The sequence below is a fragment of the Antechinus flavipes genome, chromosome 3 (genome assembly GCF_016432865.1).
Source record: "Antechinus flavipes isolate AdamAnt ecotype Samford, QLD, Australia chromosome 3, AdamAnt_v2, whole genome shotgun sequence".
Classification (NCBI taxonomy): domain Eukaryota; kingdom Metazoa; phylum Chordata; class Mammalia; order Dasyuromorphia; family Dasyuridae; genus Antechinus; species Antechinus flavipes.
Genome location: NC_067400.1, coordinates 533693694 through 533906885, shown reverse-complemented (window position 1 = coordinate 533906885; position 213192 = coordinate 533693694). Strand labels below are relative to the sequence as shown.

The following is a 213192-nucleotide window of genomic DNA, read 5'->3' as shown; positions in this document are numbered from 1 at the left end:
TGTGCTAAGCTCTTTACAAGTAATACTTGATCATCACAACAAATCTTGGAGGAGGTGCTGTTATTATCCCATTTTTATAATTGAGGAAAATGAGGCAAACAGGGTTAAATATTTACCCAAGATCACACAGCTGGTAAGTGTCTAAGGTCACATTCTAATACAGATCTTCTTGACTTTGGGCATCATACTCTATTTACCATATTACCTAGCTGCCTCTACCTGATCTACTTTTTGTCTCTTGTACTTTTTACAACATTCACATGTGTAGACAAGTGTGGGTTTATAATAAAACATTTTAAAGAAAAAACCATAAAATCTAGAATCCTACAATATGTCGTTTACAAGGAAAAAACTGTAGAGTTTAAAACCTATGAATACTATATTCACCAAAATCTATTCACCATAAGCCCTTAAACAATGTTATTAAATATTGCCAGCAGTAGTGGAAGAAGGACAATGTATTGAAGGGCCCGGGGAATAAAGGGAAGGGAATAAAACTTAGAATTGAGAGCTTTATTCTTGCATAGTATTCAGTTTTATTTATGTGCTGCACATACAAAATTCCTAGGAAGGGGAGCTCGTTAGAAAGGAAAAACATCAGCATGCATCACATTATGAGAAATAAACATTTGTTAGTGTCACTAAACTAAGCCTTCAGAATAACTGATTTGATGAGGAAATACTGAGTAAGCCTGATCCCTGTTAGGAAATCAATATAAGATGATAAATAGTCTCATGCAACGGCAGATGAAGGAACAGGTGTTGTTCAGAACTCTCAAGGTTGGACTCCAAAAATAAAATGTAGAATGTAGAATTTTATCCCTTTGCAATAAATACTGCCACAATGTTTGCTTCTATCCCTTGGCTATGCATTTTGAGTTTCCTGAAAGAAAAACTCATCAGAGAGAAAAATTAGAAATATAAACAAAGCAGGGCAAATAAGCCCAACCCTATCATATCTTAGAGTCATATCTGACTGCCACCATGGAAACTCACAGGTGGCCATAACTGGTGTGGTCAGTGCCAACTTCTGACGCTTGGACTTTATCCTAAAAGCAATGAGAAGCTATAAAAAATTTTAGAGCAAAGGGAAAATTGAACAAAGGTAGTGTTTTCATTAATTAATTCCTGAAACATTTATTCAATACCTACTATGCACCGGATAGGCAGTAAATAGAGCATCTTTGTGAGTCTTCACTTATGTGCAGCCTCAGATATTAAACTGTGTGTGACCCTGGTAGTCACTTAATCCTGTTTGCCTTAGTTCTTCATCTGTAAACTGAACTGGAGAAGGAAATGACAAATCACTCCAGTATCTTTGCCAGGAAAACTCCAAAATCGGGTCACAGAGAGTTGGACACAAGTAAAATGAGCAAAAATGGGGGAGATATTGTAATAATTAATAGGTATACCAAAAACAAAACAGTGGCTGTCATCAAGGAACTTATGTTTTATGAAGGAGAAACAACATGTATACAAATAAGTTGATATAAAATGTATACAAAATAAATGGGAAGGTGGGGAGGACTACTAACAAAAGGGTGGACATTTAGGAAAAGCCTTGTGTAGCATGTAGTACTTAAGCTGAGTTTTGAAAGAAGCTAGGGAAATGAAAGTTTTAGGTAAATTAATCTTGTGGTTATTATGGAGAATAGGCTGGAGTCAAGAGAGACTGAAGACTGATTAAACAAGTTAGTAGAGAGATACTCTGAGAAAACATGATAAAAACAGATTTTAGACTGGGTAATAAGGCCTTGAACTGCACTTACATTGTCACCAATAGTAGGAGGAGGAGATACAACAAAGGGAGTGTGGCAATAATTCAAAAGATAAATGTTGTACTAAGAGTTTTAAATTTTATCTAGCTCTCTTACAAACTTTTCCCTGTTAATCTTTCAATTTATTTCTTTAAATATTGAAGGAGTATTTATAAGAAAATAAACAATAAATAAACAACAAATGTCCATACCACTCATTTCCTTAGCAATTAACTCCACAATCTCCAGGGACTGAAGGCTATGATCTCTGTTATTCTCTGGCTCCTTGATAAGATAAGATAAACTAGGGAGCAATTAGGTGGAGTAGTAGATAGAGTGTCAGATATGAAGTCAGGAAGATTCATCTTCCTGATTTCAAATCTGACCTCAGATACTTTTTAGCTATGTGATGCTGAGCAAGTCACTTACTCCTATCTGCTTCAGTATCATCTGTGAAATGAGCTGGAAAAAGAAATGGCAAATCACTCTAATAACTTTGCCAAGAAAACTCCAAATGGGGTCACAAAGAGTCAAACACAATTGAACAACAGCAACCATAAATTAGGACTATGGAAAGATTACAAGGGCGTGCAAGTCCATTGGTTTTTACTTCCATGCTGGTTGATCAACTGGTTGTGCAGAGTCGGGATACTCTTTCTCAAAAAGAGCATAGATTGTACCACCAACTCTAGCTTGTAAGTCTTGCTTTGGAAATCTTTGCTTCTTAGATACCAGAAGCCCAAGAATTAGGATAGCAAAATCTTCTCAACTGTATCTTAGCCATTTCTAATCTCTCTCCGTCTCTGTCTCTGTTTCTCTGTCTTTGTCTCTGTCTCTCTCTGTTTTTTTGTCCATCTGTTTCCCTCGGTGTGTGTCTCTCTGTTCTTCTTTGTAGTTTGTCACTCTTTCTGTTTCTTTCTTCAGTACATTTATGCCCTTCCTTTTTTAAAGCTTTCACATGATACAGAGCACATCCCCCAATCTTCGGTGTCTACTAAAGATACTCTGGAGAGTTCTTTCTTTCTGTCACTGTCTGTCTGTCTCTGTCCATCCCTCTGTCTTCTCAATGAAGAAATTCTCTCCAACAAGATCTTGTGACTTTTAGTCTTAGGGCGTTGTTGGAGAAAAAGAAATTAAATAAATTATGCAAGTTCAAGATTTGTGACAGGTGGGACTTGAACCCAAATCGTCCTGATTCCAAAATTGACATTCTATATAGCCTACCATGATGTCTCTTGATCATACTTTTAAGAGACCCCTTTCATCTAAATAGTTGAATGAACTGATAATTTCCTTCTATAGATTTGAACACATGAAGATGAGTCTTCTCAATTGTAGGCCTAGCACTCTATCTACTGTGCCAACAAGCTGGCTGGGGGACTAATTGTATCATCAAGTAACTTGCCATTTTAAATAATTATTCTTGTAGAACTTAGTTGTTTATGTAACTAAAATACTTTGTGTCATCAGCATGCTCTATATATACTCTTGGACAAAACTCTAGTTGCTTCAAAAGTAGTTAAGGCACTATCAATATATATTTGCAAAAAGTAGCATTTGGAAGACCTTATTGTATATAAAAATTTCCACATCCATTTATTTTCTGAACAATATATTTTCTGTGATTATGGTGAACACTTCTGTTATGTTTACATCTCCTTGTTTAAGTTTCAGTTTATATTAATAATTCAAGAATTATTCAACAAAGTTATCTTTGTGGTGAAATCTGTCATAGATTTTGTATGATAGCATATGCATGATAAACCCCTTTTGAAAGAGAAACTTTAGAATTGTTTCATTTTTTTTTTGCATCATATGCTTTTTTATAACCAACAAATTATAATCAGAGAAAAGTCTCCCATTGTTTAAATCTTTCAGTTATTTGTGTGATTGTGAAGATATAGTCTGTTGTAGAGAATTGTCTTATATCCTTCATATGTTTTCATTAAGGATAGATTAACTACACATGTGGATCATAAAGATAATTAAAGTTTTAAAGATATTTAGAAAATAAGCATACAATTTAATCATTTCTTAAAAATCTCTTGAGTATCTATTGGTGATTTTTTTCAATCTTTTAGTATCTTTCTCTTTTTGAGACAGAAAATCTTGAAAGCTAATTACTTGTGTTGTCTCCATTATTAATTTCCTTAATGCATATTTGGTCCAGTCCAGCAGTTCCTTCTGACTTTATCTTCTTAAATGCCATTTTACTTCCATCTATAACACATTAACGACACATTGATGATAAGACTAGATCATCATAGAAAACGTGGAAAATTCTATTCAACTTTTCTTCTATTTCTTCTCCTAATTCCACTTTCATGTATGTATGATTTTGAAATGATTTGACCTGTTAAATTTCATACCAAGCTTCTAAGGAAGAGAACATTTCAAATTTTTTGTTGTTTTGTGAAATGATATAAAAATGATTAGTGGTGCTGACTGCTGTTGCTGTTGCTGCTGCTTCTGATGATGATAAAAAAATAATTGTAGTAGGGCATAGAAAGCTAACTCTTTTTAAGCAGAGAAAAGATCTTCAGTACTAGGCTGTATGGATGCCTGGTGAACTGAGGGAATGTTAAAGACACAGCATTGTTTTCCCTCAATTGGGGGAGAAATTATTGTGAAAGGCAGTGACATACTCCAGAAAACCAATATGAGCAGAGAGACAGTATATGTGTTTGAGAAATAAAATTTGGGTGAGAAAATACTAAATATACAACTTGGTTATCTAAGAAACCAAGAGCCATTGAGGTTACATAGCTGATATGGCCTGCTGATAAGAGCTGCCTGGGCCATATATGCTTTTTATACATTAAAAGACATTTGGGATAGTCTGAGGCACTGAGAAGATGTCTGAGGCACTGGATGTGACTAGAATTTCCAATGGAGAGATTAAGTTCTAAATAGCGAAATATCTATTTCCTTTCTTCGTTGCTTTGCCTGAGAAGGCAGAAGTTGATTCCAAAATTTTCTGTTTTAATGATACAATTTTTGGGTTAGGTAAAGATTTTGATTGTTACTGTTCTGGTTGAAAAGTTTCAAGATTGGTTGCCAGGGAGTTGTAAAAAAGGCAGAACACTTTTCTCTTCTCTCTGACAGGGAACATGGAAGGTAACAGATTATGTTACTAATTGTTAGATTTGATAAAATTTCCAAAAGCAGAGAAAGATCAAGACATGTGGAGTTGGTCTTTTTTCCCTTAGGCTAAAATGAGATATTTTAAAAATAGCCGGGTGGCTGTGGGTGAAGCTGGGCTGTTAAATCATTCACATGGTTTTTCTGTATCTTTCCCTTTCCACACATGCTCCCAAAGATCCTTCTTCAAGAGTGGATTTAGGGAAACAGAAAGCTGGAAAAATTTTTACATCAAGTGTTTTTGATAAAGGTCTAATTTCTAAACTATATAGAAAATTGACTCAAATTTATAAAAAAACAAGCTATTCCCCAAATGATAAATGGTCAAAGGATATGAATAGACAATTTTCAGAAGAAATTAAAACTATTTCTAGGAATATGAAAAAATTATCTAAACCACTATTGATTAGAGAAATGAAAATTAAGACAACTCTGTGGTACTACTTCATACTTCTCAGATTGGCTAAAATGACAGGAAAAGATAACGATGAATGTTGAAGGGGATATGGGAAAACCATTCTGGAATGCAGTTTGGAACTACATCCAAAATGCTGTTAAAGTGTGTATAGCAGTGTCTCTATTGGATCTGTATCCCAAAGATAGAGAAAAAGACAATTATTTTTTAGCAGCCCTTTTGTAGTGGCAAGAAACCAAAAATTGAGTGGATGTTCATCAGTTCGGGAATGGCTGAAGAAGTTATGGCATATAAATGTAATGGAATATTATTATTCTATAAAAATGATGAGCAGGCTAATTTCAGAAAAGTCTGGAAAGACGTACACTAACTGATGCTAAGTGAAGTGAGTAGAATAAGAGAACATTGCACACAGCAACAAGAAGATTATGCAGTGATCAACTGTGATGGATTTGGCTCATTTCAATAGAGCAGGGATTCAAGGCAATTCCAGTGGACTTGGGATATGCCATTTGCATCTAGAGAACTATGGAGAATGAATGCGGATCAAAGCATAGTATTTTCACTTTATGTTGTTGTAGTTTGTTTGCTTGATTGTTTTTTCTTTCTCATATTTTCCCCTTTTGTTCTTATTTTTCTTATGCAGCATGATGAATATGGAAATATGCTTAGAAAAACTGCACATTTACATATATTGGATTGCTTGCTGTCAAGGGGAAGGGGAGAGGGAGAAAGAAACATTTGGAACATAAGGTTTTGCAAAGGTGAATGTTGAAAACTATCTTTGCATGTATTTGAGAAAATGGAAAACTATTTTAAGAAAATAAGAAGAAGAATGAACTCTGGGTAGTAAATAGAGAACATGTTGGAGTAGAGAGATCATGATGAGAAAAGACTAGAGGTGATCACATTTCAGGGGTAGGAGCTACCTAAGGGAGAGCAGCTATTTTTCTTCTTTATCTCTTAAATCAACACCCACATAGTCATCCTGCTACATAATAACTACTATAGAAATAAAATACTTCATAGGTCCATGACTTCCTGAGTGTAGGAAGTCTGTACAATGAAGCCAATTATAACTTCCCTACAACTTAGTAAGGGAAGCTAAGGTGTTTGCGTTTGTAATGTAAATGTAAATTTAGCTCAACCTAAAATTAGCTGGAGTAGGAAATGGCAAACCACTCTGGTATCTTTGCCAAGAAAACCCCAAATGGGGTTAAGAAAAGTAGAGCACAATTGAAACAACTAAACAATAACATTCTAGTATTGCTGAGGTCAAACCAAAAACAAACAAACAATAAAGTATCACTTTGGATTTTTCCAAGTTGATTTAAGTGTGCCTTTTAAGTTGCTCATGAGGTTGGGCAGGAAGGACGATGGTTAACAACACTTATCAGGAAAAAAACAACTACAAAAAAGCCAGTTATACTTATGCTGACCTCTAAGGCACTAAACATTTTTAAAGTGTCTATTCAGGGTCAGCTAGGTGGGGAAGAGAATAGAGTAATAGATCTGCAGTCAGGAAGACCTAAATTCAAATCTGGGCTCAGATGCTTACTATCTATGATTCTGAGGGAGTTACCTAACTCTTATTTACCTAGGTTTCCTCATTTGTAAAATGAGCTGGAGAAAGAAATGGCCTCATATTTTTGTGGGGGAAACCCCCGCCCAAAACCCAAATAGAGTTATGAAGAGTTGTATACTAGTAAACAACAACAACAAAAGTGCTACTATGTACTTCTAAATGTTGAGGTAGGAATTTGGTGAAAAACAGAAGACATTATTTATTCATCTTACATCCCAGCAATGAGCATCTAAAATAATAATTTATACTTACTTAGCAATTTTCAGTTTATAAAACACTTTTCTCAAATGAATACAGTGAGATCAATAGTAGTTTTTTTTTTTTTTTTTTTTTTTTTGCCCCATTTTATAGATGAGAAAACCAAAGCTTAGAGAGACTAAGAAACTCACCACAGATCACATGACAATTAGTTATCAGATTCAGGGTTAGAATTCAAGTCTTCTAATTCATCCTATTCTTTTCCTATTAAAACACTAATTATTAGAGGAATGGAGAAAAAAGAATAAGCATTTATATAGTGTCTATTATGTGCCAGGCACTGTGCTAAGTGTGGTGGAGTTTTTTTTGTTTGTTTGTTTTTACAAATATCATCCAATTTAATTTTTGTGACAACCCTTTGAGGTTGGTGCAATTTTTAAAAATGTATATTTCCCCAATTACATGTTAAAACAATTTCAACTTTTTTTTTTTTTTTTTTTTTTTTTTTTTTTTTTTACCTTTTGAGCTTTAAATTCTCTCTGTCCCTCCTATTTCCCTTTCCCCTCCCTGAGACAGAAGCAATCAGATATAGATTATATATGTGCAATTGTGTAATATATTTCTGGATTAGGCATTTTGTACAAAACTATTCAAATAAAAGAAAAAAGAAGAAAAGAAAGAAAATGGAAAAATTGCATGCTTTAGTCTGTGTGATGACCGCGTATTTAAAATCAGCCGGAGTCAGGAATTCAGGATAAGGGAAAAATCTTCAATCTTTATTCTCAGCAGAGGTGAAGAAGGATTGCGATAGCAATATGGGCAGCTGTGACAGGAAGCCAGCTAGCAGAGGTGAAGGGGGATTGCAGGTGAAAAGGGGATCGGAGGTGAAGGACGGTTGAGATAGCAGAGTGTGCAGCTGTGTCAAGATGCCAGCCAGCAGTCTCTCTTTCCACTTCCTCTTCCATTCCCCTGCCTCCACCCACCAAAATCGTCATTTCCTATACAACACATCAGGACTTTCACAAAGAGTGGGCGGGGGCCATTCTTTCTCCAAGCATATATATTAATAGAGTATGGTCCAATTACTGTTTAGCCTCACATGCTTGGGACCTCAGTGCATCAACTCGAGCCTCAGCCCATTACAAGTCTGCATTCAAATAATATCTGTTCTTTCTCTGACTGTGGAAAGTATGCTTCATTATTAGTTCTTTAGAATTGTCTTAGATCATTGTATTGATGAAAATAACTAAGTCATTCATGGATCTTCATCATACCATAGTGCTGTTACTATGAACAATGTTCTCCTGGTTGTGCTCACTTCACTTTGATTCAGTTCATGTAAGTCTTTCCGGATATTTTTTTCCAGGTCATCATTTCTTATAGCACAATAATATTATTTTACAATATCATGTCATAGCTGGTTCAACCATTCCCCAATTGATGGATATTCCTTTGGTTTCCAATTCTTAGCCACCATAAAAAGAACTGCTTTAAATATTTTTGTACAAATGTGTCCTTTCCCCCTTTTTAGAATGTTTTTGGGATATAGAGGCAGGTACAATTTTTATCTTTATTTTAAAGTTGAGGAAACAGGCATGCAGAGGTTAAATGGCAATGATTTGCTCAGTGTCACAGAACTAATTGTCTGAAATAATTTTTAATTCATCTCCAATGCACCATCAGCTGCTTCTAATTATTATTCCCAAGTATATAAAGTGGTTGCTTTTAAAATCATCAATTGATTATTTGAGTGCAATATGTATATCCTTTTCAATTTAGAATTAAATTAATATAATATATTATCAAGGGGATTCTTTTGCAAAATTTGGCATATTTGAGGATCATTTAGTTGTTTCTAACAAGGCTTTACTTTTTCTTTCAAAGATTTGGTTACAGTTTGACAAATATCAGTGCATTATCTTGGAAACTCCATTCCTCCAACTTAAATAGGTTAATCTTGTTCATTGCAATATGAAAGAAAATTTAACTATCTTTAAAAAAGGAACAGCTTTTTTTTTAATAGAAGAGTTCTAAAAGGCATATGTAAAGTACTTTTTTTAGTTATTGGGATTTTGCATAGCTTTAGATCTGAGAGTGGCTGTCAGAGATCCAACTTTTACATAAGAGACCTAGAGAGGAAATTTTTCTTCATGCTTCCTTTTCAAAGAGGACCAATGAAGATGATGTCTTGACTTGCAAATAGATTGGAATTAAATGAAGCAAAGCTGTGCAAAATCATCTGCTTTACTCTCTCCTCCAAAGAGAGTCCAATGGCAAGGCATAAATCATGACAATTAGCCCTCAGAAAGTATTTAACCAAGTTACATCTGTGTTATGTAGCAAAACTATAATTTTAATCCAGTTTTTTTAACCCTAAATCCAGCACTTTTCTCATTGAACTTAGACTAGTCATTTGTGAATCTAAATGTCTTTTTCCAAAGTGATTTTTTTCAATGTATAATTCTAAATCATGAATATCAGACAAGGAAAAATCCAAGTGTTTGACAGTCTGTTGCTCTATCAAAACTGGAGAAGTGATGAATGCTATGTTGTCTCCTTCTTTGTCACTGGGTCAGAGGATCCTAATAGTATGACTTAAATGAAGTTATATAGATGGCATGCTTGTCAGATCTGAAGACGACATGAATCTGGGATGGGAGGGATAGCTAACACCTAGGATTATATAGTAAGAATCAAGAAAAAAAATCTTGATAGTTTGGGACGATAGGACGTATCAAATGATGAATTTAGTCATCTACTGTCTTCTTTTTTGTTCTACTTTGACTCTTGGAAAAATAAAATGGACAAGTATAAGACAGAGAACGGTCTCATGAAAAAAATAGGAGTTTTTAAAGACTGAACACTTGACATGTGTTAGTGAGACATAATAGTCAAAGTTAATGTAATCTTAGGTTGCATTCAGAGAAATAGAGTGTCTGAAGTAGTGAAGATGATAGTCTTGCCACGCAATACTCTGCCCTGACCAGACCACTTCTAGAATATCAAGTTCAGTTCATAATTCCACATTTGAGCAAAGACATTCCTAGCTAGAATATGCCCAGAGAATACTAATCAGAATGGTAGATATTAACAAAGGGAGGTGTAGGATCTAGAACAAAATTACATAATGGGATGAACAATAGAAGGAACTTGGATTTAGCCTGAAGAAGAGAAAAATTAAAGGGATATAATAACTAAGTATTTGAAAGACCAGTATGTGGAAGTAGGCAAAAATTTGTTCTGTAGCCCTGAATTTAGAACAATCAATGAAGATGCTGAGAGTCCTGTTTCTGCTTAATAGAAGAAGAAACTTTCCAACAATTAAAAATGTCCCAGAGTGGAAGGAGCTACCTCAAAAAGTACCGAGTTTCTCTTCATTAGATATTCTCAATTGGAGGCTGGGTAACCATTTAGTGATGTTGTCAAAAGTTAGTGATGTTGGTTGGATATGAGTAAGACAAGGTGATAGCTCATATCCCTCCCTACTCTGAGATTCTATGACCCAAGAACACCTTGATTCTGGTCAGTCAGACTAAATTATGTTTAAATAAAACATTGGTGGTATGAGGGTGAAAGACGGATAGAAGCTATACTAGGTCAAGTGGTAGGTGCTGAACAATGTAAATTTGGGGAAAGATTTTGAGGTAGTCTCAGACTAGCACTTATAGTGTATTGGGATGCCAACACTGGAAATTGATGAGCAGGTGTGGTGTGTTCAAAACAATTAATAAATAAAGCTAGGAAATTGTTTCTCCTGGTCCTTTTTAAATTATAGTTTTTTGATCTGTACTTGTGATTTTATTGCTACAAGAAGTACCCAAGAAGTAACTCCCTTTAGCAAGGGTACTTTCTATATATGGTTGGACTAAATGGTCACTGAACTCTTTTGAACTTTGAACCCTCAAAATCAGTGATTCTGTGACTATAATTCTCTGCCAATACAGCTCAACAAACGCTGTACAATTTATAGTCTTGGAGTGGGTGTAGAGGGGACTGAGTGATTAAATGACTTGCCCGGCTATATGGATTTGAACTCTAGTTGACCTGACTCCAAAGTCGATCCTTTATTCATTGTCATACCTCCCCTCACTTTCCTAAAATAAGTTTAAATATCAGTTGCCTCTTACTGATTTAGCCAAAAAAATCTAGATATTTGGTGTTGTGTATACAAAACAGCTGTATGATTGATGGAATTTCCTTCACCACTCTTACCTCCTGTTTTATTGCAGTATAGCAGAATAAAATCTTTTTTTTTAATTTTTATTTAATAATTACTTTATATTGACACTCGTTTCTGTTCCGATTTTTTTTCCCTCCCTCCCTCCACCCCCTCCCCTAGATGGCAAGCAGTCCTTTATATGTTGGATATGTTGCAGTATATCCTAGATACAATATATGTTTGCAGAACCGAACAGTTCTCTTGTTGCACAGGGAGAATTGGATTCAGAAGGTATAAATAACCCAGGAAGAAAAACAAAAATGCAGATAGTTCACATTCATTTTCCAGTGTTCTTTCTTTGGGTGTAGCTGCTTTTGTCCGTCATTTATCAATTGAAACTCAGGTCTCTTTGTCAAAGAAATCCACTTTCATCAAAATATGTCCTCATACAATATCGTTGTCGAAGTGTATAATGATCTCCTGGTTCTGCTCATTTCACTTAGCATCAGTTCATGTAAGTCTCGCCAGTCCTCTCTGTATTCATCCTGCTGGTCATTTCTTACAGAACAATAATACAGAATAAAATCTTAATTAAGAATTAGAAAACCTAGTTTCTAGTTAAAGCTTTTATACCAATTGCCTTTGTGGCCTTGGATAAGAAACTTTTTGGGGAATTCAACAATTTCCTCATCTGTGAATTTGAGACTGAATGTTGGAAGATCATGCAGACAGAGTTCCAAATAGCATAGTGAAGGGTTTTGGTGTTTTGAGGGGGTTTTTTGGTCATAATTCTAATTGGTGCCATCAGTTTGTTGGAGATGTAGAGAGTAGAATGGTTTGTATATTTGCTCTATCTTCAAGACCACATATGTAATTTTCCTTTCTAATGAAGAACCTGTTTACCAAGATGTTTCACTAGTACAAGGGTATCTAAGGAGAGACTGAGGTTTACCAGATGAATCATTCTACAGACACTGTAAAAGTGACCTATGTTGTAATTACACTGAGAGCTAATTAATTTTCCTTAACAATACACAGTTTACATATTATAGTGATCTCTGGTTAGTTTGTGGTGACCCAGCATTATTAATCTCATCTTCCCCTCTCCGAAATCTTTAGAAAATTGTTTATTACAACTTATCCTGATAATTTAGAATTTCTTATGCTAAGGAATTCTTCAAGAAAGAACATTACTACAAAGAGACATGAAAAATAGTATACAGGGACTACCTGCCATCTAGGAGAGGGGGTGGAGGGAAGGAGAGGAAAAGTGTTTTTGCAAGGGTCAATGTTGAAAAATTACCTATGCATATGTTTTGTCAATAAAAAGCTATAATTAAAAAAGAGAAAAAAATAGCATATAACAAATATGGTTTATATAATATTTTTAAGGTAAAGGAAGGAAAAAAGAAAGAAGGAGGAAAGAAGGAAGGAAGCGAAAGAAAAAAGAGAGGGGGAGGGAGAAAAAGAGAGAGGGAGGACAGGGATAGAGATAGAGAGACAGAGACAAAGGAGAAGGAGGAGGAAGAGGAGAGAGAGAGAGAGAGAGAGAGAGAGAGAGAGAGAGAGAGAGGTACATAATTCAATTAAATGAGTCTTGCAGTGTTCCTTAGGGTATGGAGAAAAACAGGTGGTAATACAAAGGAAATTCTGAAAAATTCCTTCTGTAACTAATGAAAACTATTTGGAATATAAAATATAGTTACTTTGAGATTTTGATGGAGATGTGACTTCAGTAGTGACTCCTTATCTATGTACTTATCTCCTCCCATAAATTCTCCAATGAGGAAACCCATCCAAAATACTGAGAGACTTCTTAATCTCTTGATATCTTATAGTTCCCAATTAAAAGTCACTGTCTGTCCATCCAATAGCTAATTCTAATATGTGAATTGTCTGAATATTCATGCACTCACATAATGTTGCCAATTACTATATTATATGTGAGATGGGTGTATCATCACTGAGAACTAAAAGTGAGGAGAACTTGATAAGTACAGCTTCTTGCAGGATCATCAACACTTGTCCTCTAACATGGGAGGTTTTTTCCTCTTCTCAAAGCATCTCATATCATCTTCTATGGAGAGACCTAACTATGAAATTAACCTTTCTTACATCATGGAACCTGTTCATGGAACCTAATGAAATCTATGGACCACTGTTCAGAATCATGTTCTCTTGACTTTCATAGCTGAAGAAAATACTAAATTTCAGTTAGAGATTAGTTAAAATATAGTTGTAACTTTTATCCCATTCAAGTTCATAGATATTTCTGAAATCTATCCATAGAGCTCCTTGATAGTCCAAGGACTTTAGGTTAACTACTTTTTAGCTTATTACACAACTCTCTGGGTTCCATGGTCTTTCTTTTCTTCCTTGTCTGTGTCATGGTCTTCACCTTCTACTTTCCTGGTACAGATTTAGATTTTCAGACCTTACTTCTCTGCCAGTAGATATTGACCTGACTTGACTTGCCTGTATTACTTGATACTTGTGTAATTTCTGTTATACTTTAATATATTTATAAAGAACTTGAAAGTTTATGAAATATATTATACATATTATCTTATTTGATCTTCATGACAATCCTCTTGACCTGACTTGACTTGCCTGTATTACTTGATACTTGTGTAATTTCTGTTATACTTTAATATATTTATAAAGAACTTGAAAGTTTATGAAATATATTATACATATTATCTTATTTGATCTTCATGACAATCCTCTCAGGTAGGTATTACTATTATTTCCATTTTACAGATGAAGGAACTAAAATTAGGAAATAATACCTAGTGAGTATCTGAGACAGGATTCAAACTTAGGTGTTCCTCATTTCAAGTTTGGCATTTTTCTTATTATGCCATCTAGCTACCTGCATTATCCTGGAACACGACGAGCTTCTGCTTTGAACACTAAACTTTGGGAAGGTTATTGGCAAGTTGGAGTGTGTTCAGAAAATGATTACAATGGTGAGAGGAATCAAAATCAAATCATAGGGCATCAGTTGATAGAATTGAGGATGCCCGTCTGCTTTAAGGGATTCATGATAAATGTCTTCAGTTATTTGAAGAAAGATTTCTTCTACTTGGTTCCAAAGGAATGAACTAGAAATTGGATGGTTCTGGGTTGGGCCTGATTTAGACTGATTTAGGTTCAATATTGGTGCAAAATGATTTATCAAATCGATAGCTCTCTTGCTTGAGTTACCCATTGTTTTCCACCAGCCAAGCATCAGAGAAATTGTCTGGAAGCCTACAAAAAATGACATCATTACCCTATGGTTTTAGTCTCTTGAGGTAATTAAATCTCAAGGATGGTCTCAATCTTTTTAGAGGAAAAATTATCCCAGCTTGCACATGGGAATGTTTCAACTATTGCTTCTACCACAGGGAAGAAATTGTTAAGAGACAGATTTATTCTTAATGTAATGAAGAACTTGTTTATAATTAGAGCTACCCAAAGGAGGACTGGGATACTTTGGGAGAGAACAGGTCCTTAAGTAAAGGATGGATTTCCCCCTTTTAATTATTTTGTAAAGGGGATTCTTATTTAAGTGCAGGTTGGAATAGATAATATACTTGACTTATATAAGGCTTTAAAGTTACAAAGTTATACACTATCTCATTTAATTATCACAATAATTCACTGGGCCTACCAAACTACACACAACAGTACTAAAAGAATTGTATGGTTTAAGTGCCAGACTGCTATAATCTTTGTGGATTCATGGAGAGTAGGAGATGTGACAGGATGGTGGATTCTTTAAATTACAGGCCATTTTGTAACATAACTTTGACTGTACATCAATTCTAAAATATGCTTTTAAAGGGATGGCTACAGAGCACTTAGAAAAGAAGGCAATGATCATTATAAGTTCCTTATCAAGTACAAGTTATGTCATACTAACTACATTTTTATAGGAATTACTCAGCTAGTATAACTTCAATAAGTCCTATTTCTCATTGTGATGTGGAAATGACCTGAGTTCCCAAAGCCTATTTAACTAGGTTAGAAATACTTTGGAAAGACTTAAAAATGAACCTAAGAATGGACTTAAATGTCTGTTTTCATGGGACAAAACTAAATTTACAAAGGCTTTTCAGTGAGTAGGCCACAGGGTAATTGATTTTTTTGGCCATGAATTATAGAGAGTTTGATAACATACACTTGGATGAAATCACAAATCCTTGAGATATTGAATCAAGTGACATACAAATAAACCAAGAGAATCCCAGACACCTGGTATACCTGGATGACAGCAAAGTATTTGACTCTCTCAAAATATCCTTGTGGACCAGATGGAGAAATGTAACATGGATGATAGTACAGTTAGACATTTATTACTAGTTGAATGACCCAAATCAAAGAATGTTGGTAAATGGGTTGACTCCAACCTTGAGGAAAATCTCTAGTGGTATACCACAGGGCTCTGTCCTTGTCCCTGCTCTGCTCATTAAAAAAACCAAAGCAAAACAAAAAGCCACTGGATAAAGGTATGGATGACATGCTTAACTTGCTTTTGGATTGTGTTATACAGTGGGGACACATATCACATCATGCTGAGTCATAAAATCAAAATGTGAATAAACCTAAATTTGCTATTTAGGGGTGCATTAAATGAGACAAAAGTTAAATGTAAGGTCTCTATTTGGATTTTTAAAATCAGCTAAGTGCAGAATAGAAGTAGTGTTGTTGGAATATGAATTGACAGTTTACATTACATAAAAATGTGGGGGGTCTTAATAGACTGAACATTCAATTTGAGGCAAAAATGTGATATAGTGTGCAAAAGGAAAAGTTAATTTAAGGCTACATTAATTGAGTCACAGAATAAAATCTAAGGGAAATGAATGGTCCCCACTGCACTCTGCTTTGGTCTGACCATATATGGTCTTGTTCTGGGTGCTACATTTGGGTAAAAACAGTGAGAAATTGGAATCTGTAAAAAGGGGAGATGACTAGAAATCATCATAGACAGAAGTCATGGAGGAGTAGAAGTTCAGCTTGATTTGGAAGGTAGCTTTTTATAACTTCATTGTTTAGCACATCTAGCAAATAACAGGCACTTGATAAATATTGACTGATACCCTCTGAGGTCTCTTCCAATGATTTAAAAAAAACCCACAACCGAAAGACAACTTTTTGTCACAGCTGTATATGCTGCTTTTTTACTTTAGAAATTAAAACGCTTCCAGAAAGCCTGACCTTCTGCTTCTACATTAATCAAGAATAAGCTCTACCTCTGAGTCGCTCTCTAAGAGCAAAATTGTGCTGGTACTGCTCTTGGCTAACTTTGCTGTCTCAGGGATTCCAGATCCTTCCTACCTAGATCTGTGGCCCCTGTTTGATCATTCTAGTCACAACTGACTTCTCTGTATTTGGTTTTTGACCTGCCAAAACTACTAGAGTCTTCCTGCCCTGCCTGTCCTTCTGGAACTTGATCTCTTTCTACTGGATCTGTGGTGTCGATGTGCCTCCCTAAATTCCTACTTGGGTCCCCCAGTCTAGGTCTTCCGTTACAGACATTGCCATATCACAATCCAGCTGGATGTTAATGATACCAAATGATCCCTGCTCTGCTGGGACTTTTTTCCCCCATGCCATGAAACACGGTTCTAAAAGGCTTTGGAATTCCTCTCCAACAAAATTAATTTTAATAATCATAAATATGATTGATCCATATTTCCTTTAAGGAATTAAAACTTCCCTCTGAGTATGACATTTCTTTTTCATTTTCACAAATGTTATCTTCTTGCTCTAAAAACACTGAACGTTACTGATGCTGCCTCGCCCCAAGGAACCACAGCATCCTGTAGCCAGTATGGGGGAGCTTGCTTATGGTCACATGCATTTCAAAAACCTCACGGTCTTGCTTGATCTTTATTCCTTGGTAAATCTCCAACGTCTCCCGAGCTCCTCAGGACCTCACACAAGTCATAATAAAGTAGTGGTGAAAATACCACATTCTGGCTTTTTGGGGTAATTCTCAAGCATTCTTTTGGTGAAAATTCTTTTGAAACCAACTGAAAACATTTAAAAGCCATTGCCTTGCATCCAAACTGGTTATTGAAACAAAAACAAATTAAAGTGCACATTTTTGAAATTCTTAGCACTGAAAAATTATAGCATAATTTTGCTTCTTTCCATTCCCCCATCCTACCAAAGATGTGTCTGCCCCTTGTCTTAGGTGACTTTCTAATTAATTTTCATGATGACAGCTGCTAACCTACTCAAATGTCTAATTTTATTGTAGCTAAATGGTAACCATCATAATTTATTTGGCTATCTATGTGATTTAGGAAGGGAATTAAGTAAAATAGCCATTCAAATAAAAACATTTGTTCATATCTTCCCCTCTTCCATCCTTAGATTTGTTGATATCTTAGGAGAAAGATCTTTCCTGAGTATATCACCAATTAAGCACAGTGTCTTTGCAAATAGAAGGCACTTAATAAACATTTGTTAAATGAACTAAAAACTTTTTATTCAACAAACATTTATTAAATACCTACTGAGGTGAGGTCCAGGCCTTGTACTAAGCCCTGGAGATTGAGATAATAATGAAGCATTTCCTACTCTTGAGGAATTTATAATCTGGGGGAGAAGGGAAACAATATGCACATAAATAAATTTGAAACATATGCAAAATGATTTCTAGGAGGAAGGATATTAGTTACTGAGGGGAATTGGGAGAGACGTCATATAAGAAGTAGTATTGGAACTGAGTCCTGGAAGAAGCTGCAGTCTAAGAAACCTGAAAACCCCAAATGTTTTCATAATCAATTGCTCCCCTTTGCTTCTCTCTCCATGAAGTGAAGATATTAAAAGTCAGAAAGCAATCAGTCAATCAACATGTATGTATTAACTATACTAGTCATTGGGAATACAAGTACAAAGAATGAAACAATCCATGTGAACATGGAGCTTACATTTTAATGGGGGAAACAAGTATGTACACAAAAATAAACAACATAGAATGAAGTGAGCAGCACCAGGAGAGCACTGTACACAATAACAGCATTTATATGATGAGCAACTATGATGAACTTAGTTCTTCTCAGAAATGCTGTGATCTAAGACTTGGGTTGGAAAATGCTGTTCACATCCAGAGAGGGAACTATGGATACTGAATGCTGATCAAAGCATACTATTTTCACTTTTATGTTTGTTTGTTTTTTCTTTCTTGTGATTTTCTCCTTTTGTTCTGATTTTTCTTTCACAACATGACTAATATGGAAATATGTTTAAAATGATTGTTTGCAGTCTTGGGGAGGAGGGAGGTAAGAAACAGACAGAGGAAAAAAAATTGGAATGTTGAAAACTATATATGTAATTGGAAAAATAATATATTATTGAGAAACATAAATATAAAATAAATATACATGTATTTGTGTACATACACACAGTAGACCATCACAAGATAGTATGAGAGGGAAGCACTAGAACATAGTAGTGGGGAGCAAATGGCAAGCACAGTACTGTCACTAGAAGCTTCCTGGGGCCTTTGGTGAGGGTGACACCTGAATAATCAGAAAAGAGTGCATACAGAAAAAGACTGATTATGGGTTCATCAATGTTAATACAGGATGGAGGAAGAAGAGGTGAATTGGTATTTCCTAGTCTGTGTAGTAGCCATAAATCAGATCAGGCTTTGGTCAGCTGTCAAGAAAGTGAGAAATGGAATGATTGGTTCTGGAATGTCCTTGTTCAATAGTTCTTATTTGGTTGCAAAGGGACTAAGGAGTGCTTAGTACTTCAGAGACTATTCTCTCTCTCTCTCTCTTTCTCTCTCTTCTCTCTTTTCTGTCTCTTCTCTCTTTCTTTACTCTCTTTCTCTCTCTTTCCCTCACCATCCCCTCTCCTTGCCTTTTTCCCTCTTTCCCTTTTTCTTCCACCCCTCTCTTTCTCCCTTCCTCCTTCTCTTTGTCTCTCTGTTGCTCTTTCTATATTTCTCTGTCTCTCCTTCCTTCCCTTGCTCCTCTTCTCATTTTTCCTTCCTCCTTCCCTCCCTCCATCTTTCTCTTTCTCTCTCTTTCCTCTTTGCCTTCTCCCTCCCTCTGTGTATATATGTATGTAAGTATATATGCATTGAAGGAAATGAAGTACATTTTCTCAGCTCTTTGGGGTAGAATGGTGGTCAGAGGTGTGTGTGTCAAGGTTGGTCATTATAGTTATCACCTGAGTAGTTTTATTCCATTTTTTATTGTTGTAGTTGTTACTTATATTGATCTTCTGGTTTTCCTTGCTTCATTTTGTATCATTTCATACAAATCTTACTTTTCTGAATTTCTCAAATTCATCATGTAGATGTATATATGTATGTATGTGTATGTATACATATATATTAAATATGTATGTAATGGAGAAACGGGGAAGAGATGAACACAGGTTTTTATTTGAACATACATATACAAACACATTATAATACATATTTCACATAATTTAGGTTTACACAATGGTATTCTAAAACAATTATTATGAAAGGGCTCTTCTCCCTTAAAATCTTGCATTCACATCTATCCCTTCTACAGCAGTTTTTAGAATAGATTGTATCATCAATCTGAAATACTCATTATTAAATTCAAACAGATTTTTAAGTATCTAATACTATAGAGCAGTAGAATTGAAAATCACAACTTGCATAACGCAATCTCTGCCCCTTGTTAAACCTAAAGAATGTGGGAAAAGACATATGAACAGATAATTATAATATAAAACAATATAAAAAGAATGTAGAAGAGATAATAGGTATCATGAAAGGCCCAAGAAAGGAAAGGCCATTTCTAACTGGGAAGGAAAGGCTGTAACAACAACAACAACAATAAATTTAATAGTAAAAACTAACATTTATTAAGTTCTTTCTCTGTGCTAAGCATTGTGTTAAGCATCTGACAATCCTAGGAAGTAGGTGCTATTATTATCCTCATTTTATGGATGAGGAAACTGATAGACAAGGGCCAAGTGCGACCAAGTCACACAGAAAGTAGGTGTCTAAAGCCACATCTGAGCTGAGGTCTTCCTGATTCCAGACACAGATTTCTGCACTATGTTGCCACTTAGCTGGAAGAGTTGACTTTTGAGTTATCTCTGGAAGGATGACTAAGATTGCAGCAAGAAAAGATGACTTTAAAATAATAACCTAGTACTAAGAGCTTAATAAATGATTTATCTATCTATCTAAAGATGACATTCTAGGTGTATTGAGGAATACTGTCTAAATGAGGATAGTATTCTAGGTTATTCTACAATATACATAATGGAATCATGTTCTCATATTGTATCAGAGATGATATATCAAATGTGTGGCAATGACCACACTTATCTCAACTTTGTGTCATCGCAGTATTTAGCTCAGGATTATGCACAAAATAAATGCTTAACAAATTTTTAAAAATTTAACCAAAAGGCATCTTAAGAGAATTTCTAGCATTTGTGATATCATCTTAGATTAGGAAACTGAGTCCCAGAGGGGTTAGGGAATTTAAACAACTAGTAATTTGAATGCATAGCATCTGGAATGATTCGGTGATTTAATTATGTTCATTCTGTAATCAATTTTTTAATAATTGCATTTATTTTTTAAAATTGCAAAATCATTAAAAAAACTTTTTAAAGGTTTTTGTTGTTACATCAAATTTTTATCTGAATATATTCCTTTTCCCTCTCCTGCATAATAATCAAATTTTGTAACAAATATTTAAAAAGAGATAAGGGAAATGCTGTTCATCCAGAAGTGTGCTGGTAAGCATGTAACAACCAGCTTTCCAAAAATGCGTGACACATCTAGACAATAAAACAATAAATCAAGAATTAATTTATAATTTGTTTTCAATTTCTCAAAGTGCAAATGCTCATTATGAAATTTTACAGTTGACTTTCCAAAGTTAAAACAAGCTGGTTCTATAGGTCCTGGTTTACTAAAACAAATTGAACTCATTAATGATGTCTAGCAGTTTCTGCAATATTCCATACTCCACATTAAAGGAAATGAAGTACATTTTTTCAGCTCAATTGATAATTATAATGACCAAGCTTGACACCCACAACTTGACCATCATGTCCCCCAAAGAGCTGAGCAGTTTTATTCCATTTTATAATGCGGTCATCACTTATACTGATCTTATAGTTTTCCTTGTTTAATTTTGTATCATTTCGTATAAATCTTACTTTTCTGAGTTCTTCAATTCATCATTTTCTATATGTAGTAATATTCCATTGTATTCATGAACCGCAATTCTTTAGCTATTATCTTATCAAAAAACACTTCCTTTTTATTTCATTGCTATTAAAATAAATACTACAGTGACAATTTTGATCTATATAGAAATACTCTGTGTTTGACTTCATTGGTGAGATGGATTTTTAGGTCATAAGGTATGGACATTTCATTCACTTGTGGAGGGGGGAATTTAAAATTGCTTTTCATAATGATTTAATCAATTCCACTAACCACATTTTAATGTGTGCCTGTCTTTCCACAGTCTCTCTAACACTAAACTAATTGTATCTTTACTAGTTTGATGGGTGTGAACTGAAATCCTAGAGTTTGTTGATTTTAATATCTCTTATTATTAGTGATTTGCAGTAATCTTTTACAATAATTTTCAATTTCTTTAAGAATTGTTTGTTCACATCTTTTGACCAATATCCACTTGGTTAGTTGATTTAATAAGGATGTAGAGATGAATGAGATATGAATGTAGCAAAAAGTGGTTAACACTGTCACTCTTTTGAAAAGTATGAACACTTTTCTCTGAGTCAAAAGGGGCAACACAATTGGCTGAGCTGAAAATCATCTGGGCTAAAAATTGGCCACATTTCTTAAAAGCTTTAAGTAGCTAAGCTCTGGAAACAACCAGAAAGTTGAGAGCTTGAGGCAGCTTAGTCAAGACTCAGCAATCTGAAAAGAAACCAAAGTCTTCATGTCTTGAGTGAGAAGAAAGGATTTTCTGTTCCTCTCTTCTTTCTCCACCTCTTCCTTTTTCTCTCTCTTTCTTCTTCTATTTCCCCTCCTCCTCCTATTGTTCCTATTCTTCTTCTTCCTCCTTCTCCTCCTGTTTCTCTTCTTCTTCTGTCTCCTCTTCCTCTTCCTCACTATCTACCCATCAATTGTGGTAGCTAATGATGAAGTATTGACCAGAAGAGACATCTAACCTAATAGGTGGAGAAGCAGTTCCAGATAATTCAAATCCTGTTTGAGGGAGCAAAAACACACCCTCCAGATATTTGTTGATATAGAAATGCTTGAAACTAGAAACAGTTATAAGGAACACGAACCCTAGCAATAGAGAAGGGAGCTGGCTAGCTGTTAATAATAAGCATACAATGAGAGCTTGTGAATAATGATAATGGAGTAAAGATCCATGAAGTAAACCTAAGAATTTAGCAATAGCAGCAGCAATCCTTAAATGCCCAATTCTTAAATTACTGCCAAATTAAGAATGCATCCCAGAAGAAGTATCACACAAATATTTTCCCCTGTATTATCCTGTTTTTAATGTTTTTTTCCTGGCAATAACTTCAGTCAAAAGTATCTCTCTCACCCTATCCCACTCATAGGATATTTTATCATCAACCATCTTTTTCTAGGTAGCCATTTCCAGTTATTAGGGTGGGGTTTAAACCACCTCACCCCTTTTTAACCTTGACATATTAGCTGAGAGAGCATGTCTAAATCAACTGATTACTTATAAGTCTTAGACTAAGTTATAAAAGTCCTTCAGAATAGACTGATGTTGCACAAGAATCATGTTCAGATAGACTGAGAAAAAACCTAGTTGTGCTTCAAGGCTGGCTGACTAAATTAATATTTAATGATAATCTTTGGGGCATCATATAAGTGGAGACTCAAGTTGAGGGCACCATCTCACAAAGGAAATTCTGGAACCCTGAGGAGGAGACATAGAGGGCTAAGATCCAGAGATCATAAACCTTGGTGAGAGTTGGGATAAGGATGACTTAGAACATACTGATTTACAGGGTTTCAAGATTTTCTTACAAAGTTTTAATCTAACTGGAATATTTTATTCTCATTCCTACTTTATCATGCTAGTTTTGGAATCATTTAGGGTCTTTAAGAATGGGTACAGACTTTATGTGTTAATGCTTTAATAAAATTTTCTTAAAGTCCAGCTAGGCATCTCAGTTGTGAGAGCACCAGGTTTGAAGGCAAGAAAATCTGAGTTCAAATAAGGGTTCAGATACCTACTAGCTGTGCACTTAACCTTGTTTGCTCCAGTTTTTCATCTGTAAAATGATTGGTTGGTTGTTGTCCTTTTTTTCTCTAAGAGGACCAAAATGACAACACTATGTTAGAGTCAAATAAATGTGTTCAGCTTCTGCTCCGAACGCTCTGCCACAGGTTGGACGCAAATAGTCCCTATGAACATTTTGGGTAGCTACTCTAATTTTATGCATCTCACATTTCTTCTGAGCTAATTCAATCCTGCTTTGTTCATAGAACACAGCACCTTCTCTGTTGAGAGCACTTCATGCTGAGTGGTTCTGGTCCAGTGTCTCCCATGTCATACAATCAGTTCTAAAGTTCTTAAGAAGGACCTTGAGAATATCCTTGGATTGCTTTTTTTGATCACCTTGTGAGTACTTGCCCTGTGTGAGTGCTCCATAATGGCAAACCACTCCATGTCTTTGCTAAGAAATTCCTAAATGGAGTCACAAGAGTTGGATACAATGGAAATGACACAACAATAAAAATAAACTTCTTAACAACTATTTTCTATTTTGAGTGTAAAGCTTTTTTTTTTTTTAATCGACTGGAACTTTACAAATTGTCATATAACTCAGAAAATTGATTAATTAGTGGGTTCAAATCCTGCCTCTTCTTCTATATGACTTTGAATACTTTTGGAGACTTAATTTTCCTCAGCTATAAAATTATAGAATTTGATTGGATGATGTTAAGGTATCTTCTAGATCTTGATCCTATGATCCTCTGGTTTCCTATGACTTGCATTCAAGTTATCAGTTCAGGAAAACAAATAAATTATACTACATACTAGGGTACTATAAGAAGGAACGCAAGTGATTGCCAAATCACTTTCATTGATCTTTGACAGATCATAAAGCAAAGTAAAAATGTCAGAAAATTGGATAAGGGAAAATAGTGACTTTTTTTTTAAGAAAGGAAAGTAATAGAATCTATGAAATAATAAACTTGTCTTTGATTTTTCTAGAACTTATTTCTTTAAAGGTATGGCTAGGAAAAAAAATCTAAAAAGGGCATTAACCAAAGAGCACCAGCCCTGAAGTCAGGAGGACCTGAGTTCAATTGTGACTTCAGACATTTAACACTTCCTGACTGTGTGATTGTGGACAAATCACTTAAACCCCAGTTGCCTCAGGGGGAAAAATGCATCAATGATCACCAAGAATTAGGATGGTTTCATCAAGAGCATGTCATGCCAGACTAATTTATTGCTTTTTTCAGTAGGGTTTTTAGGATAGTAGATCAGGAGAATTCTGTAGGGAGAGCTTATATAGATTCTGGCAAAGCATTTGACATGGCCTCAAGTAATTCTTGTGTAAAAGACAGAAAGTGATGGGTTAGAAAATAGTATTCAGAGCTCTTTGAATGGACAGACCCAATGTCAACTTGGAAGGAAGTCTCCCATGGATCAATATTAGGTCATATGCACTTAACATTTTTTGATTAAAGGCATAAAAGACATGGTAATCAAATTTTCTAAAGACAGAAAGCTGAGAGGTATAGGGATGTGTATACACACACACACATACACACAAATATATATATATATATATATATTTAGCATATATAGATACACACATATATGTGTGTAGAATTGTGCATATAAGGTTCCTTAGTGTGAATCAGTAGAGTCAAATGATAGCCGAAAGAACCAATACAATCTAAGGCTGCATTGAGAAGCATAATGTTCAAGAGATCTGTTGTATTCTTACAACAGACCATATATAGGATACTGTTTCGTGTTGTATTTTAGAGAGGATGTTGATAAACTGGTGAGTATCTGCTTTAGGAATAAATATTTTTTATCTATGAAAATCAAATTCTGAAAAGACTCATTCTAAAACACTTCTCAAGTAAATTTAAAAATTTCTAGGGGGCATGATATTTCTTATTCGGATTTTGGAAATTCTGGAATGAAAGGCAAAAAATAATTTTTAGAAATTATTATAATGCATAATTGAGAAAAGTAAGTATCATTTGCATGTTTTTTTTTTAAGTATTTAAATACATGACCAGGGAACAAGAGCATGGCTTATAACTATTAGAAATAATTAGGCCATAACTGTCTTAACCATTTAAAGGCAGTATTTTTTAAATTAACTGAATCTTTATAACTTATCATATAACTCAGAAAATGGATAAATTAGTGGGTTCAAATCCTGCCTCTTTTTTTATATGACTTTGAATACTTTGGGGGACCTAATAATAGAAAGGATATCTAAGGTGGAATAGTTGATAGAGTACCAAGCCTAAAGTCAACAAAATTCATCTTCCTTAATTAAAATCTGGTCTCAGACACTTACTAATTGTGTGACTTTGGGCAAGTCACTTAATTCTGTTTGCTGCCTCAGTTTCCTCATCTGTAAAATGAAGTGGAAAAGGAAATGACAAACCACTCTAGTACTTTTGCCAAGAAAATCCCAAATGGGATCATGAAAAATTAGACATGACTGAAACTACTAAAAACCATTTACCACTAAAAAGTGGTAGAAAGACCATTGGAGTAGGTATCTGAGACTGGGATTCTAGTCATAATTTGGTCACAAATCAGCTATTTGACCTCGGACAAGTCATGAAATTCATAGGAGCCTTGATTTATTCATCCATAAAATGGAGATAATCATATAAAATCTCTCTTGGTTTCTTCCACTCTTGGGGTCTTTGTGAAGATCAAAGGATATATTTAACATAGAAATCCTTTGTAAAACATAAAACCCCATACAAATGAATAGTATAATTAAATATTGTGGAAGATTTTCTAACATAATTTTGAATTTGCTAAAAGTGCAGAATTTATTCTACTTCAAAAGGCTTAAGCAGTTTGTGGGTTTGGAATATTATTTATAAGAACAGAACTTTGGCTTTTCTGAGCCTGTCCCGTTTCTGATTTTTGTTCTTAAATGCCATATATATGATACTTACTGCTGGAAATGATCTAACCACATTACCAAGCTAGACATAATTTTATAGGGTTTCAGAAACATCAACAAGCTCGGTTGGGTAGTAGTCATATAAATACATAGCTTAAAGATGAAGTCATGAGAGTAATAAGAAAGAAGAATGGATTTGGAATCAGAGGATCTCAGAGTCTAGTTCAAGCTATGCTAATTATTACCTTTGTGACCTTAAGCAAATAATTTAGCTTTATTGGGCCTCAGTTTCCTCATCTGAAAAATGAGCAGGTAGAACTAAATGACTTCTGATATCTCCATCTACTTTGCTGCTCCACTCTAAGAACCAGAAGACTTTTCCATCCTCCTTGCAGTTGAAAGTTTCCATATGTTTTCTTCTCCATTAAAATGAGTTCTTTAAGAACAGGGGTTGTTTTACTCTTCTATTTGCATAATGCATTTGACCACAGAAAATTCTTAATAATTGCTACATTCACTCTCTCTAAAATGTCATCCATTTCTAAGTCCTATAATCCTTAAATAGAAATGACCTCTTAGTTTATGTGGTGGCAATTTAGTTTTTTATACCACATTAAAAAATATGTACATGGAATACTTGTCATTGCTTGCCATACCTCACCCATGCCATGTGCAAATATTTACCTCCTTGCTGATAAAATGGAACAATTTTACAACATCCTTATTACTGAAAAAAAGTGGCACATCATGGTATTTTGAAGAGTCATATTCTCTATTTGCATTATGAAACATCATTTCATAAGTAGGTAGAAACATGTACCTATCAAACCACCTTCAATCTACCTGAACAACAAAAATTTATGCTCTAACAGAACTACCCTTATCTAATACCCAATATTCTTCGGTTCTTTATTCCTTTAAAAAAATTCTTCGCATTCTCCATCACTGGAAATTTTTAGAAGAGACCACTTGTGCAACTTTCTGAGATCCCTTCCATCACTGAGATTCTGCGATTCCTATCCAGATGCTCCAAATTGACCCTTCTAACTTGATAAGTAGACCATAAACTCCTCAAACTCAGGACAATAAAATATCATCATGTTAGAGTTTAGAAATCATCTAATTCAGTTGTCAACCTGCTCAACCTTTAAGCATACAAGTCCCCATTCATTTGACTGGACATAATCTTAAGACAAGGCAGTTGCTCAAAGGTTGTAGATAATGTTCAGAATCCAGTGACTTACAACCCTCTTGTCATCACAGCTCTATATTCAAGTACATATATGGTGACGACTATTCCCATAGGGAGGGATCTAAAAATGCCACGATGATGGGAGATGGCTGTAGCCTGATTGCTGCCTGGTCATACCCACAAAATCCCCAGACTCCTGCTTCATTCTGGGATATTCTGCAACCACAGAAACGTGGCACAGCTCCTAAAATATAGAGCAACAGTCTTTCCTGAAGTTGCTTCCCTTAAGGCAACAGAATCATCTGGGTTTGTGGCAGGAGCCCTCAGGGGTATCTACTATGCAAAGAAAAAGATTCTGGGATGATTTCCAGGCTAATTCATGCCCCTCCCACCCACTTTCCTCTACTTCTCTTCCTACTATGCTAACATTAGTCTTCTCATTTCACTGTTTCAAAAGAATGATCAAAAGAGGGGCAGGGAAGCCAGTTAATCATATCTTAGCCACAGCACCAAACATAGCATTGGGCGTATGCCATTGCCATATAAATATAAATACACCTGGACTCTATAAATACTTGTTGACCGAACATAATATATTTTCAAATAACTTAGCAAAATGGAATTCAATCCTTCATTTACTATTTCATTTCATAGATTTGAAACTCAGAAGCAACTAAGTGGTGTCTGGTAAAGAGTGTCCTGTCTGAAGTCAGAAGAGCCACATTCAAATCCACTCTCAGAAATTTATTAAGTTCTTAACCTTATGCAAGTAACCCAACCTCTCTCTGCTTTAGTTTGTTCATCTGTAAAATGGGGGTAATAATGACACCTACTTCCTAGGATTGCTGTGAGGATGAAATGAGAAAATATTGGTAAAGCACTTTTCGAACCTTAAAGTGCTATTTATATGCCAACTGTTAATATTATTTCTTCTCTTCTGCGCCTCTGATTCTTCATTGGTACAATCAGGCAATTGGACAGTTTATTTTTAAAAAATACAATTGGTATTTAGAGCTTTTAAAAAGTAGAATGGGATGCCTCAAAGTTGGTTCCCTCTGCCTGGAGTTCTGTAGTAAAGCTGGTTGACCACTTACCAGACTAAAATACTACAGAGGACATTCCAGTTCAGGTGTGGGTGAGACTAGAAGTTCTCTGAGGGCTCTTTCTACTGTGAGATTTTGTAACTAAGTAAATTCTAAGGTCGGTTCTGGCACTAGCACTTTATGAATCCATGAAAGAATAGTAGATCTGAATGGCACATCTCAGTGGGCAGCCAGCAGTCAGAATGAGTGTCCTGGGGCAAGGGGTAATTTGAAAAAATGGGAAGGAGAAGGAGCAAAAGTTCATTTCATTCTCAGTAATTCTGGGGGCAGATTTTCATTTAACAATTTACAAATTACATAATAGCAACTTTGATTTCCTTTCCCATTCTTCCATCCTCTACTCCTCTGACTTTGATACTGTGCAAGTATCACAGAAAATAAGTGATTAACAAATGATATATCCCACTCTAGAAACCAGGCCTTCTGATTCTTTGCTCACTTGACTTTTTGCTAATTTAAAACTTTAGGGTTTACAAAGCACTTAGCATATATTATCTCTTCAGATTCTCAGAAGAAACCTGTAAGGTAAGTCAATCAATCAACGAGCATTTTTAAGTTTCTTTGAGCCAGGAACTATGCTGTTTTTGTACAGATGAGGAAACTAACGCCAAGAATGGTTTAAATGATTTGACCCAGAGTCTAGTAAATAGCTGAGCTTGGAATCAAATTCCGGTCTTACTGACTGAGTCCAGGGGGACTGAACAGCAGACGTGAAAGACTGCTATATAAGATTTGGTGGAGAGAGAGAAGGATGTATTCCCTCTTCCTTTCTTTGCTTAGAAACTTATTTACCAAAAGGATTGAAAAACGACATTATTGTCATAAAGGAAGATTTATTAGACTTTAGAACTGGAAAAGCCCTTAGAGATCTTTACATCCAAATCTCTCGTTTTACAAATAAGGAAAATGAGGCACCCAGAGGAAGTGATTTTGCCCATGATCATACAGGTAGTGAGCAACAGAGCCACCGCACTCTGCTCTGATGAAATGAGCCAATGAAAGTGAAATCGCTCTGTAATGGCCAAGCACTATAGTGAGTTCTTAAAATTTGTGGGAAACGAAACTTCAAGATTGTCGCCTATTTATGAAAGCCAGAAAAGAAAGGTTAGAAATGGGTGAAGAATACAGTAAAAGAGCGACAGAGGAAGGGGAAAGAAGAGAAGGGAGCTGAGACGTAGAGGAAGGAGACAGAAAAAAAAAAAGATGAGAAAGCTGGGAACAGGGGCCAGACAGAGCTGGATGAACTGTGGAACTAAGGAAAGGAAGAAGAGAAGATTGCAAAAAAAAAAAAAAAAATAGAGGCCCTAGAGAGGAGGGGGGAGAGGGAGGGAAAGGGCTGCGCCCCGGAGACTAGGAGACTTGGGAGAGGAGAAAGTTCCGAGGAGGGTGGGACGGGGCGGGGCGAGTGCTGGAAGGCCGCCGTTCATTGGTGAAAGCTGCCCAGGCTGCCGTCCTGTCTCAGCTCGGGGAGAGCCGCACACCTTCTGGGCTCGGAGTGGGAGACAGGCTGCACCTGGGTGCAGGAGAGCGCGCCTGGGAGAGCGGCTGGGGAGACGGCGCCGCGGCAACCGCCGGGGAAGGGGAGGCACGAGCGCCGAGCCCCAGAGGAAGGTAAGTGCGCCCTGCGCCGCTGAGCTGCCGGGCTTGCGTGAGTAAACGAAGGCAGCGGGGGCTGGGGGCGCGGCGCAGCCAGGGGCCTCCCCCCAACCGACCCCACCTGTAAATAGCAAGAAGGGAGGGAGGGGACTCAGCCGGAGGAGCCTCGGGGTGCGTTCGGCTGAAGGCCAGCGCGAAGTGCAGGGTGGTGGGGGCCCGGAAGCGTGAAGCAGGGGACCGCTCCGGAGGGTGGTGGGGTGCGTCCCACTTTCTTCACCTGTAAAATCAGGGATTGGGCTTTTTTAGGTCCTTCCCAGCACTGAGTCCTTCCTACTGGCATCACTAGCAGGATGCTGTTCTCTAGACGTGTTTGCTAGGTTACTAACGCCAAAGTGGGAAAAAAATTAGGCTTTTTCCAAGTAAGTTCTCCAGGGGAGAGGAGATAGATGTGCATAAAAGGGGCAGTTTTTTTCCTTTGAAAATGGGGATTTATTTGCGAATTGGAGTGTTTTCTCCATCCGGGGATGTATATCGTCACAGAACCATCTAAAGTTAGGGCAGTGAGCGGCTTGGGAGATCACCTTTCTAGTTCAAACCCCTTTATTTTACTGGGGAAACATCCCCAGAGAAGTTCAAAGACTCGCCGGGGGAGAAACCATAGCTATTGTTAAGTGGCAGCTCCTCCGCGGGAACCCTTGTCTGCTGATGACTAATTAGCTTCCCTCTACACTCGGTTTTCTCTGTCCTGTGGAATTTTTCTATTTTCAATATGGAAAAGGGGTAGTTTGAGAGCCCCTCAAATTTAGGGCCCGTTAGCAGAACTTTAAGAAATGTTTCTCCATTTTACCTCACTAGAACTCCAAGGAGTTGGGGACTATTGTCTTTAAAATTTAAAAACAAGAAACAACAAAAATGCCAACAATTAGATGAAATTGAGCTTTAAATCTTGAAGAACAACTGCTTGCTTGTATAGCCTAGGTCACAGACTGCCCTCCCTTCTGCACAGTTGACTGTGATGGAAAGATAGATTAGGGGTGGTATGATCACCATGAATCATGCTTTAAGTCTCCTGACCAATTCAATGGGACATTGTGGTTTAAAGACACAGCTGTAGATCGCAGACAAGCAGAACAACTTGAGTCTCAGAAGGAAGAACTAAATACTACCTTTCGATATCTGAGCCACTGGGGCTGAGGGAAATAGTTCTAGCCATCAGCTAGAGAAGTCACTTTATTAGTAACTGGTGTACCGATGGCATGAGTGTCCAGCAGTCCCTTTCTTTTAGTTTTAGATAGGGTCATGCTAAATGGCTGTGAGGTCACACATATGCTTATTCCCACCATACTCACATTTTTATCAAGGTTAAACTACACAGTTAGTAGCCTTGAAGGGGAAGACAGTTGCAAAAAGTATATAATACAAGAGGGTGTGTACCTTAGGAGAAAGAGAAATTTTATCTCATTTGAGTAGGGACGGGAGGGAGATTATGGACTAATTGTTTACATTAGAGCCCTAGGATTTGAGTACAATGTATGTGTGATGACAAAGGAGGCTTACAGTCTTCTGCTTATACTGTTAGGATGTCTTTCTGCTTTCTCCCTTTACTTCTGAATTACCTCCTTGAATCAACTGTACTCAAACTCCAGCAAAGCAGCCCTTGTGTGTGTCTCTAGTTCAAGTGAAAGATGATCTGGCATCATCTCAACCAGTGGACCCAGTCTGAGTCTTCTGAAAGATCCCCAGTGTCGTTGTAGGGCCTTTTCTCAATCTGTGCAGTGTTATGCATACTCAGTAAATACTTACTGAGAGCATGAATGACCACCTTGTTACCTAATGATGCACTGACCTACAGAAACATATACACAAGTCGGTCTCCATATCACCACTCTGATACCACCAAATACCACTGTTAGGAAAGGCTGGCTTGATGGGGCTGAGTGAGTTTCCAGAGTCCCTAGAGTTGCCTGGAGTTTACTGGTGATAGATTTTTTGGCTATCCAAATAGTTTCCCAAACGCAGCATGCAAGGGCATGTCTGGTTTTTATTACAAGAGATAATATGATTTAATGTTGTCCCTGCTTCCTTCCGAGGTTGGAGAAGAGAAGAATCAGATGGTCTTGTTTGACTTGAGTTTGTCTCTCCCTGCATTTTAGTTTTTTCTTGCATTTTCCACTTCATATTGCACAGAAATTGAGCTTCCCACCCTCTTGACAAATCAGGCTAAGCCTGCATCTAGTGAATTTAGACTGTTTGACTCAGAGTCAGAAAGACCCGCATTCACATTTCATCTCTGACCCCACTATGATTATGAGCAAATGACTTAATCTTTCTTAGACTCACTTTCATCCTTTTTAAAGTGAGAGCATATATATGTTATAGGGGCATCCCCTATAACAGGGGTCCTCAAACTAGGGCTAGATGCAGCAGCTGAGGACAGTTATCCCCTTCTCCCAGGGCTATGAAGTTTCTTTATTTAAAGGCCCACAAAACAAAGGTTTTGTTTTTACTATAGTCCAGCCCTCCAACAGTCTGAGGGATAGTGAACTGGCCCCCTATTTAAAAAGTTTGAGGACCCCTGCCCTAGAACATCTACTTCATATAACAAATGAGAAAATGTATGTAATGAGCTTTGCAAAATTAATGCATCTTAAGTGTCAGTTTTAAGTACTGTTGTTAATACATATTGATTATCATCTTGCAGTGGCTTTTTTGTTTAGGGTTGAAGAAGGAAGGCCTGGATGCAAATCCTTCCTCTGACACTAGTTAAGTGATCCTGTACCAGCCATTTAACCGATATGGGCCCCAAGCAACTTTCTATAAATTATCCTAACAAGTCACAGATGGACTGAAATCAACACTTTGTAGACTACTTAAGCAATATGAATTAACAAACTGAGTCCTTTGAATATGACTTAAAGCATCAATAGACCAGATCTAGTTCAGTCCCCCCTCATTTTATAAGGGATAAGTTGAGGTCCAAAGAAATTAAGTAATTTACTCAAGTTTACATATCATTTGGACAGAGCAGGGGCTGGGTATCATCCTTTGTTGATACTTGATATTTAATATATTATTGTAAAATAATATTTTAGTAAAATAATATTTAATTTTAAAACATGTTAATTTTTATATTTTGAGATATATAAATTGGAAAGAAACAGGTTACTTTCTCCAGTTTTCACAGCCTGTCAGTGAGTGAACTGTGAACAAAAAAAAAAACTCAATATTGATCCTTTTTGGTGTTGTATGCAGGCCCAAATGGCCTACCTCATCACTAGTTTCTTGTGCAATTTTAGTTTTACTTTAGGAAGAAATATAGGATTGCTGCTGAGATGACCAAGTCATGGTGTGATATTTTTGAAAGTCTAATTTATAGTTTCAGGGGGAAAATATCAAATGTTGAAAAACAAAAATTTCAAGAGGAAGTTTTCAATCAAAAAGAGGTGGGTTTTTTTTGCTGATATTTAAATGTATTTGAAATATATGCAGGTATTGGATCATAACAAATGTACTATTTAATTAAAAATAATTAAACCTGTGGGGGAAACCAGAAGCCTTTGGTTATGTTTCTTTGTTTTTAAATGAATGACCCCAATCAAGCTCTAAGATTTTATTCCTATAGCAATCAAACATTGATTAAACATATGTAATGTGCCAGGAACTGTGATAAGTCCTAGCAGCAGTGTGCTAGTAATATTTAACAACCAGCTTTCCAGGTAGGAAAATGTGCATATCACACTTTCCCAAACCTAGACAATCAACAAAATATTAAATCAAGCCCTTATTTTTGTAGTTTATCAGTTTCTAAGATTTAAATATACACATTGAAAATTCAATGACCGTCTTCTTAGAATTGGCTTCCACATGCCAGAATGCAAAGGTACACATAAAACCCCCTGATCTGAAGAATTTTTCTAGTAAAGAAAATGTATTTTGATGGAGGAGGGCACTTCTAAATGATGGTGGAGGGAAGGAAGGGAGGGATCAAGAAAGGCTTCATGCAGAAAGTGGAAGTTTTGAAGTTTCTGAGTTTTGAAGTAATAAAGGGATTCTTAAAAGCAGCAGTAATGAGCTGCTGTTCATCTTTAAGTGCAGAGTCATCAGCTTCACTTTCTCATCCAGAGCAATCTGGATCCACTGGCAAGATAGAGATCAGAACAGCTGAAAGTAGCCCTGGATGCAGTAAGGAGTATACTAAGGAAAGCTGGATTATGATGTGGAAGGAATAGCTGAACTATAGAATGTGGGGGTGAGGATAATAATATGCAACAAGTTTGGAAAGGTTAAATTGAAGCTGGGTTGTGAAGATATTTAAAAGCTAATTTATTTAGTATATATTTTAAATCTTAAAATGGTTCCTGAGACTTTTGGGATATCCTATATTTGTTACTAAGAGCTGTAGAGAGCCATTGGAGTTTATTGAGAAGAGGAGTGACCTGGTCCGAGCTGCACTTTAGGAAAATCACTGCAGTAGCTATGTGGTAGATGAATTGGAAAAGAGGCTTGGGAGCAAGGAAACCAATTAACAGGCTATTGCAATAGGGCAGGTCAAGGGTATAAAGAGAGGCTATACAAGAGTGGTGGCCTTATGAATGAGAGAAAGGGATGAATGTAAAAGAAGTTATGGAGGTGAATCAATAGGCTTGGCAACTTTTTAAGTGGGGTGAGGAAGAGAAGGGAGTCAGTGATAAGATCAAGATTGTGATGTTGGATGACTGGAAGGAAAATGGTATCTTTGACAGAAAAAAAAAGAAATTTGGGGTGGATTTGGGGACAAGATAATGTATTATGTTTTGGATGCTGAATATGAATTGCTTATGGGATAATCAGCTTGAAATGTTCAATGGTAAATTGAAGACACATGACTGAAGCCCAAGGGAAAAACTAGGGGCGGATACATAGATCTGCAAATTCTCTGCATATAGAGATTATAATTAAACCCGTGGAGAGATGATAAGATCACCAGATAAGAGAAAGCCCAGAACAGAATCTATAGGTACATCCAAAATTATCAGGTATATTATAATGATGAATAAGTAAATGAGATTTGACGTGTGATCATACAAATAGGAAGAAAACCAAGAGAGAGCAATGTGAAGAAAACCCATGGCGGAGAGAGTATTCAGAAGAAAATGGTGGTCAAAAGAGTGAAAGGCTCAGAAAGTTCAATAAGGATTAGAAATAAAAAATACCTGTCAGATTTAGCCAGTTAAGAGATCATTGTTAATTTAGGAGAAAGAAGTCTTAGCCAAGTGATGAAGGTGGAAGATGAATTGAAGAGTGACTCTTGGTCTTACATATATCAAAGATCTCTTCCCTATATATTGGTTCTTGCCATAATCCTTACAAATATGTTCAAGTCTTACACTCTTCTTGAAAAAACCTTCATGGAACCTACCATCAGTTCTAGCTATTAATCTTTTTTTACCTCTTCTCTTTCACAGCAGATCTCCTGGAAAAACTATCTTTACTTATTCCCTCATTTCTTTTCATCTTACTCAGATGAAATGACATCTAAGTGTCAATGACAGTACATAATATAATATTGTGAGTGTGTGTGTGTGTGTGTGTGTGTGTGTATTCCCTAGAACATGCTTCATAGGATCATTATGGAGACCAAATGAGAAAAGGAGAGGAAGGGAAATGAGTAACAGTAGTTTTTTCAGAAGATCTGCTGTGAGAGGGAAGAGGTGAAAAAAGTTAAAAGCTAGAACTGATGGTAGATTCTATAGAGGGTTTTTCAAGGAGAAGAGTGGGAGATTTGAAAATATTTGTAGGAATAATGTCAGGAACCAGTATATAGGAAGAGATCTTACATATATATAGGTCCAAGAGTCAAAGGGAAGCATAGTATGGTTTTATATATATGTCTATGATTGTATGATTGTATTGTATTACATATATGTATAATGTGTATATTTATAGATATCTGGGTACATGCATATGTATGTGTATATATTTATATGTATATATATAAATATATACACATACATAAATGTATTTGTGTGTATGTGTGTGTGTATAATACCATGCGTAATTGTAGTCGCCTTTAGGGTGGGATAGGAGAGAGGGGGAAAATGAAGGAAAAATGTATAACAGTATAAAAAAAAACCTACAAGGAAGCAAAGTTGGACAAGTTTGAAAACAATATGTAGTATTTATCATATAGGCATTCTTGAGATGGATATTTATTGTTTTATATTGAATGCTCTCTTATATTCTGTTGTGTACATGGCAATAGTTTTTTTTTCCTTTTCTCATTTTGTATTTAAGTTTAAAATAAATCTTAAAATTTGCTAAAAAAAAAAAAACAAAGCAAAACTTTGTCAGAGGCTAGAGCAGAGGATAAGAGAGTGAGGGATTGCTATTAAAGAATCTTGAGATATAAAAAAAAGGAGAGAAGAAGAAGCTCATGGTAAATGATCTTTATTTTCTTAATAGAATATAAGTTGAGGGTCACAGGTGAGAATCTGGATGGCTTGAATATGAAAAGATTTAGAACCACCTCTATGAGGAATGAGATAACATCAGCTTGGTAGGAGTAATGGGATAGCCTTGTTGCAATGAAGGCTCAATTCAGTTTAGATGACAGATGTGTAGTGGACCTTGCTGGTTATTACATACGTTATCTCATTTTGTCTAGTAAAAACTTTGCTTATTGCTCTGAATTTCCTATTTTTGTGGATAACTTCATCATCCTTCCGGTCACCATCTTATATTCTTGTTTCTTCCTCATTCTACATATCAGTGACCAAGTCTTGTAGATTCTCCCTCCACTCTTCTCCCTTTTCCTTTCTTTACACTCATATGGCCACCACTCTAGTCCATTGTTTTTCTCCTGGATGACTGTAGAAGAAAGATTTCTTCTGTAAATGTTCTCCCAATTTAAGTCTCCCTTTTCTAGTCCAATCTCCAGAGAGCTGCACCTGCCAGCTTAATCTTCCTAAAACGCAGGTCTAAGCCTATTATTGTCCTATTTAAGAATCTTCAGTGGCTCCCTGTTTCCTCCAGAATTAAATACAATCTGGCTCCAGGCTATCTTTCCAGACATTTCCCATTATTCCTCTTCAGGCAAGCTATGTTCCGGCTGAACTGGCTGGTCTCAAACTCAGTTTTCCATTTCTCCTTGACCAGGCTTATGTCCTACATGCCCTGCCCCTTGATCCCTTTAATTTCTTTTTAAATGGGTCAGCTAGAGGCTATTTCTTAGACAAGTACTTTTGCTGCTTTCCCTAGTTGTTAGTATTCTTTCATTTCCCTGATTTGATCGGATAGGGTGTCCTCCCTGTAGGAGGACAGAAACTTTGTATCCCCCAAATCTAGTCCATAGCCCCATACACAGGAAACACATAGTAAATTCTAGCTAACTGGTGATTAAATGACCTCTTAAGATCCCATATCCCTCGAAATATGTGTCTGTGGTCTTAAGCTCAAGTCACTACTGGAAACCAGTTTCATTGGAGAGATGATGAAATGTTAAACAATAAATCTCCTTAGAAAGTTAACTAGGATGAGACAGAAGAAAACTAAAGAAATTTATACTGGGAGGTTATGAGTTAAGTATAACCATGTCAGGAAAAATCTGGTGGTTACAGTAAACCACTAACTGGTGTAATAATGCTAGAACTGAAAGTCAGTGCCAGACTAGAAGTATGACCTGAGGAAACTGGCAAGTTAAGCTTCCCTTACACTTTGCTTCACTTAAGGCCCTGTGAAAGTCCAGTTTAGAGCATCGGTTTGGATCCAATGGAACAAATCTTAATAAAGAAGATAAAAATTTATGCAGAAAGCACAGAAAGAGCAGTAGTCTTGGAGTAAGGAAAGATCTAAATTCAAAATTACATTTCTGGCATTTTCTTAGAATAAATGTCACAATCTTTCTTAGGACTCTTTTTTTTTTTTGAGGAAAATAATAAAAACTTACAGGGTTGTTGTGAGGGTTAATAAGATAATGTATTTAAAATAATTCCACAGACCTTAAAGAGATAGTCAGTTGTTAACATTATGATATGTGTTGATATTGTTGAGGCATCCCAGTCATATCCTACTCTTTGTGACCTCCTTTTAGAGGTTTTCTTGACAAGGAGACCGGAGTGGTTTGCCATTTCCATCTCCAGTTCATTTTACAGATGAGAAACTGAGGCATCCAGTGTTAAAAGGCTTGTTCAGGATTAATTCATGTCTGAGACCATATTTGCATTCAGGAAACTGAGTCTTCCTGAATCTAATTCTAGTGTTCTATTCATTTAGACATGTAGCTGCCATTTTAATATGTAAGGAACTTTAAAATTCCATTTTTTTTGCATAATCACTTCAGAGTTCTGATGATTGAGATATCCAACTTCTTTCGATATGACTGAATTTTGTTTTCATCCTTTTTGTTCTTTGTGTCTCCTCCCAATCCTCACATCCTTTTGAAGTGGTATTAATGCTACTATTTGGCCAACCTTGTTGGAATGCTGCAGGCTCTATTCTTAGAGGAAAGGACCAATTTGCTATCTAGTTGTAAAGAGCCAAGCAGTCTGACATATAATTGTAGGCCATGGAGTCGAAGCTGTATTTAGGCAACAGGGTGTCCAGACACTGGAATGAGTGGAGATTCTAAAGAGGATTTGTCTGGATGGGATACTATGGAGTGTTCTGTCTAGGGAAGTAAATACTCCATGGTTACTATTATCTGTCATACTTCAGTTATTTTTGGCCAAGAGGGGAAAAGGAGGGTCACAGCTTTAGATTTGGAAAGGATGTTAAAGACCTTCTTGATCAACTCCTTCATTTTATAGATGAGGAACTGATCTGAGAAATTGTGACTAAGTAAGTTTATACAGGTAATTAAGACACCAGGATTTGAACAGTGAACAGTCAGCTAAGAACTGGAAAGGACCACTGTGTTAGCATTTTGGGTTTATATTTTCCATTAACTTCTTGGATTCTGAATATCTGGCCCCAGGATACTATCAGTTTTTTGTTGTTCAATTGTTTCAGTCATGTCCAATCCTTTGTGACTGCATTTGAGGTTTTCTTGACAAAAATACTGAAAGGGTTTGCCATTTTCTTCTCTGCTGGATCCAGTAGTTATGTTTTGTCAGTCAAGCAGAGGTTAAGTGACTTGCTCATTGTCACATAGATGGGAAGTGTCAAAGGCTGAATTTGAGCTGAGGGCTTCTCAATTCTAGACCCAGTGCTCTATCAACTGAGCCACCAGCTGCTTATAGTATGGTTAGGTAGTATTTAAGCCTGCCATTCAGTAGCTTTTCAGTTTAAATTGAGCATAGGGATTTCACAAATTTTACTCGGTAAATATAATAATTCCTTACTTTTATTGTACATTTTTAATTTAGTTCTTTCTTCACAGAAAACCTTCCCTCACCTATTGGTGAGGTAGGGAGTATTACTTTTATAATACTGCAAACGCCAGAAACAGATCACAGTCCTTTTCCACACCTTAGCTGACTGTCACATTAATTTGTGTAGCATCAAAGTGAATCTCCAATTCTCTATTAAGGCTCTTTGAACTTAAATAGTTAGGCTTTCAGGTGAATCTGTTTCCAGGCACTTGCACTCCTAGTTTCTTTAGCTCTAATCTAATTCTATTTTATTTATCATATGTTTCTGCTTGTGCTTAACTGTGCCCTCAATGTATTTCAATCTTTGAATAAGCTAGTCACATTTCAGTGGCTATCTAGTTCCTGCCATGACAATTAAATGTGTGTCTTGAGTTTCCAGAGGCTCAACATAAGCAATCTATCATTTGTAACCACTGAATGGAGCCAGTCAGTAAGCATTTATTAAGTGCTTGTTGTGTGCCAATGGGAATGAAGTCATCTTAATTGGCTCTTTTCAGTCAATGGTGATGAAGGATTCCTTCAACCACTAGTAGTGAAGCTCTTCCCCATAGCCAGACTATTAACAAAAGACAGTGGTTTTCCAGGTTAAGATAATATTCATTCTTGTAACTCCTCTGTTCTCCTTTGACTTTTTCAATTAAATTCTCATTTGACTTATGGTTAGAAATTCATTTTAATTTTTATCATCCCCTCGTCAGGGCAAGTATTCCCAGCACTTTGCTTCCTGAAAGGTACATATGTGTTATAGTGAAATCTGGCCTAGAAGGAAGAAAGACTTATATTTCTGACAAATAGTGGTTATGCAATCCTGAGCAGTCTCTCAGTACTCTTGACAGTTCTGATTGTAAGTTGCAGAATAGTTCCAGACCTTTATTGGCAGAGGGAGTTCCTTCATCTAGAGCTACCTTCCCCAAAGGAATTAGTTAGTTAATAAACAATTACTAAAGAGCCTGTTGCATGCACTGTACTAAGTATTGGAGATACAATAGACAGTCCCTCAAATCAAGAAAAAGCCTTAGACTTGTTTTTTACATCAAGTGTCCTGCAGTCCAAGGAGCCCTAGTTCTGAAGTCTGAGAACCCAGGTTCAAATCCTGATTTGGAATTTACTATATATTTTTGTGAGCTTGGGCAAATCACTGGAACTCCCTGCGTGTCACTTTCCTCAATTGAAATTTTGGCCTTTTGTTCCAGCTCTAAATCTGTTTTCTTATAATCCTCAAACTTGAGAAACATCTTTGAAACTGTTTTTTCTTACCTCTCTCTCTTCAAGTCCTTCTATTCAATGCAAATGATTAGCTTTGAGTTAGTAGGAGAAGGTTGAAAATGCAGGTTATCTGTGTCTCATTTATCCCCAACTACAAATCATCAAAGAGAAGCTGATTTTTTTCCTTGAAGGTTCCCCATGATTTTTACTTGAGGATGAAGGTTTAAGCAGTATGAGAAACTCTTGTTGTTCTTTTGGATCCAAGAGAGCTGATCTTTAAGGTAAGGTTGAAGATCTCTTAGTTATTACTAGTTGTGGAAGCACAACATCAAGTGGAGGAATAACTAGCTCTCTTTGTTGGCTTGGCTTGGGATGAATTGGAATTTTGTTTTCCGACTTAGTAAATGAGGGAAATCAATTGTATTTGCATTTAATCATAGCATGATAGAGCTAAAAACCTTAGACTTGTGTCCTGCAGTCCAAAGAGCCCTAGTTCTGAAATCTGAGGACCCAGATTCAAATCCTGATTTGGAATTTACGACTTTTGTGAATTTGGGCTAATCACTGGAACTCCCTAGGTGTTTCCTCAAACTTGGCAAAGAGACAATTATACCTTGGTGGGTTTTGCATTGTACCTTGTTGCCTCTTTTTATGTTTTTTTCCTTGTAATATAATAAATCTTTCAAAGGATTTAGAGTTAGAAGGGACCTTAGAAAGTATTCTTTTGTGTATGTGTGTCATGGGCCCCTTCAGCAGTTTGGGGAAGCCCATGGACCCCTTCCCAGAATGATGTTTTTAAAAGCATAAAGTAAGTTAAATAGGGTTACAAAAAAAAACAACAACCAAGAGTTAATGGAAAATAAAGATATACAATATTTGTTGCTTTCCCTATTAGAATGTAAATTCCGTATGGCAAGGATTATTTCCTTGCACAGTACTGGGCATATGGCATGTACTTAATAAATATTTGTGTTTGTATATACATACATTTACATATAATAAAGATAGAATAAATGCAAAGTAGTTGAAAAGAAAATAGTTTTGGAGGGAGGGCTCTTAGGGGAAAATTAGAAAATACTACATACAAAAAGATGGTACTTGAGCTCCATCGTAAAGGAAGCCAGAGATTATGGGGGAGATAACTAAAGGAAGAATATTGCAGGAATGGGAGTATAATAATGAGGATGGAAAGATAAGCTTTGGCCAATTATGAGGGACATTAAAACATCAAAGAATTTTATCTTTTATACTGAAGGCTAAGGAAAGGCCCCGGAATTCATTGAATAGAAGAGGGACGTAGTCAAATCTGTGCTTTAGGATAATCACTTGGCAACTGTGTGGAGGATTATTTGAGTGGGGAGAGACTAAAAGTTAATTAAGAGAGTTGTGCCATGAATCCAAGTAAGAAATGATGAAGTCCTGCATTAAGGAAATAGCTGTGTGAATGGTATAAACCAGTAAAATGTAGGATATTGTGAAGGTAGAAATCTCAAAATTTGGCAACAGATTGGTTGTGTGAAATTAAGATAGTGAGGATTCAAGGATAATCCTAAGCATGTGGGAGATTGGAAGTATGGTAGTACTTTAGGTAAAAATAAAAAGGTGTGGGGGGAGTTTGGAAGAGGAGGTTTTTGGGGAAAAGTTTTGTGATGTTGAGTTGGAGATGTCTCTGTTTCATTCAGTTTGAAATGTCTATTTGGAAGCTCAGTCTGAGAGAGCTCTGGGATTAGTCATGTACATTTAAAAGCAACCAAAAAAAAAAAAAAAAAGCTAGTGGAGAGGAAAGAATGATTTTATTTCTTGTTCTTAATTGGGATTGTTAAAAGAGTAAAAATATTTCTATTTTTTATATTTCTAATTTTATTTATATTTCTAATTTTAATTATAATGATGATAATGAAATTTACACAGTAATTTTTAAGGTTTACTAAGCCTTTGGTGGACCTGAGTTTCCTTCTCTGTGAAGTAAGTAGGAGTGAATTAGCAGCTCTGTAAGGTGTCTTCTGGCTACGGCATTCTAGGAGTCTGCATTGTAGAAGACCATGTGGGATAAAGCCGACTTGGCAGCTTTCCCATCCCCACTAATGTACCATCTGTGTGATATGGGTGGGAAAGGTGGAAGGATGGAGGTGATCTGCTCAATTTGGGACTTCACCACATCGACCCCACAATTCCAAGTGTTATTGGACTTTAGTCATTCCTTTCTGACAGAAGTTGGGTTGATGTTTTTTGTCATCTGTGAGCAATCGTTATCAAATTTTAAAAGTATAGGGTGAGTTTTTTAAATTATAGGAAGATGGAGGGTTTGGAAGTGAGTGGTTTGGGGTGGTTTCTTGTGTGGGTTTCACACTATGAAATGCTTTTTTGGGATGATTTTTCCAATATGAAGACATGGAAAAATCCTATAGGGCTAGGAGGATTTGGGCTCCTAAGAGTCTACTGTTGGTAATGTGCTAGGCCTGAGGGTTGAACATTAGGCCTAAGGTTAGAACATGAACTGATGAAGTGATAATAAGTGGAATATATGCCTTCATTCTTCCCACTCCTGGATAGTAGGCTAGATTGGATCCAGCTTTAGAAAGTGAGCCTCCGACTGGGGGAAGGAAGGATTCCTTTTGATCTAGGCTGACTTTGGAAGATGGACCCACGTCGCCATCATGGCAGAGGGTCTAGATGGCAGAGGGTCAGTTCTAGCCCACTTGGGTCTGGATATTTTCTCAGTTACCCTAGACAGAGCTTCTGCATTGGTCTAGGGTGACTTTTAGTGTTAAAGTGGGTGATTGGAATTGGAATTATCTGGATTTTGATCCTTGCTCTCCTGTTATTTGCTGCAGAGACTATGTAGTTCTAACTTAACTTTCCTGAGCCTGAATTTCTTCATCTGCAAAAGAGACTTAATAGTTCTTACTTACTTCATAGGATTGAAAGTGTTTTTGAAGCTACAATGTGCTATATAAATTCAATTTCTTTATTGTATTGATGCTTTTTTTATAGCAAATTCTGGTATTTTAATCCTTACAACACCACTGGAGCCTGGGATGTTTCAGGGGCCACTTTTTATAAATCAAAAGGACAGTGTTAATGGAAATTCAACTTTTCAGAAAGTTATTGTGGTCTATTAAGAAAGCACTGGCTCTGGAGTTAAATCCCAGAGCTGATGTTCACTCCCTGTGTGGCTTTTTGACAAGACACAACTTCTCTGGTGGCCGGTTTCCCTATCTGTACCATGAAGGAGATGGTCTCTGAGGTCCTTTCCAGCCCTAAGTACATGTTTCTCTGATCATAGCATATTAATTGAGATTTTAAAGTTGGGTAGGATCTTAGATCATAGACCACAGGATTTTATAGTTGAAAGGGATTTTAGAAGACTTCATTTTAGAGATGGAGAAACAGATGTTGTTAATTGCCTGAAGTCACACTAGCAGTAAGCAGCAGTTTTTAAACCAAAGTGGTGGTTGTTAATTCATGTCTGATTCTTCATGTCTCCCAAGAGCCATACCATTCACAAGATTTTCTTGGCAAACATATGGAGCGGTTTTCCATTTCCTTCTCAAGTGAATTAAGGGAGCTAGTAGATCTGTGAGGCTAGATTCCTGACTCCAGGTCCAACACTCTATCTGCTGAGTTACCTAGCTGCTTCTTAGAGCACAGATACTTGGACCATAAATTCAACATTCCTTCCACCGCACCACACTGTTTTCCTTATAATTGTACAGCTCCCAGAAAACCAGTTCTTCCTCTTCTTTGTGTCAGCCTCAGCCAGAATTAGACAGTTGTTGGAAAAATAATGAAAAATTAACATTTTTTTTCCTGAACTCTTGAAATTTTTTCTGATGACAGTTCCCTTAATTACCAGCCTAATTTAAAAGCAAAACAGCCCCAAATGCCATGATCTGCAAGAACAAAAAGCTAAATAAACAGAAAATCATTCTATGAACTCCAGAGATCACCCGGAAACAAGTTGTGGGGTGCCTGGGAATGTGAATTCTTTTGACTTGAAGATGACAGTCTTTACAATGATTCAAGATAAGGGAGTCGTTTAATAGCTCCTTCTGTTGTCCTTTCAAGTTCACAGCCCTCCTTTTGAGTCACTGGGAGTTTGACCTCAGGAAAAAACTGAGGGACTTGGTCTGTTTTTAAAAGGCGTTGCATAATGCAGCTAATTAATGAGGGCAGTCAATTAGCCTCAGTTTTATTGTTGCATCAGATGAACCAGAGTATATAAATTAGGTTAGTACTGTTCATTGTAAAATGTTCTCAGGGCTCCTATTTAATAAAGTTGGGTAGGGTTCTGATTACTTCCTAAATCAGAATTGTTATAAGGATAAATTAAGATAATAATTGTGACACCCTTAGCAACAGTACCTGGCACATAATAAGTGCAATGTAAATATTAGCTATTATTATTACTGGGCAGCTAAGGGATGGAGTGGATGGAGTGCTGGGCCTGAAGTTGGAAGGAAGTTCTTATCTTCCTGGTTTCAAATACAGTTTCAATCTAGCTATGTGATCTTGAGCTAGTCATTTAACTCTGCCTCAGTTTCCTCATCTGTACAATGAATTGGGGGGAAGGGGGAAGTTCAAACTAGTCCAGTATCTCTGCCAGGAAAACCTCCAGTGAATAATGAAGAGTCAGACACAATTGAACTTTATTAATAATAATAATAATAATATTAATATATAATAAAGTATAACTAGGAGGAAACTGTATTATTTAGTTCCTTTAAAGAAATAGAGGGCAAAAGAAGTAAATGAATTGCCTCAGTTCATAGTTAATAGTTTGAATATTTATCTCTGGAAGTCTGAAATGTAGTTTTATGTTGTAGTTTGTTTTTTTAAAGAATATTTTATTGATAGCTTTTAAAAGATATCCTGATAATTTTTATGTTTAGAAGAATTGCACGTATTTAATCTATATCAGATGCTTGCTGTCTAGGGGAAGAGGGAAGAAGAAAAATTTAGAACACAAGGTTTTGCAAGGGTGAAGGCTGAAAATATCTTTGCATATATTTGGAAAAATAAAAAACTTTTTTAAAAAAGAAAAAATCCTGATAATTTCCAAATATTTGGAAAAATAAAAAGCTTTTTTAAAAAATAAAAAAAATCCTGATAATTTCCAAATATTTGGAAAAATAAAAAGCTTTTTTAAAAAAAGATATTTTGATAATCTTCAGATATATATTTCTGGGCACTTCTATCCAGGGGTAACAAAGAGGGAAAAAAAAATTCAAATAAACTAATTATCTGTGGAATCTAATAGTATATTCAGTGTTCCAAACCTATGCCCCCACCTCTTCAAAGAAGGGATGAAGTGCAGTTTTTTCAATCTTGTCTTTGCTTGTCAAAAAGCATAGACATGGTCATCTATTGTAGTTTTTTGCATACTTGCCTCCTGCCCAGACCTTCTGATTCCAAACACAGCTCACTTTTATTGCTAAAGGTGTGATCATAAGCAAATTGCTTAACCTCCTCTAAACCTCATTTTTTTCATCTTTAAAATGGGAGGAACAGTGGCCATTTCTTCAACAGCATCATTATGTGTGGCTCAAATGAGAGGGTGCTTATCAACTGTTTTGCAAACCTCAAAAAAAAAAAAAATTGCATTACTATTAGTGTCCATTTCTTACTGAGCAGCATAATGGCTGTGAAATCTTCCCTTTTCTCCTCGTTTCTCTGGCTTCAGTAGCAATTCCCATGACAGGAACTTGAGATCATGTGCTTTCTATCTGAAGGCAAACCCTTCAGACTTTGGTGATGAGATAGATGAGCATAAATCTCACGCGTATCTTCAAAATTCTTGGCAGCTAAGCTCTAACCCTTCTCCCTGCCCTCCTCCCACCCTTATCCTGTACAGAATCTTTAAGGGATTTCTTGTTGGGTCCATCAACATTCCTCACGCTGCCTGTCAAACACGGACTTAGTTGTTCTACTTCTTTTGCACTACTCCCCGAAAAGGCTAGTCAGGGGGTGACATCTTCACCTTTCCCACCCTTTAAAGGATCATTGGATTTAGAGGTACAAAAGATTATGTAGTTCAGCACCTTTTTTTACAGATGACAAAATGATTACAAATAAGGTTTTGTACCTATTTTGTATATATATTTATATATTATGTTATAATATAATATAATCAAATAATAATATATATTTTATATCTATATAAGATTTATATACTTCAGATACTCCACTTATATTTCAAATATACTTTATAAATCAGTGGATTTATGATTTCTTGATGTGGAACCTATATCATACAGGAGCTTAAATACTGGACTTAAAAATCAGAAAGTCATGAATTATCATCCAACCTCAGATATTTACCAGCTTTTTGATCCTGGTTGAGTCACTTACTTTCTGTCGGCCTCAGTTTTCTCATCTATAAAATGTAGATGGTAATAATAGGAACAGAATTATTATGAAGAGAAAATTGGATAATATTTATACAGTGCTTTGCAAAGTTTAAAGTGCTATAGAAATATTATTACTATTCCTTTCATCAATTTGAACGTCAACTTCTCCACTACTAATTTCCCCCCCAATTCTTGTTGTTCTCCCATAAATTCGCTACAGAGGATCTCTTCAATGCACTTCTTCAGTCATTTCAGTCATGTCTGACTCTTTGTGATTGCATTTGGAATTTTCTTAGTGCTTTGCCATTTCTTTCTCCAGTTCATTTTCCGGGTGAGGAAACTGAGGTGCATTGCTTGCTTGGGGTCAATGCATTGGGAGCTAGCATTTCTCTAGCAGTGGAAACAAAGCATTTTACATTGGTTATATTTTTTTATCCTCATAACAACCTTCTTATTTAAAAGCATCTTGCACTGGTTATCTCATTTGTTTCTCACAATAACCCTCTGAGGTGAGTCCTAATATTGTTTCCATTTTACATTCAGAGGAGAGGGAATTGAGACAGAGACATTAAGATACTTAGCTGTAGGTGTGTCTGTGCAGGATTTGAACTCGAGTCCTTATCTTTTTATCATATCTTTTTAGAACTTTTAACATTCTGGGGTTATCAGTTCAGAGTCCTGAAATTTGGACCTCTCATTTTCAGATCTTCACTTTTCAGATTCTCCACTTTCTCTAGAATACCCTCCTTTCTCTCTCTTATTCCTATTGAAATGGTGTTCATTCTTCAAAGGTCCACTAAAGCCCATTTTCTCTGAAAAGCTTTTTCTGACTCTTCCAATCCCCCCATTTATTACCTTCAAATTTCCCAAATACTTTTAGCTTGTATTATATAACTGAATTTTTCATTATTATCCGATTTGTTTCCTGTCATGTGTTTAATTTTGTCTCCTGAACTAGACTGTAAGTTCCTTGAAGATAATACACATATGTTTATCTCCCACAGCACCTAGGACAGTATAACAGATGGTCAGCTAATAATGCATTGATGGAAATAGGAATGAGAAGATGGAGTTCATTGTGTTCCCATTTCACAATTTCTCGGTTTTAGATGGATCATCTTATATATAGAACTCTGATTGCCTAGCCAGAACACAGCACTTCAGCAGGCTCATTTATTAGTAGAAAACGAGACAGCAAAGTGGTCTCTCATAAGTTTTCAAGTATGTACCTAAAAACCCATCCTGTGGGGGCAGCCAGGTAGCGCAGTGGGTAGAGCACCAGCCCTGAAGTCAGAAGGACCTGAATTCAAATGTGACCTCAGACACTTAACACTTCTTGTCTGTGTGACCCTAGGCAAGTCACTTAACCCCAAATGCCTTAGCAAAAAAAAACAAAATCAAAACCAAAAAGCCAAAAAAAAAATTTTATTGATGATGGAGCTTGTTATCTTTTCCCCAAATCCTGACTTTGCTATTTCTCTTGTAGTATTGTAATTAGCTAGCGTAATACTGGCTATACTACCTGTCCTCTCAGTTGCATTAGAAAGCTTGGGGTCAGCTTTGAACTTCCTTCTTCATCTCTCTTGTCAATCAATTAATTGTGGCCTATACATTATATTAACACGTTGCCTCTTGTATCTCTCTGTTTTCCTCTTTCTTTTCCCATTATTAGATCACTGATTCATACACTCATCTGTCTATATTATTACAGTACTTCTTAATAGGCTATCACCCTTAATGCCATTGGTCCTCTGAAAATAGGCCACAAATAATAAGTCTAGGCCCATGAGCCACACTCCCATCCAAGCTCTGTGTTTTTCTAGCTTTACAGCCTTTGCTAGCACTATTCCAAGTACCCAGAAGTGCAATTTTGTCTTCCACCTATTGAACTATTGTTTATTCCTTAAAACTGAAAATATACTTTATAAACTTTTAGCTTTTCCTCTAGCTGCTGCCTAATTCAAATGCCACCTTTTCCTTGAAGCCTTCCACAATCCCCTTGAGCTGGTAATGACTTTCTCCTCCAGCCTCTCCTGACACTTGGTTTTATGCCTTTTTTTTTTAAAGCAATTATTCAAGAACCCCTTTCCCTGACTAAATTATTCCCTAAGTGCAGGGTTTGTGTTTTCTAAACTTCATGGCTTCTTCACATACTCAGATAGTGTTTTTTACATTAAATTATTGAACTAGAATGTTGAACAGTTGTCCTTTGTCCACAGTGGAAAGGACAAGAGATGAGGAAGTGATTGTTCTTAAAAGTTTTTAAGAATGGCATTGAAGAATTGTGTTCATGTTGGTAAGCAGCTGTTCTCTCTGTCCACAGCTAGTGAGATGTGGGGGAACAGGAGGTAGGATTTTGGGTAGACCTTAGAGAAAGCTGTTCACTATAAAAAATGTGACAAACTCTTCCAAAAAGAGATTGTAAGATTTTTTTTTTTTTGTCTCTCAAGATATCAAAGAATAGAAAAATTAACATCTTGTTGAAATTTTATAAAGAAAACTTGAAAGAACAACATCTTTTTCCATATCAATGTTGAGTTGGTTTATCCATTTGATAAACGTTTTTAGATACCTGCTAGGAACAAGCACTGTATGTTTTACTAAAACTCCATTTTTTAAAATATTGCATCGACAAATTTTATTTTGATGGCACTGACTAACTTAACCATACAAACTACCAGCAAAGTAGATTCCCTGAAAAAAGTTCAGGAAAATAGTTTTGAATCTGATACATACAACCTTATATTTTTGAAATTGCCTTTTATTTTAAAAAGAAGGATCATGTTGGGGCAGTTAGGAGGCGTGTGCAGTAGATAGAGCATCAGCCCTGAAGTCAGGAGGACCTGAGTTCAAATTTAGCCTCAGACACTCAACATGTCCTAGCTGTGTGACCTGGTCAAGTCACTTAACCCCAATTGTCTCAGCAATTAAAAAAAAGGGGTCATGTGCTTTACCTCTAACAAGTTAGTGTCACTGTTGTATTTTAGTTGGTTTTGTTTGCTGTTAAATTATTTTTGTTTCCATAGTTGTTTGTGGTTGCTGTTGTTCAAATCGTTTGAATCATAGCTGATTCTTTGTGACCCCCTCTTGGGGTTTCCTTGGCAAAGCTATGGAAGTAGTTGCCATTTTCTTCTCCAACTCATTTTACAAATGAGGAAATTGAGGTAAAAAGGGTTAAGTCACATAAATACAAGCCATGGAGCTCACTGAATAATCATCCCTTCCTCCAACAGAAAGGAAGGGACTCTTGAGTTTGTACTTTCAATACCTTAAATGAGCTTCACTCACAGGACTCTTTGTTTTATAAGAACTAGATGTTGTTCTTGAACTAGGAATCATAAATTCGACAAAGTTCCTTAAATTGTATGTAAGAGACCCATAGAAAGCTAGTTAGTGACGGCAGAGTAGGAACTTGATCTCAGATTTCCCACCACTTAGTCCAGTGCTGGATTTTTGAAAATATATTATACTGACTCAACAGTCAGCATGGCATAGTGGGTAGAATCAGAAATTCTGTATTCAAACACTGCCTCAGACATAAGCTATGTAGTCACAGACGAATTTCCTGATCAATAAGCATTTATTTAACATCTTCTAAGTGCTGAGCATTATGTAAAGGTTTTAAAGATAAAAATAGTCCCTGCTCCTGAGGTAGCTACATGGTGCATTGGAGAGCAGGGCCTGGAGTCACAAAAAACTGAATTCAAATCAAGCCTTGGGTATAGCTGTGCAACCCAAGGCATGTCATTATTGTCTGCGTTCCCAATTTCTTCAACCGTAAAAGAAAAAATCATAACACCCACTTCCCAGAATTGTGAGGACCAAATGAGATAATTTGTAAAGCAGTTAGCATAGGTTCATGATAGGTACTTTGTAGATCTTAGTCTCTCAGAACCTTAAGGTGGTTGTGTGGAAAAAAGAAAAGGGGCTCTGTGAATTCTGCTGTTTGTCTCAGGGAGGTGGGAGGGGAGGGAGGGATAGAATTTAGAACTCAGAACTTTATAATGTAAAAAAAAAATTAGGAAAGCTCATTATTAACATTTATCAAATATGTATATATATTTTACATTATTTCATGTGTATACATATATGCATATATATATATATATACACACACACACATGTATAGGTATCTGAGTATAAACATTTAATAAACATTTCCAAATTATCTTGGAAAAAAAGAGTTTCATACATTTTGGAAGAAGAGAAAAAGAAAATGCTGAGGACTTTGAAAAGATCTAATCTGCTGAAGACTATGTTGTACTTTTTATTCAAAACATTGATTACAAATCGACTGGACATGATGTACTGTACCAGGCCGTGGGAGATATCAAAGTAAGCCACAGTCCCTGGCCATCTGAAGTGCATGTATCATAGCAGGAGATAAAACATGCACATAGATAACTGAAATACAGATTAAAACATCAGAAATTTGGAAGAGCCTTGTGCAGAAGCCTGACTTCCACGTCACAGGTAAGAGACTGCAAACTGTTGAAATTATAATGCCCACAACGAGCCATAGGTCAGCTCCACATTCTGGAGGGCTGTGCCAGTGGAGCAAAAAGTCTCAAAGCTGGAAAAGCTTCAAATTTAGGCTTCGTTATTCTGTGTTATTTTTTTTCCTCCTGTGTCTTTTTACCGATACCAGATGATCTAAATGAAATGAGAATATCAGAAGATCAGCTGGCGCGTAGTAATTATTTTATAGGCTGATATGTGACATAGGCTGATATGTGACATAGTTGTACACTGCACTCACTGCAGTTAACTTATGCATCATTGACAGTTTTGAAGACACTGAGGAAAATCTGGTCCATTTCTGTTGTGTACTGGATAGAACCCTGAATTGGGAATGAGAAACCCTGAGTTTTAGTCCTAACTATGTTACCTTCTGCTTTTGAGACTCTGGGTAAGTCAGCTAATCCGAGCCTTGGTTCCCCATCTGTACAAGAGAGGTGACTTCTCACTGCCTACATTACGCTTGCTAGAGAAGGTGCTTTGTCATTCTTAAGCCGATATCCTGACTATTGATAACATTAGTTGTGTTGGGATCATGTATGAATCAATGTAAAATCAGGATACTTCTAGCTTCAGTATTGTTGGTGACCCATTGCTTTGACAACAATAAAATAATATAGAATATCTTTGTAATCCCTCTTTTTAGTCCAACTATAAGGGGTCCTGCTTTGTATATTTTGTATTCCTTTGGAATTTAGCTTTGACTTCTAATGTCAAAACCTGCCCTGGATCCCCTTAATGTTAGTGGTGATTACTTCCAACTTATTCTGTAGATAGCTTGTTTGTCCATATGTTTATATACTCTATATCCTGTTAGCTTATGAGTTCCTTGAGGACAAAAACAATGTTTTAGCTTTTAAAAAATTGTGCTTAGCACAGTGCTTCGTGCATAGTTGACATTTTAAAAAATGCTTGATTCATCTTGAATGTGCTGCCATAGTGTTTATGGCATATATTCATTTTATATATTTTTTATACTCATATTAGAATGAAACCTTAAAAATATTGTGAAGAAGTATTATGTGAAGATTAGTATTCTCTCGTGTATCTGTCCAACTCTGGGTTATATAGCTCAGAATGTTTCACCACAGTGTTTATAATCATATCAGAATGAAATCTTAAAAATATTGTGAAGAAGTACAAAAAGATGAAACTTGTTTTAAAATCTGGATTTGGGACATATTCCAGGGAGAGATTAGTGTTCTCTCTTGCGTATCTGTCCAACTCTGGATTATATAGCTCAGCAAATATCTGTTCTTGGAGACACCTATGTGTAAAGTATTTCTGGGTGGGAGAGGGGAAGAAGGGATCATGACACATCCAGAGTAAATATAGTTCCAAACAACTGTTACTGAAGCAAGATTTAGATACAACTCAGCTGCAATGCAGACTTACCCTAAAAGCAAATATTTTTCCCAGGAAAGAAAATAAATACGTCGTTCTGCCTCAGATTCAATACTTGCTCCCTAGTTGGGGAAATAAATATACTTTCTTAGAGTCTGCCTTCCATGCAAACATTATTTCTCCAGAACTGGTAATGATTGCTTGCCATCTTTGAGAATTTGAAGGGTTATGTGGAAGAGGGATTCAGCTTGTTGTTCTTCTGGGCCCATGGAAGGCAGAACTTGGGAACCATATGTGGAATTTAGAGGGAGATTAATTTCTGCTTAGTATAATGAAGAGCTTCCCAACAATTTTATTGTTCATTCATTTCAATCATGTCTAACTCTTTGTGATCCTGTTTTGGGATTTTCTTGACAGATGCTAGAATGGTTTGCCATTTCCTTCTCCAGCTCATTTTACAGGTGACATAAACAGGGCTAAGTGACTTTTCCTGGATCACACAGTAGTAAGCATCTGGGGTCACATTTGAAGGTCAGTTCTTCCTGACTCTTTATCCTAGGTGTTCTTAATTATAGGTTATAGTTTCCCTTTCAGATAATGGCTATCTATAATGGAAGGAGAGATCCCAAAATTAATGGGGAAAATAATCAGATATAATGTGAACTAAGTGGACTCTGAGGTCTCTTCTAATTTGGGTTCTTTGATTCTCTGGGCTACAAGACAGAACTTTACCTATGAGAACTAAGGGAGCATGGACTTGTTCTTGAATTTGGAACAACAACAATTAAAAAAAACCAAAATACTCCAATCCCCCTGGGATTCTTTTGATGATTAAGTAAGATAACTTTGTAAGCCTTACTTGTTTCTTTGACCCATTTTCATTTTAAAACAAAGTTGTTGATTTTTATAATTTCTGAGGTCCCTTTTAACACTAAATTATTTGATATTCTCTAATTGAACTAAGGGATAGCTACTTTGCACAATGACTAAAATGCTTACCCTGGTGTTAGAAAGATCAGAAATCCAATCTGAACTCTGACACTTACTAGCATTGTGACCCAAGTCACTCACCTGGTTTACCTCAGTTTCCTCATCTGTAAAATGAGTTGGAGAAGGAAATGGCAAATCACTCTAGTGTATTGCCAAGAAAATCCCAAAATGGGGTAATTGAAGAGGCCAAAACACAACTGAAACTGCTCAATTACAAAATGTACTCTAGTACTTGTAAAAAATGATTGGATTGGCAATAGCCGAAAATTATATTTCTTTTTTGCAGGATCAAGATCACTTAATTTTTAAAAGTTAAATGAATCCTTGAAGTTGTAAGGGGCAGGTATGAAGTACTATTGTTAACTATTCTTGTGGCAAGAAAATCCATTTAGAATTTGTTGTTCTTGTTCAGTCGTTTTCAGTTGTGACTCTTTACTAGTAGGATTGAGTGACCATTTAGAATACAAGTTAGCAAAAGTCTTTACACCATAATTTTAATAAATTTAGGGAGAGAGAAGATTAGTTGACAGAGAAGGATTTCTGTCTTTAGGGAAAGTAGGCTTTTGGATAGCAGCCCTTTTCTACAGATCCTTGTAGCATACAGAAAACACACTATCATGCTGGATTCACAAATAGCTACTAGCTTGTTGATTGTGTTTTAGAAGAGGGCAAAGAGATTTACTCATCTCTTAGTCTTTGTTGATGTAGGAGTTTGAGACATACATTTGGTTGTCTTTGCAAAAGAAGTCCCAGTAGAGGGATTAGAATGTGACTTCCTGGGCACACTGAAAATGCAAGCTTGCTCTAAAATGGCATGCTCCGGTCCATAAATGGAGAATACAGGACTCTTTGCCTTCTGCCACGATACCTTCAAGTTGAGAAAACTGAGACAAGTAGATTTGTAATCTAGCTTGGTTAAACCACTCACTGAGATAAATGATAGGGCCAATGGAATCTTGATCTCCTGACCTTATCTGGTTTGATCTCTGGGAAGCACGGAGGTCAGTTTAAAAAAATAACATGGATTTGGAGTCAGAGCTTAAGGTGAAGTTTCATCATTTATAAGCTGTATGACTTCATCACTCCAAGCCTTCGTTTCCTCATCTCTAACTTGGGGAAAATAACACATTCACAGGTTATGTGGGTCAAATGAGAGAATGTATATCAAATGCTTTGAAATCACAAAAGGTGAAATGAGTATAAATTGGTATTTATTACCACCACCCCTTAGGCAGGTACTGTAATTAGGAATTTTTTTTTTTGGCCAGGTACAATGTTAAGCTTAAGAAATACCTTTTAAATTTCCTTACATAGTAGATGCTGGATTTTGAGAGCATCTGAATGGTATGACTGACTTTTTGCTGCCTCCATTCAAAAGGCATGATGGAGAAAATCCTATTCAATCCAGAAAGAATACTGGTCATTGTTTAATTGTGGTTGGACTAAATCCAGGAGTGTCTATCAAACCTACTAAAGGAAGATATCAGCTTTTCTTCATCTAAGGAGTAGAAGCAATTGCCCAAAGATAGGGGATGGGATCAAAACTTTATATTTATGATCATTAGGTTGCTACAGGTGACCAGAAACTGAGGAGGATTTCAGCAATCCAGTGTCACTCCTTGAGCAACCTGTTACTGAGGAAGGAATCTGCCATTGAAAACTTGAACCCAGGATTGCTATCTTGGATGTAAGTGTAGAGTCTTGGGAAGGGCCAGGCTAAATGTTTGCTGTAGGTGAGGTCTTCAGGGCAATATTGACAGAGTTATAACCAGCCAGCTGCTAATATCCATAATTTCAAGTGGGACAAAGACCCACTTGGTAGAAGTTGGAGCAATGAAGAATGAAAAGGGGAATCCTGGAGATAACAATGCCCTCCAGTGGGAGTTTAATGATAGGGAAATGGACAGACTCTGCCTCTGCCAGGTAAAAAGGCAAGACTACTTATTTGAGCATAGGATAAGGATAGATTTTATTCAAATGACACAAAATTTACTAAGTTCACTGATTTCATTAACTTAAGAGTGTTTACGGGTTGTGTGTTGAGGAGAGTGCCTTGTAAAATGTTAAACACTATTTGTGAGCTCTGATGAGCACAGGAGGAAGGTATGAACAAATTGACAATCCTGGTACAAAAGATCCATGGAGAGTGAGATCACTCCTGGAGTGATCAGTGAGGGAGGAAGGAGGGAGGGAAGAAGAAAGGAAGGAAGGAAGGGAGGAAGATATGACAATTGAGCTTAACCTTGAAAGCTAGGAAAAAGTTTAGGAGGCAGAGATAGTGGGAAGGTATTTGCCAGATACTAGGGAACAATGTGATCAAAAAGATCCATGCTTTTGGAGGTAAAGAGGCAAGTTCCAAGAATGATAATCAGTAGTCCAGTTTGGCTATGTCATCATACCCAAAGAAGATTTATTTTCACTTGAAAAAAAATAACAGCTCAGATTACTTTTTATGTTTATTAAATTTCCCCGGATAATTCAATCCTAACTTTTTTAGTGTTTCACTATTGCCATGCCATTTTGACTCTCATTAGAATTGCAAAAACAATTTTCCTTAGGTTGTCTAACTGTAAGAGTGAGTTCTTTAGACCAGATTTAGTTAGTGCTTTAGTGCATTTGCCTTCCAGGTTTTGGGTGGTACACATTGAGGTCACCTTTCCTCCATTGTGATTTTAGCATCAAATGGGTGTGGGTGTTCATTTGGCCTCAGAACCTCTTCTTACCTCCCACTTTGTCTTTTCCTAGCCAGAGGCCTGTCTTGATTTGTTCTTGTGAGTCATGGTATACAAATAAGATAGAATGTATATTTCTTATCCAATTAGCTAGGCACTGTTGTATAGCAATGGACATTGTTGATAGCTCTTGTAATATCTGTAACAAAGTGATTTCTGATACCTGGGATGAGATTTTTAGATCTGGAAGGGACTTAAGAAATGATGTGTACCTCCTCCCCTCATTCCATTTTACAGATGAAGAAGAAACAATCAGTTAAAAATCACAGAAGTAAGTAGCAGAAGGATTCAAACCCATATCCTCTCATTCTAAATCCAGTTCTTTTTTCTTTTCTTTCTTTTTTCTTTCCTTCCTTCTTTCCTCCCTTCCTCCCTTCTTCCTTTCCTCCCTCCCTCCCTTTCTCCCTCCTTCCTTCCTCCCTCTCTCCCTTTCTCCCTCCTTCTCTTCTTTCCTTCTTTTCCTTTCCTTCTTTCCTTCCTCCCTTTCTTTTTCCCTCCCTCCTTCCTCCCTCACTGAATGCTGGAAATGCACCTACCGACACACCAATTTGTAACTCCTCTCATCTGACAACCCTGTAAAGCATTTAGACCAAGTACTCTCTAATACCTAATTTATACATGAAGAAGCTGAATTAGGAGATTCTTTCCACGATGCAATGATGTCTTTAGTTATAAAAAAATTTGATAAAAGTTCATTTGTTTACTTAGTATGGTAACATCTTTTCCCCACTGATTCCATGACAGATGGACTCCTGATGGTGAAATTATGGGAAGACATGGTCAAGATTAGAATGGGCAGGCATAGATGGGTTTCAGTCTGCATTATTGTATGAAGTCAGTCTAAATTGCCAAGGTTCTTAGAAGCTACTATTTTGGGGGAATAATGAAATTACTTGGTTTAGCAGTGAGGGGAAAGGGGAAGAATTTGCATTTAACAAATTGGACCCAACTTCATTTTTCTAAGGACAAAATAATTTGTAGGGGACTGAATATTTTAATTTCTTCTAGGTAAGAATTCTTTTTAACAGTTACTTTGCTAATTCACTCATTCTTGCTAGAGAGGCATGCTGTATTCCTTTTCCTTTCAGTATTAACTTTTCTTCTTCTAGTCCAGAAAGGGATGTCTCATAACTTAGTGTTCCTTCAAATTCTACTTTTGGATATTTTGGCCAATATGTTGTCCTTCCTTCCCCAGTTAGTTTTACTGAGAACTCATCTGATAAAATATATTTAAAGCTTTTTTTGAAAGAAATGTTTCCCCCTTACTACATATGATAAAAAAAAAAAACTGGTATCAGTCAATAATATATGGCTGTAAACTTTCCAATACTAGCATTATTAAAAAGATTCATCCGTTTAATGAAATATGTCCCCTTCTTGAAAATTTCATTCTTGTCAACCTCATTTTAGCATTTCAGGAAGGGAAAGTTTCAGTTGAATGGTAGAGTATTCCACCTTAATTACAGTTTTGGTTGTATTTATTTACAAGTTTTATAAGCAGTTAGAAGGTGTAGTGGGTGGAGTGTTGGACTTCAAGTCAGAAAGATCTGAGTTCATATACCCAAAGGGCTATAAAATTGCATATTCTTTGATCCAGCAGTGTCTCTACTGGGCCTGTATCCCAATAAGTTCATAAAAAAGGGAAAAGGACTCACATGTGCAAAAATGTTTGTAGCAGCCCTTTTTGTGGTGGCAAGGAACAAGAAACTGAGTGGATGCCCACCAGTTAGAGAATGACTGAATAAATTATGGTATATGAATGTAATGGGATATTATTGTTCTATAAGAAGTTATGAGCAAGTTGATTTTGGAAAAGCCTGGAAAGACTTATATGAACTGATGGTGAGTGAAGGGAGCAGAACTGAGAATATTTGTACATAGTAACAAGAAGATTACGTGATGGACTTGGCTCATCTCAACAATGAGATGATTCAAGGCAATTCCAGTAGAATGGATTGAGGATGGAAAATGGCATCTGCATTTAGAGAGAGTACTATGGAGACTGAACATTGATCTGAGTTCAAATCATGGGACTCCAAAAACAAGTCATTTAATTCTCGTTTTCTCATCTGTAGAATGAAGGGTTAGACTTATGGCTTCTACAATCTTTTTTTTTTTTCCAGCTCTAAATTTACCTTCCTATGACAGTCATATTTTGCAGAACAGGAACTGAAAGCCATGTGAGATACTTAATAGAGCTTTTCTTATTTGACAGATAAAGAAACTGACAAACAGAAACTGCCCATATTAGTAGCAGCAGACACTTGAACCCAGATTTTCTCAATCCAAGTCTTGTGTTCTTTCTATAATACCACAATGCCTATCCTCCCAAAAGGAAGTAATATTTCTTTATGTACAGTCCTTTAATTATCAAAGAACTTTCACATCTGTGCTTTATTTGATTTTTACAACAGCCCCGTGACATACCTAGGCAGGGCAGGTATTATTTCTCCCTCCCAGATGAGTAAACTGATCTGAAAAAAAATTGACTTGCTCAGAGTCACACAGTGTCTCTGTCATACAGTGACAAGATCTTGATAAAATTTAGATTTCCTTATTTCCAGCCCATTTTAGTTTTTTCCAAGTCATGTCCATTAAAAAAAACAACTTAGTGATGAATAATATAATGATAACAGCTTATATATATGTATATATGTACACATTGTTATTTTTTAATTTGATTATTTGTGTCCAACTCTTTGTGACCCATTTGGGGTTTTCTTGGCAAAGATATAGGACTAGTTTGCCATTTCTTTCTCCAACTCATTTTACAAATGAAGAAACTGAGGCAAATAGGGTTATATGATGACATAGTAAATGTTTGAGGTCAGACTTGAACTTAGGAAAATGAGTCTCCCTAACTATAGGGCTGACACTCTATATACTGCACCACCTAGCTACCTTAGAAGAGCTTAAATTGATTTGCCCTGGGTCACTCCAGCAGTAAGTAGTAAAGATTTGAATCCTTGGTCTGTAATTCCAAATTCAGTTTTCTTTTCATACTACTATGAAATAGTAGAATGAGTCCAAAGAGCTCCACATGCAATCTGATCCAAATGATACCTGCCCAGGAATCCTTTCTGCAACATCCCTAACAAGTGGTTAACTGGCCTTTGCTTAAAGACCCAGTAGGTGGGAATCCACTTCCTCCCAAGGTAACCCCATTGCATTTTGGAATAATTCTGTTAGAAAATTATTTTTTCCTTAAATCAAGACTTAAATTTGCACTATTGCTCTTTCTGAAACCATGCTGCTTAGCTTTTTGTTTTAATATGGCCATCTGAAACAAATTATAGTAGTATCCTTGTATATTCACAGGAAAATTTCTGGACTATATTTGATGCTTTTTAATGTGCTAGCTTGAAACACATTCTAATTTCTTAGATTTTCTTTCTTTGAAAAAAACTGCCATTCAGTGCAATGCAACAAACATGTATTATGCACAAGGCTGTATTGGAGGCAACATTAACCTAGAGCCAGTTGTTAAATTTTCAGTGTGAGCATTTATATCTTGGAAAATTGGAAAAATGCTACAAATTTGGGCTTGATTCCTTATTTTATTAATACTCTAGTATTAAGAACATGATGGAGAAAATAATAATTCAGATTATACTTAAAAGTGTATTGTTTGTACAGTTTCTTTTCTATCTTTTATTTTTTGGTCAGGTAAATATTTATCAGCATACTCCCAATTAGATATTTGTATAAGGTATTGTATGACTTCATTGGGAGAGATGCAAAGATAAATATAAAATGATTTCCTACCCAACTCCAGTTTACAGTGTAGTTGAGGCAAAATGGTATGTATACAAAAAATACACAGTGGATCATAAGTAGATAGGAAAGCTACCACAGTTTTAGGGAAATCAAATTGTCTTCATGGTGGGTGTAGTGTTTGTTGTGTCTTGAAATAGGATTTCATGATAAATACATGTCTATGTCTCAAAGACAGTGTGGGTCTTCTAGTTTTCATTTTATCTTCAGAAATATAATTGGAGTATTATTTACTTTGAGTGGAGGCCCTGATGGCCTGATTGTTAAGAGTATACTTGTCAAAACTGAATATTGGATTTGCCTTGAACTTGGCTCTATCCTTTGCATTTGGGGTGACTGCCTCCCAGTAAGGCTCATAAATATACATTATCCATATTTGGGGTTTAATTCATTTATCCTGGCATATAAGTTTTTGTTCTAGATCTTTAGATTAGCTCTTCACTTCTAACAGATTTATTATTGATATAATCTCATTTACTAGGTTATTTGACTTTTAAATGAATAATTTGGACACCAATTCCTTGGGATAGTCAGAGGGCAGAGCCAGCCAATTGCAAAAGCAGATTTTACAATGCAGGAAAGCCAGTTAAGCAATAGCAGACACTAAGTTGAAAGTAAATAGGGGTTGAGGCCTGAGGTTTGTACAAAAGTATGGAAAGAATTAGGTGGTTAGGGAAGCCAGTGGAACTCCAAGGGGCAGACAGGGAACAGTCTGAGCCCAGAGTGAATTTCATGCATCCAGGGTGTCCAATAAAGTCTGACCATGAGCAAAGATAAGTTCACATACAGTTTTTTTCCATTCAATGAACACAAGAGTTTACATTTATTTATATAACACATTTAAGATTTGCAAAATGCTTTAAAAATGTTATTTTATTCTTACAGCATTTCTGGAAGGTGGCTGCCATTATTTATCCTCATTTTACAGATAAGAAAACATGTCAGTTTGAATTTCAGCTTGGGGTGGTGCCCCTCTTATTTGTCTGACACATTTCAGCTGTGGACAGCTCCCAGCTCTCACAGGTATAGGGTAAATTGATCTATCTGAGCAGCCATGAACAGAAGGAGCCTTTAGAATTCCTCTCCTGCAATTCCCTCATTGGAAGGATGAGGAAACTAAAGCCCAAGGAAAGGTCACAAGTAGTGTCTCACATGTTCTGTATTCAGGTATCTAATGTTGTTTTTATTTTTTAGAATGGGTGGGCTGGAGTGAGCAGTGTAAATTTTGCTAATGTCAGCTTTGTTCTGGAGACAGAATGTTAGTAACACTTAGCAGAGGATTTATTGTGGTAGCAATAGTGTGGGGTAATGACCCCAGCATGCCTTCTTGCATCTCATTTCCTTTAAAGGATAGGCTATCTGGGCTGAAAATGCTTTGGCTATTTTTAGATTGCTTAGTGGGGTGTGAGAGGGAAAGGGGATTATTTTTTTTTAAGGTCAGTCTAAACTATTTTCCCCAAAAGGCCAATTGTATTTTTTATGGGAATGCCTCTTTAAGGTTTAGGCTAATATACAATGTAACCATATGGGCCAGTTCTATAGTTAGAATCAGAGTGAGCCCAGATCACATATTTTCAAAGTTAAATTTACACTTAGTATTGTTGGGTATCAAAAGGAAAAAGTTGTGTGGGGTATTTGGGGATTTTCTGTAGCTTGAAATGTGACCCTCTATATTTCTACCCCTTTTTATTACATGCCAGACATCTGCCTCCTGCCTTCATTCAGCATACATTTCTTTTCTTTTCTTTTCTATTCAATTAACAAGAATTTCTTCTTCCCAACCATCCCCCCCATTTAAAAGGAAAAGAAAAAACCAAAATCTCATAACAAACTTGCATAGTAGATCACAGCAAATTCCCACATTGTCCATGTTAAAAAAATGTATGACTCATCATGCAACTTGAATCTGTCATTCTCTCTTCAGAGGTGGAGTAGATTAGTTGGTTTTTGGCCCCTTGGAATCATGGGTTAATCATTGCATTGATCAGAGTTCTCAAGTCTTTCAAAACTTTTTTTCAGAGTTACCATATATATTGTTCTCCTGGTTCTGCTCACTTCACTTTGCATTAGTTCAAGTTTTTCCAGCTTTCTTCAAAATCATTAACTTAACCATTTTTGTGTCACTTTAATACTCCATAATGTTCATCCTCTTAATAATAATGACTCATATTACAGTTACAAAATCCTTTTGTCACAACTCCTTTCTGAGGGAGATACTACAAAGATGTTTTATTTTCATTTTATAGATGAGAAAACTAAAACTCATTACATGGCATGCCCATGACCACAGAACTAGATATTTGAGTTCCCTTCTAGTCCTGGCCTGTTGTGAGTTATCAGATATCAGATGACCCAATAAAACTAATAAAAACTACTACCCACTTATCTCAAAACATGTGATAAAATTTCTTAGTTGATATGTGTAAAGTGTTTTCCTTTTCAGCATTGTACTTGGGTAAGAGATGCTAACTGACGGAGTAGTTTCTTTTGCCTATTCCAGTTAATAAGGCAGTAAGCCAAAAGCTGAGCATTTCTCTAAGGCATTCTTGACTTAGTTGTCCCAAGAACTAGCAGAGAAAGCTGGTAGAAATTTTAGGGATACAGGTTTCAGTCTTTAGAAGGCAAATCTAGCTGTTTATGGATTTGGAGGAACAGAGTCTCTAGATTCAAATTCCACCTCGTTGGGAGCTTAGATATTTCCTTAATTTTGAGCATGACTCCTTTTAAAAATAAATGATTTCAGACCTTCCCCATGATAGTAGTTGTATTTGTATTAAGAAAATACATGAGAATGCTTCTGTGAATTCAGTAATTGTTTTTAAGTGAATATGTATTTTATAACTCAAAAGAATATTAACATACATTCAGAAAACAGTTATGCAAATTGTGGTATATGAATGTAATAGAATATTATTGTGCTGAAAGAAATAATGGTGATGAATACAGAGAAGCATGGAAAGCTCTACATGAACTGATGCAAAATGAAGTAATCAGAACCAAGAAAACAATTCAGATAATGACCAATAATCCCCCGCTCCCCCCATATAGACATCCCAAAAGTAAATGATGCAAAATCATAGAAAACAAGCATGACTTGAAAGAAGAGATAGGGGAGGATACCCTGAATCAAGCCCTTCAAGGAAGTGGGAGGTTCATAGGTGTTACACATTTCATGTTTTCCAGACTTCATCAATATATTTATTGGCTTGGGGATGACTCTCTCTGAAGGAAGAAAGGGAAGGATACTGGGGAAAACTGATGTAATAAACAAAAGATATCAATAAAACTATTTTTTAAAAAAAAGAAAAATAGTAACATGTCCACACCAGAGACATTCACTCATTCTACATAAAGTATATTTATTATACAAATGAGTCATTTAATGAGATGACCTCTTGCACAAATTGTTGAAGATGTGTCAAGGTCTTTGGCCCACAAATCAGAAACAACTAGCAAAATGACCTCTAAGATATAGCTTTAAATCCTATAAATTTCTGATGTTGGTATATGTACTGCTTCTTAAGCCAATATGTTCTAATGTAGGACATTGCTTATTGTTAGAAAATTCTTTTTGAAATCTTGGTCTCTCAGCTCTTAAAAAGGAACAAAGCTCATGCACATCTAGAAAAAGCCTTTCTCATCCTTTTCAAATTATCATGTATGTTTACCACTTTACATAGCATAGTTCCACCATTTCCTCAATTCCAACTTCCATTGCAAGATGGGGTCTGTCCCTGATTTTGCAACTTAACTACTAGGTTCTGTACATTAGGGACTCAAGCAATCAGGATTTGCTATGGGCTGGAATTCAGCTTAAATGAGAAGAAAAAAGATATTCTTGGAGTCTGTATAGTTAGTGAGTTTAGTAACTTATTTACATATTTATATATTGTAGTCCAAAAAGACCTTACAGGGTTGTTTGTTTAAGTATGAGAAATTTGTTTTTAAATAGACAAGGTCATTTCTACAGTTAACTTTGTGATTTTAGGTTTTAATTGCAGCCTAGTTAATGAATTAACTCCCTTTCTCTCCTTTTCCCTATCACTCCCATTCTTAGGAATCTGGAAATGGTAAAAAATCTTTGGAAAAGAATCAACATTGAATGCCCATTAATGTTTCAGGTATTTGTCCTTCAAAAACATAACACAAGCAACTCCCAGATTTCAGACTGACTTGGCTGAGAGTTGGCCCCAGAGCTATGAATGATTCCAATTTATGGTGTCTGGGGTTGTGACCTATGTCCTAAATTCATTCCTCTTGTCGGCAGAAGCTTTTGAGGGATGATCTGTTTGGTGCAAGGCAAAGAATCCTGGACTGAGGAATTAGGAGTCCCAGGTCCAGGTCCGGCCCAATCTGTGCTCCTGGGCAAGTCTCTGTGGATTTCATTTTAAACAGGTTTTAGGTCAGTTCATAAAACTAAAGCTGGAAGGGGGTTGTGGATAGGGCACAAGCTGAAGTCAGGAGGATCTGAGTTCAAATGTAGCCTCAAATTTAACACTTACTTAACAAACACTAGCAATGGGACCCTCGACAAGTTACTTAACCCCTGTTGCCTCATTAAAAAAATTAAAAAAAAAAAAAGCTGGAAGAGACCTTGGAGATCTTGCAGTCCATCCTTGTCATTGTACACATGAATAAAATGAATCTGGGAGGATAAGGGGACTTAGTAACAAGAATCAGAGTCTAGAATTTAATCCAAACTCCCTTTTCCTCTGGCAATTATATATTTACCTACTTTTTTATGATTTATAAAAAGATTCTTTCCAGTTCTCCCCTTCTCACCCTAGAAGGTAATGGAAAAAAAATTTTTTTTAAAGCTGAACCTATAATTTCTTTGGTATTGGGAATTCCCAAGGAGGAACTTCTTTTTATTAGTGTAAATTGGTACCTGCTGTGTAAATTAATAATAAGGGTTTTCTGGAGGCACTGAGGTGGAGTCACATAGGTCATATTGTGTGTGTGTGTGTGTGTGTGTGTGTGTGTGTATGAAGTGGGATTTGAATCCCAGTTTTCCCAACTACAAAATGAGCACTTTCCCCACTGTGCCGTAGTCAGCTTAAGTGGATCAATGAATAGAGTCAGAAAGACCTGAGTTTGAATGCTGCCTTAAATCCTTACTAGCTAGTTGATTCTGGATAAATCATTACTTTCCTCATCTTCAATTTCTTCATCTATAAAGTGGGGATAATAATAACATGTCTCCCAGAGTTGTTGTAAGGATCAAATGAGTTAACAATTAAAATCACTTTACAGACTTTAAAATGCTATATAATTGCTGGTTATTATTATTGTTATTGTTGTTATACTTTTGTAGATGAGGAAGTATGTTTTGAATCCAGAGTTCATATGAAAGTCTCCTGATTCCCAGGCCTGATAGCTACCTCTCAATTTGAAAGTCCACAGGCCAGGCTTTCTTATTTTTTTATTGAAGCTTTTTATTTTCAAAACACATGCAAGGATAATTTTTCACCATTGACCTTTGAAAAACCTTGTGTCCCAATTTCCCCCCTTTCCTCACCTCCTCCCCTAGATGTCAAGTAATCCAACATATTTTAACATGGTGAAAATATGTGTTAAATCTAATATATGCATACATATTTATACAATTATCTTGCTACACAGGAAAAATCAGATCAAAAAGGAAAAGAAAATGAGAAAGAAAAAAAAATTCAAACAGCAACCAAAAAAATGAAAATGCTGTGTTGTGATCTATACTCAGTTCCCACAGTTCTGCCTTTTGGTGTAAATGGCTCTCTTTATCACAGGATTTTTGAAACCACAGGCCAGGCTTTCTTTTCAGCTACATCAGATTGCTGAGGATGAATGAAATCTTGTCTAGGAGTTAAGTACATTGTACCAAAATTGAGGAAGCCTGTATTTCTAGTCACCAACTCCCTGTGACCTTGAAATCACTTTCCCTCCGGTGCCTCAGTTTCCTTTTCTGCTAACTAAGAGAGTTGGATTAAATGGTTTGGGATGTCCCTTCCAGATCTAATATTCTCTGATTTGAGTTAAGACTGGCATTAGCCATTTTGACAAATACTGGGAAGCCGGAAAAAGAATGGTTCCTGGGGACAGGATCTTATTTTAACACTTGGTTTTTTTTTTTTTTTTTTTTTTACCAACTGGGAAATGAAGCAAAGATATAGTCTGTCTATGACATTATGACTAACACACAATAATTGGTTCAGAAATATGTAAATCAGCCACCCAAAGTAGATGTACCATAGTTTTCTCATTCATCCAAGTACATTTCTAAATAAGTAAACTATTAATTATTACTATCACTAAGTAAACTAAATAAGTAAACTATTATTACTATTACTAAGTAAACTAAATAAACTCAACTATAATTAAGTATACAATAAGAATTGTTTGAGCTTAAAATGATTATTTTAATTAATTTAGTTAAGATGTTATTTAATAAAATATTATTTTGTTAATAATGAAAATTGGTATGGCCAGTTCTCCATGGACATTTTAGTAAATGGACAAGGATATGGTAATGGTTAAAATAACTAATATTTATATTGTATTAACTTTGTGCCAGGCACTTACTCAGTACTTTATAATTATTTTCTCATTTGATTCTCACAATAATCCTGGGAGGGAGGTGCCATTATTATCCTCATTTTACAGTTAGGAATCTATGGTAAATAGAAATTAAATGATTTACCCAGAGTTACATAGCTGGTAAGTGTGGGTATGAGGGCGAATTTGAGTTTAGGTCTTATGTTACTCTGATTCCATATGAACTTCAGTAGATCCCTGTTACTTTTTGGGCCAAATTTAAATATCTTTGCTTGTTTTTTAAAAAACCCTTTATAATCTGATTCCAATCTGACTTTCCAGATTTAATCCTCCCCTCCACAAATTCTACTGGTTTTCTTACTAGTATGATATATATCACACACAATATTACATCGCCCATCTCTATGCTTTTGCAAAGTCTGTGCCTTAACCGGGAAGACACATTTTTACCTTCACTTTTTAGACTTCTTAGTTTCTCCTTCAAATATCAAATGGGGAACGTCCAGCCCACAGACCTTATAGGGCTGGCAAAATCATTTGCTAAGGCAATTGCAAGCAATGATGAGCTGAAAGCTAGATACAATAATCTCTTCTTTTGTTGTTTTTAAAATATGTGTTTTTTGGCACAGAAAATCTGAAAAATGTCAAAAAGATTTAATAGTTAACTAAACCCAATCCAATGCTCAATCCTCCTCCTTTCAATTTCTGGATCTTCTTCCTGGTCTTCCTCTTTCACTAAACAAACATTTGAGCACAGCTATGATGTGTGAGATGTGTGAGAATATTCTCATCTCCAGGGTAAAAATTTCTTATTTTCCTCATTTTTTTTAAGAGTGAAAATGTTATATTGTGGTCCAGACTCAGTTCCCATACTCTTCTCTCTGGGTGGGAGGATGGCTCTCTTCATTATAAGATCATTGGAACTAGTCTGAATCTAGATACAATAATCTCTCTACATTGATAATTTTGTATGGCCTTTGAATGATGTTATAAATATCCAAATGATTTTTGGCAAAAAAGTCATTCCCCATCTCTGCTCTACATGAAATCTTTAATGGTTCCCCAACTCCCTTGCCAGTTTCTGCTGCTTCCCTCATCCTCCCAAATTTGTATTTAATATGGCCTCTTATTATAACCCTCAGGCTCTTGCACTTGGTAGACATTTATTAATTTGTTCAGTTAAATTAATTTTTATTCCTATCAAAGTTATCATCTATCTCTCTCTGGTTTTTCCAGGATAAATCTGAATAATTCACTCCCCCAATGACTATATTTATTTTATTTGAATTTAAAGCTTCCATTGTGATCTAGAAAGTTTACAAGCCATTTGAGAGGCTGTATGATGTGTTGGACAAGGATTACAGCCTACTTTTGTACTGCTTTGAGCTAAGAATGGTTTTTATATTTTTAAGGTGATATAAATGTTTTTATTTATGCAAAAAGTCAGTTTTTTACACTGCTCACATCTTGAAAATTATGGTTTTTAATATAGACATTTGGGAAGTTTTTTATTTTGGGGGTTTTTGTACTTTTAAGTAAAGTTTTATTGTATTTGAAAATATAAAATCCACTTTTGGCTCACAGGCCATGAAGGCAGGCTAGATTTGGCTCTTAAACCTCAGAACCTTCTGCTTCAGGAGAAAGTCAGTAGGAGTAGGAAAATGAGCACGAGGTTTAGCATCAGAAGACAAGGGTCTGAATTTTGCTTGTGCAAAATAATCTTTAGCTCTTTAGCCGTATTATGAGAAGTGCAGCTTCTAGGAAATAAGAGGCCATAAACTACCTGCAAGCAGTGGATAGAGAGTGCAGGTTCTGGAGTCAGGTGGACCTCAGTTCAAATTTTGCCTCAGATGCTTACAAGCTTTATGACCTCAGGTAAGTCACCTAACCCTATTTGCCTCAGTTTCCTCATCTGTAAAATGAGCTGGAGAAGGAAATGACCATTGGAAAATGGATGAGATTGTTCTTATTGGGTCAGATTAGAGCAGCTTGTGGAAGTTTCAAAGAGGCAAATCATGGAAGGAAAATGTTCCTACCAAGCAGCCCTGGGGGAATGGGCTGCTTTGGGCAGTAATGAGTTCTCCCTCATTCAGAGTTTTCAAGCAAAGGCTGCAAAACCACATGTAAGTATGTGGCAGAAGACGTTTTTGTGGGTTGGATCCAATAGCCAGATCCAAGTCTGAATGTTGTGATGGTGACTCAGGTTCTTTATCTTTAAAATGAGAAGATTGACCCAAATGATTCCTGAGGTTCTATCAACTTCTAAATCCTACAATAGGTTCTCAAACATTATTAAATACTGGATTGTGCTTGTCATTTTTGTGTGTTACAGATTCAAGGAATTTGTTTCTTTAATGACCAGAGCTGTTTTCTTAACTGCTGTTCCCCATTACAATCCTTCTTTTTCCTGCCCTGGAAAAAGTTTCCACTCATTTATTCTTGCTGTCATGGGACTGTCAAGAACAGTTTGCTTCTTTTCAGCGAAACTCCTCATGTGAGAGTCACTGAGTAAGCAACTTTTCTTTCCTTCATCTAGGGAGATTTGGATATAGGACTTGGAATAACATTTTTTGCAGCAGTTTCTCGGCCTGTTGAGAGACAAAAAAGGAGTAATCTTGGCTGCAATGGAAAACTAATGTCTTCACACATTGGTTAAAATTGTATTATTATTCTAATCAGTCTGTATTTTATCTAGTGGGAGGGAAAACCCTAGATTTTAATTTTTTTTTACATCGACTGAAAAATGGGGTCCAGAATGAGGGGCGTGACTTCCCTGTTTTCCTTGGCCCAAGCCAGTATGGAGGATTGAGTTTCATCCTGGGCACACCATTTTACGAAAGACATTTACAGACTGGAACATGTCCAGAGGTGGGCTTCCAGTATGGAGAGGGGGACTTGAAATCAAGCAGTAGTTAGGGGTTTTAAACTGTGTCTTTGTTTATTGGGGTGGTGGTGCAAGGATTGGTATCAGTACAATGAAAACCAATGAAGAATTGGCTGGAAATTCTGAGTCCTTTAAAAGGAGGCTTTGGGAAAAGATTTTAACACCATTCTCCAACGTCTAGTAGACAGTTGGTGATATAGAATTGTAGCTTAGGAGAAGGGATAAAAGGCCAGTGTATAGATTAGGGAGTCACCTGGAGGATACATCATCCAGGATGATATAACAGGGATGTCTGTTCAGGTGAGGGTTGATATAGATTGGCCTCTGACTCAATGATTCAGGAGACCCCATTTTTTTTTTGTAATATGGGCATTTTTTATCCTTTTATTTTATGAAGGATAATGAATTCCTACTGTGTAATTCTTGGCTATATTATAGTGTCTTAGCAGATATTCTAGGGGTGCTAAAATTTTCTAACATGTTGTGCTATGTTGCATAGTTTCAGCTGTTTCCCCCTTGCAATGATCTACATTGAACTCTTGAATTGAATCCTGAACTCTTTAATAATAACCTATCTGTAATTTTGAAAGTGGTGACCTGATCTTGGACTGCTGCATAAGCTTGGAGATCCCATTTCTTAGCTTGCTCCCAGCTGTTATTATCCAAGGTGCTCTAGCCTAGGCTGTGACAAATGTCACTTTGTCATGCATTTTAAAAAATAATAATAAATTATTTTTGCCTCTGTTTTGTAAAAACATAAAAAAAAAACCATAAAAGAGGTGGGTGGAATGTATGATCCCTAAAGCCCCCTCTAATTTAAACAATTTGATTCTGTGATTTTCAGTTGATTCTGGCATCTGATATTTTGTCAAAATGTTCCTGAATGTTGTTGAAAATATCCTGTTAAGTAGCTTTTTGCCTTTAATCTCAACCCTACCACTACCCTTTCTAATTCAGTATACCTGCCAAAATCATTTTACGCATTTGAGCATGCCAGTTTCCCTGCTTAAAAAATCTTTAGTAGCTCCTTGTTACCCAGATTATATTCCTTGCCTGGTATCTGGGGCTCTCCACATTCTACCTCAAATTTACTTTTCTAGCCTTATTTTGACTCCTCTCCTTTCTTAACCAAGTTGGGTATGGAGTTTAGAGACCTGGGAAAACAAATTCTCACCCTGCCCTTCTTTACTTCCATGTATTCTCATAGGCTCTTTTGAGGAACACTTTCCTTCTTCTCTCAGCATATTAGAATTCTTGTCAAGTCTCAGATGCCACATCCTTCATGAAGCCTTTAGGATCACCCTCTAGGTGATCGTAATTTTTCCTCTATCACTTGGTTTGGATTCCTCCTTTGCATCTCTCACTATTTACCTCTTAATTGTAAGTAACATTTATACAGTGCTTTAAAGTTTGCTAAATGCTTAGAATTACCTCATTTCATCCTAACAATAACTCTGTGAAGTAGGTGCTATTGGTATCCCCTTTTTACAGATGAGGAAACGGAGGCAGACAGGATCACATAGTTCTCATGTTTATTTTGTTACATGTTTTATCCTTCCTGTTGGACTTTAAATTCTTTGAGGCAGGGACTTGCTTTTTCAATTTTATGTTCCTAGCCAAGTATTTTGTTTTTAATAAATGTTTGGAAAATTGAATTTAACTTGAGACACTTTCTTGATTCCCAAGCACTATTCTTGGTGTGAAAAGATCAGCTGATTATTTTTTAAGGAAACGAATAAAGAGGCAGATGTGGGATGGATAAAATAATGTCAACTCCTTCATGCCTTTAATGTACTAAATGGTTAGTTTTTCTGTAAATATAAGATTGATGCTTCTCACTTATAGAAGAACACTTGGATTGTATTTCTAGTAGTGATACTGATTTCCTTGCTCTGCTTTTGAGAGGTAGGCTATCAGGAATATAGCTTTGGCAGTGCAACAGTATTCTACTTTGCACAAACCGATTGACCCAACTTTAGCCCACTGAACTAACCTGTCTGGGCATTCTGATTCTGGTGTTTGGCCCTTCAGCCAGAGACTTCCCAGTTAATCTTTAAATGATCAAGTGAGCAAAAAGCTCTCAGGCTAATCTCATTATCAAGAACCTACTTCCAATACTTTGGGCAGCTGATTCTGTTTGTCTGGGGAGGAAAAACTCAACCAGTTTCATCAGTCGCATTGCCTTTTTTTGACACATTTCTCTAAATTTACCTAAGACCTTTCCTTGGACAAGTGCACAGTGCATCATCAAGTACTTGAAGTTTTTTCAGCATTTGTAGGACTGGAGGATGAAAGGATTTGGAGCTGAAAGAGACCTTAGAAATATTCTTGTTCTACTTACTCCTTTTACAAGTAGGAAATTGAGGCCCAGAGGTAAAACAAATTGGCCAAGGAGGACCTTGTTTTTCACTGGCAAAGAGTTTTGAGAACCCAGGGGTAACAACCTCTGTGCCATGGCAAGGCCTTAGAGAACTCAAACATTTATCCATCTTTGGCTGAAGAAGAGGATGAGCTTGATATTTCAGGAGTGTAGACCTGCAGAGGATCTCATTTTATAATTTTTTTGGATGAGGGGAAGGAAAAGCAATGTTCACTCACATCCTGGAGGTACTGCAGCCCAAAGGTCTACTCTCTTGATTGATGAGCCCCTAGCCCAAACTGCCATTTCATTCAAGGCCCTAGTCATGCCCACCTCATTTCCAATGCACTTTTTCTCTTATATTCTATTAATATAAAAAACCCCAACCCCTAAACAATATGCATATATACAAAAAATATACAAGATAAATTTAAAGTCATTTTGGGGGACACTAGTAGCTGGAGAAGTGGGGGAGGGAGGAGCTTCATAAAGAAGTATCATTTGAAGTGTACAAAAAATATACAAGATAAATTTAAAGTCATTTTGGAGGGCATTAGTAGTTGGAGAAGTGGGGGGAACTTCATAAAAAATATCATTTGAAATATACAAAAAATAATACAAGATAAATTTAAAGTCATTTTGGAGGGCATTAGTAGCTGGAGAAGTGGGGAGAGCTTCATAAAGAAGTATCATTTGAAGTGTACAAAAAATATACAAGATAAATTTAAAGTCATTTTGGAGGGCATTAGTAGCTGGAGAAGTGGGGAGAGCCTCATAAAGAAGTATCATTTGAAGTGTACAAAAAATAATACAAGATAATTTAAAGTCATTTTGGAGGGCATTAGTAGCTGGAGAAGTGGGGAGAGCCTCATAAAGAAGTATCATTTGAAGTATACAAAAAATATACAAGATAAATTTAAAGTCATTTTGGAGGGCATTAGTAGCTGGAGAAGTAGGGAGAACCTCATAAAAAAGTATCATTTGAAGTATACAAAAAATAATACAAGATAAATTTAAAGTCATTTTGGAGGGCATTAGTAGCTGGAGAAGTGGGGAGAGCCTCATAAAGAAGTATCATTTGAAGTATACAAAAATATACAAGATAAATTTAAAGTCATTTTGGAGGGCATTAGTAGCTGGAGAAGTAGGGAGAACCTCATAAAAAAGTATCATTTGAAGTATACAAAAAATATACAAGATAAATTTAAAGTCATTTTGGGGGACACTAGTAGCTGGAGAAGTGGGGAGAGCCTTATAAAGAAGTATCATTTGAAGTATACAAAAAATAATACAAGATAAATTTAAAGTCATTTTGGAGGGCATTAGTAGCTGGAGAAGTGGGGGAGCCTCATAAAGAAGTATCATTTGAAGTATACAAAAAATAATACAAGATAAATTTAAAGTCATTTTGGAGGGCATTAGTAGCTGGAGAAGTGGGGAGAGCCTCATAAAGAAGTATCATTTGAAGTATACAAAAAATATACAAGATAAATTTAAAGTCATTTTGGATGGCATTAGTAGCTGGAGAAGTGGGGGAGCCTCATAAAAAAGTATCATTTGAAGTATACAAAAAGTATACAAGATAAATTTAAAGTCATTTTGGAGGGCATTAGTAGCTGGAGAAGTGGGGGGAACCTCATAAAAAAGTATCATTTGAAGTATACAAAAAATAATACAAGATAAATTTAAAGTCATTTTGGAGGGCATTAGTAGCTGGAGAAGTGGGGGAGCCTCATAAAGAAGTATCATTTGAAGTATACAAAAAATATACAAGATAAATTTAAAGTCATTTTGGAGGGCATTAGTAGCTGGAGAAGTGGGGGGAACCTCATAAAAAAGTATCATTTGAAGTTTTTCTGTAAATATAAGATTGATGCTTCTCACTTATAGAAGAACACTTGGATTGTATTTCTAGTAGTGATACTGATTTCCTTGCTCTGCTTTTGAGAGGTAGGCTATCAGGAATATAGCTTTGGCAGTGCAACAGTATTCTACTTTGCACAAACCGATTGACCCAACTTTAGCCCACTGAACTAACCTGTCTGGGCATTCTGATTCTGGTGTTTGGCCCTTCAGCCAGAGACTTCCCAGTTAATCTTTAAATGATCAAGTGAGCAAAAAGCTCTCAGGCTAATCTCATTATCAAGAACCTACTTCCAATACTTTGGGCAGCTGATTCTGTTTGTCTGGGGAGGAAAAACTCAACCAGTTTCATCAGTCGCATTGCCTTTTTTTGACACATTTCTCTAAATTTACCTAAGACCTTTCCTTGGACAAGTGCACAGTGCATCATCAAGTACTTGAAGTTTTTTCAGCATTTGTAGGACTGGAGGATGAAAGGATTTGGAGCTGAAAGAGACCTTAGAAATATTCTTGTTCTACTTACTCCTTTTACAAGTAGGAAATTGAGGCCCAGAGGTAAAACAAATTGGCCAAGGAGGACCTTGTTTTTCACTGGCAAAGAGTTTTGAGAACCCAGGGGTAACAACCTCTGTGCCATGGCAAGACTTAGAGAACTCAAACATTTATCCATCTTTGGCTGAAGAAGAGGATGAGCTTGATATTTCAGGAGTGTAGACCTGCAGAGGATCTCATTTTATAATTTTTTTGGATGAGGGGAAGGAAAAGCAATGTTCACTCACATCCTGGAGGTACTGCAGCCCAAAGGTCTACTCTCTTGATTGATGAGCCCCTAGCCCAAACTGCCATTTCATTCAAGGCCCTAGTCATGCCCACCTCATTTCCAATGCACTTTTTCTCTTAGATTCTATTAATATAAAAAACCCCAATCCCTAAACAATATGCATATATACAAAAAATATACAAGATAAATTTAAAGTCATTTTGGAGGACACTAGTAGCTGGAGAAGTGGGGGAGGGGGGAGCTTCATAAAGAAGTATCATTTGAAGTGTACAAAAAATATACAAGATAAATTTAAAGTTATTTTGGAGGGCATTAGTAGTTGGAGAAGTGGGGGGGAACCTCATAAAATATCATTTGAAATATACAAAAAATAATACAAGATAAATTTAAAGTCATTTTGGAGGGCATTAGTAGCTGGAGAAGTGGGGAGAGCTTCATAAAGAAGTATCATTTGAAGTGTACAAAAAATATACAAGATAAATTTAAAGTCATTTTGGAGGGCATTAGTAGCTGGAGAAGTGGGGAGAGCCTCATAAAGAAGTATCATTTGAAGTGTACAAAAAATAATACAAGATAAATTTAAAGTCATTTTGGAGGGCATTAGTAGCTGGAGAAGTGGGGAGAGCCTTATAAAGAAGTATCATTTGAAGTATACAAAAAATAATACAAGATAAATTTAAAGTCATTTTGGAGGGCATTAGTAGCTGGAGAAGTGGGGGGAGCCTCATAAAGAAGTATCATTTGAAGTATACAAAAATATACAAGATAAATTTAAAGTCATTTTGGAGGGCATTAGTAGCTGGAGAAGTGGGGGGAACCTCATAAAAAAGTATCATTTGAAGTGTACAAAAAATAATACAAGATAAATTTAAAGTCATTTTGGAGGGCATTAGTAGCTGGAGAAGTGGGGAGAGCCTTATAAAGAAGTATCATTTGAAGTATACAAAAAATAATACAAGATAAATTTAAAGTCATTTTGGAGGGCATTAGTAGCTGGAGAAGTGGGGAGAGCCTCATAAAGAAGTATCATTTGAAGTATACAAAAATATACAAGATAAATTTAAAGTCATTTTGGAGGGCATTAGTAGCTGGAGAAGTGGGGGGAACCTCATAAAAAAGTATCATTTGAAGTGTACAAAAAATAATACAAGATAAATTTAAAGTCATTTTGGAGGGCATTAGTAGCTGGAGAAGTGGGGAGAGCCTTATAAAGAAGTATCATTTGAAGTATACAAAAAATAATACAAGATAAATTTAAAGTCATTTTGGAGGGCATTAGTAGCTGGAGAAGTGGGGAGAGCCTCATAAAGAAGTATCATTTGAAGTATACAAAAAATATACAAGATAAATTTAAAGTCATTTTGGAGGGCATTAGTAGCTGGAGAAGTGGGGGGAACCTCATAAAAAAGTATCATTTGAAGTATACAAAAAATAATACAAGATAAATTTAAAGTCATCTTGGAGGGCATTAGTAGCTGGAGAAGTGGGGAGAGCCTTATAAAGAAGTATCATTTGAAGTATGCAAAAATATACAAGATAAATTTAAAGTCATTTTGGAGGGCATTAGTAGCTGGAGAAGTGGGGGAACCTCATAAAGAAGTATCATTTGAAGTATGCAAAAATATACAAGATAAATTTAAAGTCATTTTGGAGGGCATTAGTAGCTGGAGAAGTGGGGGGAACCTCATAAAGAAGTATCATTTGAAGTATACAAAAAATATACAAGATAAATTTAAAGTCGTTTTGGAGGGCATTAGTAGTTGGAGAAGTGGGGGGAACCTCATAAAGAAGTATCATTTGAAGTATACAAAAAATATACAAGATAAATTTAAAGTCGTTTTGAAGGGCATTAGTAGCTGGAGAAGTGGGGGGAACCTCATAAAAAAGTATCATTTGAAGTGTACAAAAAATAATACAAGATAAATTTAAAGTCATCTTAGAGGGCATTAGTAGCTGGAGAAGTGGGGAGAGCCTTATAAAGAAGTATCATTTGAACTATGCAAAAATATACAAGATAAATTTAAAGTCATCTTGGAGGGCATTAGTAGCTGGAGAAGTGGGGGGAACCTCATAAAAAAGTATCATTTGAAGTGTACAAAAAATATACAAGATAAATTTAAAGTCATTTTGGAGGGCATTAGTAGCTGGAGAAGTGGGGGGAACCTCATAAAAAAGTATCATTTGAAATATACAAAAAATAATACAAGATAAATTTAAAGTCATTTTGGAGGGCATTAGTAGCTGGAGAAGTGGGGAGAGCCTCATAAAGAAGTATCATTTGAAGTATACAAAAATATACAAGATAAATTTAAAGTCATTTTGGAGGGCATTAGTAGCTGGAGAAGTGGGGGGAACCTCATAAAAAAGTATCATTTGAAGTGTACAAAAAATAATACAAGATAAATTTAAAGTCATTTTGGAGGGCATTAGTAGCTGGAGAAGTGGGGAGAGCCTTATAAAGAAGTATCATTTGAAGTATACAAAAAATAATACAAGATAAATTAAAGTCATTTTGGAGGGCATTAGTAGCTGGAGAAGTGGGGAGAGCCTCATAAAGAAGTATCATTTGAAGTATACAAAAATATACAAGATAAATTTAAAGTCATTTTGGAGGGCATTAGTAGCTGGAGAAGTGGGGGGAACCTCATAAAAAAGTATCATTTGAAGTGTACAAAAAATAATACAAGATAAATTTAAAGTCATTTTGGAGGGCATTAGTAGCTGGAGAAGTGGGGGGAGCCTCATAAAGAAGTATCATTTGAAGTATACAAAAAATAATACAAGATAAATTTAAAGTCATTTTGGAGGGCATTAGTAGCTGGAGAAGTGGGGAGAGCCTCATAAAGAAGTATCATTTGAAGTATACAAAAATATACAAGATAAATTTAAAGTCATTTTGGAGGGCATTAGTAGCTGGAGAAGTGGGGGGAACCTCATAAAAAAGTATCATTTGAAGTATACAAAAAATAATACAAGATAAATTTAAAGTCATCTTGGAGGGCATTAGTAGCTGGAGAAGTGGGGAGAGCCTTATAAAGAAGTATCATTTGAAGTATGCAAAAATATACAAGATAAATTTAAAGTCATTTTGGAGGGCATTAGTAGCTGGAGAAGTGGGGGGAACCTCATAAAGAAGTATCATTTGAAGTATGCAAAAATATACAAGATAAATTTAAAGTCATTTTGGAGGGCATTAGTAGCTGGAGAAGTGGGGGGAACCTCATAAAGAAGTATCATTTGAAGTATACAAAAATATACAAGATAAATTTAAAGTCGTTTTGGAGGGCATTAGTAGCTGGAGAAGTGGGGGGAACCTCATAAAGAAGTATCATTTGAAGTATACAAAAATATACAAGATAATTTAAAGTCATTTTGCAGGGCATTAGTAGCTGGAGAAGTGGGGGGAACCTCATAAAAAAGTATCATTTGAAGTGTACAAAAAATAATACAAGATAAATTTAAAGTCATCTTAGAGGGCATTAGTAGCTGGAGAAGTGGGGAGAGCCTTATAAAGAAGTATCATTTGAACTATGCAAAAATATACAAGATAAATTTAAAGTCATCTTGGAGGGCATTAGTAGCTGGAGAAGTGGGGGGAACCTCATAAAAAAGTATCATTTGAAGTGTACAAAAATATACAAGATAAATTTAAAGTCATTTTGGAGGGCATTAGTAGCTGGAGAAGTGGGGGGAACCTCATAAAAAAGTATCATTTGAAATATACAAAAAATAATACAAGATAAATTTAAAGTCATTTTGGAGGGCATTAGTAGCTGGAGAAGTGGGGAGAGCCTTATAAAGAAGTATCCCCGAAGTATACAAAAATATACAAGATAAATTTAAAGTCATTTTGGAGGGCATTAGTAGCTGGAGAAGTGGGGGGAGCCTCATAAAAAAGTATCATTTGAAGTATACAAAAAGTATACAAGATAAATTTAAAGTCATTTTAGAGGGCATTAGTAACTGGAGAAGTGGGGGGAACCTCATAAAAAAAGTGTCATTTGAAGTATACAAAAAATAATACAAGATAAATTTAAAGTCATTTTGGAGGGCATTAGTAGCTGGAGAAGTGGGGGGAGCCTCATAAAGAAGTATCATTTGAAGTATACAAAAATATACAAGATAAATTTAAAGTCATTTTGGAGGCTGGAGAAGTGGGGGGAACCTTATAAAAAAGTATCATTTGAAGTGTACAAAAATATACAAGAAAAATTTAAAGTCATTTTGCAGGGCATTAGTAGCTGGAGAAGGTAGGGGGGGAGCCTCATAAAGAAGTATCATTTGAAGTATACAAAAAGTATACAAAATAAATTTAAAGTCATTTTGCAGGGCATTAGTAGCTGGAGAAGTGGGGGGAGCCTCATAAAGAAGTATCATTTGAAATATACAAAAAATATACAAGATAAATTTAAATCATTTTGGAAGACACTAGTAGCTGGAGAATTGGGAGGCAATCTCATATGGAAGTATCATTTGAAGTGAATGTTAAAGGAAGTAGGGATTCTCCTGGACAAAGAGGAGGAATCAGTCCCTTCCAGGCAAGGGGAACCTCCAGTGTTAAGGGTTGGAGAACAAAGACAAAACAACGTGTAGGAATAACTCTGAGCAAATGGATTTGCTTTTGATGTAGAATGTATAAAGGGAAATAATGTGTAATCAATCTCATAGAGTAGGTTGGGTATAGAGACACTTGAGTCACATTAAATTCCTAATCCTTCCTCTATAAAATGAACATATACTACTCATTATCTGATAAATAGCCTATTATAAAGAATTACCCACAGCTTTTCAGTGTAACTGCTGGTTTGAAGCTTTCCTGAGCTGTAGAAACAAATGAACATATTAGCCATGCTTGGTAACCTAAGTTACATTTTGCCCCATAAAGTCCACCACCTCTGCTGAGATGCAATCATTCTGCTTCTTTATCAGGTCCCTTTGATCACTGCAGTGATCAGAGATTAGATAACTCTTAGTGTAATTTGCTTAGTGTCTTATTTTCTATATAAAAAATTGTTAATATCTTGCTTTCACATTTTCTTTTTCCTCTTCCTAGAGAGTTATCCTTTATGACATAAAAGAGAAAAAAAAAAAAGCAGGGAATTGATCGATACATAGGAAAAAAATCTGACAGTATAGGAAATGTTCTGAACACATGGTTCTGAATACATAGGAAGAGAAGAGATATTTTCTCATATCCCTTTTTTGGAGCCAGGCTTGTTCTTTGTAATTTTGCCACTTTAACTTTCGCTTGTTTTATGGTGATTCTCTCCATATACATTGTTATGGTATATATGGTTGTTGACCTTCGTTCTGGAGGAGGACTAAAATGACATTACTAGGTTAGAGTAGAGTTAGAGTATCTGACCACGGCTGATCAGTCCAGTACAATCTTGGAATGCTATGTCTTAGGTTGGACACAAATAGTCCCTATGAACATTTGGGGTGGATTCTCTTACTTTACCCCTCTCACATTTATCCTGGGCTAATTCACTTCTGCTTTGCTCATGGAGCACAGCACCTTCTCTGATGAGGGCTCCTCATGCTGGGTGGTTCTTTGCCAATGACTCCAATGTCATACAATCAATTCTATAGTTTTTAAGAGAAACCTTGAGAATGTCTATAATAGGGTATTTACCAGATAATGAGCAGCATCTTCATTTTATAGAGGGAAGGAATAGAGAATTAATGTGCTCTCCACATCCAACCTACTCTATATCTAGATTGATCACACTTTATTTCCCTTTACTTTTTGACTACCTTGTACGTGCTTTCCCTGTGTAAGTTCTCCATGAAATAGTCTTTTTGGCAAGAGTACATTGTATTCAATTGTGATTTCTTACTGCATAGTAATAGTTAATTATACTCATCATCCTCAGTTTGTTTAGTCTTTTCAAAGGATGGCATACACCCTTTTTTATAGTGATGTACAGTGCTACAAGGAAGTAGCCTTCTGATCCCATGATCTTGTTTCATACTGTTCACCTGGTGTTGCAAGTTGTTTTGAAAATCTAATTTTTCTCCCTCCATTCACTATTCTTTCTCGGGAAATGCTAGGGGAGGCCCAGTTGGAAGCTTGCCTCAGGTCAGAGCTCAGGTTAAAGGTATAAATGAGGGATAGAATAACAAATACCTGATGTTTGTTGAACCTTCCTTCACCTAATATTGAAATTCTACTTGTAGATTCCAGTAGAACATTTTAATTGTCTGGAAAAGAAACTGCATAAATTTTTATTTCTAGTCCTTGCTAATAACTATGCTTCCCAGACCCTGTTTACTTATATAGTATGTAGACATTTACTTTTTTTCCAGAGTGCTAAAAACTTGTCAAAAGAGAGGGAAAAAATTCTTAATCATCCTTTTTTCCTTTGTCCATTAAACATTGACTGTTATCTTTTTGTGTGCCCATTTTGGAGGTTTGTGGTTATAACCAACTGGCTATTCTCTCAGGAAGAAGAACAACAGCTTTCACTGAGTTTGGAGACCATATGGATTTGTCAAAGATCTCTTGGGGCATATTGTAAAATTCATAATAGGTTAGGGATAAATGAATGGATCAATAAACAACCTTATATATTTAATGTTTATTTCTTGAATCCCACAAGGTGATACTCAACAGCTGCTGCCTTGAATTCAACTGAAAGTATTGCTCTGCATCTGGACGAGAGGAAGAGGGAGAGAGAAAGACCATCATAAAATCATGTAACTTGACCCTCAAGGAAAGCAGCATCTCATCAAGAACCTGCCCACAATAATACTGCGGCAAAATCAACCTTCTCAAGTCTGGCAAATCAAAGCACTGAATAATTGAGGATTTAAACAAAAACTTAATGACTCTGGATACAGCCTAACGCTGTTCGTGACTTGAACGTTTTGAACCTAGGTTTTTGTTTTTTACCAATTTTTTAATTCAGTCCTTTCAAGATGATTGATTTAAGCTTCCTCACAGAGGAGGAGCAAGATGCCATCATGAAGGTCCTTCAGAGAGATGCTGAATTGAAGAGGGCCGAAGAAGAGAGAGTCAGGTAAGATTTTGATATCAAAGAGATCATATCTTAAAGATATTAATTCTGAGAGAAATTTTGGCTTCTCTAATTGTAGGTAGTGATGCAGTACTTGAGCAAATAACAAGAAATCTGGATTACTTATTGAGCCATAATTCCATGTTACTCCCTAAAAATAGTTTCTTACTATGAATGAATGAATGAACAAAGAACCAAATCAGATTGTTTTCTTAAAAATGCCAGGTGAACCAATTTAAACTGGAATCTATACACTTTTTTAAGACTATTGAATAGGTATAAAAACTATGTCGGTGAATTGAATTTATGTTTATTTCACTGGGTTTGAATTCATGATAGGATTAAACTTTGTTAAGTCTTTCTAAAATTCATCATAAAATGATATTGGTATCTGTGGCAACAATTATACTGCAGTATCAATTTCTCTTGCAGGATAGAATTTATTTATTTATTGTCACTGCAAAGTTTTTCTAACCTAGTTGCTATTGTTATTACTCTCTTTTTCCACCTCTTAAGTATAGAATCAGAGAACAACTTACATGAATAGTATGAGATTACAGACTAGAAAGGGAGATTGCAGAGCTAAGCTATAACTAGGGTGGAGTGCCAGAGCTTTGCAAAAGAACATTGAATTTCTTAGCAGTCTATAAAAAGTTACAAAGATTAATTAATTAAATGGGAACCAACCAGATAGTAGGCAAGGATGAATTATTTCCCTTTCTCCCTAGTTCCTCAGCTGAGTGTGTACTACATGTAGCTTCTCTTTATTAGGGTCTGGTACTTGCTCTTGATAAAAAAAAAATTTCAGTTATGGTTCTGCCATATTTAGAGGTCAAATATTTCAGTTTTTTCAGTTTACAGACAGAAGGAAGTTTCCACTAAATTCTATTTTTTCCAAGCTTTAAGTCTGGCCATCATGAATTCCTATTTTTATGGAATCTCCAGGGGATACGTAATGGCTGACTTGTTTTCATCTATAACCATAATGTTACTAATGTTATTTGTCTGCTTTATCTAGGTAGCAGTTTTAGGGTAGCTGAATGGCTAGAGTATGGCAATGAGTTCAATCCTGTTTAGACACTCAATAGTTGTGTTGATCCTGGATAAGTCATTTAATTTATCTCAGTTGTCTGTTAAAAAAAAATAGTAATAGACCTCACCTCCAAGGGTTTTAATGAGTATCAAAAAAGTTAATGTTATGTTAAAGATTTTGCAAACCTTGTTAGTTAATGTTATTATAACTTTAGGAGCATCCTGAGATGCAGCTTCCAGGAATACAATGCTGCTATGTGCTCCTAAAGAACAATATTCAGTAACTAAGGACACAGGGACAGCTCTTTGGAAGCCAACTGCTGTTCTCAGTAGGTGTTTCTCACATTGCAATCTTCACGGAGCTCTTAGAGAGCAATCAAAATCAAAATGTCAAAGTCCCAAGGGGCAGCTAGGTGGATAGAGCACCAGCCCTGAAGTCAGGAGGACCTGAGTTCAAATTAAGCCTCAGACACTTAACACTTCCTAGCTGTGTGAACCTGGGCAAGTCACTTAACTCTAATTGCCTCAGGAAAAGAAAAAAAAAAAAAGATTTCAAAGCCTCAGCAAATTATTTAAGCAATTAGGCATGGGGGATGTGAATAGAGTGAGCCAATCTCTTTGTGAATAAAAAAAACTTGGAAACTGTAAAGCACTATATCAATAATGTGGTTATTCTAAATAAGAAAATCTTACGGTGTTTTTTGTGTCATGGACCCTTTTGAGTAAGGTCTCTTCAGAATAATATTTATTGCCTACATTCAAAATTTAAGAAAATGACAAATTTCAGTTGGAGGTTAGTGAAAAATAAAAATATAAATTTTTTCCATTGAAGGTCCCCTAAAATCTAATCATAGATATTAATTTAAGAACCCTTGTTAAATAGTAAAAGAATTATGAAATTATACAAGATTTATATGGAGCTTATAACAACAATAATAATAGCTAACATTTAAATATGTGTCGAGCACTGTGCTAAATGTGTACCCTAGGAAGTAGGTGCTGTTATTACTTCCATTTTACAGATGAGGAAACTGAACCCTTGTTAAAAAAGGGCAAGACAGTAATAATAAGTAAGATTTATGTGGAGCTTACAATGTACCAGGCGCTGTGGTAAATATTTTACAATGAATTATAGTAAGAATAATAATAGCTAATATTTAAATAGTGCTTACTGTGTGCCAGACACTGTGCTTAGCACTTTATCCTAGGAGGATAAGTGTGCTGCTGTTACCCCCATTTTACAGATGAGGAAACTGAGGTAAAAAGTTGTCCAGGGTCATACAATTAGAATGTGTCTGAGCTCAAATTTGAATTTAGGTCTTCCTGAAGTTATTTGAAAGTGAACATTAGGGAAACTTTTAGAAGGGATTGGGAAGTCATAAAATATGTAGTTTGAAAGAGGTTGTAAGTATGTGTATGTATGTGTACATAGAAACATAATCCTCCCTGATTTACAGTATGGGGAAGTTATAGATTTTCTGTTTATAAATTTCGAGCTGTTGTGTTAGTCTGTTTTCCTGTCTTTGCCAGCAGGCCCAGCTAGCCTTTCTTCCCTCTGTTTTTCTTCTCTTCCTGAGTCAGTCTTCAGTGCCCCCCTCTTAGGCCTGTGGCCATTACCCCGGTGACCACACTGGGAAGGCTCTCCACTTTCCCCATGGGGATGCTGCTTCAGCCTGACATTTCCACAGTGGCCTTCCAGGCCCGGGCATCCAGCCTGTGGAGCCTTGTGAGCTAATTAGGCCACGAGGCAACACCCCCACCGCTTGGGCTCGTTAGTCTGGCCCACCGAGTGAGACCCCCGCCGAGGTAGCAGTCTCTGCCGGATCGGGCTGTGCTCCTGCAGCCACAGAGGAAGATGGCTCAGCCATTTCACTGGGCTTAGTCTGCAGGGTCAGCTTTCTCAGGGAAGGGAGAGGTGATGTTCATGACCTGGGCTTCTACCCTACTGTCTCCCAAGAGCCAGAAGCCTCCTGCCTGTGGGGCGTGCTCCAGCACTAAGGGGGCCACAGGCTCCGAGATTTAAAACTTAGTCCTTTATCTAATGATTATCCAAGGCAAGCTCTGCCTTTTACAGAAGGGGAAGCTTAAAGTCCAGCCAGCCCGGCGCCTAACGTTTATAAAACACCTACTGTGTGCCAAGTTCTGGGGTGACCAAGGCACCGAGGGCTTCCTGCCCTCAAGGTGATCTCAGTGACCAGCATCCTATAGTTAGAGGCAAAGGCTGGATTTGAGCACAGGGCCTCTGCCACATCTGGTGAATTAAGAGATTTAAGAAAGAAAAGACATAAATGCTTTACATGTTGTTATAATGTCTAAAGCTGGAAGGGAACGTAGATATTCTCTTATTTGGTCCCTTCATTGTACAGATGAAATAACTGAGGAAATTAAATTAAAAAACCTGGCTTTGCAGCTTGGCGGCCCTGTACTGAGTACTGGACTTGGGAGTCAGGAAGGCTCGGTCAAATCTTGTCTCTAGCCCTTCCTAGCTTTGTGACCCTAGGCCAGTCAGGGAAACTGAGGAATCTCTCAGTCTTTACTTATCCATCAGTAAAATGGGGAAAATAGCAGAATCTATGGTACAGGATTGTTGGTCAAGAAATAACATACAGAGGGAACTTTGCAAACCTTCAAAATTCTATAAATGCTGCTACTATTATTATTATTATTATTATTATTATTATTGTGGACTACTGCTATTGCTACCACTATTACCACTGTTAACTATCACCACTGCTGCTACTATCACTTTTATTCTTCTTTTCCTATTATTACTACTGCTATTACTACAATTGCTATTAATAACATTACACTCACTACTATTATTGCTTTTGTTAATACTACAGTTGTTAATACTACTTCTACCACTGGTAGCATTACTGTGATCACTACTGCTATTACTACTATTGCTTGTAGTAATAACTACTATTACTACTACTGCTTTGCTTTTATTGCTATGACTATTAGTAACATTACTTTTATTACTACTCTTGCTTTTGTTACTATCATTTCTTCTATTACTAGTAGTACTACTATTATCATGACTGTTAGTACTCCTATCACTTTTACTACTATTATTATTCTATAATCAATAATTAATAATAACTAATAATAATAATTAATAATTAATTAGTTCTTGACTCCATTTGTTTTGTTTGTACAAAATAGTGTAATGCCACTATTACAACTACTAATTTTATTATTGAGTGCTATTAGCAACATTATTTTTACTACTACTGTTTTTGTCATTTCTACTATTATACTAATTGTAATACTACTATTACTGCTGCTACTTTGCTTTTATTGCTACTATTGCTATTAGTTATATTACTTTTACAATAATTGCTATTATCACTACTGCCATTACTACTATTACTCTTACTACTAATACTTGTGATAGTAATTACTATTACTACTACTACTACTACTACTACTATTCATTACTGATACTACTCTTAGTAACATTACTTTTACTACTATTATTGCTTTTGTTAATCATTGTTCATCATACTATTACTATTAAAACTACCACTATTATTGCTATTATTGTTGCTGTAACTATTACCACTATTACTATCACCCCTACTGCTACTAGTATTATTATTTTTACTACTGCCATTGTTATTTTATTCTTCTTTTCCTATTACAACTACTACTATTCCAATTATAATTACTTTTTGCTTTTACAATTACAATTACAATTGCTATTAATAATATTACATTCACTACTACTATTGCTTTATTAATATTATTGTTACTTTTACCAATAGTAGTATTACTGTGATCACTACTGCTATTACTACTATTGTTCGTAGTAATAACTACTTTTGCTACTACTGCTTTGCTTTTATTGCTACAAATACCATTAGTAACATTGCTTTTACTACTACTCTTGCTTTTGTTACTACTATTGCTTCAGTTACTAATAGTATTGCTGTTATCACTACTGCTATTATCACTATTACTTTTACTATTACAAGTACCAATTTTTATTACTGAGTGCTATTAGCAACATTATTTTTACTACTACTATTGTTTTTATTATTTCTACTTATCATAATATTACTGTGGCTGTTACTACTATTACTCTTGCTACTAATACTTAGTAATAACTACTATTACTGCTACTTTTTTGCTTTTATTGCTACTATTGCTATTAGTAACATTACTTTTACCACTATTGCTTCTACTACTACTACTATCACTACTGTTACTCTTACTACTAATACTTGTGTTAGTAATAGCTACTATTACTACTACTACTCTGATTTTATTACTATTATTGATGTTATAACATTACTTTTACTACCATTATTGCTTTTGTTATTACTATTATTCTGCTAATCATAGCATTACTATTATCACTACTGCTACTACTCTCACTACTAATAATTGTGGTAGCAATAACTACTATTGCTACTACTACTATTGCTTTTGTTATTACTATTATTCTACTAATCATATTATTACTATTATCACTACGACTATTATTGTTTGTTATAATATGCTATTATTCTTATTATTAATACTTAGTAATAATTACTTTTACTACTACTTTGCTTTTATTATTACTATTGCTATTAATAACTTTACTTTCACTAATACTATTGCTTTTGTCATCACTATTGCCTTCACTACCAATAGTATTACTGTTATCACTACTTCTATTACTACTGCTTTTATTCCTCCTCCTCTTACTCCTATTACTACTATAACTTACATACTATTATATGTTGCTACACTGCTCAGTAAGACCTTTGATTTGCAAAAGTAGAACAGGCAGAGTCTTTTTTATCTTAACCCTGGATTTGTAATCAGGAAGATCTGAGTTCAAATCTCATCTCAGTACTTACTTGCTCTGTGTCCATTTCCCTTTTTTGATCCCCACTTTTTTCACATGTACATTAAAGATAGTTGTAATATCCATCTCTCTCTCTCTCTCCTCTCTCTCTCTCTCTCTCTCTCTCTCTCTCTCTCTCTGTGTATGTGTGTGTGTGTGTGTGTGTGTATACATATACATACAGATAAAGAATAATAACAAGTAGCATCTCTATGGTGCTTTAAGATTACACAAAGTGCTTCAACCATAACAATATACTAACTCTCAGGGTTGTGTGTCACAAATGAGAGAATGTATGGAAAATACATTGAAAATTTTTAAATGCTAAATAAATGGTAGTCATCCTCATTACCATTGTTATTAATTGGTCCAGGGGCAGCAGAGTTGAAGCGAGGAGATCTCTCCATAAATTGACACAGTTGGACTCAGTGCCAGTGTTTCTCACCACTAATGCTCTTGGGCTTTAGTCATTTCCATCTTTTCCCCAGATATTCCTGATCTTGTGGGCTCCAATCCTCTCTTCGTCTAATTCTTGTCTGTTGTTCTGTGGTTCATTGTAAATATAGTGGAGGAACTCTTGGGATATTGTGATATATGATGAAAATGGCCTCAAAAATGCAGAGCTCCTACTGGAACCCGTCCCTGTTTGGGGGGCATGTCACCACTGGCACCAGGGAGTCTGCAAAGGCAGAAATGCTGTGGTCCTCGGCACCCAGAACTGGCATGCGGTTTGGGGGGTTTCTTGCGGTTTTTGTTTCTCTGCTGTTGTAACCTGAGAGGGAGCTGGGGCTGGGAGGGAGGGGGTGGAAAAGCTGGTGTGACTCAGGCTCGGGGTGCTGACTCGGGGGTGGTAAAGGTCAGGTCTGAGGACCACAGCTAAGAGAAATGATGCATTTCACTGGAGCCAGATGGATTCCCCCCTTGTGCCCTCTGGATACAATAAACAAGCCCAGGACATGCTCTTTGATGCAGGAGAGAGGACTGGGGACTGCTGAGCTGTTCTTTTGGCCCAGCTAGTGCACAAGAGACCTGGACTTCTGCTGCAGGCTATCACACTCACATGTGGACTGGGGCAAACATGCATGTTCAGAGTGGGCAAAGTACTTCGTTTCTCTGGGTCTCAGTTCTCCATCTGTAAAATGAGCAGATTGAGCCAACTGACCTATAAGGTTTCTTCCAGCCCTATATTCTATAATTCATTGAGGAGAGATTGATTTAGATGAGGTTTAAGGTTCCTTTCACTTGTATAAGAGTCTGTGATTAGAGTATCGTTTTGAAGAACTTTTTTTAATTGAAGTTTTTTATTTTCAAAACATGCAAGGATGATTTTTCAACATTGACCCTTGAAAAACCTTGTATTCCAATCCCCCCTTCCTCACCAGATGTTTCCTGAATTTTTCTACCAAAATTTGGGGAGTAGTGTGTTAATTTTCTCTTCTGTTGAGTGGGATCAGAGCCATATCCATTTTTGATTATTTTTTAAAAATACCTATTAGATTGTGAGTGCAACTCTTCCATATTTATTTCTTCATTGAATCCTCAGCATAGTGGTCTGAGTATAGCCAATGATATTGAATTGAATTTGCTTCTGAAAATGCTGTTCATTAGTGTTAGAATCATAGTATTCTAAACTTTGAGCCTCAGATGTTTGCAAAGATGCCACAGCAGAGTGATTCTCATCTGAGCTCTAAGTATAGGCTGACTTCATAGGAAGGACCTTCCTAAAATACAGAAGCAAAGCTTCAATGAGGAAAAATGGATCTGAGATAGAGGAAAGATAAATTAAGCTTTTTCAGAATATTGACAAGATGAAGAGGAGAAGAAGAAACAAAGAACAGCCCTACACCCAGACCTTAAAACTAGATGCGAAAGAAATTCTTCCTGGAATTTGTGGGCAAAGAAGAACTAGAATACATTATGAAATGCAAAATGAATATTGATTATATTAACTTAAAAAGGTTTTGTACAAACAAAACAAATGGAGTCAAGAAGGGAAGCAATAAACTGAGATTTTTTTTTTTTTTTACAACCAAGGGTTCTGATAAGAGCCTCATTTCCAAAATATATAGAGAATTGATTCAAATTTATAAGTACTCAAGCCATTCTCCAATTGATAAATGGCCAAAGAATATGAACAGTTTTCATAATGAAGACATTACAACCACATATAATCATATGAAAAAATGCTCTAAATCACTGTTGATCGGAGAAATGCAAATTAAAACAACTCTGAAGTAACACTACACACCTCTCAGATTGGCTAACATGACAGGAAGAGATAATGAATGTTGGAGGGGATGTGGGAAAACTGGGACACTGCTGCATTGTTGGTGGAATTGTGTCCTGCTCCAACCATTTTGGAGAGCAATCTAGAATTATGCCCAAAGGGCTGACAAATTCTACATACCCTTTGATCCAGCCTTGTCTCCACTAGGCCTGTCTCCCAAAGAGATCATTAAAAGAGGAAAATAACCCACATGTGCAAGAATGTTTGTGGCAGGTCTCTTTGTAGTAGCAAGAAACTGGAAACTGAGGGGATGCCCATCAGTGGGAGAATGTCTGAATAAATTATGGGAATATTATTGTTCTATAAGAAATGACCAGCAGGATGATTTCAGAGAGGCCTGGAGAGGCTTACATGAACTGATGCTGAGTGAAATGAACAGGACCAGGAGATCATTGTACATAGCAACAACAAGATTATACAATGATCAGTTCTGATGGACGTGGCTCTTCAACTGCAAGGTGATTCAGGCCAATTCCAATGGTCTTGTGATGAAGAGAGTCATCTGTACCCAGAGAGAGGACTGTGGGGACTGAGTGTGAACCATAACATAGTATTTTCACTCTTTTTGTTGTTGTTTGCTTGAATTTTTTTCTTATTTTTTCCCTTTTTGATCTGATTTTTCTTGTATACCATAATAATCATGGGGAATATGTATAGAAGAATTGCACATATTTGACATATTACTTGCTGAATAGGGGAGGATGGGGGAGAAGAAAGGGAAAAAATTTGGAACACGGTGTTTTGCTAGGGTGAAGGGTGAAAAATATCTTTTCATGTATTTAAAAAAATAAAAAGTTACTATTTTTAAAACGATAATAAAAGTGCTGTCACTTAGATGAAACCTAGCTGTATGACTTTGGATAATTATGTAATTACTCTGTTTGTCTAGAAGGCAGCTTGTTGGCTCAGTGAATAGAGTACTGGACCTGGAGTCAGGAAAATCTGAGTTCAAATCCATCCTCAGATACTCACTAGCTGTGTGATCCTGGATAAGTCACTTAACCTGTTTGCCTTCATCCCATTAGAGAAGGAAATGGCAAACCACTTCATTATTTTTGACAAGAAAACTCCATGGGCGGTGGTCTACACGAGGTGACATAGGAGTCAGACTGAACTATAACAACAAAAACACTTAGATTATAGTGAATTTTTGGTTATCTGTTTTGTGGTTTATCTGTTTATATATAAATCAGGTTGATTTCCCTCTGACATTTATCATGACTTTAGGACGCATCTCCTTCCTTTCAGTGTGGTATTTTAGTAGCCACCTACATAAGACACAATTAGAAGAGTAAATCTGTTTAAAAAAAATTGTCTATGTTTCCAATGATAATTACTTTTGAATATCTTCTCATTGTTTAGCACAGTGCATTGCATATATGTGCTTGATAAGCATTTTAAGTTTTTGAATTATCTACATTAAAACTCTCAGAAATTCATCATAATTTGGTGGATTTTATAAAAGACTACTCCAATGCCCCATTTTTACCCAGAAGGATATATTAGTCAAACTTCAACAAGTTGTCAGGGTCACAAGGAATAGAGACGTTGAAATGATAAGAAGGAGTCTTATTATATACAAAAGAAGGATTCATCATTTTAAGGAACTGAAGCACACAGATCTCAATTGCACATGAAAAGGCCATTGAAAAATTAATTTGCCACAATCTGCCTCATACCTCTGTCCCAGATGCCTCTTTATATAATACCCAGGTTTCTGGGATGGACCACACAGGTAAGTAAAGGTGGAGTTTTTCATTGAAATGAACTACCTCTGAATCAGAAAATTGTGTATCAGGAAAGGCCATACCTGTTTCACCTCCTAACTGGAATAAAGTACTTCAGAGGGAAGCTTTGAGAGAATCAAAAAGGAGGGTCCAATTTTAGGCTAAGGATCATTGTACTTCCTGGGGGGAAAAAATTGTAAAACAGTTGAAAAAGAATATTTTAACAATAAACCCAAGCCTGAAGTGAAATTGCATCTGTGCATCAAGCTGCAAGAAACCCCCCAAATCGCAGGATATCACATAATGTTTTTGTCCCATAGAAACTTGAATGGTAGTTATTACCCACTTTCTAGAATTGGTTTGAGGAGATCTCTTTATAAAGTTTAAAGTACTATAAAAATGAACTGTGATTATTTTTTCTTTTTTTCCCCAAACTATGACTTAGTAGATAAATTCTAGGAAACTGTCTGAAGTACAGAGAAATTGAGTGATTTGCCTAGAACTATGTACTATGGGTACAGGTAGAAGGCATTTCCACATTAAGAGAGCCTTATGTGACTCAGCAGCCAGCTTACCCTCACAAAGTGGCTCACTGCAGAAAATTGAATATTAATATTAATAAGAGCTTCCAAAGTACTAGAAACTGGTTTTGGTGCTTGTTTGTAAGAAGATAAAAATGAAATGCAGTGGTACCTTGTTCCTCATAGTTAATTGGTTCCAGAGGGCTTGATGATTGACAAAAATGATGAATACCAAACATATTTTTCCCAGTCCGCAGCCTGACCATCACTCCCCATCCAATTCCCCAAAAGGGAAAGTGGAGTTTCCATTTGCAGAAAAAGAATCCAGTCCAGCTATTATTTCTTGACCCAACTCACTTTCTGAGAGGAATCTCAATGTTTACATCCTCCCTAACCCAGTGAATCCAAACTTCCTTGGGAGGATGGAGGGAAAGGAGAGCCTGGATATAAAGGTGGAAGCTGAGGTCCTGTGCCATCCAGCTGCCCCAGGGATCTTAATATTCTATCAAGACATTCCTTCCATCCATGCAAAATTCAAGCCCCATAGTTTTGAACAGAGTATTTTGGTGTAGTGGGAGGAATGTTAATTTTCGAGCTCATTGGAATATCAATGATCTGCCTCATCTATAAAATGGAGATTCTACTTGTAGCATAATTCATCTTCTAGGGTTTTTAGGGATGTGATACTTTGGAAACCAATCACAGAATTTGAGAGTTGGAACAGATCTCAGTGGGCATCTGTGCCGACCACATACATGAAAGGAATCCCCAGTGAGATTACAGCCTTTCCTTCATAATTAGGGTACCATCTCCTAAGATACTCCTAAGATATCACTTTTGGACAGTTCTTATAAATGTTAGCGAAAGTTTTATTTTTTAAAATGAGCAAATAAATAAATTTCAATTTATTGTATTTATAATGATAATTTAAAATAAAATTTGTAAACTATTAAAAATAAAAAATTATTGAATAGTAGTAAATTATTAAAATAAAACAATTAGAAAAGTATGTAGTTTTTTCTGACATTAAATCTAAATTGGCTTATTTGCAGATTCTTCCCATTCCTCTTAATTTTGCCATCTAGTGCTAATCAAAAAAAAAAAAAAAAAAGCAAACACTATAATACTATTTTTACAAGATAGCCCTTCAAATAATTAAAAACAACAGTTATGTTTCTCTGTCTCTTCCCCAGGTTGGTCACTTTGCTCTTCTTAAGTCATAGATTCAAGTCCCTTCCCCACAATGAATTATCTCTCCTGGATACTCAGTATCTTTCCTAATTTATAATGCTCAGATCTAATGATATGACTCCAGTTGAAGTCCTGATGAAGACTGAGTACCTGGAAGTATTCTCCTTTTTTTTTTTTTTTTAAATTTTTATTTAATAATTACTTTATATTGACATTCGTTTCTGTTCCGATTTTTTTTTCCCTCCCTCCCTCCACCCCCTCCCCTAGATGGCAAGCAGTCCTTTATATGTTGGATATGTTGCAGTATATCCTAGATACAATATATGTTTGCAGAACCGAACAGTTCTCTTGTTGCATAGGGAGAATTGGATTCAGAAGGTATAAATAACCCGGGAAGAAAAACAAAAATGCAGATAGTTCACATTCGTTTCCCAGTGTTCTTTCTTTGGGTGTAGCTGCTTTTGTCCGTCATTTATCAATTGAAACTCAGGTCTCTTTGTCAAAGAAATCCACTTCCATCAAAATATGTCCTCATACAATATCATTGTCGAAGTGTATAATGATCTCCTGGTTCTGCTCATCTCACTTAGCATCAGTTCATGTAGGTCTCTCCAAGCCTCTCTGTATTCATCCTGCTGGTCATTCCTTACAGAACAATAATATTCCATAACATTCATATACCACAATTTACCCAGCCATTCTCCAATTGATGGGCATCCATTCATTTTCCAGTTTCTAGCCACTACAAACAGGGCTGCTACAAACATTTTGGCACATACAGGTCCCTTTCCCTTCTTTAGTATCTCTTTGGGATATAAGCCCAATAGAAACACTGTTGGATCAAAGGGTATGCACAATTTGATAATTTTTTGGGCACTGGAAGTATTCTCCTTTTCCTGGAAACCAGGTCTCCCCTATTGCAGCCCAAGGTTGTATTCACATTTTTGGCTGTCACATCCTACTACTGACTCATACTGATCTTGTGGTCCCCTAACCTTGCCTCCCCCAGATCTTTTTAGAGCAGCATGTCTAACCATACCTCCCCCATCTTATACTTGTGAAGTTGTTGTGGAGGACTGGGGGAGGAAATTTGAAGTTGTTAGGGTTTTTTTTTTGTTTGTTTGTTTATTTGTTTGTAACCCAAATATAAGACCTTACAGGTTTCCTCTAGGAGTTGTATTATTGATAAAAATTGTGGAGGATGTTGTATATATGTCATATACTTCAAGTAAACAAACATTTACTAAGTTCCTATTATGTACAAAATATCGTGCTTAGGGTTTTGCAGAGATGTCTCCTAGCCTGCATTTTTCTAAGTTGATACGTTTCCAACGGGGATCTATTTCTAGTTGAGTTTGCCATCTAGTGCTAATCAAAAAAAAAAAAAAAAGCAAACACTGTAATACTATTTTTACAAGATAGCCCTTCAAATAATTAAAAACAACAGTTATGTTTCTCTGTCTCTTCCTCAGGTTGGTCACTTTGCTCTTCTTAAGTCATAGATTCAAGTCCCTTCCCCACAATGAATTATCTCTTCTGGATACTCAGTATCTTTCCTAATTTATAATGCTCAGATCTAATGATATGACTCCAGTTGAAGTCCTGATGAAGACTGAGTACCTGGAAGTATTCTCCTTTTTTTTTTTTTTTTAAAATTTTTATTTAATAATTACTTTATATTGACATTCGTTTCTGTTCCGATTTTTTTTTCCCTCCCTCCCTCCACCCCCTCCCCTAGATGGCAAGCAGTCCTTTATATGTTGGATATGTTGCAGTATATCCTAGATACAATATATGTTTGCAGAACCGAACAGTTCTCTTGTTGCATAGGGAGAATTGGATTCAGAAGGTATAAATAACCCGGAAGAAAAACAAAAATGCAGATAGTTCACATTCGTTTCCCAGTGTTCTTTCTTTGGGTGTAGCTGCTTTTGTCCGTCATTTATCAATTGAAACTCAGGTCTCTTTGTCAAAGAAATCCACTTCCATCAAAATATGTCCTCATACAATATCATTGTCGAAGTGTATAATGATCTCCTGGTTCTGCTCATCTCACTTAGCATCAGTTCATGTAGGTCTCTCCAAGCCTCTCTGTATTCATCCTGCTGGTCATTCCTTACAGAACAATAATATTCCATAACATTCATATACCACAATTTACCCAGCCATTCTCCAATTGATGGGCATCCATTCATTTTCCAGTTTCTAGCCACTACAAACAGGGCTGCTACAAACATTTTGGCACATACAGGTCCCTTTCCCTTCTTTAGTATCTCTTTGGGATATAAGCCCAATAGAAACACTGTTGGATCAAAGGGTATGCACAATTTGATAATTTTTTGGGCACTGGAAGTATTCTCCTTTTCCTGGAAACCAGGTCTCCCCTATTGCAGCCCAAGGTTGTATTCACATTTTTGGCTGTCACATCCTACTACTGACTCATACTGATCTTGTGGTCCCCTAACCTTGCCTCCCCCAGATCTTTTTAGAGCAGCATGTCTAACCATACCTCCCCCATCTTATACTTGTGAAGTTGTTGTGGAGGACTGGGGGAGGAAATTTGAAGTTGTTAGGGTTTTTTTTGTTTGTTTGTTTATTTGTTTGTAACCCAAATATAAGACCTTACAGGTTTCCTCTAGGAGTTGTATTATTGATAAAAATTGTGGAGGATGTTGTATATATGTCATATACTTCAAGTAAACAAACATTTACTAAGTTCCTATTATGTACAAAATATCGTGCTTAAGGTTTTGCAGAGATGTCTCCTAGCCTGCATTTTTCTAAGTTGATACGTTTCCAACGGGGATCTATTTCTAGTTGAGTTTGACACCATTGTTGTAAAGAATACATATGAGTAAAAGTTGTTAATAATAAAAAAAAACCATCATTTATTGACAATGATTCGACATCATACCTGACTTGAAGAAACTTAATTTATTTGGACAGATAAGATACAGAAAAAGTTAAACAAAATATATGGGGCTGGTAAAAGAGATATCCTTACAATGTTGAGTTAATCCCATCTGTTATGGGAGTCTCCTTCCCATTGCTGGGATGCCAGTGGTCCTTCCTGGCCCATTATCTTCCAGATGGCCATCCCATACCCTCCCTGATTCCATTACCATTAGTTTCCCTGGATAAAGGAAGAACCATGGCCCCCTACCTTACAGATGGCTATTCTATGCTCTCCCTGACCCCATTGCCACTAGCTTCTTAGTTGGACTTTTGGAAAAGCAAATTAAAAAGTGATCACGTCCTGTAATGGAAATAATGGAAAGAGGATTGGATTCTAGGTTAGAAGACTTGAATTTATATCTTAACTCCCTCACTTACCATCTATGTGCGCTTGAGAACATAGTAAAAATTAAAAAATATATTGATAAATTGGAGAGTGTCCAGAGGTGGGAAACATTATGGTGAACGCTTTAAGAGGTGTAGTTGAAAAACCTGGGGAAGTTTAGTTTGGGGAAGGGACAGAAACATACATGGTAGTTGTTTTTAGTTTCTAGGGAAGGGACAGAAACAACTATCATGTATGTTTCTGTCCCTTCCCCAGACTAAACTAAAGCTACAAAGAAGTGAATTTAGACTTAATGTCAAGAAACTGTCTACTTTTATTAATTTTTAAAATTTTAATAATTTACTAATATTTATTAAAATGCTTAGGACAAGTAACAACCTTTTTTGGACTTCAGGCTCCTTATGAGGCAATTAGATCGTGTTATTTTTACATGACTTTTCTGCCTGTAAAAGACTATAATTTTTCCTTGAGAGAGGCTAAGGGAATTTGATGTCATAAAAAGACAATAAAAGGGGTTACTCTCATCACTGCCACTTCAATCCATGCCCCTCCTGTGGTCACATACATGTTGCCACCAGTTCTTCTGGCTAATTTTGCTTTCATTTAAATAGAGAAGGGGGCCTTTTATTGTGGTAACAGGAATACTTAGCAAAAGTTGTCAGCTGTAGTCCTTTTGGAGAGCTTAAGGTCTCTTTGCTCCAGGACATGGTTTGAGGACCAACTCTCAGAGAAATGGGGGGGAAAGGAATTTACTCACACTAGGACTCCTGAGCATAAAATGGAAAGGATGAGACCAAGGAGGAAGATAGGTTCTGAACAGCTAACACGAGCTAATAACTTGGGCTATTTTTCTTAAAAACAAATTGAGTCTCTCCATCTATGGCTGGTATGTATTGACAATTAGTCTTTCACTGTTGGTTTGGTGCTTCCTGTTTTGGACTTCACACCATTAGCAGGAAATATGTACTTGTATAGACACTCCCCCTCAAACCCGCCAACATTTGCTGGGCTGGATTCTCTTGATGTGTTCAGCCGACCACATTGTGTGATTATCTTTAGCTGCCTTTCCTGAGGTCTTTTAAAATGAAGGGTTTTGTCACCCAAAGTGACTTTAGTGAGGTTTTATGCCGACATAACTGATATTACTAACATTACTAATTTCTGGCTAAAATCACATTGACTGTGTTGTTGTAAGATGTTACTGCTGTTGGTTAAATGCATGTCTTTTCTTGTTTCCCAGTTTTATTGGGCTAATTGACCAAAAAAATGAAGCTTTCTTGATTACTAATAATCCACATTTCTATTTTATTCTACTTTGAAGTTTGCAAAAGGATTTTGAGCATGGCAAACTTGTATGGCAGATAATACAATTCTTATTATCCGCATTTCATTGTCCTGTGATTTCCCAGTCATTTTTGATTTTTTGTAACCTTATTTGGGGTTTTCTTGTGAAAGACACTGAAGTAGTTTGCCATATACTTATCTGGTTCCTTCTACAGATGATGAAACTTGAGGCAAACTGAACTAAGTGACTTGCCCAGAATCACACAGCTAGTAATATCTGATTTCAGATTTGAATTCAGGATAAGTCTTCCTGATTCCAAGTCTAGTGCTGTATCTACTGCACCACCTATTTTCCCTATCCCCATTTATACATTGGAAAATTGAGACTCAGAGGAGTGAGTCTTTTATCTAAATGTAAATTGAAAGATTGGAATAGATACTCTCAAGACAGTGATGTCAGACTCAAATGGAAATGGGAAACCATTGGAGCTGTGATCCCTTCCTTGTGGGGAACTTTCCAGAGTTATTATTATATTAGAATATATTATCACATATTATATTAGATATGCTATATCTTTTATATGTCTTACATAAGATTATCAGGTAGTCTTATATCTATATAATGGGATATTGCCTATGTTCTATTATATTTTTATTTATCTGTTAAATATTTCCCAATTACATTTTAATTTGGCTTGAACAATACTGGGGCGGGGGTGGGGAGGGGATTGTTGTAGTTGTAGCTGGTGGGCTCCGACTTTAATCTCTTCACTGTAAACACTTTTCTATGTCTAAATATGTCCCTTTGAAAATATGTTCAGGAATTATGCTGAGGCCTTTTTGACTCCAGAGCCTGAGTTTCTTTTTTCTCTCATTTTCCAGGTGTTTTCTAGAGATTGGATTCCTAATTAGAAAGAATAAGAAGTAGAGAGAATAATATAATTACTAGCCTGAGACAGTCTTATTCAGTTTTCCTAGGCCTCATGGGGTGGTATGAGGAAAGTAACAGAACTTTGGATGGGGGATTGTGGACCTTGGTCCCAGCTCTGTAACTAATTAATTGTGTAGCATCAGAAAGACAACTTTACTCCTGTGGACCTCAATTTCTTCAACTGAAATGAGGGATTGGTGGGTTAGATTAGTTTCATAAGTTTTATATATATATATATATATATACTAATTGCATAAGATTCCTTATAATCATATATATATATATATACTAATTGCATAAGATTCCTTATAATCCTGACCTTTCAGAGACTGAAACAGACATCAATGATAAACTCTCAAATTTTTGTCTGAAATTTTTCTGTAAACATTTTTTTAATGAGGACCACAAATTAATGGATCTCTCTGGCTAGCTTTCTAATGATGATTGTTCCTTATGGCATTTTCTAGATACTGTTAATTAGGCTCATCCTAAAACGTATGATCCTTGACTAATGAGATCATCATTAAATGGAGGAGCTCCTAAGAGGGGGAATAGGCCCAAAGAAGCATGTTGGAGCTAATCCTGGAGGCTCTCTGATCCTTTTTAATTTTTCATATGACTGTTCGTGCTTTGTTGCCTTCTGGGTTTCCCTTGATGTTGATTGAAATAAACAAGTTAACCTAAATGACTTCTACTTTATGTTAAAACAATAAAGACCTTTCTTATCAAGGGCCATTTTCTTCTAGCTAAGTTCTGATTTTTCTGTTTTTAATTCAGTAACTCAACGAATATTTTTACTGATTTCCCAGTTACTCAGTTACCTTGGTAGATGTCATTTATTTTTGGTTTGGGTCTTCCTTTAAAGGAAGTTTTCATATGGAAACTTTATCTAGGCACACTGACAACTCTGGTCATTTATCATCTTAGAGACTTAGTTACCTGAGGAGAAGAAACTTGCCCATAACTACATACCTGGGATGTGTCAGAGTGGTACTTAAACCATGTCTCCCAGGTTCCAAGGCTGGTCCTTGGAACTACATCATACTGAGTCTCTATCTGGTATTATTAGACAACAAAAGAAATAGAAAACATGACCTTAAAGGGATTATTTTAACTGAAGAGACGAAACCAGTTCAAAGGAAGACATGGTAATGTTTCAAAAGTACTACCTTGGACCCTTAAACTCACTTCCTTGATCAAGTGGGATCTTCTGAGCCTTAGTTTTCTTCCTATAAAATGGGGTGGTAGTAATATAATGGTGAGGTAGAATATAGGTGGTAATAGTCAAGGAATTATAAAACTGCTTTTTCTTTTTCCCTTTTTATTTATTTGGGTTTTTTTTGCCGAGGCAATTGGGGTTAAGTGACTTGCCCAGAGTCATACAGCAGGAAGTGTTAATTGTCTGGGACTAGATTTGAACTCAGGTCTTCCTGACTTCAGGGCTGGTACTCTATCCACTGCACCACCTAGCTGCCCCTAAACTTGCTTTTTCTGATGGTAGACCCTTGGTCTTCCCAGGATATCACATAATGTTTTTGTGCCATAGAAACTTAAATGGTTGTTATTACCCGCTTTCTAGAATTGGTTTGGGGAGATCTCTTTATAAAGCTTAAAGCACTATAAAAATGAACTGAGATTATTTTTCTTTTTTCCCTAAACTGAAGGATAATTAATTGTAATCGTGAGGTCACCAGTAGCACATTAGCTAGAGAGGCTGGACCTAGAACCATAACTATATAAATTCTAATCCAGCCTTAGACACCTGATTATCTCTGTGATCCTGAGCAAGTCATTTAATCTGTGTGTATCACAGTTTTCCTGACTTGTAAAATGGGAATGATAATAATGATACCTACCAAAAAGAACCCACATTTGCAAAAAATGTTTGTAGCAGCTCTTTTTGTGTAGCAAAGAATTGGAAAATTGAGTAGATGCTCATCAATTGGGGAATGGCTGAACAAGCTCTGGTACATGAAGGTTATGGAATATTATTGTTCTATAAAAAATGATGAAGAAGCTGAGTTTAGAAAGGCCTGGAAAGATTTACATGAACTGATGCTGAGAGAAACATGCAGAACCAGGAATACATTGTACACAATAACAGCAAGAATGTGATGATCAACTATGAAAGGCTTGGTTCTTCTCAATAGTTCAGTTACACAAAGGAATCCCAATAAACTTTGGACAGAAAATGCCATCTGCAACCAGATAAAGAACTAAGGAGAGTGAATGTAAATCAACACATGCTGTGTTCTCTTCTTTTTTTCTGTTGTTTTTTTTTAAATCTCTCCCATAATTTTCTCTATTTGCTCTGATGTTTCTCTCCCAACATAATTCTCTGATGTCCAGTAAGAGCTCTTTTTTTTCTAAAACCTTTTCCACATTGGTTACATTCTTAGGTTTCTCTCCAGTGTGTGTTTCCTGATGTACAATAAGAGCTTCCTTTTGTTTGAAATCTTTCGTTACTTAAGGGCCACTGTTCTATCCACACTGGTGTATCAGTTTTCCATTGGATAGGAATAGGTGAAAGTGTTGGCAGGCCTTCAACAGCAGCCCTGCTTAAAAAACCGAAGTACTCATTTTTAACCCCAATTGTTGTAAAACGTCTCTTCCCCACAGATTGATGGGGATTTTTTCAACTATAAAAGGAGTAAAAACTCCTGTTTTGCCTTCAAAAGTCCATCTCATAGGGGCAGCACTAACTTCAGCTGCTATTGATCCTCCTACTCCAGACATATAGGTATCTGCTTTAATCTTTGGCCAGTGACTGGGCCAATTGGCACCTCTAATAACTGTACGATCCGCACCTGTGTCTACCAATCCTTCCAATGGTAGGCCATTTATATAGATAGTGAGCATAGGTCGGTCAGCCGTTACTGCTGCTGTCCAGTATATTTCTGGTTTTGTGGTCTGGAGTCAGAACCTGGGTGACTATCACGAGGCTGCTTATTAGGATTCTGTATGAGTAACCCTGATGCTACTACGTCTCCTGGGTGATAAGTCACACATTGACTACCTGTATTAGTGACTGGGATATTATCTACACATTCCCAGTTTCCCACATCAGTGTGTAGATGGACACTGTTTTGTACATACAAGAAGGTGAAATGGTCAAGCCTACTGTGCCTGGAGGTAAGGGATCCATAGGCTGGAGAGGAACAGATTTCACCTCTCCAGGGGGTATCTCAGTTGTCCAGCTGCATACAACTCTATTCTCCCAATTGTAATTCCCTTCTGCCATCAGGTTGCTTCCTGGCTGGTTGACTGTGTAATCCTTCTCCCATCATATGGCTTTCTGGCTGATTGGTCATGTCTGGGTACTGGACTTCTAGGCACTCTCTGGGTGCACCATTGGCTGCCATCATGCCCAAGTGTTTTTTGCCTTGGGCCCTGGGGCTGGGCCCCTCATCCCGTTTCCCTGAATCTGTCTGCATTCTGAGGCCCAATGGAAGCCTCTGTTGCATTTTGGACATGGGGTTTGGGGTCTTGTTCTCCCACCTTGTCTTCCCATTCTATCTCTATACCAACATTGAGCTTTCAGATGTCCTACTTTTCCACACTGAAAGCATCTACGAGTCTCTCTGGAAGTCCCTTGCCAAGAGGGATTCTGTCTTCTCATGTTTGGATTTTGGGAAGTCTGCATCATAGCCTGGCTATAAAAGGCACCTGTGTCCACTGTGGCACAGCGTCTTATGAGTTCCTCTAAAGGAGCATCCTTGCGCAGTCCTAGTATAATTCTTCTGCAAACCTCATTAGCATTTTCCTTAGCTAGTTGCCTTATCAAGATGTCTGTTATTGCATTTTCTCCATTTGTTCTTATGATAGCTGTCTGCAAGCGTCCCACAAAGTCAGCGAAGGGTTCATTTGGCCCTTGTTCAAGCTGCTCCTGTACTATATCTAATAAGGCCTGAATTTTTGAACTCTAACACCACACTGGTTACATTTATAAGGTTTCTCTCCAGTGTGGGTTCTCTGATTTCTAGTAAAAGTTTTCCTTTGACTAAAATCTTTGCCACATTGCTGACATTCATAAATCTTCTCTCAAGGTGGATTTTCTGATGTACAATTGTGATGACTGCGTATTTAAAATCAGCTGGAGTCAGGAATTCAGGTTAAGGGAAAAATCTTCAATCTTTATTGAAGTGAAGAGATGAAGAAGGATTGTGATAGCAATATGGGCAGCTGTGACAGGAAGCCAGCTAGCAGAGGGGGATTGGAGATGAAGGGCCGTTGCAATGGCAATGCGAGCAGCCGTGACAAGACTCCAGCCAGCAGTCTCTCCTTCCCCTTCCTTTTCCACTCCCCTGCCTCCACCCACCAAATTCGTCATTTCCTATATAACACATCAGGACTTGCACAAAGAGTGGGCGGGGGCCATTCTTTCTCCAAGCTTATATATTAATAGAGTATGGTCCAATTACTATTTAGCCTCACGTGCTTGGGAATCTTAGTGCATCAATTCGAGCCTCAGCCCATTACATACAATGAGAGTTTCCTTTTTTATAAAACCTTTTCCATATTCATTGCATTCACAAAAGTGTATTAAAATAGATAAACTAAAAAAACCCACTAGAAAGTATAGGAGAAATAAATAATAATAACATCTACTTATTGATGTTTTGTGAAGATCAATTGAATTGGTATTTGTAAAGCATTTTACAAATCTTAAAACATACCAATGCTAATATTCTTATTTTTATTTAGCATCTATCAGGAGTTAAATAGTGGTTGCAGAAGGAAGAGATAGATGAATGTAAGTTGTAGAGAACCTCTGATGAATAACTTTTAAGAAACATCAAGGTTGGTAAAATGAGTGCTGAACTTGGAGTTCAGAAAAATTGAGTTCATCAGACATTTTATTAGTTTTATGATGCTGAGCAGATCATTTAATCTCTCAGCCTCAGTTTGCTTATGAGTCAAATTCAGGGATTGATATGTGTCCTCTAATGTCCCTTTGAAATGTAGATCTAAATTTTTAATAATCTTTATCTTTGGGGGAATTTTATAGTTTGAGGGTCCATATAGAGTGTCATCTAAGAAATCTTCCAATGAATCACAGAATACTAGAATGTTGAAGAGACTTTATTTTTTATTTTCAAATAGTATTCTATTTTTTCCCTATTAAGAAGATTTTTAGCATTTGTTTTTATAAGATTTTTTGAGTTTCAAATTTTTCTCCCTTTCACCCATCTCCTCTTCCAAAAAATGGTAGGCAGTTTGATATAGTTTATAGTGCTAAAATATAAAATGTAAAAATATTAGTCACAATTATGAAAGAAAAAATAGATAAAAAATACAAGAAAGAATAAAATGCAAAAAATATGCTTCAATTTGCATTAAGTCCAATTTTTTTCATATTAAACATATTTCCACATTAGTCATGTTGTGAAAGAAGAATCGGAACAAGAGGGAAAAATCATGAGAAAGAAAAAACAAAAAGTGGAAATAGTAAGCCTTGATGTACATTAAGACTCCATAATTCTTTCTCTAGGTAGCATTTTCTATCATGAATTTTTTGGATTTAGATCTTAGATCATTGTATTACTGAGAAATGAAAAGTCTATCAAAGTTGATCATTGCACAATGTTGCTGTTACCATGTATAATAATCTCCTGGTTCCACTCATTTTATTCAGCATCAGTTCATGTAAATCTTTTTGGAAGAGACTTTAAAAGTGATCCAGTTTAACATATATTTCTACCATGTTTAACATACATCGGACTACTTGCCATCTAGGGGAGGAGGTGGGGGAAGGGAGAGAAAAATTGGAACACAAGGTTTTTGCAAGGGTTAATGTTGAAGAATTATCTATGCATGTGTTTTGAAAATAAAAAGCTTTAATTTTAAAAAAAGAAAAAAGTGATCCAGGCCAGACCTCTGTCTGAGGGAGAAATGATCTCTATAGTTTTCTTCAAAAGTAGTTGAGAGATTTTCTAAATTAAATCTAGGACTGGCAGCCGTTTTAGGAAAATAAGACATGCTGCTGTTTAACAACATTTTGTTTCTTTCCTTCTTTAATATAAACAAACAAGAAGCCCCAACCCCTATTCTGTGTATTATGTCTAAGAATTCTGAGGGAGCCAGATGCAGTCCCGCAGTCATGGATTTTGTTCTCATTCTCATGGTTCACGGATTTTTCTTGCAATGATTATGTGATTTATCTTCTGTTTGGCAGAAGTTTTGGATTGAAACTGACCAAGATTTAGATAAAAGTCCCTTCGAAATACCCTTTTAGGAAAAACTTAGGGTAAAGTGGAGGGGGATGGAAGTGGGGGTGGGGGTTTACCGGTTGGTGAGTGATGCTACATGGCTGAAGTCATCCCACTATTTGTTGAGTGCTGCTGAGAGATGAGAATGCCATTAAGGCAGATGGAAGGAGAATTATTGCCATTCCAACTTGTTCTCTTCATTCATCCAGGAGTGAGTGAGCTTTTTTTTTGTCCTTCTCATCCCCTAACCCCCAAACAGCCTCAGCCTGGGAATGGCTGGATACTTAAGCACTGAGGAAACTTTCTCTTCCCTAAAGATCTGGAAATAATAAATGTGTTTTCTAAGTATTTATATAGGACCTACTATTAGCCAGGCACTGTGCTAAACACTTATAAATATTGTCTCATCTGATTCTCACAACTCTGTGATGTAGTGCCCAGCCTGGAGTCAGGAAGCCCTGAATTCCAATTCAGCCTTAGGCGTTTACTGGAATCATGTGATTCTGGGCAAATCATATAACTTCTGTTTGCATCAGTTTCCTCATCTGTAAAATGGGGGTGACAGGAGTACCAACTTCCTGGATTGTTGTGAGGATCAAGTGAGGTAATTGTTGTAAAACATTTAGCAAGTGTCCAGTACATAGTGAGTGCTATACAAACCTTAGTTGTTATATTATTTTGTTATATCATATCATATTTCTTAAATTATTATATATTATATTTGTTATATCATGTTATTTTATAGTATATCATATAATTGTTATATTATGTTATGTTCTATTATATCATATTATATAGAAACCTGCTCAAGGAGATGACATTTTCAGTTCTTCCTTAGCCTAACAGAAGTCAGCTAATATCATACCAACTTAATTATAATTCCAACAATGATCATGTGATCTTTGATTTAGAGGCTTAAGTGACAGGGGATTAATTGCCCTCCTAGGGGGCCCTTCTATTCATAAACAGTGCTGACTGGGAGATTTTCCTTGTGTTAAGCTGAAATCTGTTTTCCTATAACTTCCCCACTTTGTTTCTGGGTCATCCTTCCAGGACCAAGCAGGTGAAGTCTTATTTCCCTTTCCTCGTGACCCTTTGAACATAGTTCTCCTATTCTGACCCTTATCCCTTCTCTTCAGCAGACTAAACCTTCCTAGTTCGTTCAACTCATCCTTTCATGGCCTGGTTATTATGAGTCAAGGGATTGTAGATTTGGACCTAAGGGAATTTGGAACAGCAATTGGGGAATGGCTGAACAAGCTGTGGTATATGAAGACATGGAATATATTGTTCTATAAAAAATGATGAACAAGCTGATTATAGAAAGTCCTGGACAGATTTATATTAACTAAGGCTGAATGAAATAAGCAGGATCAAGAATATATTGTACACAATAACAGCAAGAATGTGCAATGATCAATTATGAAAGGCTTAGTTTGGATCCAAAGCAATCCCAATGGACTTTGGATAGAAAATGCCATCTGCATCCAGAAAAAGAACTATGGAGATTGAATGTAAATCAGCTTATGCTACGTTCACTTCTTTTTCCTCTCTCCCATCGCTTTTCCCTTTTGCTCTAATTTCTCTCTTCCAACATGATTGATAAAGCAATATGTATTAAAAATAAATAAACTAAGTGGAAGGGGCAAAAAAAGAACCAGTTCCACTTTTGTTTTTAGATGGTCCATATTTAGGTGACTTTTTCCACTTAATATCAGACAAAAACTAGTCTTAACTCCAAATAATAATAATGACAATAAAAGAGCATTTGTGTAGCACTTTAAGATTTGCAAAGTATTTTACAAATATCTCATTTTATTCTGGCAATCATTCTAGGTGTTATTATTATCCCCATTTCACAGGTGAGAAAATTGAGGCAAACGGGTGAAGTGACAATTGATATAAAAAAATAGAAAAAAAATATTAAGGGGAAGAGATTGAGAATGATTTGTGTTCAGATTTTACCTCTGATGCTTACTATGATGGGAAAGTCATTTAATTTGTCTGAGCCTTGGTTTTTGGTTCTATAAAACAAAGCTAATAATACATGTAACCTCTATCTCAAAAATTTATTTCAAGGTTCAAGTGAGGTAAAGTAGAAAAAGTGCTTTGCAAATTTTAAAGAGGATCATCACAGTACACACGCATCCCAATTGTTATTTTTATTATTTGTCCAGGTTGGTCATTTCATCTATGTAGCATCCTTTTAGTGTCTCCCCATTATAATCTACCCTCTATTCAACTGTAAGATTAATATTCCTTTAGCCCAAATCTGTGTTGCCATCTTTCCAGTAAATTTTAGTGACTCCCCATCACCTCCAAAATCAGCTATAAAAATCCCCTCTTTGACACTCAGACTTCTCCTCCCTTTTCCAGTCTTCTTAGAATTCACCCCCCCCCAACCCTATGATCCAGTGACCATGATGTCCTTGATGTTCCCCAAACAAGACATCCTATCTCAAGACTGCAGGGATTTTCAATGGCCCCAAACCTGGAATATTCTCTTTTTTCATCTCAGTTTCCCAGTTTCCCTCATTTCCTCCAGGTTCCAGGTTGTATAAGAAGAATTCTCTGACTCTATTGTGTATACATCTTGTTGATGTGCTGTCTATTCCATTAGACTTTAGACCTCAAGTTCTCTGAGATCATGTCCTCAATGCTTAGCCCAGAGCCCTTTCTTCAGGTCTCATCTCCTACAAGAAAAATTCTCTGACTCTGTTAAATACCTTCAATTTTACACACACACACACACACACACACACACACACGTCTTGTTGACATGTTGTCTATTTAGACCTCAGACCTCAAGCTCTCTGAGATCACATCCGCAGTGTTTAGCACAGAACCTGGCACTTAATAGGTACTTCATAAAAGTTTATTGACTGAATTACTGCCTGGAAATTTTCTTTTCTTTTTGCTAAGGTAATTGGGGTTAAGTGACTTGCCCAGGGTCACACAGCTAGTGGAAATTTTCTTAAAACTGAAATAACTTATCTAAAATTTATTATCTTAGAAAGTGACTTGTTTATGATCACTCAGCTATTACAATGTTCGTAGAGCAAGACTTGGTCTCTCTACTTTCAGGGCATGTGAACGACAAGAATTAATGTATAAGAGACTTAGAGATGATTTCGATGTTTTTGTTGGCCATGGGAAAAGGAATCAGGACCAGCCACAGTGCTTATTCTGTAATTGAGTGGTGCAATGGATGGAGCACCAGGCCTAAGTCAGGAAGACTGATCTTCCTGAGTTCAAATCCAGCCTCAGACATTTAATAGCTGTGTGACTTTGGACCAGTCATTAAACCTTGTTTACTTCAATTTTTCATCTGTAAAATGAGCTGGAGAAGGAAATAGCAGTCATGCTAGTATCTCTGCCAGGAAAACCCCGAAAGGGGTCAAGGAGAGTTGAACATGACTGAACAAGGACAATAACAAAATAATGATTATTGGAGAAGTTTATGGTTCCGTTTATAAGCTTGATGTAATGTCAGTCTTCGACTTCCTGGATAGACTCACTGAGGTAGCTTCGTCCTAGTTTTGAGTCTTGACTGAAACTAAAATTTTGCTCGGAGCTAAGTAACCAGTGTGGGGGAATGTAGAAGGGTGATGGGAGGAAAAATCATAAAGTAGGTAAAGTTTAACTTCAGTACTTTCAGGTAACTTTTCTCTATCTTTCTCTTCCAGCTCAGTCCAATGTGTCTTTTCTCTCAAAAGCTGATCTGAGATAGCACTCTTGAGATTTACTCATTTACACCAGAATATAAAAATATCTCATCTGGCCTTAATATGTTATTCTTCCCCCAGGGATTTTTGTTTTTTAGAGGAGACAAGAAGTTTCAAGCCAGAGAAATGAATCTTTGTTTCTGGAATTTCAGGGATCATGGATGATGAGAACTTTGAATTTTAAAAAATCTTGGCTCTGGTTTCCTTAACTTTTGGTCAAACAGGAGCAAACATTTATGAGACGTTTGGGCAGTTTGTGGGACCATCCGAGAGATTGGATGCAGTGTATTTGGGTGGGGTGTTTATAATTTATTTAAACAGTAGCACAATGAACTCATTTATCCAGTGTGCACACTTGACCAAATGAAGACTTGGTGTTTTTGTGTTTTTTTTTTTTTTAATTTCCCCTTTTAACAGACATTTGCCTGAAAAAATTAAGGATGACCAACAACTGAAGAATATGAGTGGCCAGTGGTTTTATGAAGCCAAGTCTAAGAGACACAGAGATAAAATCCATGGAGCAGATATAATTCGGGCATCGATCAGAAGAAAGAAACCACAAACATTTGGTGAGTTAAGATTTTGCGTACTTATCTGGAATTTGGGAAGCTGAGAAAGGAAAAGTATGAGACTATGACGATCTGAAAGGGGGTTAAAAGTACAAGTTAGACTCATCTCTGAAATACAGCTGAATGATTCTGTTTAACAGAATGTTTTGTGATCTAAGATTATGCACCTAAGATTCACATTCATGGACACCTTTTTCATAAATCTGTTTATATCAGGGGTTTTTAACTTGGAGTCTGGGAACTTGGATTTTTAAAAATTGTTCATTGTTATTTTAATGTAATTGATTTCTTTTATAATCCTTTGTGTAAATTTATACATCTAAAATATTATTCTAAGAATAATGTTTACTAGACTACTAAAAGGGTTGGTAATACAAAAAGTTTAAGAACCTCTGCTTTTAGTCCAGCTTAAAATCCCTATAAATGTCTGTGATTCTTGCTGCTGGGATTTTTTTAAAAGATGAGTTCTTAGCTTCAATAGCCTAAGCCGATAGCTTCCATATTAAGTTGAGCATTAATATGGTGAACCTCGGGAGGCGGAGGAGGACCCACCAGATTGCCTAAGGAGGGGCAAGTCAAGACTTCTGTGCTGATCTGAGTGAACTTCCAGCCTTGGATAAGGTGGGATACCCAGTTTTTAAAACAAACAAAAAAAAAAACCCTATTTTAGATGAAGTGTGGCTCAGATAGCTAAGTTTGAGAGAAAGAGACAGACAGACAATGGGAAGCCACAAACTACACAGGACTAGTTCTAGAGTCTCAGGAATTAGGGTCAAAGGACTGGTCTCTGGTACTATCTGTGTGATCTTGAACAATCACTTAATCTCTTCAGGCATCATTTTTCTCATCTGTAAAATGGGCATTGGATGAACTGGCCTCCAAAGTCCTTTTTAGTTCTAGATTGTTGATCTTATAATCCATGGTTTTCTAGCAATAAATAGAGATATGTTCAAGTCCCTTTCCTCTCTGTTCTTTGATTTAAGTGGAAGCAAGTATGTCTTATGTCTTTCCTGTTCTTTGATTTAAGTGGGAACTGGTATGTCTCATGGCTGATTTTCTGTCATTGGCTTAACATCTTTTTCCTGAATGCTGGGAGGAGACAGTATAGATTAGTGGAAAGAATAATAATGTACTTGGGATCAGAAAATGCAGTTTCTAAGTCTGCTTATTTTTTATTCTTATATTTCATTCTGCTGATAATTAGCTGCGTGACCCTTTTGAGTCTCCATCAAATGACATCCCTAAGAATCCTTGAGTCTAAAGAAAAATCAGCATCTCTCTCTCTCTCTCTCTCTCTCTCTCTCTCTCTCTCTCTCTCTCTCTCTCTCTCTCTCTCTCTCTCTTTCTCCCCCTCTCTCTCCCTCTCTCCCCTCCCAGCCCTATCTCTCTAAATACCAAAACAAACAGAACTGAATGGCTGAGTGAGAAAACTTGGTGGTCTGGATTAAACTGAAAAATCATACAGTGGCTTTAATAATTCTAAACTGCTTGCTGCTACAATACACCAGTATTTTCTCAGTGATGCTAGTACAGTCAGTCTCTCATCACTTCTGATCTGCTCTATTGCCACAGCCTCCTAATTGGTCTCCTTGCCTCCCATTTTTTTCTTTTCCATTCCATTCTCCACATGGTTACCAAGGTCATGTTTCTAAAAGTCATTTCCCTACTTAATACTGGTTCTCTATTTCCTCTAGGATCAAGTACAATTTTCTCTGTCTGGTAGCTCTTTACAACTGGCTCCATTCTACCTTTCCAGGCTTATGACACATTTTTTCCCTTCACACGCTTGTCATTTCAGCCAATCTTCTCTCCCTCCCTCCTTCTCTCTGTCTCTCTGTGTCTTTGTCTCTCTGTCTCTGCCTCTTTCCCCTCCCCCAGTTCCTGTCTTCTTGCTTTTCCACAGGTTTTTTTTTGGGCCTGGAATGCATTCCTTTCCCCCTTCTACCTCTTAGAATTCCTAATTTCCTTTGAAGCTCAGTAGCTATGAAATTCATTTATTCATAAATTCATCCAACAAACATTTATTAAGCACAAAATGTGGTAGGCCCTGGAAAAGCTACAAAGTTTAGTTAAGGCAAAGTTTATGCCCTTACAGAGTTCATAGCCTCTCATGAACATAGGAGAAATACATAGATAATTGCAATTTCCCATTCAACCTAAGTTCATCTAAAATAATGATAATATTCAGTTGTTCCTAAAATAAGATTAGTCACCGAGTCTTTGGGCCCTAATTGTGGCCCAAACAAGAAAGACACTTGTGAAATTTTTTGGAGAATAGTAGGATCATTCTGTTGATACTATTGTTGACCATGAAAATAGCAATGGCTGCTCAGATTTAAATAGAGCCTCCTGATCTGCCTCAGCATCCCTGGAACTAGAATAAGGAGTTGGAAGGTAAGTCATGATGCAGTATCTTGGGGATGGAGATTAGGGATAGCACAATGAAGGACACTTTTAATGAGATTTTAAAAAATGCACATATTTCAAAGCCAGAAAAATTTTTTAATTTAAAATTTAGACAATTTTAATTGTTTTCCTTGGCCTATTTATTTAAATACGTATCAAGTGGCATGTGTGTTGGTAGACTGCTCAAAGCCTCAGGTGGATAGTAATACACAAAAGGCATAATTTTTAAACTTTGCCTGGGGCATCTAAATGCCTTATCCCTGATCTGCCTGAAACTTGCTCAGAGCTAAGCACAATGCTGTTTGTCAGTTCTTGGCTCTCTGGCCGAGTTTGTGCCCTTTATTCTCTGCCCAGGAAGAACCATGCCCTTGCTGTGTTCCCCACAGATTGCAATAGCCCCAAGGGCTGACATACAAATTAGAGAAAATGAATTACTAAATACCTAGAGAATATAGCCCATTGGGAAGAAGCACCCAAACCACATTGGTTTGTTCTCCCCCAAGTCACTCTCTCTGGTTAAATTAAATTCGTTGAACAGATTGCTATGGGTAATGGAATCTGCTTAGGGGGTCTTTGGCATTTATTTTATGTAAGGAGACAAAAAGTGTGTTGAAAAGCAAATTGAATTGTCTTCCTAACTCAGCAAAAAATTTCAAGTATAATGAAACCTATAAACCATTGAACAGGAGTTGTTAACCTGTTCCTTTTTTTATATCATGGACCCCTTTAAAACCAATTACTCTGGTGAAGCATAGGGACTTTTCTCAGAATCATGTTTTTAAATGTATTAAGGAAATGATGTAAGATTACAAAGAAACCGTTTTCATTGAGGTAAGGTTATCCAAATATTTTAAAAACAAGTTCACTGATTGCCTAAAATCTATTCACAGATCTTTCTGGAATTAGTGGACCCCGGGGTTAAGAAACCCTGCTTGGATCATAGAATCATAGATTTAGAACTGAAAGGGACAAAGGAGGTCATTGAGTTTCATTTTACAGATATGGAAATTGAGCTAGAGAGGTTAAATTACCATAGAATCTTAGAGTTAAATCTTGTAGGGACTTCATTGACTTCAAATCTATCATTTTATAAATAAGAAAAAGCCCAGAGCAGTCTCATAGCTAGAATGTTTAGAAGTGGAAAACCAGGTTTTCCTTCCTTTAGTTTTCTATACACTATGCTATTTTGTCTTTTATTCAGACCATAAATGGGAAACTTACAGAGATCCTAAGGGAGGCTAGAAACCTTGGAATCCACAAAAATAGTTTTGTTTTTCTTTTTCCCTTATGTTTATTAAGTGAAAGCAGCCTTTTCATTCTCTGGGCCTTAAATCCTTTCCTGATATAAGTCTATATCCCATCTCCTTTTCACAGCCACACTCCTAGCAAGAGTTGTCTCTCCTTATTGCTTCCATTTCCTCATCTCCCACTCACTCATTAGTCCTTAGCAATCTAGCTTCTCATTTAATCATTCAGCCGGAACTCTTCTAAGCTTGCTAATAATTACTCAGTTCAGGGCTTCTTAAACTTTTCCCACTCATGATTCTTTTTCACTCAAGAAATTTTTGTGATCCCAGATATATAAGTATATAAAACCATTATACAAATCAAAATTTACTGATAATCGGTCATAGTTTTGCAATCCCCACATTCAGTTATATAACACCATAGAATCATGGTTTAAGAAGCTTTGCTCTAATTTAATTCTCTATTTACCATCCACCCCTACTACTGGAAACTCTCTCCTTCTTTACCTACTTTGACATTAATCTCTTCTGGTTCTCCATTTACTTGCCTCTGACTATTTCATTATCAGCTCCTTTAATATCATCCACTTCCCACCCAAAATTTGTGGACAAATTTTGTCCATTTAGGGAAGTGAACCTTCCCTAAGGTTCAGCTTGGTCGTCTTTTCTTGGTATTCACTCAATCTCATTTGCTTCTAGGAATTCATTTGTACCTATACAGTGATTCTCAAATCTATGTATTTAGTTCTTTTCTCTCTCCTAGACTGGAGAACAGTCATATATCCAATGCCTATTGGATGTCTCTTCTTAGACTGCCTATTAGCATGGCAAAATCAACCCATCCAAAACATAATTCATTATCTCCTTTATTCTTTCTCCCCCAAAAACCCTCCAAAACAACACACTCCTCTTTGAAGTTTTCCTATTTCTTTTTGAAAATTTGAAAATGACTCATTTTGGAGTCATCTTTAACATTTCTTCCTCACCCCTCTTCAATACTTTATAGTCGTGCTTATTGCTCTGCCTCTTAAAGCATTTGTCCCCATTTTTTTTCCCATTACACAGCCACTACCCTAATATTTATCTTGTATATATTTTGTATATATTTGTATATATTTACATACATTCATATTGTCCCCTCTTCCAATCCCCCTCCCAGAATGTAAACTCCTTGAAGGCAGGAATTGTTAAGATTATTTTTGTCTTTGGATAACTGCCACATAATGGGCTAGGAATTCTTAACATATTTATGTGTAATGTATCCCTCTGGCAATTTAATAAAGACTACGAATCTCTTCTCAGACTAAGGTTTTTAAAATCATAAAATAGAGGATTAAAAAGGAAACTGATTATATCGAAATAGTTATCAATATATAAATATATATAGATATTTTTTAAAAAGTTGATCCTAGAATAAAATTCTTAAAATACGTACTTAATAAACACTTACTGATTTATTGATCACATGGCTACTAAATGTTAGAACTAAAACTTGGAATCAAATTTGAGTCCAAGATTCCAAAGTTGAAGCAGACTGTTAAAAATAATGATGATGGTATGATTGCTAACATTTATATTATGCTTACTAACATATCTACACTGTGCTAAACTCTAGACAAATATCATCTCTTTAAATTCTCACCGCTACTCTGGGAGGTAGGTACTATTATTATCCCCATTTTACAGATGAGAAAACTGAGCCAAACATAAGTTAAATGACTCACCTAAAGTCACACAGCCGGTAATTATCTGGGGCCAGATTTTAACTCGAGTATTCATTCCTGACTCCCTGCCGAGGGTTCTTTCCACTGTGCCACCTGTGATCATTCTCCTTTGCTCTTACATTTGCATGATGTCTAACTTTTGTAAAATCGAACAGTGTTTTTTTTTTTTTTCAGAAGTTTTTAGGACTAAACAGATTAGTTTGTAACATATGGCATTTTGTTGAATCTGGTTTAGAAACCAGAATAAATGATGTAGCAAAAAACAAAATGACCCTTGTTTCCCTTTCAGCTCTTTCTATCATGAAGTATGTTTTGAATTCCTAAGAACTCTTCCTTGTCTAGATAAAATCTCTGCAAACTTTTTTGGTAGGATTTTCTTGTTTTCCTTCAGGGCTGAGAACTTCATAAGAGCCTGCAGCATCAGGCAGTCCCTAGCATCCTCATGAGATTTGGCTCATCAGGGCAGACATGTGACTCATATAGAGATTAATGGGATCTTGTTGCTGACATTGCAGAGGACCCCATTAATTAACACTCAAAGTGAAAGCGTACAAATTGGGATGGCACCTTTTTGCAGTTTGGTGAGCCATGGGCAAACTTTTTATCCTACTTGTCAAAACCTCTATTTCCCTTCAGGGTTATATTGGGAAAATGTTTTTGAAAGCCTAAGATGAAAGGTTCCCAAGAGGTGTGTGACTTCATACTATTAGCTGTCTCTCAACTTTTTCTGTTTAGACTTTTCCTTTGCATCCATTATATTATAGTTTCTGTTATAGATACATGTGTATTTATTTCATTCTCTCATTCTTTAATTCATTCAACATTTTTTATGCTTACTATATATTAGGAATTGTGAGGAATAAGAATATTAAATAAAACTTGATCCTTTTCTTCATAGAATTTAGGGAAGGTGGCGTATATGCAGATGACTGCAATATAAAATAATTCATTATCATGATTATTAAGATCATAGATGTAGAGCTAGAAGGGATCTTGAAAATCCTTGAGTCCAATTTCCTGATTTTTACAGATGAAGAGATAAAGAAGTGACTTCCTTACATTTATGACTCAGTGTCTGGTTTAAAACTTAGTTCTTCCAAAAGAAACAAAAAGAACTCTGACCATAGATAGTTTTTATGGATAAAGAGAAGAACAGATTTCAAACCCTGAGGACACTAAAAGCATTTCATCTCCAGATGAAGCCCCAAAGGGTGATATGAATTGGTCCCCATCTCACAAGGCTCTCTTGGAAGAATTCCAAAAGGATCTCAAAAGAGAATTAGAAGAAAAATGGGGAAAGGAAATGAGAACTTTGCAAGAGGGTTTGGAAAAAGAAACATAGAAATTATCTGAAGAAAACTACTTAAAAAATAGACTTAGTAAAACTTAGCTCTTCCACTTTAAGAACTAATGTGCTATGTGACAGACAGTGGATAGATCTGTGGACCATAGATTTATGCTTGAACTAACTATGGAGGCCATGGAGAATAACTACCTTCATTTTATAGATTAGGAAACTAAGTACTTGCGTGGTACTTGTGCAAAGTCACACTGCTAGGAAGTATCTGAAATGGAATTCTAGGATTGTTGTAAGGGTCTAATGAGAAAGCATCAATAAAGTGCTTTGCACATCTTACAATGCTTATTATTAATCTCTCAATGTCTCAAAATCCCTAAGATTATAAGCAGCAGAATGTTGCTTTCTGTATTGATGAGAGAATTTCCTCACTAGAATTTCCCTATACCAATGAAATCACAGGTCTGGGCTAAAAAAAAAACCCAAAACCATGCGAGCAAAGTTCTACATGGACTATAGAGGAAAGCTGTCTCCTTGAGGATCAAGGAAAGCTTCCCAAAAGGAATAGCATTATAATTGGGCTTGAATGAAGAGGTAGAAATTCAAAAGATAAAGAGGAAAAGTCTGGACAATCTAGGAATATGGATTGTAGATAGAGATACGAAAGCGTGAGGTAAGCTTGAAAGACATATGCAAGTCCCATTTGGCCACACTACAGTGGGGAAGTCATAGGACAGAGTTTTATTGGGGCAGATTGTGTTAAATCTTGAATGTTGGACAGAGGAATTTGAACTTGATTCAGTAGATGATAAGGAGTCACTGAACATTCTTGAATAGTGTTATGACAAATTTTTACATAAGGAATCAGCAGTTAATGGTTTTGAAGATATTTCAGGGCTCATGTGATCCAGCTCCTTTCAGTTTAACAAATCCCAAAAAGATGAAGTTAACTTGCCCAAGTAGCTTGTAAGTAGCCGAACCAACACATTACCCCAGCTCCTCTGGCTTAAAGTCAGAGGCAGGTAGTTAGTACAAGGACCAGGTTTGGAGTGAGGAAAATCTGAGTTCAAATCCTGCTTCAGACACTTCCTATTTATATGACTGTGGGTATAACTTAACCTCTGTCTGCCTCATTTTTTTTTTTTTTTTGGATAAAAAATAAGGGGAAGGTCCATATCAACTCTAAATATGATCCTACTACTAAATTTAGGGTATTTTGCCTACTACTTTGCAGCTTGCAACTAGTTTGGCAGTGTTGCATCAAGGTTATTTTAGAAATGGGAGCAGGTGAATATGGGAATATATGGTAGATGCTTAGGGATGAGGGATTCATCATTTTATCTATATGTATTCTCCATATGTCAGCAGTATGACAGGGTAGCCAAAATAATTAATATGATCTTAGCCTATAGAAATAAATTGTGATGTCCAGAAGGAGGAATTTGATCATTTCACTCTACTTTTCCCCAATCAACTCATATCTTGGAATAGTATGTTCTGTACTGACAGCCCCTTTTGAAGAAGGATATCCACAGCCTGGAGCACATCTAGGATCAATGTTCCTAGAAAAGTGAGAGGACTCAATTGCATTACATAAAAAGAACAGTAGAAGGAACTAAGATTGCTTAGCCTGGAAAAGAAAAAACAGCAGGAAAGGCATGATATCTTACTTCAGATATCTGAAGCTATCACGTAAAAAAGGAATTGATTTTGTTTTGCCTACATGCTTTAACTTAGGACAATGGGAAAGCAGAATTTGGCTCAATAATAAGAAAATTTTCTTATAAAAAGAGCTGGTACTAGAGGTTATCTAAAATTGGGCTAGCTAGAGGACTATTGAGTTCTTTATCATTTGAAAATATGTTCTCACCATCTCCAACCCTTTATGGAATTTTTTTTATTGATCTATCTATTCATTAATTAATTTTTTTATCTGTCCTTTAATTCATTTATTTACTTAATCACTCGTTTATCCATCTCATTTATTTGTTTTTGCACAGATTTATTATCTGTCTCTTACCCCTACTTCTTTCCTTCACCTGAAAACTTTAAACAAAAAGACTCATTATAAATACTCATAGACCAACAAAACAAATTCCCTTGTTGCCTCTGTCTAAAAACATATCTCATTTTGCATTTTAAGGCCATCAACTTTCTTGCAGTAGAACTTTATCTCTAGGATGCTTCAGTGCTCTGACATTAGGGTTTATTATTGATTTCATTGATCAAAATTCTAAATAAAATTTTTTCAAATTTTTTCAAAATTGTTTTTCTTTATGATGTTTCTAATCTCTGTAAAAATTGTTCTGTTAGTTCTGCTTGCGTCTGCTTGATATTTTCAAGACTAGATGCTCGTTTATTTAGGATGAGGTAGAGGGAAAGCATACTTAGGGTAAGGGCTGACTTACCTATGGAACTCTGAAGTCCCTTCTAAGTCTTTTGGTCTGAGTCTTGGCTCTCCTGTTAATTTCAGCAAATCACTCTCTACCTCTCTTAGCCTGTTTCATCATCTATAAAAGGGAATCATAATATCCACATTATCTATTTGTCAGTGTGTTTTGTTTTTTGCTTTTTTACGGATCAAAAGCAGTAATGTGTATGTGTGTGTGCGTGTGTGTGCATGTGTGTGCGTGTGTGTGTGTGTGTGTGTGTGTATGTGTGTGTGTGTATATTTTTTGTGAGCCAAAAGGCTGTTTTTATTGTTGTGGTTGATGTCCTTACAGCAGAACTGGAAAGTAGGAATGGCAGTTATTTTCCATTTTCCAGATGATGATACTGAGTTACAGAGAGATGAAGGGAGTCATGTAGAGCCAGGGCTGGAATTTAGATCTCTTTCAGTGTCATGTGATTAGTACAAGTTAAGAATATAAACTTATATAAATAAATAAATGTTATATAAGTAATATAAACTATTATATAAATAAATACATTTTATAGATATAAATAAACTCTAGGAGTTTGAAAAAGGAAGTTTTAGCAGAGAAAATTAGGCAAAATAAAAAGAGATAGCATGTGAACTAGGCTTCAAATAGGGGGTCACATTATGACAGGCACAAGGAGGAGGAGGAGGAGGAGTGTTTCAGTTTGGTGGGGATTTGCTTGATGTAGTCAATGGCAACATCCTAACCCAGGCTTTCAGATTCTGGCTTTGCAGCTCAAATCAGCAACTGGCCATTAACAGCTTTACAGGTTGTGCAGATGATAACTTTGCTGTCTTTGTTGGTTTATATTTCAGCGGAGCAAAATCAGAACAGAACAGTCAGAGTGCAGAAAACCTGGGTGAATAATGTCAACAAAGACATCCTCCTTCCCTCAGAACTGTTGGGTGTCATGGAAGAGCAAGAAGAAGATATGGGTGGGCAGTCAGACTCAAGGTAAGAAAGGGCTTATGAAGGGATTTGCCTCGAATATTTGCTGTGTAACCCAGAATATTGGTCATTAACTTTGAGCTTCAGTTTTCTTACCTTTAGAATAGAGAAAATAAAAGTCTATTTACCTTGTAAGATTATTGTCCTGTTATTTCATGAAGCTAATCATTGAAAAATTCAGCTTTTTAATTTTTATTTTCTTCAAAAGGAACTGGTGTGGATCTGAGAAATGCTATTGGATTAGAAGAATAAAAGTCATTCATATACGGCTGGCAAAATAGTAATATTCTTATTACAACCTTATTATAACATAAGCAGCACAATCAGGCAGATTTATTTAATCTTATTTTTATTTAATCTTATAAATTATTTAATCAGGCAGTCATTTACTTAATCATGAAATATGTGCTAAGTGGTTCAGTGCACTGGACCAGTAGTCAGGAAGAGCTGAGTTCAAAGCCATCCTGAGATAGTTATTAGTTCTGTGACTCTGGGAAAGTCACTTTACCGTTATTTGTCTTGATTCAGAAGGAAATGGGAAAAACCAGTCTGGTATCTTTGCCAAGAAAACACTATGAACAGTATAGTCCATGGGATCACAAAGAGTTGGGACATGACTGAACAACAACAAATGTTCCAGGCCCTGTGCTAAGCACTGAGGCTATATAGAATGGCAAAGTACAGTTCTTGTTGTCAAGCAAGTATTATTACTCTCATTTCATGGGCAAGGAAACTAAGGCTCAGTTTTTCACAGCTATTAAATGTCTGAGTCAGGATTTAAACCTGGGTCTCCTAACTCTAGTTGCTGATGGATTGAAACTGGACCTGTGATTTTATTGGTAGGGAGAGTTCCCAAAAGAGGGGATCAAGTGGGAGTCAATCAACCAATGAAGAGAAAAGGGGATTTCTTAGAATGATCCTATGACAAGTAAAGAGGAGGAAGATAAATCCAAAAAGGGAGAATTATGAAAGGCCTTGAATTTAAGACAGAAGAGCTTACACTTTACTTGAGAAGGTATTCGATTTAGGAGGATTTGGGAGTGATGAAAGGAATGGTAAATTGTAATCTGGTCAGAAATATTTATCCTGTGAAGCAGAAAATCTGTGGATGCACCGTGACATTTTCCCTGGGAATCCAGCAGAATCTATGAGCCTTTGGCTCACTAAAGGAAAAATGACATGGAAGGAAGGGCCTGCCTAAGATCCTGTTGTCCTGCCCTGATGTATATGTCTCCAGGGTTTTTCCCCCTTGGTATTTGTGGGTCTTCTCAATTGATTGTGCCTTTCTTCAGAAACCTCATTTCTTCAGTTTGGATGACATATTTATCAGTCCTTTATAACTAAAGATTATTTATTATCCTTTTAAAATTTGTAAAGATCTAACCAGCTTGTGGATGATAAGTCTGGTCTGTGGAGGTGTGGAATGTGTGTATATTAGGAGGAGAAGGGAGATTCCACCTGTCTCTGAGTGAAAGGGTGCTTATTGGGGGCTAATGTTAAAGTCTATCTCCTTCTTTCAAATTCAGTTAGGATTCTACCTCCCGACTCCTTCCTGGTTCCCTAACCAGGATTAGAAAGTGATTTTCTATTCCTCAGATACCTCATAGCATTTCCCTGAAATTCCCCTTTGCTCATAGGATATGGTATTCATGACACATAAATGCTTTTTTATTCATTGATTCATCTCACTCTACCCGATAGTATAGTTACAATAGTTGCATTGTAGGCTCCTTGAAAGCAAGAGCTGTATTATATGTGTATATATACATACATATAGACATATATGTAGAGAAATAAATCATTGTGATAAATCTAGGTGGTACTAGAGGGCCAGGTATGGAGAAAGTGGAGAAGGTGCTTGGAAGACCATAGATGAAATCTAGCCTCAAACACTACCTATATGACACTGCCCAAGCTACTTAATCAATGTTTGCCCCATTTTCCTCAACTCTAAAATGGGTATAATAATAGCACTTCTCTTCTAGGGTTGTATGAAATGCTAGCACAATATCTGGCACAAAGTAAGCACTGTGTAAATATTAAGGAAAATTATTATTATAAATCTTCAAGCATTATATAAATGTGAGTTGTTGCCTGTTTCTTGACTTAGGATAGATATAATGATTATAAATCTATAAGAGATGAGTGTGTGTATGTGTGTGTGTTCTACATAAGGTATCCCAAAACTTGGTGAAGTTTTAAACAGCTTAAAACTGAACTAAGACTTTTTGGACATCCTGAATTAAAAAAAAAAACTTTATATAAAAATGTATGTATCCTTTATATTTGAACATTCAGTAATTCGTATTCCTCTAGAAAGTGCTCGGCCTGGAGTCAAGAAAATTCATATTCCTGAGTTCAAATCTGGCCTCAGACTCTTAACTGTGTGACCCTGGACAGGTCACTTAACCCCAATTGTCTCAGTTTCCTCATCTGTAAAATGAACTGCAGAAGGAATTGGAAAACTACTGCAGTATCTTTGCCAAGAAAACCCCAAATGGGGTCACAGAGTTAGATAACAATTAAAAACAATTGAACCAACAAAAATCATATATGTATATATATGCATATATGTATGTGTGTGTGTCCATTTATACATATAGGAGATAATCTGCATATATAGTGCATTCTGTAGACACCTATGATTAAGTAACCTCTTCCATCCTCCATTATCATTGATGAATGAAAGCCCTTAGAACTGAATATCCCTGATTCAATTAGATTTAACAAGCCTTTATTAAGACCAGCTGTCTACAAGGACAGAGTGCTGGCAGCTAAGAACACAAGGACACGGTTTCTCCATTATTTTGGTGAGTGGGGAAAGGGATATTGTTGTTTCCCCGGGCTTTTCTGCCACAAGCTAAGAAAGGAAGCAACATGACATGGTGGAAAGAAGATGAGAGATTGAATCCTGGTTCTACTTTACTGTCTGGTGAATTTTGACAAGTCATTTCCTTTTTTTTTTTATTTTGGCTTAATTGTTCTTCCTTAGAGAATGAGAGAGCTGGACTAGGTGACCTCCAAGGTTCCTTCAGTTCTTTTAATTGCATAGCATTCAGATAGTCTTGGTGTTCATCTCAGTTTGGCCTAAAACACTGAGTGACCTTAGGCATCCATTTCTCAATCTCTCATCAGTAAGTTAGAGCTGATAAGCTTAGCTGAATTGACTCACCAGGATGTAAGGAGAGTAAATAAAATTGTATATGTGCATCATTTGGCAATTTTGGGAAAATAGGAGGTATAGAATTTCAAAATCTCATTTTAATTATAACCTAAGTATTACGGCTTAGTGGGGGAGGCATTGGCTCAGTGGAAGAAATCCTAGATTTTTGTAGTCAGAGCCACCTAGATTAAAAGTTCAGCTCTGCCATCTGCTCCCTGGATGATCTCGGCAACATCAGCTTCCTTGATTGTAAAGAACAAGTCGGGGAAGTGGATGAGATGACCTCTGATGTCCATTTGGGCATTCACTGTGTGATCCTAGGAGTTTGTGTTAAAAGGCCAAGCACCTGTACATAATAATGTGTGTGCTTAGGTAATCTCCCAGAATTGTGAAATTTGTCTCACTTCCTCCTTTTCGTCTCAGAAACTTAATTTACCTGATACTGAATTCCTGTGATATTTTCTTACATAAACTTTGACCTTTGTGAACTGGGTGTGTGAAGTGGAAAGCTTACCTTTGAACAGGATGAATTTAATAGAGTGACTCATTATCTGTCAATATTTTCTCAGCCAAAAGTTGGGAGTTGAGATCGTGATCCAACCAGAGGCAGAAAATGGAAACTTTAGGTTTGAGGGGTTTTTCTCAAGAAGCTTCTTAACACAATTTTTTCTGTTACTGAAGACATTGGACTTCAATCATGTAGGGCTCTGACCTCTGAAGAAGCAAATTCTTCCAATTTCAGGTATTAATTCAAAGAGGGCACAACTAATTCTGAACCCTTTAAGACCTGTCTGCCAGCATGAAGTCATCTTTGCTTATGTAGCCTGAGTAACCAAGAAGTGGAGGAATTGAGGGGTAGGGTTCTGTGTATAGTAGCAAAGTGAGAATTTAAAATCATCACATCCAAGTTTATTTCTGGCAACTGATTCCCTCAGTTGTGAAGGTTGATTTCCCCCAGTTTCTTTTTATATATTGCCTTAAGTGTAAAGTACAGAAAGAATCCAGTGGGGCTTTCTCTTGAAGGAATAGATTGAAAAATTAGAACTGTTCTAAGTACCATGGAAATACTTCATGTTAAGAGAGGATCTCTTCAAATGTGGACCAGAAAACTGACACTAAGGCATGGAAAGTTCATCATCATTAGTGAGGAGTTATTCTAACCCCAGATGAGTAACAACCAGAATGGACGGATAATTTTAGTTTACATTCAGAGAGGTGAGTTTAATACACTAGCAAAACTGTTCATGACATATATACTGCTTCCCTGGTAATTGGATCTCTTGATGATGGCCGTATTATTAGACAGACCATGAAATGAAAGCTGAAAAAGTGGTTTACTTCTTTTTATTCATTTATTCTATCATATTGTCTTTTCCCATCAGAACATGAGCTCTATATGAGCAGGAACTGCTGCAGGCCTTTTCTCTCTGTAATCCTAGGGCTTAGCCCAGTGCTAGGCACAGTGAAAAAACAAAAAACAAAAATACCAAAAACCATCTGTTGCATTGCAGGGGGACTTTGCTGACTGTCGGGAAAGTCGGAAAATTTAATCTTTAATTTAGTCTCAGTCCCAGCCCTTATGGAACTCAAAGACTAGTAGTGGGATAAGATATGGACACAGATAACTGTTTTATGTTATTATATGATAAAATCATTAGAATATAGAATTGTGCTACCCAATATCCCTATGGATCAGACGTTGAAAGACTTGCAGATATTTTGCTTAGAGAAGATTTAGATGGGGAAACATGGAGTATCTTTAGGTAAGCAAAGGGTTATCAAATTAGAAGATCAAGTGAAGTTAAATAGTGCAATGGACTTGGAATCCAAAAGACCTGAGTTCAAATCCAGCCTCAGACACTTATTAGCGGTGTGACCCTGGCCCAGTCACTGAACCCTGTTTGCCTCAGTTTACTCATCTGGAAAAATGAGCTAGAGAAGGAAACTCCAATGTCTTTGACAAGAAAATCCCAAAGGGGCTCACAAAGAGTCGGACATGACTGAACAACAAAGAAACCACCTCAGAAGAATCGTTTGTCCCTCGAGGGGACCAGGAGCAGCAATGAACGGATATAAAGCTATAAAAAACTTGGAGGTATCCATGGAATAGGCTGCTCCAAACAGGGGGTGAAGAGCTTTCTCCTGATTGGATGAATGACTGGAAGAACTTTGAAATTCTGGGATTAACATTTCTTAGTCATACAGACACTAGGTAGTCTGGGCCCTGTTTGTAGGGGCAGCTAGGTGGCGCCATAGTGCACAGAGCCCTGGAACTGGACTCAGAAGTGATTTGTGTTCAGTTGCTTTCAGTAGACACCCCCAAAACACCCCAGAACAGCCCAGGAACACCTGAGTTATTAGCTGGGCAAGTCACTAAACACTTTGTCTGACTCAATTTCCTCAGCTGTGAAATGGAGATAAAATACCTCCCAAGGCTGTTGTGAGGATCAAATGAAATATTTGTAAAATGCTTAGATGGGATCTGGCGCATAGTAGGTGTTATATAAATACTAGCTATTATTATTTTTTATTTTACCTCCTTTACTGTGGCATTCCCCTTTTATTCCCTTTAAAAGATCTTCATTATTTCTGTCTCCTATTTCCCCTAAAAAATGGCAGATTTTTTTTTTTTCATTTTTTTTTGTTTTTTTGGCAAGACAATTGGGGTTAAGTGACTTGCTTTGCAAGGGTCACGCAGCCCGGAAGTGTTAAGTATCTGAGGTCAGATTTGAATTTAGGTCCTCCTAGAAAGAAATTTGTGACCAAAGATGAACTAGAGACCATTACTGATCACAAAATAGAAAATTTCAATTACATCAAATTAAAAAGCCTTTGTACAAACAAAACTAATGCAAACAAGATTAGAAGGGAAGCAACAAACAGGGAAAACATCTTCACAGTTAAAGGTTCTGATAAAGGCCTCATTTCTAAAATATATAGAGAACTGACTCAAATTTATAAGAAATCAAGCCATTCTCCAATTGATAAATGGTCAAAGGATATGAACAGACAATTTTCAGAGGATGAAATTGAAACTATTACCACTCATATGAAAGAGTGTTCCAAATCATTATTGATCAGAGAAATGCAAATTAAGACAACTCTGAGATACCACTACACACCTGTCAGATTGGCTAAGATGACAGGAAAAAATAATGATGAATGTTGGAGGGGATGCGGGAAAACTGGGACACTAATGCACTGTTGGTGGAGTTGTGAACGAATCCAACCATTCTGGAGAGCAATCTGGAATTATGCCCAAAAAATGATCAAATTGTGCATACCCTTTGATCCAGCAGTGTTTCTATTGGGCTTATATCCCAAAGAAATACTAAAGAAGGGAAAGGGACCTGTATGTGCCAAAATGTTTGTAGCAGCCCTATTTGTAGTGGCTAGAAACTGGAAAATGAATGGATGCCCATCAATTGGAGAATGGCTGGGTAAATTGTGGTATATGAATGTTATGGAATATTATTGTTCTGTAAGAAATGACCAGCAGGATGAATACAGAGAGGACTGGCGAGACTTACATGAACTGATGCTGAGTGAAATGAGCAGAACCAGGAGATCATTATACACTTCGACACCGATATTGTATGAGGACATATTTTGATGGAAGTGGATTTCTTTGACAAAGAGACCTAAGTTTCAATTGATAAATGACGGACATAAGCAGCTACACCCAAAGAACGAACACTGGGAAACAAATGTGAACTATCTGCATTTTAGTTTTTCTTCCCGGGTTATCTATACCTTCTGAATCCAATTCTCCCTATGCAACAAGAGAACTGTTCGGTTCTGCAAACATATATTGTATCTAGGATATACTGCAACATATCCAACATATAAAGGACTGCTTGCCATCTAGGGGAGGGGGTGGAGGGAGGGAGGGGGAAAAAAAATCGGAAAAGAAACGAGTGCAAGGAATAATGTTGTCATTATAAAGTAATCATTAAATAAAAAAAAAATTGTAAAAAAATATTAAAAAAAAATGAATTTAGGTCCTCCTGACTCCAGAGCCAGTGCTCTGTCCACTGTGTCACCTAGCTGCCCCTCTCAACTAGATTTTCTGTGATCTTTGTGGCATTTTGATAAAGCCTATTCTTGAAATTATGAGATTTTTTTTTAATTGAAGGAAATGATTAATTAACTAGAGATTAGTGAAAATAAAGTTGTGATTTCTTTTCCCCACCAAATTCACAGATTCCCTGAAATTGTCCGGTTTCTTTAATCAATAGATACCCAGATTGGGAGTAAGAATTTTGATTCTCAGATTTCATTAGCAGAGCCAGGAGGGACCTACTTCTGCCCCCAAGGAACTTTAGATGGAATTAGCATTTTGGGGGCAATATCGCATTGTTTTGTAATATTGATGAGGTTGGGTTTCGGCACCAAATGATGAGATTGAGAAGAGCAGCTGGCATCAAATGTTGGGGTTTGGCACTGAATGTTGGGGTTTGGTTATGTGAAGAGTTCACAGTAGCCTTTCTCTTTGGCAAAAGGTAGGTTTATTAATGAGGTGACAGAAAAAAATGAGGAGATAAAATAGGAACCAGAATTGGATTTGTAAGGAAAATTTAACCATGGGGGTTTGATACAACCTGAAGTTCTGACTGGATACAGTAAGGTGGGGTTACTCAAGACCTCCACACAGGGCAGTTCTGTAAGGTTGAGCTAATTCCCATCAGTGCCCTTCCCTGCTTGCCTCAGGGAGTAATCTCATCAATACTTCTGGCTTTCTCTGACAACTCCACTTAGTGCCCCAGGGCCTCATCAATATCAAGCTTGTGGTCCACTAAACAGATCTTTAAAATAGACCCATTAATTTCTGTAATGTATATCTATATATGTATATATATATATATGTGTACATAGCTATTTATATATATTATATATATGTAAATTTTGGATTATCCATAACTTAATTATAGTTAGCCATATCTTGTCCTGTGCACTCCCATATTTTTTATCTTTTTTAACCCAAATGAAAAACTTTTCTTTTTTCCTTTATTAAAATTCATCATATTAGATTTAGCCAATTGTTATAGCATTTTAAGAGATTTTGTGTCCGAATTCTGTTATTCAAGCTTGTCCTCTTATTAAAATTAAACACAACTAATCTTTTTTTGGGGGGAGGGGGAAGTAAGAGGGTGATTGAGTTAAACAGAATTCACTTTGTTAAAAACAGCATCAACAACAACAAAACTCTCATTTCAGGTCAGCAGAAAATTAAACAAAAAAAAAGTTAACAAATGTTAAAGCCCAGAATCCTGGAAATGGCCACAGTATGACCTGCCATGTACTTGGCATTTGAGTTTACTTTTCTTTGTATCTCCAGTGCTTAAAACAGTGCCTGACATATAATTGTCCTTTAATAAATGGCAGTATTTCCAGTTAAATAGAAAGTGTTTCAATAGTTTCTAGTCCTAACTCCCCCCCTCCCCCAGTCACTTTCCTGACTCCAGTTTAACTAAATGAATACTATATATTCTTGGTATTTCAGCAGTTGACCATCCCAGTGATCTACCCTTGACAGATTCCTTTGTCTCTTCTGTGATTGTGAATACTAGAAACTTAAGTCATTTTGTTTGCTATAGAAATACTGGTACCATTTTATGGACTTACAAACAGTGAAGGCTGAGAGAGATTTTTATAAAAGACTTCTGGCACTGACCCAGGTGGCCTGAAGGGAACTGGGGATGAGGGGGGGAGGAGGCTGAAGCCCCAGAGGAGGGATAAAAGGCAAGAATAGCTTCCCAGAAGCTGGTTTGCTGGTTTGTGGTCTTGATGATCTTAGAAGGGAGAGGAGAAGGGGGAGGGGAATGCCTGGATGAAGCTGGGGGTCACACAGAGACATTCAGAGGCAGAATATAACAGCATCTATCCAGGGGTTGTATGTGGCTCATATGTTGAAATCTCTGTATTATTCTTCTGTCTGATATAGTGTTATTATTCAGTCGTGTCTGACTGTGACCTCTTTGGGGTTTTCTTGGGAAAGATACTGGAGTGGTTTGCCATTTCCTTTTCCAGCTCATTTTACAAATGAGGAAACTGAGGCAAACAGGATTAAGTGACTCATCCAGGGTTGCACAACTAATAAGTGTCTGAAGCTGGAGTTGAACTCAGCTATTCCTGAATCCTGGCCCACTCTGGCTGAGAGATGGACGTGTGCAGATGGATTCCCCCTCTTCCCTCAGGCTAGAATCCTAGATTTAAACTGAAATGGAAATATATGGGCCGCTGGGTTAATAGATGGAAGAGCTAAGGTCAGAGAGGGAAGTAACTTGAATCCCCATCCATCCCCATAACCTGGGAGTTATTGATTCTTGGGCTCATCTGCCCACTCCCTGGGTTGTTTGGGACCAGGTTTCCTTATTCCTGCCTTACTTCTTGGGTCCATTCTTAATAGAAATTGGAGTTGAATTTAATCAAGATTGCCTTTTCCTTCATTTCCCTAAGACAACCACCTCCTCCCAGCCATCTGCCAGGGAGCCAGAGCTGATCCTCAGTCTTTAAGGAGGCTGGCGTTCACCCAGCTCAGGGTTACAATGTGGGAATGTGGTCTGGGGTGAAAGATCCTTACTTTATGTGTTCTAATCAGCAACCAGTCCCACCGGCTTGTCTTGCAGGACACCTCTCAGCTCTGCCCTTTCCTCTGCCCTTCTGCCAAGTGCCTTATCTAAGTTTTGGTCTTGAAAGAGAACTGGACTTGGAATCAGGAAAATTTCTTTCAAATCCTGCCTTACTATATGAGCTTGGATAGTTCATTTAGTTGTGCATCAGTTCTTCATCTGTAAAATGAGATAGAGAAAAAATGATAAATCACTCCAGTATCTTTGCAAAAAAAAAAAAAAAATCCCAAATGGAATTGAGAAGAATTGGACATGACTAAAAAATGATTAAACAGCATCAACACTAAATCCCAAGTTTATTTCCCATATTTCAGCTGTTGTATTCTTCTCCTTGGAAACACTTCTAGTAATCGTAGCACCTGTCTTTGCTTCTGAGACCTTCAACAAGTCTGCCCCATCTTATTTCATTGTCCCCATGCGCTGTGACACTGAGTGCTGCTAGTTCCAGCTGGATAATTTTCTCCAGTTTGACTTTCCAGTATTCTCCACCTGTTCCCTCTTCCATGCAGACTTTAACCCAAGTTAAACTCCCCTCCTCCCCACCACGACCTTTTTCTTTGTCTATCTCACATCTCTTCTGTCTCACTTGGGTGCATGTTTTCTTTACATTGGAGGTTGCATTCTCTGAATAAATCTTTTTTTTTTTTTTTTGCAGGACCATTGTATTGAATCCAGCTTCTTTCATGTCAGATGAAGCCCAAGAAAACCCAAAGAAGTCATCTGTGTCTCCTTCAAAGGTAGATTGAATTCAGTCTCTTTAAAAAAAAAAGTCTTGAGAGAGTGAATATTGCTTTTCTCTTTATCAAAACACAATAAAACAAAAATTTATACAATGAAAGATATAGCTGAATAATTATTAGAGTGGCAGCATGCAATATAGTCCATAGAATGCTGAACTTGAAGTCACAAAGATTCAAATCCCACTTCAGATATTATGTGATCTTGAGTAGGATAGGTGATCTCTGAAACTTAGTTTCTTCATCTGTGAAATAGAATAATAATATTTAGTACTTACCTCAGAGGCACCTGCTGAAGAGAAACTAGATATAAAGTACTTTGCAAACTTTAAAGTGCTATTATGTTAACATTAGATTTTATTACTATTAATGCATATTATTTTGTGCAATAAAAAGACTTTCTTTTCCTTACATTGGATTAGTGATTTCTCTAGTCTAATTCATGGAGAAGAAAATCTGTTTTTCATTTTTTACCTAAGATTATTCAGGCAAATTTCCCTATTCCAAAAGGGAAAATGTCATATTTAGTTCATGTATATTTAATTTCCTGGCCTTTTTCTTATTATATTGCTCTTTTAAGTTTTAAATAAAGTTAATAAAATAAGTTAAATAAAGTTTGTTTCAAGAGAAGTACCTTTGATTTATAAAATCACAGACATAAAACTCCCTAAAAGTTGGGATTGTCTTTATAGTTCTTGACTAGCTCTTTGGTTTGTCCCACTGTTATGACTGTTGATATGATATGTTGATATCATACTGGTGAACCTAGGTACTAGAGGTACTAGATTATTTCAGAATAATCGAAGAAAAGAGAAATTACATTTGGTTTGGTTTTAGATGAATTTAATGGAAGATATCATACCTTTATGAAATAAGGACAGAACTAGAAGCCATAAGACAAGGGTTCAAGTTTCAGTTACTACTTTTATGACTGATGTGGCTATAGCTCAGTCACCTAACCTGACTAAGCCTTACTTTATCTTTTAAATTAGGATAAGAATATTTAAACAAATATTTATAACTCGTGGAATTATTGTGAGGATATTTTAGATTTATGAAGTGGTTTTATTTCTAATGGCTCTTCCATTGCAAAAAAAAAAAATCTATGGTTATAGTATTGGTTGTACTTCATAGAATTCTAGTACTTTTTGAAAATTTATATTTTCTGTGAACTATATAGCTGTTCTTTATCTAAGATGTTTGATAAACCAACATCCCAATTTTCTGACCATGCCAGAATTTATTGGAATAGCTCAAGCATTGAATGTTTTTGGATATAAAATGCATTTGCCAATAGTAAGTTTCTGTTAGAACACTTTGGAAACAAGTTTAATAAACTATTTTTCCTCAGCTAAGGAAGAATCCATTTAATAGCTCCATGTTTCCAGAGGATAATGTATCTTTCCAAATCCCAAATGAACCATCGGAAAATGGACGAACTGGTTTACTTCAGATTTCAAAAGAGGGTAAATATTATTTTTATGGACTAGCTATTTTTATGCTTGTGCTCTGCAGACTAAGAGATCTCAGAATTCCTCGTGCAAAAATGATTTCCAGAAGAGAGATTAGATTCCTAATACTTTTCTTGATTTTTCGCCAACACCTGGTTTCATGACCTGAAATAGGAATGATCCAACCTTGGTTCTGTCCCTTATGGTATGGACTCAGCTTCTCTGCCCGGTTCCATACAGAAACTGGCCAATTTTCCCTCACTGACCTCAGTTTGGCAGTGGACAGTTGAGGCAGGGGAGAATAAGAAGATTTAACTGGGGAAATTACTGCCTGACAACAAAGGCAGCTAGTTAGTACAGTGAATAGAGTGTCAGACCTGGAGTCAGGAAGGTTCCTTCTCCTGAATTCCACTCTGGTCTCCAACACTTACTAGAAATGTGACCCTGGACAAGTCACTTAACCCCTTTTGCCTCAGTTTCCTCATGTGCAAAGTGAGTTAGAGAAGGAAATGACAAATTACTCAAATATCTTTAAGAAAACCCCAAATAGGGTCTGATGAAGTCAGTCATGACTTTAAAAAATGACTAAACAACAAACTGAAAATAATCAATTTAATTATCCAAAGAGAATAGGATCAGGTTCATTGATTGTATATCGGTTTCTATTTCCCATTCTTCTTGAGGTTGCCTTCTGTAGTCTAGAACCTGGGAATCTAAGAGCTGGAAATTTCACCTCTCTCATCTTATTGATAATGAAACAAACTCAGAGGCAATCGCACTGCTGATCAGCAGTTCGAACCTTGGTAGCTCTGCTGGTCACCTTCTCCTTTCCCATTCCCTCCTCAGCTCCCACCATATTGATGTTTATTGTGAACACCTGATTACCTTTAGCCCTTCTGTATGTAACTCAGAACTCTTGAGCACAAGTGATCCATCAGCCTCAGCTTTCCCTAGTAGCAAGAATTATGTCCTCATGCTGGACTGTTAAACAAGATTAAAAAGAAAACAATTCTTGTTTTCAAGAAGCTTGAGGTTATAGAATATATATACTAAAGTGTAAATGTAAAGTACATTTGCTATTGCAAGAAGGAAGGAGGTCAGGAAAGGTCAGGGGATGGTGTCTAACCTGTACTCTAAATGAACTGATCTCAGAATATGGTCTGGGATCCCCCCCCCAACCCTTTCAGGGGATCTTTAAAGTCAAAACTATTTTTAGTAATAAATACAAAGGTATTTGACTTTCTAAACCAGTAAACAGTGCTAGATTATAACCCACATAAATAAAAGCTTTTTTAGAATCTTCATTAATTTTATTTATTTATTACAGCTTTTTATTTTTAAAACATACGCTTGGATAATTTTTCAACATTGATCCTTACAAAACCTTATGCTCTAAAATTTCCCCTTCTTTCCCCCCTTCCCTATTTGCCCCCCTGGCAAATAATCCAATATATGTTAAACATTTTTAAAAAATGTGTTAAATTCAATATACTTCATTAGTTTTAAAGAAAGGATTCTGAGACCAAAAAGTTTGAGAACTGCTGCTCCAAAGAAGGGGGGGGGGGGAGAGGGGATTTCCCTAGGTAGAACTGAGGAAGAGTTCCATTCTGTTTGGGGGCAAAAGCAGAGACCTAAATGAATACCATGTATAGTTAGGGTCAAGCCTACCAATTTAGCTGGGAAGATAGGAGGAAGCTAGGTGATGAAAGGGTTTGAAAGCCAAGTGGAGGACTTTGTGTTTGCTCCTAGTAAGCACTGGTGTCTGTTTTTTCAGGATAGCAGGGGATGGAGGACGAGGTGGGGGACTTGACATGATCAAATCTGTGCTTTACAAAAAGTCACTGTTATGGCTGGATGGAGGATGAATTGGAGTGGGGGGAGACTTGAGCCAGGCAGAGTCATCAGCAGTTTATTACAGTAGTCCAGGTGTGCAGTGATAGAACCAGGTGATAGCAGTGGGGACATTTTCCAGAGATGTTGGCAAAGGTAAAATCACCTTGCCTTGGCCACAGCTTAGATGTGGGGATGGAGAGGTAATGAGGAACTCCTAGATTGCGAACCTGAAGAACGAGGAGGATGCTGTTGCCCTCTACAGAAATAAAAAAGGTGAGAGAAGGTGAGGTTTTGGACAGTGGAAGTGGTGGTGGTGGTGGGGTGTGTGTGTGTGTGTGTGTGTGTGTGTGTGTGTGTGTGTGTGTAAAGATAATAGATTCCACTTTGGACTGATGAGTTTAAGATGTCTCACGGACATCTAGTTTGAGATGTCTGAAAGGTAGATATGAGATTATAGGTCACAGACAGTTCAGGATGAAAATGTTGCATTTTATTTATTTGTCATTTCATTTTTAATATATATTTTAATAAATATTATTTATATTATTTGTTTTTAATAAATACATTCATATTATTTATTTTACATAAATAAATTGATTATTTCTTTTAATAAATATTATTTCTTTTTGATAAATCATATTTATATTATTTATTTTTAATAAATGCATGCTATTTCTTTTAAATAAATATTTGTATTATTTTAATAAAATTTATGCTATTTCTTTTAAATAAATATATATTATTTAATTTTTATGAAATTTATACTATTTCTTTTAAATAATTATATTATTTTAATAAATGATATTTATGTTATTTTAAAAATAAAATTTATATTATTTCTTTTTAGTAAATAATATTAATATTATTTATTTTGACATTTCATTTAAAGAAAGCTATTGAAATTTTTGAAGGGAGAAGGGGGTACATTATGTAGCAGATCTGTATTTTTTAAGAATATAATTTTGACAACTGAGGTAAATAGATTGGAGAGGGGAGAGAGATTGGTTATGAACCTATTGTAATAATCTAGGCTAGAGGAAATAAGGATTTGGATTGGGGGCTTGCTATATGGGTGGAGAACTAGAAATGACTATGAGAAATATTGTACAAGTAGAATGAACAGCACTTGGTAACCCCAGGACAAGGAGCTTGCAAAGAGTGAACAGTTGAGAATCATGCTGAAGTTGTACACTTGAAAGTAGCAATATCCTCAGCAGAAATAAAGTTTAGAGGAAGAATACAGTTGGGGAAAAGGGAAAACAAACTCATCTTCTTCTTTCTGAAAGGCAGAGAGCTGTGGTAGAAAAAGCATTAAATTTGGGGTCAGAGGACCTAGGTTTTAGGCCCACCTTCCCTAGTTGTGTGACCCTAGTCTAATGGGTTGATCTCTCTGGACGTCATTTTCCTTATCAATAAATTGAAGGCATAGGGTTAGATGATCACTCTGGTCCCTTTTAGCTTTAAATCTGTGATTCCACAGAGCAGGACTTCTTAAACTTTTTCTATTCACATCCCTTTTTGTCCAACAAATTTTCACATGATGCCAGGAATATGGGCATATAAAATAGGTTTGCATATCAGACATTTACTGATAGTAAATCATAATTTCACTATCCCCATATTCAGTTACGAGACCCTAGATGGGGTCATGAATCACAATTTAAGAAAGAAGCTAAGCCATAGAGATTCTATTATTTAAAAGTACCTGAATTTTTGCCCATAGTCTATTCTTAAACTTGGGCTCATGCCTTATCTGTAAATCTGAAATATGTCACTTTTCCCCAGGTGCAGGGACTCCATCTTGTAGTTTTAAGGCTACTCTTCTTTCTTACTGGACACTCTTATCATATTTATGTTTAATTTTCAGATGCATTGTTTTATTCAAAGGAAAACAAGTTCACCCCATACTTTCCAGACCAAAGATTAGAAGGACCAAGCCCAGTTGTTCTAGGACCTGTCGATGGATCCCCAATGAAGCCACCGATCCCAAAGCCAGGAAATTCATTTATAAAAATACATCTAATCTAGATGATAACCAGTCCCTTCCTAATCTGGGCCAAAAGACAGATTCCCTGAACAGCAGAAGTGCCCCCCGAGGGATCCTCAAACGGAACTCCAGCTCCAGCAGCACCGATTCAGAAATTGTTCGTTCTAATCACACCTTGGAACCCAAAAGCAAAAATCTGCCAGCTCGCCTTGTGATTCACGAGGGAAACGCTGAAAAGGATGACTCCATGGAAGATGAGTCTTCCCAGAATCCTCTAGAGCCCTTCAAACAAGTGAGATTTTCAGCCGTGAAGGAAGAAGTTGCGCAGGGTCCTGAGCTGAACCATGGCAGGGAAGTGGGAGAATTTGGCCTTTTGGAATCTGATATACCTATTGGTGGAATGGAAGACGCAGGTTACTTTCAGGAGCTTCCGAATAAACCTGTGTTTTCCAGGTACAGAAAACCAACCCAACAAATGAATCCAGCTTCTGACTCTTACCAGATTAATGGAACAAGCCCATCAACTGAGAACAACTCTCATCAGAAGATCCCTCCTCAGTCAGAGATTTTAAACAAAAGACTATCTTTCAGTGAGAACCCATCCTCTAACAGAGAGTCCAAAAAGGCATCCTCAAAGCGGTTGAGCCTTGAATCAGAATTGTGCAAAAACCCTGCTGGTAAGAAAGTTAGCTGTTAACAAGAATGTGCTAATTGTTATCTTCACAGGGCCCTAAAGAGGCTGATTATTTCCTCCTAAGACTATGTCTGTAATTGTAGCAATTTTTACTTGGTATTGTGTCCAGTTAACAGGTAGATAAGCATTTTTCACCAAAGCCTTGGTTACCACAGTCACAAATGGAATCCTAAAATGGTAGACATGGAAGGTCTAAACCTAGAGGCCTAAAAGAAGCAAAAATAACACAAATGATCCAGCTAATTGTATTTTTCTATTAAAAAATTTTGAACTCCAATAAAATAACAATATATTACCACCTTGGTTTTTACAATGTAAGTAGATATAATGCAGAATAAAATTGAAAATTTAAATGCCTAGGTACAAAATAAATCCCTTGCTCCCTAAACTTAAATTTTCACATTGTTGTTCAATCTGTTTAACTCTTCGTGACCCCATTTAAGGTTTTCTTGGCAAGAATACTGAAGTGATTTGCCATTTCCTTTGAGGAAAACAGAGAGTTACATCCATTGAATTATTTTGCCATCTAAATAACTTCTGTATGATATAATATGGCCTGACACTTGATCCACTGTGCCATGCAGATTCCCCCTGAAAACTCTTCACTCATTTGTCCTATTCTTGAAGTTGCTCAGCAAATAACATTGAAAATTCCTGGAACTTATGTTAAATGAATACACTTTGGTCTTGCTGAGCTCTCCTGATGAGACTTCATCTCACATCAATTGTTTTTTGTATCCCTTAGAAAGACAATAGGATCTGGAGAGTTAAGGAATCTTAGGGATCATCTATTCTAGTGTTCCCAAACTTTCTTTTGCTTTTAAAAGGATCCTCAGAGATATTTTGTTTATGTGAGCATATATTATTCAGTATTTACCCCAATAGAAATTAAAATATGTTAATACTATTTTGAAAGTAATTTTTCACATTTAGGAATAAGGGATCCCAGAAGTCCCTAGACTGTTTTTTGAGAACCATTGATCTATCCAATGACTTCCTTTTGCAAAGTAGGAAATTAAGGTTCAGAGAAATTCAGTGACTTAGAGTCAATATTGAAATGCAGATCTTCCTATGCCAAATCCAGTCTTCTTTCCACCATACCAACTTGCTTTTCAGTTTATCAGTCATTAGACTGATATATACTTATTTAATAATAAAATATATACTTATTTATATATATTTATTTAATAATAAAAATAGCTAAATAGCATTTTAGGGTTTGCAAAGTACATTATGAAAATTAATACATTTTATCCTCAAAACAGCCTGGGAGATAGAAACCAACCATTTAGTCATAGGACAAAATATGCAGTGCTTTGCTAAAAACTAATCATGATGATGATGATGAGTATTATTTAAAGGTGTTCTAAGTTTTGCAAAACCCTCTACAAAAATTGCCTTATCCTTATAATAACCCAGGGAGGGAGTGCTAATTATTCTATCATAGGAGAATAATAATAATAAGAAGAATAAGAATAAGAATAGCTAGCATTTATATAGCAACTAGATAGTTCAGTGAGTCTAGAGTCAGGAAAACAAAGTTCAAATCCAGCCTCAGATACTCATTAGCTGTGTGACCCTAGGCAGTCATATCTCATTTTGCCTTAACTTACTGGAAAACAAAATTGCAAATTATAACCAGCTCTCTATTTAAAATGATTTATCTAAAATTAATTTATGTATATTAGTTTATACAGAGAAAGGTATATGTATACAATAATATATGTAAATTGCAATTTTGTAAACTAATTCAGACATATATATATGTTTCTATGTCTATGTCTTTGACTATATGCCTGAGTTTAGAGAAAGGAAAGAAGAGATATGGAAACTTCAAAATTCTGATGCTTGATGAGTAATAATACTATCCCTTCTAGTTCTCCCATGTGAAGGGGTACAATGTGCTTTTAGATTATTATGTAAAGAACATGACCTTCCTCCCTTGTTTCATATGATATACTCAATCCTGCCTATCCCAACATCACTGCTATTGGCTTATTGGCAGCAAGAAATGGGCAGGGAACCTATGTGTTCTAACACTAATAGGTGTTGAGTTTTTTTTGCTGCTTGTTTGATTTGTAAAGAATATGTAGAGAATAAGGGAAGAGTCAGTTTGATGAGTGCTCAGCTGTGTAGTATTTTCTAGGCATTGTTCCTCATTCCTTTCTTATTGGGACATTTTAGAATACACTGGCTTTTGATAGGCAGCCAGTTTCTCCAACATCTGGCATCACTTAAACAACTGAGTAAGTATTTGCAGTTCAATAAGCATTTATCCAATTCAATTAAATGAACATTTATTAAGAGTCTATTGTCCTAACATGATTCATGAGGAAATGTGTATTTAAAAAGCTAATATATATATAACCAGAAAAAAAAAACAACAAAGAAAAAAATTTAAGTACATTTAAAAAAAAGTTTATTTTATGTAGCACATTGTGTTGGGGAAATGAAAAATATAGGTAAGATGCAGTTTCTGCCCTCATAGAGCTTACACTTTAATATTAGTTATTAATTAACATTAATTAACAAATATTAATAATAATAAATAACCATATGCAAAATGGTACATGATAAATCCATAAAAATCTCAAAGGGCTTTGTGAGATCTGAGAGATAGTTATTAGTAGCCTAGCTAGCTATTAGTAGTTATAGAGCAATGAGATAGAGCACCAGGCCTGGATTCAAAGGCCTGAGTTCAAATGGCCTCAGCTATTTAATAACTCTATTACTCTGAACAGATCTCTTAAACCTATTTGCTCCAGTTTTCTCATCTGTAAAATGATGGAGAAGAAAATGGCAAATCACTCTAGTATCTTTGCTAAAAAAAATCCCAAATGGTATCACAAAGATCCAGATGTGACTGAATAACAACAAAAATTAGTAGTTATATTGTGAATTAGAATTGAAAGGGTTGATAGAAATTTAGTAGTTGCCTATACTATTTTAATAGCTTCCTAATGTGTTTTCCCCACTCTTTTCTTCATTATTTCCTGGCATTGTTGACAGTATTGGCAGTATACAAATATGAATCTTAAGGTGAAAAAAAGAACCCAAATCATTGAAGAACATACCTTAGCGAAAAGAATATTAGCCAACCTGTTTACTCTTTTTTAATTTAGAAAAGCATTTTTATGTTACAGATGAGAGTCCCCATTGGGTTGAACCTGAACCACCTCAGGTACAAGATCTCAGTCATTCTGCAGATCATCAGCAAGGTAAGCATATAGATTTCAAGGCTCTAAACGCTAAGACCTATTCTCAGTATGATCAAAAAACCACTGAGATAATGAAAGCGACTGACAATTCCATCTCTAAAGTCCTAGACTGGTTTAGCAGAAGTTCTAATCCTGATGTTAAAATACCATCCTTTCTACAATCTGAAGGGATGCAGTCTAAAGGAAAAGCAGGCTCAAAATGGCAGAATAATAACACCATGAATAGAGAAAATACCAGCCTCCAGCAAGATGGCATAAAGTCTGTAATTTTCATCCAAGGTGAAATAAAGACTGTAGAAACTAGTTATCCATTTTGGGTAAAGGGAGATCCATTATCTTTTGAAAATAATAAGAACAATGGCATAGAATTCAAGAAATCAGATGATGATGTTTTACCCAAACAAATTCGCAAAGAGAAAAGACAACCATTGCCACCATTCAAAAGTCAGGATCAAGGAAGTAAGAGTACTATTCCTATTCAAGACACAAAAAATCCAAATGAGGAGATAGAAACATATTTCCTAAACACTGATGATCCCTTTAACATTTTTAAAGAATTAGATGCAAAGTGCCAAGTATCATCCAAAGTAGAGGATTCCTCAAACAAAGAAAAACTCAAATTTTTTGTTAATGTGAAAAATAGAGGAAATTCAAAGATGGCTATTGATTCTTCTGAGAATATTGGCGAACACAAATTAAAGTATAACATGGAAGCCAACAATAGAAGAGTGAAAAAAACTGATTGTCTGTCATTTCCATCAGAGAAAGAGAATATCAGGTCATCAGCTCTTATTGCTGATGAGGGATTTAGAGAAAAAGAATCTAATTTCCTCAGTCATAGTAGGCTATCTGCTTTTTGTGAGAAGCCAAAGGATTTGCCTCAACAAGAAGCCAGTAATCCACCTGGGAGTCAAGTACAAAGGGAGAAATATAAAAGAGTAAGTGATCGGATATCCTTCTGGGAAGGAGGAGGAAAGATAGCTGATCTGACTGACAGGATGCCAAATTTAACAGGAAACCAGGTACAAGTGTCTACTACAGTAACTAGCCCCATGAAGTCAGTAGATTTGTCAGTGAAAAATTTAAATAAAGACCAGAATGAAGATGACTTTAAAGTTTGGACCTTGGAGGACAGGATGAATGAAAGTTTCCCAAAACAAATAAACAATCCTTCACAGTTTCAGAATTTGAGAAACTTTTGGGACATGGGAAGTAATTTAGATGGCATAAACACTACCACTCATCCAAATAGTAAAAATTCATTGTCTTTAGATAGCCAAAAAGACAAGGAGTTTGATGAAACTAAGCTAAGAAGAGAGAAAAGTGCCTTAGCAGAACAGAACCTTCTAAGACAAAATAATGCATCATATGGAGAGGAAGTAGGGGAGCAGGATTCAAAGCAGCTTCCTCAGACACTTTCAGATGAAGCCACATTTCCATCGAAATCACCAGCAAAATTCATTCAGTTGCCAAAGAATGTGTCATCAAAGAAAAATGTAGATGAGCATCTTAACTGGTTGGTTCCTCCAAAGCTTAAGGAAGAAAGACATTTCTCAAAGGAAGAAGTGAATGAGTCTGTCATGAAAACAAATGTTTTGCCTAAAGAGTACCAAGATTCTTTTAATAGAAGTTTAAAGAAACTGCTTGAAGGCTCTTCATTACTGTCATTTCAGCCTTTGGGTGACAAAGATAGTCCAGAAAATGGGCACTATCCAAACTTTCTTGAAAATAGAATATTTTTCCAGGAGTCAGATTCAATTGACATTGAGAAAAGATCTGAGCCTCCAAATCAGGACCCAAAGACAAGTACAATCTGCATCCTAGACCCATCAGAGTATAAATGTAAACCATTTATTCCCAGTCCAGAAAAATCACTCAGAGAAGCATCTCACCTTCCAGACTCTTCTAGTCAAGTCAAGTCAGAAACTTTTTCCACTGGGTCTAGTTCTTTGTCAAAGCAGAGAAGGTTTTTTGAAAAAGTGATGGAGCAGAGTTATAACAATTCATTGCATAAGAGGGAGGGGAGGGTACCTCTTGAAGAAGTGGGAAATGCCTCAAATAATACTATCATCCCCCCCAAAGTAAAAAATGGTAATTATGAAATAATCCAAAAGGAAGTCTTGCAGGAAGTTCCTGCCCCTTCCCATTCATTATATCAGACTGCTAATCAGACTGCTTTTGGGGGGGAAGAGTCTTCTTCCCGCTCTATTTATTCTGCCTTCCATAATAAGACAAAGTCTCCTCAAAGAGAAATTTCAGAGACTATTGAAAAAATAGTCCTCCCCAAAGTTGAGTTGAATGATTTAAACACTGCATTGGAGAAGCTTCACCAGGAAGCTCAAGAAGATGCATTGAATTCCACAAGAAAGAGAAGAGAAATTCCTGGAGAAGGTTACCCTGAAGGGATTGCACTGACACATACCCAGTTAAAGTCTCCAGTTCGGATGGCAGATGAAAACAGTTCCCAACCTATTGACAAGGGCCTAGAAGAACCTAGAAAAGAAGCATTAGGTATATATTCTATACATTGTCATAATTCACCTTACTTGGACCACTCTGTTACCCAGCCTGGCTCTATTAATTACCAGCACTCCAAATTACCCCAGGAAATATCAGAAACTCTGACAAAAACCATCATTCAGTCTAGAGTTGAGTTTAGAGATTTTAATATTGGCTTAGAAAAACTCCTTAAAGAAGCCTCAGAAAGCTCACCTTTGAAACTGGAAAATGATGTAATAAATCCTGAGGCTAAGTTAATGGGTGCATCCGCCCTTCCTGGTCAAACTGCCGCTTCTAAAATACCGCGTTCAGATTTCCTTGAAGAAATCAAGGAAACCATAGAAAAATCTTTGGCTCCTTTAGCAGCCGAAAGCGCATTTGACTTAGGGTTTGAGAAAATCCTTAAGGAAGCCAATGCAACTTTGCCTACAGTGACAGAAGAAAAGGGTACTCCCAGTAAAAAGACCTCACCATCAGAGCAGGGAAAGCTTTCGGGCAAAATGCCCCATTTGTATTCATGGAACCCGGGAGATGCTAAGGTGAAGGTTAAGTGTAATAATTTGAAAACAGAAGACCAGCAGTTCATTAAAGACAAAGCAATAGTAGGTGGAGAAGGAAGGCCACAGGTTTCTGAAAGTACAATTTGTAGCCCTGGAACCACGTCAGCACAGAATGAACTTAGAGAGAGTATCATTGACCGAGGGACTGGGGACTGTGCACGAGGGGCCACAAGAGAAGAAGTTTTTCAGGTCACCAGTGAAGCTCCCTCTGGAAAACACCATTGGGCCACATGCAGGGACCCCAGTGAGTCACTTCCGAGCAAAAAGACACATTCTAAGATAAGCAAGGTTGAACTGTTTCTAGCAACGCCACACAAAAGAGAAGAAGGAAGAGAAAGCTCCTCCAGTTCGGATTTTTCAGAAGAATACGGTAGTTCTAATACAGACAGCCGGAGAAGTTCTTCCCGTGAGCATTTTGAGTTTTTAAAAAATCTCTAATTTTTCTTTTAAAGAGGAATATGGCTATTGCTATGTAAAATTAATTATGTAGAGGCTTTCTTTGGAGTCAAGGAAAATTAGGATTAGAACCTTGCCTTTGACACAGACAGGGAAGTCAGGCTACTTATTCTGAGAGTCTTACATTTTAGATAAATTGCTGATATCCATCTGTAGGAGGAGTGAATTTTCATTCCAGGAGTTCCCTACACATTTAATATTACTTCTGGATACCATTTCATTGTTTCCCCAAAATACAGATGATTGTTAATTATGAGATCACCTTTTAAAAAAAAAAAAGTTTCATTTGGCTTTTTCTAAGATATAGTCTTTCTGTATTTGTTTACTGGAGTCTTCCTGTGCCTCATTTGTAGAAAGCAGCAGAGTCTAGGGGAGGGAATATGGGAAGGGTAGCTAGGTAGACCAGAGGGCCTGAGTTCAAATCTGGCCTCAGACTCTAGCAGTATGACCCTGGACAAGTTCTCTAACACCAATTGCCTCCCTCCTCTTAACAAAAAAAACAAAAAAAACCATGATGGAGTCACAGGATCTGGAATCCATTCTTGGTTTTGCCACTGACCACTTGTGTGACCTTGAACAAAGTACTCAGCTTCTCAGGGTCTGCTTCCTCCTATGTGAGTGAAGGGATTGGACTAGATGACGTCTAAGAAGGGCCCCCTCCATGTTTAAATACATGATCGTAGATATCATGATGACTGGGGCTTGTAGAAGAAACACATGTTTGTCTCTCAATTCTGTTGTTTTTAGTTATGTGTAATTCTTTGTTACCCCATTTGAGGTTTTCTTGGCAAAGATGCTGGAGATTTCCTCCAACCTATTTTATAGATGAGGAAAGTGAGGCATATAGGGTTAAGTAGACTTGCCCAGGATCTCATAGCCAGTAAGTGTTTGAGGCCAGATTTGAAGTCAGATCTTCCTGACTCCAGCCTGACATTCTATCCACTATCCATTTATCCATCTATCCATCTATCCATTTAGCTTTTACCTGCCTCCCTGCCTGTCTGTGTCTGTCTGTATATGTGTGTGTATGTGTGTGTGTGTATGTTTTATCCTCTGTTTGTTTTTTCATCTCTATCTTTCTATCTATACATGCCCCCCTTATCTATATCTCTACAATCTATCCCTATCTCCCTCTCTCTCTCTCTCTCCTTCCCTCCCACTTTAACTCTTCCTTCCCTTTCCTCTCTGTCTCTGTTTTTGTCTCTCCTCTTTTCTTCTCTGTCTCTGTCTTTCCATCTCCCCATCTCCCCCCGCTCCCCTCTCTGTGTCTCTTTGTCCTTTGTCTCTCTCCTCTGTGTGTCTCTCTCTCCTTTCCTCTCTCTGTTTTTCTCTCTCTCTCCATCTCCCTGTCTCTCTGTCTTTGCCTCTCTTTCTCTCTCTCTCCCTCCTTTCCTCTCTCTCTGTTTTTGTCTGTCTGTCTGTGTCTGTCTGTCTGTCTGTCTCTCTCTCTTTCTCTCTCTCTCTCTCTCCCTCCATCTCCCCGTCTCTCTGCTTTTCTATCTCTCTGCCTATCTCTGTCTGTCTGTATCACTCTGTTTCTCTCTGTGTGTCTCTCTGTCTCTCTCCCTTTTCTCTCTCTCTTTTTTTCAGGGGTGTGCTGGAGCCAGATCATACCAGTTCGGAAGATTCATTGTTTAATTTGAAGTATAAATAAGTTATTCTTCAAAACCTGGCAAACACTACAAATCAGTGTTGGATTTCTTATTTTCTAAGACTTGAGAAAGGTGATAGAGAAGATATGAGTAATGTAAATTAAAACTTTAAAAAATTGTCATGTGTACACATTTTTTTCCTTTAAGGATAGTTGTTAAGCTTTACCAGCATACCCCTGTATCCATCTATTCATCTGTCTGTCTATATCTCTCTCTGTCTGATTATGTATTAACTATTTACCAAAAAGATTCATTATTCCCTCTCATACACATTCCATATTACAGCTCTCCCACACTCTGGAGACACAAATCTTTATGAGTTGCTATAATTCCTTCATGATTCCTTTAAAATCCACCAAAGCGGTGTCCAGGTTTTTAGTGATTAGCCTTTTTGAATTAGGCCAGTTCTTGGACAGCAGATACATAATCCATTGCCAGCTTCATACTTGGAACTTTTGCATCTTGGATAGAACTTAACATAGCTTATACTGTACTGGAAAAGACTTCAAGAATCTAACATCAGTCCCATAGTACAAGATCAGAAAGTTGGGGAATACTTTAGTGGTCCTCAAAAAAAAAAAAAAACCAGTGTATACCATAGACACATGGTGTATGTTTGTTTGGGCACATGTAGACAAAATGACTTCATTGTTAACTCCCCTCTATGTTAAAATTTCATTATCTGTTCCCTCATAAAAACTCATCATATTTGAGTTTTTGCTGCTTCTGTTTCTTTCAAAAAACTAACAGTATTAGAACTAGTAAGACTTGCTAAAACATTATCCTGATAGGGAATAATGAGTATTTTTTTTGTTTGCTTATGAGAAAGTGACTGACTTGATGGAGCTTTTTTAAGTGGAGCTGCCGTGGAATTCTCTGTGTCACAAATGGGCCCATTATTTGGGTTTCAGAACAGTTTTGTCATACTGTTGGCTAAATACCAGGAAGTAAGAGCCATAAAGTTGCTTTTTCCTTCAATACCTCTCTAAAAGGAAGCCCTAAAATGATTCCTACTGAGATGGTTTGAAGTTTGGGAAATAATTTTCATCCTGTATCTCAGAGAATCTAATAATCTCCACTTCCCAAAGTGTATGCTAGTTTTCATTGGAGAGATTCATCTGCCTTCCAGTCCCATTTTTGGGGGAATAGGAAAGGTAAATTATAATAACAAAAGTCTAAGTCCTGTTTAAATCTGTTGAATCTAACTCTGGCTCAGCCAAAAACCATGTGAGGTCATTGCCTCCTGTGGTTCCACAGATTTGGGAAGCTACTCTTAGTTTTGTCATAAAACATGCAGTTAGCCTTATTTCTAGCTTGATTAGTATCCCATTTCATCAGAGTCATCAGAAGCAAATGGTTAAGGAGAAATGAAGTGATTAGCATGAATCATGGGTAACAGAGGGTGTAAGGGCCTGACCTAATGGTAGCTTAATTTCTCATAATCAACATTTTTCCCTCCATGGATGGATAGAATTTCAACCATTTTCCATTACTCTTCTCATTCTTGGTAGAAAGAGAATGACTTCACTCTGTGTGGCAAAATTGTGAGTTTTGGGTTAATCTGATCAACAGCTGTTAGGCTCATCTTTCAGCAGCCAATTGGGGATTACACCCATTTGTGCCAAGTGATTCACATTATTGCAGAATTGGAAGGGGCCTCAGAAGCCATCTGGTCCAACTAATACCAGAATAAAAACCCTTTCTACAATATCCCTGACAAGTGGTCATTCAGCCTTAATACTTTTTATGAGAGGGAACTTACTGTTGTCTCAGACAGTCCATTTTCACTTTGGGACATTTCTCGTGGTTAAAAAGTTTTTTCCTTACATTGATTTTAAACATATCCCAGTGTAGCTTTAATCAGTCAATAAAATGCTATTAAGTACCAGCTTTGTGTCAGGCTCTAGAAATACAGTTACAAGAGTGAAGACAATTCTTGGTCTCAGAGCTCACACTTTAGTGAAGGGAATCTACATGTTTACATTTAAGTAAATGAAGGAAATAACATAAAATAAATATTGTGGCTTGTATGGGTGGGATGCAGGTGAGGTTTAGGCTAAGTCATGTAGAAAGCTATGGGCTTCAAGAGGCAAAAATAGGGAGGTAAAACATTGTAGATAGGGATGGCAGCTTGGAGTAAAGACAGAAATGGGATGTGGAATGTGCTCTATATAAGGAATAGCAAATAGTAAAGAAGGAATGTGACACTATTCAAAACATGGACACCAAAAAAAGGTCTGTACTGATGAATGGTAATCCTAATTCTTTTGTTTGTGTTTGTTTTTGCCTTTCTAAGTGTTTCTTAACCAGCACATTATATAGCTAGGTCCTGATTAACACAAAGAATGAATCCCCTGAAGTCTACACATTTGGAATTTTAATTATGTAAAATATGGTCATTGGTAAAATATGGTGATTGAAATATTCAGTATGAATTTGAATAATGCAACCACTTCAGAGGGATTCATTTGCATTAATTGGGGTCTACCTGAAAGGAAGGAAGGAAAAGAAAGAGGAAGGAAGAAAGGAAAAAAGAAAGGAAGGAAGAGAAAAAAAAAGAATGGGAGGAAGGAAGGAAGGAAAAAAGAGAGGAAGGAAGGCCCCAATAATCTTAGTATGTGTTTTATAGGGGTAAAACGCCTTTCTTTAGGGAATTTGGCATTCTTTAGCATAATTGTAGACAAAAAAGGGCTTGATGCCTTTCAGAAGGTAACAGTCCTCTTTAGTTGAAACATTAATTGATATCTGAGAGAGTGGTGGTGGTGAAGGAAGGTGTTGGGCCGTGTTTCACCATTTTTGTCTCATAACAGGTTCAGAAGAAGAGTCAAATCCTGTTTTGAAGGCTTTGAAAAGGAATGCTGATAGGAAAATGCCTTCCCAAAGCCTAGAGGACATTGCATCAGACACACCAAGTGAGGAACCAGCTTGCTGTGCTACTCATGCATCTTCTGAGCTTCCACATGCCCAAGTGCTAGGCTTTGTCCCAGCTGCATGGAGTTTCACATGCCGACCCCTAACTTAGGTTAAGGCAGGGTAGACTAACCTTCCCAGAAGGAACTAGCAAAATGACTTTCATGAAACTCATCCAAAGGTGGCTGGAGCTTTGCTTATAAAATAATAGCATGGGGATGGATGGCCTTCTAGAATCGTTTTTGTTTTCTTGAAAGGTATTCTAGGAACTTGGAATTTAAGCCTGAAAGAAGGGTCTCTTGTCTAGTCTGATTCCATCCACTTCCAAAGCAGCCTGAGGTTCAGACAGGGAAACAAGTCACATAGGTAAAAAAAAAAAAAAAAAAAAAAGTGAAATTTGAATCTATATCCCTGTGTGAATGCCTCTTTCCACTACTCACCATTGTCTCTTCAAGCATCCTAGTCTGATTACTTAATCACTACCAAATTAAATATTGAAATTAATTTTTTTTTATTTTTTTAAAATAATGGGGGCCCCTAAATGGCACAATAGAGTACCAGCCTTGGAGTCAAGAGGACCTAAGTTTAAATCTTGCCTCAGATACTTAACATTTAGTAGCTGTGTGACCCTGGGCAAGTCACTTAACTCTAATTGCCTCACCAAATAATGATGATAATGATGATGATATACGATATTTTTTCATTTTAAATTTTTCATATTTTACTTTGAGAAAACCAAGTCTTAGAAAAGTTATGATTTAAGTGATCCACAGGCCCAAACTGGCAGAATCTGGATTCAAATCTTAGGCTCTTGATTCCCCATCTTGAATTTTTCTCACTTGTACCACTCAATGCCATGTAGTTGTGGAGTGAGCGCGTGGTATGCGGCCTTTGTATTAGGTGCCATGCACTTGCTGCATAATATGGAGATGTAGAACCAACTCCTGGCTTTAGAGCCCTTGTTTCTAAGTTGCCCCTTCTTTTCCCTCCACCGCTATCCCAACAAGCTTATCTTGTGTCTTCTATCTGAACCTAAGTCTTGCTCATTCAAAGAATGATTAGCCATGCTCTTCCGGACAGCTTTAGATCACATTGCCACGAGCACATGCTCATTTGGCCAGTCCTTCAGGCAGCAATTATTTCTTGAGCACAATAATGTGCAGGGCTGTCCTGTATCCCTCGGACAACCTTGGGAAGCCTGACTGCCACTTTTGCTTAAATCTAAGAGTTTATGTTCACCATGCAAAGGGTCACTCCGGGGGGGAGAACCCTGCTGAATTCATCTAGTGTGTCATCCTGCCTGTCAGGACTAAAAGCGGTCTCTTCCCCCCCACACAGCTGCCTCCCTCTGCAGCATCACAGCTCCCTGAAACTCGCCTCCTGACTCAGATTTCAATGTCAGTCACCTAAAGAATCCTAGAAAGGATGTCAGAAGCTGTCTCACCCCATGTAGGAATCTCCCCCATGAGCTTTCCAACAGGTGGTCTCCGCCAGCGTTTCAGTGACTGGAGGCGGCTCATTTCTTTGGGGAAAGCTCTGAATTCTGGGGACTTGGGTGGTTCTCCCGCCCCCTCCCTTGATTGTTGGCCCGGGGGAGTATGCAAAGTCCAGGCTTGTTGTGGGATTCGCTAAAACTGCCTTTTATGGGGTGGCCATTTCCATTTTCCAGCCTTCAGGGATACTTAGGGTTAAACCCAAATGGTGTTCCCACCGGCTGGTGTCCCTGCGCTCTCCCTTCCCCACGCCGATCCCCCAGCCTGCCAAAATTCCTCTCAGCAGCTGGTCCCCAAGCGAGGTCCCTTTGCCCGCCTTCCGAGGCTTGCGGAAAGGATGATGCGTCCTCACAAATATTTGTCATGGGCCGTGGGTTTGGGAAGGTGTTAGTCACGACCAGCATTTTCTTTGTTCATTTCGACGGAGAGCGTTCCAGCCCTGCGCTTGCCGCTGCCGCCGGGCCGTCGCTTGCTCTGCATTAACCCCCTGACCCTCGGGACGCATTTTGCAGCATCGTCCTGATGTAAAACCGCATCAGCCCCGAAACGGGAGCCCCCGCCGCGGCTTCGGCTGAGGGGGGGAGTATTTGGGGGGAAGACATCTTGTCTGGTCCTATAGCCTGCCTTCCCCCTCCCCCCGCTCCGTCCTGAATCGTTTCTGCTAACTCCCGGGGGGCGGCCGATGCGCCGCCCCCCCGACCTGAGATGCGTGTCATTAACCGCCTGTTACTTTCTCCTGCACAGATCGAGGCAAAGTAGATTTTCTGCCAGAAGACTTAGTGCGTAGTGCTGAAGATGGTAAATATCTTCTCTGTCTCTGCATGCCTGAATTAGGCGCCGGGGTCCCTCCGACAGCAGCAGAGGGACCCGGGCTCGCTCGGGGCAGGTCCGGGAGCCTCCTTGCTGGCGCGGTGGGATCGGAGGGGGCTCTGGCTCTGTTGACTCCATGTGGGACTGGTCTTACTCCAAATATTTCTGATGTTGATTCCTTCGGGTTGGTGAGAAACTCTTAAGAATGAACGCCTCAACGGAGAAGGCTGGGGGCTTAAAAAAATAGGAAATTGTATTTTGAGATGCTTATTCTGATTTTTTTTCTTGGGCATATATTGAAAAGGAAAAGACTCTGGGGCCAGAGAGGGAGTTCTATTTGGGTGGGTCTCGTTCTGGGGGTGAATTCTTCATCTATTTGGCTGCTGCTGTGATGGGACTATGGAGGAGCAGGGCCTTGTCTTCTCATCTGTACAATGGGGCGAATAAGACTGGTTATCACCTCACAACAATGGGGATGTTGTGAGGAAAGCAAAATGTGATCTGCCGTTTTATTCCAGTCGCCTGGAGACCCTTCCGTAGCACAGCAGTGAAACCTAAGAGCCTCTTTCAAATAGAAGTTCTTAGCCTTTTTCTGTCACTGATTCCTTTGGCAGTCTGGTGAATTCTGTGGAACTTTTCTCAAAATGATGTTTAAAATACATAATTGAGGGAAATGCTAAATTTTAATTAGGCTTTAATTTACATAAAGATGTATTTTCCCTCTTGAGTCCCCTGAAACATATCTAGAAACCCTTTGTCCTGGGGGGTGGGGCGCATGGATCCCAAGTAAAGATGTTCTGCTTTAAAACATCAGCAATCTAGAAAGTTGACTAGTCTAAATATTGATACCGATTTTAGACTTGGAAAGAGGAGCTGATATAATTTGGTGCAGCTTCAAGATGATTTGAAAAACATTACCTCATCAGGGGTAGGGAAGAAGAAAAACCTGAAATGAATCTTAATTTTTTTTTTTTTCTTAAGGCTTGGAATTGTGGCTTTAGAATTTACAGACATGTTAATTATATTCACATAGAGGGTTCTTTGTTGTTGTTATTGTTGCTTGCTACAGTGTTGAGTTAAATTGTAGAGGGGAATGCTTTAAAAGTCTTGCCACATCAAAGCAAGAAGATTCATTTTTGAAAGCCCAATCCTATAAAACTTCAAAATATTAATGATTCCATTGATACAGGTATCCTTTTTCCTGATCCAAATGACAGACCAAATTTTACTAGTCACTCTAGTTCAATTTTCTCTGATATACCCCACCCAAAAAAGAAAGAGAAGAAAGCATCTGAAGTCTGACCTTACCGTGATGAGAATACTCTCCATCTCTGACATTTAGTTCTTTTTAAAGGCACTTGACTAATTCTTATTTTATCCTTAAAACAAGTAATAGCCATATACCTATTTTACAGGTGAGGAGGATATTGAAGTTCAGAAAGTCTGTGTGATATCCTCAGAATTAACAAAACTTTTTTTTACTGGAAAGGTTGGGACTTAAATTCAGGCTTCCTGAAAGCAGACTTTCTGCTGAATCATGCTGCTCCCCTTTATATTAAAACAAGTGGCTACTTATATCCATTTCTACTTGGTGGACATTTTATTATTTGTACTGATGATCTTTTTACAAGTTGTTAATTTTGCATATTTCTCCAAGGTCAGAAATGGTCTAAAATGTTCCATGAGGAATTATCCTGAGGAAGAGAAGACCACGAGCTCTGATAGAGTCCTTATTCTTGGTTATAGATGTTAAAGCTTAATCTTTTCTCTTTTCATGTGTTTTAAATTATTTCATTAAAATGTTATTCTCAATCTTGCTCTTCTGAGCAGATCAGAAAACAGATCAACAACAAGCTACAAATGAATACATGCCAGGAAGTGAGTAGCTGGATCCTAATAGCAAACACCTCAAAAGAGTAGAACCTTAGCACTGTATTAAGTGTCTAGCTCTATTAAAATAACTAACTCCATTAATAATGCTACGTGTTTGTTACTAAAATACCTGCAGCTCACAAAACTATTTCATTGTCAGAATCTGAATTACAAACATGAAAATGCTTTTTGGAGGACATTAGCTCATAATTTATCTTGAGAGTAGGACTTTTAAAGGGGAAAAAAATCTATTCGTGTTGAGTCTTGTTCACCTTTTCAGGAGTATATCTGATGGTCACTAAGTCCCGTTGGATAGAATGGCCTGGATGATCTGCTTACAGTTAGGTGATCCCAGAATATTAGAGCTGGAAGAGACCTTAAAATGTATAATATTAGAATATAGACTTTTCCTAGAATCGGCTTCTTAACCCATTTTGTGTCATGGACCTCTTTTTTAGTCTGATGCCCTTTAATGAAAATATTTTAAAAAACTAAATTCAGAAGGCTTTCTGAAATATGTCCACATACTATGGACCCCAGGTTAAGAATCCCTGATGTATCCTGATGATCCCTTAAAAACAGAATTTTAGAACAATGGAAGATACCTTAGAAATCACATAAAAGCCCAGGCTCCTTTACAGATGAGAAAACTGAGGTGAGATGGCCATCTCACCATCACTTAACTAATTATTGGCAGAGCCAGGATGGAAATCCAAAATTCCTGACACCTGGTACAACCATTTTTCAATAAGGGCTGTCAGCTGTAGATTTCTTGTACTTTTGCCTCAGTCTGTAGTATGAACAAATTGATCCTTTTTGTATGTGTCTAAGAAGAATTAGATAATTTTTCAATTCATATGTAAGTATATATGTGTGTGTGTGTATGTGTGTGTATGTATGTATGTGTATGAATTTATGTTCATAGTCATCTATAGGGATCCATATATTGTGCATAATTCTAACTAGTTGTTCCCATTTGGCTTTGGGTACTTTGGAATCAAAAAAATGTTAAATTTGAATTAATGTAAACTGATATCTAAAGCACTAATACTGTGATAGACAGAAAGTGCTGAATTTGGAAATTAGGAGACCTGTATTTGAATCTCAACTCTTCTAGTTCCTCCCTGTAATCTTCCAGGCCTTGGCTTCTCATCTGTAAAATAAGGAGTTGAATCTTTGAGGTACTTTCCAGCTCTAACTGTTATCTCAGGAGAATAAACAAATGCTATGGCTAATGTCTTCCAGGGGTTAATGTTCACCAACCAACTAGCAAGTACTTATTGAGAACCATGAATGATAGTTCAGTTTTATTTAGACATTTAGCACTTTTCAAAATTCTTTTCCCACAATCACCCTATGAGACAGGCACTTGTGGAAAAAAAATAGTATTACCCCCATCTTAAAGAAAGATGAAGAGATGAAAGCTCAGAAAGGCAAATAAGGTTTGTCCAGCATCTTGTAAATGGCAGAGCCAAGACTAAGACACAAATCTTTTGATTTCCTCCTTACCATACCACTTACAAAAAAGAAAAAAAACAAATGCTCTAATTACTATAGTGGCTCAACAAACTAATCATAAAGTTAAGTTTAAATGAGACTATCTTATTATGGAAACTTTAACTTTTCCCCAGCACATAGGATAGTATTCTACATACATGTTTAAGGCAGCTGATAACTGTTCCTAGATTTGGATTTGACATCTCAAGGCAAGCACTGACTATTCATTTAAGCCATTCTTGATGAGATGTCACTTGTAGCCTACAATTTGAAATCAATCCAAGTTGAAGGTTCTCTGATTTTCTCTGATTGATATCATTATGTAACAAAAAACTTGAACAGGAAAAAAAAAAAAAAAGGGAAATTTCTTGTAGGACTGAACTCCTGTAGGGACTCTGTCATCTGCTGTAGTGGGAGAAACAGCCTTCAGCTTGCAGATGTTTGACTTTTCCAATTGTCTTTAAAGTGTCTGTGATAAGGCATTTTATTTCCTCTTTTTGGCTCTTGCCCCAGATTGGTCTGGAAAGGGAAATAATGGGCATCCCCCATTATTATTACCTAATTGACTGAACATTTAGAGAAAGCAGAGACTGGGTCATGTGTGATCCAAATTCCTGTGCTTTTCTCTAAATGAAAAAATGTTTGTTTGCCTTTTGTGCTCAAGACCAAAATGACATCACTGTGTCAAGGTTAATGTTCAGTGTGTCCAGCTGTAGCTGATCACACCAGTAGGAGCTCAGAAGGTTCTGCTCCAGGCCAGGCACAAACAGGCTCCCAGAAAGAAGGTCTAGGCCCTGGCTCACAAATTGCTTCTAACACAAGCTGTATATTCAATAGCCACTCCTTTACTCTATTTAAGCCAATGGATGTATTTTTCTTCACAAGATTCAACCTTTTGAGCCTGTGTAAAAAAAATGGGTCAACTAGGATAAAATTGCAGTATTTAAATTCTAAGCAAGAATAAATAATCCAGATGGGTTTACATGACCCTTTATGGTCACACAAGCACTTTATCTATATTAACTTATTTGAATTTGGCGGCATTCTTGTGAAATAGGTAGTTAGTACAGGGTATTATCCTACTTGGGCTGAGCTGAATCCCCAGGGAAGTTTGCCCAAAGATCACATGGTTGGGAAGGATAAGAACTGATGCTTGAACCCAGGACTTTGACTCCCAAGACTTGGGAGTCAAAGTGCTTTTTTTTTTTTTTCTTAATGTGTAAGAAATAGAAATAAACCTGGTTCAGAAACTTATTTTAGACCAAATGATAGATAAATATGAGTTCTTAGGACATCCATGGAACTATTTTTTTTTTTATTTCATGGAGTCTAAATTTATGTGGAAGTCAGTAAACTTCCAATGAGACTTATGTAAAAGTGGAATTTACTAAAGTAGGTACCATGCCAGGGTAACAATAAATGAAACACTCATGTAAGTGATGCTACCTTTCATCATAGAAGATCAGAGATAAGAAGGGATCCCAGAGACCAGTTAATCCAGCCTTGCATCTCTCCTAATTTTCTTATCTACTAGTTATATCTCTGTATCCCTGCAGTTAGAAGGTACCTTCTAGAATAATAATAATGTCTGGTTGAAATTACTTTTAAAATCATTTTTTAGTTTGTCCCTTATTATATATTGTTCAGGAGTACATTATTAAGAATTGGGGTTCAGTTTGAGCATATTTTGTGTCATTGCCATGAAAAGCAATCCAATTCTTATTTGACAATTTTATTTTTATTTTTTACAAGGCAATTGGGGTTAAGTGACTTGTCCAGGGTCATACAGCTAGTGTTAAATGTCTGAATTCATATTTGAACTCAGGTCCTCTTGACTTCAGACCAATGCTCTATCCACTGTACTATCTAGCTGCTTCCCCCACTCCCATTTGACAATTATAAATTTATGTCATGAGATTGTAAATTTAGAGCTAAAATGGCTTTTAGAGAGTCTTTTCATTTTATAAAAGAGGCAAAGGCCCAGAGAGAGTAACCTGCAGGTAGGAAGTAGCAAGAATGTGAATCTGAACACAGCTCCTTTCACACCAAATTCAGCATTTTTCTATGAAAAGCTATATGCTGGTCATTTAAATGATATAGTTTATGGTGGTAGAAGATTTAAAGTAAGAAAAGAAGAGTCTGTCATTTTTACATGTAATCTTTTTAATGTAGGAATGGAACATATCTATAAAGTACCTTAGAATCCAATCTAGGAATATCTAGGCAACATTTTCAGGTTCAGGGTTTTCTCACTAGACTGTTTGGACCCACTTACTTGACCTTGGGTACTTTCCCACAAATTTTGGCACAGTAACACATAACACAGAGACTTTGATTCTTTGGAGAGGAAAAAAAAGTTTTTAAAATTCACCCTTTTTTGTGCTTGTGAGTAAACCATTGTCAGAAACTAGCTTTCACGTTTTGAACTACAAAAGAACAATGATTTCTCCACTTCTATCTTTTACTGAGAGGCTATGGGGATTAAGGAAAAAGCACTGGGCCCAGAGTTAAAAAACCTATGTTCTAATCCAACATCAGACTATTAAAAACTGTATGGCCCTGGACAAGTCAATTAAGTTCTCTGTCTCATTTCAGCTGTAAAATGAATCTCATCCTTCTAGGACTTAATTCATAGGGCTCTTTTGAGGATCAAAGGAAATAATATATATGTAAAGGGCTTTGGGAATTTGAAAATGATGTAAAGTGCTTTGTGAACTTGAAAATGCTACATATGCATATGATAGCTATTACTTATGTGAACCCTAAACTTGATCTCAAGAATTGCTTTAAGAAAAAAAAAATCTTATTTCCTTATCAATTATAGTCAGGCCAGTTTCCCAGACTGCCTTGGTAAGCACAGAATGATGAGAAGCTGTCATTCATCCAGCTTTTCTTTGTTCAATCTCTGAGATTTTCTTGATTAGCATATCTTAAGACAATTCTGAGACCAGGTTAATTCCACTTGGCTCTTCCTAGAGCCTTTCTTGACCTTTCCTCCCCTTACTCTAGATCCTGCCTCCTCTTCCTTAAGACTATAAAAAGTTGTGTCCCACAAAAAGCAAATTGCTCATTCAGTATGACTGCCTTGCCTAACTCGTGTGCTACTCCCGTAAAATAAAATAGCAAACCTTTGTGATAGATGCCTATGACGTAAATTTATTATGTCCATTGAACAATTATAATTTCCCAAATTAATTTCATATTGCCACTTCTGGTACCTTTATTAGCACTCTGTGACTGTATTCCTTAAAGAATATCACTATATTTTTGTTTAAATTCTTAGACATTTAAGAGCAAGAGTACTTTCAAGACTGAATTGTGTTAGAAGATTCAGACAATTCAAATGAAATAGTTTCTCTGCCTGCAGCATGTTTGAAATGTATAATTGTATCTCAGGGAGGTGAACTAATTACCAATTCTAAAACAAAAGGGAGCCTGCTGATGGAAACACTAATTAAAAACCAATTTACATTGAAAAACTCTAATATAATTCAGATCCAGTTCCAGAAATGTTGACCTGGCAGAGATTTTGGAGTTTATCTTGTTCAAACTTCTAAAATTTTAAGTGGAAAGCTAATCAGAGAAAGTGACTTGCCCAAAGTCACCCAACCAATAACTGGCAGAGCTCCATTAACCCATATTCCCTGACTCAAAGTCCAGTGGTCTTTGCATTCATTATTTTATACTAGTTTTCAGTTTGGATTTGGTTCAGCTCCTTGTTAGATATCTCTATCTAATTTGTCAACACAGCATGTATCTTCATCATGTTTCTGCATGTGGACCTCTGTTCCTTTAGTCTCTAAGAAAATAAATCTTTCTTCATTGAAATGTTTGATTTTTAACTTGAGTGAAATGTTGCTGCCTAACAGTGGTAAGAATATTTTGAAAACAGACCTGCTGCTCTTTAGTTTCCACAGTGCCTTCACATCCCGATAACCAATTTCCACATCCCGAAAAACTCAAAAGGATGAGCAAGTCTGTTCCAGCATTCCTCCAAGATGAGGCAAGTCCACATTTTTAAATATAAGAAAAATGACATTTAACAGATGAGTTTCTCCTTCTGTGGTTGTAACCGTGCTTTGTAACACCACAGATGGAAGTGGTCATTGTTACTGTTATTGGTCTGTGTTTTTCTGATCCATAGAAAGTATCTCATGTTCAGGAGAGAGGAAAACTGACTCATTTGATTATCAACAGCTCATTTGTCATGTGGAGTCCCACATGGCCCACAGAGGTTTCCTTACTCCCCTGAGTGGCAAGAAAATAGCGGTTCTGAGAAGCATTTGTCATAGGGGCACAGAAAGGATAAATATTGTTCTCTGTACTTGGGAATTGCTCCGGAGACATTTGGCTTGGGCATTTCATCCATGTTGTTAATGAAAGTATTAGTTTACTAAAACAAGTAAATATGCTGGGGTTAAAATATGTTCATTGATTTTTAAGGGGGTAATTTAAGTATTGCTGAGTGCCTTCAAGCTGTTTAAACCCCATTTGCTTCTGGTCCTGTTAGATTGCTGAAAATTTCCCATTCCTAGCTTTGAAAAAGTATAGAGATGTGTTGTTTGTTTGTTTTTGTGTTAAATCTTAATCCTCAATAACAAACATGCTGAGCTCTCACCACTAAAAGTTTGGAACAGACTCGGAACTGTGCCTTTATCATCTACAGGGGTTAAAAGGCAAATTCTTTTCCTACCTCCAGTTATCCCCTCAACATCCACCTTCTCAGTTTAGTAAATATTAAGTACCTTCCACAGGGCCAGGCACTTGGCTGAGCCCTGGGGATACAAAAAGAGGTAAAAAACACAGCCCCTGTCCTCAAAGAGTTTACAGTCTAAGAGGGAGAGACAATAGGCCAACAAATATATACAAAGCATGGAATGCTTTTGTGATTACTTTTCATCTGAAGGGGGATTATCCAAGAACTGACCAAAATAGAATGAACAAGAATATATATATATATATATGTAAAATTTCTTTGTTATATATATATGTAAAATTTCTTTGTTATTTCCCATCTAATGTTCCAATTTTCAGACGACATAGCACCTTTTTTTCAGGGCTGTTCAGGCAGAAATGAGTCAGAGCTTCCCACCAGGCTGGGCCTATGCTAAATTCTGGGACATTCAGTGTTACGAATCTTCCCTGCTGGTGATATTTACCCACCTTCATTGTGTGCTTTATCCCCCTTCCTCCCATCATCTACTTTTCATGTGGTACCCTTTGGTCTTTTACCTATTTTCATCAAAACCTACCAAGAAAGGTCCTGTTTTACACCTTAGTATGAAATTAAGCCATTATGTTCCTTCTCTGAGATGTATTTGAATTTTATCCCTCATTAAGAGCTTCATCTCCTATTAATGAAGTTCTAGCAAAAGGACTTGAGCTGAAGACCTCAGATACCTAACACTTATACTTGTTGTGACCCTGGCAAGTCACTTAACCCCAACTAATCCCTTTCTCCCCTAAAAAGTTGATGTTTCTTCTCAAATCTTAGAGTCTCAGCTAAGGTCTCACTAGTAGCTTTTCCCTCTAAGATTACCTCTAACATAGCCTGTATATATTCATTTTGCACAAAGCTCTCTGACTGTTGTCTCTCTTCATCCACTCCTGCCTTAGTAGAAAGGAAAAAAATAAATACTTAAATCCAATATGAAATGCAGAGGAAATATAAAACTTAAGAAGATTTTTAACAATTGGAAAGAGATACCTTACTCATGATTGGATAGAATAATATTGAAGGTATTCCCCAAGGTAATTTACACATTTAAGACCATACCAGTTAAATCCCGATGGAGTATTTTGTAGATGTGGGTAAAATGACAGTATAATTTGTATGGAAAAAAAGATAGACAAGAATACTAAAGAGCCTATTGCAGTGGTGGTGGTGGGTGGCAGAGTGAGGATAGAAGGGAGGCAGACTGATACACTTTAAAATTTATTATATAATGACAACTGTTAAAATTGCCTACTGGTTGGCTAAAAATAGACAAACTAATGGAAGAGACAAAAAAATTCCAAAAATAAAACATGTAATACAAAATTAATATATGCTGAACTAATAAAATTTAGGGGAAAGGAAGAAAAAAATAACTAATGCTATTAGGAACATTGAGTAACAATTCTAGAAAAAAACTGTAGATCTATGATTCATAAATTACATTATTCCAAATACCATACAGACTAATAAATGTTTTTGTATATGCATTTGCATATGGTAAAATAAAAATAGGAGTATTTTCTATTTAAGAGATACTAAGAAGTATCTCTTAAATGGAGAGAGAAAAACCATTTGACTTTCTTAATTCTACAAATATATATTAGGGACAAGTTATTTGGTTCAATTATGTAAAAATAATAAATATGCACAATAAAAATCAGAAGTAAATGAAAAGCAACAGTGAGAAAAACTATTCCCAATAAATATTATTGGTTAAAGCTGGATTTTTTGAAATGATCAGAAACTCACTTTGCAGTAGACAAATGGCCAAAGGGTAGAATCATATATGATTTTGAAAAATGTTTAGCATATTGTAGAATACCTATGACGCGCTATGAGAACAGATTTCAGCATGCATTGAATTAACCAAATAAAAGTTATCAAACAAATGCAGCCGTGAATCATGAAACATCATAGTCTCAGAAGAATCATTATTACAGGTAGGTAACCCTAAGAGCAGATATGTGGACAGATGCCCCATGGGTTTAAGAACAATGATAACTTGCACATGGGATAATAATAGATAAAACATCATTGAGGATGTATAGGATGAGTGACCAAGGTGAGGCTGGAGTTAAGAATAACAGAGGTCTGCACTAGCCTTAAATGAATCAGAAGAAGGCCTCTGGTCTATCAGGTGAATCTTTGAGAACTTAGAATAAAAGTGGAAGAGATTTGCAGATGAAGAAAAGACCCGGATAGCTTGTGATTTGTACCAGTATAAGCAGTACATCACTGGTGAGGTCATATCCATGAAAGTATTAAATAGTATTAAATAAAAAGGAAGTTGTATCATTTCACATTACAGCACATATATAAGGCTGTTATTGGGGGAAATGAAAGTGAAATAGGATCATTTCTGCTCACTCCTTCTTCCCACTCCCCACCCCCAGCCCTGGACCAGTTTAAAGAACCGTGGGGGAAAAAAGACAGGTTTTTTTGTGGCACTTTTATATAGAATTGTCTGAGAATTGGTTTCAGAGCATTGACCCTGATTGGCATGGCATGAATCTGTTGGCATGAACTAACTACTTTCTCTAGGAAGGTATTTAATGGATCATTCTCCCCAGCTCACTTTTAGTTACCTAATTGCCTCTTAAATTCCTCTTTCAACCAGTTTAACCAGAAAAATCATAGGCCGTTTGAGCCAGAATGAACCTTAGAGATGCAGCTAACCTAAAAATCTCCTTTTACTAATGAGACATAGTTAAGGGAAATGAATTGCTTTTAAATCTCACAGCAAGATAATAGAGTCAAACTGGAACCTCTTAGTCTCTTACAGGACAGTGTGCTTCCCAATATTCTGTGCTATCAAAGAAGGGTGTAATACTCTAAAAAGTTGTATGCAGAAATCCAGTGGGGACTAGTGACAGTAGACTTGGAGTCAAGAAATCATTTAACCTCTCTGAATCAACCTCAGATTATTTATTTTTATTGAAGGCACTAGATTCTATGGCTTCCAGGGTCCTGTTCAACTCAAATTTGCCAAAACACATATCCATTTAAATGATTATAATTCATGAATTTTAGACATGTACTGAAATTCAGTTTCTTTGCCTTTATATCCCCAGTATTTTCCCCTATAAATTTCATGACTCAAATTCTCAGTCTCTGGAGAGATATTTTAAATTAACACAAAAATATTGATTTGATGCTTTAAAACAGACATGTACCATCTCATATAAGTTAAATGTGTTTATTAATACTTTTTTGAATTTTAAATATATTGGGTGTATTATATATAAGCATAATAATATTCACAATAATGATAATTCACAAGATTTTTAAAAAGAAAATGGGATTAGCCTAGAATAGAAATAGGTTTTTTTCCCCCCAGCCTAAACACAAGTAAATTATTTGATCTCTAAGTTAAGAAAATGTTAATAATGAAAGAAATAAAACAAAATATTTCTATCTTGACCACGACCCTTGAATCCTCTCATTTGGAATAAAGTTAATTAATATCCTACATTTAAAACAGAAGCCCCAGGGGCAGGTAGGGTGGTACAGTGGATAGAGCACCAGTCCTGAAGTCAGGAGGACCTGAGTTCAAATCTGGCCTTAGACACTGTTAACATTTCCTAGCTGTGTGACCCTGGGCAAGTTGCTTCATCTCAATTGGCTTAGCAAATAAATAAATAATGAAAATAAAAAATAAAACAAAAGCCCTGGGTGGGACTTAGCATCTTAAAGCTGAAGAACAGGGATCTAGCATATTGGAGAGGCTATCCCCAGGTATTTCAGTAACTCAAACTTCCTCCTCTTGGCAAACAGTGTTTAGAGTGAGTTTCCAGGGTATTTAGGACACGCCACAGAGTAGTGGGATTCCAAGAATTAAGACTTTCCCTATCCACTCTTCCACATAGATTCTTCCGTGGCCCTAAATAACTTCTGCATTGTGTGATGTCTTGTAGAGTGATGACAGAGAGACCGATACCGCATCAGAAAGCAGTTACCAGCTTGGCAGACACAAGAAGAGCTCGAGCTCTTTAACCAATCTTAGCAGCTCCTCTGGCATGACATCATTGTCTTCTGTATGTAAACAAAGGCTCAGTTCTAATGGCCCCTGCTTTCTTGCTTTGCCATTTCCCTGCTCTCTCTAAAACGGTGCTTTTTTTTTTTATTTTTATGTATTTATTTTTGCTATTTCCTTAACCCTAAGCACCAGAATACCTTTCTATTTGGCAACTGGCTTCTATCTAACCAGCTAAAATTGTTTTCTTGATTGCACATCAGCTCCAAAAAAAAATAACTCCATTAAATGTTTGTGTGAATCTCAAAACATGACTTCGGATGGCCAACAATATTAATAACTAATATTTCCTGTATGATGCTTGACAAAGTCACAGAAGCATCCTTCATAGTCAATGTGGATAGATACGTGTGTGTGTTACTGTTGCCTACTTGGCTGGTCACAGGGTTGGGAGGTATTTTATCAGAGTTGTTGATAAAGATCTATGAATGGCTCCATATTGATCAGATAGCCAGCATTTAGATTTTTTAAAAGTCTCATGGGTCTCTTTTGCCATCTGGTCTATTTCAGACTCCCTTCTCTGAATAATGTCTTTAAATTGAAGACAAAAACAAACCAAAAAAAAAAAAATGCATAGATTTACAAAGGAAACTAAAAGTTAGTGAAGATAAAGATTTAATTTTTTTTTTCATTCAAAGTTTGTAGACCTCCTGAAGTCCCTGGACTCTTGAGGATTGGGCATTTTGAACCCCAAACCTTGGAGCACTTGGATGGAGATTAAAGATGATGGCTTGGCAGTGAGATAGAAATGTTTATCACTAGATGGCATTATGACCTTTTCTTTTAATTTTGGTAATCTCTGTGTGTATACATGTATATTTGTGTAACCCTCTCTTTAAACACTCAATATTTAAAAATCCAGAACTATGGAAAAGAAATTCTGGGGTTATTCATTCTTCCATAGGATTCTAATCAACATATTACAGTTAGGAGATTCATTTCAATGCAGAAAATATTTTATAAATGCTCACCTTGTACCAGCACTATGCTAGGTCTTTAGGAACCAAAGAGAAAATTCAATACTACCTTCAAGGATCTACAATTCAGTAGGAATTGGGGAAGAAAAAAATGGAACAGAAGAGGTGAAAATTTGAATGATAATAAACTGATTGTTTTGCCTAAAGTGAAGTACATGATGCTAGGAATTATGAAATGTTTAGGTATCCCATTCAATTGTGCTTACACTCTGATTGACCTTGGACTTAATGAATCTTATTTTTGTTGACCCTGTTCCTTTTGAATCCCTATCAACATCAATCTGTTTGCTTACCTATTATGCAATTTTTAAACTCCTTCCATCATTTATCCATTATTTATTATCATTCCTTCCTGGACTTTCAGAGTATAAGCTCAGTAAGCAATTTTTCAGAGTTAATGACTTGCTAACATGGTGAAATTCCTTCCCAGCAGCTGAGAAATTTGATATAAGAACTTAGGTCACTATGGTCTGTGTCTGGTATATCTTGTATATTATCTCTTTGGCCATTAAAAAACCCAAAAGAGTAGCCCTAAAAATAGGCTACTTATAACCACATGATTTTTTAAGTTTGCTTTCAAATGAGCCAATCTGTAAATCATTGTGTCTTTTTAAACACCATGTTAAATTCATCAAAATGCATCAGAAATGCTAACTATTATTTCTTTGTGCTTCATGTTTCATTTGCTGAGTCAAAATCTTTCCAACTAGATTAAAATACATTATCTTGCCTACTGATGTGTATTATACCAATAAGGGTTATTTCTAAAATCCTTTTACATACTCAAAAGCTAAATTCATGAAAATCTCATTTCTGGTACCTTCAGGTGAGTGGAAGTGCGATGAGTGTTTACAGTGGAGACTTTGGCAATCTGGAAATTAAAGGAAGTATTCAGTTTGCCATTGATTATGTGGATACATTGATGGAGTTCCATGTTTTTGTGGCCCAATGCAAGGACTTAGCAGCAGCTGATGTTAAAAAACAGCGTTCTGATCCGTAAGTAAATTTTGAAGTTTCCTGTATTCCTTCAAGTTTAACACCATATTCAAGCAGGAAATAGGGAGAAATGATAGTGGCAGTATTTGCATTTTAAAATTATCTTCTTGGGAGCTAACTCCAAGAAAAAAGTTTGAAGAAGACAGTTTATAAATTTATTTTGGACTGAACTCCCTAATCCAAACCAAAATTTTTAAAAAATAATTGAACTTTTTAAGGGACTTAATGAAAATAGTCAAACAAGGATCAAAATCTGAGGATGGGGAAAAGGAGAGAGAAAGAGAAAGGAGAGAGGAGAGAAAGAATAATCATTTTTTTTTTTTGCCTTGATTTAAAAAGGAATTAAAATGCTGTTGTCTTAAAATACTACCTTCACTTAAATCCAACTCTGATACTTTCTTGTAGTATGAAGGTGAACTGTGGTTCAAAAATGGAAAACATATCAATGTAGAAAGGCCTTTCTCTAGTGAGTATGTCTAAATACAGCTAGCTTTCAATTAGTGTGAATAATGAATACCCCAGAAGTAGTCAGCAAATAAAAACTGCCACAATTTGAAGTTATAATGATGTAAAATATGTTAATTGGTTCTAATCCAGTGGAAATATGTAGTATGAATAATGCAACCATCTCGATTCCTTATTTGTAAATTTACAGAAGCTCATTCCTAGAGGATTGATCATGAGGTGGTGACCCTTCTTTTGACCATAGCCTTAAAAGGTAGAGGAGGAGATGGATAGATAATATCATAGTATCATGGAAACAGTGAACATGAACTTGGACAGACTTTGAGAGATAGAGGAGACTAGAAGGGCCTACTATACTATAGCCCATGATACCTTGAAGAGTCACATATGACTGAACAATCAAACAGCAAAAATTGGAATGTTATTAAACGGTCTTCTAAGGTGAGGAAGTTCTGTGATCTGAATAGACGGAATAGAATACACACACACAAAGTAATGAAGTATTAAAATGGGGAGAAATTGAATATTGTTTTCTCCAATTAACATATAGCTCCCCTAATAGATTTGTTTCAATGCAGAAAATATTTTATAAATGTTTACTTGTTACCAGCACTATGCTAGGTCCTCAGGAACCCAAGAGGAAATTCAGCACTACTGTCAAGGATCCACAATTCAAGAATTAGGGAAGAAAAAGTGAAACTGGGAGGTGAAAATTTGAATGATAATAAGCTGATTGTCATTTAACTTTTTCAGACCAGAAGAATCTCTTGCCTAAAAACATGAGGTACTTGTTGCTAGGTGTTATGAAATTTCCAGGTATCCAATTCTACTTAATTATAAAAAGATCCACTAAACTCATTTCTTTGGGGCCCTTGAAAGAAGAAAGAAATAAGTTGTGTAGATTGTGTAGTAATTTCATTATTCTGTTTGATGTCATGCTTTTTAGTAGGAGATAATAATTTCTCTTCTTAAAGATCTTAATCAAAACCAAAAATCTCCAAACTTTTTTTCCCCAAAATTAATAACATTTTAGGGAATCCCTTATAACGTTAAACAGGAGAAGCTTATGACACTGCTAGATAGTTAGATGGCTTCCTACTGAAAGTCTTTAAAACTCCAAACTTCTAGCTTTAGTTATCTCAGGTTTTCTCTGCCCTAAAAAAATAGTGTAATCTTACAGAATCATAAAATTTCAGAGTTGAGACTTATGAAGCCTTTTTGTCCAACTCATAATTGGAAAAAAAAATCCTTTTACAATATATCCAGCAAATGGTCATCTATTCTGCTTGAAGAACTCCAGTGGAGAAGGACCATTACCTCCCTTCTATTTTTGGCTAATTCAAAGTTTTAGGAATCCTTTCCTTCTTATTTAGTCATTTCAGTTGTATCCAATTCATCACAGCCCCACTTGGGGTTTTCTTGGCAAGGATACTAAAGTGGTTTGCCATTTCCTTCTCCAGCTCATTCCACAGATGAAGAAACAGAAGCAAACAGGGTGAAGTGACTTGGCTAGGGTCACACAGCTCATATGTGTCTGAGGCCAGATTTGAACTCAGGAAGATGAGTCTTCCCTCAGGCCCAGCACTTTGAGTATTCCACCTGATTACCTTTATATTAAGCCTATCTTAATCTTTCCACAACTCCCACTCATTGCTTTTGATTCTTTCCTTTAGGGCAAGAGTTGTTTCTATTTCAAATAATAAAAAGTTGGATGAGGAAATAGATATCATTTTTTTCTGATGAACTTATCTCTTCAATTTCTAGATATGTAAAGACCTATTTGTTACCAGACAAAGGCAAAATGGGCAAGAAGAAAACACTTGTGATGAAGAAAACCTTGAATCCTGTGTATAATGAGATATTGCGTGTATGTATGAACAGAATTTATAATTGCAGTAGCTGTCATTTACATAACATTCTAAGGGTTACAAAGCACTTCACCTATGCCATCCTATTTGATCCTCTCAATAATCTTTTGACATAATTATTTACAGTTGAGGAAACAGAAACTAAGTGTGGTAAAGTCATTGGTCAAGATCTTTCATAAAAGCAGTGACAGTATTTATTTCTTCTAGCAGTGAGTATACCAGACTCCTGGAGTGGGATTTGAATTCAGGTTTCCCTGATTGCTAATCCAGTGCTCTAAATCATAAATGATAATTTACATTTAAATTCATTCATTTAACAGATTTTTAAGTACATTATTACATGGCAAAGTGGCAGACTCAGTGCTAGGAGAAATAAATACTGTCACTGCTCTTATGAAAGTTAAAATCTTGAGGGGGAAGCAGCATAAACAAATCACTATAAATAAACCACATTGAATGTAATATTCAAAGCAGAATTGATTATAACTGGGAGATCTCAAAAGCTTTTTAGAGATGGCATAATTTGGAATGGACTTGAAAAGATGTGTAAGATTTCAGAGGAAGCCAAAGAATATATCCATGGGTTTCAGGGAAAAGCACAGAGAAAGGAACAGTCGGGGTCATTCTTGAACAATTCAAGTAGTTCAGTTTACTTGTGGTATAGAGCAATGCTAACAAATTCCCACAAAAATGGGGGCCACTAAACCTTACATAAGAATCCTGATGGGCTGCCTTTTGACTTAGAAAATCACATATTAATATTATCTATGTTCTATTGTATTTTTAAAATTTCATTTCATATTTCCCCATTACATTTTAATCTGATTCAGGTTGCATTCACGAATGTTGCAGACAGCAGTGTTTAACATTTCTGACATATATGTGTGAATTTAGATATTCCGGAAATATCCAGTACACATAAAACAATCAGTTTTGTGAATTAGACTTATGTGAGGGTTAATTTGTTTATAAAAAAAAAATTAAGAGAAAAAATGCCTTTGAGTTAGAGAAAAAATACACAGAATTTTATACAGGTGAAGACTTAATTGAAATGCTGGCCACTAGATTAGTGTTCTGGTGCTGTAGATTCCATTATCTTCCAGGAAGGAAACAGTCAATTTTTAACTATCCATTTGTAAATCATTTACCTTATGGAAAATATTAAATCACAGACCAACTGACATTCCTTGGCATCTCTGGACATGCCTTTGGGACACTTCCTTCTACTCCCAGCCAACAAAATAGACTAATTTAAATGGCCCAAGCAAATGCTTTAATTGGTAATTAAATCTACTAGAAAAAGAAAATAGATTTTTAAAAAATCTGATTTCCAAATCCAAGTATAAGTGGTTTGGGAATTTTTCATATCACTACTTTTCTAGAACCCTTTCTAGAGATAATTTAGAACACATTAGGTGGTTCTAAAGGATAAAGTTCTAGACTTGGAATCAGAAAGCTTGAGTTTGAATTTTGCCCCAGACCCTCACTAGCCATGTGAGCCCTGGCAATTCACTCAGCCTCTCTTGACCTCAGTTTACTTATTTGTAAAAAGGGGATAATAATAGCACATACTTCCTAGGGTTATTGTGAGATCAAGTGAGGTGATACAGAGTGTCCCCAGAAATCTTAGTGTGATTTTAATTTATCAAATTTAAGCTATTAAATGTAAACATGTTAATGTTTAAACCAATCCATTTAAGCTTTAAGCTTAAAAACTGCACTAAAACCATTGTGACATCCTCTATATATCTTTATATTACATATAAATTAGTTGTATTTTTTTTCAAGAAAATATGACTCTGGGAAGTAAAAAATTCAAATTTTCTAGTTGGAAAAAAAATTTCATCATTTTATGTGCAAAATGAAAAACAAAAAAAGTTGGGATTACCACCAAAAGGATTAACTGTTTAGGACCAGAGACCTATGGTCCTTAAAATTGCACCAATAGCTTTGTTCCCAACAGAGGCATGTGTATACATGTAAACACATTGTGTGTGTGTGTATTAAGACAAATGAAAAACCCAAGACACAGAGTTTCTGGATAATTAATAATCAATTTATTAATTAGGTTAACTGATAATAGATTGATGGCCAGGAGTTTCTCTCAGTAAGCAGAGTCATCTAATGGAGATGCTGAATGCCTTCATATATTTTTAGAAAAGGGTCCCCTACATTTCTCAGTTGTGTGTTGGGGTGGGAGGGAATTAACCCAAATTGCCTCAGCAAAAAAAAGAAAAGAGTCCCCTGGTAGTTGAAAATGAACCCTGACTGGTGAACAATTACTGAGGGAGTAGACTGTCAAATGAGTAAGTGGGCTGAGAGCCCTTAGCTTCTCCCACTGAGAAGTGGTTTGATCATGACACTCACTATCTCCAGCTATCTGGACAAAGGAATTCATCTGTGTCCAGACTGATCTGCTGGGTTTTTTCCTTCGTGAGCTAAGTCACCCTAAACTCCAGTGGAGGGACGCAGGGATGCACAGGCTTAAAGCTTTCGGGGTGGAATTTACTTAGATTAGATTCTATTTACATGCTAACTAGAAGTAAGGTCTTCCACTTTGATGAGGTCCCACCCAAGATCAAAGAGCATGTTTCTTTGAGTATTTGGGGATTCTCATCTATTAGCAATGTTCTTTAGGCATTGACTGATTTATAGGGGCTGGTCTCTAAATGAGGAAAGAGAAAAAAGCCTTAATTCTAATTTAATAATTGGATTATTAATATAATAGAAAATTATATTTTTTCAGAAAGAGTATACATACTATGATTTCTTTCTCTAGAGAGGAAAAGAATTTGTCTTTTGAGAGGAACAAATTTCAGCTACAGGGAAAAATGTATTTAGTCTAGCCTTGGAACACCAGCAAGACTTGAAATACCGTATAAGAAATTTGTTTTGAGCTGATGGCTTTTTTTCCTTCTTATCTACCATCTTTTACCTTTTGTACTTACCAACTGTGTGATTTAAGACAAATCTTTTTGCCAGTAATGATATACACTCTAATTCACCCACAAGATCATCATTTGGAGGTGTATGTGAATGGCAAAGCACAATAGAAATATAAGTTGTCATTGGTATGAAAAGATTTAAATGTTTCTAATTCTCACTTTGTTTTCTGCAGTATAAAATCGACAAACAGAGCTTGAAGAATCAAAAACTGAATGTCTCAGTCTGGCATCGGGACACTTTCAAACGCAACAGTTTCCTTGGGGAAGTAGAACTTGACCTGGAAACATGGGACTGGGACAACAAACAGAATAAACAATTGAAGTGGTACCCTTTGAACCGCAGGGTAAGTTTGGGGTTATTTATAGCATTCTGGTTTGGCAATACTTTGTGCACTACAGTGATGTTATTCAGTTGTTTCACTCTTCCTGACCCCTTTTGAGGTTTTCTTGGCAAAGATACTGGAGTGCTTTGCCTTTTCCTATTCCGATTTATTTTATAGATGAGAAAACTGGCAAATAAGGTAGTTATTTGCCCAGGGTCCCACATGTAATAAAGTGTCTGGGACCAGATCTGAACTCAGGTGGATGAGTCTTTCTGACTGTAGACCCAGTGCTCTACTCACCACACCACATAGTTGACCAATACCACCATAAAACCTGATTAATAGACACCTAGTTCATTTGCCATCGGCAATCTTTGCAGTTAGAAATTAGCGTTAATTTCTTTACTCTTATGCTTTTGATGGTAAAAAGGGGTATCTACTCTGTAGGAGCCCCTGCAGCAGTGGAAAGAGTATTGGATTTAAGTTAGAGAATCTGGCTTCAAATTTCAACTCTGTTACTTATGGCAATAAATGGTCTTTTTTAAACTTAAGTTTCCTTAGCCATAAAAGAAGGGAGTTGTACCAGATGCTCTTTTCAGCTTTTTCAAGTAATAAATTATAGTGAGTCAATATGGCAAAAATGAGTCCTTTTAGACTCTCAGTCTTTGGATGTCACACATAAAATATCTTAATGAAGAATTCCATTGAACTGACCCCAATCCCTGAAAGGATCTTCCTTCTATTTATCCAAAAAATCCCAGATAAGTGCTGTCAAGTGCAGGTTTGCCTTCCAAGATCCAGGTAGATAGGTTTAGATTCATTAGATTATGAGCTCTTCCCAAGGCAGAGATTATCTTTTGGCTTTCTCTGCATTCCCAGAATTTAACACAGTGTCTGGCACTTAGTAAGGCCTTAATATATTTATTGACTGACTGAAATATGGATTCAGCTTGAGGAATTGGCCTCCAGGTGAAGAATCAGATCTTGGCCACAGAAACTCAGGAAAGAGCCTTTGTAAGGCTTGGAGAGACAGCAAGCTATTGAATTAAAGTGATAATTAGAAATCATTGTTATTCTTGACTTTTATAGAAATGTTTTGCATAACTTCATTTGTGGTTTTTTAATTGTGGGTGGGAATAGGAGGGAGAACTTAGAACTAAAAATATATATATTAAAAACAAATATTAAAGAAAAAAGAAAAGAAATTATTGTTATTGACTTTGTTCCGTTGGCAAGATCAGCGTCCTAAGTTCCAGTCTGGACTTACCTACTTCCTAGCTTTGTGTTCCTGAGCAAGTCTCAGTTTCCTCTTCTGTAAAACAAAAATAGTACTATTTGCAATCTACTTCAAGATTTTGTAAGGATCCAATTTGCAAGGATGCAAAGTACTTTGTAAATTTTTAAATGTAAGCTATTATGTTAGTGGTTTCTCAATGCTGATTATTTACATTAACAAACATTTTTTAAATCCTTATTTTTTGCCAGATATTGTACAAAGAAAGAAAAAATAAAAAGCAAAAACAACCCTTGGCCCAAGAGCTTTATTCTTTTTTTCCAAATATACATAAAGATAATTTTCAAAATTCATTTTTGTGAGACTTTTTGTTCTAAATTTTTCTCCCTTCCTCTTTTCCTTTCTCCCCTCCCCAAGACAGCAAACAATATGATAAAGGTTAAATATGTACAATTCTTTTAAATATATTTCCATATTTGTCATGTTGTGTAAGAAAAAGCAGATCAAGAGAAAGAAAAAAGAGAAAAACAAAAGGTGAAAATATTATGCTTTGATCCATATTCAATCTCCATAATTCTCTTTCTGGATGTGATTGGCATTTTCCATCTCAAGTCTATGGGAATTGCCTTGAATCACCACATTGTGGAGAAGAGCCATGATAATTAATGACCACATAATCTTGTTGTTAGTGTGTACTATGTTCTCCTGGTTCTGCTTACTTTACTTAGGATCAGTTCATGTAAGTCTTTCCAGGCTTTTCTGAAATCATGCTGCTGATCATTTTTTATAGAACAATCATATTCCATAACATTCATATACTACAACTTATTCAGCCATTCTCCAACTGATGGACATCCACTTGGTTTCAATTTCTTGCTGCTACAAAAAGGGCTGCTACAAACATTTTTGCACATGTAGATCTTTTTCCCTCTTGTATGATTTCTTTGGGATATAAGCCCAGTAGTGAGACTGCTGGATCAAAGGGTATGCACAGTTTTATAGCCTTCTGAGCATAGTTCCAAATTGAAGAACTTCTGTTATGATGGGTATAACAAAAATCTGAACATTCAAGATAAGAGAATAAATGGAAAGTGGCCTTGGAGGAGAATGGCATTTTAATTGAGGCAGATTAGAAAAATTCTCTTTAGTATAAATTGAAATAAGTCTTCAAGAAATGCAGAGAGTCTAAGATTAGAAAGGTAGGAGGGAGATAATTCCAGCCATGGGGAATAGCCAGTGTGGAGGAATGGTGATGGGAGATGATGTGTTCTGTACAGGGTTCACTTAAAGACTTTCTGAAAAGGATGAAACTTTAATTTATATAGATCCAGTTATTTAAAAATTAACCTCTAATTTTAGTTTATTCTAATTATTACTGACTCTCTTCTATTAAGATAAATTAATGAGTTGAGTTTTTGTCAAGGCTACATTGTATTTTTGCCATTCTCTTTTCCTGACTTATAGAAACTGTGGGCTATAAGGAGAACTTTGTGTGCTGGGTGATGGATAGGGCTGAACTACCTTCATGTCAGTGGCAAAAGTTTTCACTGTCATAAAAGCAAGAAATGGGGGGGGGTTTGCAAGTCTACTCTGGGTCCAGCCACCTTAAGAATATAGACTTAGAGGTATTTAATTATATTTACCCAGATGTTAGGTGGTAGGCAACAGGAGATGGGATTCTCTCCTTGATATTATGAGTGATTTTAAATTTAGTGCATCTGTGCACGTGACTTGCCTTTTTCAGATACTGGAGGGGATGGATTTGGACCTCTAACCTTGTATCAAAGTAGAAAGCCCTATGGTTTACATCTCACCTTAGGTGAATTACAGATAAGCTATTTATTGGTTGTCACAAATGTTTATTAATTTCTAGACAGCACCAGTTGCCCTTGAAGCAGAAAACAGAGGTGAAATGAAATTAGCCCTCCAGTACGTCCCAGAGCCATTCTCAGGTATGTTGTTTCGTCCCTGATGGTTCTCTTGATTGGATTCATTCTAGCCCTCACCTTCACTCTTCACATTTCTACTACTTGTTTTAGCATCATCTTCCACAGGGGACCAAATCACTATTGAATGCTAAACTTACCTATGAAGTAAGGTTACTGGTTATCAGATATAGTGACCATCTCTGTTTCATAATTAAACCTTATTGGGGATATTTTATTTCTTGGATATGGTTAGGTGCTGTTATCCAAGGTTACTTAATATACATTAATATTTCAGATAATAGAAGGGATGCGTTCTCTTCTGTGGTGACCAGAAGTAGTAATGATGTAGGTTCCATAGGGTAAAATTTCATTTTCTTTAAATATTCATTAAGCACCTGCCATATGTAAGGCACTGGGGTTACAGAGATAGAAATTGCTTGATCCTTTTATTAAGGCTCTAGTCAAGGGAATTTGACTAAAGCAAGAGCTTTGAACTAGATAAGGTCCAAGGTCTCTACAGTTATGTGGGTCATCTCGTCATAGCTCTGTCTTTCCTCACATCTATGACTATTCATTTTGCTCTGTCTTTCCTCACATCTATGACTATTCATTTTCACTTTGTTCATCTTAACACATTATTCCAGCACTTCAGACTCTCTTTAGGTCCTAATTCTTATATCCTGTATGTTAGTTCTCTAGAATCACAGCAACTACAAATTCTCTTGTGCTGAAACTCAGAAGCCATCTCATCCAACCTGTATCTACCTGACAAGAATACTGTCTTCAAACAACAATCTTGCACAAGAAGTGGTCACTCAGTTATTTTTAGTAAGGGGAAGTCTCCTCCATCACCTCTACCATTTCCCAACTGTTCCATTTCCAGTTAAGTCTAATCTTAGGAAGGTTTTCCCGGCATCAAGGCTAAACCTGCATCTCTTTGCCATCTAAAAATTTGTTCCTCAGTCTGCTCTTTGTGTCCATCCTTCTCTTATTGCATAGTCCTACATATATCTGAAGACAACTTTCTCGTCTTCTCTTATCCAGGCCAAATTCTCTCATTTTTCTCCATCAGTTTTTATCTTCAATCTCTTCACCCTTCCTGCTCGCTCTCTTTAATTAACCAGTACCCTGAAAATGTGATGGCCAAATCTGAGTGCTCTTTTCCAGATATAGGCTGACTAGGCGTAGGAGAATACTTCCTTCATTTAGAAGATTGTACATCACTCCTTCCCAAATAAGATCATATTGGGTTTCCCAACCACAATAACATTCTGTTAACTAATATAAACCAGTGTCCCCTAAAAACTCCTAGAACTACTTCTCGGTATGACTTCCCTATTTTATGCATATAAAGGTTGACATTAAAATGACTACTATTAATACTGAAGTATTAGATTTTATAATAATACCTGTTAAATTTCATCAAATTCAGTTTAGCACAATGTTCTATCTTGCCACTATCTTTTTTAGATCCTGACTCTCATCTTTTATTCCAGGTATCTCCATCTTTATGGCATCTACAAATTTGGTAGACATGCCATTTATGCCTTTTTCCAGTCTTTGATAAAATATTAAGTCACGTAGATTCAAACGTAGATATGTTATTAGAGATTCCATTCCAAGGTGACATCTTCATTAATGACTTTTTTGGGTTCCATTCATTCTACCAGCTCCAAGTCCACTTAAGAATATTAAAATCTAATCCACGTCATCTTACATATAATTACAAGATAAATTGTCAGATATTTTGCTGAAATCTTCTCCAGCCTTGTGTCATCTCGAAATTTCATAATCATCTTGTCTATATCTTAATCCATTTCTTTATAAATGAAAATGTTGATCATTAAGGGTTTTATTTTGCAATTAGAATTATGTAGTAAGTCATCCAGATATGTACCCTTTAGGTACATAGATACAAAATTCAGCCATTAAGTAGCTAGGAAAAAATGTCACTGAATCTTTGCTAATACTTCTCATCTTAACAAAGATCACAAGAATAGGACTTCCATGAAGATGGCTTGACTACCATCAGGCTTAGAATATTGTTCCTAAATGGTGGTTAGATGAAAAAGAAAACACTGAAATGCATGAAAATGAGAGCTTTCTGAGATAATTAGACACTAGGACCTTTTCTTCTAAAAATAAAGGAAGCATCTTTATTAACAAAGTCCCCCTAGACTTTGTAGTGCTTTTCCAGTAAGAAGAAACACATCTTCCTAGGGTACTAAAGTATACCTCAATCCCCCATTTCATCCCTCTCTGCCTATAACACATAAACCATGCCCAGGAGGGCAGAGAAGTTAAGATATATTTCATTACTTCCATGCTCCTGGGGGGCTTATATGTGTCCTACCCAGCATGCAGAAGGGCAGTACTTTCTCTCCTTTCCATTTGGACAGCCTTCAGGCTATTTATTTCTCATCCCTCTTGCTTACTACATGACTAGCCCACCTACTTTTCAAACCATACATGTGTTTGATATATCACAAGTAGTTCAGTTTTTCTAATAGTTTATCAATTCATGGATTATTGAACAAGATATTTACATTTAGAGTACCATCACTTAAATTAATGTTTTGATTGTCTAGAGGCTATTTGGTTCTCAATAATATGGTCTTCACAGTCCCCTACTGACCACTGGTTTCCACTTGGTTATTCATGAACCACTTAGAGATTTGAGATTGTAGTCCAAGGGGCTTGTGCTAAAAACATTCTTGGATGGCACCTTAATCAGTAAAAAATTTCAAAATGTCATGAGTAATATTAAGTTATCTTTGGATTTCATAAAACCTTTAGTTGTTGTTGTAAGGGGTTCATAGAATGAAAAAAAAATGTTGGGAACCACTAAGCTACTTTGTCACAGTCGCTGCAGAGAGCCACATAGCAACAAGGGCCATTAAATTTTTTTTTCCTTGGAGTATTCCAATATATTTTATGTCTTATGTTATATATAATATGCAATTGTATAAATGTAAATAATAAATAACATAATATAATTATCCTTGAGAATAGGAACTCTTTATCACTTTGTCTTTATATTCCCGGTGCCCTGTGTATAGTTATTTATTTATTTATTATTTTATTAAATCTTTGTGGGGTTGGATCAGAATGATAACCTCATTGCTGGGGCCAGATTGGAGAAGGACTGGATGACTTTATTAAGATTGTGAATTCAGGGAGAGATCACTGTATTTGGACTAAAGTAGATACTGTACCTGTGAGCCACTATCAGAAGCATTTTTCTGATATTTCTGAGTGTGAACTTTCTCCCATTTGACTGTTGCAGGTAAAAAGCTTGCTACAACTGGAGAAGTGCACATTTGGGTGAAAGAGTGCATTGACCTCCCCCATCTCCGGGGCAGCCACCTGAATTCTTTTGTCAAATGGTAATGATGTCACCTTCAGAGTTGCCTTGCTCTTAGGGCTGTGGTAGAACAGGTTTGGGTAGCCAGCCTTAATTTTTTACATGATGATCTTGACCATTAAACAAATTTACTTTTGAGAGGTAGTGAAGTGTGTACACACAGGGCTTTATTTAGCACCAGAGTTGGCAACAGAGAAGGTAATTTGGCAAATAATTCTCACTAGCACTTTCCTATACAACCATATAGGATTATATGTCAATGATCTCCCTTTATTTGTGGGCAGTTTTTTATTGTCCCCTTAATATACTTGCAGGCCTGCCTTGTCAGCCCTACTACTGTGCATTTGGGGAAGATAAATACATTTGACTATTAGCTTAAGTAAAGTATCATGGAAATATGGGGTGTAGTTGGGGGGAGCCATCCAACTGATTCGAGGCTACCAAACTGCCACTCTGCCAATACCTAGCATAGTACCCAACCCCATTGTAGGCCTGTAATAAATGCTTGTTGATTGATTTTTGTAAACTATTGACTCCCTCTTCTTTCATAGATTATTAAAAAGTAACTATATTTTCCTTTTTAGAAGCATCATAATTGCTGCTTGTCTAACATTGTCCCCCCAGTCCTATAGCCTATATTGAACTACATAAGTGCATTGTAAATAGAGTACAAATATATTGATTTATGAAATGTGACTCCACATATTATTTCTCTTCAAAGTACCATCCTGCCAGATACAAGTAGGAAAAGTCGTCAGAAGACAAGAGCTGTAGGAAAAACAAACAATCCTATCTTCAACCACACCATGGTCTATGATGGTTTTAGGCCTGGAGATTTAAAAGAAGCCTGTGTAGAGCTGACAGTCTGGGACCACCACAAATTAACCAATCAGTTTTTGGGAGGACTCCGAATAGGCTTTGGAACAGGTATGACTTCTTACATTTTTTCAGTTTAACATGAAGCAAAAACTACAGTGAGCTCATGATTTATCAAAATTCATTTTTTAAAATTTTATTTTCTATTTTTATTTTTGAACATTTTAATGAAAATTCCTTTTTCTTTTCCTGTACCTTCTTGCCTTACATTGAGAAAGCAAAAAAACCCAAATCCCCTGGTACAAATATGTGTAGTCATGCAAAATGAATTCTCAAGTTAGTTTGTCAAAATATAAATAAGAGTGTCTTTATATTATTACTGTTGGTGCACAAATTGTTCTATTGGTTCTTTATTTCATTTTACATCTGTTTATATAAACTTCCCAGGTTTCTTTGAAACATGCCCTTTATTATTTCTTGTGACACAATAGTGTTCCACCACATACATATATCATGAGTTGTTTAAGCATTCCTCAATTGATGAGCAGACCCTTATTTTCCAATTCTTTGCCACCATAAAAAAAAAGCTGCTATAAGTATTTTTATACATATGGGTCCTTTTCTGCTTTCTGTGATCTCTTTGGGGTATAGAGTTAGGAGTGCTAAGGATCAAAAGGTATACACAATTTAATCCTTTTGGGAACATATTCCAAATTGCTTTTTAGAATAACCAGATCAGTTCACAGCTCCATCAATAGGGCAGTAATATAGCCATTTTCCCACAGCCCCTTCAACATTTGTCATTTTTCTTTTTCATAAACTTTTCCAACCTGATGGGTATGAGATGATATCTCTAAGTTATTTTAAATTGCATTTCTCCAGTTCCTAATGATTTAAAGCAAAGGTGTCAAGCTCATATAACTCTGTGAAACTCCTGATTACAGCCTGAGCCAGAATAAAATAAATAGGAATTGTTTAACAAAATTAATAAATGTGAAAATTCATTAATTATAAATAATATATAATAAATGTAATATAATAAATCTCATAAATAAATGATGATGATGATGAAGTAAATAATAGAATATATAATAATAAAAATGTAACAGATAATGTTTGAGGTTTTCTAAGTCAATATGTAGCTGCAGGGATCTGTTTCTTTTTAAGTTTGAAACAACCAATTTAGAGCATTTTAAAAATATGATTAATTGATAGGTTTGATTTCTTCTTTCGATAACTATCTATTCAAATCCTTTGGCTGCTTATCACTTGGGAAATGAATCCTGTGAGATTTTTTGACACAGTCCTTTGGAATAGAAAGAAATGAAAGTTTTGTTCACCACAAGCTAGAAAATTTTTTTGTCTTTCTCTCTTTCCTTTTCTTTCTTCTTTCCTTCTATTCGTCCCTTTTTCCTTTTCTCTTTATCTTTTCATTCCTTCATTGTTCTTTCTTTTCTTCCTTATTTCCTTTTTTTCTTTCCTTTCTCCCTGTTATCTGTTTTCTATACATATATGTACATGTATGTAGATACACATGTGTATACATCTTGATACACACAAAAAATTAAGATTTGCGGCAGACCTTAAAGGTCATCTAGTCCATTTCCTCAATTTATAGATGAGAAAACCTGAAGCTTAGAGAGATCCAAGATTACACATCACAATTTGCCTTTAGCAAAACTAAAATGTGAATCCAAGTCCTTTCTACATTCAGTACTGTTCTATATAGGTATTTTATTTATGTAGAATTTTGGTTGCAAATGTTATTTTCTCTATCTCATTCATTCTTTTCCTTCTTGAAAAAGAGTTTATGTCTTCATAGGCAGGGCAAAAAGAAATTTGTCATTTTAGTCTAAGTTGAGTTCATCTTGCTGAAGTAGAAAGGCTGTTGGAAGCAGGTGTAGGACAGAGCAAGTGAGCATGGAAAATGAGGGAGAAAAGTGATTTGGTGTGGAAACTGCATAGGGCCTTTGACTGGAAAAGCTATGAAATAAGTGAGATATGAAGGTATGAAATGATGGTGAAAATAGACCTAAACTAGAAATCGAAAAGTTGAGCTTCTCATCCCAGCTTTGCTATTAATGGATTGATGACCTTAGGTTATTTCAGATTTCTCAACCTCTTTCCTACTTATAAAATGAGGTGTTTGATGAACTTAATTTCTTAATCCTTCTGAATCCAATATGCATAGAGTATATGAAATATGTAAAAGAGCAGCTAATAAGAGCTTTATTACACAGGGAAAACAAATATGTTACACTTGCTAATATTAAGCATAATAAGCACTTTAAGGTTTGCAAAGTGCTTTATAATGATCTCATTTTACTCTCACAGCAACCATAGAAAATAGGTATTATTACTGTCCCTATTTGATGAAGAAACTGAGTGTGATTACAGTTAATTAGTGTCTGATATGTGACTAAGACAGGATTTGAACAGAGCTCTTCCTAACTCCAGGTCTAACACTGTACCACCAAAGCTTAGAATGATAAAATCTAAATGAAAAAAAAGAAAAAATAAAATACAGCCTCCCACCTGATATTCCTTTAATCTATTAAATCACACATCTCATCCCTATCAACTATAATGGAAAGGACAATGGATTTGGTGTCCACAGACCTACCTCTAGGACCTTGAACATGTCTCAGTCATTCTGGGCTTCAGGTGTCCAATCTGTAAAATGTGGGAGCTAGACTCAGAGATCATCTTTGATTCTATGACTCTTTGAGAATACAGAAAAGGAAGGTCGTGTGACCTGAATGTGTAAGGTGGAGTCCTTCTAATGAAATCCTAGGTCCCATCAATATCCCCAGCTAATTATTACCACATTTTTTTATTCTCACCTTTCATCTTGACTCTGCAGGGTGGAGATGGGAGTATGAATAAGTGTGAAACATTGCATATAATGTCAGAGTTTTCATTATATGAATTGGTCCTACTGAATTTCTAAAACAAAATTTTAAAAATTTTTAATAGTTTAAAAATTGTTATAGCGATTATCTCTTTGGGAAAGGAAGGGTAAGGAAGTCTAGGTGATGTAAAAACAATAAAATTACTCTCATACTGAGCTGAAATTTGTTTTCCTGTGATTTCCCCATGATCTGTGTTCAGGAGCTTTCCTTCATTAATGAAGGTAATTGAGAGTACATTATGTGAGTCTCCTATGTATTTGTGTTTAATTTCATTTTAATATGCATCCATATATCTCCCTATTACTGAAAATAAGGTTTTTGAGAACAGGAAACATTCTGTTTGTTTGTTTTTGTCTTGGTATCTCTGGGACTTAACTACAGCACTGACATATAGTTGGGTACTTAATAAGGGTTTAGCAAATTAAATTGAGTGTGACACTACTTTTTAAAATGCATCCTTCCAATCTTTCAGGTAAAAGTTATGGCACTGAAGTAGACTGGATGGACTCCACTCCAGCAGAAATCTCTTTATGGGAAAGAATGGTGAACTCACCCAACACTTGGATTGAAGACATCCTCCCACTCCGGATGCTGCTCATAGCCAAGCTGACTAAGTAAGAGAGATCATTTCAAGGCCCAGGGGCTCCATGGAAAGACAACTTCCTCATTTTCCTGCATCAGAAAGTACAGAACAAATGGCATCCCTGAAAATCTCATCATGGGGACAAAAGCCATTGACACCCTTGATATCCAGGACATTTTGAACTGTGAATTTGCATGTGTCTTCATGCTCCGAAACCAGAGGAATTTGAATAGCAGGCAACCATGTGATCAAGATGTCATTTGAAATTAAAAGGTGGCCCCAAATGTGTTATATGATCTACATGAACTAACATTGCTGCTTCAGAGGGAAAACTACTCCCAAAAATGGGAAATGTGGAGTTGTGCTTAATATTACTGTATCTGCCAGGAAATGGGCTGCATTCTTCCTTTATTCCATTGTGGATGATCAAATATTCCCTCATTAGTTACAGATGTTTAGGGTATGGAAGGAAGTTGATGATAAGGAAAAATAATTATTTTTCTTGTTAAACAAATAAGAGCAATGTAAGGATGTGGTGATGAAGCAAAGACTGCCACATGTGAGATGGAAATCTAGTTGTTACTTATATTCACAGGAGAGATTTCAGTGATGTAAGTGTTTTGATGGGATATATACTATCTGGGAAAGCTTCATTTTGGACATATGTATACACACAAACCTAAATGCCTGTGGAGGTTCCTTGAAGATGTAAAAAAATCTTAGAAACATGGTGGTTCCACCCACTGGACACAGATGGAACTTCAGCCAAAGTTTTATTCAAATAGGTCTTAACAAAACACTGAGCCTGTCCTTCCTGTCCTTCCTGTAAATGGGCTAAGTGAAAGCAATGTACTTTGGTTATAGACATGCTTAGGATTAGAACATAATTGCTAAATTATACCATTCTTGTTTCCTGTGTATGTATAATTTTAATAATGTATTTTATAAAACCTTTACGCTTCCAAATAAATTATAATACTTCATATGTACCTTACCCTTGGTCAGTAAATTTATCCTTTTATTGGAATTGAAATCCTTTTTATTTTCAGTCCTAGAATTCAGACTCTCCACTGGAAGTGGTAACAAGGGGCTTAAGATGAAATCTAGTTTGTTTCCTTGCCAGCTTTAGATTGGGAGATTGGGGGATGAGGGGTGAGAATAAAGGAGCAGTCAGTGGAGGAATGGAAATTTGGGTTTGAACAGTGTCCACCAGAGTTCAGAATTCTTGAGTTGGAATGGGTGTTTCAGAGTGGAGATGTATTCTTTGCAAATGAGTTAAGGTCAGTTATCATTGCCCAGAGGGGACCCATTTTGAGTGAATATCTCCCAGGTTGTGTCTCAGTTATATGTTGTTGACAATCCAAGGGAAGTGACAAGGTCTCTCGGGGGATTCCTACCTGACAAGAATGGCTACCTGTCTGGAGCATGGTGGAAAGGTGAAGAGACTTTCCATGCCCTGCTGCATATGTCTCCTAAGAAAAAGGGGCAAAGGGCCAGCCTGACTTCCTTCTTCCACAACAGAACTCCTCCCTGTGCTGCACTTGCCTAATCTTTGCAGGTTGCCAGGTGATTTACACCTGCACTATTGCAAGGTGTCTTCCCCCACCTGCTGCACCTGTCAGCCTGATTTCTTGCCTTTTTCAGTGTAGAGAGTCTCCATTACAAGAAGGACTGACTTTTCCTCTGACCTCAGGCATTCCTACTCTTGTTGCTCCAATCCTCTGAAGGAAGAAGAAAAAGAAAGTCAATGGGGAAGATTTCCTTTTCCTTAGTGCAGATTTGATTTCTTTCTGCTGCTGCTGCTACATCTCCTGCCTAGTCTCCAATCTTTGGAAGAAAGGAGAAAAAGATCTTCTCTCTGACCGTGTGCCTTCCATTTCCTGCTGCATTGCTGACTCTGGCTTCTGACAAAGGGACCTTCTCAGTGATGAACATACACACACCTGATTGTTTTCTCCCCACTCCAGTTAATCTGAATTTCTGTAGATAATCATCCAAGCTTATTCTCCATCCCCTATCCTCGACCTCTTATTCCTATCCCTCTCAGATGTCCAACCCTCCTCTTACACTGTATTCATTCTAAATCCTTTTCTTGCCTTTCCCACTCCTTCCATCTTTTAGCAATCACAGAGACCTGGCTTCCTCTGATACTGCAGTCTCCCTGGCCATCCTTTCCAGTGTTGGATGATGAATCTTCTGTGTTCCCTTGGTGAGTAGAGGGGGAAGTTGGAATGCTCTTTGCTCCCCATTTCCACTTTTGGGTTCTCCCTCTAACTCTGTTCCTTAGTAATCTTGCTTTTTTTGAGCTCTATGCTCTTCATATCTACTACCCAATCAAAATTCTGGTAGCATTTTCTACAAACCTTCAAGTCCCTTCCCTTCCTTAACCAGTTCAGTGGCTGGTTTAGAATTTTTCTTTCTTCCCCATTTTCTGTCTTCATGATAAAGGACTTCAACATAAATATTGACTCTTCCTTCAAAAGTCTTGAACTCTCACTTCCTCAATCTACTCACTTCCCGTGAGCTACTCTTTCCCTCCACTTCAGCCACACACAAAGATGATCATGCCCTTTATCCTGCCATCACCCACCTCTATATTCCCCCTCTATGTTTAGATTCCAAAATCTCATATCTGACCATGGCTTATTGGCTTTCCACCTCTCCACCTGTCTTCCGGTACATCATCTATTCTTGGTCCACACTGTGACCTCTTAATTCCTTTGACCTTTCAGTTCTCTCCCAGGTTATGACTCTTGCACAAGCCAATTTCTTTTCTTCCATCTCAACTGGGCTCTCACTGCTGATGGGCACCTCCCTTATCGACTCAACTATCTCCACTTGCCCCAGTGGCTCTTCCAGACCTTTTCATTCCTCTTTAAACCAATGTCACCAATGATCTCCAATTGCTAAATCCAATGAATGGTCTTTTCTCAATTCTCATTCTTCTTTGTCTTTTTGCAACCTTTGACACTGTTGATCACCTTATTCTCCTTCTCCTTAATACTCTTTTTCTGTCTAGGTTATCAGGACATCCCTCTCTCCTGGTACTCTTTAGAACTGATCTGTATGACATGGAAGACACTGGTCCAGGATCATCCAGCATGGCGAGCTCTCATCAGAGAAGGTGCTCTATGAGCAAAGCAGAATTGAATTAATCCAAAGGAAACTTAAAATATACAAAATTATAGAAGCTACCCCAAATGTTCATAAGGACATTTGTGTCCAACCTGTGGCAGAGCATTCCAAGCTCGTATTGGTGATCAGCCACAGTTAGACACTTTGTAACTTGGTTCTTAATATAGTGGTGAGAATAAGTGATGTCATTTTGGTCACCTTCAAAAATGAAGGATAACAATCTGCCATCTACATCATGCTCTCTGACTATAGGTGTCCTGTGGGGCTCTGTCCTAGGACCTTTTCTCACTTTGTACTACTTCATTTGGTGATTTCAGCCCCTGTGGATTCAGTTATCAAATCTGTGAAGATTCTTAAATCTCCCTGTTCCATCCTAGCTGCTCTATTGATCTCCAATCTCAATCAAAAACTAATTCTTAGCTCAGTTTAATAATTCCATCTTCTAGCCATACTCAGGAATAATCAGGTGGGTTCTTATTCAAAGGAACACCACTGGGAAACTGAGCCAAAAGGATCCCACCTTAATTAAGCAAGGGCCAAGGGTGCCCTCCCAACTCTTGCCCAGATACTAAGCTCTACCTGTAACAATCCAGAATCATGTTCCTCTGAGTAGCTCGTGGCATATTCCTTTCAGATTGTGGATGATCCATCAGACGATCATATCTGAATTCAGAACTCCAAATAATTTCAGCTACAGTTCTCAGGAGATTTTATTTCAAATAGCAAGTCACATGAACCAAATTTTCAGTTGCATTTAGCTCTCAAGGATCACATATCCTAAATAAGTATTGACTCTACCTACTTACATTGATAGCAAGAGATTCATCCTAGAAAGTTCACAGCTTGTCTTCATATCTAAATAGATGGGTTTAAAATTCAAATATTACACAAATCAATAACCAATCTATATCAAAACATGTTCAGATATTAACCATGTTCAAAGGGACAAAGACATAGATCACTGTTCCCAGAATCTCCCTAAAAAGGAATAACTTTAAAATGACTTAATACAACCAATCAAAACTGACAGAGAAAATAGAATATCTTAATTTCACATTAAAGAATCCTATCAGAATTAACATTAATAATTTCTTCATTCCAAAAAATGTTAATACAGCATCCTCCAATTGAATCCCTATAAACTTCTCTGGAAATAACAGGTACAACACCAACATTGCTAAAATTCCTCTAAATACAATCTCTCCTCTTCACCAAAAACATTTCTAATAACAAAGTCAATTTTAGAGGACAGTCCATGCTTGAGGTTCCTCCACAGATCCTTTAATCCTGGTGTTCTCAGCCTCCAGACTGAAGTCTCATTCATCTATAAGGTCCTTCCAACTGTACTTCTTCCGAGACATATCAGGACAAACAAATCAGGAGGAGCTGATTTCAAATCTGGTCTCAGACACTTAACATGTCCTAGCTGTATGACTCTGAGTAAGTCACAACTCCAATTTCCTTGGCCAAAAACAAAACAAAACAAAACGATCAGCAGGATGATTTCAGAGAAATCTGGAGAGACTTAAATGAATTGATGCTAAATAAAGTGAGTAGAACCAAGAGATCAGTGTACACAGTAACAAGATTATGTGATGATTAGTTCTGATGGACATAGCTCTTTTCAACAGTAAGGTGATTCAGGCCCGTTCCAATAGACTTGTGATGGAGAGGACCATCTACACCCAGAGAAAGGACTATGGGGACTGAGTGTGGATCACAACATGGTATTTTTGGGGTTTTTTTGTTGCTGTTTGTTTGCATTTTGTTTTCTCTCACTCTCCTGGAACTGCAAACTCCAAAGGTATTGTCAGGTATTGTCCTAAAGGTTAAGAGGGATGAGTTCACTGCCAGTATATAATTCCTTAAAAACTCATTCTTTGTTTCAAAAGAGGGTCTTTCCTTTTCTCCTCCCAAATAAAATAAACCTATCTCTTAGGAGGAAAGTCCCAGGTCATTTCTGGGAATGGTTCTTTTAACAAAGCAATAGGCAAACATTTGGTCCAAGGCAATTTAGTTTCTAAAATCAATTTAGTAATCTGTTTCTTAAGAATCTGATTCATTCTTTCCATTTTCCTTAATGAGGGTAGGTGCCCAAATATATGGAATTACCACTCAATTTGCAATCTCTCCCCATTATTTCTTATAAAACCTTAGAGTAGAATATGTTCCATTATCAGAATCAATAGTCTCTACCAATCTATATTTAGATACAATTTGTTCCAATGTTATTCCACTAATCCCTCTTAAAGCAGCAGAGTTCAAGAGAAAGCTTCCACCCATTCCTCTATATCTCACTGTTCCCACTGAGATCATTTCATTAAAGCCTAACAAATATTTTGGAGCTCTGCTTTCTCCCTCCAGAGAGACACCTCCTCATTATCTTCTTATTTATCTTTAGACACATTACACACATTTCAGATACAATTTGTTCTGCAATTACACATATCACTGTATGCCAAATTTTCTTGCTTTTACTTCTTTGTTAAAGGGAGAAAGGAAAACAAACCTTAAGATTCATATTCTAAATAATTTTCATAAAATTTATACTATATGTCCAGCAGAGCTGACAAAAATTTTAAATTATAACTCATATAATTTTTACAAATCACCCAATATACAATTTAGAAAGCAACATAGTAGCTTAAATATATTTCATCTAATTAGGAGATACAAACATGTGATCTCTTTAGGTAAATTACAGAGAACCAAAATTTTTAACTTAAAATCAAATCAAATACAGATTTAAATTTCTAATACCAATACTTCAATATCAATGTACACACATTTCTAAAATCTTACACCTGAATAAACAAGTTCACAATTTTAGCAAGCACTAGTTAATAGAAATTATCTCATGCAATTTCAGATCAGAATTCCAATTTAAACACACATAGCTCCAAAATTTAAGGTGGCAGAAAACTACCCTTTCAAGTCTGCACATAAAGCTTTAAGAAATTGGGGGACTTTAGGACCCTAGGCGAGAGGGTCAGAGAAATTTGGACCCAGGTGTCCAGCTGCAGGTCTGTCACCCAGTAACTAGCCCACTCTTCCTGCCAGAGATGGGGAGGCACGTCGAAGATGTTGGAGTACCAGCACAAACCCCAGAAGAGTTCAGACCAGCCAGGGACACCAATAGAAGAAGCTTAGAAAAATCCCAGAGAAGGTAAATTTTTTCCTTCTACAATTTTTCTGTAAGCCTCAAGTTCTGGCCCTCAGAAAGCTTTTAGTCATGTCAATTATGCCTACTTAAAAAAAAATAAAAATAAAAATATTTAAGTTAGCTAGTAAATAATGCCAAGCTTAATGATTTGTCTCAAAACCTCCAGAAACTGCTAAAATATATTTTTTAGCAGTTCTGTAACTTTAACTATTTCTGCAGACCCAAATTATCCGGTTCTAGGTCCACAGGAAAGTCAGGTTTTTTGGGGGGAGAGGATATTGGTGTGACAGTTAAAACTTTCCCCATTTCAAAACTAGTCTTTCCTTTCTCTAGAGGAAAAAAAAAAATTCCAAATAGCCAGCTCTTTTCCTTTGTAATTCAGCTGACTGAGAGAAACACAGAAGACAAAACACAGGCTCATACACACATACACAAACTGCTTTTTAAAATCAATTTAGCTCCCATTTCCTCACAGCTTGGAGTGGAAGCAAGGAGGGATGTTTTGGAGTTGAAACCTTAGGAGCTGGCTGGCAGATATTGAAGATTCCTTTGAATTTACACTCAGTCCTCAGGGGAATGGACAGTTCCTCCAAGTGGAACACCTGTCTAAACAAAACAACAGTATTTCCTTATACACCTTAGTACTTCATCTTAATTCTTCCTAAAGAGCTCCCAGGAAAACTAAATAGGTTTAGAGTCAGCTAGATTGTTCTTTTCTAAAGTTCACAGTTTCTAATCCTCTGTTAATGGAAGACTTACCCAATCTTACCAAAGGAAAATAGGAGAATCCTTACAGACTCAAACCCTGAAGATTTCCCCAAGAGCAAAGGGAAATAGGAGCCTTTTACAGACTTTAACCACCTAAATGCTCCCAATCCCAATCCTAGTCATCCAGATGGCTTACTAGTTCTTGACAGAAGAAAAGAATGGAAGGCTTATCTGATCTTATCAAAGAAATGGGTCTTTCCATTTGATAAAATCCAACATTCATTCCTAATAAAAACACTTGAGAGCATAGGAATAAATGGACTTTTCTTTAAAATAGTCAGGAGCATATATTTAAAACTGTCAGTAAGCATCATATGCAATGGGGAAAAACTGGAACCTTTCTCAGTAAGATCTGGAGTGAAGCAAGGTTGCCCACTATCACCATTATTAATCAATATTGTATTAGAAATACTAGCCTCTGCAATAAGAGTCGAGAAAGAGATTAAAGGAATTATAGTAGGCAATGAGGAAACCAAACTTCACTCTTTGCAGATGATATGATGGTATACCTAGAGAACCCCAGAGATTCTACTAAAAAGCTATTAGAAATAATTCATAACTTTAGCAAAGTAGCAGAATACAAAATAAATCCCCATAAATCCTCAGCATTTTTATACATCACCAACAAAATCCAACAGCAAGAGATACAAAGAGAAATTCCATTCAAAATAACTGTCGACAGCATAAAATATTTGGGAATCTATCTACCAAAGGAAAGTCAGGAATTATATGAGCAAAATTACAAAAAAGTTTCCACACAAATAAAATCAGACTTAAATAATTGGAAAAATATTAAGTGCTCTTGGATAGGCTGAGCGACTATAATAAAGATGACAATACTCCCTAAACTAATCTATTTATTTAGTGCTATACCAATCAGACTTCCAAGAAAATATTTTAATGATCTAGAAAAAATAACAAAATTCATATGGAAGAACAAAAGGTCGAGAATCTCAAGGAAATTAATGAAAAAAAAATCAAATGAAGGTGGCCTAACTGTACCTGATCTAAAATTATATTATAAAGCAGCAGTCACCAAAACCATTTGGTATTGGCTAAGAAATAGATTAGTTGATCAGTGGAAAAGGTTAGGTTCACAAGACAGAATAGTCAACTATAGCAATCTAGTGTTTGACAAACCCAAAGATCCTAACTTTTGGGATAAGAATTCATTATTTGATAAAAACTGCTGGGATAACTGGAAATTAGTATGGCAGAAATTAGGCATGGACTCACACTTAACACCATATACCAAGATAAGATCAAAATGGGTCCATGACCTAGGCATAAAGAACGAGATTATAAATAAATTAGAGGAACATAGGATAGTTTATCTCTCAGACTTGTGGAGGAGAAAGAAATTTGTGACCAAAGATGAACTAGAGACCATTACTGATCACAAAATATAAAATTTTGATTACATCAAATTAAAAAGCCTTTGTACAAACAAAACAAGATTAGAAGGGAAGCAAAAAACTGGGAAAATATCTTCACAATTAAAGGTTTTGATAGAGGCCTCATTTCCAAAATATATAGAGAATTGACTCTAATTTATAAGAAATCAAACCATTCTCCAATTGATAAATGGTCAAAGGATATGAACAGACAATTTTCAGAGGATGAAATTGAAACTATTACCACTCACATGAAAGAGTGTTCCAAATCACTATTGATCAGAGAAATGCAAATTAAGACAACTCTGAGATATCACTACACACCTGTCAGATTGGCTAAGATGACAGGAAAAAATAACGATGAATGTTGGAGGGGATGCGGGAAAACTGGACACTGATGCATTGTTGGTGGAGTTGTGAACGAATCCAACCATTCTGGAGAGCAATCTGGAATTATGCCCAAAAAGTTATCAAACTGTGCATACCCTTTGATCCAGCAGTGTTATTTTTGGGCTTATATCCCAAAATGATGCTAAAGAAGGGAAAGGGACCTGTATGTGCCAAAATGTTTGTGGCAGCTCTGTTTGTTGTGGCCACAAACTGGAAATTGAATGAATGCCCATCAATTGGAGAATGGCTGGGTAAATTGTGGTATATGAATGTTATGGAATATTATTGTTCTGTAAGAAATGACCAGCAGGATGAATACAGAAAGGTTTGGCGAGACTTACATGAACTGATGCTGAGTGAAATGAGCAGAACCAGGAGATCATTATACACTTCAACAACGATACTGTATGAGTATGTATTCTGATGGAAGTGGATTTCTTTGACAAAGAGACCTAACACTCTGTTTCAATTGATAAATGATGGATAGAAGCATCTACACCCAAAGAAAGAACACTGGGAAATGAATGTAAACTATTGCATTTTTGTTTTTCTTCCCGGGTTATTTTTACCTTCTGAATCCACTTCTCCCTGTGCAACAAGAACTGTTCGGTTCTGCAAACATATATTGTATCTAGGATATACTGCAACGTATTTAATATATATAGTTCTGTTTGCCATCTGGGGGAAGGGGTGGAGGGAGGGAGGGGAAAAATCGGAACAGAAGCAAGTACAAGGGATAATGTTGTAAAAAAAAATTACCCAGGCATGGATTCTGTCAATATAAAGTTATTATAAATAAATTAAAAAAAAAAAAAGATCTCTTTGGGATATAAGCCCAGTGGAGACACTGATAGGTCAAAGAATATGCACAATTTGATAACCTTTTGGGCATAGTTCCAAAACTGCTCTCCAGAATGGTTGGATCACTTCACAACTCCTCCAACAATGTCCCAATTTTCCCACATCTCCTCCAACATTCATCATTATCTTTTTCTGTCACCTTAGCCATTTGAGAGGTGTATAGTGGTACCTCAGAGTTGTCTTAATTTGCATTTCTGGGATATATACTCTAAATCTATTCCAGAAACAAAAGCATAAATTGCCTTTAAAAAATATTTAAATGACAATTTAAGTGGGAAACAGGAGTGGAATATTCATTCAAGATAATCGAACAACTGTAGCTTTTTAGCTATAACTCAACTTGTTACTGCAAAGTTTCAAGTCATAATTAAGACAGAGGTTGAAGCCACATCCTTATGAGAGGGTCTTCACTCACAGTTTATCCCATACAGTCGGGACTTATGTGCAATAGTTTTGAGGAGTGCTTTGCAAAGTACATTGAATTTGTCCCCTAGGAAACCCAACCTATAAGCATAATTCAAGATGGTGCCCCAAAAGGGTCACTTTAGTTATCTATTTTCAATTTTCTCCACAAGAATGGCATGATAGACAATCAAATGTAATTTATCTCAATCAACCAGTCAAATAATTTTATTTTTTAAGAAGAGAAAAATGACATTAGGCAAGTATGGCAAATCTTGATAAATCTATGCTGGATCTTTTGGTTCACTGCTCTCTCTTCTAGATATTCACTAACTATTCCTTTAATAATACATTTATATAGCATTTGAGTTAGGCTCTAAGCCAAGAAAAGAAATGACTAACAAGCTGTTTCTGGCTGTGAGTGTAACCAGTTCAAACTATTGAAAGGTTGCCTGGAAAAACAGGTTTCTAAACCTAGGGCTTGTGCTTAGAGCAAAAATATTGTGACATACAACTTTCCTCTCCAAAAGTATATTATGCATCACTTGATTCCCTTTTATAGATACAGAACTTCAGCATAACAATTCTTTGTAGAGAGAAACAAAGGTTTGGAGAGCCATGAAAATGAGACCACTAAACTTAAATAGGTATGAAGTCTACCCTGATGCCCATAGGTGTAGGTAGCACATTTGATTAAAATGTATGAAATCAGGAAACTTTATTTAAGGTAAACATTTACAGAATCTCCAATAATAAAGATATTTTTAAAAATCTAATTAAAGAAAGAACTAAAAATAATTGTTTAAAAAACCACTACAATTTTGTATTTTGCAAAGGGCCCTTTTAAATCAAATTTTTCTTTCTTATTCTAAAATATAGAAGAGTCCTTTTTTGTCTTTTTGGTTAAAAAAGTCCCTTTTCTATTACCAAACCCTCCATTTCCAGCAGGGGAGTTTAAGTGATAACTAGATTACCTTTTTTCAAACCATAAAATTTTCACTCTTTTGCCTTCTTTGTTTGAGGCAACCAGAGCCTTGGAGTTACCTCCTATAGTCTGAGCCACATTAAAAAAAAAAGTGATTTGAGCAATCAGAGAAAGGGAAAAATTATTAAGCTGTTTTTCGCTGGCTTGACTGTAATATTCTGAAGTACTGGAAGCAGCTGAGGGCCTCTTCCAGGTAGGAAAGACTAGGGCAAACACTACCTACTGAATAGGAACTAGGCTCTACTTGAAGAAGTATTGATAGGGTCTTTGGTAGGTAGGTGGACATTAGAGAGCCTAAATTACTATAAACAATCTGGAAGTCAATCTTCTCTCTGTGGCAAGCTCAGAAGAGTATTGAGATAATCCTATCTCTTTAAGTGGACCTTTTGATTTTGCTTAAGCCTTTTGTTATGCGAAATAAGCTTTTATTGAAGTAATTTCTGGTTGAATTCCTTGTTCAGTTCCTTGCATTGACAAACCTAGAGTTAGTATATCCAATCAGAAGACCAATTTATGATGTTAACTCTGAAGTTCTCCCCTATAAAAGAGCAAACCTGTATCTCAAGCCCCTGTTAACTCTTTTTAGAGTACTAAATTCTTTTTAGCCTTAGCATCCCACTTCTTTAGGAACTGCCTGTCTTAATGGTTTTTTCTTATTGGTTAATTTATATTTATATTTCCCCTTGTTAATTGCTAAAATTCCTCTCTGTCAATGGTGTAATATTAAATTTTTGCTTCTTGATTTAGAAAAAGGTCTAAGCCTGCAAATTCTTTTGAGACATCTCACAACACCAGTCTGAGAGCCCAAACTTTTGGGGGCCCCCTTCCCAACTTCAATACTTGGACAGCCCCTCTGCCGTGACGGTGATGCTGGTACATTGGGTTGAGTATTTAAAATAGCATATCCCTTAGCAGTAGTCTGCTAATATCCCAGTCTAAATGTGCTCTCTTCCTCCTCAAATTTCCTTGAAACACTTTGGTTTTCTCATTTGCTCCCATCATTTACCTATTTAGTGTTAGGTATATCTCTGTTCACTAAAGTGCCTAGTACATAATTGCATTTAATAAATATTTATTGGTTGACTAGAACTTCCTTTTTTCTCTTACTATCTTCAGCCCTTTTCAGGTACAGTGGATACTTAACATCTATTGAATTAAATTCAATTGAATAGAATTGTTTTCTCAAGGACCTCGTTAGTCTAGAGATAGAATTAAAGTGGAACCAGAAAGAGCAAGTTGACTTTAGAACTTAGCACAGCAGAGTTCTTAGGCTGGAAATAACTTGGTTCATAATTGTGCTGTATAACATATATATGTTGTCAAGTCAACAAATATTTATTAACTGCTTATTATGTGCCAGGAGCTGTGCTAAGTGCTGGGAATACAAATACAAACAGAAAGATAGCTGTTGCCCTCAAGAAATTTACATTCTAATGGGGAAAGCAACACAGAAAGAAGCTGAAAAGGGATGGGGGAGTGAAATAAAAAATTTCAGAGCCCTGGAAAAAATGTAGTCTGGAGAGGAAGGAAGATGTAGATAGCTTGAGCATCCTTCTTAAAGGACATTTTTGGGAGGAACCTGTTAATTAGAGGGAGAGGCCACAGGAACAAGAGTAAAATCCAGATGAAGAGGTTTCTGTGGCAAGTGTGACAGAAAAAGTCTATTTAGTCAAAGGAATAACCTGGATAGTAATGTGTAACTTGAGATTTTTCAAGTTTTCTTCACTCTAAATGGTTATGTGATATTTTAAAGTATTTTTTTTTGATGGAATAGAGATTGGACTAATGTTCTGATGAACTCTGAGATCTCTTCCAACTTTAATTCTTATTCAACATAAAAATACAGATAGTTGATGTGGATGAGAGAAGTCTCTTTCATCTAAATCCTCACCTTCATCTTAATTGGAGAGTATGTTAGAAAAGGGGGAATTCTCATGTAAGCATCAGTGAATCCAAACTCCATGGAGTATCTCTGGTTATGGAACACTTTTTTCAAGTCCTGGTTCTAATTCTGCTATTGCTAAGGACTTTTAGCTCAATTTAAGCTATTAATCTCTCTCTGCTTACAATCTCTCCTGTGTATCAATTTGATATAAATAAAGAATATTGTCACTGATTTGTGTCCAATATATTTATGACATCTAGTTTCAGTCACTACCTCTACTACTTCCCTTCAACTCACACTGAAACTAAATATGTACCTTTCTACCTAGACCCAATTTCCCCCCAAACCTTTATCAGCTTTATTAATACTAATCACATAACTTTAATTGGTAGCTTACATATATGTACGTTATATATGTGTGCATGTAGCTATATATTACCATCAGTGGTAAGAAAAGGCACATGTAGGGAGTTGCCTGGACAGAAATATTTTAATAGAGAACATACATGATCTGGGTAAGGGAGGTAGCACAGATGACTAGAGATAAATCATGTCTCCAGTACTGCAAGACCACTGATATTTCTGGTATTGCCACCATGCTGGTTTCACTAAACCTATTCCCCACTGATCTTGTGAGAAGCATATTGTCTACTAGACCAACAGGCTGGGTTACGTGTATTGGGTACTTTATTGGGTGAAATAATTGCTGCCAAGTATTATCCTACTGATCCAAAAATCACTATTAAGAAGCTATTAAAGCCTTTTCTAGTCATATGAAAAAATGCTCTAAATCACTATTGATTAGGGAAATGAAAATCAAAACAATTCATACCTATCAGATTGGCTAAGAAGGCAGGAAAAGATAATGATAAATGTGGGAAAGCTGGAAATTCATCCATTGTTAGTGGAGTTGTGAAGTGGTCCGACCATTCTGGAGAACAATTTGAAACTATGGTCAAAGGGATATAAAACAGTACATCCTTTTAATCTAGTAATGTCTTGACTGGGTTTGTATCCCAAAGAGATCATACAAAAGAAAAGAGGAACCACATGTACAAAAATGTTTATAAAAGTCTTTTTTTTTTGAATGGGAAGGATCTGGAAATTGAGGGGATGGCCATCAATTGGGGAATTGCTCGATAAGTTATGGTATATATGAATGTAATGGAATATTATTGTTCTGTAAGGATGGGCAGATTGATTTCAGACAAGCCTTGAAAGACTTACATGAACTGATGCTGAATGAAATAAGTAGAAATAAAAGAACATTATACAAAGTAATTACAATTACAAAGTAAACACAAAGATTATGTGATGATCAGCTGTGATAGACTTGGTTCTTTTCAACAAATTCAAGATAATTCCAATAGACTTGGTATGGAAAATGCCAATTGCATTCAGAGAGAGAATCATGGAGATTGAATGTGGATCAAAGCATAATACTTTCTCCTTTGTTGTTGTTGTTTTCTTGCTTGTTATTTTTTCTTTCTTATAGTTTTCCCCCTTATCTGATTTTTCTCGTAAGACATGACAAATATGGAAATAGGTTTAAGAGAATTGCATATATTTAACCTATATCAGATTACTTACTGTTTTGGGGAAGGGCTAGGTAAGGGAAGAAGGGAGAAAAATCTGGAACACAAAGTTTTACAAAAATGAATGTTGAAAACTATCTTTCATTTTATATGTATTTGGAAAAACAAAATACTGAAGAACAAAAATAAAGTATTTTGCAAACCTTAAAAAATGCAAAAAACCAAAAATCACCGTCATGCACATTTCTAGTGGGCAAAAGTTGTAGAGCTTCACTCTATTTCTGGCTTCTGGCTTTAGGCAGAGTTCTTAGCTGGGGTACTATCTCTTTTTTTTTGGAAAGACTTGGGGGAATAGGTATAGAAAGAGAGGGATTGTGGTTTTGTCCCATGAGGAATCTGAACTCTGACTGACTGGAATAGGCATTTTCCTTTTCAAAAAATGTTTTACCCAGGCACTCCCTCTGGAACACAATTTATACCAGCTAGTGCCCTCAAGTTTATATCTATTTCTCATCTGTGTATATCCTGGTTATTAAAGACTGTCTCTGTCCAAGAAATTTCGTCTGAATTAGGGTCAAAAAGCCCATGTGACTTACTGATTAATTGCGACTGCTGAACTGTTTTCAGTCAGTGCACCCATTTTCAGTCTATTGCCAAGGGCTTTGGGTACGTAGGATCCTCCAGTTTCTCAATTCTATAACACTTTTGCTCTCCCATCCAGATGAGAAGGTATAGGGAAAGGTGTGGGAACATAAATAAAAGATTCATAAAGTAATTTCTGTTGGCTAACTGTACTTCTGGCCTCTTATATGAACGTGTGATTGGTAAAAAAAAAAAAAAAAAAAACCAAAAACAAACAAACAAAAAAAAAAAAAAACAACTTTCTTACCAGGTATTGAATCTTCCCCTCCATCTTTGAAGGCTCAAACATGAAAATTGCCTTAAATACTGCATATATCTATAGGACATTTAAAAAGTTATAACCTTGACTCAGAACTCAATTATTACTTAGTATATATACTAGCAAATATTAAGGAACTTGATATTTCACTATTTTCATTGTGAGCTAACACTGTATATATCTACATATGTTTATGTATACATATGTATATATCAATATATATAATACTGTATATATCTATTTCTATATGTATGTATCTATGTCTTTCATTGTGAGGCTAATATATATATATCTATAGGACATTTAAAAAGTTATAATCTTGGCTCAAAACTCAATTACTACTTAATAGTTATGCTATAAAATATTAATGAACTTGAAGTCTTTGAATCTTCCCTCCATCTATGAAGGCTCAAACAAGACAATTGTCTTAAATACTGTATATATCCATAGGACATTTAAAAAGTTATAATTTTGGCTCAGAACTCAACTTAGTAGTTATACTATCAAATATTATGAATTTGAAGGCTTTGAATCTTCCTTCCATCTATGAAGGCTCAAACATGAAAATTGCCTTAAACACTGCATATATCTATAGGACATTTAAAAAATTACAACCTTGGCTCAGAACTCAATTATTATTTAATATATATATACTAGCAAATATTAAGGAACTTGATATTTCACCATTTTCATTGTGAGCAAACACTGTATATATCTATATATGTCTATGTATACATATGCATATATCTATATATATACTATATATATCTGTCTCTATATGTATGTATCTATGTCTTTCATTGTGAGGCTAATATTATATATATATATATAATATGGCATTTAAAAAGTTATAATCTTGGCTCAAAACTCAATTACTACTTAGTAGTTATATTATAAAGTATTAAGGAACTTGAAGGCTTTGAATCTTCACTCCATCTATGAGGGCTCAAACAAGACAATTATCTTAAATACTGTATATATCTATAGGACATTTAAAAAGTTATAATCTTGGCTCAAAACTCAATTACTACTTAGTAGTTATATTATAAAATATTAAGGGACTTGAAGGCTTTGAATCTTTACTCCATCTATGAGGGCTCAAACAAGACAATTATCTTAAATACTGTCTATATCTATAGGACATTTAAAATCTTATAATCTTGGCTCAGAACTACTTAGTAGTTATACTATCAAATATTAAGGAACTTGATATTTCACCATTTTCACTGTGAGAAAGGAAGAAGGAAGGGATAGGGGAAGATTTATTACATCCAGTTTCCTTTGTTTATTCCTGCTTAGAAACCAGTCTGTCAGCTTTCTTTCCATAGCAATTGGCAGGTAATTGAGCTAAAGAGAGAAGGACAGGCAGAGCTAAGAGCAGGAACTAGGTAAAAAGCCAAGGCCCAACTGACCACAGTTGTCTTTGTATTATCTCAGCCCTGCCTTCATTACATCACAGCATTCTGAACTTTTCAGCCAATCATAGAGCTCCCCATGGGATAATAAAACAGTTTGAAGGTCCACAGGCCTCCATAGCAACACTAAACATCCATTGCCTTTGCTGCCGTTAGAGAGAGTTGTGTTAGGGAATACTCATGCCTCAGAAAGAAAAAACTCCTAGGATGAGTTCTTCCACCTCATCCTCCAAAGTCACAGAGGTAGAAGACACGTTAAAAAACCTGGATGATGATGATGATGATGATGATGATGATGATATGGAGTGTAAAGAGCTAGAAGGGTTGAAGGAAGCCTTGGAGAACCTCCGTGGTCTGTCCAGTGAAGAGAAGAATGAAAAAGCTATGTTACGCTCCCGCCTCCAGGAGCAGTCTCAGCTCATCTGCATCCTGAAGCGCAGGGCGGACGAGACTCTGGAGCGCTGTCAAGTCCTGGAGCAGCTCAACACAGAGCTGGAGGAGAAGAGGATGAGTGATGCTGAGAGGCTGGAGGCCCAGGCCCAGCGCACGCTGAAGCTGGAGTCGCGGTTCATGGACCTGGCCGCCAACCACGAAGAGATGATCCGCTTCAAGGATGAACACAAGAGGCAGAATGTGAAGCTGAGAGAAGAGAACGAGATCTTGAGAAAGGAGAACAGGGAACATTTCAGTCAGGCCTTGAGAGACCAGGAGGCCAAAATTAGTCTGCTCACAGCCCAGGAGGAAAAGTTGTCCAAAGAGCTGGAGACCCTGAAGGGAATATGTGCTGAAGATAAGAGTCGCTCCAAGGCCAGAGAGCGGGAGCTGCTGGACCTACAGAGCCAGCAAGCCAGCTCCCATGCCAAGGAGACCAGCTCCCTCCAAAGCAAGCTCCAGGCTCTGGAGGAGCTGCACCACAAAACCCTGGCCAAGATGGCCAAGGCCGAGGAGAAGCAGAAGGGCTTGAGTTCGGAGCTGAGCAGCCGGCTGGAAAAAGTGACCAAGGAGAAAGAGGAGCTGCTGCAGTTGTCCATGGAGAGGGGTAGAGTGCTTCAGAACAAACAGCTGGAGATCCAGCAGCTGGAGGAGAAGCTGGAGATGGCGGAGACGGCCCGCAAGAACGCACTGGATCGATTTGAGCAAGAAGCTGCCACCGTGAATAGCAGCCTGAGAGTACAAGAACTGAGCCGAAAGATGGAAGGGATCCAGAAGGCCTACGATGAGCTTTGGTTGCAGTCAGAAGCCTTCAAAAAGCACAGTCTGGATCTTTTGACCAAGGAGAGAGAACTCAATGCCAAACTCCGACATCTCTTTCCATAAAGCAGGCCTTGCTTCTGCTGGCCCCACCTCAACTGAAAGGTGTTTTCCTCCTTTACTGGAATAGTAACCAGCTTTCCTTTTATTATATTTCTATTACACAAAGAAAAGCCTTGAGATCCACTTTATTGTCACTACTCTCCTCGTTCCATCAATTTTTGGTTCAACCACCTAGAATACACAATTTTGTCAGATGTCATTTATTTGCATCTGAAATCCAAATCTCTTCAGAGATCCTTCCCTCTCCCTATTTTGTGTCTGGGTCTTTATAGCTCTTGGAAATTTAATTTTCAGCCTTTGAGATGTTTGCAACAGGTGAACTTTCACCTGTTTATAGTTTTGAGAGATGTAAAATTATTCTTCATTTTCAATGAGATTTTCTGTTCCAAATATGAAAATACCTTTAATATATATGGAGGGAGGTTTTGCTGGCTGTATGTCTAGTCTATTTTTCTTGGGTCATATTACATCTGCTATGATGTTGTGTCATTAATGCCTGTGGGAGAGAGCAAATGCTGTTAAGTTTTTCTTTAAGTAAGTAGATCTTAGCATGGTCAATTTGTACAAGAAATATAATTCACCTATATAAAATGGATCTATTTCTCAGTTAGTTTATAATTCAGTTCTTAATTGATTTTTTTCCTTAATAGAGTATTCAAATGGGTAAAGTGCAAAAAGCTTCAAATTAGCTTAATATTGCCAATACAATAGGCTAATAGGAGACGACAAATCCAATAAGTGAAGTACCAGGAAATACAAATTTCTATATTATGGTTGTCCTGGCAGACTTTTGTAAGATCATAAGTTTTGTTACTATTGACTATACAGTGCATATTATACCTGGGGCCTTTTCATTTCTGTCAGTGTACTTTCTTACATTAAAATGTTTAGTCATTAAATATATATATATATATAATATATATATATATTCTTATGTATTCAAAACACTGTACCTTGGAACTATCTGGATAAGCACAGAGGCATAAATAAATAGTATTATACATCTTGGAAATTTCTTAAGTGTCTTTAAAGTATTTTCATGCATATTTCCTTATGTCCATTTAATTAGATAAAATAATGTTGTTTGTAGGCATTATAATGCATACCCCTTAATTTATTTTGTGTATTTTTATAACTCTTCACTCCTTCTCCTTATAAAGTTGGCTTACCAGTATCAACTTTCTATATCACCAAAGACCGCCAACTATTGCATGTTTTATAGATAGCATTTTTTAGGGCCAGCTTAATAAATGTCCAGAAGTTTTAAGTTTTAGTAGGAAATACAAGTTTACATATTTTCTTCTTCTTCTTCTTCTTCTTCTTCTTCTTCTTCTTCTTCTTCTTCTTCTTCTTCTTCTTCTTCTTCTTCTTCTTCTTCTTCTTCTTCTTCTTCTTCTTCGGCAATTGGGGTTTGTGACTTGCCCAGGGTCACACAGCCCCTGACTTCAGGGCTCATGCTCTGTCCACTGTGCTACCTAGCTGCCCCCATACTTTATTTTTAACTACATTTCCCAAATATACCCAACACTATTCACTCTTATATTTTTCTAGAGGTATTCAGGAAAATATATACTCTTTATCAATAAGCAGGAGGTTGTATGAGGGTATATTTCTATACAAGGTCCCACTTATGGGACATCCTGGCTATCTTTTTACTTTATATGGGATAACAATGCCAGAAAAAGAATGAGGTAACAGTACAAATGTAGCTCTTTGTTGAAATTTTACATGAAACTTTGAATCAGGCTGGTTAAGTAGTACTAGTACTGGTTTACTGGTGGCTAGTTTAAAAGTCACCAACAACTGACCCCCAGTCTGTCAATATCTAATACCTCTTGAGTTTCATGTGCAGATAGCACAAATCAATCTCTTTAAGCTGAGTAATTTATAAAAAAAGATTTTTTGCTTAGTTGGGAATGTCTTACTACTCATTGATTATACTTATTTAAAGGACTGAATAAAAAGTGAGTTTTTAGGATTAACAAATTAGAGGTGAATAGAAAAGATTATAGAGAATTTCTATTCACCTAATATTTCTGACTGCTGCCCATTTTACCCTTCCCTCTAGCCTTTAGTTTTATCCTCTGCCATAAGGAACTGCCAAATTTCAAGTTATCATGCCTGTCCGTTTACCCCAGCAAATCTACCATCCTCCTTCTCCTGCCTTAATTGGTATTCTAAAAAATTTCCCTAGTATTATATTATAGAGAAGAAATTAAACCTTAAAGGTCAATTAGTCCCATTCCTTATCCAAAAACTCTAAAACTTCCCTAACGAATGAAAAATTAACCTCTAAAATAATGTGATTGATTTTAACACTCTGCAAATACAATGTGTTATTTGTTTGCCTGATGTGAGATATTGGTACTCACAAAGGCAGTTGTACATTTATTTATTCAAGAGGTATTTATTGATCACCTACTATGTATATTATACAGTATCATTATGCCCTTCTTGCTTCTAAATTTCTTAAGCAAAGTGGCTGTCATTTCTTCTTCATTAGGTAGCTAAAAGGCATAATGGATAGAGTGCTGGCCATGGATTCAAGAAAACCTGAGTTCAAATCCAGCCTCAAGACACTTCACTAATTATGTGAGACCTTGGGCAAATCACTTAAACTTTATCTTCCTCCATTCCCCAATCTGTAAAAATTGAGATAAGAGCATCCACATTTTAGGGCTGTTGCAAGTATAAAATATTTGAAAAGCACTTTGTAAACCTTAAAGTAGTATATAAATGCATGCTATTATTATATTATCATATCTCTCCTTAGCTCTTAATACAATGTCTTAAAATATGGCATATATTTAATGTTTGTTGAAGTAATTTAATCTCTCATGTTGTTCTCTAAAAGGGATGGTAAGATATACAGAAAAAACAAAACAAAACAAAACCAAAAAAACCTTTCACTATAATGCCAAATACAATGTGGAATTGCTTTCCATTTCTCCTCATGAAAGTTTTTATGAATTCACTTCATCAGTCAGTTCCATTACAGAAAAGTTAGTCATTTACGATTTCTTTTTCTCTTATCCTACAAACAAATCAGTGAAGTCCTAGAATCTTAGGTTTGAAAGGGTTGTCAAAAGTCTTCTAGTCCAGCCTTTCACATATAAATTTATATCAATAAGAAATCATATTGCCTCCTCTTGAACTCCACCAGATCCAGGAAGCTCACATTTTTTTTTTCTTTTTCTTTTTTTGGATGAGGAACTTGGGGTTAAGTGACTTACCTAGGGTCACATAATGTTAAGTGTCTGAGATTGGTTTTGAATTCAGGTTCTCCTGACTTTAGGTCCAGTGCTCTATCCACTGTATCATGTAGCTGCCTCTAAACTTAATATTTTATAGCAGTCCATCATCTTTGCAGACAACCTTAATTGTTGTCAATTATAGAATTTGTGATCTGGAAAAGATCTTAAAGATCATCCAGGTCAGGGGCTTTTTTTTTTTTTTTTTTTTTTTTTTACATTTCAAAGTTTTATTCTAGTTTAAAATGTAAAAAAAACATTCTTAGCCAAGGTAATTTAAAAAAAAGGGCAACATCAGGACTTGGCCCTTTGATTGTAATTTACTAATCCCTGCTCTTATTTCACCCATCCTATTTTATAGGGAAACTGAGGCCCAGAGGAGTTAAATGACCTGCTCAAGGTGACACCCAAATTAATTTTTTTGTTCTTAACCCATTTTTGTTCTTTTTAAAATATTTTTTCCAATTACAGATGACAATTTTTAACATTCATTTAAAAAATTTTAGTTTCAAATTCCTTTTTTATAATTTTTTTAATTAAAGCTTTTTATTTTCAAAACACATGCATGGATAATTTTTCAACATTAACCCTTGCAAAACCTTATGTTCCAAATTTTCCCCTGCTTTCCCCCACCCCTAGATGGTAAATAATCCAATATAGGTTAAATGTGTTAAAAATACACCTTAAGTCCAATATGTGTGTGTGTGTGTGTGTGTGTGTGTGTGTGTATTTATTTATTTATAAAATTGCTGCACAAGAAAAAAAAAGATCCAAAAGGGGGAAAATGAGAAAAATGCAAACAAAAAACAAAAAGAGTGAAAATACTATGTTGTGATCCAAACCTAATTCCCACAGTTCTCTTTGGGTATAGATAGCTCTCTTCATCACAAGATCATTGGAATTGGCCTCAATCATCTCATTGTTGGAAAATTTCCCCTCTTCTTCCCTTTCTACAACAGTAAGCAATTTTAATAGAGGTTATAAATATTCAATCATGATAAAACATGTCCATATTAGTCATGTAAAAGAAGAAACAGACAAAAAAGGGGAAAAAAGCATGATAAATATGCTTTTATCTGTATTCAGATTCCATCAATTCTTTCTCTACATGTGGGTAGTATTTTCCATCATGAGCCTGTTGGGATTATCTTGGATTATTGTATTACTTAGAAAAGAGCTAAGTCATTCATAGTTGATGTTGCTGTTATGTGTAAAATATTCTAGTTCTTCTCATTTCACTGAAGTATTTCCAGATTTTTCTGAAATTCTGCTATCATTTCTAATAGCACAATAGTCTTCCATTACATTAATATGTCACAATTTGTTCAGCAATTCTCCAATTGAAGGGCATTCCTTCAACTTCCAATTCTTTGCCTTCACAAAAAAAGCTGCTATATTTTTGTATACATAGGTGCTTTTCCTTTTTTTTTTTTTTAATGGATCCCTCTTTGGTATACAGATGCATTAGTGGTATTATTGGATCAAAAAGTATGCAGTTTGATTATCCTTTGGGCATACTTCCAAATTGCTCTCCAGAATGTCTGAATCAGTTCACAACTCACCAACAGTGCATTTGTGTCCCAGTTTTCCCATATCCTCTCCAATATTTTTTATTTTCCTTTTCTGTCAAATAAGTCAACACTCAAATCATCATTATGCTAAAACCATATCTAGGTAGCTTTACTCTTTAATTTCTCATGCCTTTTACAGATCACTTTCTATTCCAATTTTCGCTGTTCTAGTTTAAATCATTATCTCATACCTGAATTATTGCAACTAATCTCAAAAAAAAATTCAACGAGCTTAATATGTTTAAAGTTCTGAGTTAGCTGTCAAGGATATACAAAGAAAATGAAAAATATGACCAAATAATTTATATTCTCCTGAGGACATACCATATGAAAACATATCTATATTGGATACATTAAGCATTTATCAAGTGTCAGGGACCGCATAAGGCATTAGAAATACAAAGACAAAGAAGAAGCTTTCACTTTAAAATGCTATAGAAATATGAACCATTTTTATTCTCTTGGTCAGAGACACTTCCTATTATGCTAATTCCTAAGCAGTTTTGGTGGCTTTTTTATATGTCAAAATCTGCCCCCTCTGACTCTTAACCCCTCATTCCCACAGAGAGAGTTCCAGAAAGAGACCCTATTCAGAGAAACTTTCTATTCCCAAGTAGTTGCTGTTACATAATACCATATAGAAATGCCCTGAAATGCTTAGCTTATGTTATACTTTAATAGCCATAATTTCATCAGGTATGGATACTCTCTTCACTGATGCATATTGCAACTCCTAGATATCTCAAAATAGGACTTCTTCAAATTTTCCACTTGTGAGCCTTTTTTGCTCAGTAATTTTTACCCAACCTATATTGTGATCCAAACCTAATTCCCACAGTTCTCTCTCTGGAAGAGATTATATAAGTATATAAAATAGGTATAAAAATCAAACACCAATAATAAATCACAATTTTATGACCCCCATACAGGGTGTTACAAGACTTCTTATAGGGTCTCTGCCCATAGAGTTTTAAGAAATTTTGCCATAGAAGTAAATTATTGAGTTGCCACAGCTTTTGTGAATTGTCAGTAGGTCTTTGACAGATTGTAGATTTAAGTAATATGCAGTCTATTATAGATTTCTTTAAAATCCTTTCAAATTTTCTATCACTAATAAAGTTCATGCTTGCACATTGCTATGAATTCTTGAAGGGTCTTATCACTCTTCCTCTCTACTTTCAGTATAAACTCATTTAAATTTCTTTTATTGCTATTTATTCCTCCATCCCCACTTCGTATTCCTCCCAACACTGATATATTAACTGGGAAACAAATTGGAGTTGGCAGCTAAAAAGAAAATAGATGAGACCTGATATTTACAGGAAGTATGAAGTTTGGTACAGTAACTTTGGGAAACATGATGAAGAATGAATAAAAAAGAACTATAAGGATTATAGAGCAGTAAGGACCTAGCTGAAGTTAACATAGCTGGTCAAAAATATCAAGCGCCTACTATGTGTCAGGCACTGTGCCAAATGTTGGGGATGCAGAAAAAGAGAAAAGTCCCTGCCCTCAAAGAACTTATATTCTAATGGAGAAGAAAACATGCTAACAAAGAAGGACATAAATACAAATGTATAAGCACAGTTCTCTTAAAGACTCTCCTAAAGATGTTAGTTATAACTTGGGTGTTGATAATTAGTAATATACAAATATTTGTACATATATACAAACTATATATGTTATATATTAATGATATAACATAGAATAAGTTGAGAAACTCCCAGAAGGAAAGTACTAGCATTGAGAGGGATCTTGAAAGACTTCTGTAGGAGGTGGAATTTTAGCTGAAACTTTGAAAGAAGGGAAGGAAGTCAGGAAGAACAGATAAGAAGGGGAGACTATTCTTGTAGGAGGGACCGTCAGTGAAAATGCCTAAAGTTGGGAGACACAATGTCTTGTGTGAGAAACATTAAGGAAATCATAAGAGTATATAAAAGAGATGTTAGATGTAAGAATGCTGGAAAGGTGTGTGTGTGGGAACAGATTACGAAGGACTTTGAATATCAAATGGAATATTTTAAATTTAATCTTAGACGTGAGGGTGAATCACTGGAATTTATTGAATTGGGCAGAGATGGAGAGGTGGGATAAATGGGACTTGAATTAGGAAGATCACTTTGGTTACTGAGGGGAAGACAAACTAGAGTGGAGAAAGATTTATGGCAAGGAGACAAATTAGCAATATTGTGATAATCCAAAGGGAGGGATCATGAGGTATCTGTACCAGGAAGCATATATGAGAGATTCTGAGAAACTCAAATAGACAAGCCTCAGGAACAGATTGAATATGGAGGGTAAAAGTGAGGAGTCAAAGTTACATCTATGCTGACAATTTGGTTGACTAACAGAATGGTGGTACTCCTAATAGCAATAAGAAAAGAAGAGAGGAAGATTTTGAGGTGAAAGATGAATGACTTAATTTTGAACATATTGAATTTAAATTGTCTGTGTTTAAGAATTTAAAAAGTTACCCTGGCATGGGTTCTGTCAATAAAAAGTTATTAAAAAAAAAAGGAAATGCCATGGGCACAGACAACGTACCTAGTCGCACATGATCTGCCAGCTCTCATGTGTCCCAAATTAGCAAAGCTTGATGACGTGGGAAGTCTTTTCAGGATTTATCTTGTCTGTTCCATGCTTAAGATAAGACCTTCCACGGTCAAAGACTCTGGTACTGGCCAAGAGAGGACCAGGAGAATCTCTTGCTATTCAAAAAAAAAAAAAATGGCCTTAGACTATGGGTCTTGTCATTACATTTTCCCACTATTGCTTCAGAATCATATTTTCCTCTTATTTACTTTTTCATTGTTGTTCAGTCTGACTCTCCATGCCCCCTTTTGGTATCTTGGTAAAGATACTGAAGTGGTTTGTCATTTCCTTCTCTAGCTCATTTTACAGATGAGGAAATTGAAGCAATTGGATGAAGTGACTTGCCCAGAATCATGCAGCTGGTATCGAAGGCCAGATTTGAACTCAGGAAGATGTCTTCCTGACTCCAGATCTTGTATTCTATCCACTATGCCATGTAGCTGCCTCTTACTATATACAATTTTTCCTGAATTAGAAAAAGCAACACATTTCTCTTCTTCCTATTCCGCAAATTAGGGAAAATAGACGAGAAGGGCAAACTAGTTGGCTTCTAAGGCCCTTTCAGGTCGGAAGATGCTCTGATTTCCTTAGGATGCACATTTTAAGATGGCTTTTTTTTTTTTTTGGTAGACACTAATGCAAAAGAAAGTAAGCAGAATCAGGGAAATAACAAATATTATCAACCACAATAAAAAGGAGAAAACAAAACAATTTTGAATGCCATGAAGTTATCATGATCAAAAGTGGCCCAGAAAAAGAGATAGGAAAAAACCACTATTCTCTCCTGAGAGGTAAGAGTTAGGGAACAGTGCATATGATGTCAGTGTTGGTTAGCTTTGTTGGACCATTTTTTTTCCCTATAAGAGACAACTCTCTGGAAGGAGAAACTATTGGGAAATAATAGTGATATGAAAACAAAAGATGGAAAAAATTCACATAATAAATTTTTATATATTTAAAAGAAGTTGTATACAACAGATTTATAATTTCATGAGTAATCATCTTTATTATTCTACTGTTAAGAAAATGGTGGTTGTACTTCATAAATTAAAAATAGATATTTTTAAAATTAAAAAAAATTTAAAAGTTCCAATAATTCCAAAATGTCCAAGAATTCCAAAAGTTATCCAATAATAGTCTGAATTTTTAATGGAGTAAATCAATATGACTTCATGAGTCTTTACAACACTCAGTATCAGTGTGCAAAAAGAGTTCTTGTTTAGTATAGTGTCCAACCCTTTGTGACCCCATTTGGGTTTTTCTAGTGGATGGTTCGCCATTTCCTTCTTCAGCTCATTTTACAGATCAGCTGTGACAAATAGGGTGAAGTGACTTCTCCAGGGTCACAACTTAAAAAGAGGAATCTGCCTGACCTTCTAGCCAGCACTCTATCCATTATGCTTCCTAAGTGCTAGATAAGTAGAGTGTGATAAAGTAAAAGTCTAGCAGGAATGAGAGATTGGAGAGTGAAGGAAAGAGATTGTAAGGTGGGGCAAATATATCATTAAAAAGAGATGATGGCAGGAAGAAAGGAAAATAAGAGAATCCAGAGTATAAATGAAAGATTAGAAGAGGAGTTGAGGGATAGGGTGTCACAATTAGATCATAAAGCAAATTAAGGAGGAATCAAGAGTGGGGAAGATTTAAGATTATAGCCAAGAGAATTTGAGAATTCAACATTTGGGGGCTATTCCATTATCTTATGATGGTGTCTTTTGTTCTTAAAGAGGATCAAAATGATATCTCTGTATTGGGATCAAGGTACAGCAAATCCACCTGTGATGTGTAAGACCAACAAGAGCTCAGAAGAGACTGTCAAAGGTTGGACACAAATACTCCATATGAACATTTAGAGGGGCAATAGTTCTAACTTTGAACATCTCTAAATGGTAAAATAAAGCATAGTTGAAGTAGAATTACAGTTTGTTGAATAATAAAAGAACAAATACAAGATTGAATCTCAAAAGACAGAAACAGATTTGGCATTTCAAAGTTTCCTGACAGTTTATATGTGTATATAGAGAGATGGAGTTTAACTTTATGATAGGAATTTGTACTTTTTAAATAGTTTATATTCTATAATGCTCTCTGAACTGGAAAGATTTCAAGTCTGACTTTGATATGTATTAGCTATATGACCATGGACAAGCCTTTGATTAGGGCTGCTTAAACTTTTCCTACCCATAATCCCTTTTCACTCAAGAAATTGTGACCCAAGAATTTAGATATTAAAAAAGTATAAAAATTAAAATTTCACAATCCCCAGTTTCAGTAACAAGACGCCATATGGGGTCACAGCCCACAGTTTTAAGAACTATATAGAACTGTATTGTAGGTGAGGTACCACTTTACAATAAAGGAAGGCATTTTCACACTGGGAGTTCCCTACCCAATGAAATGACAGCTCTATCAATCTAGTTACCTATGTATTTATCTACTTCTTACCAGCTAATGTATTTATTTTCAAATTCTATGCCATTTTCTATCAAAACAATTAGAGTAACTACTCCCATTGATATGTGCTTCTTTTACACAAGTTCCAAGAATCTTCTCTACTTGGAATCGTTTAGCTTTGGCAATGAGATTAGCATATTGTACCCAATAACTTCAATTATCAAAAATTGTTCTTAGAAAAGAAGAGTATAAATTTGAATAGACTGAATGAGAAATTACACACTGATCACACAGGACATTTTAGCTTACAAGTGGAATTGGCTTAGTCACCTACCTGCTATGCTAAAGAACTTAGACTTACTATTTTTAAACTTTTTATTATAAATTTAATGGCCATTAAGGAGAGGTAGGTTGCACAATAGATAGACCACTGGAATTAAGACTTGAGTTCAACTCTGACTCTCAGATACTCAGATACTTATCTTCTGACCCTGGGTATGTCACTATACCCAATTTCCTCAATTTGCCTCAGTTTCCTCATCTGTAAAATGAGCTGAAGAAGGATTTCCTTCTGGCAAATCACTTCAGTACTTTTGTCAAAAGTTCCAAAAGGGTCACAAAGAATTGAACACAACTGGAAAAAAAAAGCTAATGTCAATATCAAATAAATATAGAAAGTTAGGATTAGAATCTTACATAAAATGCTTATCATTTAATAATGCAGAACCAAAGGCACTCAGTAGCCTGAGTGTTGAATTTATTATCAAAAAGGTACCATTAGTGCCTTTTAGAATATTAGCTGTTTGATACTGAGTAAGTTATTCAACCTCTTTTTTTTTTTTTTTTTTTTTTTTGATCTGTAAAGCGGGGACAATAATTGTATTGCTTCACAAGATTGTTGGGTAAATCAAAAGAGAAAATGCCTGGAGAGTGCTTTGGTAACCTTGAAGTGTTATATGAATGACAATTATTACTAACTAGCCAATGAACAGAAAACATCAAAACAGTAATTTTCTTTTTTTAATGCTTCAACCTGTATTTAGACACAATCAGTTCTTTCTCTGGGTAGGGATAGCATTTTTTTTTTTTTAAATCATAAGTCCTTCAGAGTAATCATGGACCAGTTGTACTGCTGAGAATAGCAAAGTCATTCACAGCTGATCATCCTACAACATTGGTATTATTTTGTGTTATTAGTATTATTTCACTTTGCCTTGAGTTCATGGAGGATTTTCAAGATTTTTCTGAAAGCATCCTTTTCATCATTTCCCATAGAAAAATAATATTCCTTCATAATCACATACTACAATTTATTCAGGCAATGTCCAATTGATGGACATATCTTCATTTTCCAATTTTTTTGCTAAGAAGAGAGCTGCTATAACTATTTTTTATATATGTAAGTCCTTTTCCCTTTTAAAAAAATCTCTTTGGGAATTCATGTTTAGTAACGGTATTGTTAGATTAAAGGATAAGCAAGCATTTTCTATAAATTCTTCCTCTCTTATTTTTTTGGGTGCCCTTGAAGTTCTGCTACCTCTGATTTTATTTTCCTTTTTTAACACATAATTTTAATTTATAGATATATAGACTTGGTTCTATTCTCATTCTCATTGCTGCTTTACAACAATCATACTTTTCACTATTAATTTGTAAGTCTAGGGATATTTTTTAAAATAGCATGACAATATTAAATGAGATTGACATATTACAATTTATTCAGCCATTCTCTTGTTGTTGGACAGGTAGGTTGCTTTCTTTATTTTCTTTCCTTTCTATTTTCTTTTTCTTTTTTGTTTACAATTACTAATGGAGTGAATGAATATTTTTGTATGGCATGAACATTTTTAATCTAATCTGCTTTCCCATCTCACCCCTTTTCATGATATCTTTATTAATCTTATATTTTAATAATATCTTAGTAAAGAAATTGTGGAGTTAAAAAATAATGATTAGTTTTGTGAATTGTATCGCATGCTTTCACAACATGGTAAATGGAAAAAAGTTCTGGATTTGGAACTGGAGAACTTGGATTCATATTCTGTCTACTTACTACCTCTATAACTGTAGACAAATCATTCAATTTCTCAGGCCTCAGTTTCTCCATAAATAGGAACTCCTAGATTAGGGAATAGTGGTTTATGATATCTCTTTCAACTCTATATTAGAGTTGAAATTTTTACTAACCTAAAATTTTTACTAAGTTTCTCAGAATGCTTATTTCCCAAGACACATAATATTTTACCTTTTTAAAATTATTGATTATATTAATAGCTTATATTGTGTACTTCAAAAATTCACTCTTCAAATTGCACATGTTTAACCTTTATTTGATTCCCTGCTATCTAGGGGATGGAGGGGTAGGGAAGAGGAGAAGAAGAAGAATAATTTGGAACACAAGTTTATGCAAACAAAGGTGAATGTTGAAAGCTATCTTTGCATGTATCTGGAAAAATTAAAAAAATATTTTTTACAAGAAATAAATCAATGAAGTCCAAATCCAGTTTTTTAAAAAAGTAAATAAATGATTGCACATGAAACTGAAAAAAAAATCTCACTTCACATTCTTTGGACATTGATTCTCTGGAGAGTATATATAAACCCCATACTAGAAAGAAAGAGTCAGAGAGAATCTCAGTCCTTGGAGAGAAAATAAAGAGAAGAAAAAGATGAGATCAAAGTTCTGAGAATGAAAAAGGAGGGGGAAGAGAAAGAAACAAAGAGATAGAGATACAAAGAGATAGAATGAAAATGAAGAGAAAAGGAGAGAATGAGAAAGGGGGAGAAAATATCTTTTCTAAAATTAAATTAGTATAAACATGAGTTTCTCCTGAGGAGAGAGTAAATGTTCTTAAAGATCCTTATCAAGCCAAAAAAAAAAAAAAAAGCAAAACTCAAAATCACATTTCTTAAAATAAAACCTCAAGAAATGGGGAAAAAAGAGGTAGAGAGTTTAACATATATTTTTCAAGATTAAGAATATATTTTATCACCAAATTAATCCTAGGATTGAAGAGATCCTGAACAGTGGGTGTGGTTGGCAGAGAGAAACTGAAGCATTGATAAATGGGGTAGGCAGGGAGAAGACTGATAGACCTTAGTTTAGCTCTGTGGTTCCACCTTCTGGAGATCATACAGTCAGAAATCCAAGTTCCTGAGGCTAAATTTTCTCTCTAAATCAGTTTATGGCCCATACCTTGACTACTGAACTTTCCCAGATCAGTCTGCCATGATACTCTTTTTCTTGGTGTCTTTTCCCCTTTCCCCTCCCCTGCCTTATCTTTTCTAATCCCACTGTGCCTGATGGTGTCTCCTCTCCTAACCCCATTTCTCCTTTTAGGGTGCTAAGTCCCTTTTAGAATTTAGCCTGCCAACTAAAAACATGCTCCAACCTCTTGGGATGTTTCCTTTCTCCTAGTAAATGGCCAGTTCCACTAGGAAACTTGCTCTTTCCATTATTATTAAAACCCCTTTCTATGCACTCCCAACAATTTCATATTTACCATTCCTAGTGTCTATTGTACCTCTTTTGTCTGTAACATCTTCTAAATAAACCTACTTTTTGCCATAGAGTATGGCCATTGTGAATTCTTCATAAGACTGAACCCCAGCATTTGGTGCTTACCATCATCTGGTACCTAAATAACATTTGGTGATACGTCAACCACATCTGGATGATGAATTTTTTTTTGGCCACAGAAATTCAGAGACTAAATTATAAAGAGTTGAAGTCTGTTAGAGAAGGGAGCATTCATATTGATAAAATTATAGGTCCTAGAAGTATTACACCTGAAGCAGATCCATAAGTACCATTTTCAGTCACTCCCATGATGAATATGTTTTAGGAAGGGTTCTTTGTTCTATTGTGTCTCTTTTCCAGTTTGACTTTGTAAACATTTGTTTCCTTTCAATTAGCTCAGTTATTACTAACTAGCCAATGAATAGAAAACAGCAACAACAATATCAATAGCTAGTGTTAGCTAGCTCACAAAAGATCATTCTTTATGAAGCAGTTAGGTATCTTTGGACCATTTAATAATTTTATCAATGATTGGAATAGTGGTGTAAATGATAATATTCATCAAAGTGTTCATCAAAAATGGAAGGAGAAGCTAATCCATTTGATAAAAGCCTCAAAATTTATAAAAGATTTTGAGAAGTAGAACATTAGGCTGAAGTCAGTAAGGTGAAACTTACTAGGGATAAAAGCAAACTTGTACTTGAGAAGGATTTTTTAAAAAAATCAGTTCACAAGTATGAGATGGGAAAAGTGTAACTGAATAGTAATTTTTTTTTTTTTAATGATCTAGGTGTTTTGTTGTTGTTTCAGTCATGTTCAATTCTTCATGACTCCATTTGGGTTTTTTGTGGGGGCAGAGATATTGGAGTGGTTTGCCATTTCCTTCTCTTTACAGATGAGAAAACTGAGGCAAACAGGATAGGTAATTTGCCCACTGAGGCAAACAGGATATGTGACTTGCCCAGGGTCATACAGAAGAGAATTATCTGAGGCAGGATTTGAAAAAAGATCTTTCTGATTCCTGGCCATGGTATTCTATATACTGCTCCACCTAACTTCCCAAGTAAGTGCCTCAGGGTGCTTTAATTGGCTACAAACTTAGCCTAAAAAGGCCAAGGTCTTCCACTGCATCCCGGGCCATTTCCAATTGCCCTGATCTATCTTGCCCCACTGGATTCAGATGATCCTGGAGGAAAAAAAATGAGGCAGGTGACCTTGCACAGCCCACACTCACTTAAGTCTAATTCACTTGCATGTCATGGCATCAGCTCTCTGATGTCATGGTTCTCTTTGAGAACTAAAGACAAACAATATAAATCAGTAGAACAATATAAACTCAGCAGAGTGACAGTCAAAAATATTGGTAGCATAACTAAACTGAGAGATATAAATTCCAGAAATAAGGAAACAAGTGTCTTACTTTCTTTTGCCAACACCAGACTACATTGGAAGAATTGTCTTCAGTTTTAGGTGACATAGTTTAAGACAGGATTTT

The 213192-nt window shown here is 36.3% G+C and overlaps 2 protein-coding genes across 2 annotated transcripts; both read left to right on the top strand.

The window, feature by feature from the left end:
- The first annotated feature begins 30111 nt into the window (after positions 1 to 30111).
- Positions 30112 to 181215, top strand: SYTL2 (synaptotagmin like 2). The gene is given in 21 exon segments (XM_051987261.1): positions 30112 to 30257; positions 81524 to 81943; positions 109403 to 109554; positions 119464 to 119602; positions 130047 to 130128; positions 131480 to 131594; positions 135280 to 135393; positions 135396 to 136076; positions 139237 to 139311; positions 147289 to 147390; positions 149626 to 149679; positions 151522 to 151569; positions 156969 to 157063; positions 161692 to 161811; positions 163614 to 163783; positions 166013 to 166115; positions 169235 to 169405; positions 172492 to 172570; positions 175833 to 175932; positions 176632 to 176837; positions 180111 to 181215. Coding segments are annotated over 20 exon segments (2853 nt in total). The 5' UTR covers positions 30112 to 30257; positions 81524 to 81842; the 3' UTR covers positions 180257 to 181215.
- Positions 181216 to 197170: 15955 nt separating this feature from the next.
- CCDC89 (coiled-coil domain containing 89) lies at positions 197171 to 198479 on the top strand. The gene has a single exon (XM_051991297.1). The coding sequence runs from the start codon at positions 197236 to 197238 to the stop codon at positions 198370 to 198372; it is 1137 nt and encodes a 378-aa protein (XP_051847257.1). The 5' UTR covers positions 197171 to 197235; the 3' UTR covers positions 198373 to 198479.
- The last annotated feature ends 14713 nt before the right edge of the window (positions 198480 to 213192 follow it).

Excerpts from the sequence above, each read along its gene's own strand:
- CCDC89 (XM_051991297.1), top strand. The coding sequence starts at position 197,236 with ATGCCTCAGAAAGAAAAAACTCCTAGGATGAGTTCTTCCACCTCATCC.